The sequence below is a fragment of the Schistocerca gregaria genome, chromosome 9 (genome assembly GCF_023897955.1).
Source record: "Schistocerca gregaria isolate iqSchGreg1 chromosome 9, iqSchGreg1.2, whole genome shotgun sequence".
NCBI lineage: Eukaryota > Metazoa > Arthropoda > Insecta > Orthoptera > Acrididae > Schistocerca > Schistocerca gregaria.
In genome coordinates this window covers 241,262,529-241,550,886 of record NC_064928.1, presented here as the reverse complement: position 1 = coordinate 241,550,886, position 288,358 = coordinate 241,262,529, and the positions used below count along the sequence as shown (strand labels likewise).

Below are 288,358 nucleotides of genomic sequence, written 5' to 3'. Positions count from 1 at the left end.
TACGATAACGCTAAAAGGACCACACCAGCTGCAGGTTTTATCGTGAGAGTTTTTCGCGTCTCTGTTACGTTGCAAAGTTTAAAAACATTGCCCCACCACGAAAAGTATAACGTTTGTCATTGGATAGACAGAATTTTTGTAGGCGGAGCTTAAGGTTAACATTGAGACCCTGATTGGTCAGATGAAAACACAGCCAGATAGTTTTTTTAAAACCAACTTTGGTAAATTGTAGTAAGGAGAAGTTAGAAAAGAGTTGCTTCCGAGATGGCGAGGTGAGCGGAGCTGTGCTGCCCGCCGCTGCCCTGACGCTGCCTAAACACCGACAAGGTAATGAACGCACGCGATGCCGCATTTTTGAGAGCATAAGGCTTCACTCAGAACTGCAGAAGTCTCATCTGCTACACCCCCTTTTGCGTAATACTAGTGTCGATTGTTAATTAAAACTCATGGTGTTCACACTTGTCACTTGAAGAACAGATCTGAAAAGCGATGATTTTTCTTTTATATAGTTATTGAGAAGCCACATCAGCCACTGTAATTTATGACAAGTTAGATAAGTAATTAAAGATAATTGAGGGTAACTGTAGACCATTTTGATAGTTTTTTCTTTTGTGAAACTTAAATTAAACCTAGATTATAGATGTGATATGGCATAGGTCATCCTTCGATCGATTGTAGAACTTGGAAACCCATTCAGGGAATATTCGTTCACATTTTTGTTGAATGCAGTTGGTTTTTACCATCCTGTATTAAAACATTTCCTTTTATCAATAGTGCAATTTATAAACGATGTTTTGTGAGTAGAATAAAATTTCCAATGGTAAACTTAACTGCTTTTTCGACGTTATTTTACCAGCTAACTAAAAATAGGAAAGCCTTGAAACCTTTCCACTAAATTTAGTTAGTATTAAGATTCTTTTACAGGGAGTGCAGTGGAGCTGACGCTGAGGTCATTTCGTATTTGGTTATATCATCGCTAGTCTCACTGAACTCTTCTGAATTCTCCATGTCATGTGTGGTCTGGCGTCCCCTTACCAGCAACAGGTCCCAGGTTCAAACTAGTTAATTCCCTAAAAAACACGCTCAGAGCGTCGTTGGCGAAAGTGGTAGGGAGACACGATATAGAACAAACAGACACCACCATGAATGTTCAGAAAGTGGCGACCCTATCAGGATGGTAAAATACCATGATTGAAGGTCGATCACATGCCTAACTAGGTCAGAAAAATATCCTGCTGAAAAATTTCCGTAGTAAAATTTTTTTTTTAAAGTTACACACAGTCGTAAACAGTAGCTGCAACGACATATGGTAACAGTGTTCAAGAAAAAGTGAGAAGTCTGGCAGAGTCAATAGCAGAATTAAGTTATGAATTTTAATATTGTTAGAATTAAGTTTTCTCTCCCATGCAAGCGCACAGGTAGCGGATACATCGTTGACAAGTTGGTTCTGACCCAACAAGTGAGTGAATGGCTTGTCAAGTCGTGTGAACAAAAAGTTTATGAAACACGTGAGATCGTATGAGCGCCTGTTGACGCGAAGTAGGGCGCGTGAATTGCTTTTAAAACAGAAAATAAGGGATTCAGAAAGATTAACAATGGCAGATCGAGACCTTGACCGAATTGAGGTAGAGTCCCAGCATGAAAATGGACAGAGAATAGAGGACAGTACAACAGACGATACAGTATCGCGAGAAATAGGACATATAACGCAGCATAACGAGGATAATGTACGCCAAGGCACAGAAAACCTAGGTCAGCATACGACAGAGGAGCAGGAAAGTAGAGAGACAGTCGATGAGGATTCTAACTTGCGTTTTGAATATGTAGAACCCATAGTACAAGTAATCAGAGCTTCCTCACCACAGAGTACAAGGAATGCGGGCAGAAACGTGTCACAGCAGAGGTCAATGCAATCGGTTGCAAACCAACAATTGGGCGAAAGCAAAGAGCGTAGGACGTCGGAAGAAAACGCAATAGGACCCACCAATCTGGCAGAATTATTACAACAAATTGCGGAAACCATGACAAGGCACAATAAAGAAATTGTGAACCTAATTAAAATTCAGAAAGCAGAAATGACGAAACAAAATGCAGAAACCACGAGACAAATGCGTGAGATTAAAGAACAAAACAAAAAAATTCAGTTACACCTAAGTCATATTGAAGACGAAGCAAAAGAATCTCGAGAAGTGATAGGACACTTAATAACGGGTCACAATCAATTGAGAACAGACATTGAAAAGGTACAAGCGGACGTACAAACATTGAATAATGACATTCAGGACGAGATCAAAACATTACGTAACAACACCCACGGAGAAATCAAGAAACAGATAAACGTAATTACTAGTCAAGCAGCAGGTACAGCGAGTGAAATTGTTGAAAACAGTGTGTTACACAAACGTTTCACAAAAGCAGCGCTGAAAAGATATGATTACCGCATAGTCAAAATAGAAGCGCAAACGAAGCGACAATTTCAGAAATTGCGAACAGAGTTGTTGCAAACAATTGAAGCGCGTAGTGAACAGGATCGAACATGCACTGAGTCTGCAACCACATCCGTATCTGTAACAACACCGGAAAAACAAGCATTTAACAGGATATTACGCATTTGCGATTCCAATCACAAGCGGAAAGTAGCATATGTGAAATCAGACAGCCTGCACCGCGGGTACGCGAAAGTTACAGTGGACAATATCCAATGAATCTACCACAACAGGAAAGAACACGAGAGAAATTATCAGAAACAAAAGTGCCGAAGAATCGCGAATTTCATATGGAACTATGACGAAGTACGACAACGATCATTTCCTCACAGTCAGAAAATTTCAGCACTTTCGAGAAGGAAACTCATTACATCTACGAACTTTTTTTGATCAATTCCGAGTAGGATTACCAGAACACTGGACGCTAGCACACAAATTAGACTTTATATGTGCACACATGTCAGTAACAGTCGCACAAACCATGCAGAATGTTGCAGCGACATGCCGATCGTACGAAGATTTCAGAGAGAAGTTTCTCTCACGATATTGGTCCAGCGAAGCACAGAACAGAGTGAAGTACGAATTATTACAGAACCCATATTTTGAAAATTCAGGAGAGAAGAGTCCCGTGAAATTTTTCGAATTAATGGCAAACAAAAATCAATGCTTAGATGTACCATACAGTGACGGAGAGTTGATTAAATTATGCTCGATGAAGCTACCATTTAAATACCAGCAATCATTAATAGGTCGCGGAGGCGATGACGTCGAAGCATTTAAAGGTATTCTAAGGGAACTAGAGTTCATATTTTCGGAAGAGACTCAAAAAAAAGACGAAGCGCACTTGAAAACGAAAGCAAAAAGCAATGGAATCCACAAGGCACAGTACGAAGAAATAATAATTATGAACCACGTGGTAACTTCGCACCAAGAAACGACAATAGATTTCAACAAAGAACCGGTTATGGATTTAGAACAGACTATGGCAATAACTATAATTCACCCAGGAACGGCAACAACTATTACAGAGAGAATAACGACAACCGGAACAGGTACTGGAGAACCAATAGACCGACAATTTATCAACAAAGAAACCACTATCAACAAGCTGAACAAGAAAAGCGAATACAGATAGAGGAGGTTGAGGTAAGATCACCAAAACCAGATAAACGTTCGATTTGGCAGCTAAGTGCCCATGCCAAAGAAAATGACGCACCGACCCAGGACAATTGCAGCACCTTGAACAGAGAAGCAAAAATCTTATCACAAGAAGAGAAGAAAGAAAAAACAAATCCGCAGGGACCAGATGAAAACGAAGACAAGAAAATAACAATATCGTGTTGGGACGAAATTAATTGGGAGAATACTGACGAAGAAGATGAAATACCAGAGGCATGCAGAACGAATGTAGGAGGAAAGGACGAAGTAATGAATATTGCAGAGCTATTTGAGATGGAAAGCAGGGAAAGCGAATTCAATGAGGATAATGCGCAGTCGACAGAAGTTGAAAATAAGTTACAAGTGGGCACACAACCCAACGTATATAATGAAGGAAGTTATGAAGCGATAATTAGTGCATTTAGATGCGATTATGCGGAAGTAGCGACGAAGAAGGAGAAGATAGACGAGGATGAGGAAAAAGTAGAGGATGTAGAAGAAAGCGTAAATGAAGGAAGAAATAGGGGAAATAAAAGAGAGAGAAGTAGCAGTCGAAGCTTATCCTACAGAAAGTTCGAATTCACAAGGGAAATTCCTAAAAAGACTCATGTATGATTCAGTGGAGGATTCGTTGATGCAAGAAGAAGAAGAACAGAACCAACCCTTTCAAATACAACCAATTGTGAAGGCCATGGTAAAGCATATCCCAGTCAATATTGTAATTGATAGCGGAAGTGAACTGATTGCGATCTCAGAAAATTTATTCATGCTGTGTAATGCCAATGAGGAATTGCCAGTTCTGAAAACACGTAAGATTAAAGTAAGAGGTCCTATTAGAAACAATGCTGCGGAAGTTACGAGACAAACAAGGTTAACTCTTTCGTGCCAACGTCAAAAGATCGAAGCCAACTTCCTGATTATACCTAAACTAACTGTAGATTTGATTATAGGTGCAGATTTTTTAAATGAGAGACGAGCGATAATAGATATGGGGAAAGGTAGCGTAAAATTCGGGAATGTCACACTTCTCTTTGAGCAAAAGCTAAAATTAGAAGAAATACCAGTTATAAACAAACAATTAACAATGATGCGAGATAAACAGGATGAAGAATTAGAATGGTATGCACAAAAGGGGGAATCGCCTCAACTCATGTTAGAAGTCCATAAAGAAATCGACGAAAAATTGCAAGAAGTTCAAGGTATTTCAGAACACAGTAAAAGAGAATTAGAGGGTATTTTACGAGATAAAGCAGAGGTACATTTACCTAAGATTGCCAGTATTAAACACTTTCAGTACAAGTTTGAAGATTAATTTTATTACTCGTAAATAATCAGCACAATATTTCAAGATTATGTTGCAGATAAGATCGTCAGGAGAAAGAACAATGAAGAGAGAGGAAGGTGGGAAAAAGAAAGTAGTTTCAATAATAACACCAATAGTACGATAGATTAAGGTGAAGGGATAAAGCGTAGATAGTCTAACAGCATGAAATACTAAAATGCTATACACCATGACACTACACAAAAATAAAATGAAAACGAATTTGAGGATTCTTGAGTAGATGTTAAGACTCCAAATATCTTAGAATTGTAACATAGAAAGGGCGCCAAAATTTGTATAGCTTTTTAAGAAGGTGTAAAACAAGTAGGTACTAGATATATGTTAGATGATTATAAGTAAAACTTTTTGTATGAACCATTGTAAAAACTCCAGCAAGGAAGAGATGCAATGATCCACAAGTTCAAGAAAGAAAAGGACGTAATCAGCAAGACACGAGGACAGCGAGACCAACAGAAGGCCCTTGTAGCGAAAGTGGGCAATAAATTTGCCCGCTAGGTGGAACCCTGCTGGGATGGACAGTGACAGAGCCCTGCAGAGACGCCGAACGTCAGAAGAGTGCATGGACAGACAAGTGACTGGTGCAGGGACACCGGATTTTCACCGCTCATAAACCCCAGGGTGCCCCCGACACAGCGGAGCGAGCAAAAAACGGCCCGACGAGAAGACCGCTTGGGCAAGCCACCACTGGCAAAAAATATGCGTAAAAGTCACACTACTGCTATTAAACAGCACGCTGATGCACGAAACTGAAGAAAACTTCCACAAAGTATAAATTACATGTCCAAACAATTTATCAAAGTGTTACTAGGAGGAGAACTTAAAAGCGACTAGTTATCAATAAATATTTCCATATCCTGCCCAGAGAAGAACCAAGAAGCAAGTAAGAAGCAGAGAAAAAGAAGAAAGAACAGAAGTTCAAGATTCGCAAGATTGAGACCAAGAAAGAAGATGGGTGAAGAATAGACGACATACCTTCCCAAATCCCTATCCTACTGTAAACTAGTCGTCTGCGAAGTATTACAACGAAAAACGACCGCTTTCAGCGACACATAACGATGACTTTCATGCATACAAAGCCAGTAAACCACGAGATTCTGCACTCACAGCTCCATTCCATTATGGGACCTCCATAACAGCAACACACACTTGCAAAGCCAACAAGGAACGACGAACGAAGCTGTACATCAAATACTTGCCCACATCCATCTCGCTCAAGTCCATCACCTTCGTGCAAAAACATTCGCCAACCTCATGCTTGAACATTCATAGGATTGTGTGAATGTGTGAAATCAAATTATGTGATGTAGGAATTGTGCAAAAGAAACATGTGAAAAACTAAATAAGTTAAGCACACCAGACAGCTAATAAACTACAAAATAACAGTCACTGACTATGGACTTAAGTAAAAAATAGACTGTCGATAAAAATAAGTCATTAGTTCTGAAATGGACAGCATATAAACGAACAATGTGCCACTTATTTTGTCCTCATAAGAATTAAAGAATAACTATATTTTACTTATTTTCTCCTTATAAAAACAAAGAATAAAAATTATCTTGTTGTATGTTTTCCCTTTCTTTAACATTTGTACCATTTATTAGGATAATACCTCAAAATATGTGTATGAATATTTCTTTGTGAAAACTATTTTTTTAAACATTTGTACCATTTGTTAGGATAATATCTCAATACTTGTGTATATATATTTCTTTGTCAAAGCAATTCTTGGAAATAATTCTTAATTGTTAGTGTAACAATGTTGAAATGAGTGTCTAAAAACAAAAACATTTTACTTCTACATGATATTTAGAAAATGTGTTAGGAATAGGTTTTACTTAATTCCTATATTTATAAAAACAGTATTTTTCAGAAAATCGATGTGAAAGACTCCTCACTTTCGATAACAAACGTCTTAGAAAACAAACTACACACTTAAATAAATAAAGAAAATAATTAAAAATTAATAATAGTATAAAAACATTCTTCTCTTGTCATTTTTAATTATAATGTAGAAGAAAATAAAAGTATAAATTAGTAATACAAACTAGCATAGAACAGAATGATGTGGCTGAACAGTGCGCAACAAAATTTAGATAAATTAGAAAATTTTTGTATGACTTAGACAACCATTCAATCATTGCCTAAATTCAGTGCAAAAATTAAGTTCGAAGGGTGGTGATATGTAAGATGTCAGGCAAATCCAACACCTTCCATGAAAACCCTGACATGCTAAGCAAATCCAGTAGTATGTCACATAGCTCCGAATAAATCGTGACATTAAATTAACCAAAGTAATACGAGTAACGAGTGAGCAAATGGAATACCACAGACTAACACAAGAATGCCTAAATGCATGTCGTACCTTCCCACTGTGAGACCGACGCAGTTCCGAGGGGAGAAACGAGAACAGAAGCCGAGAGCAGAACCGTGTTATGCTAGAAGACCCTACAATAAGGGACGTCGCCAACTAACCACTAGAGCCACACAACCTGCACGTTTTAGCGTGAGACTTTTTCGCGTCTCTGTTACGTCAAGGACCACCCCCCAGCCCATGTTAAAAGCTAGAGCCCTCCAGAGAAACAGTATAGATCTTACGATAACACAAAAAGGGCCACTACCACCCGCAAGTTGTAGCGTGAGGCTTTTCGCGTGTCTGTTACATTAGGACCACTCCCCAGCCCATGTTAAAAGATAGAGCCCTCCAGAAAAACAATATAGATCTTACGATAACGCTAAAAGGACCACACCAGCTGCAGGTTTTATCGTGAGAGTTTTTCGCGTTTCTGTTACGTTGCAAAGTTTAAAAACATTGCCCCACCACGAAAAGTACAACGTTTGTCATTGGATAGACAGAATTTTTGTAGGCGGAGCTTAAGGTTAACATTGAGACCCTGATTGGTCAGATGAAAACACAGCCAGATAGTTTTTTTAAAACCAACTTTCCTAAATTGTAGTAAGGAAAAACTCATGGTGTTCACATTTGACACTTGAAGAACGGACCTGAAAAGCGATGATTTTTCTTTTATATAGTTATTGAGGAGCCACATCAGCCACTGTAATTTACGACAAGTTACATAAGTAATTAAAGATAATTGAGGGTAACTGTAGACCATTTTGATAGTTTTTTCTTTTGTGAAACTTAAATTAAACCTAGATTATAGATGTGATATGGCATAGGTCATCCTTCGATCGATTGTAGAACTTGGAAACCCATTCAGGGAATATTCGTTCACATTTTTGTTGAACGCAGTTGGTTTTTACCATCCTGTATTAAAACATTTCCTTTTATCAATAGTGCAATTTATAAACGATGTTTTGTGAGTAGAATAAAATTTCCAATGGTAAACTTAACTGCTTTTTCGACGTTATTTTACCAGCTAACAGCTAAATAAAAATAGGAAAGCCTTGAACCCTTTCCACTATATTTAGTTAGAATTAAGATTCTTTTACAGGGAATGCAGTGGAGCTGACTCTGAGATCATTTCGTATTTGGTTATATCATCGCCAGTCTCACTGAACTCTTCTGAATTCTCCATGTCATGTGTGGTCTGGCGTCTCCTTACCAGCAACAGGTCCCAGGTTCAAACTAGTTAATTCCCTAAAAAACACGCTCAGAGCGTCGTTGCGCGAAAGTGGTAGGGAGACACGATATAGAACAAACAGACATCACCATGAATGTTCAGAAATGGAAAGACCCAATTCCAAATCAATGACATCATTTCTAGCGGGTAGCGTAACACTAGACATCTGAGAAGCTAGTGTACATTTTCTTATGATCTCAATCGGCACATCATCTACTACTATTCTTTGTGTTTCTCCTCAAACAGTCATTGGTTATAACTCAGTGGATATATCGTGGAACTTCTGATATGTTCGCTTAGGTACCACGTTCCTTAACCAGATCACTTTCAAAATGCGGTAATTTTATCACGAGGTTGCATCTTGGGCTGATAACACACATTCCAATGATCACCGTTACAGTGTTTGTCTGGAAAACAACCACCTCATTCAGACGTAGCAACGAATCTCGATTCATAAAGCCAGCCTATCTTTTAACATGGATACTTGTGTGCACCTGTAGAACCAGGATCGCTTGCGACAGTAACTTGCAGTAGTTGTTGGGATCAAGTTTTTTTTTTTTTTTAACATCTGCTCGATTACGTGTCTCTAAGATACAGAGGTAGCACTGGCAAGAAAAACATAAGAGGTATGTGCACCTAACGTTTATTTTCGTGCAGTGTTATTTCGTATAATAGGCAATCAGTTATTCACTAAGTATTATACTTAGTAGTAGTGGTCGGTGAGTGATATGTTCGCATTTGAGCATCAGGTTTACAAAGTATGTGTTTGTGGAAAGGAAATGACTATGTCCAGTCGTAAGGAGGATATGGATTTGACTTGGAATACTGTGATAGCAAAGGGATGAGTATGTCAACTGATCAGAAAGGTACTGATATTTCTAGTTCCAGAGCTACTGCTGACATCGAGCTGTATTTCCAATACTTTGCTCACTGTCGGATGCCGTTTAGTTAAGGCTGTGATAGCAACATTTCATTATAAGTATAATGATGGTACATATATTTGACCGGTTTTCTGGAATGATCTCGTGTATGCATGGCCTGTAGCAGCTGTCCGAATGGAGAGGCCTGTTGTACTGTAGGAATGTATTTGAGTTAACTCTGCCGTCCTCTAGACGACTGAATAGCGAACTTATTATGTGTTTGGCAGCTTTAGTGATCAAGTGGAAATTTGAGACGAATGTGTATGGATGTGCGTTTGCACTGCTCTGTTCTGCCCTTCCATGTGAATTGTTTGGTTGACTGTTTCTGCACATTTCACGCCTTTATTTAGTTGAGAGAAGATCGATTGTGGTGTGTGCATTTGGCATGTGGAAGACACGTTTGCCTGTTCTCTAGACATGGGAAAGACCTTAGTTGGCTTGTAAATTATAGGGATGATTTTGGATTTGTTACATCACCGACTTCGGTATTCGAGAGTGGAAATAGGAGTTTCCTCTATTTGTATTTAGTTACTCAGTGGTTTACAGCACGCTGCACCTCGCTAAAATTTGGGGTTTGTAGAGAAATAATTTTCAGTCTATATCTTCGGAATTATGTTGCGCTAGCGATCGGTAGGCTGCTGCCTAGTGCTTGATATCGATAAGTACCGCGAAAATGGTACAATATTATGATGAACCATGCAAAAATACGCGTGTTCTTGTAATCTACGAGTCTGGAGACGTGCGTAGAAAAGATAGCAAGCAAGGAAGAGGGTTCGAAATAGAAACAGTAACGCGTTTGTGCCGAGGGGAAATGAGTGCACGTTAGTACACGTTAGTAGACGTTTATGTATGGTAGTGTATGTAACACTCTTCCATAGAACTATACCACTTGAAATTCATTCTATCGTGTAGCCGTTGTAGTTCAATATTCAAGCTCCTGTCCTCAGTGTGAGAGCAGTGTAACTGAGTAAGAGTCATTCCATATTTGACGATATGTATGGCACTTTGCGAGGATTAGTTGTCGGTGCAGTATGGTGATCAGTGTAAAATAACCGATGAAAGTCTCGTCTGCAGATGGAAAAAAGGTGGACTGTTTCGATATTGGTCGGATCAGTAATTCATCGGGTAAATTCGATAAGAGACAATGGTAATGCTCGGTTCATTCACATCCTTTGTACTGGGATATAGGAGCCTCTACATAGTGGTGAGAACATGTGCGTATGTTGAGAGCAGGAAGGCTATCACGTTAGGAGCGCTGGGAAAAGTGCATTCGATGTTATTCTCCCATCAAAGGTAAACACAAGTGCTGCCCGGAGGTGTCTCACATATGGTGGCTGTGCGTTGGAGTTCTGTGAGGTCGGTGTAACCGCGAATGTATACTCGGAAATTGAGGCAAGTTTCACCTGTGTGCATCGTCGACATGGCAGCGCTCCCGCCCGATCACGTCAGCACCTGTGTCTAGGTGAACACGTACTTGGCTAGTAATTTCTCTAGTGTCAAGTATGAAATGGAAGTCGCGGCCTCATGCCTGAGGGCACCTGTGTGTACTTTGAAAACTGGTGGCCATGTCACTTTGCGGGGATTTCTGTTAACCTCCTGTGCTGTCCAGTAGACTGGCTGTGGGGGGCGGTGCTCGCGAGCATTTATTGCCTGTCTGTTGAATTGTTTTGCGAGCAGATATCTTGGCTGTGCCATGGGCTATTTGGACAGTATACGAGCACTGAGCATGGCTACACGTCACTTTGCTGCATTATTTAGGAGTGGTTTGCAGGTCTGTACTGAAATTATTTCAGAAAATTGGAAGTTGTTTTCGCGTCTGAAGACTGTGTATTGTGACCCCAAGCACATCAGGGCTAGTGTTTTGTGTCAGTGTGATAAATATACTCCATCCCTAAATGAAATGTTGCAGAATAAATAGAGTGTACTCCTTCCTTACTCTCCGCAGCAGCCAAGAGTAGTCTGAGTCATTTTCGCGCCAATTTCCCCCTATGGACCACCATCTTGGATTATGCCACAGGAGGGATGATATCACCATCTGGTGGCACTACTGTGTACTAGGTCAATTGGACTCTAGATCTTGTGGTGTAGCCACTGCCTGCAAAATAAAGACTCAGGTCCAGCACAAGCAAAGTCCAGCACAAGCGAAGTCCCCCACCCCAGATCGCCATCTTGGATTACGTCACAGAAGGGCTGACAGCATCCTCTGGTGGCATTGTGGTGTACTAGGTCAGTTGGAGTATAGATCTCATGGTGGAGACAGGGATGAAGACGTCCTCTTGGGTAAAATATTTCGGAGGTGAAATAGTCCCCCATTCGGAACTCTGGGCGAGGACTACTCAAGAGGAGTCGTTATCAGGAGAAAGAAGACTGGCGTTCTACGGATCTGTGCATGGAATGTCAGGTCCCTTAATCAGGCAGGTACAAAATTTAAAAAGGAAAATGGATAGGTTAAAGTTAGATATAGTGGGAATTAGTGAAGTTCGGTGGCAGGAGGAACAAGGCTTTCGCTCAGGTGAATAGAGCGTCATAAATACAAAATTTAAAAAAAATGGTTCAAAATGGTTCAAATGGCTCTGAGCACTATGGGACTTAACATCTGTGGTCATGAGTCCATTAGAACTTAGAACTACTTAAACCTAACTAATCTAAGGACATCACACACAGCCATCCCCGAGGCAGGATGCGAACCTGCGACCGTAGCAGTCGTGCGGTTCCGGACTGAGCGCCTAGAACCGCTAGACCACCGCGGCCGGCTAAATACAAAATCAAATAGGCGTAATGCAGGAGTAGATTTAATAATGAATAAAAAATAGGAGTGTGGGTAAGCTACTACAAGTAGCACAAAGAACGCATTATTCTGACCAAGATAGACACGAAGCCCAAGCCTACTACAGTAGTACAAGTTTATATGACAACTAGCTCTGCAGATGATGAAGAAATTGATGAAATGTGTGACGAGATAAAAAAAAATTATTCAGGTAGTGAAGGGGCCGAAAATTTAATAGACATGGGTGACTGGAATTCCTCAGTAGGAAAAGGGGGAGAAGGAAATATAGTAGGTGAATATGGATTGGGGGTAAGAAATGAAAGAGGAAGCCGTCTGGTAGAATTTAGCACAGAGCATAACTTGATCATAGCTAGCACTTGGTTCAAGAATCAGAGCCCTTGATACTCATATTAATAATTACTGTTTGCGTAAGAATATGCATACTTTCTTTTCTAATTAGCAGCGCTCACGCAAACTATTTATTAGAAGGCGGTGAGTCGCGCACTGTGTTTAAAAAATATTATATCGTGCGTACTTCGGGGCAGCCGATGTCCGTACGAATGTTGTCGCGGTGTAAGTTAATTAAAAGTCTCACGCTAGCTCACAATATTTAAAGCCACCCCAACCAAAACCATAAAATATATAATTATAAAAATAAAAAATATACATTTATACCGTGATATAGGTCAGATGGAGTGCGGACCTCCTGGCGAACACACTGGATGGCGGTGCTGTCTATAATTGTTTAAATTAATACTGGTGCAAGATTTCGATAGCTGACAATTAGCAAGCATGTTTGCAGAGACTTTTAGATGGATTATTATTTTGACAATTTATGACTTGTTTGCCTCTTGGACATAAATGTATTGCATTATTTACGAGTGGTTTGCATATCTTTAGGCAGTACATTACGTTATTTTGACAGTTTACAATAAAGCAGGCGCGTGTGTAGAACATTATACATGAGTCATTTAGGTGCAGTTTGCAGGTCTGTCTGCTGTGTGGCATGTCAGAGTGTGTGTTCCCTATCACTGTCATGAATATACTCCATCCTTAACAAATTGTTCCAAAATAAATAAAGTACACTCCTTCCTCTGTCCAGCAGATCAGTGCAGGATGCCTTGTGGCATGTCGAAGCATGTGTTCTGTATCACAGTGATAAATATATTCCATCCTTAACAAATTGTTCTAAAATAAATAAAGTACACTCCTTCCTCTCTTCATCAGCCCAGTGCCGGCTGAGTCCATTTCTCACCAATCCCTAGGAAAAGGTGGCGGCCAGGTGATTTAGGTTAGTGGAAGCGAGTTTTGTTTCCTGCAATTTTCTTAGGTTGGTAGCGAAAGTCCAAGTGACCTTACTTTACAGCCAAAATTCAAACATGGCATCAGTTCCTAGGAGGAGGTGGTGGTTGGGTGACGTAGGTTAGTCTGGTAGCCCAAGTGACCTATCTTCGCGCGATTTTCTTAGGTTAGTAGAGAAAACAGTTGTCTAATGCATTATCATTTTAGAATTTGAATTTCGCACCATTTTTCTGGGGGAGGGGAGGGGGGCTTGGCACTTTCCCGTGAAAAGCCGCTGTCTTGGATAATGGTATTTGCGTCATCAGCTGTCATCATGGCTGTCATCTTGGATGACGTCATCGCCGCCATATTGGATACTTCTGGCAACAATGGAAAGTGGGGTGATACCACCCTTGTCCCAGTACTGATGTGTATGTGAAGGGAAGTGTACTGGCCACCCTCGCGTTCCTGAAGAAAATGTTTCACGAATTCGAACTGCTTTCCAACGTGGTCCTCCAAAGCACCTCGTCGTGCCAGTCGGGAGTTACTATTTGGCATATTTTTAAATGTTGGTTTGTTATGAAGCCGAACAAGTTACAGCTGTTACAAACTCTGCATCCTGATGACAAATGCAAACGTTGGCATTTTGTAACGAGGTTGTTGATGCTGTTGACAATGATAATACTTTCGCACAGTGCATCGTGTTCAGTGATGAAGCAACTTTCCATGTTAGTGGTCAGGTAAACAAACACAATGTTCGAATTTGAGGCCTATAGAACCCACATGCAGCCATTGAACTTGTACAAGATTCCCAAAGTCAATGTGTTTTGTGTGATATCCCGATCATCTGTTTACGGCCCATTCTTCTTCGATGGAAACACGGTTAACGGTCAGTAGTATCTTGCTATGTTACAAAACTGGTTGTTTCCGATGCTGCACGTAGACAACTTTATTTTTCAACGAGACAGAGCACCCCCTCACTGGAGTCGCCAAGTGCGTGAATATCTTAATGAAACTCTACCGAACCGTTCGACTGGTCGCCTAGGAGCTGGCGACGTAGCGTGTCTCGGCTGGGCTCCACGGTCACCTGGTTGGGCAGCCTCTGACTTCTTCCTGTGGGGTTTCGTTAAAGACAGTATTTATGTGTCACACCTCCCACACAACCTGGAAGAGTTGAACAACCGGATCCATACTGCCATAACATCACTGATGAAGGATGTACTTGCCCGATTATGGGAGGAATTGGAGTACTGATGTGATATTGTTCGTGTCGCTGGTGGAGGATAAAACATTTCAGCTCCTCAACACCAAATTAAAACGTTCCACTTCAATTTGTTTGCACTTATAGCGATCCCAGCTTCCTCAACCAAATTAAAACGTTGCATTAGGAGGTGTCTGCTTCGTGCAAAAGGTCTTGAGTTCATATTGACGACAACAAGTAATTCTTCATTACAGTCGTTTTTTTTTTTACAAACAGAACTGACAGATTTCACAGACTCAACAACTGACTCTCAGAGCTAACCGCACTGCATATCCGAACTGGCAACTGACAACTCCTAGGTGTATTAATATCTTTCCAAACAATGAGAGTCTTTGACAATGTTTTGTTTACAATACGATAGCAATTCACGACTTAAAACTAAATTAGACATTACAGAATTTTAGTACAGATTAAAGTAAGTAAAAGGATCGGTACATCTAAATTCTTACAAGCACAATTTCCAAATAGATTTTATAACATTTTTCTACCAGCTTCTGGATAACCTTCACCAGATTTGTACCGATGTTTCCAGAAATATCTTGACATTTGATTCTGGATGTTTCTTGAGTGATTTAGAACAACTATTTATATGTAAAATGATTTAAATCGTGTTTCAAAACGTAAATAAATCTTTTTAGCCATATTTCTTCATACAAATCGTCTTTCGAAATTAGGTTATGAAACAGTTTTCACAAGTTTTCGTATTTTTGCGATCATAATATAGAATTTCTCCATAGAATGTTCCAGAAGTGTGCATTAAACGTTCATTTACAGACTTTCTCTTTAGCTGGTGAATTTTTAAAAGTATCTTGTCCATATTATACGAAATAATTTAGGTCAAAACTGATAATTTATACAATTAATCAGAGCTACAGCAAACAGTGAGTCTTTCTTTTACAAAATGAAATACACTCCTGGAAATGGAAAAAAGAACACATCGACACCCGTGTGTCAGACCCACCATACTTGCTCCGGACACTGCGAGAGGGCTGTACAAGCAATGATCACACACACGGCACAGCGGACACACCAGGAACCGCGGTGTTGGCCGTCAAATGGCGCTAGCTGCGCAGCATTTGTGCACCGCCGCCGTCAGTGTCAGCCAGTTTGCCGTGGCATACGGAGCTCCATCGCAGTCTTTAACACTGGTAGCATGCCGCGACAGCGTGGACGTGAACCGTATGTGCAGTTGACGGACTTTGAGCGAGGGCGTATAGTGGGCATGCGGGAGGCCGGGTGGACGTACCGCCGAATTGCTCAACACGTGTGGCGTGAGGTCTCCACAGTACATCGATGTTGTCGCCAGTGGTCGGCGGAAGGTGCACGTGCCCGTCGACCTGGGACCGGACCGCAGCGACGCACGGATGCACGCCAAGACCGTAGGATCCTACGCAGTGCCGTAGGGGACTGCACCGCCACTTCCCAGCAAATTAGGGACACTGTTGCTCCTGGGGTATCGGCGAGGACCATTCGCAACCGTCTCCATGAAGCTGGGCTACGGTCCTGCACACCGTTAGGCCGTCTTCCGCTCACGCCCCAACATCGTGCAGCCCGCCTCCAGTGGTGTCGCGACAGGCGTGAATGGAGGGATGAATGGAGACGTGTCGTCTTCAGCGATGAGAGTCGCTTCTGCCTTGGTGCCAATGATGGTCGTATGCGTGTTTGGCGCCGTGCAGGTGAGCGCCACAATCAGGACTGCATACGACTGAGGCACACAGGGCCAACACCCGGCATCATGGTGTGGGGAGTGATATCCTACACTGGCCGTACACCTCTGGTGATCGTCGAGGGGGCACTGAATAGTGCACGGTACATCCAAACCGTCATCGAACCCATCGTTCTACCATTCCTAGACCGGCAAGGGAACTTGCTGTTCCAACAGGACAATGCACGTCCGCATGTATCCCGTGCCACCCAACGTGCTCTAGAAGGTGTAAGTCAACTACCCAGGCCAGCAAGATCTCCGGATCTGTCCCCCATTGAGCATGTCTGGGACTGGATGAAGCGTCGTCTCATGCGGTCTGCACGTCCAGCACGATCGCTGGTCCAACTGAGGCGCCAGGTGGAAATGGCATGGCAAGCCGTTCCACAGGACTACATCCAGCATCTCTACGATCGTCTCCATGGGAGAATAGCAGCGTGCATTGCTGCGAAAGGTGGATATACACTGTACTAGTGCCGACATTGTGCATGCTCTGTTGCCTGTGTCTATGTGCCTGTGGTTCTGTCAGTGTGATCATGTGATGTATCTGACCCCAGGAATGTGTCAATAAAGTTTCCCCTTCCTGGGACAATGAATTCACGGTGTTCTTATTTCAATTTCCAGCAGTGTATAATTACAAAATTGAATGAAAATAGGTTACTAACACAAATATATATTTACATTAATTCTATTTTTGTTCTTTCTGTGCAAAATGTCCTAATATTGACACAGTACAATATTTAAACATCACCAAAGTTTCCCTTTACATTTTGCATATCTGTATCGACATCCCCTAAAAGTCTACAGTATCGAATACTTCAATATGTCCCAATATGTCCTGTAATGTTACACAACCCCCCCATCAGCACTTCCACGTGAAACACGGAATGGTTGATGTCCTTACATTACGAAACAGAAAAGTTTTACACATATCTTTGGTGTCTTCTTTCTTGAAGACCGGTGATCTTCTTTCTTGAAGGTCGGTGAACTTCTTCCTTAAAGGTCGGTATACCTCAATGCCACACACTGTATTTCAGTCTCATCTTCACAGTCCGTATGGTTTCCATATACACTGCAGGCTATCACAGGCTGCAATAGCACAGTCCGCTATGAATATACAGCATACAGTGGTCAAACCCAGTTAAACATTAGCAAAAGCATTTAATAGTCGGTGGACCGGTTTTTAAGGACACAGAAATTTGAATTCTCTAAAGTCTAATTACTCAAGAAAATTTACTCTAAATAATTTCTTAAAGCTAAGGGAGGATAGACTGACAGATGGAGAAAATTGATTATACAGGATCACAGAATAAGTGTAAGATGCAATGCCAGAATACGAAAATAAAATATGACAGTTGCATAGCTAGGGGACCTAGTGCTCGCCAAACACTTAGCACACAAAGAATGTATGCTCCCCTGAGGAATCAGATAAATACAACATAACAAAGTATACAAAAATATCCTGGTAAGATTACATATAAAAGTCTATAAACATCTATTATCTAAAATACTTTTTTACATTTTTTTATACAATTTCAGTTCGGTCACGTTTCGTAGGCCAAACAGTCTGCCAGAATTTGGGTAGACTAGACGGTAAGCATTCGGATGAGGATTGTCCTGAATCTTGAAAGGTCCAATGTATATGTCAAAAAACTTTTTTAATTCACCACTGATGGCTTTAGACTTCTCTTGTGTTTTAACAAGGACCAAGTCTTCAATTTTAAATTGAGTAGGCTTCAATCTTTTTTCATGTCTACATTTCCTCTTATCACCTTGAGATTTCATGGTCTTTCTCACTATTTCCTTTCTCTCTTGAGTACTTAATGGTTTGCAGACTGGAAAATCAGTGAAATCACTAATTGGATGTAGTGGTTTGCTATTATACTGTATTTCATAAGGCGAAAACCCTGTTGAGGAATGCTGTAGGCTGTTCACAACATCTTTGAATTTCTCAACATAGTCAATCCAACTAGCATGATCAGTATTGCAGTAGGTTCTAAAGAATCGCCCAATTTCCCTTATGTATCTCTCCGAAGGGTTTCCTGACGGATGATAAGCTGAAATAAGAATGTGACTTATATTTTCATCTTCAACAAAAGCTTTCCATACTCCAGAAGTAAATTGAGTCCCATTGTCTGATAAGATTTTCTGAGGTTTTCCAACCCTGCCAAAATAGTCTCCTCTGATTTTTGAAATAATGCTCTTACTGTTTGCCTTGCGAAGAGGGTATAACTTAATGAATTTTGAAAAAATATCAACCATAACAAAAATGTAGCAATAGCCTCCTCTGGTCTTCGGTAATGGTCCATATAAGTCGACAGCGACTAACTCGTGTTGTTCTTTTGGTAAGATGTTTTGCATCAATCCTCGACAAGTTTGGTTGGATACTTTTACTCTTTGGCACCTGTCACAACCCGTTAAAATTTTTCTAACCCTCCTGGCTATGTTGTTAAAGTACACATTTTCTTGGATTTTCTGGATACACTATTGAATCCCACATTGACCAAAACTTTCATGAATGTATTTGATGAGTACATTGATGTACTGTTCAGGCCAACATAATTTCCATACATCGCTATCTACACTGTTTCTCTTGAATAGAATCCCCTTGTAGATTTTGTAATAATCTCCCACTTTTTCATGTCCCTTTTTCCCTAAATAACTTTTGACCAGTTTACAGTTCTCATTGTGGTTCTGATTCCGTCGGATGTCATTACAAATGTCTCCGATTTCTTGTTCATTGTCCACCCCTCTTAAATACATAATTTTGAATTCTTTTTCACATTCCCCACTGTCATCTTCAAAGTCAGCAACTACATTATCGGGTCCTCTAAGATATTTTATTGAGTAATTAAATTGTTGTAACAAGAGTGCCCACCTGGTAATCCTTCCATGATGCAACCTACATTCTTGAATATAAATTAATGCCTTATGGTCTGTGTAGACAACTACCTGGTTTCCCAATAAATAATTTCTGAATTTAGAAAATGCCCAGTAAATGGCCAAATGCTCTTTCTCGGTAACAGTGTATTGCATCTCTTGTTTATTCAAGGTTCGACTAGCAAAAGCAATAGAACTGTGTTCTATTTTCCCATTTATATTTACTTCTTGGAAAAGGTGAGCACCTAGGCCATAATCACTACTATCTGCCATAATGCAAAAAGGTAAACTTAAATCAGGACAGTACAAAATTTGACTGTTACATAACTGTGTTTTTATTTCTTCAAAAGCAGCTTCACATTCCTGATCCCAAACCCACATTGCGTTTTTCTTCAGCAATCTGTTAAGACCTGAAGCATTTAGAGCTTGGGCACTAATGAACTTTCTGTAGTAACTGCACATCCCGAAAAATGACTTTAGTTGTTTCTTGGTTTTTGGAATTGGGAATTTTGCAATTGCCTCGAGTTTTTCAGGATCTGGCAAAATACCTTCCTCAGAAATACTGTGCCCCAGAAACTTCAATTTTTTCATACCAAACTTACATTTAGATAATTTAAGTGACATTCCCCCTTTCCTCAATCTATTGCAAACCTCCCTCAAAGTATTAACATGTTCTTCCCAAGTTTCTCCAGTGATCAAAATGTCATCTACATACACAGTTAATTTTGATAAAAGATCTTTTCCCAAAACAAAGTCAAGTGCTCTAATGAATTCGGCTACTGAGACATTCAGCCCAAATGGTACCACACAATACTGGTAACATCTTCCCCCATACAAAAAGGCAGTATACTTTCTGGAATCATTTTCTAATTCCACTTGGTGAAATCCTGATGTGAGATCTAAACTGGTCATGTATTTCATTCTTTCAAATTTATGAAGTAATTCGTCTATATTCTCGGGATGATCGGTCTCTCTTTCCAGATACTTATTTAGGTGTCTTGAATCTAGTACAAGCCTGACACTGCCATCACGTTTTGCAACCACTACCAAAGGATTATTGTATTGGCTCTTACTTCTCTCAACGATCTTCCATCTTTTGAAGTTCCTTTTCTACATCTTTTCTCTTTGCAATGGGTACACTATAAGGTTTTATAAAGAATGGCTCATGTGGTTTTAATCTGAGTTTAAATTGATAATTCTTTACTCTGCCAGGTCTATCATCAAAAACATCACAGTAATTCCACAATAATCTTTCTAACTCTACCTTCTGTTCTTGGTTCAAATTATCTGATTCCCATAATTTTTCTTGAACTATATCCCCATATTCTCCATCATCATAATCCTCAGTAATTTCCTCTACACAATAACCACTGTCTTTAGAAAATGTAACGTCCCTAATTTCAATTCCCTTATCAGCACAGTTTTGAACCGACATGTCCGTACTGGAACATACTATCGTCTTAGGATCAATAAAGGTAAACAAACTCTTTTCCCAATCAAATGCTGCATTAGCTTTTAATATCCAGTCCATACCCAACAGTACATTCTCATTTAGGTCACTTATTACAAGACATCCTTGAGTAAACTGTACATCATTTATACTGAAGGACAACAACACCTGTCTATTAACAATTTTGCTCAGTTTGCCGGTAATGCCTCTAATTTTTATTCCAACAACTGGTAATTCAACAAAGTCAGGATCATGCTTAATTATATCTCTTAATTTGCTTGAAATGGCACTAATTGGACTCCCTGTGTCAATCAAACAATACCCTTCCCAACCTGCAGCTTTAATTTTTATGTATGGACTACCAATAGTCGTGTTTTCCCTTTCTTCCTGTTCTGCATACAAAAGATCTTCTGCTATCTCATCATACCTCTGTTCCATATTTAGGTTTTCTTTATTAGGCAATACTTTCTTCAAACTTCTAGGTCTACTGGAATTTACTGGAATGTCTGGATTACTATTTACCTCACACACATCCTGACTAGTACCCCGTTTGATGATTTCATTAGGCTTAAAAGCAGAAACTGGTTCACAAATATCCCTTAATTTGATCTTAACATCATTGTCATCACTGTAATCTTTAAATTTGGGCCAAACAGATTTCAAAATAATCTCAGATGCATCAGCACAATGAACCCCCCTGTCTCCTGATGTATTACTAAGCTGAACTGGCACAATCTTATTCTCATGTGGAATGTAGTTAGAGTTCCTGGCACAACTATTCTCAACACTATTGCTTATAACATCCTCCTTAACTTCAACATAAACTATTCCATCCAATTCACCATCAAAATCTTCTAGTACATAATCACCTTTAGCCTTAACATCAACATTATCGTCATCATTGCCTGAGCTTACACTACAAACACTACTAGTATCACCAACATTACTCACAACACCATCTTCACCAACCACATCCACATGAATATCAGACTTTCCAGAAACTTCAGCACGAACATCATTATGACAACTTACATCTAAAACATCACCACACATAAGTTTGTACAATCCAAAATTATCAAAGTTATCTTACCTTTCATTTCAGCATTAGGTGCTTCTTCTTGATTATATAAATTTGCAATTATATCATCTTCTAAGCCTACTTCATCAAAGGTAGCCTGGTTCCTATTACAGTTGTTTCTAGTATTTTCTCTGATGACATTCCAAAATTTCCTGTCAAATTTAATTTTTTCATTACCTCTATCTACAGATCGATCATAAGCATACTGTCTATACTGGTTAGGTCTCTGATTATAGTGCTGTCTATTCCGGGTGAAATTAGCCTGATTTTGAAAATTCCTTGCCCCAAACTGACAGACTCCCAGTGGAGCATTTAGTCGTTTAAAGGCCTATGTCTGTCGTTTCCCTGCCTCGGGTTACCTTCTCTCATGTCATTACCCCAGGACCTGTTTCGATTTTCCCATTCTCTGTTTGAATTAAAGTGCTGATCATTCCTAGCAAAAGTTCTTCTGTCATTACTATTATAATTATCCCTGCTGTTGTTAAAGTTTCTTCGTTCACTATTATTGTTATTATTTCCATGGTTCGGTTCCCACCCTCTGTGTGATGAACCTACAAAGTCGTTAAATCTTTTGTTTTGTTCTAAGGCTCTATCAAGTTTGTCCACATATTTCAAGAATTGTTCTATGGACTCATCTGGACCATATACTAAACCCCATTGTACTCTTTTCGGAAGTTTCCGTTTTAGTGCATCAATTTGAGTTAGCTCATCAAATGGCTTATCCAGATGCACTAATTTTTGCAACTGTTTCTCACAATAGGCTTTCATTGACCCATCAGATTCTCTGTAACTAGGACCATTCAAGAATTCACTTTTGATTCGAGCTTGCTCAGTTTCAGACCAAAATTTGGTTAGAAAACATTTTTCGAAACCTTCAAAGGACATTTCCGCTGAACAATTCTGATTGGCCCACGAAAGCGCCTCACCATAAAGTAATTTCTTTACAAATTTTATCTTAACACTATCTGTCATTATGGACGTGAACTGCTCCTTGCAGAATTGCATGAAGTCTTTTGGGTGTATATTCTTGTCACCAGGATAAGTTTTAATGGGAAAATTTCCCCATACCCCATTACAACTATTACTAAAACCTTTTTGCAACATAGTTTCTTGTATTTCTACAAATTTTCTGTCTACAGTTTTTTCGACATTACCTACTCTACTACAAATTTCTGTGACCTTTTTGTCAGAATCAGATTTGAAAGATTCAATTTCGCTTTCAGAAAATCGTTTTGTCTGGTCAAATTCATTTCTCAATTGAGAATTTTCCTCATTTACAAAATCAACAACTTTTTTAAGTTTTGACTGGTTATTTGAAATTTCGTTATTTAAATCAGTTTCAAGGACAGAAATTTTGCTCTCAACCGTGTCCACACGACAACTAAGTTCTTTTTGGTTTGACTCAAAAGTAATTCGCCATTCTTCGAGAACCTGATTAGTGTGAGCAATCTGTTCTGTATTTGAATTTATTTCTGATTTTAAATCACACACAGCCTTCGAAATCGACCTGTCCATCTGTTGTTGTGTCTGTTCAATTTGTTGACGTGATTCGGCACAAGAATCGTCCATCTTCGAGTTTGTGTTATCCAACTTCGCGTTTAACTCTGAAAACATTTGTTTTAACATTTCCAACATTCCTACACTGTCAGAAGCACTTTCCCTAATAGGTGTACTCGCTACACCGCTGTCAATACTGAAATCTGCGTCTTTTTCCATTATTTTAGGAAGCAGGTACTTATCTTAGTGTCCGTCGGCGGTCGTTGGTGTCCGTGTTTTGCGAAATTTCTTCAATTCCAGGATGGTTTCGCTCGGTTGATTCACTCCTCTTCTTGTGACCCCAGAAACGACGTATTTACTTCTGAAGAATGACTGGTCCGTCGTATATCCTCTTCTTGTGGTCCCAAAACAGACGTATTTTCTTCTTGTGATCCCAGAAGAGACGTGTTTTATTTTGAAGAATCACTGGGTGGTCGTCATATCCTCTGCTTCCTCCACCAAATAATAACATCCCAGCTCCTCCACCAAATTAAAACATTTCAGCTCCTCAACACCAAATTAAAACGTTCCACTTCAATTTGTTTGTACTTATAGCGATCCCAGCTTCCTCAACCAAATTAAAATGTTGCATTAGGAGGTGCAAAAGCTCTTGAGTTCATATTGACGACAACAAGTAATTCTTCATTACAGACGTTTTTTTTTTACAACCAGAACTGACAGATTTCACAGACTCAACAACTGACTCTCAGAGCTAACCGCACTGCATATCCGAACTGGCAACTGACAACTCCTCGGTGTATTAATATCTTTCCAAACAATGAGAGTCTTTGACAATGTTTTGTTTACAATACGATAGCAATTCACGACTTAAAACTAAATTAGACATTACAGAATTTTAGTACAGATTAAAGTAAGTAAAAGGATCAGTACATATAAATTCTTACAAGCATAATTTCCAAATAGATTTTATAACATTTTTCTACCAGCTTCCGGATAACCTTCACCAGATTTGTACCGATGTTTCCAGAAATATTTTGACATTTGATTCTGGATGTTTCTTGAGTGATTTAGAACAACTATTTATATGTAAAATGATTTAAATCGTGTTTCAAAACGTAAATAAATCTTTTTAGCAATATTTCTTGATACAAATCGTCTTTCGAAATTAGGTTATGAAACAGTTTTCACAAGTTTTCGTATTTTTGCGATCATAATATAGAATTTCTCCATAGAAAGTTCCAGAAGTGTGCATTAAACGTTCATTTACAGACTTTCTCTTTAGCTGGTGAGTTTTTAAAAGTATCTTGTCCATATTATACGAAATAATTTAGGTCAAAACTGATAATTTATACAATTAATCAGAGCTACAGCAAACAGTGAGTCTTTCTTTTACAAAATGAAATATAATTACAAAATTGAATGAAAATAGGTTACTAACACTAATATATATTTACATTAATTCTATTTTTGTTCTTTCTGTGCAAAATGTCCTAATATTGACACAGTACAATATTTAAACATCACCAAAGTTTCCCTTTACATTTTGCATATCTGTATCGACATCCCCTAAAAGTCTACAGTATCGAATACTTCAATATGTCCCAATATGTCCTGTAATGTTACAAGGACATATTGAATATCTGTAATCTGAACTTGAGAGGTTCGTAAATGTAGTGTAAAGTTTCTTATTCGTATGTCTTAATAAATATATGCATTAGAAATACGTATATTCTTTTTGAAACACCCTGTACATTTATCCCCCTTATGTCTGACTTTAACAGATTTTGTAGTGTTAACCTTTTTTCTTGATGTAATTGAGTATTATAATTCGCAGATGGAGATTCATCATAACAGTAACACCATATAACACAATAGTGTTAAGTATATCGTTATTAAGTCCGACGTTTATTGACATATAACAAATATTTTGCCATTGTTCCCCAGTGCATCACTCAAAAACACCAGGAGGCGGACGGTGTGCCATCTGTCCCTTATGTGTGGTACAATTATGACAAGGTACATTGTCTGAGAAGATATCATTCGAGACGGTTCAGTGCCGTATCTCATACGCTGATGAGTCAACATATTAAGACTGTGCACGTAGTAGTGTGCTGTGTCCCTATGGAATGCAAAACAGCAACACTTCTGCGTGGCGTTGATTCGGAAAGTGATTCGCAGGTGTCCAGAGCTACTGTACGTGGCACCACGTCTCTTAGGCACAGGTCACGCAATTTTCGTAAATTGCTAGCGCCAGACGTGATCAGTAGGGTGCAAAACCGGCGAATCTGGTGGCCGAGGCGTCGACGTGAGTTCAGTATCGCGCTCCTCAAACCATTGTAGCACGACTGTGGCCTTGTGACGCGGGCTGTTATCCTGCTGGAAGATATCGCAACCGTCGCTGAAGATGTCAAGCACGAGGGCTGCAGGCGGTCGGCAGTTGTCGCGGTTTCTCCCACACTACCGCCGCATGTGCCACGTCACGGGAGTTGCCCCTCCCCCCCTCCTCCTCCCCTCACCACAGCGCAGTAATGCGCCCACTGGCCACACTCGGCGCCGTGGTGCGAGTTTCCAGCAGCCGTTCGCCGGGATGGCGTCGTATAGACGATCGGACGTCGGCCTGCTGTAGCGACGAACACGATTGATCCGACTGGGCGACACTTTTACGCTGATCCGCTGTCCAACATCGCCGATCGCGTGCCCAGTGCAGTCGTAACAGTTCAGCCACGGTGACAACACACGGGGAAGGCCTGCTGCAGAAACACGTGTTGGACATTGTGCGCGGCGGAGCACCGCCACTGTACTGACTCGTCAGATCTGACGCGTATCCACGCCTACACTGCTGTACAGAGCGGTCGAGTCTCCTGTCGGCACGTTCTCGGACGTGGCGCGGTCGTCCAGGACTCCGACGCCTACTCGTGGGTCTCCGAACTTCAGTCATTTTTCGTACACGATCACAGCAGTAGCAGGCGAATTGCCGACCAGCTTCGTCGTTTCCTCGTCCTTACCTGCCGGGCGACAACGATCTACCGTCTACCAGAGTCGTCAATCGCCGTTTCTCTCTACTCGCGTTGCGTTTCTGCAGCCCCTTCGCCACGCGAAGCGTCCACGACGCGGCCAGGGGTTACTCTGCCTCTCGGTAGGCAGTGGCCACAAGGTGCTGCCCTGTCAGTGTACTGTGAGAACAGCGAAGAAAGGCGCTGTACGCGGAAGAGACACAGTACACCAGAAGATTACATTACTTTAAGACAGAGACTTCCAAACCAGATCGGTATCTGCTAAACATTTGTGGAGCCGGGTGTGTGTTCTGACCGTAGATATTGGTTCTGGATTGGAGAATAAAACTCAAGACTTTGCCGAAACGTAGGAAATGAAGGAGATGTGGCATCTATACGCTGTAAAAGCTAAATGACGTCGAGTATTCCACGGAAGGCATTAGGTAACCATTGACAGAAACAGGGAAAAGAAATATTAGTCGAATGGGTATGTCTAAGAGACGAAATAATGAAGGCAGCGATGGAACGATTAGAGAAAGCAAAAAGAACTACAGACTTTGGGAAACGTAGATGTCGACTATAAGGAAATTAAAAACAAATTTGGCAAAAAGAGAATAACCTACATGAATATTAAGGGTTCAGATGAGAAATCAATAGAAGGCGAAAAGGGAAAGATGAAAGGTGAAAAAAATGTATAGAAGCGTTATACAAAGGAAACCGACTAGAAGATAGTATTACAGTGAGGGAAGACTAAGTAGATGAACAAGAGATGGAAGATACGAGACTGCGACGAAATGTAAATATGTCATCTCATAAATCAACTGTTCGAGAAAAGCTACCATGTGGTAGTATTTTACTTCACTGGTTTATACTCTATTCATGGTAAGAACAATCCTGATGCAAACAAACACATGCGCAGAGATCAGTCAGCCGTCACGGCATACGTTGGCTGGTGTTGTTACGCAACTGCAAGTAGGGCCTGGTTACGTATTACGATATTTTGTGATTTACTACCGCTAATGAAAACGTTCTAAAGCACTTGTTTTGCCGATCAGTATGCTAAATATTTGTGCCGCGTATTTCCTATTTCAAATCTAAGTGTACAGTCGCTTTCTCTGAACAATTGTGTTCATGACGTCATGGCTAGTTGTAATACGTGTATGTAGGCTTGGTTTGTAAACACTCTCTCAATTTCTCCTTTGAACGTGAAATGCAGAAAGGCTTAAGTTTTCACCTTCTGTTTCATAAATTTGAGAAACGTGGCATACTATCATTATAAAAATATTACCAAATCTATACAGTTGTGATAGCGTAGTGGATATAGAAAATGACTTTTATACGCAAGTTTGTGTGTTCCATTGCAATCTCAGTAATTTTTTTAAAATATTTATCGAAATGAAATCCAGTGTTGTATATCTGAGAGTAAATGTAGTGTGAGGAGGAAAACAAACCTTTGTATGTGACAATAGACTGCTCACCATTCATCAGTTTTGTTACTGGTGATTTTCCTGTACCGGAGCGTTCAGTTATATACGTCCTTCTGAAGAAACTTCCGGAGGGTGCAAAGAACCTCTCCCGTTGTGAGTATTTCTGAAGGAAACGGCGGTAAGTCTCGCCCCCCTCCTCCCAAAACACGCTTCTCAGAAATCGTGCGAGCACTCATCGTGGTACTTCTCACTCCTTCGTGTTTCCCATGTGTAGAGTGAAAATGGGTGAAACTGCGTGAAACACAGTTTTGTGAAACACAGATGAGGAAAACCGCTGATAAGAGCTGAAAAACTGATAGTTTTCTATGTTTCTGAGAAGGTATCGGCAAAACATCCGTCGCAAACGGCAGCAATGACGTCCGAGGTTCCCATGTTTCTGTGATAACTGGAATGTGTGTGTGTGCAAAGAAAGGCGCAATGCACGTAAACTGTCAACTCTAGGAAAGACGAGAAAACGGCAGTCGCGTGTTTTAGGAAAACTTGACGATTTCGTTAAAAATGCTCTTCGGTCAAAGATACACATATTTTATTTCAGGAACGAGGTGCCTACGATAAACAAGGTATCTCAGGAGGTAAATGACGGCGATCACTTGTTTACTCTTAAAAGAACAACATTTTACAAACTGCTACAAGATGTTGGCTTCCAATTCGAAAGTAGGAAACGAAATAGCGCTATTACAATTAAAAGGGGATATCGCTTTGTGGAGGACGTTTATCTCCAACAGATTCAACAATTCAGAGGCGAGAAACAGATTTGTTACCTTAATGAAACGTGGGTTAATCCAGGCCATGTGACACAAAAACAGTGACTGATAAGAGACAAGTTTAGATGTACCACAGGGGTTAAAAAAACTCCGATGGGAAAAGGAAAAAGTCTAATTACAGCGTATAAACGAAAAAACTGTGGTTTTGTCGAAGGTTCTGACTTGATTTTTGAACCAAGAAAGACTGGATATTATCATGAAGACATGAATGGTCAAGTGTTCCTAAAATGATTCGAAGATATTCTACCCAAATTAGAGTCCAACGGCGTTATAATTATGGACAGTGCCTCGTATCGTAGTGTGTTCAGATTCAGCGAAGGCCTGAAAATCTTGGAGAAAGGAAGACGTTACAAACTGGCTGATGGGGAAGGGACCACACGTCGACCCTCCTGTAATTAAGCTTGAATTACTGAAACAAGCTGAAGCTTACATCGTGGATCAGTACATTGTTGACGAAACGGCGCAGTCTGCGTTTGGTTACCGCCATACCACTGCAGCCTGGATCCCACAGAACTTATTTGGAGCCAAGTTAAAAGATAAAAAAAATGGTTCAAATGGCTCTGAGCACTATGGGACTTAACTTCTGAGGTCATCAGTCCCATAGAACTTAGAACTACTTAAACCTAACTAACCTAAGGACATCACACACATCTATGCCCGAAGCAAGATTCGAACCTGCGACCGTAGCGGTCACGCGATTCCAAACTGAAGCGCCTAGAACCGAACGGCCACACCAGCCGGCTAAAAGATATGTTACAAGAAATAACACGACATTTAAGCTCCCAGACGTGCTTAAAATAACGCATGAAGCTCTGTCACGCGTCACTACCAAATGCTTGTGGGATGCAGAACAACACATAACAAAAGAAGAAGACAAAATGTGGCACCTGAATGGTTTAATAGACTGTGTTGTCGATGGGCTACTCATCAGTGTTGAATTACGCAGTTCCACTGATTAAATGTCTTTTTCAGATTCAGAGATGAAAGGGGTTCAGAGGTTACCACATGACCAATACCTTAAGTGGCTTCAGTATTTTATTATACGGCAAATTTCTGCAGTACACTCTTAAAATCACATATTCCTCTCGCAGATAAATTATGCTGTTTCTACGCAAGTATTTTAGGATCTTTTTCTACTCTAAAATATCGTTACCGCCTGGTCCCTTAAGCAGAGTGTTACCGGAGTATTACTGTATATTAATGTATCCATTTTAAAATTTAAATGGCATTTTAAGTTTTGTCATTTGTCTGCTGTATATCGATTTTATTAATTACCTGCAGGAGTTTGACCTAATCTGCTTCCGAATGTTTAATTTTAATGGTTCAAATGGCTCTGAGCACTATGGGACTTAACTTCTGAGGTCATCAGTCCCCTAGAACTTATAACTACTTAAACCTAACTAACTAAGGACATCACACACATCCACAGGTTCGAATATATGATTCTTTATGTTCTTTTAAATGACAAGAGGTATTACGTAATATACAGTCTGTTGTTGCTAAAGAAAGAATAGGCAACCTGGGTTGCGAAATGACTTTTACTTATTTAATTTGTGACGTGTTTCACTCTCACAGGAGCATCATCAGACATCGGGTAAACGCCCTCGAGGGCCGCAAGCAAACATGCAGAAAGCCCTGCAATCACCAAAAATGCCACGACATCCACTAAATTGACAGGACACATCTATCGGGTAAAAACACTATTCAGCGAAGATCACTCAACGCACAACGCTTTCCCGTCGCATTTAAATAGGGAAGCCACTCCATCAAGCCTGTAGCGATGTGAACAACTGCAGATAATCGTGTTGAAGCTTATTTGTTTCTGTTCGACATTCCAAAGCTGAATGTTAATAATTTTTAGTTTCATTTGTTTCCAACAGTTTTGTTTTAACACGTGTCATTGACAGATATTTGAAAATACTGGAATGCTGACATCATTCGCATCAAAAGCATTAAAATAAGGCCGTGCGGTTGTAGGCGCTTCAGTCCGGAACCGCGCGCCTGCCACGGTCGCAGGTTCGAATCCTGCCTCGGGCATGGATGTCTTTGCAGTACCTAACAAAACACCATTCTCTGAAGAAAAGAAAAAGAAAGAAACGCTGTAATACAAGTAGCCAATTTATAGAAATCTACAATGATTCAAATTACGACTAGAAAACCTGAAACGTAAAAAGCAAAAGTTTATACTGTATTAAATCACAAAATTGTAATGCCAAAAATACTTTTTCTGACTTGATCGCAATTTTCAGTATACAATTAACGTACGATGCCTAGTTCCCGTTGTTTTCTACAACCATCTTCATATCTGTGAACAAATGGAGCAAAAGTAGCCTAAGAAAATATTGTATAATAAAAGAAGGATATAAAAAAATGCAAAGCAGCTGCACGAATTCTATAACGAGAGCAAACTTCAGTGGTAAAAGTGAACATGTAATAGATCCACTTAACAGCAGTTTATAAGTAATATGTTACTGTTTTTAAGACGACATACCGTTCAAATCGTAGAAAGCGGTGATCATGCATTGGGAAACACCATTAGCTGTAGTCATGCAATGAAATGCATTCCTATAATGGGCCAAGTTAACTGGCAACATCCAGAATGCGGGACACAAATCGTACGTAACTGTCAATAACCCAAGACAAAAAACTAGAAATTTGCTCCTAGGTCCAATTACCTTTGAAATTATAAAAGTAGCAAGAAAAAGAAGTTAAAATTAGAAGGCAGGAAGCTGCCTTATGTAGGTAACTGGCTATCGTGTCATACGTAAAAGACAAATCCTACGTAACCTCAAATGATGAAAACATCAAAGTACAGCGCAGCGGTAAAAATATGAGTAACATTCCATAATCTCGGAAGATGGCGGTAATAAAGAAGGAAAAACGCCAGTTGTATTAGTAACCCTCGCATCACCAGACTGTGATTTGCAGCTGTCCAGTAGGAATTACAGTGAGAACAATATATGCAACGGTCAAGAAATATCGGATGTTCCGTAGCTGTAAGCATACACACCTAGCAGTACGTAGTGATTTTGTGGAAAAAGCTACGTGATCGACGTTCGTAACATGAATAAGATGTGCCATACTGTGGCTTACAAAGGAGTGATCCAGCATATAATATAAAGTAGTCGTCTTTGCAAATTGCGGGCAAGTTGAAAAGTAAAAGTAAAATGCGACAAGTACAACCTTTCCGGAAGACACGTCAGAAGTAAGTGAATGATTCAGGTGCCCCTGCTGACCGACGGAGGTAACACTGGTAGGTGGCGTGAGAGATGTTGCGTTAGCAAAGACTGACACAAGAAGTAGCACATTGCGTCGTACGTGTAATGGTTATGCAAATGCAAAAGAATATTTTAATGACGAATAAAAACGATGGTAATATTTAAAGAAGCACACAATACAGAACCATGGCTACTGATGTGCGAGCGTACGCCTTCCGGCCCGAGCTGTGCGTTCGTCGCGTCGCCTGCTGCTTCATGCGAGCTCACTGGAAGACTGCGTGAAGGATAACATTGCAATTCCCGCAAGTATATAGCCTTACGACTATCTGAGAATTTCACTTTTCATACATTACAGTTAAGTGTAAAAGACAAGCGGAGGTGGAATCATCATTATTAAAATACAGATATGTATGAAAAGTAAAATGCTCAAATAGTCGTAAGGCTATATATTGGCGGGAATTGCAATGTTATTCTTGACGCAGTCGTCCAGTGAGCCCGAGAGAAGCAGGAGGCGACGAACCCACAGCCCGGGCCGGAAGGCGTACGCTCGCAGATCAGTAGCGGTCCAATTCTCTACTACGTTTCGTCGAAAATATTGAAAAAATAATTGTAGCTGAAATCTTTCTGTTCATTCAGAACCTTATCGTACTGGAATAAACCTCCAATTCTTAGAGCAACCGAGTTTTCTTCCCTTTTGGAGCATAATTCAATGTTTCTAGCCCTCGATCAATGTACTACACCGTACGTCCTTCAGTGGCGATTGTAGACGAGATACCAACATTCCGATAGGAGAGCGCCCCGATGTTATGAGAAATAATTTACTGACGAATAAAAAAAAGAGTAAAGTGAAAGTCTTCAAATGATCTAGCTGCTAGATGTGTTACATGCTACGTGTTCATTTTTACCATTAAAGTTGCGTGTCCTTATATAATTCGTTCAGTTGCTTTACTTTTTTTGTATCCTTCTTTACTGTACAGTATCTTCCTAGGCTACTTTTCCTCCATTTGTTTACATATCTGAAGACGGTTGTAGAAAACAACCGAAACTAGTCATTGTACTTTAATTGTGCACTGAAAATTGCGGGATCTAGGTATGAAAAGCTTTTTTTTACATTCTTTTATTTAAAGATTACGTTAAGACCGCAGTGTCCTGCCTGACAACGTCAGACTTCACTAAAGATGTATACGCGATTCTAAACCGGGAAATATATCATTCAGAGTACGGTGTAATGAATGGGCGAAATTTTTCTGAACTCCCTGGAGTACGAGCACCGTAACAAGTACACGGTCACACGGCCGCAGCCGCGAGGAAGCGGGCGGCACTGCGGGCGCGCAGAGCTTCGTGCTCTGAACTCGGCTTCGCAGGAGGACTCGTACGTCAGGAATCGTCTTAGGCGGTGCCACCGTTCTCACAGACATGTGTGCAAGCTGAAACGAAATTGGTAAATTATAAATCCCGGCAGGCTAACTGATAAGTTCCTACAAATCGGAGATCGCACACAAGACAATTATTTCCGTAGGGTTAGCCATCTGAAATGCTGTATGCCATTTGCGGAAAGTTTTGCACAATGGAACTGTTGAGAGAAAATGTCCCTTTTATACAAGTGTGGCTGATGTCTCTTATTAACGCACAATCTAAGAGTGATACAGGTTACACAAGTACTGCACATTTCTTTCACAAGAATGTACACACAGGAGCGCAAAACTGAGCATAGCGTTCAGAAATAACAAAATTCACATAAAGCATTGTCTCAGTTACACGTAATAGACGCACGACTGGTGAGCAAGATACTGGGAAATACGGCATAAAAAAGCTGTTGCCTCCAGAGATCTCGTCCGTATCATTTTTTTTTTTTTTAAACGACGTGGCAGAAGTAACTGTTTTAGCCACCGTACGGGGAGGAGTGATGCTATGCGGACACGCCCAGCGACTGATGGGCGCACCTGGCGAGGTAGCGACAGAGAGCGAACTGCGAAAGGACTGAAGTAACTGAAATGAGCGACAGGAATGCGGCTTCAAGTATCGTTGTGACGTTTCTAAAATCGACACGGTGCCAGTCTCGACTGAATTCAAACACCGAAGCGAAAACATCAGGGGTCGAAACCCTATCGATACCCTCCACAAGCCGACCCCCAGTGCCTCGAATGGAGCTCGGGTTGACACCTGGAGGGGAACTGATCAGGAGACAAGCAATGGCGAGCGAGGCTTCTGGGGGAAGAGGAATTGACATCACGGCTGTTGTGGCTCTGTCTGTCGAACACATTCAGGGTAATTTTCGAATATTGTTCGGGTAAGAACGAAAGTTTCGATGGAGGTCGTGTCCTTTACGACTCCTAAAATGTACTCGTGTCTGTTACGAGAAGGGTGTGAAGTGGTATTTGATTTTGTTTGAGAACAGTGGAGTTTTAGTGCACCTAAGAGAGCGCGAATTGAATGATACGGTGAAACACATTACGACTTACTTCACGTCCTGTTCCAATTCCAAAGTGTGAAACCTAGCTGGAAGCGAGTACAGCGTAAATCCTGTGCCTGGTATACCAGGGAGAGCACACTTGAGCACGAGAAACTGTGACGTAAACAGTATGCAGTTCTCCATTGTTGCTAATTTGTAGAGAGTGGCAGTTTTCTGTGTGAGATTAGGCAGTTTTACGGTATTGCTCGCCACGAGAGAGACCCTCCGTGATACACTCGTAAAGCCGATGTAGATAAACTTCTAAAGAAACAGACGCTGTTGCATAATAGCTATAAAATAAAGAATGGGACTGTGGGAAGGGACGCGCCGAATGAAACGCGTTTGAATGTCAAGATGTTATGCAGAATATTTTGGAAAGATCTGGTCGTATGAAAAGTCAGTAATGGCATCAAAGTTAGTGTCCGGCCATTTGTGGACATTTTAGCGAATGGAACTCAGAGTAGCTAAGCGAAAGCAGAACTGCTGCACTCTTTTCGTTTCAAAATGTTCCTTTACAAAGGAAAACCCGGGCGTATTGTCCAAGTTTAATACTCGTACAACTGAAACGATGGGTAAGAACAGTGTCAGTCGCATTGAGAAATTGCTGAAAACGTTAAAATTTAACAAAGCGCCAGGACACGATGGACTCCCTAACAGGTTATATAAGCAATTTGCGGCTGAATTACCTCCTCCGTCAAATATGATGTATTGCAGAAGGCTCAAACAGAAAACTGTGCCCAGTAGTTGGAAGTGTTAAAGACGGCGAGTTAAGTCGTCACCTGTGGAGGTGTCGGCAGCAGGGCAGCAGCAGCTCCAGAGGAACAGCCCGGAAGTACTCGGTGTTGTTCATCAATGCACCTGCTCGCCTCCCGCCTGCCGCCCTAGGCACTACGACGCGGACCCCGTGGTGACGCTGCACGCGTGCGCCTGCCATTCCGAGGTGCACACGTTCGGCCCGTGTTACGCCGTTTGTCACGTCCATTACACACTTCGCGGCCGCCTACATGCTAAGGATTGTGACACCTCGCTGCTCGAGTACTGCTGCGTTAACTACGGTAGTAGTAGAGCGACGTGTGTGTCACTCCACTCTCCATTGTTGCCAAATTTATTCAAGATGGCGGCGATGACGACATCCAAGATGGCGGCATGTAGACTTGGCAACAGCGCATCACGTCATCCGAGATGGTGGCTTTTGGCGGCAAAATAGGCCAATTGTGCTATGTCCACTAACCTAACCTCCAGAAAAAAAATGGCGGGAATTTTGAATTTTGGTGGGAAAATAGACCAATTGGGCTATGTCCACACCTAGGCCTCCAGAAAAAATAGGCGCGAAATTCAAATTCCAACAGGATAATGCATGCAAAACCGTACTTTCTTTTATTATTATTTATGATTTATTATTATTACAAGTATTATTATTATTATTATTATTATTATTATTATTATTATTATTATTATTATTCACCTGCCTCCAGTAACATAGAATCGAGATGTCCGAGTTCTGCGGTCAGAAAACCACTTCCTTTACACCCACAACAAAAATCTGTCCCAACTTCAAATTCCGACACCATAATCTATCACACGTACGAAATAGCCCACATTCGCACTCACTGCTAACCTATCAAAAATCACCTCAAATAATAATAATAATAATAATAAATTGCACTTATACTGACGTAAGTCACCTCCTGTAAATTGGCGGGAAAAGAGGATCGAAGTCTTTATCTCAATAAGTACGGTCATCGCTCCTTCTCCACCTCACTCCGTACATACGTCTCGGAGATGGCAGCTGCACCCAGTTCGTTCACCACGACGTTCACACAAGAACTGGCTTAGTTCAAATCGTCACCGGTAGTAGGACCTACTCCTACCCGCCACGGTCGCCGCAGTTAAGGGGGCGACCGCGTGTCCCCCGTCACGGTCGGTCCGCCGTTCTCGTCGACAACGACAACATATTTTACCGGACAGGGGAGTCTACCCCCTGCCCAAAGCAGCACATTGAAACCTGCAGAGGTCTACGAAAGAAATAAAGCTGTGCCGCACGATTCCTGCCAATTTTCTTTTTGCAGAACACATTGCACCGTGTCCGTACCTACCTCACGACCGCCCTTGTAAAAACTTGTTTTGCTCACACATGCTGTCTACACATTTCCCGCCAAAATTCTTTTCCCGAATAAGTTAGTACCTGCCGAGACCAACCGTTCACCATCTACCACGTGTATCTCTCGGACAAAGAACGCACTGCCATGGTTTTCGCGCCAAAAGCTATTTCCTTAAGACTGCAAATTTCCACAACAGCACGTGTGTTTGGCCCTAACTGATCACCCTATTCTCATTACCCAAACAATATCCTTCCATTACCAACACACTCCTGTATATGTGAGTGATCGCACGTCCCTAGTCGTGTGCACAATCAATTTAATTCAACACAAATTGCCCATCACTACTTAATTAAATCGACCAATTAATTAACCTCTCTCGTTCGAAAATGCAAAGTCTACATTGACCTCGAATCAATTTCTGTCCACCTGGACTTCGAATGAACTAGTTAAACTCTCTACTGACCACTACGTCCCCTTACCGATCCGTGTTCATTCGCTAACATGTACTAATGTGTACTCCACTTCTACAAACAAAGCCACTAACCTAAGTCACCTTTAAGAACCTTCAACATTGCAGCGCGTCAGCAATCGTTTGTTAATATATTAATGGACTGAGATCCGCCTCGATTGCGTGTCTAGCTGGTAAGCGAGCTACCGTTTGGTTGCCGCAGTTTGCGACGGGACACGGCCCATCGAACACATGCTGATGTGAGGTGGAGTGTACACCATTAAGTTAAGTTATTCTTTTGACTTTGTTCACATGTACTTTTATGTGTCATCTTTTTCTTTTATAAACATATAGCTATGCTGAGCTTTTAATTATTGACAAAGGTCTTTATAGACACTTTTGAGTTTATTGTTCTGAAGAAGGTGTAGTTATCTACACCAAAACCTAGGTAAACACTAGGTGTTTTTTCGCAATCGAGGCGGATCTCAGTCCATTAATATAAGTCACCTTTGCCTCTCTCTCTCGTGCCACGAGCGCGAGGCTGTCTACGTCACAGTCTCCTCCTTTATACTCTCGTCCGACATACTCTTCTGTAAATATTCTAACTATGAACCGAATACTGTTGTTCAATCTACGCCATCTAGGAGATGGCTAGAGCACGTCCTCCAGTACCTAAGCCGAGAACATTGGTCGCCTCACATGTAGTTAACCGTGAAATACGGCAATCCATCGTGCGCTCGCAGCTACTGCCCTCCACAAGTTGATCTGACGTGATGTTCACAGTTCAAATCCACATCTACAAAAAATAAGAACTTAACGAAATTCTATATATCTGCTCACAAATACCTAACCTTCTCTTTACCAAGAAAAAAAGTAGCTAACAACATTCATCTCTAAAAACATTTCCTTCAGCGCCATTCTTAATACCATCAACGTCCAGTTACACCTACATATCATACTTTTAATACTAAATCACCCATCCTAACACACTTTATGATCTCAAATCCTCAATTCACTCTAAATACGATCAATTATTTTTCGATAATTTATAAAATGCTCACCTCTCCCCCATGTCCTGGAAGCACCTGCGTAGTTAAGCTTTCAGCCACCAGAGTTTGCTAATGAACTCATTCACCACCCCCACAGAATCCTCAACCCCATTCGTTCAACCTAAGATCACTTGATACTACGTCATCACACTTATTTAAGGAGTCACCCCCTGCTCCATTGTCCGCCGCATCGTTCGTTTTGAAGATGAAGAGAGCTATCTCAACCAGCATGCCCTCATCAGCCAAGAGGTCCAGGGTCCACGATACGCCATTACCGACTGAGTAAATAATTTATATTTTTTCATTATCCATTTTCCTGTATATCTTATCTATTCTCCATATTAATTATACAGGGTGTTACAAAAGGTACGGCCAAACTTTCAGGAAACATTCCTCACACACAAATAAAGAAAAGATGTTATGTGGACATGTGTCCGGAAACGATTAATTTCCATGTTAGAGCTCATTTTAGTTTCGTCAGTATGAACTGCACTTCCTCGATTCACCGCCAGTTGGCCCAATTGAAGGAAGGAAATGTTGACTTCGGTGCTTGTGTTGACATGCGACTCATTGCTCTACAGTACTAGCATCAAGCACATCAGTACGTAGCATCAACAGGTTAGTGTTCATCACGAAAGTGGTTGTGCAGTCAGTGCAATGTTAACAAATGCGGAGTTGGCAGATGCACATTTGATGTATGGATTAGCACGGGTCAATAGCCATGGCGCGGTACGTTTGTATCAAGACAGATTTCCAGAACGAAGGTGTCCCGACACGAAGACGTTCGAAGCAATTGATCGGCGTCTTAGGGAGCACGGAACATTCCAGCCTATAACTAGCGACTGGGGAAAACCTAGAACGACGAGGACACCTGCAATGGACGAGGCAATTCTTCGTGCAGTTGACGATAACCCTAATGTCACCGTCAGAGAAGTTACTGCTGTACAAGGTAATGTTGACCACGTCACTGTATGGAGAGTGCTACGGGAGAACAAGTTGTTTCCGTACCATGTTCAGCGAGTACAGACACTATCGGCAGCTGATTGGCCTACACGGGTACACTTCTGCGAATGGTTCATCCAATAATGTGTCAATCCTCATTTCAGTGCAAATGTTCTCTTTACGGATGAGGTTTCATTCTGACGTGATCAAATTGTAAATTTTCACAATCAACATGTGTGGGCTGACGAGAATCCGCACGCAATTGTGCAATCACGTGATCAACACTGATTTTCTGTGAGCGTTTGGGCAGGCATTGTTTGTGATGTCTTGACTGGGCCCCATGTTCTTCCACCTACTCTCAATGGAGCACGTTATCATGATTTCATACGGGATACTCTACCTGTGCTGCTAGAACATGTGCTTTTACAAGTACGACACAACATGTGGTTCATGCACGATGGAGCTCCTGCACATTTCAGTCGAAGTGTTCGTACGCTTCTCAACAAGAGATTCGGTGGCCGATGGATTGATAGAGGCAGACCAATTCCGTGGCCTCCATGCTCTCCTGACCTCAACCCTCTTGATTTTCATTTATGGGGGCATTTGAAAGCTCTTGTCTACGCAACCACGGTACCAAATGTAGAGACTCTTTGTGCTCGTATTGTGGACGGCTGTGATACGCCATTCTCCAGGGCTGCATCAGCGCATCAGGGATTCCATGCGATGGAGGGTGGATGCATGTATCCTCGCTAACGGAGGACATTTTGAACATTTCCTGTAACAAAGTGTTTGAAGTCACGCTGGTACGTTCTGTTGCTGCGTTTCCATTCCGTGATTAATGTGATTGGAAGAGAAGTGATAAAATGAGCTCTAACATGGAAAGTAAGCGTTTCCGGACCCATGTCCACATAGCATATATTCTTCCTTTGTGTGTGAGGAATGTTTCCTGAAAGCTTGGCCGTACCCTTTTGTGACACCCCGTATATCTCGTTGTTGTAATGGACCTCACACGTTTCAACCTCGATCGCGAGGGACGGGCTGGAGCGCAACAGGCTCCCCGGCCCCAGCCTCCTGTGCTCGATGGCAGCCTGACTTGCCTTGTGAGTATAATTTCAATTCTAACCTGTTCATCATCTATATTAACCATTAAAAAATTGTTTTCTTGTTTCATACTTGTTATTTTTTCTTTGTTTCTAGATCACTTAAGGCAATTCCAGCTCGAGTTAGAAGCAGAGCTCGGGACTGTCCCACATAGCCCCCTACATAATTGGGTTCAGCCCCCAGCTCCAGAACACCGCCACTCACGTGAATATACTAAAAAATAAATCTCCTTTCACTCTAACTACCCTTTTTTTCAAAAATAACTAAAATTTTTATCTCGTTCTGTTACAGGAAACCCGATTGATGCTCTTATGGCCGTTGATAGTGAAACTGAGGTCATTCAATGGCAATTAGAGCAACAACAACAACAGCTCACTCGTAAGTTTTTTTTAAATACCTATCTCTTATGATAATATTAATATACTTATTTCTTTTTCTCCAACAATTCTATTTATAAAATATCTTATTTGTTCTAGATGATTATGCACAATTCATGGATGATGGGCTCGATGAGTTTTTTGAGGGGGCAGTAGATTGGCCCGATGAATTGTTCACGCCGTGGAGTCAATGCCCAAGAGGTAACTAGTCCCTCTCCTTATAAGCATGTGTGTGATCGTTAGAGTTCACGTGCGTATACAATGTACTTATTTACTTTATCTCTACAGAGATCGACTCTCAGTACGCTGTTGCGTGCGTGCCTGTCGCGGCGCCTAAACTGGCAACTGAGCAGCGCCCCCAGAGGCGTGCACCGCCGGTTAAAGCGGGCCTGGTCGCCGCACGCGAAGCTGCAGCCACCGCTCCTACACTGGACTCCCCCCAGTCCACAACGTGCGTCAGCCGCCGCACGGGAAGCGGCCGCCACAGCCGCTATCAAGGTTACAGAGTCCACCCCCGGCTGCTCTCGCTGGGGCACGCCCGCTGGACCCTCACAGCGGCCAGCACGTGCATCAGCTCCATCGTACGAGCTACTGCACACCTCACCTAGCTATAGCTCTAGTGTTAGTGATCCTGTGGCTAGTGGCAGTTCTCTGTCCCACCCTTTTAGTGAAGTAGATCAGGTCGGTGACACCATACCGCAGTTACAGCACTCGGCGATTGTCGACGCCTTCGAGCAGTGCAACTCGGTCACTAGGATCGGAGACCCAGCAGGGGGGTAGCGCGATGCTGTTGGATGTTTCAACGTGTGCCTCCCTGTCCTGGAAACCCAGCTCCTCGAGGTTGTCCAAAATCCGCGCTATCCCGCCGTTAAGTGCAGTGCAGTGCTCTGCATTGAGTTATCGCACCTCCCAAAAGTTCAGTCTGGTGATGGAGAGACCAGCATTCATTATCTTTGGAGGCATAATGGGGTGATATTGCGGAGCACATCGATCGCCGAGTGGTTTCGTAAATCCACCTCGAGTGTCATATTGGGCCAGTTTTCCGAGATGGAAGTCAACGGCTCAGCTAAGGCACTCAGCAGAATTCTACACCTGGACATCCATATACATGTCCACGATCCGTTAAATGGAGGGTCTAGCTATATCAAGCTCCCTAAAGATATAGCTAACAAGAGGGAATTCTTTAATGTTTAAAATAGAAATGATCACGCTTGTTTTGCATGGTCAATCCTGGCTTGCCAAAGAAACTATAATTACAGAGATCATCTTGAACGTCCGAGTACATACCATGTAAGTGATAATATTCATTCCTGTTATAACTTCAGTGGTATTGAGTTCCCCGTCAAGATCCAGGACATACCTAAATTCGAGGCACAAAATACCGGAATATCGGTACACGATTATGGCCTGGAGGAGAAAAGCAAGTCAGACGAGCAAGACAAGCGTGTCGTAGTCGGCCCCCTCCATTTCTCTAAATTTTCCTGTGAGTAAGAGCTGCGTGTAAGTATGCTTCTCTTTTCTGAAGGTGACAATTATCACTATGTATGGATCAATGACATGTCCCAACTCCTTTCCTCCCAACGATGAACTGATTGTTGTGTAAAACATGTTTGTTTAAGATGCCTCAGTTATTTCTCATCTGAACAGTTATTAGCTACGCATCTAGTAGACTGTACCTCCAAGGATGCGGTATGTGTTATCATGCCTACCCAGGAAAACAAATCCATAAAGTTTAGCAAGGCCCACCACCAGGACCGGTGTCCGTTTGCAGTGTACGCCAACTTTGACTGCCTCCTCGCTACTGTGACCCGCTGTGGAGGCGATCCCACGACCTCACACACTACCTATACAGAGAAACACGTACCATATGCGGCAGTGTACCAAATTGTATCATCATATGACTCCAACCTTAACCGATAAAAATCTTACGTCCGGGCTAATCCATTGATTTGGTTGCTCTCTGAGCGTGAAAAATTTTCACTGAAAGTTGATACGCTGTACAGCGACAACGTCCCCATGACCAAATCGAAGGAGAATGAAGATTTGTATAATAACGCTACCGAGGGTAATATTTCTGGGCTGCCGTTAGACAGAAAAGCAGAAACTCCCTGTAGGAATCACTGTCATCTTGCGGGGAAATTCCGTGGCGCAGCTCACAATGCTGCAATTTGAAGTACCAATTACCTAGGCACATACCTGTTTTCTTTCATAATTTGAGTGGGTATGACGCTCATTTTCTAGTTGAACAGTTGCCAGATTTCGGTTGGGAGAGAAATCAGGTAAGTGTCCTACCTGAGAGCGTCAAGAAGTATATCTCATTCTCAAAACGAATGACGCCAATAATTACGCTCCGCTTCCTCGATACCCTACGTTTTATGCAGGCACCACTTCAGAAACTCGAAACTCTACCACCGGCGGATATGCATATCACTCGAACTGCATTTCCCGACGAAGAAAAGTTTCAACTTGTGACTAGGAAAAGGGTTTTCCCATACGAGTATGTGAATAGTATGAACAAACGCGACGAACCCAGGCTACCCGACATAACTGCATTCTCCAGCAACCTCACAGGCGACACCATAACAAATGCAGAGTATGAGCATGCCCTGAATGTCTGGCAGGAATTCAATATTTCTAATTTAGGAGAGTACGCACGTCTTTACATGGACACAGAGTGCGACTGCGTTTTCGAGAAGTTCCGTAGTCTATGTATGACCACATATTCTCTGGACCCTGCGTTTTATTACACGGCACCTGGGTTGTCTTGGGACGCGATGCTCAAGAAAACGAAGTGCAGTATCGAATTATTGACCAATCCTGACATGCTTCTTTTCTTTGAGCATGGGATCCGTGGTGGGCTTTGCCAATGTATTCATAGACACGCGAAAGCAAATAACCCACAGATGGGCGACAGGTTCAACGCATCCCTTGATTCAAGTTATATATTGTATCTCAATATGAATAACTTATACGGGCACGCTATGATGCAATGGCTGCCGATTGGCGAGTTTACATGGCCGTCCGAAGATGAATGAAAAGCATTAGGTGGAAAAATCAGGGGGGTGTGGCTGCTGATTCTGATGTAGGGTATGTTGTGGAGGCAGAACTCACATACCCTATTAGTTTGCATGAAATGCATGCTGATTTGCTGCTGTGTCCAGAGCAACTAGCTCCGTGAAGAGGTTCCGCACCGAAACTGATGACAACGCAGGGGGGACAAGCAGAGGTACATAATTCACTATCGTAACCTCCAGCAATGCCTCAGCTTGGGTATGGAGCTGGTTAAAATCACCCGGGCCATCTCCTGCAAGCGGTCCCCCTGGTTGAAGGAGTATATTTATCTGGATAAGAGACAGAGAACTGCTGCGTCGTGTGACTTTGAGAAAGATTTTTATAAATTAATAAATAATTCGATTTTCTTTAAAACTATGGAGAATTTGAGGGAACGACGAGAAATTTTTATTATAACGCAATGGAATGGGCGTTATGGAGTAAGAAAATGCACTATTATTGGTTTCAAAGGCACTGAAACTCGCCCGTACTCACACTAGTCACTTATAGCGAGAGAAAGGGTGGGAGGCTCTGATTGAGAGGGAGAGAGAGATAGTGAGAGAGAGAGAGAGAGAGAGAGAGAGAGAGAGAGAGAGAGAGAGAGAGAGAGACAGAGAGAGAGACACAGAGATGGTGAGAGTGTCTGCAGAGTAGTAGTATGACCCTTTTATCATAGTGTAAATACTGGATGGGAGTGTTTTGTAGTGTGACTCAACTTGTGTACTTCTGCGTATGTCTGAGTGTGTGAATGTGTGCGAGCCTGTGTTAAGTGTGTCTGTGTGTAAATATAAATATTATTTATTCCACAAAAGAAAAAAATCATAAAAAACACAAAAATTAAAAAACAGAAAACTAAAAATAAAATTATTTAAAAAGAATTTATATATATTTGTATAAATTTGTTGACGAGTATTACTATTTAATGTATATTTGAGCAAAAAGATAAAATTTTAAACCTTCAATCTTCAGTTCATCCTTTTATAATGAAGAAGAAGAAAATACAGTTTTATTCAGTTCATATTTGCTTCGATCTGAGTAGTTGTTATAGACTTTAGTTCGTAAGTTTTACCTGCCACCAGCCATCCAGTCGGAACTAGTTTTAAGTATGTGAGTTCCAGAAATTAATTTTATTATATATATGTTATTATATATATGTTCATTTTATTGGATCAGATGTTTATAACGACGCATATATGTTCACCTGGTTGTTGTAGTGGGCACAAAAGAATGTTTAAACGAACTTACTTGAATGAAATTGTATTTTCAACTGCTCTTTGTAGTGGAAAATGTTTTAGAGCCACTAAATAGAAGTAAAAATACATTTGCCATTAGTTTTTAAAACAATGTCTTGCCCATGGAACTTCACTAGCTATACTATTTTACCTTGTAAGATACTGTAATTAGCTTGTAATACCTCTGCTTTAGTTGTAATAAATATATATAGTTATCTCAGTACACTGCTTATGAATAATGTAAAACACGTATCTGCAAAAGAGCAGAAATTTCATTTTTTATGTGAACAGAAATAATGTATCTTTAAACTCATATAATGCGAAAAAAACTCTATGATTGTACTGATATTTCGCAAACACTGTAAAAAAATTCTTAATTCGAAAATAAACTAACTTATTTTATTGTAAAACAAAATTTGTAATGTTCTTATTACGTATTTCACCCTCAATCATGGTCATTCTTTTTTACTAAAAAAATGATAAACATATACAAAACGCGGATAGAGCCGCAGTGCACTGCAGAGAGAGAGGTATGATGATTTTAATGCTTTAAAGACAGAAATGAATTCTGAATAACGATTCCTGGTCTTTGTCCGTTGGTCGCAAACAGACAACAGCCCTCTCTTTAACCGGCAGACGTCTGACGAAGTGCACCCTACCGCTTCCCCTCTTTCAGGTCCTGTCACTTTCATCGCCGAGCAGGCGAGGTGGAAGCAGGTAAACTGGCTCAGACAGCTCCAGTGGAATGCGCTTCACGCACAGTATCACCAATAAACTTACTTCTATGGATGTAGGTGTCACAGAAAGAAAACAACAAGATTTCTTATGGAGGAAAGAATTATTTATTTATTTGTGAGCCATTTTAAAAGTAATTTTACATTTTCACACGCAGACCAAAACTATATTTTTCTTCTTCACACGTTCGCTGTCTCAGTTGATGGATAGGTGGACAATCGTAGTATTCCAGGTTCTGGATAGCCCCAAATTTGTAGATTCGACCCAGCCAGTTACTTTTCTTATCGACTTTAACGTAGATTATTGTTTCCTTGTGATCAAATACTCTCAGCACTTGCAGCAAATGTTTATGAGAGGTGCCAGGGTCATCACACTTAATCCAATGACAGAATTTTGTTAGCCACATCGGGCTTCTGACTGTCTTATTGCACTTGACGTCTTTCAATGGTTTCGGCGATTCAGCTCTTGATGCAAATGTTCCTATTACTCCATCACTTTGCGTGAATGCTATTAATGCACACACAGTCTTTAATTATGAAACACCTGCACTCATCACAGTAACATTCTTGAACGTCAGCTACGATCCTCACACCTTCAGGTAACATCGTGATCTACGCTAGAGCTAGCAGAGTGCGTATTAATTTATACAACTCGTTGCACTTCACCAGTGAGCGGACAGTAGTTAACGAGACGATCATGCAGAACGAGAGCATATGCCCAAGTCTGATCGGGGAAGTTTGCTGAAGATTCAAATTCAATCCGTACATCTATAGGCCCTGATTTAAATATCTCATTCTGTGTTGAACAGTCAATCACGATTATAGGTGCTAGCTTCTTGAAACTCTGTGTGCTGAGTAGACATCCTTCATTTTCAACACCGTCGTAGTAAGATGCTCGGAATCTCGCATACATGTCAAATGCCAAACTGTATACATTGCTGTCCCACTGTAGATGTAGATTCTCATGTGGGTAGTATTCTGAATTCAAGTAGACTCTGATGTTAGTTAACTTGCAGTGGTCAAATTCAGTTGAGTCCTTTAATACATTAGCACTTCTTTGAGTTTGAAATGCTAGTATGATGAATCGAGGTGCTTCCAACTGCACTGATGTTTTAATAGCCCAAGTAAGTGTAGACGCTGTAGGTAGGACTGGGTATTCAAAAAGCTTCCATGATCGGAAAGTTAATGGTAGGTAGGCGCCAGCATTCAAAAAGTTTTAAGAGCTTCAAGCGCTCCTCGTCGAAAATGGCGATATGCTATTAATCTTGATTTGAACATTCTCTGCAGCTGTTTGAGAGAATGAATTCGCGTCACTTGCACTTCTCACCAGAATAAGTTCCTGTTTAGCGTTGATAATTATTTGCATTTTTAGTGGCACATACGCAGTAAATCGTCTTTGTCCACCCTCCCCATCCGCTGCATCTATGAACCACCCAGCATTTTGCAAACTCTTTTAATCAGAGAATCAGAGGGTGAGGCTGACATTTCGTGTGCGGTCGATTTCATTTCCATTGAGTTCATAACGTATCTCCTAAAACAGGAATGCTACAGCATTTCGAGTGAGCTTCGAGAGCGCTACAGCAGCCCCATCAGCTTTCTTAAATGTGTAGTCCAGATAGAGGAAGCTCTTGCTAAGCAGTGTTACCACGTCCTGATGCTGGATAACAATCCTAATTTTATCATTTTTGTTAAATGTGCTTAAAGCGTAGGGTTTGTGTGACGAATAATTCGGTCATCATACTCTGCTGACTGAGTTACGTTGAGCGACGTCATTCTGCGGTTTTAAACCTGCTGAAATGAGGAATTCGTAATTAAAGCGTGTTATCACCTTGCCCTTCCGCGCTGCACTGACGGGTTGTGAGCTTGGAGTGCTAGCTTTATACCTTATTCCCATCTCGCCTTAGATGCAGGCGTACAATGATCTCTTCTCCTCTAAAGTTAAGAAGCTGATTATTCTGGTCCACAACACGCAGTTCAAGGTAGTCCAGTGTCTGAACAGTCACCGGGAGAGATATATATAGCGTTTGTGGGGGCCTGAACTATTTCATACCCTGTGCCGACTGTAGGAAAGAATCCGTAAATTGAGTGAATCAATTTATCGTTCAGGTATGAGTTCGAGGAAATATTACACTCAACGTGGATTGTACTCACTGGGAGTATATCTACAGTATGATCTGATGCGTAAAATTTACTCGCATCCTTCACCAAAACACGATCCTTCGCAAAACCTAGCAGTGGACCAATTGAATGTCTCTGTGTTAAGTCGATCGTAGCACTCTCTGTCCGCATTTCAGATTTGACGGTATTAATGTTTGCCAATAGTTCAATACCTTTTCCTGACTGTTTTAAGAGTTCGTTAAAATCATCAATATCGTAGGCACCATGTTGTATTTGTAGAATCTCCTTCCGGCCGTCAATTTCAAGATGTAGTTTATTGTCGCTCTGTGTGGTATTTGGAATGCTGTTATACCTCTCAGGACCAATCAGTGCAATACTCCAGCCCCCTGCACTTAAGTCAATCGGCGGAAAGTAATTTGCGCGTCATACTGATCCTCGCTCTTTTAAAGTCAGAGTGTACGACACTGCGTCTAAACGTCAAATGATGGTGATGCATTCAGTGACACCTCTTCTATATATTGCGCACATGATCTGACGATGACGCATTGTAGGGGGGGGGGTCTTCGCCCTCGCTGTGATGAGGAACATAACGCAGAGATGCCACACAGATATGTGTTAAAGTCCTGATATCGCCGAAAATTGTAGAATATGCGTCTTTTTCTGGTGAAGTAACGCTGTAATTCTTTGGGCGGCTGTAAATCGCCGAATGAATCGAAATACTGAACTGTATTTGGACTTTTCTTAACATACGCGACTCAATGGGTCCCTGGGCCCCCACCAGCATCTAAGTTTACAATTCGCACTCATTAGCCCTCCACATGATCTTCGGTAATGTATCCCCTCGGAATGCGTGAATGTGAAGTTTTTCTTTAACAATTTTAACTAGATCTTTATTCGTGAGCGCTCGGTCAGGTAGGATAACTATCGGACTTTTTTTTTTATTTATGAAAAGACCTAGTCCTTTCCTGTATGGTTTCAAGTAGAGACTTTTCCCGATAGCTGCTGCCCCCATAGCGCGATTATGTCTTTTGGCTTCCTCTAGTTGGGCTTGTGCATTCTGGGCGTTTTTGACCGTTTTGGCGACAGCTGCAGCCCCGCCTGTAAGCGACCCTACAGCGGACAAGGCTGCAAGGGCTGGAACAAGGAACGGGATAATTCCACCTGAAGCCTTTGGTAGTGGTAGGACCCTAGGCGGTTTAATTGAAGTCTTGTTCTTCTTCTTGTTCCCACCGTTCAACACACTTTTTGCCGCACACATCTAAGTGAGAATGCAGTTTTTCAAACAACCGGGTTTGTTCTTCGAACGCAAAGTTGTTCGAGCTTTCATAATTCGTTTGAAATTCATCACCCCCAAGCCCAACTTAATTTTTCCAGGCATTGTTTCATCAACTACGTATGCGGCAATGCGTTGACCTGTTCCTAGATCTTTTCTTCGCCTTAATTGCTTGGCTTTGTCTGCTAACATTCGGTCAGCGACGTGACGTGCTGGGAGATCCTTGTTTGCTGTGTATACGAGGTCGTGCTCAAGGCAAGCTTCGTCTAGTAGGTTAATACCTTTATCACCGCGTGCCAGGCGTTTCTGAAGCTTTGTTCCAGGCCCACAGAAGTTATATCCGGGAATGTGCAATTCAACAGGTAATTTGTCGAGAACACCACCTCCAACTCTTATTATGATGTGCTTCCTATCGTGCATGATAAGATGTCTAGGCTCTCTGTTATATACCAAATTGTCATCGTCAATCCAACTGTTTTCTGACGATGGAAATCCTAACCATTTAACTAGCGCCCTATTCCCGCGACGTCTTATGACGTGTTCGATGAGCAATACATCTGGTTCAGAACTCTTCTGCAATTCTTCAGAGTAAAAGCATCCTGCAACTTCCTCATCCTTGCCATCGTTTTCTGCACTGTGGATACTGTGAATATCTCGGCGGACCAGTTTGGTAAGTACGATTTCTTGAACGCTGTCTTGTGTTTTGATATATGTACTAAGTCGTCTATATTGAACCTCTGTTTGCGAGGGTCCAGCATTTTAATCCGGAAATATACTGTGTCTGCGTCCATGAGTGAATTATCGCGAACATCGATCGGTCTCCTTTTTATTGTACTATGTTTGGTTCGATTATACTTCGCAATTATCTGTGGGAGGGTATCTACCCACTTGTACGAAGCGCGAAGATTAAAATGCATCCACATTTGAGCTTTGACTGTTCTGTTCAACCACTCGACGATACTAGCTTTAAAGTGGGTAAACGTGGAGTAGTGGTGTATGCCATACCGCTCCATCACAGTTTTGAAATGTTAATTGTAAAACCCTCCACCGCGGTCGGTTTGAAGATTGGCTGGGCATCGATTCTTTCCTGTCTGCAGCAAACGCCCAAACACTACAGCAACATCTCTACCAGTTTTCATTTTCACAGGTAATGCCCATACGAATTTAGAGTATGCATCAATAACCATTAAAATGTATTTGAATCCATTATTATGAGATGAATATCGATTCATATCTACAAGATCAGCTTGCCACAACGGATCCAGTTCTTTAATCATGACATGCCTACGAGGGTATGTTTTGCGTGCTGGCTTGTGTAGTTCACGAACGACGGTCTCCATACTTATTCGATGATACCTCTCTCTCAAAGCTCGGAGATTGTGGATACAACCTCATTCGAATGAGCTGTATTGCCCGCAGCAGCCGAAGCCATCAACAGTCGAAATCTGTCTATTAGTTCATCTGGGTCATCGTAATATATATACGGCAGGACTTGATTGCTCACTCTTTTATGCTGAAAGTCTACACCCTCACAGACGCTTTTAGCTTGCTCCATGAGTAAAGGTTGTATAATGGTAGTGTATTTAGAGTTTTCAGGCTTTTTCAGTGTTCCGTCAGGGTTTTTATACAGATCAGTCAAGTTACATATTTCCCGATAGACTTTGCGATCATCGGCAGAGTATTTTAAGTTTTTTGATGGCCTTAGGAAGATTAGGTTCATTAAGCCAAGTGTTCTTTTAAACGCTGTATCCCTGATGCGTATTATGCTATCGGATAAAGTTCTAGTTTGAGAGCCTAGCATGTACGGTCTCGCCCTGCTGACACCAAATGTTCTATCTATCTCAACGATCGGATACTGGTTGGTGAATTCTGCTATTGGATCATTATTATGCAAAGCTATTTTGGTGATAAATTCGGTAACAGGTGTAAAAGTTTTGTTTAGTGTTTGCTCACGATCTATATGTCCCAACTTCAGCAAACGTAATTTCTCTCGAACTGCTTTGCGCGCCTGAATGACTTTACGCTTTGTCGACATCTCGAAGGATACTAATTAGTGCTCTGAATATCACGTGGTTTTATATATGCTTTGTTGTACTTCTTCTCCTTTTTTCCTACACCATCTTCTTTAATAACAACGGCCTTGGCTTCTACCTTGCCCTCAATTGCGCTAATTGTGTTCTCTATCCGGTTTTGGTTGATGGCAAGAAGTTTCTGGATGTCCTTCAATTCCCTTGCAACTTTAACTAGTCTGGACTCAAGATTTTTAAATTTTATATCGGTGTACATTCGGGTATTCTGTCTTTGCACAATTAATCTCTCAGACTGAGCGTCCGCCATGCGAGTGAATTTGTCCATGGTAAAGTGTTGATGGGATAAGCTATTTTCGTACTTTTATATATGGAGAAAGTCTTGGAATCTCAGGCTATACCTACCGTTATTCAGTTTACGGGTTTTGTCAATAACGAGAAAGCCGTATTGTGAGTGGTTCCAGCAATCAGCACATATCTTTACAAATTCATTGTATGACATGTCGGTCTCTACGTGACCATGGTAAATGTGATTTAAATTGAGGCTGTTTTGTTTGAATGCTATAATGAGATTTGCGTTGTCCCTCACCAGCTGCTTGGGATCCTTGAATAGTCTGACTTAGATAAAATACATCAACACCCATATGACGGCCAAAGCAGAAATATTTATGGATTTGATCTTGCTTTTCAACAGCGACATCGCCAAATATGAAGGCAGTGTTAGGCTTTACCTCTTGAGGTGTGGGACGACGTCGCTTTCACTGAAGGCTCTGTACGTTACACCGTCTACTCGATATAACATTTTCTTCAGTAACTGGTACTTGGGCTGAAAGAGTGTTTTGGAGAAGACGAAAAGGTGCTCGAAGCGGACTCCGTCTATGTGTGTTAACAGAGCCATGAGGATATTTGTCTTACCACAGCTGGATGAACCTACAATTATAGCTGGTATTCTGTCAGGAAAGAGTGGTCCATTCTTGTTGGCCTTCTGGTCTTGGTCATCATCACAGGACCATTCACCTACAACAAAGCCCTAGAGGCGAGGGTGTTTCACCCACCCCGCCATGATACCTACTGTGGTAGGTCAAGGTGTGGAATACGCTTTTAAATGATGAAAAATATGTGTGTGTGTGTGTGTAGTCACTCTAATGCAGTCACCTTACCAATTGAGCTACAATGGCTGCACAATAGAATGAACTCCAGGTGGTATATTTAAAGGGAAGGCTATCATATAGATTAACGTAGGTGACATTTTGTCTTGACAAATAAAAAACACAAGCACAAATTTAATATTATAAAATATTTATTTATTAAAATATTTACAAATATGATCAGCATGAGAAAAAAATCAGTACATTCTTTTTTTAAGTGGTGCAGCAGAAGTACAGTATTTGGAAAATAGCTGCTTCTTGTATGCTTGAAATTCAGTACGTATATCTCGTAATGTTATGGGTGAATTACAATAGTCTGGTATTCTGTCAGTAAGTTTGAGTTGGACATTTTCAACACTTATTCGAGGAATAGCACAAGACTTGGGCACTGGTGTTATACACATACTAAAACAATGTTCTATATCATCTGTGTGGATGCTGCATGTGTGAAGCCAGTTAATGATGATCATGACATGCAGCTCCTTGTTTTAGATGTAAATTCTAAGCAGATTATCAAGACTGCTAAATCTGAGTACAGAAGAGTATTAAATCAACAAAAATTGAGTGTTTTAGAAAACTGCTCAAAGATATGAACTGGAAAGACGTTTATAGTGCTCATGACATGAATGAAAAATATAACACATTCATGAACAATGCCACTACCATGTTTGAAAACTGTTTTCCTCTAAAAGTTACTCAAATTAAACAGAAGTCTATAATAAAACCATGGATCACACAAGGAATAAAGACTTCCTGTAAGACATACAGGAAAATGTATCTGTCGACCAAGAATAGCTCCAATGCTGATGTTTTAGCTAAATACAAGGAATACTGTAAAATATTAAAAAAAGTAATTCAGACATCTGAACAAATACACTACGAGAAGAAGATAGCAATGTCAGGGAACAAAATAAAAACAATATGGCATATAGTGAAAGAGGAGACTGGTAGAACCAGAAAGGAACAGGAGCAAATAGCACTAAGGGTAGATGACACACTAGTAACCGATGGGCATAGTGTGGCAAATCTATTTAACAAGTACTTTATATCCGTTACTGATAGAATGGGAATGTCAGGATCAGTAAATAATGCCCTTGAATATCTGAAACTAGCCTTTACAAATAGCTCCAGGTACATGAATATGTCACTCACATCACCAAAAGAAATAACTTCCATAATAAAATCTTTAAAAACAAAGCATTCTAGTGGCTATGATGAAATATCAACAAAGTTAATTAAGGCATGTTGTGAGTTTAGTACAATTCTAAGTTACTTGTGTAACCAGTCAATTATAACTGGGACATTTCCTGACTGGCTGAAATATGCAGATGTTAAGCCTCTATTCAAGAAAGGGGATAAAGAGATGCCATCAAACTACAGACCGATTTCACTTTTGCCAGCATTCTCAAAACTTTTAGAAAAAGTAATCTACAGGCAGCTTTTCAACCATCTGACCACAAATAACATATTATCAAGAACACAGTTTGGATTTCTGAAGGGTTCTGATATCGAAAAGGCTATTTACACCTACAGTGAAAATGTACTTAATTCATTAAATAACAAGTTACAAGCAGCAGGTATTTTCTGTTTTTTGTCAAAGGCATTCGATTGTGTAAACCACAACATCATTTTAAATAAATTAGAATTCTATGGTGTCACGGGCAGTGCTCCAAAATGGTTCAAGTCATACCTCGCTAACAGGAAACAAAGGGTGTCAGTGCAAGGGACTAGTGAATTAAGTCATCAGTCATCATCAGAATGAGAAGAAATTACCCCACAAGGATCCATCTTAGGGCCATTGCTTTTTCTTGTGTACATTAATGATCTCTCATCAGTTACACTGCAAGAAGCAGAGTTCGTTTTGTTTGCAGATGACACGAGTATTGCAATAAATAGTATCTCGAGTGTAGTTCTAGAAAGATCTGCTAATGATATTATCATGGATATTAATAAATGGTTTAAAGCCAACTCACTAACATTAAACTTCGAAAAGACTCACTATATGCAATTCAGAACCTGCAAGAACTTTCCACCCAGCATATGCATAAAGTACGAAGAAGAGCAGGTAGAAGAGGTTGACAGTCTTAAATTCCTGGGATTACAACTTGATAATGAATTCAGTTGAGAAGAGCACACCACAGAACTGCAGAAACGCCTTAACAAATCTGTATTTGCAATTCGAGTGTTAGCAGACATAGGCGACATAAAAGTGAAAAAAGCTTGCATACTTTGCCTACTTCCATTCCATAATGTCATATGGTATAATATTTTGGGGTAACTCTTCAAGTCAAACAAACGTTTTCAGAGTCCAAAAGCGTGTAATACGTATTATTTGTGGAGTAAACTCACAGATGTCTTGTAGAAACCTCTTCAAAGAACTGGGTATACTATCTACTGCCTCTCAGTATATTTACTTCTTAATGAAATTTGTCCTAAGTAATATATCTCTTTTTCCAACAAACAGCTCAGTTCATACATACAATACCAGGAACAAAAGTGATCTGCACAAGGACTTAAAAGCACTTACTTTAGTTTAAAAAGGGGTCCACTACTCAGGAACACTCATCTTCAATAATTTGGCAGCAAACATAAAAAATTTAGTTACAAATAGAGATCAGTTTAAAAGGAGACTGAAAGACTTACTAGTGGCCAACTCCTCCTACTCCAGTGACGAATTTTTTAATAGAAACAAATTATGTGTTGTATATATTTATACTACTAGTAGTGTTATTTCAGCTTTAAAAAAATAAAAAATAAAAAGTAAAAAAAAGGTGACATGTTACACATCCATGAGGCTCTCCTCAACACGGATCTATCGAACGAAATACTAATCTAATCTAATGTAATCTGTGTATACTGCCTGAACGTATGGACACCATCTATTTAGTCTCTCTATCGTACTAGTTAGAGCTATGTCTAAATGCAACAAGTTATCAATAGTGGGGATATGCATGAAAATACTATAACCGTCAGCACTATTAATTTTTAGTGTAGCATCATCATACATTGATAGAATACTCACAGTTAGACTACCACAGTACATGTCCTGGTAGGAGTGGGATGGATAATATTCGGTAGTCATGTGTTTCTTGATCTGTGATTTTAAACGACGCGTTTCATGCCACTCATAGTCAGAAAAATTTGACTTTATTATATTTGAGCACATTTTCCAGCACTAACACAGCTAACAGGCTACCGTATTGTGAAACTTCAAGTCCTACATGAAGACGTTTTAAAGCGCTATCTGTTAACACATAGCTTGAGGCGAATAGTAAAGGTTGAGGTGCACTGTCGGTCGGTATCTACTCATCGGCGACATCCACACCAGTGTGGTTGGCCTGTTGTTCTTGCACTGATGGCAGGATGTCCATTGTGAGATTGTGATCAGTGGACGGTGCATACAAAGGAGCCCAGTACTGTGAAGCCCCAGCAAGTGCAGACTCTGACACCAACATTAACACCTGGCTATCCTGCTCCAGCATGCTGAGAAGCTGAGCTACAGGATTCTGCGTGGACGAGTCCGAGGTCTTCCCACTCATGGACCAGGACATGCTGGGACCTGCTGATGCTGGAATCACGGGTGGAGCTGCTGGAGGACAAACACGAATATTCATAAGAAATGATGTGATGTCGGTTGAGAAATAATAATAATAATAATAGCAATAATAATAATAATAATAATAATAATTTTGGGACTTACTTTTCTGACGCTGCTTGCTACTCCTCCTATTCTGCTGTGGTGGTGACTGGCACTTCATCTTGACTGACAGAAACAGAGATCAAGGAGCTGCTGAGTGCTCCTTATATAGAAGCCAACCACGTTATCATTAAGCCGGGTTCTTATTAGTTGAACAAGGTGAACACGTGACCTATCGAAGTGACTTCTAGCGAGGAACAAATGAACTAGATCAGTTCGTAGCTCTGCTGGATAGGAGGCAGTCGTCTCTCGTGCACTGGGAGCCTATATGTTGGCTTTAGAAAAGGTAGACAGTTCAAACAGTAGCAGATGTTTCCATGAGATGGGTAATGCAATTTTAAAGCATTTCATTGGAGGGAATTTATTTGGAGAACTGTGTTCTTGTTCTTGTTCTTATGCTTATGTTCCAGGATTAATGGACGTTTCCATTCAGCATGTAGGAGGCTATGGGGGCAGTCCTCGCCTGTATGCTTGCAAACTACACTGCTGTTAAACTCATCGTGGTCAAACACCAATAACCTATCGATTGAACACATTCTGCAGGATGGTCTTCAATGGTCTATACGTTGTATACGAATATGCTTATGCCAAAGTGGATTGGTGTCAATTGAACGACTCTTGCATTTTGGAATAGTGAATGTTTGATGGTAAATATGTCTGCAGTTTGCACACACGCATGAGCATATGCTGGTTATGGGATGCATCCTGGCTCCATCCCCCTGCATTGCGGAAATCTGCTGAACAGAATTCTTGTACTTATTGCTCCGACACTCCTCCATTATCATATGCTTCCACACCTAATGTAGAGAACTGTGACTACAATCCTCCCTCGAATGTCTACATGAAATGTAGTTATTGAAGGCTGCTCTATCACCCACATTCATATCTATGATCGAACACATAGTGATGGTTTGACAATGACAGCTCAGCAAAGACTGAATGTGCAGCAGAACAGTAACAGTAGTTCAGCGGAGGTAGCACAATTGGCTTTATTCCCACCAAAATCACCCATCTTGAATGACATCACAGCAGTGCTCTCTGGTGGCAGGGGTATGAACTAACACAGTTGGACTGCATACACACATGCATGATATAAATAATAATAAATGATAATGAATGTTAATAAATGATAATCAATAATAATGAATAACAATAAAGACAAGTACGGTTTTGCATGCATTCTCCTTTTGGAATTTGAATTTCACTCCTATTTTTTCTGGAGGCTTAGGTTAGTGGACGTAGCCCAATTGGTCTATTTTCACGCCAAAATTCAAAATTCCCGCCATTTTTTCTGGAGGTTAGGTTAGTGGACATTGCACATATGACCTATTTTCCCGCCAAAAGCCGCCATCTTGGATTACGTCATGTGCTGTTGCCAAGTCTGGATACATCCATCTTAGATGACGGCATCGCCGCCATCTTGAATAAATTTGGCAGGATTGGAGAATGGAGTGACACATAGGTTACTCTACTACTTACAGTATCTCCAGACAGTACCACAATACTGAGACGCTATGTTTCGTATTTCGGCCTGGACCCCGTTCTTACTTCTCACATTTATGACCAAATGTGGTCGGTGCGTTACAGAAGACAGAGCAAGTTACACCTGTCTACAAAAAGGGGAGTAGAAGCGATCCACAAAACTACCGTGCGTTATCCTTAACATCCATTTGTTGTAAACTCTTGCAAGATACTCTGATCTCTAACATGATGAGGTATCTCGAACAGATCGACGTCGTCCACGCCAACCGGCGCGGATTTCGAAAACGTAAATCACGTGAAACCCAACTTGCTCTTTTCTCTCACAATACCCTTCGATCCACTGATCGAGGAAGTGGCGCTTTCCGAAAAGCTTTCGATCCTACACTTATTATCAAAAGTTCGATCGTATAGGGAATCTGGCGGAAATTGTGACTGAAGTGGGTAGGAAGGACGCAGCAAGTTATCACGGGTGGAGAGTCGTCTACAGATGTAACTATGGGTGTGTCCCAGGGAAGTGTGTTGGGTCTCTTGTTGTTCGTGCGGTTTAGATTGATCATGCGGGCAATATTAATGGAACCTCAGACTTCATGTGCATGCTGCAGTTATCTACAATAAAGTTCAGTCTGAACAAAGCTGTTCAAATTTTCAGTCAGACCTCGATAGGATTTCCAAAGTGGTACAAAGACCGGCAATGTAATGTTCACAAAAGTAAAATTGCGTACTTCCCAAAAGAAAAACACATAGCATCCTATGAATGTAATGTTAGTGACTAACAGCTGGAACGGTAAACTCATAAAAATACCTGGTTGTGACATTTATTACGGACATGAAATGGAGCGATCGCAGAAGTTCAGTCGCGGGTAAATCAGGCAGCAGATTACGGTTTATTGGCAGAATACTATAGCAATTCAGTAAGTCTACAAAGGAGATCGCTTACAAATCAGTTGTGTGACCTATCCTAGAATATTGCTCAAGTGTGTTGGATCCCTGCCAGATAGGACTGACAGGGCATATTTAGGTAATGTTACACCCATGGGCCCTATAATTTTTCTCGACTCTCTCTCTTCCCCTCCCCCCCCCCCAACAACAAACTCGGGATATTTTGAATAAACTTAGGCGATTCCGAAAAGTATTCAGCAACAAAATTGTAAACAGGTTATTTAACATAGGTAGATACACTGAAGACCCAAAAAGACTGGTACACCTCCCTTATATTAGAGTTGGAACTTAAATAGTGGCAAATATTTATTCACAACCGAAACAAAAGAGTTACATGTTTGCACCTGTTGCTGTCCTTCAAAGTAGTCACCAGCGTTGTGTAGAACCCGTTGCCAGAGATGTGGAAGGCGTAGTATACCGTTAGGAGCGCTTGTTCTGTTGATGGTACGAATGGAGCGGTCTACTTCCTGTCGAATCTCTGGAACAGTTCTGAAGCGAATCCGTTCATCATAACAATAAACCAGATGTAAACAAACACAAACCCGATGATTGGTCAGAAGTCGTTGCACGCGTACACTAGTGTTATTAATCTCTTGGAAGTGCGTCCTATTTATGTATTAGATATTTATGACTAAGTTACGTTCAATGAAACTTTAAGGTATTCAAATGTATTAACAGTCATCAAGGTTTTTCTTAATCACGCTTTAGCTACGTAGGTTTTATTTCAAAAATCGTGTACAGTCACAGTCGCTTCAGCGTTATGCTCTGACTGTCGCGCTGTTAACGCGCATTCTGGAAATGGTCGAGGCTGCTTTCTGTTCCGTAGTGAAACACGCTTAAAAAGTGCCGAGAAATAGGCTGTTCTTAAATTTACGGAGATGATCGGCTTTGAAGTTTTCCTAGCGTTCTATGTAATGCAATTAGTAAACGTACCTACGTTGAACGTAAATAGTGTCCCTTTCCATATATTTGACATGAAAATATAAATAACGACAAAAGAACAATACACGCGTAATGTTGTGTGAACTTTCACGCCTAATTGTGATACAGACAAAGTGACGAAATGACTTAAAAGACAATTATCGATTCTGATAATAGGAAAAAGATTTTATTCTCCGTGGTATAATATCTCATGTGTAAACTAAAGAGCTGAACACTATAATCTTTATTATATTATAAAAAGGCTGGAAGACAATGAACTTAGTCGTCTTCTGATGTTTTCTTCTGTCTTAGCTATTGATTGAGTGCAGAGGGTACGATTGTATTGCGATAGCTTTTGTCTTGCTCTCGTTTAATTACTAGAACATAGTTGATGTGTAAAAGAGTTACAAAAATATAATAAGCTAATCTGGAATGCAAAGGAATCATTTAAAGAACCCACGCCACATTTGTTATAACGCAAGAGTTTGTGTAACATTTTTTGCGGCTGCTGCGGAGCTAGCTGCGATCATCTTTGACTGAGAAAAAGTTGGCCGCCATTACGACGCGCATTGAAACTTTTTATTCCCACAGGAAATACTACGAAGCCAGAGCAGAACAACTTATTTAAAAATACTATCAAAATTAATTAGCACCAAATCACAAGATTTATTTTATCATAAAGTAACCATTTTCAGTGATACAATTTATTATAGGTCCGGTGCCTCTTTGCATAAATTTTATTACGCTAACGCATCTGATATTATTTGTAGGGAGCCTGGCGCTCGTTTTCAATGAGAATTTAAAGTTTAATTTGGCAGCGAGCAAATATAATATTGCTTATTTCTAATTGTTTCTTACGAGGTTTTATGAAAAATAGCTTTACGAAATTTAACTTCACGAACTTAATGGAATCCTCGGGTAACTTATAGCAGAAAGACAGATTACACGCATCCATTAGCGTAATAGAATGTGAACCAAATGTGAACCAATGCGTTTGTTCAAATATCCCCAGTATCATTTTTTTCTCGTTCAATCTGAAATACCTACAACTCGTAATTATAAAACTCATCATCATTTTTTATGAATAATCATCATCATTTTTGGCGAATAACGCACGTCTTCTTGTTTCTAATTACATATTGGGCGCGAAATTCCTGTTTCCATTTCAAATACAAATTCTTAATTCTCGATGTTTTATGAAAGACTGTACATAAAAGTTGTTTAAATTAAGAAAACATAATTTATTTTTTAAGGCAAAAATTAAAAACCAATCCCTCTTTATGTGGACTATGTCCATCGTTTTATACCACAGAGATAGGTAAGTATCGTAGAAACATGAAGAATAATCATTCTCATAGCATCGTGCACATCATACAAATGCTGCATTTTTACATTTTCCACTGTAAAATTACGATATGAACCCAACACAAGTTATCTGGAGCCAAAACTGCAGGATTTGACCCGAGAAGTAACAAGACTGTTAAGCTGCCGGACGTACTGGAAATAACGCACGCAGCTTTTACACACGTCACTGCCGACCGCTCGCGGTTTATGGAACGGCTCGTCATAAAAGAAGAAGAGAAAATGCTGCGTCTGGTTGTCTTCGTGGATTCTGTTATTGACAGGCTCGTTATCAATTTAGCAGGTGGCACGTCCAGAAGTGAACTGTGTTTCTCGGATTCTGATAAAGAAGGGGCTAAGAGATTACCAGACGATTGACTGTAAGTAGTGTATTATTTCATTCTATTCAAAAATTAAATGACATTGCTCCTCTGCTCGTCTCTTTTCACTTGTGAACTGCAGCTGGCCACGTCACTGCAGGCTAGCTGTACCAGCAGACAGGCCAGTGCTCAAAAATGGTTCAAATGGCTCTGAGCACTATGGGACTTAACATCTATGGTCATCAATCCCCTAAAACTTAGTACAACTTAAACCTAACTAATCTAAGGACATCACACAACACCCAGCCATCACGAGGCAGAGAAAATCCATGACCCCGCCGGGAATCGAACCCGGGAACCCGGGCGTGGGAAGCTAGAACGCTACCGCACGACCACGAGATGCGGGACCAGCCAGTGCTGTCCAAGTTTTACATCAGGTTTATTTTTATGATGAACGAATTATAAATGTGATGCGTCCGTGCCCAGCCACACAGAAACACTGCAGAGGCAGTGTTGCCTGTTGCATGATGCGGACTTCTCCAACCGTCTACCTATGATTTTCATCTCACTGCCCGCATTAATTGCATTTTTTTTTTTTTTTGCACACGCAAATTTTTTGTACAAAAATTTGCCGCCCTAAGAATGTTCCGCCCTGGGCCCGGGCTCATGCGTAAATACGGGGCTGCACTGTCGGGGGATATTGAACATACAGAGAGAAAGATGACACGAATGGTCACAGCTTTGGTTCAGCTGCGGAAGAGTGTCACTGAGATGTTGAATCAACGGAACTGGCAGGCTCTGGAATATAGACAGAAACTACCTCGAGAAATCCAACTAACAAATGTTGAAGAACCGGTTTCAAATGATGACTTCAAGAATATACTATACCCCTTACATATAACTACCATAGGTATTGTGAGGGCAGATTAGATCAATTACGGCAGGCACAGAGACGCTTAAAACAAGCGTTCTTCCCATGTCCCATACGTGAATCGAACGGGAAAAAACCAGTAACTGGTACAATGTAATGTACCCCCTGCCATGCACCTCGTGGTGGTCTTCAGAGCATAGATAAATGCTGTATCATTACAACTGTCACTCTGGCAGTACCGACTGTGTCGTACTTTTCTCTTCCTTAACTGTATATAGCTTCCAGCTATCCCATTTGATTCAGTTTCTTGTTCTTTTATTTTAAAGGAAATATTAATCACGGACTTATTACTTAGTAATTAATTGCGACTGTAAATGAACTTCAACACCTTAAGTTTTCACAGCAATTTCTCCATCAGAAAGTAAAAGCTAAGAAAAGAGGCTAACACTTGATCTTCTAATATTTCTCACAGTCGTAAGCAACAACAAGAAATGTATCAGTAGCTTTATGCTGATTGCATTATACGCAGATGACACAAGTCTAATAGTAAGCGACTCTAAAAATGCACCATGTTCACCTACTGATAAAATGCTAAAAAAGTATTGAGACTTAGTTCAGTGCAAATAAACTTACACTGAATGCAAAGAAAATACAATAAATGGTTTTGTCAGAAGAAACCCAAAACCATGTTCTGAAATAGTGTCTTGTTTCTCCACTAGACAGTGCCACAAGAAGTTGCTCCAAAAATCGTAACACAACACACACGCAAATGCCATACTAACTAATGTAAATCCACCTGATGATGGAGGTTCAAACCTTTGAAACGCGTTGTGGAAATAAATAAAATGGTGACTGGTAACAGTAAACTTGCTGTTTCATTTAATTAACTCAGTCTATTTTGCACTGAGAGTTATCGCAAACTTTTCCACTGTAGATGGTATCAGAATGGAATATTTGGATATTTTCATTCTGTTGTCTCTTATGGAATAGCATTTTGGGCTAGCTCAAAATCTTATTTAAAAGAAATGTTTTTTGTCTTACAAAAATGAGCTGTTAGAATAATTACTTACAGTCCTACACAGGTCCTCTGCGGACGTCTTTTCAGGAAATTAGGTATACTTACTCTGATATCACTCTACATATTTAAATGTATACTCTCATCCAAAGCAAATCTAAGCTATCTCCATACAAATACTGACAGTCGCAAACATATTGCAAGGAACAGGAATGACCTCCACATAGAACAAATAAAAACAGCACCATCTCAGAAGCATGTAAACTATTTGGGTAGTAAGCTCTACACTGCATTGCCTTGTGGCGGTCATCGACCACTGGAATAGAGCAGAGTGGTATCTCTTTGCACTGACGCGCTCTTAGGACATGGGGTCTTAGCGCTCGCCTTTGTGCAGTGTGTGTTTACGTTTCGACTGGTGACGTTCGTGAGGCTTGTTTATGTGTAATTGTAAAATTAGAATAAATACGAGTTTCATACAAGTGGTGTTCAGGTTATTATGGCAGCTAAGCGACCTGATTCCCATAGTGGTGACCCCGGATTTTTTCGATACGACCACAGTACACGCGTTTCTCATCTTTCCTCCTGCCACTGTTACGCACCGATGAACCACCACGTGATTTGTGACCCGGAGCTCGCCATGGTTCATGTACGAATTGCCAGTAATTCAGCCATCAATGGCTCCGACTAAAGTGTTAAACCCGTGTGCACAAAATAACCCCACTAGCACAGTCCACGCGTGGCAGTTTCCGGACTTCATACTGCAGGTGAAACCAAGAACTTCCCTCACCACAGTGCTCAACAACATCCCGTATGAATATGTTACATACCGGCCCGACACACGACCAGGTACTTTCGCCCGAAGCGCATACCACTACGTTCCCGACATATACCAACAGCATGCGACTGCGTTTGCAGCAGCCACGACGCCCGCGCCTACCACGTTTGTTCCCACGCCGTGTGTGTCGTGTGGTCAGAGGCCTAATTGCTCTACAGTAGAGGCACCCGAGCCTGTACCAGTTTCCGGGCCTCCGCTGCCCCTCTGCCCCTCTGCCCCTCCCCCCAATCGCCATCTTCCCACAACGCCACAGCAGCCACCTGTAGGGCAGTTTCCGAAGCTGCCACAACTACAGGACAACGCTATATCGTGGTTTGTGTTAGTGGACAATATTCTGGACATTCACAGAGTGTGGGGAGACGACGCGCGTTTCATTTGTTTTAACTACCCACCTCCATGAAAAACGGTTCTAGGCGCTCAGTCCGGAACCACGCGACTGCTACGGTCGCAGATTCGAATCCTGCCTCGGGCATGGATGTGTGTGACGACCTTAGCTCTCACGACAGAGCTCTCCTCCGCCTGGTCGCGCCTGACAACCCAGCGCCTCGAGATTTGCGACCTTCGAGCCGAAAACGCGAGCCTGCAACAGCTTATCACTGTCACGTCAGCCAAACTGTCACATGCACGGGAGGCAGCAGGGGACGCTTCCGCACTGTGGGGATACACCCACGAGAATTCCACCGAGGCGCAGATACCTCCACAACGATGCATGGTCGTGCGGTAAAGTTCTCGCTTCCCACGCCCGGGTTCCCAGGCTTGATTTCCGGAGGGGTCAGGGATTTTCCTGCCTTGTGATAACTGGGTGTTGTGTGATGTCTTAGGTTAGTTAGGTTTAAGTAGTTCTAAGTTCTAGGGGACTGATGACTTAAGTCCCATAGTGCTCAGAGCCATTTTTGAACCACAATGATGCATTTTCCTGCAGGTCAGTGACATTCCTACCTCTAATGTAGTGCGTGTTACCGCATCTAGTCCCAGTGTGGTTCCCCAGGGTGTCCCACAGGTGACAGGCGCATTACTAACGGTACCCGGCACCGTTTGAACACCACGGAAAGCCCCCCAGTACACAACAAGACTCGACTCCTTAATGCCACCAAATTACGGCATGCAAAAACCGCTGTACAGGAACCCTTAGATTCAGGTACTGTCCGTCCATACAACAGCAATTGGTCCTCGCCTATCCATCTAGTGCCCAAGACGAACGGTTCATCTCGTTTGTGTGGTGACTATCGACTGTGGAATGCCAGAACGATTTTAGACAACTACCTTATACCAAATACACAAGATTTCGCCCAACAACTCCATGGTGCACGCGTTTCCAGTGTACTCGACTGCCGAAAAGCGTACTATCAGATCCCCACGTGCCAGTACGACATCCCTAAAACAGCAATTATCACCCTTTTGGACTGTACGAATACTGTTACACGCCATACAGCCTCAAAAACGACGCACAGACTCGGCAACTGTTTATCGACCCCATCCTTTACTCACTCCCATACTGTTACTCGTATTTCGACGATATCCTCATTTCATCAACTACCCTCGAGAAACACGAACTGCACCTATCAACAGTTCTTAGGATTCTCTCCGAGAATGGAATACGAATGAACGACGATAAATCTCAGTTGCGGTCTGCTAATGTGACATTTTTGGGCTATACTGATTCCGCGGAAGGGATCCGCCCCACGTCAGACAGAGTCGCCTTTATACGCGACCTCCCCCTGTCTGAGAGTTACCGCGACCTACGTCTTTTTTTAGGGATGATAATTTTTTTGCAGCGGCGCATCCCACACGCCACATCCCTACAGGCTCCATTGACAGATGCACTCACCGGAAAGAATACTTCAGGGCTCCGCGAGGTCCCGTGGGGCGACGACATGCGACGCGCGTTCGACACACTAAAAACGGCAATAGCGAACGCTGTCACGCTCGCGCACCCGGTATCTGACACCCCAATATCAATCACAGCTGACGCAAGCGACGCTGCTATCGGCGCTGTGCTCCTGCAGCAGGTGGCAGGCTCCGCACAACCACAACGTTTCTTCTTGCGGAAGTTGTACGATCTCGTTTTCTTGGGACTTCGACGATCTAGCTGCCCACCAACAAGCGGATGACATTGAACAGTTACTGAGCTGCGAATCCACCTCTCAATTGATCCCCACCGAATTCAAGGTTCGGCCTTACCAGTCCTCTGTGACGTCTCCACAGGTACTGGCCGCCCCCTAGTACCGGCCGCCTTGCGCCGAAAGTTACTTGTCACTATCCACGACATACCACATACCAGTATTCCAGCTAACACACGCCTCATAACACAGCGATTCGTATGGACTGGGGTTAGAGCAGACTGCACGGGCATGCATACCTTGCCAACGCGCTAAGGTTGGCCATCACGCATACCCACCATTGGGCTCGTTTGAGGTACGGAAAGGGAGGTTCCATCACGTCCGGCTTGGAGCGCTCCCTCCTTCCGAGGGTTTCTGATACATTTTATCTATCATCCGCTGTGTTAGTCGGTGGGTGGAGGCGATACCAATAACAGACATTATCGCCAACTCTGTCGCACGGGCCTTCATCGCCTCCTGAATCGCGCGGTTTGGTTGCCCATCTTCGGTCATGATGGACGGAGGACGACAATTTGAAGCTGTGCTCTTTGGCAAATTATGCGATCTATGTTGTGCAAACAAATTACACACAACCGCCTACCACCCGCAAAGCAATGGGTCGGTCGAGCGCTGGCACCACACATGTAAAGCAGCGCTGATGTGCCACAACAGATCTTGGTCCGAAGCCCTCCCCTGGGTACTACTAGGTGTCCGTTTGGCTTACAAAGACTATTTTCAAGCCTCCCTAGTGGAATTGTTGTACGGGGAACCCCTCTTCCTCCCAGCACAATTCATCGAGGATTCCGATCATCCCCCCCAGTCAGAACTTCCAACGCTTATAGAACGCGTCCGACACTTTGCCGCGAATGTACGCTCCCCGCCCCCACCAGCACACACGGTCCCTTGTGTCTTCCTGCACAAAGACATACACGTTTGTGGTTACATGATGCTGCGTGATGATACTGTACTACTCGCACTACACCCGCCCTACTCGGGCTCACACAAAGTGATAAGCTGCTCGTCGCAGACCTTTGACATTCTGTGCAACAATAGAATGCAAACAGTGTCCGTCTCGCGCCTCAGACCAACTTGGCGCTTCAAGGACGAGGCAACTTCAGAATACAACTTCCACCCCCACCACACTCTCGTGCCACCTTCCATCTCTAATACCCCCTCCGGTACCCGTGACGCGTGTGATGATGCGTGCTCAGGGGCTGCAGGAAAGGTCACGTGTGAAGGTTTCATCCCTCCCTCCCCTCACCTTAGTGTTTCTGTAGACCGGCCAACGCAGACCGACGATGCCAGCGTCGCCGTTTTCCACGTCGACGTGTCACCTTTTTCGGTCGAGGACCTGTCTCTCCAGCTACGAGATGGGACACTGTTCGTCCTGCACGTTCCCCCCTGCACATTGGGCGATTCAGCCACACAGGTTTTGATCGACGAGGACGGCCACCTCTGCATTCGCGTGCCACTCACGGCACACCACACCCCTGCATCGCCAGGCTGCTTGATCCGTTTCCCGTTTCGGTCGCACGCTATGCCCACCAGTGTAGCACTGCAACTTCATCACAGTGGACCAATCACCATGCCAACCTACATCACCTCCTCTCACCACGCTCCGGACTGGAAGGGAAGGGCTCTGTGGCGATCATTGACCACCAGAATAGAGCGGAGTGGTATCTCTGCGCACTGACACGCTCCTAGGACACAGGGTCTTGAGAGCGCACCTTTTTGCAATGTGTGTTTACGTTCCGACCAGTGACACTCGCAACACTTGTTTGTGTGTGTATGTGTGTAACTGTGCAGTTAGAATAAGTACGAGTTTCATACAAGTTTTGTTCAGGTTATTACGGCAGCTAAGCGACCTGATTCCCATAGTCTCAATACATTTAAAGACTGATAAAGGATGCTACTCAGTGACTGAATATCTTGAAGATCAAGAAAATAATTTTATAAACTAATCTCCAATGTCTGTAAAGCAGTTGTGTGATAAACACTGTGATAAATTTCTATCTCTGTATGTTTCAGTATACTACTATATTGCTATTTATTCTAAATGTAGGTTTTTACTGAGAAACAGATTATTATACACCATTCATATGCAAGGAAATTGTACATTTTCTGGTGTATGTTGTAGGCAATATCATTTTGTACATGTCATGTTTTTAAGTTCAATGTATGATGAGTCCAGTATAATTTGTAGGTTGATATGGATAATACATAAATAAATAAAATTGGTACCAAAAGAAAAGTTGACTTTGCAGCTTTGAAGTAAAAAATGCACTGTTGAAGAAAAACATTGAAAAGGATGATGAGCAAAGAAACATATTGATAAAGTTGTTCCACTGTCGCTTTCAGGAACCAGAAGTATTAAGGGGAAACTTGGTAAGGCTTATAGACTTTCAATCAATCAGCATAATACAAAGATTAAAAATAACGATGAAATTTTGTCCAAAATGATCTGCATTCTTTTTGAAAAAACTTCAAAATTCCCTGACATTGGCATTGTGAAAACAACATTTCAGTAAATTCATAGATATTCAGGGAATTAGTAAGTTTTGTATCTAACTTACATAGAGATTTGAAGAATCCCTTAGAAATCTGGGCAGACTTCAAAGATGTTTCTAAGGTTATTCAGAATAAGAGACTTGACTGCCTGCTACAAATATGATATGAGGAGATATGGACAGAAATTAGAATAGCTTCCCTTGTAACTGTCATGGCTGAGGACACAAAAGATGTTTCAGAACACATTCAGATGGCGTTTTCTCTACAATAACTGAAAGTGATTTATTTGTCTGTGAACAATTGGTATGTTGTATAAAGCATTGTCAGTAGATACATAATTATACAAAGGTAAAATATATAAATAGTAGTAGATGGATATAGCTTTAGACTTAAATTATCATATGTTTTGTTACATAGATTATGTAGGCTACATATAAGATTGTATTCACAGTCACATTAATAAAAATTCATCACTGTTTTCAGTGCATGTAAATTCATTGGTGTTATAAAATGCTTTTTCTTTCAGCAAAGTCTCTACCAACATTTAAATTTACTTTCATGTAATTTCCTAGTGTTATACGGTAGGCTGCACTGTTTAAAAATATTTTGCCAGCATGTAAAAAATTATTTTTCACTTTACCAAGGGATGTCTAGTAAGATCCCATTTCTTGTATCATGTTCATCTACATCTACATACATACTCCACAATCCACCATACAGTGTGTGGCGAGTGCACATCTGACCTACTTTCAAAATCATAGAGATTGTGGTTAGCATTCATAAGTACTTGAGTATTAAGAGGCTAGTGACTGTAAATATATAATAACAATAATAATACATACATACATACTTTAATCTATCTAGTGATCCATGATTGTTTACATAGCTCTTTATTGTCCCTTCTGATTAGCTTATGCAGAAAGCTATTTTCAGATAATGATATGTATTTCTCATGGAATAGATTAAAATTTATGTTAGCATAAATTACATCTGATTTCTTTTCCTGTGAACTATACTTAAAGGCATTTGTCTTGGGGTAGCTCATTGTTCTAAATGAGTTCTACTGAGAAGTACCCATATTGTAAAGCACTGTGTTATTTATCTTAACTGTGCATCATGATCAGAGAGAGAATTTGTTTCTGGGTAAACAGTTATTTTCTTCATCTGAGCTTCGTCAAAGAAAACATCATCAATTAGTGTCCTACTGTCTTTGTCCCCCTTGTTGGAAAGTTAATTAGTGAGGTCATATTGTAGGATCCAAATGACATTTCCAGATAATTTTTCCGATGAGAATCCCTTAGAAAATCAACACTGAAGTCACTGCTGACTATTGCTTGCTGCTGTCTGACAGATAGCACAGTAAGGAATCCAGATTCCTTGTAAATAGTTCAAAATTTCTGACTGGGAATCTGTACGGCATTAAAATAAAAAAATGAACTATTTTCAGCATCAATTCACAAGCACAAACTTCTATGTGCTGGTCACTACAATATCTACTTGTCTCAATTTTTATGAGCTTGTATGTGTTCTGTAAATGTAACATTTACTGGACCAAATAAATACAATACAATGCAGTACAATACAATACAGTGCCTGTCTAGATAACGTTATACAAACATTTGCAGAGATGATGTAATTTTAAATGTTGTTAAATGGCTATTATCTGACCACAATGGAATATTCCTAAAATTATTGGGGTCCAAAAATATTATGTTCAGCCAATAGAACCTAGATCTGTGAGAGAGTAAAAACTGCTGACTGTCCAGATTTCACACAAAGACTTTTAACAATTGACTGGTGTACCACTGTTATGAAGAATGACTCACTGAAGAATGACTCGACTGCTTTTGATTATTTATTGCTTACCATTATAACTATATTTAGTGAATGCTGTCACTACATTATTAAGCACAACACACTAAACGCAAGGACAAGACAAAACAAAAATGTAGCTACCTGATACCCACCTTACTTGAATAATTTAAGAATTCTGTTAAAAATCTGCTACGACAAATCCCATACTATTAATGAGTATAGACATTAATATGATAAATTAAAAGATATATTCAGAAAAGATATCATTTCTGCGAAGAAAACAGCCAGTGATACCCAATTTCTTAGTCCAGTATCAAATATAAAGCTACTTGGAAAATAGTTAAAACAGAAACAGGGCACACTAAAGAAAATCTATCTGTTCGACTGCAAACGAACTAAATATTAGTATTATATATTCCGGGAAATTAGCAATGTCAAATGCAAGTAATTTAGATGACAATGTGAATAGAGCTCCCAGTTCACAAGAAGCAGAGCTTAAGGTAGACTTTCCAAAATTCTGCTGGTGGACTAATTATCTTAAGGACACTGAGTGTTACTAGATCACTGAAAACTGCAGAACTCAAGATGTACAAGGTTTCTCTAACTTTATCATAAAAAGAATAACAGATTCCACTGTCTCACCTCATAAATAGAATGTTTAGAGAGGGAACATTTCCAGATTGTCTCAAACTGACAAATGTCTTGCTCACATACAAAAAAGGAGAAAAAACTCACCGCAAAATTACAGACTTATAGCAAAAATACCAATAATGTCGAAAATTATTGGAAGAGTAATGTAAGACTTTTTTGAGTGTAACAACATCCTCAACACAGTCGAATTTGGGTTTCAAAGTGGGCTATCGAGAAATAAGACGGTACAAGGACCTGTATTATCAGTACTGCATGGATTTGAAAATAGGCACTGTTGTGTTTGTTGGCAGAAGTACCAACACCGTGTTACTAGAGGAGGCCGAAATGCATGCGTTTTAGCTCACGCAGGCTGGCATGAGGAGGGAAGGACTATACTGACGTGAGGTCTGGAACACGACAAGGAATTGGAATTCAGAAAGCGGATGTAAGTAGTTTGATACTTAACTTTAATCCATTAATGATGAACGTCGCTCTTCAAGGTACATGATTCAAAACATTATCAGTTCAGAATACATTCTTGAAGAATATGGCGCCTTGCTAGGTCGTAGCAAATGACGCAGCTGAAGGCTATGTTAAACTATCATCTCAGCAAATGAGAGCGTATGTAGACAGTGAACCATCGCTAGCAAAGTCGGCTGTACAACTGGGACGAGTGCTAAGGAGTCTCTCTAGACTAGACCTGCCGTGTGGCGGCGCTCGGTCTGCAACCACTGATAGTGGCGACAAGCGAGTCCGTTGTATACTAACGGACCGTGGGCGATTTAAAGGCCACCACCTAGCAAGCGTGGTGTCTGGCGGTGACACCACATTCCTCCCCCACCAATCGGCGTACGGTTGTAGTATAAGGCCTCCATCTGCCGTGGGGAGGACCCCATGTTGACGTATGTGACGAGGTGTGGAGCCTAACAACAGGTGAGGCTGTGCTACCCGCACCCTGCTATTCGGACCGCGGGGAACTAGGGAACGCCTGAAAACCTACTCCAGGGTGCACGCCAACATGCAAAGTACGGGCCCGTAGAGAGACTGGAGAGGCCGAAGGGTCGACCTCCATCGGGCCAGCGGGCCAGGGAACCTGACGGGTGAAGACGACATATGGTCCGGAGCGGGCAAGAGTTCCATGTCGGAGGACAACTGGTCACGGGGAGCAATCAGTGGCACGTGACCCAGGGGGCGCCCAACGGCTGCAGCGACGAGTCCACTGCGGGCGTCGCTGGCGGGAGAACAGGCGGCGGCGGTGACAGCGCGTCGCCACGGGGCAAAATGGAAGGCAGGGTCGGTACCTCCTGGGGCTCAGGCCAGCCAGTAGGTGGGTCCCTGGGACGCTGACCGGGCGGCACTGTCGCTGAAAGCAGACAGGAAGCTGCTGATCCTGAGCGACAACAGAGGCGCAGCTGATTGAGATGTTGGCGCAACTCACCAGAGGCCCCCGAAACCGGATACATAGCGCGTCCGAGGCAGCGAAGAATGCGCCCTTCGAGCCAACGCTGTGAACCTCGATAGTGGTGGTAGTAGACAACGTGACCTGGGGCAAAAGCAGGTGTCTGCCGCTGCACAGGAACCTGAAGCGGCGGATGTAGCAAAGACATCAAGGTTCGATGATGGCAACCGTGGAGCCGGGGCTGAGAGTGATACGAGGGCAAAAAGAGCAATAACACGTCCTCCCGAGAATGCGACTCTTTCAACTTCAACATCTGTGACTTAAAAGTCCATACCAATCGCTCAGCGGCACTGTTTGACTGTGGCAAAAACGGCGCGGATGTCAGATGTCGAATACCATTGGGCTTGCAGAATGACTGAAATTCTGTGGTCATGAATTGTGGACCATTGTCAGAAACAATTGTCTGTGGAAGACCATCAATGCAAAAGATAGCAGATAATGCTTGGATGGTGGCAGACGACATAGTGGAAGACATCTGGACAACAAAAGAAAAATTCCTGAATGAATCTACCACAACCAACCATCGACCATTCCAGAACGGACCAGCAAAATCGATGTGTAAGCATTGCCATGGGAAAGTGGCTTTTGGCCATGCAAAGAATTTCCGTAGGGGTTCTGATTGTTGTTCGGTACACACCATGCAAGAAGAGCACATATTCGTAATCGCAGCATCGGTTCCAAACCAAGTACAGTGCTGACGAGCAAGTTGTTTCGTTCGCACTATGCCCCAATGTCCTTGGTGTAGAAGGTTTAAGACAGAGGACTGTAACGAACGTGGGACCACGACCCTGGACTGATCATTATCAGAACGCAACAGCAAAACACCACATCGAACAAAAAGTCTCTCCTTGTGAGCAGAAAATCGGAGAACCAACGGGTCCCTGATCCGTGACTTTGACAAGGGCCATTGCATAGCAAGAAAACGCAGAACGGCAGGAAGGACAGGGTCGGCAGTTGTGGCTGTAGCTACACGATGAAAATCAATCGGAAACGATTCAACAACGTCATCAGTTTCCGAATCAATGAACATGTAAGCAAGTTCGGAGGAATCGAATGCCCTACCCCCAGAAACAGGCAAACGGGACAACGCATCAGCGTTTCCGTGCTGAGCAGTGGACCGATACACGATAGCGTAGCGGTATTGCGAGAGGAAAATAGATAAGCGACTGAATTTCTGCGCTTTACGTGGAGATACAGGCTCGTTCGGATGAAAAAGCGATGTCAAAGGTTTGTGGTCTGTGATTATGGTAAAGTGACGACCATACAAGAAGTCATGAAACTTTGTAACACCAAATACGAGAGCCAATGCTTCTTTCTCGATCTGTGAATAATTGCTTTGTGCAGACGAGAGCAATTTGGACACAAAGGCAATAGGGCGATCGCGCGAGCCATCTTTGTGCGCAAGCACAGCACCAATCCCGAAATCCGATGTATTCACCATCAACGAAAGGGGCTTGTGGGGATCGAACGGCGTAAGGCAAGTATTGGAAAGCAACGCCGATTACAACCGGCGAAAGGCGCGTTCGCATTCCGTCGTTCAGACGAACGGAACACCTTTACAGCGTAGGCGATGAAGCGGAGCTGAAATGAAAGAGGCATGCGGCACATAGATGTGATGATAATTGATTTTTCCCAGCACACTCTGTAGCTGCTTCAAATTCTGCAGCGAAGGCAAGTCTTGTATGGCACGGAGGTGCGTGGGACTGGAATGTATGCCTTGGGCATTGAGTACATGGCCCAGGTATGGCAAGTCAAAAGAAAAAAAAAAAAAAACACACATTTGTCCTTCCATAAGCGAACACCATTTTGTCGCAGGACCTGAAATAATTTTCTGAGATTGGCTAAATGTTCTTCTTCCGTCTTTCTGGAGATCACAATATTGTCCAAATAGTTTGCTGCAGTAGGGACCGACGCACAAACAGTTTGTAGATATTGCTGAAACAATGCAGGGGCAGATGCGCACCAGAATGGCAGTCGTTTGAATCGGTACAAACCTAGATGCGTATTAACTACCGAAACGCGCTGGGATTCTTCGGCCACCGGTATTTGCAAGTACGCATCGGCCAGGTCCAACTTCGAAAAATATGTGCCTGGGCACAGTTTGTCCAAAAGATCTTCCAGTCGAGATAAAGGAAAATTGCAATCACTACTTGTGGATTCACTGTTGCCTTGAAGTCCACACAAAGTCTCAATTTTCCCGAAGGTTTTGTGGGTTTCTTCTGTGTGTTGGTTGGTTCTGATCTCTGCCTAGTATGTATATTTAGTGTAGTGAGTGCTCCTATATAAACCAGTAGTTGTAACTCTTCCACAGTTGTGTTTTCATTTATTTTGTTGTGTATGATTGTGTTGATAGTTTTTATTGTTGTTTCGACTTGTGGGTTATTTGGCGGTCTATGCAAGAATGGTCTAATGTCTGTATTTGTGTCTTTCTATTCTATATATGTCAGCTGAAATTTTTCTTCCATATCTAACATGTGTGTCACTTCGTGTTCTATTTGTACTTGTTCTGGTGGCAGTCTTAAGATTTCGTTTTCCTCTGATTGTTTAATTGATGCGTGTTGTTCTTTGTTTGTTTGCTCTGGGATGTGTGAGTCCATTACTGTATTTTCTTCTTCTTCTTCTTCTTCTTCTCATTGCACATTACTTTGTTCCAGTATTTGTTGTATTTGTTGTTTGATGTTTTCTAATTCTGACTGGGGTATCCTGTTATTTTTTATTATTACACAGATCTGATCAGCTAGTCGTTGTTCTGTTAAAAATTTTAATTCTGGGTATCTGGTAATAAATGTTGTGTATACTTGTGATCTGTATCCAGTTGTGTTGGTTCCTAGGTTTGTTGCTTGGTAATAACAGAACATGAGGTGTTGATTAACTTCATCTGACCATCTCATCCTCTGTCTTTGTTTTTCTTCTAGGGTGGTTGCTGGAAGCATATCCTGCAAAACACCTCTATTTGGATTTAAATCATTTTCCAGTTGGCTAGCAGTGTCATTACCATTGTAGGCGGGCATAGGGTTCAAGCGTGGTCCCGACCATGACGACATTTGTCCGAGCCTTCTTTAGTTGTGTCCTGAACCAACTAATCACACTAAAAGGGGGGGTTAGCCCTATTAGTCGTTTGTTCTTTTTGTCGCCTTTTACGACTGGCAGAACATATCGGAGGCCTACTCTTTTCCCGGGCCTCCAAGGGATTATTATTATTATCATCTCAAACGTTATGTATTATTATTATTATTATTATTATTATTATTATTATTATTATTATTATTATTATTATTATCATCATCTCAGACGTTATGTCTGGTCAAAAGTAGAAAGTGATACGGACCTTGATCAAGCGTGACTTCCTTTTAACTGTACGGTATATGTTATATTGCATTTAGGAACTTTCGGGTAATTGAACATGTATCAATAATTACGGATTTCTGTAGTTGTATATATACGTTTGGATGTTGCTGTATTGCATTGATGTACTGGTGTATATTGTGTGGTATGACTCCTGTAGGTGAGAGTATAATTGGTATAATGTCAACTTTATCCTGATGCCACATATCCTTGAATTCCTTAGCCAGTTGGATGTATTTTTCAATTTTTTCTCCTGTTTTCTTTTGTATATTTGTTGTATTGGGTATGGATATTTCGATTCGTTGTGTGAATTTCTTCTTTTTATTGGTGAGTATGATGTCAGGTTTGTTATGTGGTGTTGTTTTATCTGTTATAATGGTTCTGTTCCAGTATAATTTGTATTCATCATTCTCCAGTACATTTTGTGGTGCATACTTGTATGTGGGAACATGTTGTTTTATAAGTTTATGTTGTAAGGCAAGCTGTTGATGTATTATTTTTGCTACATTGTCATGTCTTCTGGGGTATTCTGTATTTGCTAGTATTGTACATCCGCTTGTGATGTGATCTACTGTTTCTATTTGTTGTTTGCAAAGTCTGCATTTATCCATTGTGGTATTGGGATCTTTAATAATATGCTTGCTGTTATATCTGGTGTTTATTGTTTGATCCTGTCTTGCAATTATTATTATTATTACTATTGTAGAACAACCAGTTGCAGAACAATACATCACTATTGAACTGAATGGAAGGGCTATAAATCATGAGTCAACAGGTAGTAAATGCATTTAACAATCAGTTCTAAAATACATCAGAAATCATAGGGACAAACACTTCAAGAGCAAAATTACAGCAGTATGTTAAAAATGTAACTTCATAAAATTCAATAAAATGTGTGTATCACCAACTTTTTTTTTTAATTAGGAAAATTATATATTCTCTCAAAAATCAATGTTCATCCAGTTTTGATGGTGTTTCCAATAGAATACTAAAGATTTATTCCCATATCCTAAGCCTGGTCTTACTTGAAATATGTAAAAAAAATCACTAACTCAAGGCATGTTTCCAGAGAAACTGAAACATACCATTGTTAAACCCCTCTTTAAGAAAAGTGATATGAGAGATGTCAATAACTACCAAATTGTCTCACTGCTGGCATCATTTACCAAAATTTTTGAGAAGGTGATGTATTCTAGAATAGCATCTCACCTCAGCAACAAAAATATCGGCCAATTAAAGTTTGGGTTTGAGAAGGGTTGCTATACTGAGAATGCTATTTACGTGTTCACTCGCCAGATTTTATATCCATTAAATAATGAAATGGCACTGGTTGGTATTTTCTGTGACATATGTAAAGCACTTTAATGTGTGAATTACAGTATTTTCCTAGACAAACTTAAGTTTTATAGGATTAATAGCATAGTTGACAAATGGATAATGTCATATTTAACCAAACTAATGCAGAAAGCTGTAATTAGTAATTCAACCAACATAATACTAGGACATAATTCTGATAGTGGAGAAATAATGTATGGAGCTCCCAAAGGTTCAATATTAGGTCTACTATTCATCCTTATACATGTAAATGAGCTTCCATTTAATAGACAGCAAGGAGAATTAGGTTTTGTTTCTTTTTTCCCTAGATGACACAAGTATTGCAATCAGTCCAAGCATGCATACATAACCAGAAGAAATCATTTTCTGCAAATGGTATCACTCTCAATTTAAAAAAAAAAAAAAAAAAAAAAAAAAAAAAAACCCACACACACACACACACACACACACGCACACACAAAATATTCAGTTCTGGATATCTTGAGGTACTACTTCAATGATAAATGTGACACATAGTGAGGAAAAATTAATAGGATGAAAACTTCAGAATTCTTAGACATACAGATAGGTAATAACTTAAATTGGAAAAACACATTTTGGAGCCCCTAAAACAACTTAGTTCACACACACACACACACACACACACACACACACACACAAAATATTCAGTTCTGGATATCTTGAGGTACTACTTCAATGATAAATGTGACACATAGTGAGGAAAAATTAATAGGATGAAAACTTCAGAATTCTTAGACATACAGATAGGTAATAACTTAAATTGGAAAAACACATTTTGGAGCCCCTAAAACAACTTAGTTCAGCCATATTTGCACATAGCTATCATTGCAAATCTTGGGGAGAGATAAATCAATAGGCTGACATATTTTTCATAATTTCTTTCAGTAATGTCACATGGAATATGTTCTGGTGTAATTCATCTTTAAGAAAAGAAGTCCTCATTGTGCAAAAACATGCTGTAAGAATAATGTATGTTGCTCACCAATGATAATCTTGTAAACATCTGTTTAGGGAGTTGGGCATTCTGACTACTGATTCACAGTATATTTAATCCTCATGAAGTTTCTTGTAAATAATCCCCTACAGTTCTAAAGGAGCAATGGGGTACATAATTACAATATTACAAGATAAAATGTCATTCATTATCTCCACATTAAGGTTGTTCTTAGGGTCATTCCGTGTCAAATCAACCAATTGTACTACACGATTTGAACCATGACCTCTCAGATTTGGATGAATTGTTTTTTAGGTAATGTACCCACAACACTAGTTTAAATTTGAAATTTCAAATTTTTCTGACCTTTGGGTTTTGAGTTTCAAGGGTTTAAAAATAAAAAAAACCTCTGTTTTTGATCAATTGATGATTTTTTTTAAAGTGCTGTAGCTCAAAGACTATACAATCTAGAGAGCTCAACATGTACCATTGTTTTCCTCTAAAAATTACCTTCAAATTGATATGTAACATGACTATGGTACCTAGTCTGAAAATTTTAAACTATTCCAAAAAAACGTGTTTTGAAATTTCCAAAATACGTAGCCTCAGATTTTTTTATAAAAATGATATGTGTTGTCCAGTCTAACTGACTACATGCATGCAAAACTTCAAGATGGGATCTCAATGGGTTCTTGAATAAAATAATATTTTACTGCCGCAACACACGATAGTGAGGTGAAAAGCAGACTATTTCTAGGCTATGAATACTAAGGTAGGCCTATGTAATTCTAACAAACTTAAACTATTATGTTAGCCTTTTTATACAGCATTACTCTCTCACTGTTTTCATTAAACGATATAGTGTTGTTTTAATTTAATGTTCATGATTCTTTTAACTGTGCATCAGAAGGAAGTGAACACATTTTAATTGGTAATATACATGCTACAAGTTAAAATTTTGATTAAAGCCACTCACCTTCATCCTTAGTTGTAAATGGGAGAGATTATCTTTTTCTTGTATTCCCAGTGTTATTTGTAATTATTTACGACAAGTTCCTTATATTGGGAATTGGCATATAAGTAATTTCACCTGGGGAAAAGATTACCTTGTTGATATTTGCATGAATAGAACTGTATTTCTAATACTAATTGGTATTTACAAAGTTAATACACATGATATTTAATCAACTTACTGTTTAGTGAAGGTAGGTATAACATAATTTAAATGTGCTTCTTGTATGATCTTTTAAGCAAGAGAAGACAACTTCATTTCTTTAGCACTTAAAGTGTAAGTTCTTCCCGTAGCTGTTGTTGGACTCGCTGTTTGTAAAAGAGTATTTCCTGGGACATCCAATATATCTCTTGGTTGTGGGTAGTAAAAAGACTGGGCTGGACCCTTTTGGTGAAAAAAATTTATTCAGTACATGTCATTGTATTTTTCTTCAATGCATCCTAGCCACCAAGAGTCATCATAAGCTACTGTCTCAAAACCAGCAGCAATATTTTCCACACGTGACGGTGTTATTTGGTTCAGTGTTGTCACTTATTCAAGAGACTCATCCAGACTAAAATGATAAGGCTTGACAGTAATTTGACTCTCTTTGTAGGGTTTATATGAGTGAAACTTTTGTGTTCCCACAATCGCTTTTGATTCACTAAATCGAGAAAGTAAGTATTCTTTGGTCAGTTCATAGTCCTCTGTTGTGCAATATTCAAAGTCAATGTTTTTTATGTTTTCCATGGCAAATACATTAAGTGATCTGGGCGTTAAGATTTCTTGGTCATAGGGCCTTTGTAAGCTGGCTTTAGCAACTAGCTGCTTAACAGTTCCGCCAAGGCCATCGCAAGCACTCTTGCCATGGGATGTTGCAATGAACTCCCACTCTGCCTCAACTTCAAAATAAGTTTTATGCAAACACAAATTAAGGAAGTTTTTCTTACTTTTGTACTGTTCAGTGCTGCCATCAGAAAAGTAAGTAATCTTTTTAAGTGCAAAGGGCAAGGTTTGCTTTATGGTTTCTAGCAGTTTTTTCTGGAATACATAGAAAGTGACTGTATTATGTTTCAGGCAATCTGATTTGAAGACATACTGCAATTTTCCCTCCCATTTATAATACATGATGAAAGGATGCAGTGTACGTTGGGTGGTAGTCCAGCGGAATGATTGTATTTCATTTTGTACTACGAAAGAGTAGTTTTCTGCAAAATCCCAGTTGACTACTACATGGCCTTCAGTTAAATTGTCCTTGATTTCACTGTTTTATTCTTTCTGCTGACTAGCTATAAATGAATGAGTTTTTACTTTCATCAGAGTGTCCAAAAACTCACCCATAAAGTCATCAGTATTTTTTTACTACAGTTTCCATCAAACACCTATCTACAGTTACCTACTTTTTGTAGGTAACTTCATCAGTCATATCGTCAGTCAACTTTGCATTCAATAGTCAGAGACACCAGGTCATTCTTTACAAATATCCATAAAACATTGTTGCGGTGGTGGATTGCACATCATCTTGACTAGGCAGGAATGATAAGATTTCAAAGCAGTTTTATCTCCATCGAAAACAAAATTTTGCATCTTAGCACCATTCATCATTAGCTTAACATTTTGGTGTAAGGTACAACACAAACAGTATGTGTGCCACTTCTTGCAGCCAGGATACAGTTCCTTGATCTTAATTCGCAAAACTAGAAAAACCCTATTTTGTTTGCAGGGATCTTTTCCTTAAATAATTAGTATATTTCTAGCCTCTTTTGAACCTGGATCTTCCCATCTTTATTTCTTATGGTTACACTATCTTTTTTCCCCAGCATCATTCTACTAATGTCGTCAGAATTGTAGAAGTCTTTTACACAGAGTTCTTCCAGGTTTAGGATTAGGATTTGACAAAATTCCTTTTTCTTTTACTAACAGTTTTACTGCACGAGCCATGTTGTTTGTCATTCCAAATTCTTCTTCTATTTTCTGACAGCTCCAACTCATAGGTAAGAGAGACAAAATCATCATGTTTTCACTTCTTTTTGTTGTTTGAGCAAACTTTTCTTTTAACTGTTGAATAATCTCCTATTCACCTCTTGAATGTTCAGTAATAACTTCTTCAGGGCTCAATTCTGGTAGTAAGTTATTTTCTAAGCTAGACTTCATTTTATCAAGTTCTTTCTTTGTATAGGTAGGCACAGCAAAGTTTTTCTTCTTGAGTGGTTTCTCACGAGACTTCCAGTGACTTGTTCAAATAGTCTATGGAAGATTGAGGATCAATAAAATAATCGTTTACCTTTTCACTAATGCAAGGTAAAAAATCATCTTCTGTTTTGTGTTTGTCACTAAACTTTATCCTACATACATCACATATTTTCATGTCACTAATGATTCCTAAGTCTAGAGAGAATATCCAGTCTGTTACATTCCTTAGTGATTGTACATAGACTTTCTTATGTTGTTCTACAAGCAGTTGTGTCTGTGTATGTGCGGATGGATATGTGTGTGTGTGTGCGAGTGTACACCTGTCCTTTTTTTCCCCTAAGGGAAGTCTTTCCGCTCCCGGGATTGGAATGACTCCTTACCCTCTCCCTTAAAACCCACATCCTTTCATTTTTCCCTCTCCTTCCCTCTTTCCTGACGAAGCAACTGCCAGTTGCGAAAGCTCGTAATTCTGTGTGTGTGTTTGTGTGTTTTGTTCATGTGCCTGTCTACCGGCGCTTTCCCGCTTGGTAAGTCTTGGAATCTTTGTTTTTAATATATTTTTCCCATGTGGAAGTTTCTTTCTGTTTTATTTATAACTTAATTAGCTACATTTCTATTATTTGGAGCATTCTAGAAAAAATAAATATGGTAAACAATCATATTTTATGATGTTTGATATATTACCACATACATGGCACAGTGTACACTAAGACTACACCGCTCTATACTATATCACTTGGACAACTTAACACTAAAACACAGTACAATATAGAGCACTCATAAGTTTTTTTTTTCTATGATTATTTCATACATATTTTAATGTAGGGTCAAGGCCCCAGTTACGCCCTCATTAATGAAATGTTTTTAGGTGTTATCATGTTTAATTTGTAGGAAATGAAAATATAATACTTAATCTTACTTCTCAATAAATTAAGTTTCTTCTGATACTCTGTATAAAAAAATTAAAAAATTAAAAAAATTAAAAAATAGTTTGTTGCTTAAAGAAAAGCACTACATAACTCAACTTCTGCAACACAGAGCTTTTCATTAAATGGTGACTTCAAATAAGACCAAACAAAGAAATGTTTCTAAAGACAATTGAATGGCACATTTCATATTGCTTATTATAATCTATGGTAGGACTGGCTGGTATTCCAAAGGAGCTTAAAATTGCACCCATTACATCAAGGTGGCCATAAGTGGGGTAGTAGCCAAAACTAGAGGCTTGACCCCATATGAAAAATTCAAGTTTTTTATATATACTTTATTCTCGCATTAAAATATCATTTATTGAATTAACAAACAATAAGAAGGTAATGTTGCATAAAAAGGCTAACATAGTAATTTAAGTTAGTTAGAATTACATAGGCCTACCTTAGTATTCATAGCCTAGAAATAGTCTGCTTTTCACCTCACTAGTGTGTATTGTGGTAGTAAAACATTATTTTATACAAAACATTATTTTATACAAGAACCCATTGAGACCCCATCTTGAAATTTCGCATGCATGTAGTCAGTTAGTCTGGATAACACATATAATTTTTATATAATCTGAGGCTACATATTTTGGAAATTTCCTAAAATTTTTTTTTAATAGTTTAAAATTTCAGATTTAGGTACCATAGTCATGTTATATAGCAATTTGAAGGGAATTTTTAGAGGAAAACAATGGTGCATGGTTGAGCTCTCTAGGTTGTATAGTTTTTGAGCTACAGCATTTTAAAACAATCATTAATTGATCAAAAACAGAGTTTTTTTATTTTTAAACCCTTGAAACTCGAAAACCAAAGGTCAGAAAAATTTGAAATTTCAAATTTAAACTAGCGTTGTGGGTACATTACCCGGAAAAAATTCATCAAAATCTGAGATATCAAGGTTCAGACTGTTAGTTGAGTTGAGATGGAATGACCAATTAGCACAAAAAGGGATGCACAATGCCGCAACAAAAATTTTCATCACTTACCCAGTGATATAAAATGTCCGACACACAGCAAAATAAAATTTGAAAACAAACAGAGAATGCCTCGCCTTGACAACTCCTTGTATTTCGTAGAAGAATTTCTATTGATTTCTATTATTGCAATGTGTAAAAGGTGGGGGGGGGGGGGGGGGGGAGGAGGTCCTGCCAGCCCGAGTCTGCATGGTCATGTGCGTGTGTGTGTATGTTTTGTCTAAATTCCAATAAAGGCCTTTTTACTGAAAGCTTATGTGCTTCATAGTCTTTTTGTTGTACCAGTCTGTGATTCAACATCTCCACTACATGGTCACTAGCAATCTCTCTCTTTCATAATATTCTCATCCACTTAATCACCATTTAGAATACAAGATTAAAATCAGTAGCTTCCTACTGTAGAGATTTGGCTTAAAATTTTTAATGTCTGCTAGTTTAAAAAATTTAATAGGTGATATTTTAAAAATTTCAAGACAAAGCTCTACAGTAGAGAGCTACTACTCTTAAATCATGTATTTTAAATAGTGATTAAGTGAATGACATGTACATATAATAAACAGAGTCAGTACATTGGAATAGACAATCTGATACTATGTACAGTACCTTCTGAAGAATACCATTTTAAAACTGTCTAAACTATGGTCAAGGTTCAACAAACCTGTATTTTGCAACTGGTTGGCTGTTACCAAATATTTCAAAATTGTTCTTTTACAATTGAGAATCCCAAAGTTTTTGAGAATCCTTCAAATACCTCATGCCAGAAACTAAGAAAGTGGAGACTGCATGTGTGATGACATAATGAAAGATATTATTCTATTAAATACTTACTAGCTGCTAATTATTCAATAAAAATGTTTAACTAGTTGCAAGTAAGACAATGTAATAATGTGGGTGCTGTTCTTAGTGAAATTACAAGTCTGATAAAAATCCTGTGATTACATCACAGGCAGAACACTGCTTTTCAACAATGAAAAGAAAAAAAAATTAAAGAAGCACTATGAATTTAGAAAGATTAAGTGCACTTGCAGTGCATTCCATGGGGAAAAAATTCCTCAGTTATAATCTAGAATTACGGGAAAAAATCATTCGCCTTTTTTACGCAATTAAAACAATTTCAAAACAATGGTTGAAAATTTTGTGGATTACACACACATTAATTTTAGCCATGACTGACCACTTATCTGAATATGCCTCCGACAGCAATCAGACCCAAAAAATAATTTTGATTACCTGATGACCACAGAGCGTAGGACTAATTCTTTATTTAAATAATCACGGAGTTGCCAGTCTGTAGTCCATACACCCCCATTTCATTTCACAAGCTATGTAATAAAAAATAATTTCACAGCTGCAAGAACACTAAAACCATTATATCTTTGCGTACGAGTACTAATATTTTATACTGTAATATAAGTATATTTTTATTAGTTTGCCATACATGGAATTACGCAATACTTGTACTTTTTTCCATTTGACATTTTTGCTAATATTTTTATCGGTTTTCAAATAATACGTGGGTGCTATTATACCTTGCAGGAATGCTCCATTTTTCAGATTAGATTTTACTTTGATTTATACACAGGAAAAATTTTCTCTATTTTATACATACCATATTACTGTTTCTGCCCTAGACATCGATTACATTTGTTATATTCTTATCGGAGGTCACTGTTTCTAATCGTCAGGGAGAACAATTTAAATCATGCGCCTGCAAGTAGGTAACAGGAGAATAACGATAGGCGGTGAGCTGTAGTACCACTACAGCAAATAAATTCATTTTCATTAAGCACGAACTTATACCTGTTCCTTAACTCAGTGTGGCATAAACATTGTGCTTGATATATTATCTGACTGGTTGTAGTACAATGTTAGAACAATAAGAGAAACTACCAGTTGAAACACTGCAACCGCATGAAACCGATTTACATTCCGTTGTTCTGTTGGTCACTCTTTCTGTCTGGACAGTGTTGTTGGTGTGTGTGAGTGTGTGTTACATGGGTCGGCGAACAAGTCGGTGAAAATCAATTAGGGTTTGTTTAATTATGATCACATAAAACACGTTTCGTAGTTCATTGGTTGGCTTATATAGTACAGAATCATTTTAATTATGGAAGGAATTGGAGGAGAAATTAGTTCAAAAATTCGAGTAAGTGTTTAACAAAAATTTGCATACGAATTAATACTACAGTAAGACCTTTTCGGTACTCTAATGTTATGACTGTGTTGTCAAAGTAGGAAACTACTGATCTAGCACTTACTTTCCCATAGGCTGCCATAAAATCGAAGCTGATGGAAATGGGAGCGTATGTAGGTAAGTAATTATAAGAGTGTTGATTTTCGAAGTCGCATGCATTTAGGTACGATATATTGATTAACTAGAACAACGAATGACGGAAAGAATAAGTAATTAACATTACTTTTTGGTTACTAGTGTACTTAATCGATCGTTTACATCTAAATTAGTAACCACACGAATTTAGAAAAGAGACACTCGTTTAATTATGAAACATCTATACACTTTCAGTTAAACTGAAACTTTGCACATCATTACGAAGTGTCGCACTTGTGATCTGTCGAATAATATTAATCTAATCTAATTTGAAAGACACATTAGCTTTGTAACTACTTCAAGTTTAGTAGCTGTAGTACCAGGCTTATGTCATACGACAATCATTACTAAACGTAACGTATCAGAACTGCTATTTGAATTCAGGAACTTCAATATTGCAAAATAATGATTCTCCATTATATTAAACGCTTCACAGTAACAGAGCTCCTAATAGTTTGTGGCACACAGTAGCTTAGTTTGTATAGCTAACTAGCCCATGGTGAAGAACATTTGTCTACAAACAATTCTATTGGAAGTAGCCCTATTTGTACAGCCTATTATGCTGTATTCTAGACATTTAAACTCATCCAGTACCATTCTTGGATAGATCAGATTAGATTCTTTCATTCCAATTTATACGTAGTGAGGAGGTCCTCCAGGTTGTAGAACATGTTAGAAAAACAACAATACATGATAAATATTTAAAACTCAAACAAATAAGGTAATGTACCATTCCACATGTCCCAAGTGATATGGATTATATTAGATTAGATTAATACTTGTTCCATAGATCATGAATACGACACTTCGTAATGATGTGGAACGTGTCAGGTTAATGAAAGATGTCTGTACAAGATATTACATTACACAAAATACTGCATGACACTAATGCTTAAGTTAGTTTTTTTTCCCCTACCTTAATTTATATCTAAAAATTCAGCCAACGACTAGAAGGAGTTGTCATCTAGAAATTCTTTTAATTTATTTTTAAATGTTGGTTGACTATCTGTCAGGCTTTTGATGCTGTTTGGTAGGTAACCGAAGACTTTTGTGGCAGCATAATTTGCCCCCTTCTGTGCCAAAGTCAGATTTAACCCTGCATAGTGAAAATCATCCTTTCTCCTGGTGTTATCGCTATGCACACTGCTATTACTTTTGAACTGGGCTGGATTATTAACAACAAATTTCATAAGTGAATATATATATATTTTTTGAGGTTACTGTGAGGATCCCTAGATCCTTAAATAGATGTCTGCAGGATGACCGTGGGTGGGCTCCATCAATTATTCTGATTACACGTTTTTGAGCAATGAATACTTTTCTACTCAACGATGAATTACCCCAGAATATGATACCATATGAAAGCAGTGAATGAAAGTAGGCATAGTAAGCTAATTTACTGAGATTCTTATCACCAAAATTTGCAATAACCCTAATAGCATACGTAGCCGAACTCAGACGTTTCAGCAGATCATCAATGTGTTGCTTCCAGTTTAACCTCTCATCAATGGACACACCTAAAAATTTTGAAAATTCTACCTTAGCTACAGACTCCTGTTCAAAGTCTATATTTATTACTGGAGTTGTGCCATTTACTGTACGGAACTGTATATACTGTGTTTTATCAAAATTTAAAGAGAGTCCGTTTGCTGAGAACCACTTAATAATTTTGTGAAAAACATCATTTACAATTACATCACTTAGTTCTTGGTTTTTGGATGTTATTACTATACTTGTATCATCAGCAAAAAGAACTAACTTTGCATCTTCATAAATATGGAATGGTAAGTCATTAATGTATATCAAGAACAGTAAAGGACCTAAGACCGAACCCTGTGGGACCCCGTGCTTGATAGCCCCCCCAGTTTGAGAAATCAGCTGTTGTATTAACATTACATGAACCACTTATTTCAACTTTCTGCATTCTTCCAGTTAAGTATGAATTAAACCATTTGTATACTGCCCCCCTAAAACCATAATGATTTAGCTTATCTAAAAGAATTCCATGATTTACACAGTCAAAGACTTTTGAGAGATCACAAAAAATACCAATGGGTGAGGTCCGGTTATTCAGAGCATTTAATATTTGATCAGTGAAAGCATATATAGCATTTTCTGTTGAAAAGCCTTTGTGAAAACCAAACTGGCATTTTGTTAGTACTTTATTTTTACATATATGGGAGGCTACTCTTGAGTACATTACTTTCTCAAAAAAATTTTATAGAGCTGTCAGAAGAGAGATTGGGCGGTAGTTGTTGACATCCGACGTATCCCCCTTTTTATGCAATGGTTTTACAATGGCATATTTCAGTCTATCGGGGAAAACATCCTCCAAAGAGGTATTACATACGTGGCTGAGAATCCTACGTATCTGTGGGGAACAAGCTTTAAGTATCTTGCTGGAAATGCCATCAATTCCGTAAGAGCTTTTACTTTTCAGTGACTTTATTATTTTACTGATTTCAGAGGGAGAGGTTCATGGAAATACAGTTGTTTCAAACTGCACAGGTATGGCCTCTTCTATTAGAAGCCTTGCCTCTTCTAGTGAAGATCTAGATCCTACTTTCTCCACAACATTTAAAAAATGATTATTGAAAATATTTCCAATTTCAGATTGTTTGTTAGTACACTTGTCCTACAGTTTTATGGCACTAAAGTCTTCCTGTGCTCTTGGTTGCCCTGTTTCCCTTTCAATAATATTCCAAATTGCTTTAATTTTATTATCAGAGTTACTGATCTCTGACATGATACACATGCTTCTGGACTTTTTAATAACTTTTCTTAGTACTGCACAATAGTTTTTATAATATTGAACAATTTCGGGGTCAGTACTCCCTCTTGCTGTTAGATACAGTTCTCTTTTACGGTTGCAAGATATTCTTATTCCTTTAGGTAGCCAAGATTTTTTATATGTTTTCTTGGAATTATGTTTCACTGTTTTCTTGGGAAAACAATTTTCAAATACCCTTAAAAATGTATCGTGAAATAAGTTATATTTCAAGTTTGCATCGGGTTCCATATACACTTCATCCCAGTCTAGCTGCTGTAGGCTTTCCCTAAAGTTTGCAGTATTTATATTGTTAATTGAATGCACTGCTTTGAAATTCTGATTTGATATACTGCATGGAGCTATGCCATGTACTGTAACTAGCTGTGCACCATGATCTGAAAGACCATTCTCAACAGGATAAGCATTTATGTCCTTAAATTTATCTTGGTCTATAAAAAAGTTATCTATCAATGTCCAGCTGTTCTTTGTTATCCGAGTAGGAAAATCAATGACGGAGCTCAAATTGAAAGAACTGAGTAATACTACAAGGTCATTCTTCCTATCACACTCTTTCAGGGAATCAACACTGAAATCCCCACAAATGATAATTTGCTTCCCCCTGTCTGGCAGATAGCACAACAAAGCATCCAAGTTTCCTACAAATGGCTGGAAATTCCCTGAGGGGGACCTATACACTGTTACAATTATGAAAGTGCCATCATTTAGTTTTAGTTCAGTGGCACATGCTTCCATACGTTGCTCTACACAAATTTTTTTAGTTTCTAAATGTTTTGCGCTGTGGAAGCTTTTGACATATATGGCAACTCCTCCTCTCATCATATTATCTCTACTTACATGTGTAGCTAATTTGTACCCATTGATGCTAACCTTCTGCATATCAGTGACAATGTGATGCTCAGACAGGCATAGTACATCTATTACGTTCTCAGTTTCTATATCTTCTAAACAAAGCAGAAGCTCATCAATTTTATTCTTCAGTCCCCCAATATTTTGATGAAATATACTAACATTTTTCATTTTACTTTTGTGAGTATCTTGAACTTTTTTAACATATTCAGTACTTGCCTGGTTGAGTTTCCCACTGGACACTGATCTTACACTAAAAAAGAGTTACCACCATGAGATGTAGTTCCTCCCCCCTTTAAATTTCCTGCTATCAGCCCAGCCAGTTTACCCTTCCCCTTCTTGTTGAGGTGTAGGCCATGTCTAGTATAGTCCCACCTACAGAGTGAATCAACAGGAACCACACCAATTTGTGACCCCGCATCACATCCAAGTAGCCGTTCCAACTCCAAATTAACTCTCCTGACAGAAGAGCTCAAATGAGGCCGGTCGTGGCGCTCCAGAACCGGCACAAACCCAACACTGGTATGACTCGATGCCGATGCAATATTTGCCAGGTCACACTCTATGCTGTACCCCGGATCTCTTGTCAATACTGTTGCCCGGCCCACCCACAATAACCACAGTATCTTCCTTAGTAAAGCCTATACATAGTGAACCTAAATCCTCTGTAACCTGCCCCAGTCCAGCACTAGGTTTGAAAAAACTTGTGACCTGGTGTTCTGACCCTAATTCATCCTGCAGAAGTTGGCCCACACCCCTAGCATGCGAACTACCTAGCAACAAGACTTTCTTTCTCTTTGCACACTTCCCTACCTTATTCAATTTGCTGCTGAAAGCTTGTTGAGCCCTGTCTACATCTACTTCTGTGAGAGGCTCATCAGTTTCCGACTGAGGCAACAGGTCAAACCTATTTTGTACATTAATAACAAAGCTGTCAGAAGAATTTCTTGGCCTGTTCCTTATGCCTGTTGCCACTTCCCATCCCTGTTTACCCTTCTCCCCCCTTAACCTGCACAGTTCTCGTCTAGCCTCATCTAACTCAGCCTGAAGGGCAGCAATTTTCCCCTCCTGTTCCACAATCTTTCTATCTCTACTGCATAGCCTACAGAACCACTGATGACTCTCGCTCATTTTCCGAATTCCCATGCCGCTACAATCTCCCCAATGAAAAAAGTTGCTACAAACATCACAGCAGACCCCGGAGCTAACAATTCTACAGCACGTCAGGCCCTTTACACTCATGGTACAAATCGATTTTAGTGACAGAAAGACAATTAAGTTACCGGAAAACAATGAAAATACGTGTACAAAAAATTAGGCCTACTCGCGACAGTGTAAACAATGGTTCAGAAGTTTCTTACCGGAAATTACGTAAGAGATGACGATACTCTACAGATATAAAGGGGCAGCAAACGTATTTGGCACACTAAAATATCAGTAAATGCACTTAAAATTGCGGTATGAAGTTTAATCTGAAAGCTCAAAAGTTCGGCCTGGCCGCGATATGTAAACAAAACGAACTTTGCGTGAATACTGTGAAAATACGCGAGTAAGACAAAAACTTTTAATGGTACGCTTGAAGAGCACTATAATTAACGTAATAAATTAGTTTACAGTGTTAGAAACAGTTTATTACTACTAAAATTACTTATCTTCTACGGGAGCTGTGACTCATACGTCCGTATAGGAGGCGCAGGGCTACCAACTTGTCATTTTTTAATGAACACTATATGAAAGAATCATGTTACAAATACTAATGCTACCTTACATTTTAGCTAGTTATTATCTGGTAGATGTGTCAATGCTGCCCTGTTTCAAGCGTTGTAGCTGTGGATTTCTGGCCTCTTTATAAAATGTCCTTGCATTAACTTTATGTGAATGAAGCAGTTAAAGACAAAATAGGTAAAAACTGCCCTTTTTCCTGCCCGTTGCGTGTTTCATTGCCTACTCAATGGCACATACAGTTTTTATTTTACTGTAGGCCGTAATGTAATTCTTGCATGCTGCAGGACATATAGTTATAATACTATAGTTTCTTATTGAGAAAACAGTTAACAGATGACTGGACAAATGAACATGTCATTTGAGTAACAGCTATTGTATTACAGTTGTATTTGTTTTCTGACTGTGCCCTAGAGTTAATAATAGCCACATGCGGAGGCAGAAAGGATGTTTTTTGAAAACTCTGTTGCTAAAGTCTAGTTTTAAAAAATGAAAGATTTGTAAATTTTTAGGAAATCAACTAAAATTCAACTTTGCAGAGTATGTAAAACCTAGTGTATATCTTGATGTTTACGTTTTAAGCTTATCTCATGATTTATCAGTTTAATATGCTTGGAAAAACAATTTCTGTATCCATTAAATAGTACTTACAGTTACAAAATGGAATATGGACGCTTGAAAGTCAGTGAGTTAAAAAGATTTGTTTATTTATATATTGTTGTGTGTGTTAAATATGAAAGAATGGTCAATTTTTTGTTGAACTGCTGCCACAAGTTATCATCTTAATCTAGAAAATGTTTCATTAACAGTAAAGGACCAATCCATACCAAGTCGTCAAAGGGGAAAAAAAGAAAAAGAAAAGAAATTGGTTGCTTGACCATCTCAGAAAAATTTTATATTTCCTGGGTGCATTCCCCAATGTTTAATAGCCACAAAAGAATTTTTTTTAATTGTTTATTATTTTGAAATGGCGGCCATATTTGTTCCAGGCTGCATGTGTTTTTTCATTTTTGAAAGCATCTACATTTTTACAATTATTCAGTAGTGGATTGTCCTAGGCCTTTCAGATAAAATAAATTTTGTTCAACACACTCTGGGCTGCAAATTAACATCATTATCAGTTAGCTGAAAGTATTCTTTAATATATTTTTAATAGGCCCAATTCAAAGTTATCAGCCACAAAATAAAAAATCAATAATACGCCATCTTGGTCTCAACTCACAAAACTTTGATCTTCCAATTTTAATGTCAGGATTTTCTTTCTTAAATTCAGTGAATAAAACTCCCTGTTCTTTTACCAATTGCCTTGTTAACTTAACAAGACGTCTGACACATTAAATTCATCACTAACTTTTGATCGACTCCAAGAATTCGGCAATAAACTGATAATTTTAATTTTATCGTTTGGAGTACTGCATTTAGATTTTTTATCAAATCATCATATTTGGTTGGTGAAGTTTTAGAACTTCCATCTGTTTTAGTACAAATTGTATTTTGAAATGAAAATTCCAAATTCTTTTTGACTGTAGCTGCCACTTTCTCCATTTTTGTGTTCAAGGCACTTGGTCTTTTATCTTGACTTAGTTTTCTAATTTTACTAGCTGGTGATATACCTAGGATTTCACAAGTTGTATCTACTTTGTACCCCATTCACACAAGTTAATGAAGTGTAAGATCACATCAACTTCGCCTGATAGTGAACTTCATTAGTGTGGAAAACTTGTACAACTGGTTCTAAAAAATAAAGGCATAGTGGCTTGTGTTTACAATGAACATTGGTGGATCGGCAAAGTTGATAATATTCACTGTCAAAACCAAGATGTACCTGTTGTATTTTATCACCCTCCAGGACCAAGAACATCATTTTAAAAATTGAGAAGGATCAAGTTTGGATGCCACTTAAAATTGTACTAAGGAAGCTGTCTTCCATGGAATGTACAACTGTGACTTGGTGAACTTGTAATGTAACATTCAAACTGAGTGAACAAATTTCTCAAATGTTCAATGAGCGACGTACTAAAAACAAATAACAAGAGAACAATATAATGTAGTTAGTAGGCATATTTTCAATAAAAAAGTAAGTAATCATAGATATGATTAAATTATGTGCTGTAACTGATACATTTTATTCCAAAAGCCAAGATATCACAGAAGTTAAATGTATTTTTGACTCAGGTTTGTAATTTTTTTTCCATGACCTCCAATTGAATCACAGGTCTATTACCTGTGAAGTTTTCAGATTTTTATCTGGTCCCCCAACAAAGATATTGCAGGCCACAAAATGAAAAGATTAAAAAGTGTTTTAAGTGTTTTTTTAAGAGCAAGCTGCTCACCATTGATATTCTATAAAAAGTAGGTATACTATATAGTGTAATCGTAGAAAAAATATTACAGCTGCGAAATTAATCTTTCTTTGGAAAACTACTGTTCAAAAATTGAGTTTCTTTTAATTTGTGGCTGATAACTTTGAACTATTAAAAATATATTAAAGAATACATTGAGCTAAGTGATAATGATGTTAATTTGTAGCCCAATGTGTCTCGAACTAAATGCATTTTAGCTGAAAGGCTTAGGACAATGCACTACTAAATAATTGTAAAAAATGTAGAGTCTTGCAGACACGCATAAATGCATGTGGCCTGGTACAAATATGGCCACCATTTCAAAATAATAAAGAATAGACTAAAAAAAGTATACTTTTGTGACTACCAAACGTAAGGGAATGCACCCAGCAAATATACAATTTTTCTGAGATGGTCAAGCAACAAGTGCTGCACCACTTGGTATTGATTGACCCTAAAGGTTGTGGCAGTAATTTTAAATGTATGTCTACTCATTTTTTTCACTACATCATGAAAAGCATTACAAGTAACACATGTGGTTCATTCCAGATGAAGAGCTACCAGATTATGTTATGGTGATGGTGGCAAACAAGCGCAGCAAGTCTCAGATGGCCGACGACTTGCAGCTTTTCCTGGGGAAAAGTACCGAGCAGTTCACAAACTGGCTGCAGCAGGTACTGAGCAGGCTACAGGAGGTGGCGGCAGTGAACAGTAAAACATTGACAGGTATATATATATATATATATATATATATCTCTCCCTCTCCCCCCCCTCTGTCTCTCTCTCCCCCCCTCCCCTCCCCTCCCCTCTGTCTCTCTCCCCCCTCTCCTCCCCTCTGTCTCTCTCTCCCTCTCTCTCCCTCTACTCCCCCCTCTCACTCCCTCTACTCCCCCCTCTCACTCCCTCTACTCCCCCCTCTCACTCCCTCTACTCCCCCCTCTCACTCCCTCTACTCCCCCCTCTCACTCCCTCTACTCCCCCCTCTACTCCCCCCTCTCACCCTCTACTCCCCCCCTCTACTCCCCCCTCTACTCCCCCCTCTCTCCACCCCCTCTCTCCACCCCCCTCTCTCCACCCCCCTCTCTCCACCCCCCTCTCTCCACCCCCCTCTCTCCACCCCCCTCTCTCCACCCCCCTCTCTCCACCCCCCTCTCTCCACCCCCCTCTCTCCACCCCCCTCTCTCCACCCCCCTCTCTCCACCCCCCTCTCTCCACCCCCCTCTCTCCACCCCCCTCTCTCCACCCCCCTCTCTCCACCCCCCTCTCTCCACCCCCCTCTCTCCACCCCCCTCTCTCCACTCCCCTCTCTCCACCCCCCTCTCTCCACCCCCTCTCTCCACCCCCCTCTCTCCACCCCCCTCTCTCCACCCCCCTCTCTCCACCCCCCCTCTCTCCACCCCCCCTCTCTCCACCCCCCCTCTCTCCACCCCCCCTCTCTCCACCCCCCCTCTCTCCACCCCCCCTCTCTCCACCCCCCCTCTCTCCACCCCCCCTCTCTCCACCCCCCCTCTCTCCACCCCCCCTCTCTCCACCCCCCCTCTCTCCACCCCCCCTCTCTCCACCCCCCCTCTCTCCACCCCCCCTCTCTCCACCCCCCCTCTCTCCACCCCCCCTCTCTCCACCCCCCCTCTCTCCACCCCCCCTCTCTCCACCCCCCCTCTCTCCACCCCCCCTCTCTCCACCCCCCCTCTCTCCACCCCCCCTCTCTCCACCCCCCCTCTCTCCACCCCCCCTCTCTCCACCCCCCCTCTCTCCACCCCCCCTCTCTCCACCCCCCCTCTCTCCACCCCCCCTCTCTCCACCCCCCCTCTCTCCACCCCCCCTCTCTCCACCCCCCCTCTCTCCACCCCCCCTCTCTCCACCCCCCCTCTCTCCACCCCCCCTCTCTCCACCCCCCCTCTCTCCACCCCCCCTCTCTCTCCCTCTCCCACACGCACACGGGTGTGTGTGCGCGCGCGCGTGTATCATCAATGATATTTTAGCCACTAAGCTGTAAATTAGAAAAAATTCTTTTGTTCATATATAATGGTATGAAGTATGACACATTAGGTACTCTCCCACCCTGTGTGTACACACACACACACACACACACACACACACACACACACACACACACACACACACACACACACACACACACACACAAAGCAATCAAACACAACAATACGTCTACAAACACAACCAACTCAAACTCCACACCGTAATGACTTCACACTCCACAACACCCTTACGTCATGAGTCAAAGCGAACGAGAGAAATCAGACACTTCCGTTGACTCAGTGTGTCATTGCACAGAAGTGGAATATGGCTCTGATAGCAGTAGCTGTGCAGTTCTGTTCTGAGTACATATATTGCATGTTAACATGCAGTATTGAGTTTACTTTGCAGGACTAATAGTCTTATCACTTCCCTGAGAAGCTGCACGATTATGAGCGTGGTCAAAAAGTAAAGTGACTTTTGAGTAAAGGAATTTTGTTCTGATGAGAAACTGAAACACACATTATTTTTTTACCTAACCTCCCTTCACATCAACACTTTGTCCAACGTTTCACAAGTTTTTTAAATGCACCACATCAATGACTTCTGCACCGGATGAAAATCTGGTACCCATGAGTGCCTCCTCCCATGATCCAGACATGGAAATGCCTTTGTCAGAATAGGTCCAAGCATTATTTTGCTGCAGAATGACACTTTTTTTGCAGCTTTCTGTGATGTTTGGATCTGATTGTAAGTTTCAGTTTAGCCCACAACACATCACACTAGTTGTCACTGCATGCAGTTTCACTTCTGGAGTGAATGACTATCTAACCTTCCATGTATCAGGATAGCATTAGCATAATCTTACCAGCTGATGGTTGAACTTTAAATTTCATAACTTGGGGTGATGATGGGTGTTTCCAAACCACACTCACAGTCTCACTTTCCAGCTCATTATGATGCACAAATGTTTACGAGAGAGGGCCATCCTTTGTGCCTTACGCTAAGCTCACAATTCTTTTGCCACCACCTTGCACAGACTTTATGAAAATGTTGCCTGTCTTGTAAGATGGAATAAGCTGAACTGTGACTGATATATAAGGTGTTGGTGATTTTGTCCACTGTTTTCCATCACCATACCCTCAACAACTTCCAAATTGTCCTTAGCTTTGTTGACATCGATGCCCTGCCCCTATCTTTCCTTGTCACATAGAGTAGTTCTTGCCTGTTTGAAGCACACTATCCATTCATAGATCTTGCTTTGTGATAAACAGCTGTTACCATACTATGCTTGTAACTGACAAATAATTTATGCAGGCTTAATATCATCCGCAGACAAAAAACGAATCACTGCCCTCATTTCCTCCTTGGTGCAGATCAACACTGGAGCTGCAATGTTTCACAGTTTGCTGCAATACGACGACTAATGCATTGTACAGACTGATATTAGCAATGTTACTGAGCTCTGTGGCGAGAGATTACAAAAGTCCTATTATTTTTTGCCTCCCCTCGTACTTTTACACACAGTACAAAAGAAACATACCACCTGAAAAATAAACCGTATAAGAACAAATCACAGCATTTATGTTAAAGGTGACAGTTCTTGCCCACAGTTGACTGGTAGCCAGCATCTGAGATAGAAGAGTGATGTGACAACCACACTGCACAGGGATGTGATTAAACTCGCCCTCTCATCGGTTGTCACTATGCTTGTTATCATGTAAATGACTAGCTGACAGTCACTTTGTTATTCTGGTCCAGGTAAAGCCTTTTTGGTGCTGTTTCTGCACCGTTCAGATGGCCTTCCTCTGCAAATGATTCTAATCCTGCTCCATGTCCCTCCCCCCACCAAATCCTTATCTCCTACCCTCCCCAACCCCCAAAGTGATACTAGAGTTCGTGACCTCATTGTTCTGTATGTACTGCAGGTATATAGCTAGAGAAATTAAAATAGCACAACATGTAAGGTCATCCCCTTGCATAGGTGGAGTTGTACCTTAACAACTGTTAAGAGGGCCGTGTCAGCACACGATGTGGCAGGAATGAATTTAAATAGTGTGTCAGGTTCAGTGGTTGACCCATTCCTGTTCTTGTTTACGTATAACAGTGTACAAGTGAGACTGGAAGACTTCAAACATTTTTGTACTTGCTGGTGATATGTTTTTTTGGGCCTGTACCATACCAGACACAGCTAGGAAAGTGATGGAACAGGTTTACAACTGGTTCACAATCACCAGCTTAAACTTTAGCATTGTAAATTCTCAAATTATGGAGAATTTAGCCAGAAAGCATGGTTCTGCATATTTTGTACTCAGAAATCTCTCTCCTGTGTTAGACTGCAAGTAAGATTTCTGGCATACTTTGTCAGTTCCATGTAGGTCATTGCCCATAAGGTAGAAAAAGTATTTATGTTTCAGAAGTGTACACTAAGAATAGTGAGTAAAGTTGTTAACCAAACGTCTCGTAGAAGCCTCTTCTTGGAGCTAAGAATTCTACGCTTAAGTGCTAATACTCATATGTCCTAATGATGTTTGTAGTTAATGAGAGTAAATTTATAATATACTCAGCAGTTTGCAACCACAATACTACAAGTAGAAAAAATCCTTGTAGTCTAGCTGTTGTATTCACCAGTAACTTAGGTGCTCAACATAAAGATAGCAGAAAGTGAAACCTCAGTTATAGAGTTCCACAGCTGTATAAAAGTGGTGTACATGCATACTTACTGTGACCAGAGCCTCGTTTAACTAAATTTTGAGGCACCGAATTACAGACAGTTCGATTTAAAGAAGTTTTAATTAAAAGATTTTCGTTTTGCAAACATGTATGTCTGTCAAGTTCACTTTTCCTTGTTGTGGGTAACAACATATGAGGGCCCTAGGGCCCTGTATTTCCTTCACCTCTAACAACAGTGTATCTGATGTTTATTTAATTGAGGAAGTACATGTACGTACTGTCAGAGGCTTGTCGTTCTCTCTGTCTCTCCTTCTTCTCCTTCTCCTTCTTCTTCTTCTTCTTCTTCTTCTTCTTCTTCTTTTTATTATTATTATTATTATTATTATTATTATTATTATTATTATAATCCAATGACATGTGTATTGTGGAACAAAATAGTGTACCCATTGAAATAGTGCATCATGTAATCGAGTGATGATCTGAAGAAATACTTTACTGTACTATCCTTTAACACATTATGTTTTAAGGAGAACACATGTTGTAGTTTACAACAATTCTTATCCATTATTAATTTTCTTTTGTACATTAAACTGGTTGTTGTTCGTTGGGTTGTTGGTTGTAATATTAAGTCACTCTCTGAAGATACCACATCCAGAGCAACCTGAAATGCCGTGGAGGTGTCAGAAGTGGCAGCAAATCTCTGGAGAATAGCAGCATGTGATGTTGATGTCCTATCTTTGTGTTCCTCCTTGGAAGATGATGGTAACACAATACCATTCTTTTCCACATTGTCAGAAGAACTGATGACTGGTTCGTTGGCATCACAGATGTTGGGGTCTGTCTGTGACCACTATTCCCTATAGACAGTGACCAGGTGTGAGCATGTAGAAGAGCAGTGTCAGAGTACAAAGTTATATCCGCATTACAACTAACTTTGGATGGTGGATCGTAGGTTTCCTCTTCAGTTTCAGCAGCATTGTCCAGGCCCTCTTAAAACAGTTGGTTGTGGTGTCTCTTGTAACTTCATCACAAGCAGCAGATATGTTGCCGACAGCTTGCAGTACATTCCAATGTGGACCTGTTTCCTGTTGTTCTATCACACTGATGGCAACTGTGACAAGGTGGCATCTGTAACTGGACTTCATTGAGTTGATTATTCCGTGATCCGATGGTTGCAGACATCTTGTGGTGTTGGTCGGTAAGAATACAACTTCTTTGTTCAAAAGTTCCTGGTCATCGAACTGATGCGCTGAGCAGTGGTCCAGAGTTAACAGAAATTTCTCTTCCCCTCAGACATTTGTTGTTGAACTTCAAGAGCCAGCTGTGGAAGAGAGTTTTGGCCAGTTAAGCTTTATTATTGTTCTCATAGTAGCATGACAAATTGAGTAGGTTGACATTTTTTTTAACACAATGTGGATTTTTATATTTTCAGTTCCTAATGGCTTGAACCCCCCCCTCCCCCGTGAACCATGGACCTTGCCGTTGGTGGGGAGGCTTGCGTGCCTCAGCGATACAGATAGACATACTGTAGGTACAACCACAATGGAGGGGTATCTGTATCTGTTGAGAGGCCAGACAAATGTGTGGTTCCTGAAGAGGGGCAGCAGCCTTTTCAGTAGTTACAAGGGCAGCAGTCTGGATGATTGACTGATCTGGCCTTGCAACAATAACCAAGACGGCCTTGCTGTTCTGGTACTGCGAACAGCTGAAAGCAAGGGGAAACTACAGCCATATTTTTTCCCGAGGGCATGCAGCTTTACTGTATGATTAAATGATGATGACGACATCCTCTTGGGTAAAATATTCCGGAGGTAAAATAGTATCTGGGCGGGGACTACTCAAGAGGGCGATGTTATCAGGAGAAAGAAAACTGGCGTTCTATGGATTGGAGCATGGAATGTCTTATCCCTTAATCGGGCAGATAGGTTAGAAAACTTAAAAAGGGAAATGGATAGGTTAAAGTTAGATATAGTGGGAATTAGTGAAGTTCGGTGGCAGGAGGAACAAGACATTTGGTCCGGTGACTACAGGGTTATAAACACAAAATCAAATAGGGGTAATTCAGGAGTAGGTTTAATAATGAATAGGAAAATAGGAATGCGAGTAAGCTACTACAAACAGCATAGTGAATGCATTATTGTGGGCAAGATAGATACAAAGCCCACACCTACTAAAGTAGTACAAGTTTATATGCAAATTGCTCTGCGGATAACGAAGAAATTGGAGAAAAGTATGATGAAATAAAAGAAATTAATCAGATAGTGAAGGGAGATGAAAATTTAAGTCATGGGTGACTGGAATTCGTCAATAGGAAAAGGGAGAGAAGGAAACCTAGTAGATGAATATGGATTGGGGCTAAGAAATGAAAGAGGAAGCTGTCTGGTAGAATTTTGCACAGAGCACAGCTTAATCATAGCTAACACTTGGTTTAAGAATCATGAAAGAAGGTTGTATACATGGAAGAGCCCTGGAGATACTAAAAGGTATCAGATAGATTATATAATGGTAAGACAGACATTTAGGAACCAGGTTTTAAATTGTAAGACATTTCCAGGGGCAGATGTGGACTCTGACCACAATCTGTTGGTTATGAACTGTAGATTAAAACTGAAGAAACTGCAAAAAGGTGGGAATTTAAGGAGATGGGACCTGGATAAACTGAAAGAAACCAGAGGTTGTACAGAGTTTCAGGGAGAGCATAAGGGAACAATTGAGAGAAATGGGAGAAAGAAATACAGTATTAGAAGAAGAATGAGTAGCTTTGAGCGATAAAGTAGAGAAGGCAGCAGAGGATCAAGTAGGTAAAAAGACGAGGGCTAGTAGAAATCCTTGGGTAACAGAAGAAATACTGAAATTAATTGATGAAAGGAGAAAATATAGAAATGCAGTAAATGGAGCAGGCAAAAACGAATACAAACGTCTCAAAAATGAGATCGACACGAAGTGCAAAATGGCTAAGCAGGGATGGCTAGTGGACAAATGTAAGGATGTAGAGGCTTATCTCACTAGGGGTAAGATAGATACTGCCTACTGGAAAATTAGAGAGACCTTTGGAGAGAAGAGAACCACTTGTATGAACATCAAGAGCTCAGATGGAAACACAGTTCTAAGCAAAGAAGGGAAAGCAGAAAGGTGGAAGGAGTATATAGAGGGTCTATACAAGGGTGATGTACTTGAGGACAATACTATGGAAATGGAAGAGAATGTAGATGAAGATGAAATGGGAGATACGATACTGCGTGATGAATGTGTCAGAGCACTGAAAGACCTGAGTCGAAACAAGGCCCCTGGAGTAGACAACATTCCATTGGAACTACTGAGGGCCTTGGGAGAGCCAGTCCTGACAAAACTCTACCATCTGGTGAGCAAGATCTATGAAACAGGTGAAATGCCCTCAGACTTCAAGAGGAATATAATAATTCCTATCCTAAAGAAAGCAGGTGTTGACAGATGTGAAAATTACCGAACAATCAGTTTAATAAGCCACAGCTGCAAAATACTAACTCGAATTCTTTACAGACGAATGGAAAAACTAGTAGAAGCCGACCTCGGGGAAGATCAGTTTGGATTCCGTAGAAATACTGGAACACGTGAGACAGTACTGACCTTACGACTTATCTTAGAAGCAAGATTAAGGAAAGGCAAACCTACGTTTCTAGCATTTGTAGACTTAGAGAAAGTGGTTGACAATGTTGACTGGAATACTCTCTTTCAAATTCTAAAGGTGGCAGGGGTAAAATACAGAGAGCGAAAGGCTATTTACATTTTCTACAGAAACCAGATGGCAGTTACAAGAGTCGAGGGACGTGAAAGGGAAGCAGTGGCTGGGAAGGGAGTAAGATAAGGTGTTATTCAATCTGTTGTTATTCAATCTGTATATTGAGCAAGCAGTAAAGGAAACAAAAGAAAAGTTCGGAGAAGGTATTAAAAACCATGGAGAAGAAATAAAAACTTTGAGGTTCGCCGATGACATTGTAATTCTGTCAGAGACAGCAAAGGACTTGGAAGAGCAGTTGAATGGAATGGACAGTGTCTTGAAAGGAGGATATAAGATGAACATCAACAAAAGCAAAACAAGGATAATGGAATGTAGTCGAGTTAAGTCGGGTGATGCTGAGGGAATTAGATTAGGAAATGTGACACTTAAAGTAGTAAAGGAGTTTTGCTATTTGGGGAGCAAAATAGCGGATGATGGTCGAAGTAGAGAGGATATAAAATGTAGACTGGTAATGGCAAGGAAGTTTCTGAAGAAGAGAAATTTGTTAACATCGAGTATTGATTTAAGTGTCAGGAAGTCGTTTCTGAAAGTATTTCTATGGAGTGTAGCAACATATGGAAGTGAAACATGGACGATAAATAGTTTGGACAAGAAGAGAATAGAAGCTTTAGAAATGTGGTGCTACAGAAGAATGCTGAAGATTAGATGGGTAGATCACATAACTAATGAGAAAGTATTAAATCAGATTGGGGAGAAGAAAAGTTTGTGGCACAACTTGACCAGAAGAAGGGATTGGTTGGTAGGACATGGTCTGAGGCATCAAGGGATCACCAATTTAGTATTGGAGGGCGGCGTGGAGGACAAAAATCGTAGAGGGAGACAAAGAGATGAATACACTGAGCAGATTCAGAAGGATGTAGGTTGCAGTAGGTACTGGGAGATGAAGAAGCTTGAACAAGATAGAGTAGCATGGAGAGCTGCATCAAACTAGTCTCAGGACTGAACACCACAACAACAACAATGCCTTGAACTTCTCAGAACCACGTGAAGTACAACACAAGTTCACTGTCAGTGTCCCCTTGCTGCATTTTGCACCATGAGATTTTTTGCCTTTGACATATAGGGTTTTTGAGATACACAAGTTATAGGAAGTGCCACATAATCAACATTAAATGTGACTGTCGAGTGATGCAAATGAGAGCTGGGGTTGAAATTTCTGCACACGCTTATTGGCACATACCTTGTTTACTACGGCTACATATATACTCTACAAGCCACAATATGGTTTGTGGTGGAGGGGGGGGGGGGCACCCTGTACCACATCTAGTCTTTTCCTTTTCTGTTCCACTCTCAGACTGAGGGGAAAACAACAGTCTATATGCATCTGTATGAGCCCTATTTTCTTGTAGCTTTGTGGTCCTTAACCAAAATGTATGTTGGTGGCAGTGGAATAGTTTTGCAGTCAGCTTCAAATGCTGGTGCTCTAAGTCTTCTCAATAGTGTACCTTGAAGAGAATGTCACCTTCCCTCCAGGATTTCCCATTTGAGTTCCTGAAACAACTTAGTTATACTTGCTTATTGTTCAGACCTACGAGTAAAAAATCTGGCAGCCTGCCTTTGAATTGCTTTCATGTCTTCCCTTATTCAAACCTGGTACAGATCCTAAAGACTAGAGCAGTACTCGAGAATAGGTCACACTAGAATCCTGTTGCAGTCTCCTTCACAGATGAACCAAACTTTACAAAAATTCTCCCAATAACACGAAGTTGATCATTCACCTTCCCTAGCACAATCCGACATGCTCATTCTGTTTCATATTGCTTTGGAACGCTACACTCATATATTTAAGAGACTTGACTGTGTCAAGCAGGACACTAATAATGCTGTATCCGAACGTTATGGGTTTGTTTCTTCTAATCACCCACATAAACTTACATTTTTGCACATTTAGAGCTAGCTGCCATTCATCACACCAAATTAGAAATTTAGTTTAGCAGGTTACCTTCCATTCGGAATGTGGGTGCACTCATCAACTGTTACGTGACTTATAAATTAATAGAGTGCAGCAATCAGTCGTCCTTTTTTTAGGTTTTATTATGTAAATCCAGATCTCGGCTAGCAATTTTCAATGCACTATTTTTTATTCTCGATGCATGTAAGTCCCTGCCGTTCAGGCGTCAGTCACAGTTCTTTGAATGACGTTCTTTGAATACTCAAAGAACTGTGACTGACGCGTGAACAACGGGGACTTACATCCATTGAGAAAAAAAAATAGTGCATTGAAAATGGCTTGCTACTAGCCGAAATCTGGATTTGCGTTATAAAATCTAAAAAGGACAACAGATTGCCGCACTCTATAATTCATAAATTTTGTTTAGGTCATCTTGTATCCGCCCCTAAAGCCATTCCACTTCGACAACTTACCATACACCACATCATCACCATCAAAGGCGCAGATTGCTCCCCACCCTGTCTGTCAGATTATTTATGTATATAGAAAATAATAATGGTCCATTTCACAGTTTCATGGGGCACTCCTGACGATGTCCTTGTCTTTGATGAACACTTGCTGTTGAGGACAACATACTGGTGAGTCATTCACATATCTGAGAACCTATTCCATATGGTTGTACTGTTGTCAACTGTCTGCAGTATCAGATATTTTCCAGAAATATGGAATGTGCTGTTGCCTTTCATCCATAGTTCACAGTATATCATTTGAGAAAAGGGCAAGCTGAGTTTTGCGCAAGTGATGCTTTCTAAAACTGAGCTAATTCCCAGACATAAGCTTCTCAGTCTAAAGAAGATTATTGTATTCAAACTGAGAACATGTTCAAGGATTCTGCGGCAAACTGATCTTAAGGATATTGCTCTGCAATTTTGCCCTTCTTATTTTACCCTTCTTATATACAGGAGTCATCCATGCTTTTTTCCAGTCGCTTGTGACTTTGTGCTGAATGAGATGTTGTTGTTGTTGTTGTTGTTGTTGTTGTTGTTGTTGTTGTTGTTGTTGTTGTCTTCAGTCCTGAGACTGGTTTGATGCAGCTCTCCATGCTACTCTATCCTGTGCAAGCTGCTTCATCTCCCAGTACCTACTGCAACCTACATCCTTCTGAATCTGCTTAGTGTACTCATCTCTCGGTCTCCCTCTACGATTTTTACCCTCCACGCTGCCCTCCAATGCTAAATTTGTGATCCCTTGATGCCTCAAAACATGTCCTACCAACCGATCCCTTCTTCTAGTCAAGCTGTGCCACAAACTTCTCTTCTCCCCAATCCTATTCAATACCTCCTCATTAGTTACGTGATCTATCCACCTTATCTTCAGTATTCTTCTGTAGCACCACATTTCGAAAGCTTCTATTCTCTTCTTGTCCAAACTAGTTATCGTCCATGTTTCACTTCCATACATGGCTACACTCCAAACAAATACTTTCAGAAACGACTTCCTGATACCTAAATCTATATTCGATGTTAACAAATTTCTCTTCTTCAGAAACGCTTTCCTTGCCATTGCCAGTCTACATTTTATATCCTCTCTACTTCGACCATCATCAGTTATTTTACTTCCTAAATAGCAAAACTCCTTTACTACTTTAAGTGTCTCATTTCCTAATCTAATTCCCTCAGCATCACCCGATTTAATTTGACTACATTCCATTATCCTCGTTTTGCTTTTGTTAATGTTCATCTTATATCCTCCTTTCAAGACACTGTCCATTCCGTTCAACTGCTCTTCCAAGTCCTTTGCCGTCTCTGACAGAATTACAGTGTCATCGGCGAACCTCAAAGTTTTTACTTCGTCTCCATGAATTTTAATACCTACTCCAAATTTTTCTTTTGTTTCCTTTACTGCTTGCTCAATATACAGATTGAATAACATCGGGGAGAGGCTACAACCCTGTCTCACTCCTTTCCCAACCACTGCTTCTCTTTCATGCCCCTCGACTCTTATTACTGCCATCTGGTTTCTGTACAAATTATAAATAGCCTTTCGCTCCCTGTATTTTACCCCTGCCACCTTTAGAATTTGAAAAAGAGTATTCCAGTCAACATTGTCAAAAGCTTTCTCTAAGTCTACAAATGCTACAAACGTAGGTTTGCCTTTTCTTAATCTTTCTTCTAAGATAAGTCGTAAGGTCAGTATTGCCTCACGTGTTCCAACATTTCGACGGAATCCAAACTGATCCTCCCCGAGGTCTGCATCTACCAGTTTTTCCATTCGCCTGTAAAGAATTCGCGTTAGTATTTTGCAGCCGTGGCTTATTAAACTGATAGTTCGGTAATTTTCACATCTGTCAGCACCTGCTTTCTTTGGGATTGGAATTATTATATACTTCTTGAAGTCTGAGGGTATTTCGCCTGTCTCATACATCTTGCTCACCAGATGGTAGAGTTTTGTCAGGACTGGCTCTCCCAAGGCCGTCAGTAGTTCTAATGGAATGTTGTCTACTCCGGGGGCCTTGTTTCGACTCAGGTCTTTCAGTGCTCTGTCAAACTCTTCACGCAGTATCGTATCTCCCATTTCGTCTTCATCTACATCCTCTTCTATTTCCATAATATTGTCCTCAAGTACATCGCCCTTGTATAAACCTTCTATATACTCCTTCCACCTTTCTGCCTTCCCTTCTTTGCTTAGAACTGGGCTGCCATCTGAGCTCTTGATATTCATACACGTGGTTCTCTTCTCTCCAAAGGTCTCTTTAATTTTCCTGTAGGCAGTATCTATCTTACCCCTAGTGAGATAAGCTTCTACATCCTTACATTTGTCCTCTAGCCATCCTTATTTAGTCATTTTGCACTTCCTGTCGATCTCATTTTTGAGACGTTTGTATTCCTTTTTGCCTGCTTCATTTACTGCATTTTTATATTTTCTCCTTTCATCAATTAAATTCAATATTTCTTCTGTTACCCAAGGATTTCTAGCAGCCCTCGTCTTTGTACCTACTTTATCCTCTGCTGCCTTCACTACAACATCCCTCAGAGCTACCCATTCTTTTTCTACTGTATTTCTTTCCCCTATTCCTGTCAATTGTTCCCTTATGCTCTCTCTGAAACTCTGTACAACCTCTGGTTCTTTCAGTTTATCCAGGTCCCATCTCCTTAATTTCCCACATTTTTGCAGTTTCTTCAGTTTTAATCTACAGGTCATAACCAATAGATTGTGGTCAGAGTCCACATCTGCCCCTGGAAATGTCTTACAACTTAAAACCTGGTTCCTAAATCTCTGTCTTACCATTATATAATCTATCTGATACCTTTTAGTATCTCCAGGGTTCTTCCACGTATACAACCTTCTTTCATGATTCTTAAACCAAGTGTTACCTATGACTAAGTTGTGCACTGTGCAAAATTCTACTAGGCGGCTTCCTCTTTCATTTCTTAGCCCCAATCCATATTCACCTACTATGTTTCCTTCTCTCCCTTTTCCTACACTCGAATTCCAGTCACCCATTACTATTAAATTTTCGTCTCCCTTCACTATCTGAATAATTTCTTTTATTTCATCGTACATTTCTTCAATTTCTTCATCATCTGCAGAGCTAGTTGGCATATAAACTTGTACTACTGTAGTAGGTGTGGGCTTCGTATCTATCTTGGCCACAATAATGCGTTCACTATGCTGTTTGTAGTAGCTTACCCGCATTCCTATTTTCCTATTCATTATTAAACCTACTCCTGCATTACCCCTATTTGATTTTGTGTTTATAACCCTGTAGTCACCTGACCAGAAGTCTTGTTCCTCCTGCCACCGAACTTCACTAATTCCCACTATATCTAACTTTAACCTATCCATTTCCCTTTTTAAATTTTCTAACCTACCTGCCCGATTAAGGGATCTGACATTCCACACTCCGATCCGTAGAACGCCAGTTTTCTTTCTCCTGATAACGACATCCTCCTGAGTAGTCCCCGCCCGGAGATCCGAATGGGGGACTATTTTACCTCCGGAATATTTTACCCAAGAGGATGCCATCATCATTTAATCATACAGTAAAGCTGCATGTCCTCGGGAAAAATTACGGCTGTAGTTTCCCCTTGCTTTCAGCCGTTCGCAGTACCAGCACAGCAAGGCCGTTTTGGTTAATGTTGCAAGGCCAGATCAGTCAATCATCCAGACTGTTGCCCCTGCAACTACTGAAAAGGCTGCTGCCCCTCTTCAGGAACCACACGTTTGTCTGGCCTCTCAACAGATACCCCTCCGTTGTGGTTGCACCTACGGTACGGCCATCTGTATCGCTGAGGCACGCAAGCCTCCCCACCAACGGCAAGGTCCATGGTTCATGGGGGGGGGGGGGGGGGCTGAATGAGATATCCATGATAAATGCAAGCTAAGTGAGGGACCAATGCCATGGAGTCCTCTTTGCAAAACTGAAGTGGGATTCCATCTGGACCTGGTGACTTATTTGTTTTCAGTTGTTTCTGTACGCCAGGGGATGTTCATAACTGTGTTGGTCATATGAGAGTCTGTTCAATGGTCAAATGATGGTACGTTTGTATGATTCTCCTGCATGAACGATTTCTCAAACATGAAATTTAAAACTTCAGTCTTCGCTTTGCTATCTTCAATTGCCACACCAGACTGGTCAGTGAGTGACTCAGTGGCACCCTTTAACCTGCTTAGCTTTTTATGTAGGACCAAAATTTTCTCAGCTTCTCAGGCAGACCTTTTGCTGAGGTATGAGAATGGTAGTTCTATGCTTTGCGCATAGATCTTTTTACGGATTCAGAAATGTCCACTGCCCTTTGCCTGTCGTCATTTGCACATTCTCTTTCGAACCGAGAATGCAATAGCCTTTGCTTCTTTAGCATTTTCCGAATTTCGTTGTTAAACATGGTGTGTCGCTTCTGCTCTTAATCCACTTACTAAGCACATAGTTCTCCAGAACATGAATTACAGTATGTTTAAACTTTGCCCTTAATTCCTGTACATCCATCTTACTCTGTCTCTCCCCACAGACACAAAAGCATATATTTTATAGCTTTTCTGAAAATGCTACAACCAGCTCTTAGAACACAAACCCAGAAATTGCCTTTTTCTGGGAAATTTCACGAGCCATTTCTTGACGCATAGGGCTGGACAATGAAATTGACTGTCTTGTTGTTCTTGCTATTGCTGCTTAATGAACAGTTTGCCATACTCTCCAATATTTTTTGTCTTGAAGTTTTTATTGATGAGAGAGTAGATTTTGGGATCTGAAAGGGTTCTGCGGGTGTGTGTTTTAGTCTCCTCTTCACTTTCAAACACATGTATTTTATTTTAGTATCAGAGTATCATGTTCTAATTTTTGTTGTGGTGGCATATTGCAAAAGCTGGAGTGAAAGAAAGAAGAAAAAGCGTTGTTCACTGTCGCAAACAAACAAAGATGGGGGAGAGATCTCAAGTTGTTGCATGTTGTGTGCTGTGTGTAGTCTGCTGACTGATGCCTCTTCACTCCCGCACTCATGTCCTATGTTGTGGAAGTGACACTTGATCAGCAAGGAAGTGATCCGGTCATTGCTGTGACATTAAAGAGTACAGTACATTACTGAGAAAAACTTTGTGAAATGCACAGTGGTAAATATTGTAGTGCACATTTGCTTTAAGTGAAGAGTAAGGTATAGAATGCGTAATCTGGAGACAAATTTTAGTTTGTCTTGCAAATTATCTGAAGTCGGGTTTAAGTGGTAGATTTTTTTTGATGCAGTTGGCAGTACTGGTTTGAGTGAGTTGTTGTTTTATTCGGTTTTGAAATAATGATGGTGTACTGTATGTGTTAAAAAATGACTGTAATTACACACAAGTAATGAGAACAATCATTTATTAAGCTAATGTAGACAAAAAAAATACTCAGCTTTTGCTTGCAGAGCAGGCATGGCTCTGATGTAAAAGGGCTTAAGCTGTTCTAACTTAACAGAATAGATTTTAGCTATCTGATGTAATTGAAGTTTAGTTTGATCTGCAGTTAGAGAGTTTATAAGCTGAAAATCTCAATAGATAAATACTGTGGCTATCACTTCGCCTGATATTTGACACTCAGTGTGAACTATCTGACGACTGGAATTGCTTTGCAACTGGTGACTACTGTCGAGACCTGTCCAATAACTGGAGGCAACGGGAGCTGACAGATGATTGGAACTGGTTTCAGTGCACTTTGTGGTGGCTTACAAAACTGTTGGTGGAAGAATGGACTAGCTGAATGTCCTTCAGTGGAAACATAAAGTAGTTTCGAGTACATGTGCCATCTGGGAGGCAATCGACTGTACTGTGTGTGGTGCCATCTGAAGTGTAATGCCATGTACTGTGTCTTGCCGAGTCATGGCACTGTGCGTCCCTCTCTAGGCTTGAGAATGGAGTTCTATGTTCTGGTGCAAAAGTCTGTAACAGTTTGTTGGTGGACATCAGAGAGGAATTTGGACATTCCCAAGTATTTAAAAACAGAGTACTAGAATGAGTTGTGGGAGGAGACCAAACAGCGAGGTCATCGGTCTCGGGAAGGAAGTCGGCCGTGCCCTTTTGAGGGAATCATCCCGGCATTTGCCTGGAGTGATTTAGGGAAATCACGAAAAACCTAAATCAGGATGGCCAGACACAGGATTGAACCGTTTGTCCTCCCGAATGCGAGTCGAGTGTGCTAACCACTGAGCCACCTCACTTGGTAGAGAACTAGAATATCTCATTAGCCATTCCTTCTTACAATTTAGCAGAATACTTGGTTTTGGGAACATAAATTGTGAGTATCTTTAATATTTGCATTAGATATATCGTAGCTTTACCAGTATCCAGATAGTGGATGGTGGTCTGAGCAAATGAGCTACACAAATGCTTTGTTTGAAGTGTCTGATAAAAAACAGCAGCTGCGTATTATAATAGATGTTTTTCTCCTAGCGCACATATGTAAAGTTACGCAAAAGTAATCACCTTAATTAACAGCTTGCCGAGATTAATGGTAGTTGTAATTTGTTGTTAGTATACTATGTAGAAGTAGCTGCAGTGGCCACTTGTGGCTGGACTCATCCTATGTCCCTCACAATTGTTCTCCTAAGTGGGACTGACAGAAAAGATGTGTGAATGAATATATGAGTTGGCAGTATACCGCATTCAGAAGGGAAGTGCCTCATTTCAGTACCACACCTCTACCAGCTGTGAAATAATGCAATCTGTTTAGTTTTGTGCTTTTTAAAAGTAACATTATGCACTGAAAAGCCACAAAAAAAAGAAAAAAAACTGGTACACCTGCCTAATATTGTGTAGGGTGCCCCTGAGCACGCAGAAGTGCTGCACCATTACATGGCATGGACTCCACTAATGTCTGAATTAGTGCTGGTGGGAATTGACACCATGAATCCTGCAGGGCTATCCATAAATCCATAATAGTACGAGGGGGTGGAGATCTCTTCTGAGCAGCATGTTGCAAGGCATCCCAGATATCTTCATGTCTGGGGAGTTTAGTGGCCAGCGGAAGTGTTTTTGAACTCAGAAGAGTGTTCCTGGAGCCAATCTGTAACAATTATGGACGTGTGCGGTGTCGCATTGTCCTGTTGGAATTGACCAAGTCTGTTTGAACGCACAATGGACACGAATGGATGCAGGTGTCCAGGCAGGATGCTTACATACGTGTCACCTCACAGAGTCGTATTGAGACATATCAAGGGTCCCATATCACTGCAACTGCACACACCTGACACCATTACAAAGCCCCCACCAGCTTGAACAGTCCCCTGCTGACATGCAGAGTCCATGGATTTGTGAGGTTGTCTCCATAACTGTACATGTCCATCTGCTCGATACTATTTGAAACGAGTCCGTCCAGGCAATGTGTTTCCAGTCATAAACAGTCCAATGTCGCTGTTGACAGGCAAGGCGTAAAGGTTTGTATTCTGCAATCATCGAGGGTACACGAGTGAGCCTTCGGCTCCGAAAGCCCATAATGATGATGTTTCATTGAAAGGTTTGCATGTTGACACTTGTTGATGATCTAGCATTGAAATCTGTAGCAATTTGTGTAAGGTTGCATTTCTGTGATGTTGAATGATTCTCTTCAATCATCATTGGTCCCATTATTGCAGGATGTTTTTCTAGCCACAATGGTGTAAGAGACTTGATGTTTTACCAGATTCCAGATAATGAGTTTTAAAGCATTGGTGTTGCCTATGTTACTGTGAGAATACCCTTTAACACTCTCCCCGGCAATTTACCTACGACCATCTCAGCAACCAAAAAGACCTCGAGAGAGAAAGAACGGAAGAGGTTTTGAGCCAGACCCTTTTTCACTTTTGTCGAGGGTCAGCAGTAACAGTGCCTTCGCCCAGCAGGCCCTGCATGAGCCACAAAAGTAGCATCCAGGTTGCTGCAGCCATATCACCCTGATCACAAGCCTGCCAGGTATTAAAAATTTGAACAAATACGAGGCACACGAGTTCGACTCAGAGCGCAGGAGACAGAGCTGATAGTGGAAACACTGTCTGTCGCTAATGAGGTTCTAATGCCCTCCACACGTTTCTGGTGTTCCACTTGATCACTTTGTGGTCTCTCATCACCAACTGTGGCTGGAGTTTCTGGAATGGTGTTAATGAGTAACTCTCCTTCAGTGGGCAAAGTGTTGTCAGTTTGTCCACCAGTGAGAAAAAGTGTCACTTCTGTGCAGGCAATCGGTCTTAGGTGTGCTTGACATCTACCAATGTACTTGCAAGCAACTTTACAGTGCTTTGTGGATGGTACATGTGTTCTCCTGAAATTGGTGTCCGTGCTTATTGCACCATTTATAAAGTTATAGGCATCGAGCTTACAGGGCACGTGATCAAATACTATATATCTTGAACTGTTTTGCAGTAATTTAATTATTTTATTTATTATTTATTTACACATAAAGTACCCTAGAATGAAATTGAGGAGCAAATCTCCAAGGTCATGGAACATGTCACTACATGAAATTACAACAAAAGTAATAACAGATAAAAATAAAACCCGAAAGAAGTCAGTCCACAAGTCTAAGTAAAAAACAATCAACAATACAACAAGGATCAGCTTAATTTTTCAAAATTTTTCAAGGAACTCCTCTACAAAATAGGAGTGACCCATGAGGAAACTATTCAGTTTAGATTTGAAAACTCATGGATTACTGCTAAGATTTTTGAATTCAAGTGGTAGCTTATTGAAAATAGATGCACACCTTTCTGCTCAAGAGTTAAGGAAGTTTGATCCAAATGCAGGTTTGATTTCTGCCGGGTATTAACTGAGTGAAAGCTGCTTATTCTTGGGAATAAGCTAACACTGTTAACAAGAAATGACAGTAAGGAAAGACACTCTTGGTGGAGTGGGGAGGATTCCTTGAAGGATGGATCTCATTTCGGGGCAGGATTTGAGGAAGTCTTATCACTCCTGGAGAGCCACATTGAGTCTGATCCAGTCCTGGAAAGTATCCTGTCACAAGTGGTGCACTTTTGGGGTTCTTCTGTGGGAGGTTCTGGATTTGAGGGGATGAGGAAGTGGCTCTGGTTATTTGCTTCTGTATCAGGTTGGGAGGGTAGTTGCGGGATGCAAAAGCTGTTTTCAGGTTGTTGGTGTAATGGTTCAGGGATTTGGAAATGGAGCAGATTCGTTTGCCACAAAGACGTAAGCCGTCCACCTAACCTTCGTAACCTCTTGGTTCATCCCTATGAAATACCCAAACCACCCTCCCTACACTCTGGCTCCTACCCTTGTAACCGTCCCTGGTGTAAAACCTGTCCCATGCACCCTCCCTCCACCACCTACTCCAGTCCTATAACCCAGAAGGTGTACACGATCAAAGCAGAGCTACGTGTGAAAGCACCCACGTGATTTACCAACTGACCTGCCTACACTGTGAAGCCGTCTATGTGGGAACGACCAGCAACAAACTGTCCATTCGCATTAACGGACACAGGCAGACAGTGTTTGTTGGGAATGAGGATCACCTTGTGGCTAAACATGCCTTGGGGCACGGCCAGCACATATCGGCACAGTGTTACACCGTCCGGGTTATCTGGATACTTTCCACTGACACCAACATATCAGAACTCCGGAGATGGGAACTTTCCCTTCAATATATCCTCTCTTCCAGTTACCCACCAGGCCTCAATCTCCGCTAATTTCAAGTTGCCGACCCTCGTACATCACTTGTCACTTAACAACATATTTGCCTCTGTACTTCCGCCTCGACTGACTTCTCTGCCCAAACTCTTTGCCTTTACATATGTCTGCTTGTGTCTGAATATGTATATGTGTGGATGGATAAGAGTGTGATTGCGTGTAAACCTGTCCCTTTTCCCCCCGAAGGTAAGTCTTTCCACTCCCGGGGATAACCTAAGGTAAGTCTTTCTACTCCCAGGATTGGAATGACACCTTACCCTCTCCCTTAAAACCCCCATCCTTTCGTCTTTCCATCTCCTTACCTCTTTCCTGATGAAGCAACCGTGAGTTGCAAAAGCTTGAAATTTGTGTGGGTGTTTGTGTGTTTTTTATTGTGTCTATCTACCAGTGCTTTCTCGTTTGGTAAGTCACAGCATCTTTTTTAAATATATTTTTCCCACGTTGAATGTTTCTTTCTGTTATATTCTTATCATTTATTTGAACCCAACAATAAAGTTTGTTTTTGTCACTGTTGCATTTCGAAATCTTTTCTGTCATCTTACTTTTTCTTTTGGTTTGTGCAAGCAGTTTCACTTTGTATTCACCTTCCCTTTTTTCTGTAATCCACCATACAATTTATCCTCTCTATATATACTCAATAATACGTAATTTACTTCCGAACCATAACCAAAAATTTTTTAACATTTTTAACACTTTCAACACTATTGCTGCTATAAAAGCCACCATTTCCAGTTAACAAACATTTTTTGTGTTACCTCGTGAATACTATTTCCAGCTTCAGTTCCTTTCACATATTAAACAACCATTTCAGCTAGTTCTGACAACTTTCATTTTATTTCCATTCCCGTTTTTCCCACATAACCGATCGTTGTTTAGCAGCTTCCCACAGGTTTTAACATTATTATTTCTTCCTCAGATAATTGTTAGCCTCATTTTCATAATCTGCCACCACATAACCAGTCCTTTTAATACATTTACATGCAGTTTTTTCATGATTCTCCCGTATTTCTACACCCTTTAACGTGTTTTGGAGGCAACACATCTGCCTAACCTTTGTATATGTCATTGTTTACCAACCTAAGTTCACCATAGGATCAACATAGCTCAGCTTAAACCAACACTTTTTCGACATTTTTCACACCAGAACTCCAGTTGCTTACTAGTTTACCTTTATCTCCCACCATATATTTTTATTTTTCACTTTAGCCTCATGTTACCCTTTCCACCTTCTAATACCATGTCACCCTCACAACATCCCCACAACGACCCCATTAAGTTTTATTTACATTCCCTGCCACAAACATCCTTTGCCCTAGCCAGATTACGCTCCCATATTTTACTTACTCAGGCTTGTCTGACATTCGGCATTACCCCCAAACGCCTCACACTTAAAGCTCCCATCTCTGGCTGTAACCATTCTTTCCATCAGTCCCTATACCAGTTCCAAACTGAACAATCCATAGCCCTCACCCACCTAATCCTTCACCTATACATCAACTCAGCCAATGAACACACCTGTCAACTCCAATCCCTAATCAAAGTCCTCAATCTTTCCTCTCCCACATCCACACTGGCTGTTCAGAGCATCCTCCTACAGGCCAACTGCAAATTAGAACAGCATGCCACCCTCCACCTCAAAAAACTATCCAATCTCCTGGTTTCCCACCTCCAGAAAGGCAACTCACCCACCCTCCACAACCTTTCCAGCAAACATCAACTTCCTCTCATTGCACATGGACCTAGTCTCTCCCATCTACTCAATCTCCCACTTCCAGCTCCACTCCCCTCAAAACCTCAAAATTCTAGTCAGCACAATCTGGAACCACAACATCCCAGTTCAGTAGTTAACCTTTCCTCCAAACCTCTCTCCCAATCCAAAACCTCTGTCCTATCCAAAGGCCTCACCTTCAGCCCCACTCCCAGATTCAACCAAACAGCCCTCGTCAAAGATTTACTGTCCTACACTCGTAGTCTCTGCTGGAGATATCACTTTGTCATGAAGAAAAATAATCCTAATCCTACTTCTAATGATCCAACTCCCCAAGACACTAACCAAATTGAACCCTGCCTGGAACAGTTGCGTCCTCCAACACAGCGGAACCCACCTCCTCTTCCTCAAAATCACCTTCTCCAAACCTTCCAGGAATTTCTCACTTCCATCCTTGCCTCTCGATCTTTCTTGAAAAACCTTAATCCTACTCCCAGCATCACCACAGCTGAAGCCCAGGCTACCCATGATCTGAAAGCTGGCCGATCCATCGTCATTCTTCCGGCCGACAAGGGTTCCACGACCGTGGTACTTGATCGTCAGGAGTATGTGGCTGAGGGACTGCGTCAGCTTTCAAACAGCAGTACATACAAAGTTTGCCTAGGTAATCGTATTCCTGATGTCCAGGCAGAGCTTCAAGGAATCCTCAGAACCTTAGGCCCCCTACAAAACCTTTCACCTGACTCCATCAACCTCCTGACCCCACCGTCACCCGGTACCCCTACCTTCTTCCTAAAATTCACAAACCCAATCATCTCGGCCGCCCCATTGTAGCTGGTTACCAAGCCCCCACAGAACGTATCTCTGCCTACGTGGATCAACACCTTCAACCCATTACATGCAGTCTCCCATCCTTCATCCAAGACAAGAACAACTTTCTCGAACACCTGGAATCCTTACCCAATCTGTTACCCCCGGAACCATCCTTGTAACCATTGATGCCACGTCCCTATACACAAATATCCCACACGTCCAGGGCCTCACTGCGATGGAGCACTTCCTTTCACGCCGATCACCTGCCACCCTACCTAAAACCTCTTTCCTCATTACCTTAGCCAGCTTCATCCTGACTCACAACTTCTTCTTTTTCGAAGGCCAGACATACCAACAATTAAAGGGAACAGCCATGTGTACCAGGATGGCCCCCTCGTATGCCAACCTATTTATGGGTCGCTTAGAGGAAGCCTTCTTGGTTACCCAAGCCTGCCAACCCAAAGTTTGGTACAGATTTATTGACGACATCTTCATGATCTGGACTCACAGTGAAGAACAACTCCAGAATTTCTCTCCAACCTCAACTCCTTTGGTTCCATCAGATTCACCTAGTCCTACTCCAAATCCCATGCCACTTTCCTTGACGTTGACCTCCATCTGTCCAATGGCCAGCTTCACACATCCGTCCACATCAAACCCACCAACAAGCAACAGTACCTCCATTATGACAGCTGTCACCAATTCCATATCAAACGGCCCATTCGCTACATCTTAAGTCTTCATGGCAAACGAATCTGCTCCAGTCCTGAATCCCTGAACCATTACACCAACAACCTGAAAACAGCTTTTGCATTCTGCAACTACCCTCCCAACCTGATACAGAAGCAAATAACCAGAGCCAGTTCCTCATCCCCTCAAACCCAGAAACTTCCACAGAAGAACCCCAGAAGTATCCCACTTGTGACAGCATACTTTGCAGGACTGGATCAGACTCTGAATGTGGATCTCCAGCAGGGATAAGACTTCCTCAAATCCTGCCCTGAAATGAGATCCATCCTTCACGGAATCCTCCCCACTCCACCAAGAGTGTCTTTCCGCCGTCCACCTAACCTTCGTAACCTCTTAGTTCATCCCTATGAAATCCCCAAACCACCTTCCCTACCCTGTGGCTCCTACCATTGTAACCGCCCCCGGTGTAAAACCTGTCCCATACACCCTCCCACCACCTCCTACTCCAGTCCTGTAACCTGGAAGATGTACACGATCAAAGGCAGAGCCACGTGTGAAAGCACCCACGTGATTTACCAACTGACCTGCCTACACTGTGAAGCTTTCTATGTGGGAATGACCAGCAACAAACTGTCCATTCCCATGAATGGACACAGGCAGACAGTGTTTGTTGGTAATGAGGATCACCTTGTGGCTAAACATGCCTTGGTGCACGGCCATCCCATCTTGGCACATTGTTACACCGTCTGGGTTATCTGGATACTTCCCACTGACACCAACCTATCAGAACTCCGGAGATGGGAACTTGCTCTTCAATATATCCTCTAGTCCCGTTACCCACCAGGCCTCAACCTCCGCTAATTTCAAGTTGCCGCCCTTTGTACATCACTTGTCACTCAACAACATCTTTGCTTCTGTACTGCCGCCTCGACTGACATCCTTCTGAATCTGGTTAGTGTATTCATCTCTTGGTCCATTCCTGGGTATATGTGCATTTTTTTTTATTTTTATTTTTTTTTTTTTTTTTTGTCAGTCGAAAAAGTTGTACATCTTTTCAAGTGCTCTGTGAATTTTTACTTTTGGAAAAGATGGATAAAAGAATTTGCATTAGATTTTGCTTGTTAAGCGGAATAATGTGCAGCACCACATTAAAAATACTGACAGTCTGGAACCGCGCAACAGCAACAATCGTAGGTTCGAATCCTGCCTCGGGCATGGATATGTGCGATGTCCTTAGTTTAGTCAGATTTAAGTAGTTCTAAGTTCTAGGGGACTGGTGACCTCAGAAGTAAGTCCCATAGTGCTCAGGGCCATTTGAACCATTTTTGTAATTGAAGAAAACAGTGAGAAGAATCTTTTACATGGGGTAGAACTTCTTGGCTTTTATTGGTTTTGGCTCTTCTGGCAGTTTCCAGCTCTTGTTTTACTCATAGTAGATTCTCAAGAACCGCTCGGCCACCCCGACTGGCTCTTCGATTACAATGGGGTACAACATCATGAGTTGCTCTCTAATAGTCATACAATCACTACCTGGAAGTTGTGTGCCATTTGCATGAAGCATTCCGAAGAAAAGACCAGAATTGTGGCAGGACAACTCCTGGAAATTGCATCGTGATAATGTTCCTGCATACATCTCAAATGCTTGTTCATGTTTTTTACAAAAAAGAAGAAAACCATAATGTTGCCTCAGCCACTATATTTACGGTAGTGGCCCCCTTCAACTTCTTTCTATTACTGAGACTGAATAGAACCATGAAAGGTTATCATTTAGCCACTGTAAATGATACAGAAACAGAATCGTTGAAGGAACTGTACACCAGAATGAAAAGTGGGTTCTAGAAGTACTTCCAAGATTGAAAAAATTGATGGCACAAGTGTTTTATATTTAAGGATTATTATTGTCAAGTGGACAGAGTTGATGAATAAATATAAGAATCGGTAAGAAAAACAAAAATTCCTGTTACGTTTTGCTCGTACCTCATACAGTTTGATTCCTTAGATTACTTTTCTGAGCTTTTTCTTTCCTTGATATGCACATATCTCGGAGTTCTGTGTATAGTCAAATGGTGTGAATAGAATCTTCAAATAAGTAAGCAGTTTTTTTGAAATGCATCTGATGATAATTTTTAGTTATTATCCTTATGGATCTATTCTGTAGTTTGAGTATCGTAGTAACATTTTGTACAATTGATCACCATAAAATGGCAGGATAGTGGAGGAAAGAGTTTATGTAGCAGAAGTAGATAACTGTGTGATACTAAATGTTACATTCCGATGACAGGACACAGCACTTTGACAATACTCTTTGTCAGTATCTTTGATACATAATCCAATAGTGCACGCAGTACGGGCAGTGGGCAGTCCAAAATACTCTTTGGTCAGGCTCGGTGGTCAACCTCGTCGTCCTGAACCGTCCCTATTTGCCAGCATGTGTAGTGTAAATGGGATTTTTCATTTGTTCTGTGAAATGCCACACGGAATTTACACATCGAATGTGAGGATAAGATTCGAGTAATACGATCACTTTTGATCGTGTTCATGTAGGCTATTGAACGATTGCCCCGGTTCAGTGGTTTACAGTCCCAATTGGTAGTTGTGGCTTCCAACAAACTTTAAACGTAATTCCAATGTTTTGTAAACTCGTTCTGACTTACATGCTTAACATCCAGTATTTAACGCATTAACACATTTGTGAAGTAATCAGAAGTTTGAAGCTGATTTATACGTGGGAGTTAGATTCTTTAAAGAATTCATGTTTACTGCTTTTTCAGAAGCAAGATGTTGCTATCCCATTTATATCTCCAATTTACTCTGTTCTGAAATATCTGTATACTTGTTGTTTATGCTGTCAACAATGTCTCGTCATGTTTGCAGATACTAAGAAAGTTCAGAGTCGGATTTCATCAGACGAGGCTGCCCACAAGTTGAAGTCTGCCTCTAAGCTCAAATGTGAACAGGTGACCAAGCCCAAACCGGAGCACCCTCAAGACAGAGCCGGCAGCCACCGCTCAGAGAAGAAGCACACTGGAGTTGCCGTCGGTGGTGGTGGTGGTGGTGGTGGTGGTGGTGGTGGTGGCAGCGGCAGCAGCGGCACCAAAAAAGACCGCAGAAATGGCAGTAGTGGCAGTGGGGCCGCCACAGAGAAGACCAAGAGGGTGGCCGACGGCAAGGCACCTGAACCAGGTGAGCTCACATGATTGACACTTTTTAAGGGTTCCACCGTGACTGAAACGAAACGGGAGAACCACCAGTATGGAAGGTTTACGTTGAGGCGATGCTGCATTACGTTATTACTTACACTGAATTCTTCATCGAGTCAACTGTGGCACCGGTTTCTCGATTGACAAAGCGGATGCTATTCGGATTGTGTGACTCTGAATACTTGAGCATATTTGCACAAAAAATTCCAGAAAAGTGGTGACAGTGGCCTGATACATAGATAAAACCACTTGGCAAAGGACACTAAATTGATACTCAAGCATTTCTGTACAGTTCATCCTAAAAAACTTCTAGAAGTTACTGCAGTTCATTAAAGTGGGGGGGAAACTGAGTGGATACAGAATGGCAGTGGTAACTCCTGTTTTCAATAGCAGTCTTTGGGTAGACATTTGTACTGCAGTCCCAAGTTGACAACACAAATATGTCGTAAAATTGTAGGACACATTTAATTCTCACAAATTATAAGTAGTTTGTAGAACAAAAATCTCCTCAGTAGTAATTGACACGGATTCCATAAAACTCGATATCTCAAAAAACTCGGCTCAGCGTGTTTGTTGTGTGGTCCGGAAGCATCGCCCAGGCCGATGCCACATTCCTTTCACTTCCACAGCCGCTTAGACAACAAAATGCGATCTTATTAAATCTTTGACCGGATTCGGGATATCGTAGGAGATGTGGAAGGACTGTTAGATGTGATAGTAGTTTCAAGTGTTGCAGAGCCATTACTGTTAACAATACGTACATATGTACATACAGACAGTTCAGTGGAAAATATAGGATATTCTGTGTGGCTCTGTCTAAATGCTGCTGTTGTGTAAGTATGAAGTGCAAACTAAAATATCTAAGAATTTCAGTGTAAAAATCAGAAAACTATACTTAACATCCTAATGTGCTGTGTCACGTTCAGAGTAGTCACCTCAGGCATGTATGCAATGACCTCAGTGTTGTTTCCATTTTTGGAAGCACTCCCGGAAGTGCTCGGGACCCGTTGTGATTCCGCTCGAATGTCTTCAGTGGTAGATGTCGCGCATGCGCAGCTAAGCCTGGCAACTAGGGAGGGTGGGGGACTATTGCGGCGCTGGTTTTGCCAGAAATTTCTTCACAACGAGCAAGGTGCGCAAGGGTGCATTGTCACAGTACACTGACCGGTCTTTCTTTTGCCACAACTCTGGCTGTTTGCACCAAACATTTTCCTCTCGGTTGCCTCAAAGCCTCGCAGTAGATCTGCCTGTTGACAGCCTGACAAAGTGGAACAAACTCTTTATGTACTATTCTCCGAATATTGAAAAAAAATCATCAGCATTGACTTCATGTTGCTACAAACTTGTCGAACTTTTTTCAGCCATGGAGAAGGTGGCGTTTTCCATTGCGATGTTTGCTGGTTCATTTCAGGGTCGTAACCGTAGGCCCGAGATCCGTCACCTAGTATGCCTCTGGATAAGAATTTTGGACCCTCTCAAACTTACTATTGCAACTCTGTGCACATCTGAATCCCGAGGTGTTCCGTTGGTCGGTGCTGAGAAGGCGAGGGACAAATTTCTCTGAAACTCTTCTCGTGCTCAGTTCGTTGACCAGAATTCGTCAACACGTTCCGTACGACAGCTCGACTCATTTACAAACATCGTGAATTGTTCGCCTTCGGTTTTTGTAAATCACATTGTGCACTTTCGTGATTATTTCTGCTGTCGAGCGTGTTGACGGTCGACTGGAATGTTTGTCATCTTCCACAGATTCTCGGCCTTACTCGAAGTGTGTGGACAGTGCAAATGTTCTTGCTTGATTCTCTACACTCTCACCAAAAGAGTTTGTGAGCATGCAGTGGGTTTCAGCTGCTGTTTTCTTCACCTCGAAACAGAATTTGATGCAAATCCTTTGCTCCTTCACATTATCCATTCACAGTTTGCAGAAGCGCTGAAATACGTTGTGACACGCACCATTGCGCATACCAAAAACGACGCAACTTTGCGCTGCATTAGTTACGAAGTGTACCTTGAGACATCTAATGGCAAAATCTTGTACTGCTGCCAGTTTGACCGGTAAGGTGAAATTCTCAGATATTTTGAGTAGCACCTCATATAGAAAAGTTGCAATGCCAGAAGACTGCACTGCAGTGCAGGAACACTTGCAGAGGTTGGTTTGTTGGTATTGCGGCTGGCAGTGGACAGCGAACAAGAACTGGAATGTACACTGCATAAATAGGTGAAGAGAATCGTTAGCGATTCTAAAGTGGAAGTGACCATGTATGACAAATTGTATGAAAAGCAGATGGCAAATTGAGATTCATCGCAAGAATGTTAACGAAATGTAATCACTCCACAAAACAAATGGTGTAGAAAACACAGTGTGTTGATTCTCAAGTATCACTTGTTGGTCTGGGAAAATTGAGAAGATCGGACGAAGAGCAGCACTGTTTATTTACGGGACTGTCCAGTACGTGTGCGAGGGTTACAGATATGCTCAACAGCTCTGGTCGCGAACACGGGGGAAGACGTGTGGTACGTTACGTAGGAGATTTGCACGTCTTGCCATTCTCAGTTCTCCCTCATTGTGCTTCCAAAATTTAACTATCTTACTCCTCACACGTCATTTCTCACCTCGCTTCCATTTCAGACCTTCCAGGACAGTGGAAACGTATTACTTGCTCACACGCGCGTATTGTGACAGGACCTTGATGTTACAAATTAGTCAATCTGTGAAGCAGTCTTGGGTCCCTTACATTAAAAATTAACCATTAGTTGGCAGCGAGTGCTTGCAGCAACTTGATTTTCTAGTTGGACAGTGGTACGGCCAGGTTGGAATATCGATAATAATATCTGATCGAAGTGGCCAAAGATGCTGGCCGTGCGTGTATGTTACGTGTGCTTGTGTGAATGTGCGTGTGTTTCGTTTCTGAAGAAGGCGTTGGCCAAATGCTTACGTGTAACAGTCCCTTCATTTAGCCTGTCTACAATTTGACGTATATTCTTTACAGTGATTTTCTAGTCAGCAACTCAACTGCTACTACCCCTCCCTTCCTCACCCCCCCCCCCCCCCCCCCCCCACCACCACCACCCATCGCAACCCTCCCCTACCTAGTGCCATGTCAATAGGCAGAGCCCACCAATCCTTTCCTTGTGACCGCCTCCAAAACCGGACATTGCAGCTTGTGTACAGACTATATCATTTCGCCAGGAGAAAAGTAGTGAGAAAAATGTTAAATGAAGTTTTACTGTATTTCATGAGCTACAGCTTGTAGGAGAGTCCTAAAAGCACCACCCATTTCTCATTTGTTGTGTAGTTGGATGTTGCTTTTAACCTTCCTCTACAGCAGTTTTGATAGCTTTCCTCATCTCCCTTGTGTTCTAAACATACAATATTATAGTACAATAGCCTCGAGTTCTTCTTCTTCCTTCTCAGCCGAGCTTTCAACAGTACCAGGTTACTGTCATTCGTTACATCAACTTCCAGGTAACTTTGCATTTCTCGACCCAGTAACAGTATCTTCACTTTGCTACATTATAATCTATTCAGTATCTTGCTGTATTTATGGCTACAGTCCAGGTTTACAGTCTTCTTTTGAGCAGTCAGAACAAAATGTGTGTAATTATGAGACTTTTCACTTTATTAAAGTCCATTTGTGTTATCCTGTGGCATTTCTCCACTGAGATTGTACTGACTGACTGTATTCATTCTCTGTTCTCATCACACTGTGCTCTCAGCTCATATACTGGGGCTTTTACTTAGTACTGCCCCTATCCTTGCATAACTTCTGGAGTATATGTTTCTGAAACTGTCTCACTTCTCTGGCCATTTTATTGCACATAGTCCTAGTATGACAATGTCGTGTTTAGTGGTCTCCTGTTTTACGTTTTCTCGCTTCCCACACACACTGATAGATCTTCCATTCAGAGTTACTGTTGTAACACTTTTTTCATGCCTAGCACATTTATCAATCCCAGCATGAAATACAAATTCGGGTCTGGTTTAGCTCTGGAATGTTTCGTTACGAGGCCCACCATCATTGCTGCGAAGTGAAAAGGTCGAGTGGCTTTCTCTGCTCTTTGTCAGTCCACCTTCAGGAGCAGCTTCTCACAGGAAAATCTGACCCTACACCTGCTTTGCCACCCACCTGGTAAGCTGTCTTCACTTCTTGTAGGGGTCCGTCATCCCCATCTGGCCGTTTGGACTCTGCACCCTTTTGCCGCTTGCCTTGCAAACTCCTGCTCTCTCTCTCTCTCTCTCTCTCTCTCTCTCTCTCTCTCTCTCTCTCTCTCTCTCTCTACTGAAGGAGTTCGGTGTTGGGATTTTCTAGACGTTAATGACATTTTTTAGAATCTCCAGTCCTTTTAGAGAGGTACTACAAAATTGTAAATATTGAGCTCTTCAGTGAAATACAGATTCCACAGCTGACCACACTGTGCTAATCGGCAACACGTAAATTACTGTCTGCGTCATAATAATTTGAAAATAGTAGCCTGTGAAGTACTGTGTTTATCAAACTATATGACAATCCCAAATATAAGTCTAGCTCCTCTTTCTTGAGAGGCCGCTGAGAAATTTTTATTCTTTCACGTTTTCTGACTTGTCAAAATTAAAACAGATATACTGATATAAAGTATCTGTCTAAAGTGGTTAACATTATACTTATTTTTAACTTATGCCATTCGTTGTGTGTCCACATTTTATTTACACAAAAGGAAATAAAGTAAGAAAGAAATGATATAGATTAATTTGTATCTTTGCTTCCTTTTTTCCCTTGCTATTTAATTAAATAATCTGTAGTACCAGCACTACTTTTCAGTCACAAACATCCCTGATATAATGATATTAATTTGTAATCCTACTGAAATTTTTGCTATAACGACACTCCTCCCTCGTTATGTCTGTAGCGCTAAATATGCGGCGCTTCTCAAATCCTTTCATTGTCAACTCACTAGACGTTCCGCTCCAGGGAGCCAGCATTCACTGGTCCAGCACAGATATTGAGGCTTGCTTATTCCTTCCTCTCAGAGTGAGGGCACAATCACCTCAAAGAAGCCACACGCCATAAAACTCGCAAGCCAGCCTTAAATGGTCTGTTCACAAAAATATCTGTTACTTGAAACTGTGGCGTCATGCCTCCAGGAATTATTACACAGTCCCAGTTGTCTTTTGATATCAGATGCTCAACTTCCTGGGTGACATGTCCCCAGAAAAAACCTGACACCAACATTTTCTTTCTGTTAAGCATGGAGCTTGGCACACTCTTCCAAACGACCTTGGTCAGTATGAGATTTTCACTCTGCAGCGCAGGGTGCACATATATGAAACTTACTGGCAGATTAAAACTGTGTGCCTTACTGAGACATTGCCTTTCGCTGGTAAGTTCCGCCCTCAGCCCTTCTAACATCAGGTCATTTGTCACTCATCTCTTTTGTTGAAGACAAGCCCTGCAGGTAGTTTTACTGTCAGTATTGTCATCTTGCAAAGAATAGTGTGTGGGAGCAGCTTCTGGCATTAGTGTTATTGTTTCCTTTTCATTATCAGACCTTCTTATAGGATAACTTCTAACACTTTTCACTTCAGTATTGACATTTGATGCCATATCAAAATAAATAGGTGTCTCATCGGTGTTGCCCGTCTGACATAACAAAAAGTCATGCCCTTTTGTCAGATGGATTATGTATACCGGTACGTGAGTAGTGTTTCGTCAGACACCGCGGGAACCCACTGAGCTAGTGTCATCGTGTGTCGTAATGTAAGCTCTGCCCTCTTTGGCATCCTCATGCACCAGTTAGTACTCAATCCAAATTCCACGATGTCTGCCGTTGCAGAATTCGTATTTATCTCGACATCTCCGTTTGGATAATTTCTCGAATAATTGGGAAGCCTTCAGAGACATTTTTATCCCTCTTACCAAAAATCAAGCAATATTTATTTTATTTCCCTTTTGTTTTTCATTCAACAGAGATCTTAACTTTTCAAACCCAGGAAATTTGCCAAATGCAAATTTCACAGAGTATTTTTGTGATGTAATTTTTTAAAATTATTATATTTATCACTCTACATTTTGTCCTTATTTTCCTAACTGAGTGGTCCAGTGTATTTTGGGACAGTTATTTATTTGTTTTTCTTTTTTTCTTTTGTTGCAATGGCACAGCCTCAGTGAAAACAAAGATTGTTCTGATGAACAGTGACGATGATGAGGAAGACTTCATTAACATCAAAGCTGATGCAGAAGCAGGTATGGATATTTATGTTTTAAGGCCATTACAATTTTTTTCGTTTCGTGTTTGCAAACTGTAAGTTGTATGGCAGTGATGTGCTTTATCCAATCTCCTTTTCTAATTTGTAGGGCTAGTTTGTTACATGAACATATTATTTGCTATATACACATTTATTTCCATGTGTTCAGATTATTTGATCAGTTCAGTTTCTTCACGGTTGTTTTAGAAATAGTGTATCTAGTAATAAGAAATGATTTGTTGCTCAGCGAGTTTGTTTGTGTGGTTGTCCTCTGCAGTGCGCACAGAAATATTTGTTTTGTAAATAAAAACTGCCTTTCTTGCTGTGCTGTATTTTATTTCTCTCAGATGCGCTGTACCTTTTTCACTTTAAGTTCTTTGGGTTTTACGTCGACATCTGCATCACATGGTGGAGGTCGCAATACAGTTCTATTTCCTGAAGGCAGCAGTGGTATCGAAGTTGGTTTCCAGGTGTATGGATGACATCATCATTTAAGACTGATTATGCCTTTCAGCGTTCAGTCTGGAGCATAGCCCCCTTATAAAATTCCTCCATGTTCCCCTATTCAGTGCTAACATTGGTGCCTCTTCTGATGTTAAACCTATTACTTCAAAATCATTCTTAACTGAATCCAGGTACCTTCTCCTTGGTCTGCCCCGACTCCTCCTACCCTCTACTGCTGAACCCATGAGTCTCTTGGGTAACCTTGCTTCTCCCATGCATGTAACATGACCCCACCATCTAAGCCTGTTCGCCCTGACTGCTACATCTATAGTGTTCATTCCCATTTTTTCTTTGATTTCCTCATTGTGGGCACCCTCCTGCCATTGTTCCCATCTACTAGTACCTGCAATCATCCTAGCTACTTTCATATCCGTAACCTCAACCTTGTTGATAAGGTAACCTGAATCCACCCAACTTTCGCTCCCATACAACAAAGTTGGTCGGAAGATTGAACGGTGCACAGATAACTGAGTCTTGGTACTGACTTCCTTCTTGCAGAAGAGAGTAGATCGTAGCTGAGTGCTCATTGCATTGGCTTTGCTACACCTTGCTTCCAGTTCTTTCACTATGTTGACATCCAGTGAGAATATGCATCCTAAGTACTTGAAACCATCCACCTGTTCTAACTTTGTTCCTCCTATTTGGCACTCAATCCATTTATAATTCTTTCCCACTGACATTACTTTCGTTTTGGAGATGCTAATCTTCATACCATAGTCCTTACATTTCTGATCTAGCTCTGAAATATTACTTTGCAAACTTTCAATCGAATCTGCCATCACAACTAAGTCATCCGCATATGCAAGACTGCTTATTTTGTGTTCACATATCTTAATCTCACCCAGCCAGTCTATTGTTTTCAACATATGATCCATAAATAATATGAACAACAGTGGAGACAGGTTGCAGCCTTGTCTTACCCCTGAAACTACTCTGAACCATGAACTCAATTCACCGTCAACTCTAACTGCTGCCTGACTATCCATGTAAACACCTATAATTGCTTGCAAAAGTTTGCCTCCTATTCCATAATCTCGTAGAACAGACAATAACTTCCTCCTAGGAACCCGGTCATATGCCTTTTCTAGATCTATAAAGCATAGATACAATTCCCTGTTCCACTCATAACACTTCTCCATTATTTGCCGTAAGCTAAAGATCTGGTCCTGACAACCTCTAAGAGGCCTAAACCCACACTGATTTTGATCCAATAGGTCCTCAACTAATACTCACACTTTCCTTTCAACAATACCTGAGAAGATTTTACCCAAAACGCTGATTAAAGAGATACCTCTGTAGTTGTTACAATATTTTCTGTTTCCATGTTTAGAGATTGGTGTGATTACTGCTTTTGTCCAGTCTGATGGAACCTGTCCCGACTCCCAGGCCATTTCAATTATCCTGTGTAGCCATTTAAGACCTGAAATTCCACTGTATTTGATGAGTTCTGACTTAATTTCATCCACCCCAGCTGCTTTATTGCACTGCAATCTATTGACCATTTTCTCCACTTCCTCAAATGTGATCCTATTTCCATCATCATTCCTATCTCATTCTACCTCGAAATCTGAAACATTACTGATCGTATTTTCACTTACATTGAGCAACTCTTCAAAATATTCCCTCCATCTGCCCAAGGCATCCACAGGATTCACCAGCAGTTTTCCTGCCCTGTCCAAAATACTTGTCATTTCCTTCTTACCTCCCTTTCAAAGACTGCTAATTACACTCCAGAATGGTTTTCCAGCAGCTTGACCCATAGTCTCCAACCTGTTTCCAAAGTCTTCCCAAGATTTCTTCTTGGATGCTGCAATTATCTGTTTGGCTTTGTTTCTTTCTTCAACATAACTTTCTCTGTCTACCTGAGTTCTAGTATGTAGCCATTTTTGATACGCTTACTTTTTCCTTTTACAGGCTTCCTTGACTGTGTCATTCCACCAAGCTGTTTGCTTCATCCTACTTTTACACACTACTGTGCCAAGACATGGATGGCATAGGAATTGAAATTGCCAGCAGAAAAGCAAAAGCAGAAATGCTGAGCTTCACTTTCAAATTGTTTTTTACAAAAGAGAATCCAGGAATACTGCCCTAGTTTAAGTCTTCTGTCACAATCAGAACGGTGACCAATATAGATACAAGTATCTAAATTCCGAAGAAGTTCTATTTTGGAAAAAATCATCCCTATTTCTGCCACATTTTAAGAATGCAGGGGGAAGCAGCTGAGAGTAAATACATCACTAACCAGTAGTGGTAAATGGGAGGAAATTTTTTGCAATATGCAAGTAATTTTTAACATTTATAGCTACTGAATTGTGACTCACTTTCTTACATTTTTCTCGTCAGATACCATTTTTAATCTGTTGATGAGTAGGTGTATTTCCCACACTACTTCTATTAAGTTTGAGCATATTGCATTGAGCACTGGCTGTAGACAAGAAACTAATGGCAAAAACTTTTTGCTCTCAGCTCAGCAATTGAGGGACTGAAAATCCATCGACAAATAGAATTGTTGTAGCGACTTAAACGTGGATGCTGCATTTGCAAGTTGTGCCCGGTCAATTGAGCTATTGGGGTGAAAGTTTTGAGACTGAAGATTCACACTGGCCCTAGCCTTAAAAACTGGACATAGTTTCTGAGGAAGCCTTAATGCCCTCAGTTATTTTATTTTTATGGCTATTATGCTGTGGTCTGACATGTTGCTGTGCCTAATGTTTTGACGTCTAATGGTGGAGAAGAGTCTTAGTTGGTTTTTGAACTCAAATGAGCTCGATGGACCGAACATTTTATATGTAACCGTGCGACGGTCAGGTCACGACGTCATCTGACTGCGGCCTGAGAGCGCTTAGTTGTACCAGCACGTGTTACGGAGCGTGTATCAATGTGAGCTTTCTTCTCGACATTTGTTAAGTTACTGCTGTGTAGTTTGCCACTAATCATTATCCTGGCACTTTGATGTGTATTATGTCTGCAAGTGGTTTAAGTAAAAGGTGGCTTCCAGCTTTGATATTAGCAATGAAACAGAAGGTGGGAAGTAAGTTCACCAAGATTTAAGTACTTATAAACACATTTTTACTCTTACAACAAGTAGGGACACTGTTTCATATAAATCACACAAATCTAAACGCTGTGCATTTGGCTATGTGCCTAAGAATTGCAGATACAAACAACTTAAACTGGAATGATAATGTAGAAAGTGTGTGGCAAGTGAACCATACACTGTATTATAGGCAGAACACTTAGAAGGTGCAACAGATCTACTAAAGACATTGTCTACACTACACTCGTCTTTTCTCTTTTGGAATACTGCTGTGTGGTATGGAATCCTTACTGGGTATGATTGACAGAGGATGTCGAAAAAGTCAAAGGGCACCTCGTTTTGTGTTATCATGATTTTGGGTGTGTGTGTGTCACAGGTACGATACACGAGTTGGTGTGGCAGTTATTAAAATAAAGGCATTTTTCGTTGCAACAAGATCTTTTGTGAAATTCAGATCACTAATTTTCTCCTCTGAATTCAAAAAGATTTCATTCATGGTCATAATTAAATAAAATAATAGAAGTCAGAACTTTCAGGGAAAGATTTAAGTGTTCATTTTTTCTGAATGCTGTGAGAGTATGGGACGGTAGAGAAATAATCTGAACGTGGTTCAGTGAAGCATATTCCAAAAATTAGAGTCTAAATTGTAGAGTAATCGTGTAGATCTGGATTACAGAGGGAATAAGACTACCGAAGTAAAATCTGGGACTTTTCAAAAGTAGGAAGATATGTAGAGCTTAAGATGCATTCCACAATTTCTGGCATTAGGGAAACCGAGAAGTCTCTTTGATTTCTCCCACTGACAGGAAGTGTCTCAGCAGATCACAAGTGTTGCCACCAAGATTGTATGGTTTACCCAAAATTCACAAACTAGGTTTTCTGCTAAGACCTACTGTTAGCGATATTGATTGCCCGACCTATGGCACTGCCAAACACTTGGCATCTCTACTACAAACATTCTTTGGAATAACTAACTTAAAATTAAAAATTTTGCTCATTTCATGAAAAAAAAAATTTTGCTCATTTCATGAAAAAAAAAAAATTTTGCTCATTTCATGAAAAAAATAATCTCTTTAGCTGAATCTGAGAGAGATTGCGACTAGTTTTGATGTTTTGTCGCTGCTCGCCATGGATCCTTAAAAAGTAAGGACATATTTGGAATGTGATTTTTTGCAAAGGATATGGCAAATCTCTGTAAACACTGTCACACGTGAACTTGCTTTCAGTGGGACAACACATTCTGTGAATGAACTAATGACATGACTACAGGGAGCCGACCTAGTGCAGTTGTAGCAAATTTCTGCATGGAAAGGCTGGAGGAAGCAGAACAGAAGTCGATAACATTTTTGTTTCCTAGCCTTGTGGAGGAAACAATGTCATGTCTGAGAATTCCTAAATTTTGTGAATTATGTTAGCTCTAATATAAAGTTCACAATAGCGAGAGGAAAGTTGCTAGAATTTATTTTTTTGATGTTAATTACCTAGAAAACATGACAGAACTTAGAGGCCCAAAATCTACAGAATTCCACTCATATGGACAGATACCAACTGAGGTATAATATATCACATCAATGAAATGACTTACTCTACAAATTTGTTATATTTATGAACAACAGTCGTGAAATGTACTGTTAAATTTTATTAGTAGGTTTAATGAGTTGGGGAAAACACATTGTCCGGAGAATATGTACCGTTTGCACACATTAACCAGCACGATGGATGCAGCATTTCTGCGAGAAGGGGCGGTGTTGGTCACACTGTGGTACTTAGTGGTTTGCTTATTACTCCTCACAGCTGCATCCTTTGTTGGAGACAGACTGCGCTCCACGAAATAATGCACCCCGCACAAGTGGATGGTGTCCTGAAAAGAAAGAAGAGCCATTTTGGCTCTAGTCTGCTCTTATATTTGAGTGGGAGCTGTCTCTTAACTGTCAGTCAATTTGTAATACTGCAGACAAAAATTGCAGACAGTTGTTATATGGGATGTTCAAAAGTTGTAGGAGTTGGAAGAATATAACTGTTTCGGTCGGTAGCTAATTGGAAATAGACAAGCGCAATTTCCACCTCTGGCACAGGCCAAACAGAACGAGAGATGAAGTCCATGAAAGGAAGAAAGAGGATATCAAGGGGGGGAGATATACTCCAGATAAGCGAGGCGGTCATTTCTGATCTGTACATATCAGTATTGGGATTATTAAGAGACATCTCCCATTGTACGTTAATTAAATACAGCAGGGAACAGCCTGCTTCATGGCTGTTCCAAGCAGAAAAGAGGAGTAATTAACACTTTAAGTGTTATTTGCCCCCACTTCTCTGTCCTGGCAGGTTTGCCTTAGCTTTGCAAACTAGGAATCACGTCTATCCATGCGTCCCAATTCCTGCTTGTAATCCATGACAACAGTCGGCTTTTGCGTGATGAAATTTTTTGAATTCGTTTCTCAAAGCGTGTATTCACAGACTGTGCCAACGATGACATCATCTCTGTTGCCGTGCTAGTCTCTGAACACTTGTACTCAGTACATATTTCACTATGTCGTTTCTCATTACATAGGGAACAAACTTTCTGTACTGCCACATTGTGCTGCTGACTGTGTCAGTTTGACAAACTTTCTGTACTGCCACATTGTGCTGCTGACAGTGTCAGTTTTTCCTGCATTGTGTGTGTGTGTGTGTGTGTGTGTGTGTGTGTGTGTGTGTGTGTGTGTGTGTGTCGCTTAGCACAACTCAGACAAGTTGTTGTCCTTAATGCTAAAGACTGCACATGGCACTAAATCTTCTGTACTATGACCTCCACTGTACGTGTCAGCGCAACTCCACATGTCGGGCAGCAATCCGCTGACGCCACGCCTTGACTGTCACACGATTATGTATAGAATGTTCAGCTTCCAGAGCTAGTTTTCGTTTAGAAACTGACTGTTGAAGTTGGTACAGCCTCTGAGGTTGAGTGCGACATTAGGTGGTGAAATGTTTGGTACACAAATATATTGCAGTCTGTACCCGATGCCCGCACCATTAAATTTACTGAGGCCGTAAATACTGACATAGAAGAATGGATTCTGTGACGGCGCAAGCACAAACATTATCGTGAGTCCTCTTCCCAGGAGTGCCGTGTAGGAACATCAGTTGTTGTGACTGAGTAATTCACTGCATTTCTGAACTCGGCTCTCACGTTCTGAGGAGGTATAGAGGTCACAGGGTAGACGAGAAATCAATTAAGCTCAGAGCTCCATTGTTTTGGTTCTACAGGAACTGACAGGTGATTTCAGGAAAAATAATACGTAACGTGATCCAACTACAGGTGCATACTATACTGAACCTTGACAGACACCAACTGACTGGGGTGCACGAAACAGCAGTAATTGCTGGGGCTCGAATTACCGATGTTATTACGGTAATTAAAGCAGTGCACAAAAGAATAAAGTGGAACGGAAACTGAGATTATATAGTTTTGTGGGTGAGGTTAATAGATTCTTGTAGTTCGATAACTGCATTAACAGAAACGTAGTGGCTCGCGAGACATTTCACCTGGTAGTTCCTGTCACAGTTTCACACTTCAGGAGAAGGAACACAATTGCAAGTGGGTTAGGTTACCATTTTTGCGCTGCATACTCCTTTTACTGAGCTTACGTGTTATACTGGCTAATGGAATGTATTGTGGGTGCCAGATTTTGAGTGGTCTGTCTATTTTATAGAGGCCTTGTTGAAAGCAGAACTGCCCGCATCTGCTAAGCGACTGCAGACAGTGGCGGTGGCGGTGACAGTTACGGGTGCGGAGACTGCTCGGAGGCAGAGCTGCACGTCGTCAGAGGCTGCGGCGAGAGCTGAGCCGCGGCAGCGGCAGCTCGGTGCCGCCGCCGCGCCTGTCGTGAACGCAGTCTCTGCATGGGACGTGACTGCAGCTCTGGGTGAGGTGGCTGCACTGCACTGCACTGGGTCTTTCGCTTCCTCAGATTTGAAAACACTGCGAGATACGATAACATTTCGGAATAGAGAACAGAGTGAACAAATGAGTGATGCTTATAAGTGCTTCAGAAATGGAAGATTAACATAATAGAATTAGCAAACAGTAGTTTCAATTATCACCGAATACTACATTACAATTATGATACTGATAGACGCTGTTTCAGAGGACCTAAACATATTTTAAGGAGTCAGGAGGTTAATATATACTCTCTTCTGTACAGCCATTTAAATTGGGATGGTACAAACAGTATTGAATCAACAGGTTAGCCTTTATTGGGGTTGTGTTGTCACTTTCCTTTTACATCTGGAACCAGAAGGTATTGATAACTTTCTGTACAACTGGTGGTGGGTTATACAGATGAAACCTGCTCTGAGCACCGTATCGGTCGCAGTGACATTTCTTTACATTCAGATACTTCTCTCTACCTTTGCCACCCTTGCCTATGAGGTTATTATTTACAACTGGTTAAACGCAAGACTATACAGGTAGGAGTATGGACTGCTTGCTCGCTAGATAAAAACACTGGAAACAGTCATCCCTTGTGACATTCGTAGTGACCCGAATGAACAGGCTTGAGCCGCAGTACGTAAACAGCCACAGAACCGCCTCTAGCCTCGACTACACATCCTTCGGAATAAGTGATTCGTCTGATTGTAGGTAGATGTGATGCATCACGTTGATTGCGAAGACACAATATTGCGACTTGTCAGATTTCACCAAATGCCTGCATTCGACCACTGCCCAGTTTTTGCGTCATTTGGACCACCGACGGCTTTATGTGGTGCAGTGAGGGTCGTCCTTTTGTGAGGTAGCTGACTCTCGATCTCTGTCGCAGGCAGTTATCTCCGTGACATTCTCTCTGAAACGATTTGATACTGCCCGGCATTTGCCGATAGCAGCAGTTCCTGTCTGGTTTGAAACAATTGTCATCGACGAGGTGCGACACTCGTCTCCCTTTCGATCCTATTAGTCATTTCATAAACCGCCAATCTTACTCCATGTTATGAGGCTGCAAGTGGTACACCAGTCCTCGTAGATAGGTTTGACACTCTGCAATTTTAAACCCTAGGCCCGGTATTTACTACTTTAGATGAAGCACGTTTTTTGCTGCTGATATACTGCCTTCAGTTGCTCAACTTTACTTTTGATGACTGCGATTTTGTTTCAAAATCTTTATTTAAGATTTTGACCTTATCATCTGCTTCAATTTACCGTGTAGCCATAAGTGTTTGAACAGTTGCCATCTTATTGAGAAATTTGTAATAATTGATAATACTTTCATGTTAATCTGGTACGAGAAACTTCGGTTTTAAATGTACTCTCAGATGATGAACTGAGGCAAATGTAACAAATAAAAATCTCGATATAGTGTTCGTAACTGTTGCTATAGCTCCTGAACAGATTGGGCTTAAATGTAAAAATAAAATACTGTGAGTGAGTAATCTGGTAATAACCGGAGAAAATGCCCCTAACCGGGAAGCTACAGTCAAGTATCTTTCACAGTTACATGTCTGCTGACAATGTGTTAACAACTCTTCCAAAAAAGTGACAGGTTTCTCACCAATTTTATGTGCCTGTATGAACTCGTATACACTGTAGCAGATTAATGTAAATAAGAGAAAACTGCATCAGCCAAGAGGCAGATTCGGCACTGTAGTGCACAACTGGTCTCAGCCACACTGAAGGTGGAACGGCCCGTCCTTCCTTGACCCAGTGAGTTGTGAAGAAGGATCTACACTTTCACGTCAACTCTTCCGAGGATCTAAGAAATAATAAGAACAGATGCAGAGATCCACTGGGGCTGTATTCGCTAACCCTTACATTGTATCCTCAGTACCATTGCACCACAGGTTAATCGCCTCTGGCTATCAATTAATGTAGCGTTCAGAGTTAGTTTCTCACATTAATTCTCTCTGTCAGCTTGTGGCACTTCCCTAAAGATTTTCATTTGCCGCGGGATGTACGGCAGTTAATAAATTACCCAGGTTTTAATACTGGAGTGACAATTTTTGCATTTTGCTTTGCTTTAATCCGTAAGTATTACGTACATAACATGTATTTTTATTACCTTTTCGATCCAGATTCGTACCAAAATCCTCTGGTGCAGTAGTGCTAAAATTTTTTCACTTGGCGTTAGTATTTCTTCAGCCCCTTTTTCTCGTGTCAGGCGTGTCAACTCCTAAACATCTTACTGTAGTTTGAATGAGGAATTGGAAAGTAGGAAATGGAGTACAGGTAATGGCAGGAGTTAAGGCAATTTCAGACACTGTAGTTGAGGTGCCAAGTGGTTGACAGGTACACAGATTGGATGGAAAATATTGCTAAGAATTCCGACTGTCCTCCTCAGGAATGAAAATGCACACACACGAAACTTGCAGTCGGGTCGCTGTTCCCGTTTTTTCAGCTCTGAGTAACGACTGTCCAAAGGCCCTGCAACATTTTCAGTGTCTCGTCCGTGCCTTGTAGACCACTCGGATCCTCGACTGTAGGGCAAGTGGTTACCGTTACTCCCTCCGTTACCATACGTGATGTCGATGTGCTGGAATGTGTACTTGTGCGTCGTGATGGGTGAAGGTGAGGAGTTACTCCGGGTCTCTCACACATTTGGTTTGCTCACCCTGTGACCTCCTTCTCCCTCATGCAGCACACAGTACGAGCAGTGCGCGGAAGGTCCGGCCGACGGTGCGCCGGGTTGTGACTGCGCCGGCCTCGGTTGTCGCCGTGGCGACAAAGAGGTCTGCGGGCGAAGAGGACAGCAGAGGCCCGGCAAAGAGGACTGCCGTGTGCGTCGGTGAGGAGGCGGTGTCGAAGAGGAGCCTGGCCAGCACCGTGGGGGTGACAGACAGGTGGGTGGCAGCAGAATTCACAACTGCAGAAAAGTTCTGCCTTTATGTGAACGAAATGCCTGGTACTGGCAGAAGAAACGGCAGTGTAGAATGTTCGTTATGATTATTACTGATCTTCGCAGCAAAATAAAACTTTTATCCGTTGTGAATGTGAACACTGTGACTATAACATGAAAAGGTTTTCAGAAATTACAACAACCGGTCGCCTTTTTAATTAGACGTGTTTCAGTAAATTAGGACCAGATACAAGCTGTGGCAAGATAGAAAATGAGAGCAAATAAGCACGACACGTGGCACAGTTTCACTAAATATTTGTGGTATAAGTTCTACTTGTAGATGTTACTTGCAGTTTAGCACTTTGGAAAACATTATTTACATTTACAAATTGTTTTCACTCTCTACTATTAACAGACTTTGCTGCAGACAACGACTTTTGCATTTTATAAATCATAAACAAATCGAAGACTGTTACTGAACTAAAGGCTCAAAGAGTTCATGTTGAACTAAAGATGTTGTTGATTAACACTCACATTGAAGAATATTACATCTTACTTACAGGGAATATATATGCGAAATTAACTTAAATTAGCAAAATTTAACTTTCTTGCAGGAAATATAAATGCCAAATTAATAAAAATTAGTAAAAACAGCTGCAGATTAACCACTAACCTGTCAGTCTCAGATGTTGTATGCCCAGTTCAGCCAATATATCGAGGAAGGAAATGGTTCTAGAATGAAATTTTCACTCTACAGCGGAGTGTGCGCTGATATGAAACTTCCTGGCAGATTAAAACTGTGTGCCGGACTGAGACTTGAACACAGGACCTTTGCATTTCATGGTCAAGTGCTCTGCTGACTGAGCCACCCGAGCACGACTCACTCCACGTCCCCACAGCTTTAATTCCGCCAGTCGTGCTTGGGTAGCTCAGTTGGTAGAGCACTTACCCGTGAAAGGCAAAGGTCCAGAGTTCAAGTCTCAGTCCGGCACACAGTTTTAATCTGCCAGGAAGTTTCATATCGGTGCACGCTCCACTGTAGAGTGAAAATTTCATTCTAGAAATATCCCCCAGGCTGTGGCTAAGCCATGTATCCGCAAATCCTTTCTTCCAGGAGTCCTAGTTCTGCTACGTTCACGGGAGAGCTTCTGTGAAGTTTGGAAGGTAAGAGACAAAGTACTGGCAGAATTAAAGCTATGAGGATGGGGCTTGAGTCATGCTTGGGTAGCTCAGTTGCTAGAGCACTTGCCTGCGAAAGGCAAAGATCCCAAGTTCAAGTCTCGGTCTGGCACACAGTTTTAATCTGGCACACAGTTTTAATCTGGCACACAGTTTTAATCTGGCACACAGTTTTAATCTGGCACACAGTTTTAATCTGGCACACAGTTTTAATCTGGCACACAGTTTTAATCTGGCACACAGTTTTAATCTGGCACACAGTTTTAATCTGGCACACAGTTTTAATCTGGCACACAGTTTTAATCTGGCACACAGTTTTAATCTGGCACACAGTTTTAATCTGGCACACAGTTTTAATCTGGCACAAAGCTTTATTGTGGCACACAGCTTTATTGTGGCACACAGCTTTATTGTGGTGGCACACAGCTTTATTGTGGTGGCACACAGCATTATTGTGGTGGCACACAGCTTTATTGTGGTGGCACACAGCTTTATTGTGGCACACAGCTTTTATCTGCCAGGAAGTTTTAATCTGCCAGGAAGTTTTAATCTGCCAGGAAGTTTTAATCTGCCAGGAAGTTTTAATCTGCCAGGAAGTTTTAATCTGCCAGGAAGTTTTAATCTGCCAGGAAGTTTTAATCTGCCAGGAAGTTTTAATCTGCCAGGAAGTTTTAATCTGCCAGGAAGTTTTAATCTGCCAGGAAGTTTTAATCTGCCAGGAAGTTTTAATCTGCCAGGAAGTTTTAATCTGCCAGGAAGTTTTAATCTGCCAGGAAGTTTTAATCTGCCAGGAAGTTTTAATCTGCCAGGAAGTTTTAATCTGCCAGGAAGTTTTAATCTGCCAGGAAGTTTTAATCTGCCAGGAAGTTTTAATCTGCCAGGAAGTTTTAATCTGCCAGGAAGTTTTAATCTGCCAGGAAGTTTTAATCTGCCAGGAAGTTTTAATCTGCCAGGAAGTTTTAATCTGCCAGGAAGTTTTAATCTGCCAGGAAGTTTTAATCTGCCACGAAGTTTTAATCTGCCAGGAAGTTTTAATCTGCCACGAAGTTTTAATCTGCCAGGAAGTTTTAATCTGCCACGAAGTTTTAATCTGCCACGAAGTTTTAATCTGCCACGAAGTTTTAATCTGCCACGAAGTTTTAATCTGCCACGAAGTTTTAATCTGCCACGAAGTTTTAATCTGCCACGAAGTTTTAATCTGCCACGAAGTTTTAATCTGCCAGGAAGTTTTAATCTGCCAGGAAGTTTTAATCTGCCAGGAAGTTTTAATCTGCCAGGAAGTTTTAATCTGCCAGGAAGTTTTAATCTGCCAGGAAGTTTTAATCTGCCAGGAAGTTTTAATCTGCCAGGAAGTTTTAATCTGCCAGGAAGTTTTAATCTGCCAGGAAGTTTTAATCTGCCAGGAAGTTTTAATCTGCCAGGAAGTTTTAATCTGCCAGGAAGTTTTAATCTGCCAGGAAGTTTTAATCTGCCAGGAAGTTTTAATCTGCCAGGAAGTTTTAATCTGCCAGGAAGTTTTAATCTGCCAGGAAGTTTTAATCTGCCAGGAAGTTTTAATCTGCCAGGAAGTTTTAATCTGCCAGGAAGTTTTAATCTGCCAGGAAGTTTTAATCTGCCAGGAAGTTTTAATCTGCCAGGAAGTTTTAATCTGCCAGGAAGTTTTAATCTGCCAGGAAGTTTTAATCTGCCAGGAAGTTTTAATCTGCCAGGAAGTTTTAATCTGCCAGGAAGTTTTAATCTGCCAGGAAGTTTTAATCTGCCAGGAAGTTTTAATCTGCCAGGAAGTTTTAATCTGCCAGGAAGTTTTAATCTGCCAGGAAGTTTTAATCTGCCAGGAAGTTTTAATCTGCCAGGAAGTTTTAATCTGCCAGGAAGTTTTAATCTGCCAGGAAGTTTTAAGAAAACGGCTGTTAAAAATTATCTCCATATAAATACTCTTAATTGTAATAGAAATACAATCTGGACATCTAGTTTCATACACCTTTTAAAATGCACATATTAATTTGCAGCTGAATTTTTTCTAATTTAAGTTAATGTGGCATATATATTCCCTTTAAGTAAGAGATAACCTTCAAAAGTGTGAGTTTTGACCAACAATGTCTTTGGTTTAAAATGAATTCTCTGAGCGTGTCATTTAATCACAGTCTTTGATTTGTTTACAAATTGTAAAACATGTCTTTGGCAAAATCTGTTAATTGTAGTGTGTGAATGCAGTTTGAAAGTGGGAATAATGTTTCAAAAAGTGTCACACATTACAAATATATATTTGCAGAATCTATTAACTGTAAGTAACACCTTTAAGTAGAACTTATATTGTAAATATTGCATAAAACTGTACCACATGTTGCGCTTATTTGCTGTTTTCTATGTTGCCACAAGTACACAACAAGCCTCACAAAGCTACAACAAAGAGCACTGAATGTACGTATGTACAATCTGATGATGAGCTGCTAGGCAGCTCGAAACCACTCGTGGTTTATTGAAATACATCTATTTGAAAAGTGACTGGTTGTGGTAATTTCTGAAAACCTTTTTAGCAAAAATCTGGGCTTCTTAACTCCTTTACGTATGTCACATAGGACAGCTTGTGTATTTTTCAAATAAATTTCAACATCTGAGCTTCAGAATTTCTCCATTTATTAACCGGCAGTACACCCGTAGATATTTTGATTATCAAATATGCCGGGAGAAACTCAAGAATCACATATTTTTCCCTTATACATTTAAGTCTCTTCTTTATCTACGGTAATAATTGAAGCAGAAGAAATGAATTAGAACTTGTGCTGCAGCCGAGATTCGAACCTGGGTCTTCTTGCTTGCTAGGCCAAAATGCTAAACATTACATCACCACAGCACTATGCTTAACATTCGTGCATTAACTACCAACACAAACTTCAGTTCATATCTTCTGCTTATTTTCTCTTACATTGTCACTACTGCCATGGAAAATAAATAAATTCCTTCTACTTCAGTCATCATCGTAGGCAAATAATTGACTTTAAACTTGTCCAATAAGTAAATATCATACTGCAAGTTTATATTCTGAACACTTGACTAAGTTATTTTATATTATCTTTACCAGTTTTGACAGAAGTACCCAAAAAAGTAATTGGCTTCAATTAAAATTACTTTTACTTTTCAGTCAGGTAGATTAATGACCTAACTTTAGGAAAAGTGTGGCTGCTCACTGTGTATCTTAGAATGGGCATTGTGACAACCATCACTGGTAGAGGAACATAGGGAGGATCATCATGCATGAAAAACACACCAAACGCAAGAGTTAATACAATGATATGTATTTTGAAGAAAAAAGAAAAGAGGATGACACAAGAATGAATACAAATGTTATCAACATATTCAGTGTTCATTTACAGTTTTAGATTACCATACCTTTGGAAAACAGCTACATTTCAAAGTTTTTATCTCTGTGCCTGTTCCTCTCTGTTGGAAGAATACACTCAAGAGGTGCTTCACAGGAGTGATAGAGGGTATTCCTGCATTTAGTTTTAAAAACAATCATTTTACTTAACTATGCTGAACGAGAAGTTTCACTTCAGTTGAACTACTGGAGTGCTAGTATCAAACCTGCTGCTGTGCTTAGGTTATCATCTAGCATGATGGGGTCAAGTCTCTTTTGTTTACCTTCTGTTAAGGTGCTTGCCATACAATATGCAACTGTCATTACTTATTTTGGGGTGTTCCCGCAGCAAACATTTGATAGTAGGATGTAAGTACTCTATGTACATACTCTTTTCAGCTTGCAAAACCATCAGTGCCACTGCAGTAGGCTTCGTGACCTGAAACAAAAATTATTAAATTAATTTTCATTAATATCCTAACTTATCAATGGTTAATTTGTGTATGTGTTATGATTAAAGTGAGACTAACTGGCTGTGGAGGTTAACTGAATCACTCTATTAAAAATGAACAGCCAGACTAATTTTAGTTATTAGAAAATTTAGTTATCTTAAGTTCACAAACCTTCATTATTTCAAATCGTGTTTCTGTGGATAAAATAGGTAGCTGCTGTATTGTTAACCTTTGAAGAGTTACTAAGATTCGAAATTAATTTTTTGGGGACTATCTGTTATGTTAACGATGGTGGTCTTTAAAAACATGTTTTACTGGTTTCATTGCGTACCTCATTTTCAAACATTCTTATACTTTTTATACTGTTGCAAAACATATTTCACTAATGTGTATGATAAGTGAACCATATGTTTCAGGGTTTACTAATCAGTGTTTAAGGCCACTAAAAACATGGATTGTTCTACTTCTATACTCACTGACACGCACCAATAGAAGCATTATTAAGCATTAGAATTAGGCATACTGTGAATTTAAGGTAGACAGTCATCGAGTAACTGAAAGACATGGCTAGTCAAATATCCACCAAAAATTTGTTTATGGGAATTAGATAGAAGCCTGACCATTTCTAGGTCAGTGCTTAAATGATACACAGAAAAGGCCTTTATTGTAGAAGTTGACAACAATAATTCTAGGCAGTCAAATGAACGTTCAGAATTGTTCAGAAAAGTGGAAAAAGTGTGTCTGACTATAATACTTCTGCACATGATTTTCATTATGTCCGAAAAACTGGAAGAATTCTTGCATCTGGATTTGCTAAGGAGAATGGAAAATCTGTACCAAAGAACTGGGAAAGAGAGAACGTAGCTTTACTGGGGTGGCTCGAGGCATTCATTAAACTAATCCAGACCTTTCATAACAGAAGTGTATGAATGGCTACTAACTGTACAGATGCAGATGTGAAAGTGTTAGATAACAAGGTTTTCCTTCAAGAAAAATACAAGTTTTAATTGGAAAACGTGCCATCTGGATGAGACAGCAGCAACTACTGTGCAGTGGCTACTGAAAGTGTTGTATCGGTCTAGCTACAGAATAGTTGAACAATCTATGTGTACTGGAAGTAGTTCACTTGTGACAATGGTTGGAATAACTACCGACATTGTTAGTGTTTCCTAAGGTACACTTTAATGATGACATTCACACAGTGTCCCCAGTGTGTAGGTGGAGCCACAGTCTTACTTTGGATGAATAGTGAACTGTTTTTACCAGTCCTGCGTAACTCACACGAAAAGACCACCAAAGACACCCTAAAGTCTCAATTCTGACAATCACAAAAGCTGCAGAAGTGTACCAGCAGTATCGTACACAAAAGACAATGGTATTATTTTACTTACTCTGATACTTCAAACAGGCCAAGCTGCATCATATTGATCTAGAGATTGTTTCTTTCAAGAAATTATATAATGCAGCACCTTTTTCTTATAGCCAGCACAGAGTTACCTGTCACAGCCTGTGATGTCGATGGACTTCAGGGGTTGAGCATTACCCCCTTGCCATCACTAACAGAAATATACGTGTCAGTTTAAGGCTTATGGTAGTCAACAACTGAACACAGATATTGTTGTACATGAAGATTATCAGCCAGCTCATTTGACTGACATTTGCCAAATTGTTTACACAAAGAATGTGTTTGGTGCCTACTTCCACTGTTGATTTTGACAAGATCATAACTGCAGATGTGAACATTCCTCAGCCTTTGAAGATGTCAAGGCCAATGTCAAAAGAAGTAAGGCAATATCTCCAGAAGTAGTTCTTCTTATCGCAAAGCCTCTCTTCCAGGAATAGTAGGAATAATGAAAACTAAATTATTGGTTCTGACATACACTCCCATCAAAAGCAGTTTTAATGAAGAAGCTAGATTAAAAGAACAAAAAGAAGCTGAAAAAATGTAATAGGCTTATAGGAAAATAGTCTAACAGTGAAAGTAACAAAAATTTAGAGAGAGAAGTATCTGACTTTGAAGAATCCTAAGAGGCTAAAGGGTCTGATTGTTACCTAAGACATCTTATTTGCAGCAGAGTCTTTCTTCAAATGAAGATAGTGCAGTGTATCATCCTGGAAATTTTGTGACTGTCAGTGGCAAAAAATTGTACAAACTTTCTGACATGATGTTGCAAAATTTTTTTCAGATCCTAAAAGATGCAATGTGGGTGTTATTTTACTCTTGCCTAAGAGTCATCAGGTACCTTTCTCTGGTGGTTCAGCAGATACTTGCAGTCTCATTTGTGTAATGTGTAGCTGGATCCAGCCCAAGCAAATACTGCTCATGACATCTTCCTTTCATCGCCTAGTGTTGTACGAAAGTGTCTGTTTCTGCTTACCAAACAAAATGATTTTTAAGCCGGAATTTCACGTGCTTATTCGACAGAATAGTCTAGAGTTAGCCTACTGCGATATTTATTTTATCAATACAAATTAAGGGGGATAGTATAACATGAAGTATAACCAGTACTCTAACAGCAACGCCACCGACTGTCCCGTGCTGACTGCTAGCGCCGTGCAACAGCACTGCTGTTCAGTGGCTCCTGGGCTACTGGTTGTTCTTTGTGTTTTACTGTCCTCGCTAATTCGTAGTAATAAAACAAATATGGCACTAGACTAATCTGGGACTACATTATCGTATGAAAACTTCAAAAATTATTTTATTTGTAACTGGAATCGATCCGACACTTTCCATCAACACTGGTCTTCGTGTAAAAGACTTGGTGGGCTACATTTGTTTTGTTTGGGCTGACTCCAGCTACACATTGCAAAAACGAAATTGCAAATATATGCTGAAAGACCAGAGAAAATTTGCCTGACACCTCTTAGAAGTGACATTCGATATGTGACTGGAACAGTGAAATTTAACCAAACACATAAAAGGAAGTTTTGTACAAGAGTGTGATGTAGTCTTAGCTATTTATTAACCATTTAGAGGCTGTTGTGTTTCTACGATTCTCGTATAAATTATTGTTTGTATCTCATGATACTGTATTACGTAGGGTGCAGCAATTGACTGCTTTGATGTGATCTTGTTTCTCAATGTGTAACAGTTAATGATGATGATCAGTAGTCTCTTGCATGGGGTTAAGTGGATCACTTGCATCTATGTTATGTTTTGGTCTCTGCTTTTGTTAATATTTAAATTATGCTCTTAATATATTTTTGAAATGTTCCTTACACAGTAGCCAAATCAGTGATGTGATAAACATTTACTTGTCAAGAAAAACAAAAATGCAAAAAATTAAAATGAAAAGAATGGTCCCATTAAACTAACATTAATACATTTAAAACTTACTGCAATACATTCAGAAACGTCACATCTACCGGTCGAAGGCGTTCTAGCCTGACGCTGTCCACGAAGACATCTAGTGCATCTAGGCCACACTTGTCTGTTGCAGACACCAGACAGTGTTAAATGTCTTATTTGCTGTTACGTCTTTTAGCAGTAGGAGTCATAAGCAACTTATGGATCATGGTGTGGATGGAATAGACAATTCTTTGTTTATTCCATAAAGCTTGGCAGTGTGCTCTTGCTACATTCTTAAAATGAGGATTGTCCTTTGCTTTTTGGCTATCCTGCAATGACTATGAATGTAAGCATGTAAAACATAACCAGACTGTTGGCAAAATAGAAGAAAAAAACAATTTATGATGAAGAGAATTCCTGTTTACCTTCAGTGCTAATAGGTTAACGGTATGCGCAGCACACTGCTGATGTGACGGCAAGCTATACTGGAATTCATTCACACCTTCATCAAGAATGGTGCTACTTGAACGAGCTGCATCCCTTTTGGCTTATCAGATGCCTGAACTTCACCTTCACCAGGTTTCATTCCATATAATTTCATTCCATGTAACTTTAAAAGAAATAATTGGAAAGATGATATTTGAAAAAGTAACACAGAACTGTTACTTGGAAAACTCGAACAAAAAATACATTACATTACTTTAGGTGAAAGCTTTGATGAAACTGCTGCCATTTTGTGTTACAGAAGACACCACTTTCTTATGAATATTAAAATCGTGATACATACTCTAGATACCAGCAACCAGAACATCGTATGAATGGCATCCCGCAAGCCTCTCTATAGCAAGCATAGCAGATGTCTACCTGGTGTCTGATTGTCGAGCAAGTGCATAGTAACCCCCCGAGAAAAGTCGTCCTAAACTGTGTCTGGCAATCTGCTGTGGTTGTAACTGTCTCAGCTCTTGATAACCCTTCTATTAGTTTCATTTTTTTGGTTATTGTACCTTTCCTTCAGTCGTGCAGAAACAATCTTTCTACACACCACTGTCCCATTTGCTGCCAAACCTTTTATTAAAATTATGAACGACTCTTCTTTTACCACTGAAAAGAGCTGAACAGAACAGCAGACAAAATCTAAAATACATTTTTCGACAGTGCTTTGGCTGGTAGCGTTGTTTGTGAAGGAAAGTGTAGATTGTTTTTCCTTTGCGCCCGTACTTTCAGTTCAAAGATCACGCTTTCTTCTCTTCGCTTGCCGCAAGGAGTTTTCCATTTCAAGTGAAGTATTTGTGGAAAACTGTGGTGCCACTTAGCAATGGAATGTACATGTGTTTCAGTTTGTAACTTTAATATTACATAATACATTTTCAGATTGTAATTGCTCACCTGTATATGCTTCCTTAAGTTTGACACTATAATCCAGGCATACTTCAGAAATTTATCTCCTGGACAAAGCTTACATTTTACACGAGGGTTGTTTTCTAAGTAAGGGCTGTTCGCGCGTATAGTCCCGTAGTTCGCGCGGACGCCGCAACAAGCTACCGTACCACTTGCTGGCATCCTTCCTGTTCACACTGATGCAAGTTGCAGCTCTGTAGCTGATGTGTACACATCGCTGTGCTACTTTATAATGTTCACGATTATTGAATCACCCGCCGCGTGTGAGATACGGTCAGTGATTCGTTTTTTGACCGTGAGAAGCCTATCAGCTGCAGAAATTCATCATCAGTTAACTGAAGTTTATGGCTTGAATGCAATGAGTGAAGGTAAAGTGCGTCAATGGGTTAGAGTGTTTAAAAGTGACCGTCAAAACGTCCATGACGAACACTCAGACCGGCCCTCTGCGATCACTGATGATTTGGTGGCTGCAGTCGAAACAAAGATTCGTGAGGACAGAAGATCCACAATTTCCGCTCTTTCTTTGGAATTTCAACAAGTTTCAAGATCAGTTTTGTACAAAATTGTCTGAAAACTTAAACTTTAAGAAACTGTGTTCTCGGTGGGTACCCAGACTCCTCACAGAGGACCACAAAGGGAAGAGATTTGACACTTCCTTGGACTTTTTGATTCATTACGAGGAAGAAGGGGATGGCATGTTGAGTCAAATTGTCACTGGAGATGAAACATGGGTATCCCACATCACTCCCGAAAGCGAGCGACAATCAATGGAATGGCGACACACAACCTCACCCGTCAAGGTCAAAGCCAAACAGACGCTGTCAAAGTGCAAGATTATGGCAACTGCGTTCTGGGACCGGAGTGGTGTTTTGCTAGTGGACTTCATGCCACGAGGAATGACAATAAACTCAGATGCCTACTGTGCAACTCTAAAGAAGCTCCGCAGGGCAATTTAAAACAAAAGGCACGGCATGCTGACAAATGGAGTTTTGCTCCTGCACACCTCTCAAAAGACTCGGGATTTGATTGATTCTTTTGGTTGGGAAGTTTTGGACCATGCACCATACAGCCCCGACCTTGCTCCTAGCGATTTTCACCTTTTCCGGTACCTGAAACACCATCAATGACGACGATGAAGTGAAAGCGGCCGTGAACTCTTGGCTGTCAGAGCAGGCGACCAAATTTTTTGAAGAGAGGATTAAAAACTTAGTTGTACCGTATGACAAGTGCTTAAATAAACAAGGCAACTACGTAGAAAAATAGGTAAAAGTGTGTAGAATCAGAAAATAAAAGTTTTTTTACGAAAGTATTTGTACCCTTTTTTAAAAATAAAAACGGCCCTTACTTTAAAAAAAAACAACCCTCGTAGTCATATTTTCTTTGCTTTGTTCACCATTTGACTCGACATAATTCCTTACATAAGGAAACAGCAATACTCTCACCTCACACTCACTGTTTTCTACTTCACTGGACACGCTGTGTATCAGAGCAAGAAACATATCTCGACTTCCCTCCTGTCACACAGCTTTTACAATGAACGAATGAAGAGTGCGCCAAGAATATAGAGGTGACATGTCTTTTGCCAGCTGCTAGACATGTCCAAAAGAGGGTGACTTATAACTGTTACAAAGTAATGATTCCAGTGTTGTAACAACTGCTGTTCTATTGGAATATGTAAATTACAGGTACAAATTAAATTTTCTAAAATGTATTGTTTACAAGGAAAATTACATGAAAAGTAATTGTTAGATGTAATCCAATTCCTTTTGCTCAATTACTTACCATCACTGATCGTGACGCATATTCCATTTCTAACAATTCACATATTTTTTACAAAATCTATGTTTTATGAGTAAATTGTTGGCTTAGCAGACTTAATGTTACGTAGTGACTGAAAGGAAGTACAAATAAACAAAGTTTCAGCTCGAACAGAGCTGCAGCCTTTCATAAGAAAGAGGATGTTGAGCTTTCCTGCTCTATGGCATAATTTTTTTCAGATGTTCTTCAACAGTGAGTAATATATGCCGTAGAAAAGAACACAATAATAAATGTACAATTCCATTTTTAAAAAAAGTTATTTTGTTAGAAGTACCTCAGTGGGAAGATTTATCACATAGTCCTGTTCGAAAACCTAATTTTAAATGTTGAAATGTACCAATTTTGTACATTTAGATAATTTGAAATTTAAGTCAGTTGGCTAGTGTAAAAATTACAGCAGAAGTTCAAAATTTGGGTACACGGGTAATATTGGAATGGTGAATTGACACACTAACTAAACAATGTATGTGACTCAGTGATTTACATAAAACTTGTCCACGTATTCATTAAAACTTGTGCATCACAAAAGCATGGTCGAAACTGACAAACAGTTCACACAGACTTACTTTACACTGATTAAAAAAAGTGTCAAATTTGAACTGAATAGTGAGACTAAAATATCGCATTGTAAATAATTTTTCAGTAATGTGTAGAATTTTTTTTTTTTTGCATTGTTGGTTTTATGTTCTTTATGAAGTAACAATCAAAGTTTCATTCATTTAATGAATTTAGTGAAGACATAAAAATTGGATTTGCCAATGTTAACAATGATGTTACAAATTGATAATCATTATGATGCACAGTTGCATAAAGTTTATTACGTTATTCGTGTTGTGTATTAAAATATGAATTTCTACAACATGACTTTAATTCAAAAGATGTAATGACAATTGTCTGTATTAAATACAGTTCTTTATAGAGCTAAAGCTTTTTGTACAGAAAGATCATGAAATTTAGATGCTGTAACATACATACATACAATGGTCACAAATTTTAGGATGGAGTAATTACTCTAACATATATTCTAATTGAATTTTGATTGGATAACAGTTATTACTAACATAAATGTTAATATCTATCGATATAAGAAACTGTAAGTTATTTGTAAAGAACGGAAACAGTACATGATGTGGGTACTGTAATCTCACACCGACATATTCGAAATACGTGTTCCCATTCTGCTGCATTACGGTGCGTCTGTTGGCTCGAAATGGAATTCGGCCGTCCACAGATACGCATCGGCCCGTCTTACTTCCTCCTCGTTACTCTGGAGTACACAGAAAGTGTTTAGATTCGAGTACCAAATTACGTACGCTACTTTCGTTTTACAATTACAGGCTAGGAGTGCGGCCGAGTGGAGGCCCGAGTATAAAGGACAGGCTGGGTACGAGAGGTGCCGTAGCTGTCGCTGCTGCAGCACCGGCATCTGCCGAGCCGGTGAGCAGGCCGGGCACAAGGAATCCCACAGCTGCAGCCGGAGAGCCCCGTCCCGGCGGCGGCAAGGTGACGGACAGGTTGGGACCGAGGCCCACCGGCAGCGGGACTGCCAGTGCCCCAGAAGGGTCAGGCGCGAAGTCCACTACGACTGCAGAGAGCAGCAGACTGCCAACCAGATTGAGGGTCGCAGACAGGTTGGGGACGAGGAGGGGCGACGCGGCAAGGGAGTCCGGCACGTCCAGGAAGAGAGCGGCAGAGGGAGGCAGAGACTCTCTGCCTGAGGTGAGTCTGCCAGCTGTTGTCGAACTGTCGTGTTGGAATCTCGTCCTCCCGTCATTCTTACCTCAGGCTCCTCGTGAGACTGGCAACAGGACTGTTCTGCAGGCTGTCGTATATGCCGGTTCTATAAACTTCCTAGATAGTGTTACACGAAGAGGACTTTTTTGTCACCATCAGGGATTCCTGTTGAAGGTCTCAGTGTACCCGTAATACTCCAGCATCAATCGAACCTACCGGTAATGGACCTAGTAACACACCTTCCTTCGATCATGCCTCGCTTATCTCGAGCGTACCCGACAGCTGATAGACTAGTCAGTACCCAGTACACTGTAGCCAGTGGCCTGTAGCCATCAACCGACAGTGAGTAGGTAGTAGCTGGTTGCTGAGTATGCTCCACTGGCAACTGACTGTTCCAGCTATCCGGAGACGCTAGTGGTTTCCCTAAGCTCCAATTCATCCTCCCATCCTGAAACAATTTTTTTGCTGTATTTTTTATTACATCTTGTTATTTATTACATCTCATTTATTTTCTGTATTACTTTTATTTTTTCATCTTTGTTTCCCTCCCTTTCCTCTTTTTCTCAGTTTTACACTTTAGTCTATCCCAACCTTACACTCTGTTCCCGACAACTCCAGACGGTACCCTTCGATGTACTGCCTCCAGTCTACTCCTCCGGACACCTCCCTCTCGGTCTCTGTCTGTCCTCGTACTCACTGCAAGTGGCTCACTCACTTCGGGATATGACGTATCCACCCTTCCGCAACCTGTCACTCTCTCCTTCCAGGAGGAGGACCTGTAGTTCAAAGCCGTATAGTCTGTCGCGTTTACTGTCTTATCGGCAATACTGCAGTTTTTGCATCACAGTGGCAAGTATTGTCTCATATTTTATAGGATGACTGTAACTGTATTTTGTTCCTTCAGCTGCAGACTGCAGGTGACATACCAGTTTTTTTAAGCATTACTTTCGGGTCGGGAGACAAAAACTCGAGTACTACTTGTGGACAGAAGTGAAACTGGGGAACAATATTCCTAGGTTTCTCTACAGCTACTTCCTTCCTGAGGAAGGGGACAGGCTCAGTTTGAAAGGAGAAACAGGTTGTTCACACCCCATGTGAAGAGGATTTCTGCCCTCTCCCACTCCCCCTCCCTCCTCTACCTCCATCGTCCTGATAACATCTGTCCCTCCTTTCTAGGTGCCCACTTTGTATCCTCTCTTCCCTTGGGAAGGAACTAGAGAGGTACCCACAGAGGCAGTCCGTGCAGCTAGAAGCGTGCCAGGGAACTGCACTGTTGTCAGTTCCAGCATTTTCTGTTCCGCATGGGAAGAAAGGTGTCCCCCATAAATTGCCTGTCACTAGTTTACGTAGAATTTGCCCCTTACTGTCATCATCAGCCACAAATACTTGAAACAGACGGAATAAAAATTCACTAAACACCTCACTACAATCACATTTGAGACTTACTGTCTGCGACATTCACAGTGGAGCACTTGGAAAACTGCCGAATACTTCTCGTCGGGAAATATGTGACGTCACGTGCACACTGTTAGTGACTGCGACTTTGGCTCCCAGAGAGAATTGGCTCAGCTTTCTGTTTAATCTGTCTCATTATAGTTTAACAGTTCTCCCAGTTGAATTTTCCTTCTCACATTACAGTGTCCAGTCGTCGGACCAAATACCGGTGCGATGCAACTCTCTGCACTGGTCTGTTCTGTGCAAGCTCCTGCACCCTGCACATCTCTTACCACTTTATTTCAGACAGTTCTAGACTGTCATTGGCTGTACTATTTATCATCCACATTTAAGTTCCTTACCGCTACAATCCAAACACTTTCAGAAAAAGAGTTCTTAATATTTAAATTTGTTTTATATCTTGACATACCTCTCTTCCTCAGAAAGCTTTTTCTTCTATTGCCAGTCAATATTTGGCATCCTCTCTGCTTTAACAATCATCATTTATTTTACTCCCCAAGTAGCAAAACTTGTGTATTACTTTCTGTGTTTCACTTCTATCTCCCTCCCACCCCCTGTCTCTAGTCTCACCCCCCCCCCCCCCCAAACTCCACTGTGTCACCTGACTTAAATTTATCTACATACCATTACAGTCGTCTTACTTTTATTGGTGTTCCTATTATTGGTGTTCCTATTATTGGTGTTCCTATTATTGGTGTTCCTATTATAACCTTTTTTTGGGATGTTATCTATTCTGTTCAACTTATTTTTGGAGTACTGTGTGTCTTTGATAGAATTTACAGTATTGTTGGCAAACCTTGAAGTTCTTGTTTCTTCCCTCTAAACTTCTAATTCCCTTTCCAGTTTTGTCCTTCATTTCATTTTCGCACAATTTGTTCAGACATAAAGCGACAGCACAATATGGACTATAGGATGAGAGGGTAAATAGAATTGGTGTTGTATCTTTATTGTACTGTTTTTTCGAGTGTCTTGCGAGACGGATCCGTGACAACATCGAGCTGGAATGTAATGCGTGTGTAGTTGATTCATTAAGAGACGTTAGAGTTGTACATTATAGTAAAGACATAGAGTTCAACTTCCACGAGTGTATTATTCCACTGGAAGACAAAATGTCTGTCTCAGCATCTTCAATGCAACTGATCGAAGTCTGCAAGAAGAAGTTGCGTCACGGTTCGAGGGTACTGAATAGTAGGCTCTCATAACTTAATATTGTGTGATGACCGTGAAAAAAAGAGAAGCCTGAAACCTAGCAAGATACGGAAGTTACGGATAGGCTACTGGGCTCTTTTGTCAGCGTATTCCTAAAACTTCCATTACGGAAATAAAGATAAAGGAAACATTCCAGTATGTGGGTAGAACAATCTGTGGCAATTGACACATCAAATTAGTTGTGAGTATATATCAACCAGATAGAAATGTGAGATATAAGAATGGAACACATTAAATAAATGACAACATGTCTTTTATTGCCAGTCTTACATGTCCCAGTGTTGTATGAAATATGTAGGGGCCCGTGATGTCTACCCCGAGATACTACCGATTGAAATGTTTCTCCTTATTACCCGCCATTAATAAATAATGCAAATTCAAACAAAACTCGGCCTCAGTTTTGATGGGTGCTTATCTTTTACTTCAATTGTGAAAAATTAATTACACCACTTGCATAGATGGGGGCAAACATTTCAGTATTATACTGTCTTTGGCAAAAATTCTGTTACTTATCTTTTAAAATAAAATCACATCCAATAGCACACAGGATTTTTAACTTTTGAAAATTGGACACTTTTTCCATGGTGGTGGTCTTTTCGATTACATCTGTCAAACAGCACAATACCAAAGTTCAAAACTGTACGTGAAACAGACGAGACTGACAGTAGTGAGACACAGTCACAGCTGCAATGGCGTTTACATGTTTTAAAGAACGTCTGTATTGATTTTACTTTGCTATAACTTCACGTAAAATTCATTTGACCGTAAACAGGTAATTTCGTAACAGCCGTCTCCCAACCCACTGTCAGTTTTTTTTTTTTTTTTTTTTTTTTTTTTTTTTTTTTTTTTTTTCCCCCTTACATTAGTAACATTCTAATATTTTATGGAATTTCGTCACTAATATAAATACGGTTTTCTCTTCTTTGTCCTTACCTGCGATTACTGTTAAGTTTCACAATTTTTAAGACTACCCCTCGTTTTTACCATAGTTTTCATATACCAAAAGCCTTAACCAATTTATTTTTATAAATAAGCCAAACTTAGTGTAAAAGTTATGAATAAATATTGCACAAAATTTGCTGAAAACTTTGTGAATTTATATGGTGCCAAACTTTAATTAACTTTTGTTCTTTCACGTTATACAAATATTGAAGTACCCCATACTTTCTAACTGACGTTATTTACTCGTGTGTATACAGAAAACTATATTGAAGCGAGGCCAAACCTCTCGATACTGTCCAAAAATAACCAATTAAATACACGTCGAAATGCCAAATTCACAAAAGACGAAGTTACGGAAGGAAAAAAAGAATCTCGTATCTGGCAGTACACAAATTGGACTGTCGGACACTAGGCCCGTTTCCATCTGGAAGAGCCCGGTCCTGTGCCCGGCCTCACCCTCCTCTCTGCTCTCCCCTCCTCCAGGTGGCGGCAAAAAGGCCGGCGGCAGAGGGTCCGGGCAGCCGGCTGGCAAGGCGGCTGCGCGAGCTGGCAGAGGGCCCCGGCAGCGGCAGTGCGAGGGTGGCCCACGTGCCTCCCAACAACATCCGGCAGGGTGGCAGCGGCACCGGCCACGCGGTGAGTACCGACGGGGGAGGGGGAGAGCGGCGTGTGCGCTGCGACGTCATCTGCCAGGTATACTGCCGACGTGAGCGATCTGACCGAGACTTGACGTGCAGTTACCTGTAATTGAGGTAATCGGGCTACATGAGGCTCGGGCTGCACACTTCTGTTCCTGTGCCTGGTAGCTAATTTGTTGCAAATAATAACCCGTAGCTGTGATCCTGCAGTCAAATAGTCTATACCTTGGCTAGAATGGTGAGTTAACAAAATGAACAGAAATATAAAATAAAAAGCAAATGAATAACTAATGATAAGGGTACAATTCTGACGTCAGTAATTGATGTAGAGGTCGTCGGAGAACCCTGTCGAACGATATTCGAAAAAGTAAATCTCAGATATATTGAAAGTGGTCTTATGGTAACCGATTATAATACAGACAAAAAATAACCTTATTAAATGCAGTAAAGTTGTGTCGAGACCGTTGCGAGAATGGTAGCAGAATTCCTGAAATAGTCGTCAAAGACACCTGAAAACTGAGTCCGTTTTGTGATCGCAATCTACGAAATATTTGCCTGCTCAAAGTAATTGAGAGTTCAGTATGACAAATTGCACACTAACGCCCAAGAGATACAGAATGGAAACTCGTACTCTTTATGTCTCAATTCCTTAATGCAAAAGGAAAAGTTAAAAGTTCTGACTGGGGCACATGCAGACCTCACAATAGTTAAAATCCTATTGAAAGTTAAGGTATTTTAGCAGCTGTCCAGTGCCCAGAATTTATCACTCCCACAATGAAATACAGTGGAACCTTGCATAATGAGCACGTCGCATTATGTGCAATCCGTATAATGAACGAAACAAATTTTTAAAAAATGGCTTGCTAGACGAGTGATGTTTCGCATAACTAGTGATGACGATTTACTGTGAATTCACCAACGGTTCATACACTGTGGGGGAAATGTTCTACAATATGAACACCTTTCATTGTCAGCAGCAGTATATGAACAGTGTCTTTAGTATGCACTGCAGTCTGAGATAAGTGCTCTTTCTGATACAATCGCATTTTTGTAAACTTGTGCACAGTTTTTTTTTTTTTTTTTTTTTTCTTTCCCCAAATTTTAATAATCTTCCTAGAAATGACCCCAAAAATAAAGCCGCAAGAAGACAACCATAAGAGGAACAAAATGACCTTAGAAATGAAGTGTAAAATCATTGAACGTAGCACGAGTGTTGCTAATTTAGCACGCACCTGGAATTGGTCTATATAAACTATTTGCACTATCCTCAAGAACAGGGACAAGATTATGGAAATAGATGCTTCAAAGGGAGACACAAGAGTATCTAAACAAAGCTTTCGTATTATGGACGATTTTGCTCCTTACACAGATAAATGAAAAGCAATTGCAAGGCAACACTATTAACGAGAACTCATCTGTGAGAAGGCAGGAATGATTTTTGTCAACCTACTTAAGGGACATGAGGATCAGCAACAGCTGAAGAAGTGTTTAAGGGAAGTCACAGGTGGTTCGAGAAGCTTAAGAGAACAACAGGCATCCACAACATTGTGAGGAATGGTGAAGCAGCCAGCTCCAACATGAAGGCTGCAGAGAGCTTTAACAGTAACTTAGAGATGCTTGTAGACTCCGAGGGTTGTGTGCCACAACGGGTTTTTAATTGTGATGAGATGGATCTATTCTGGAGAAAGGTGCCGAAACGTACCTTTATAATGGCAGAGAAGGCATTGCCTGGTCACAAGCTAATGAAAGGCCATCACACTGATGTTCTGTGCCAATGCAACTAGTGATTTGAAAATTAAACTGCTGCTTGTTTGTCATTTAGAAACACTATTAGCCTTCAAGAAGTGTAAGTCCAGAAGAGCAGGCTAAATGTGATGTGGAGGTCCAACAACGAGGTTTGAGTGAAGTGTGATTTTTTTTTTTTTTTTTTTTTTTTTTTTGATTGGATCAATGAAGTGTGTGGTCCTTTGATGAAAAAAATATTTGCTTGAGAGGAATCTGCTATTCCATGTCTTGCTTGTTATGGGCAACACTCTTGCCCGTTCTTCAGGCCTACAAGACCAATTTCAGTTCATCAGGATCCAGTTTCTGCCTTCCAACACCACTCCTTTACTCCAACCTGTGACCAGCAGATTATTTCTAACTTTAAGAAGCTCTTCACTGAAGCACTCATTGAGCATTGCTCTGTGTTGATTGAATCTATCACTCTCTCTGTGAGTTTTGCAAATATCACTTCAACATCATTGCCTGTGTCAAGATGATTCAAAAGACATGGGAAGGGGTTACAAAGACAACTCTCACTTCCCGGGAGAAGCTTTGGCCAGAGTGCGTTGTCTCAGAGGTGACTCTAAGGCATTTGAGCCAGTACCAGCGGAGCCTGTAGTTAACGAGATTATGTCTGTGTCCAAGAGCATGGGACTAGATAACAATGATATCCGTGAGCTCATAGTAGATCACAGCCAAGAAAGGAATTCGGAGGAGAAGACTGAGGCAGTAACGGCAAAGAAGCAATCATCTGGTGCAATAAGAGAAATGCTGAAAGCATGGGAATCGGCTGCATCGAACATTGAAAATCATCACACCAATAAAGCAGTGGCTGTGCACGCTACAAATTTATTTGACAACAATGCTGTGTCGCATTTCCACCAAGTGTTGAAGTGTCAGCAGAAACAAATGACTATAGTCAGCTTCCTAGTAAAAAAGGATTAGTTGTGTATTGTGAACAATAAAGTACATAATATTGTATGTATAATTCACTTTGAATAAATGGCACAAAGAAGATAAATTTTTAGTGCTTTCTCTGCACGGAATGCATTATCGTGTTTTACATTAAAACATTAAATTATATGCGACAAATTGTTCCCCTTAATGAGTGTTTCGCACTTCAAATAAGATTGTGGAACGAATTATGTTCACTATATGAGATTAAAACTGAAAGGTTAAAACTGAAGAAACTACAAAAAGGTGGGAATTTAAGGAGATGGGACCTGGATAAACTGAAAGAACCAGAGGTTGTACAGAGTTTCAGGGAGAGCATAAAGGAACAATTGACAGGAATGCGGGAAAGAAATACAGTAGAAGAAGAATAATGGGCAGCTTTGAGGGATGAAATAGTGAAGGCAGCAAAGGATCAAATAGGTAAAACGATAAGGGCTAGTAGAAACCCTTGGGTAACAGAAGAAATATTCAATTTAATTGGTGAAAGGAGAAAATATAAAAATGCAGTAAATGAAGCAGGCAAAAAGGAATGCAAACATATCAAAAATGAGATCGACAGGAAGTGCAAAATGGCTAAGCAGGGATGGCTAAGAGGACAAATGTAAGGATGTAGAGGCTTATCTCACTAGGAAAATTAGAGAGACCTTTGGAGAAAGGAGAACCACTTGCATGAATATCAAGAGCTTTGATGGAAACCCAGTTCTAAGCAAAGAAGGGAAAGCAGAAAGGTGGAAGGAGTATATAGAGGGTCTATACAAGGGCAATGTACTTGAGGACAATATTATGGAAATTGAAGAGGATGTAGATGAAGATGAAATGGGAAGTACGATACTGCGTGAAGAGTTTGACAGAGCACTGAAAGACCTGAGTCAAAACAAGGCCCCTGGAGTAGACAACATTCCATTAAAGCTACTGACGGCCTTGGGAGAGCCAGTCCTGACAAAACTCTACCATCTGGTGAGCAATATACATGAGACAGGCGAAATACCCTCGGACTTCAGCAAGAATATAAATATTCCAATCCCAAAGAAGGCGGGTGTTGACGGATGTGAAAATTACCGAACTATCAGTTTAATAAGTCACAGCTGCAAAATACTAACGCGAATTCTTTACAGACGAATGGAAAAATTGATAGAAGCCAACCTTGGGGAAGATCAGTTTGGATTCCGTAGAAATGTTGGAACACGTGAGGCAATACTGACCCTACAACTTATCTTAGAAGAAAGATTAAGGAAAGGTAAACCTACGTTCCTAGCATTTGTAGACGTAGAGAAAGCTTTTGACAATGTTTGATTGGAATACTCTCTTTCAAATTCTGAAGGTGGCAGGGGTAAAATACAGGGGGCGAGAGGCTATTTACAATTTGTACAGAAAGCAGATGGCAGTTATAAGAGTCGAGGGGTATGAAAGGGAATCGGTGGTTGGGAAAGGAGTGAGACAGGGTTGTAGCCTATCCCCAATGTTATTCAATCTGTATATTGAGCAAGCAATAAAGGAAACAAAAGAAAAGTTCAGAGTAGGTATTAAAATCCATGGAGAAGAAATAAAAACTTTGAGGTTCACCGATGACATTGTAATTCTGTCAGAGACAGGAAAGGACTTGGAAGAGCAGTTGAACGGAATGTATAGGGTCTTGAAAGGAGGGTATAAGATGAACATCAACAAAAGCAAAACGAGGATAATGGAATGTAGTCAAATTAAGTCGGGCGATCCTGAGGGAATTAGATCAGGAAACGAAACACTTAAAGTAGTTTCGCTATTTGGGGAGCAAAATAACTGATGATAGTCAAAGTAGAGATGATATAAAATGGCAGTGGCAGGGAAAGCGTTTCTGAAGAAGAAAAATTTGTTATCATTGAGTATAGATTTAAATACAGGAAGTTGTTTCTGAAAGTATTTGTATGGAAGTGAAACGTGGACGATAAATAGTTTAGAAAAGAAGAAAATAGAATCTTTTGAAATGTGGTGCTACAGAACAATGCTGAAGATTAGATGGGTAGATCACATAACTAATGAGGAGGTATTGAATAGAATTGGGGAGAAGAGGAGCTTGTGGCACAACTTGACTAGAAGAAGGGATCGGTTGGTGGGACATGTTCTGAGACATCGAGGGATCACCAATTTAGTATTGGAGGGAAGTGTGGAGGGTAAAAATCGTAGAGGGAGACCAAGAGATGAATACACTAAGCAGATCCAGAAGGATGTAGGCTGCGGTAGGTACTGGGAGATGAAGAAGCTTGCACAGGATAGAGTAGCATGGAGAGCTGCATCAAACCAGTCTCAGGACTGTAGGCCGCAACAACAACAACATGTGAGGTTCCACTGTAACTCGGTTCTTCCAGGACTCTCATATAAGTGTGCCAAATTGCGCCCTTGCATGTCTGTCTCCACTTGATTCCAGCAGTGTTCCGCCTCTGTCAAACTCTCATTGACTAAAGGCTATCCCCACCAAAAATACATCATTGTACAGACGTGAGTTAGGCTCAACTTGACAACTTACCACAGTAAACTAACGTGTTACAACAGTATTTAAATAAGGGAATGTTACAAATATTCAATCACACACAGACCACTCGCAATAAGTATAAATATAGATCAGAATAGTAGAAAATCCAGGATGAAATAATGACAATATTACAAAAAGGGTAGACATTTAGTGGAGATGTTTAGTCACAGATAGGCACAACAAAAACTGCTCAGCAATTAAGCTTTTGGCCAAATGGCCTCCTTCTGAAGTAGTGGACAAAACACACACTCACACTCACACTGTCTCTTGTCACAGGGGCCAGATGGAGAACAACTCACCCATTTAGGATCAGACAGGCATAACTACATTTTTGCTACTTTTGAGTAGTTAGTAACATAAGATACACAGAATCAAGACCTACCTTACGATCAAACATGTGTAACACTGTCTTATGTGGTTTCCATTTTAGTTGTCAACGTACCTACATTTTACGAAAATTAGTAAGGATCAGTCAGATGGAATAGCTGATCAGTTTTTATATCACAGGACCCAGCGTTAATTTTTGAAACAGAACAGCTCTTAACATTTTTATGATCCTAACAGAACTGTTAGAAGTTGCTTTTCCTGCTACTTCTCTTTAGACGCATTATCATCGTCGCTCTGTGACAACAATGAAATGAGACATCCTGGCAAGGAATATAAATATTGTTCAGGTTGTCAGTGGGTTTACAACAAGTAGGAGTGCTATGGAGTCCAGAGGAAGGATGATGGTGAAAATGTGCCTGTAGAAGGAACAGAATTTAATGGTATTTTGTAAGTATTAGAACCTGTTTGTTACTGTATATATTTCGGTAGTAAGTATTGTAGTAATAATAATAGTAATAAACCCCGTGGAGGCCCGGGAAAAGAATAGGCCTCTGGTATGTTCTGCCAGTCGTAAAAGGCGAAGAAAAGAACAAACCACCAATAGGGCTAACCCCCCTTTTAGTTGGTTCAGGACAGAACTAATGACGCCTCAGTCAAGTGCTGTCATGGTCGGGGACGACGCTTGAACCCTATGCCCATCCACAATGGTAACGACACTGCTAGCCAACTGGAAAATGATTTAAATCCAAATAGAGGTGTTTTGCAGGATACGCTTCCTGCAACCACTCTAGAATGAAAATAGACAGGGGATGAGATGGTCAGATGAAGTTAATCAACACCTCATGTTCTGTTATTACCAAGCAACAAACCTAGGAACCAACACAACTGGATACAGATCACAAGTATACACAACATTTATTACCAGATACCCAGAATTAAAATTTTTAACAGAACAACGACTAGCTGATCAGATCTGTGTAATAATAAAAAATAACAGGATACCCCAGTCAGAATTAGAAAACATCAAACATCAAACAACAAATACAACAAATACTGGAACAAAGTAATGTGCAATCAGAAGAAGAAGAAGAAGAAGAAGAAGAAGAAGAAGAAAATGAAAATACAGTAATGGACTCACACATCCCAGAGCAAACAAACAAAGAACAACACGCATCAATTAAACAATCAGAGGAAAACGAAATCGTAAGACGGTCACCAGAACAAGCACAAATAGAACATGAAGTGACACACATGTTAGATATAGAACAACAATTTCAGCTACCATACATAGAATACAAAGACACAAATACAGACATTAGACCATTTTTGCACAGACCACCAAATAACCCACAAGTCAAACCAACAATAACTATCAACACAATCATACACAACAAAATAAATGAAAATACAACTGTGGAAGAGTTAAAACTACTGGTTTATATAGGAGCACTCACTACACTAAATATACACACTAGGCAGAGATCAGAACCAACCAACACACAGAAGAAACTCACAAAACCAGCATGGCAACACAGGCTACAGATCAGATCAGAATAGAAAAACAGAAAAGACATTGGTCAGCTAACACAATTTAAAAGACATCAAATGTCGGGGGGGGGGGGGGGGGGGGGGGGAAACGAAAAAGGTTAGGTACAATCTCACAACAAGAAGCGATAGAGCAATTAGATGAAAAGAAGCACAAATTACAGGCATTGACCAAACGACTTAGAAGATACAAAAAAGTGAAAATAGAAGGAAACAACAACAAACGTTCAACATAAACCAAAAGAAATTTTACCAGACAACAGATAACACACACATTATTTAATAGAGAATCCACCAAACATAAGACATGGAACACTTATGAAGCAACATATGGTCAAACCCGGTACAACATAACAGGCATGCACGGTGGATACAAGCAGAAACAGACACATACAAGATGATACCACAAATGCCTGAAGTGATAATATTGCAACATGAAGTCACCCAAGCAATTAAATCTACGCACAATTGTAAAGCCCCTGGAAAAGATAAAATAGCAAATTTCTGGCTAAAGAAGTTCACCTCAACACATTCACATCTAACTAAATTATTTAACATATAATAGAGGGAAACATTCCACATGGGAGAAATATACCTAAAAACAAAGATGATGTGACTTACCAAACGAGAATGCTGGCAGGTCGATAGACACACAAACATACACACAAAATTCAAGCCTTCGCAACCAACGGTTGCTTCATGAGGAAAGAAGGAAGGAGAGGGAAAGATGAAAGGATTTGGGTTTTAAGGGAGAGGGTAAGGAGTCATTCCCATCCCGGGAGCGGAAAGACTTACCTTAGGGGGGAAGAAAGGAAACTTGAAATTAGCGGAGGTTTAGTTTGGTAAGTCGCATCATCTTTGTTTTTAGATATAAATTATGTAACAGTTACATTGCAGACCCATACACATTCCCTGATACACTTACACATGGAATAACTTATCTGAAACCTAAAGATCAAGCAGACACAGCAAACCCAGCAAAATATTGCCCCATAACATGCCTGCCAACAATATACAAAATATTAACTTCAGTCATTACACAGAAATTAATGACACATACAACACAGAACAAAATTATTAATGAAGAACAAAAAGGCTGTTGCAAAGGAGCACGAGGATGTAAAGAGCAAACTGAAAATAAATGCAGAGGTGACATATCAAGCTAAAACTAAACAAAGGTCGCTACACTACGCATTCATTGATAACCGAAAAGCTTTTGATAGTGTACCCCACTCATGGTTACTACAAATATTGGAAATATAGAAAGTAGATCCTAAATTGATACAGTTCCTAAACATAGTAATGAAAAACTGGAAAACCACACTTAATATCCAAACAAATTAAAATACCACATCACAACCAATACAGATTAAGCGTGGAATATACCAAGGAGACTCATTAAGTCCTTTCTGTTTCTGCCTTGTTCTGAACCCACTATCCAACATGCTAAATAATACAAATTTTCTTTCTCCTGATCCCCCATGAACCATGGACCTTGCCGTTGGTGGGGAGGCTTGCGTGCCTCAGCGATACAGATGGCCGTACCGTAGGTGCAACCACAACGGAGGGGTATCTGTTGAGAGGCCAGACAAACGTGTGGTTCCTGATGAGGGGCAGCAGCCTTTTCAGTAGTTGCAGGGGCAACAGTCTGGATGATTGACTGATCTGGCCTTGCAACATTAACCAAAACGGCCTTGCTGTGCTGGTACTGCGAACGGCTGAAAGCAAGGGGAAACTACAGCTGTAATTTTTCCCGAGGACATGCAGCTTTACTGTATGATTAAATGATGATGGCATCCTCTTGGGTAAAATATTCCGGAGGTAAAATAGTCCCCCATTCGGATCTCCGGGCGGGGACTACTCAGGATGATGTCGTTATCAGGAGAAAGAAAAAAAAAAATACAAATTATGGATACAATATTACTGGAACATACCAATACAAAATCACACATTTGCTATACATGGATGATCTAAAACTACTGGCAGCAACAAATCAACAACTCAACCAATTACTCAAGATAACAGAAGTATTCAGCAATGATATAAATATTGCTTTTGGAACAGACAAATGTAAGAAAAATAGCATAGTCAAGGGAAAACACACTAAACAAGATGATTACGTATTGGATAACCACAGCGACTGCATAGAAGCGATGGAAAAAAAAAGATACCTATAAATATCTAGGATACAGACAAAAAATAGGAATAGATAATACAAAAATTAAAGAACAACTAAAAGAAAAATATAGACTAGGACTAACAAAAATACTGAAAACAAAATTCACAGCAAGAAACAAAACAAAAGCTATAAATACCTATGCTATACCAATATTGACCTACTCATTTGGAGTAGTGAAATGGAGTAACACAGACTTAGAAGCACTCAATACACTTACACAATCACAATGCCACAAATATAGAATACATCACATACATTCAGCAACAGAAAGATTCACATTAAGCAGGAAAGAGGAAGGGGATTTATCGATATAAAAAACCTACATTATGGACAGGTAGAAAATTTAAGAAAATTTTTATAGAACGAGCAAAAACTAGCAAAATACACAAAGCAATCACTCATATAAATACATCGGCTACACCATTGCAATTTCATAACCACTTCTACAACCCTTTAGATCACATAATATCAACAGATACGAAGAAAGTAAATTGGAAAAAGAAAACACTACATGGCAAGCACCCGTATCATCTAACACAGCCACACATCGATCAAGACGCATCCAACACATGGTTAAGAAAAGGCAATATATATGCAGTGAGACGGAAGGATTCATGATGGCAATACAGGATCAAACAATAAACACCAGATATTACAGCAAGCATATTATTAAAGATCCCAATACCACAACAGATAAATGCAGACTTTGCAAACAACAAACAAAACAGTAGATCACATCTCAAGCGGATGTACAATACTAGCAAATACGGAATACCCCAGAAGACATGACAATGTAGCAAAAATAATACATCAACAGCTTGCCTTACAACATAAACTTATAAAACAACATGTTCCCACATACAAGTACGCACCACAAAATGTACTGGAGAATGATGAATACAAATTATACTGGAACAGAACCATTATAACAGATAAAACACCACAACATAACAAACCTGACATCATACTCACCAATAAAAAGAAGAAATTAACACAACTAATCGAAATATCCATACCCAACAAATACCCAGAAGAAAACAGGGAAAAAATTGAAAAATACATCCAACTGGCTGAGGAAGTCAATGACATGTGGCATCAGGATAAAGTTGACATTTTACCAATTATACTATCAACTACAGGAGTAATACCATACAATATCCACCAGTACATCAATGGAATACAGCTACATCCAAACGTATATATATACAACCACAGAAATCTGTAATTATTGATACATGTTCAATTACCCGAAAGTTCCTAAATGCAATGTAACACATACTGTACAGTTAAGAAAGTCACGCTTGATCAAGGTCCATGTCACTTTCCATTTTTAACCAGACATAACGTCTGAGACAGGAAAGAGAAATAAAAAGTTGTTATTATTGTTGCTATTACTGCTGTTATTATTATTATTATTATTATTATTATTGTTGTTGTTGTTGTTGTATATATTCATAGCTGATAAAGAATGTTATGTGGAGATGTTCAGGACATTCATTGGTTCAGATACAGATGATCCTTCCTATGAACCGGACAATACTACAGATTCTGATGAGTAGTGAAACAATTACTTGACACTGTACCCGTTCCAGTTGATTTTCTTTTCCGTTCCTCTGAATACCTGCCATGTTATTGTCACAGGTAGCAATGTTGAACATGGAACGTCCCTTGTAAAGAATGTTACAAAAACTGCTGAGGATGCAACTAGTGCATAAGTAAATCACCACCATCAGGACAGGGAAATTACAGATGACTATGCTGGTATTGAGAATAGTAAGAAAACGGAAAAGGTTAGCAGTTAAAAAGGAATGGAAGAAAAATCAGTCGTCACCTATGTGGGGCATATATTTCTATGAAGAATTGTGAAGCCAAAAGATTGCTCTAAATGTCCATGACAGTGCAGCAGTAAGTTTGCTGAGCAAGACAGACAAAATATCCATAGAACCTACTGGGATCTTGGATCAGTTGAGCTACAAGGACAGTACCTAAATAAGTTAGTGGAAGAAGAAGAGAAACAAAGTGTGAAGACAAAATTGGATAACTCACGAAGGAAGAGAACCAAGAAATTCTATCTAATAAAGCGATCTGATAAGATTAACGTGTGTGTGTGTGTGTGTGTGTGTGTGTGTGTGTGTGTGTTTGACATTTTTCAAACCTTTGTAAGAAATACTATTAAAAAGAGATGGCAGAAACACATTGTTTTCCTACCCATCCTTCTCATTACAAGAGGAAAGAATGTACAGCAGATTATTTACCTGCTGGTATGAGTATTAAGATAATGTATGAATTATACTGGGAACAATGCTATGAGGAAGGAAAGACAGTCGAGAAATTGTGGCTGTATAGGGAGAGACTCACAAAGGAATTTAAACTCAAATTCCACAGGCCACAAAAAGATATGCTTGACATATATTTAAATTTTTCACACTTTTCTGATGAGGAAAAGGAAGACAAAGATTTTAAAAGGGAACAGGAAGAGAATTTGAAAAGGAAAGAAATGGCAAGGGAATTTAAGAGCATTAAGAAAGAAAGTGCAAGAAAAGGTGATTCTTTGCTAGCTGAATTTTACTTAAAAGCTGTGCTTTATTGCCCAAAAGTGAATGCGAAGGCAGTATTCTCTAAAAGGAGGCTCTGTGTATACGATCTCTCAGTTCCAAGACTTACCAAGCGGGAAAGCGCCGGCAGACAGGCACAATGAACAAAACACACAAACACACACACAGAATTACTAGCTTTCGCAACCGATGGTTGCTTCTTCAGGAAGGAGAGGGAAAGACGAAAGGATGTGGGTTTTAAGGGAGAGGGTAAGGAGTCATTCCAATCCCGGGAGCGGAGAGACTTCCCTTAGGGGAAAAAAAGGACAGGTGTACACACACACACACACACACACACACACACACACACACACACACACACACACACACACACATCCATCCGCACATACACTTGGTAAGTCTTGGAATCTTTGTTTTTAATATATTTTTCCCATGTGGAAGTTTCTTTCTATTTTATTTACTATCTCTCAGTTCTTAATATAGCAGAAAACAAAAGCAATTGCTGCATGTGGGATGAGATAACAGCAAAAAGGCAGTCCATAGAGGTGGCTTCTTGTATCTGGGATTTTTGAAAAATCATGCACAAGGAAAACCGATAATCTTATTTTCTGATACATGTTGGGGACAGAACAGGAATACCAACATGAGCACTATGTGTTTGCATGCAGTGAATACACTGGACATTCCAACCATCAACCAATGCTTTTTTGAGCCTGGACATTCACAAACGGAAGTAGACTCAGTGCATTTGAGTATCGAAAGAAAAAGTAAACATGAGGATGTTTTTGATGCCATTGGCTGGTATACAGTTGCAAGAATGATCTCCAACAAGTACAAAGTGACAGAAATGGATAACACTCAAATTTTAGATTTCATTGTGCTTCAGAAGAAAATAATTCGGAGTAGAAAAACTGCTGAGAATGGAGAATCTATGATTTGCCGTAAGTTTGTTTGGATACAATATATGAAAGATCAGCCTGACATGATGTTTCTCAAGTATTCCTACAATGATCTTGACTTTCAAGAATTCAGGACCTGAAGACAATACTCTGTGCCCAGCGTATGACAGTCCTCTCTGCATAAGTAAAGAAAAAAGATCTTATAGAGTTATGTAGTAAGGGTATTATACCTTCTAGGTATCTCACATTATATCAAGGACTCAATACTGCTAACGATTTAGAAAATGAGGAAAACATGGGAGAATCACAGGAATAGACTTCATGTTTATTTTCTGTTTTTTGTCTCCTGTATTACTGTTGCTAGTTCATCACCTTAGCTGTTTTATGTAAACCACTAATTTGGCTTGTTTAAATATCTGAGTTGTATTGTTTTTGAAACAGAAATCCAAAAATAGAAAAACAGGTGTGAGGGAGCATTGTGTTTCATTAAAATAATTTTTCCTGTGTTTGTTATATGAAGATTAAAACACAAGAATGTTATTTCTGTTACTATAAATTATTTATTGTAAGTTCAGTATTACTGTAGACAAATAATGCAAAGTGAAATTAATAATGGCTTTTATGTATTCTCCATCATAGACTGATGATAAACTTCCTGAGAAACAGTTATCTTGCTTATAGTACTCATTGAGTAGCACTGACACACATTCCTATAAATTTTCTGTGTAATCTGTATTTATAAAGACATTATTAACACAACTGGAGTAACCTTTAACATGATAACATTGCTTAAAGCTGCATATTAGTTGTTTGACATTCATATGTTATACAGCACCAGCCATTAAGTTAAGAATAAGACAAACATAACTACTTGCATAATTTTATAAAATATTTCTGTAGTGTCCATCGAGTGACTAGAATATGTAACATCTAAAAGAAAACAACAGTCAATGAAGTGTATTTTTTATTTGCAGTAGAAAGGTTTCTGAAAAACTATTAGAAAGTACTCAGTTTTTTGGACGAAACCTTTAAATCGAATTATCTCAAAACACTGTTTTTTGGAGTTACGTTTCTTTGATCCTAAATGGGCAAACTGTACATCATGGGAGAAGCAATCTGAGTGGTGGTGTTGAGGAGGAGACTGTCGTGGGGAGGGGGACAGTAAAGTGCTTGTGGGAGCATGCAGGGATGAGGTGAGGAAGAGGGTAGGCAGCTATGAGCAGTCAGGAGGTTAGACAGAGGGTAGAGAAAGGTGGGAAGGGAGTGAGAAAGAGGATAAGTAAAAAATGTGGGAACATTGGTGGAATAGAAGGCTGTATAGTGCTGGATTAGGAAAAGGAAATGGGGTAGGTTAGTTAAAGACAGTGACTAATGAAGGTTGAGGCCAGGGTGTTTAGGGGAATGTAGGGTGTATTACAGGGAGAGCAATTCAGAAAAACTGATGTTGGTGGCAAGATTCAGATGGCGCAGGCTGTGAATGGTCATTGAAGTAAAGAGCATTGCGCTAGGTAGCATACTCAGTAACTGGTTGATCCAACTGTTTCTCGGCTACTACAGCTTGTCCGTGGCCATTCGTGTGGACAAACACCTTGACAGTTGTCGTGCCTATGGAGAATGCAGCACAGTGGTTGCAGATTAGCTTGCAGATCACATGACTGCTTTCACAGGTAGCCCTGCCTTTGATGGGATACATTATGCTTGTGACTGAACTGGAGTAGGTGGTGATAGAGGATGTGTGGGGCAGGTCTTGCATCTAGGCTTATTACAGGGATATGAGCCATGAATCCAGGGGTTGGGTGTAGGGGTAGAGTACAGATGAATGAGGATATTTTGTAGGTTCAGTAGATGATTTTTCCTCTTTGGGAGGGGTCGGAAGGATGGTGGTTCAGACATTCCTCATTTTAGGGAACTACAATAGGTAGTCCAAACCCTGGTGGAGAATGTGTCTTTGTGGCCAGATTGTGGGGCTTCAGTATGTCATAGGTGACTGGAAAGATAAGGCAAATGGGATCTGTTTCTGTACAAGATTGGTAGGGTACTTTTGGTCAGTGAAGATCTCAACATGACTGTAAGCATATTTAGAGAGGGCCTGTTTGTCACTATAAGTGTGACAGCCACAGGTGACTAGGCTGTGTGGAAGATACTTCTTGTGTGGAATGGGTAGCACTGTTGAAGTGGAGGTATTGCTGGTGGTTGGTAAGTTTGGTATGGACAGAGTTACTGATGTAGGCATCTTTGAGATAGAGGTCAACGTCGAGGGAAAGGCTTTTTGGATCGAGGAGAACCAGGTGAAGCAAATGAAGGAGAAGGTGTTGAGGTTCAGGAAGAATGTGGATAGGGTGTCCTGGTTTCCTCACCCTCTATCCAGACCACGAAGATGTCATCACTGGCTCTGAACTGAGAGTTTGGGATTAAGGGTGGTTAGACAGGATTCCTCTAGATAACCCATGAATAAGTTGGCATTGGATTGTACCCTGCAGGTGCCCACTGCTGTACCATGGATTTGTTCATAGGTGATGCCTTCGGAGGTGAAGTAATTGTGGGTGAGGATGTAGTTGGCGACTGTGACTAGGAATAAAGTGGTAGGCTTGGAATCCATTGGGTGTTGCGGAAGGTAGTGTTCGATAGTAGCAAGACTATGGGCATTTGGGGGTGTTGGTGTAAAGGGTGGTGGCATCAGTAGTGATAAGCAGGGCATCGTGTAGCAAAGCAACATGAACTGTGTAGGGTCAGTGGAGGAAACAATTGTTGTCTTTTATATAGGTGCATAGGTTGTGGGTATTAGACTAAAGGTGTTGGTCTACTAGAGCATTGATTCTTTCAGTGGGACATAGTAACTGTCTGCTATAGGGTGTCCGGGGTGATTGGATTTATGGACTTCAGGAATCATGTAGAAGGTAGGAGTCCAGGGAATAGTAGTGGGGAGGGAGGGAGGGAGAGAGGGGGGGGGGGCAGAGAGAGAGAGAGAGAGAGAGAGAGAGAGAGAGAGAGAGAGACGGGGGGAGGGGGACTCTGTGGAGAGATTCTGGAATGGGGTCACTGTGGCGGGGCTTGTAGATGGATGGATCTGACTTCTGGTGGAGTCAGAAAGGTAATTATTACAGTTCAAAACCACAGTGGTGTAGCCTTTGTCAGCAGGTGGGGTTAAAAGTTCAGTATGCTTATTTAGGTGGTGGACTGCAGTTTTTTCTGCAGATGAAAGGTTAGCTACCATGTTGAGGGATTTGGTGATGATGGTGAGACAAGGTACAAGACTAAGAAACTGTGGAAAGTTAACTGGTAGTAATGTGGAAGCAGTGTGGTGGATCACAGTTGGATGGAGGAGTGAACTGGGTCAGGCAGGGCTCAACATTGGCCTTAGGTTGATTTGATTTGATTTTAGCAGAGAAGCTAAAACAGCTTTGGTCTAACCCGCCACTGCTCGCACCGAAACAGTTTATTGTGCGGTATCGCTCCCTGTATATCTAGTAAAGCCAACCAATGCTCTAAAATAGTGCAAGGAGTCTCTCTACCAGTTCTCCTTAAAAAATGCTTTCTTCAGGTCTAGTTGTCCTGAAAATTCTGTGTCACTTGCTCTCCAGTGCCGTGCATTCGAAGATTAGGTGTGATGCAGTTTCTTCACTCTCATCACAGATCCTACATTTGGGGTCTTCTTCTGTTATACCCGTTGTATGTAGGTGTTTTCTTGAAATTCCCATGGGTAGTCATCAGTCCAACAATGAATTTAATCTCTCTCCTGTTCAAGCCCAAGATTGCAGAGCTTCTTTTAAAACATGGCTTTGGCATCATTACCTTACCGTATTTTTGTTTATAGACCTTGGTCCAGTATTCTATGTGCTGTCTTATGAGCCAGTTCCGTAGTTCTAGTTTGATCATAGCTGTGGTGATTGTCAGGACAGGGTCCGGTCCAGTGAATGGAGTCTTTGCCCCCATCCTGGCCAATCTGTCGGCTTGTTAATTGCTACCAATCCCTGAGTGGCCAGGGACCCACACTAGGTTTACCCTATTTCTTCACCCTAGCTTCACCAGAACCCTGTGACATTCAGCAACAATCTTAAATCCCTCTTGCCGGAGCTGCCAATGATTTCAGGACTGTCTGAATAAATATAGATGCTACAGTCCTTGTAGCACCTACGCATATTCTCCTCCACACGTCCTGATTGCAGTGATTTTGGCTTGGAATACTGAGGCCACTTTTCCTAGAGAGATGATGCCCCCCCTCCTACACAGTCTTGGCTGGACCCCATATGCCCTGGCCCCAGTGCCATGGTATGATTTCGACCCATCAGTGAACCAGACAATGTGTCCCGTATGATGTAGAACTGTTTTTTTTCCGCTGCTCCCTGCTTCCAGTTATTATTTTGTAAGGCTTGTTGAAGCAATTGGGAGCTATTATATTGTCGTCCGGCATTTTCCCAACCATTCCTATATTTACCCCACTCATTATTTTAGTGTGTGATTCTGGATATCCCAATGAGTTACAGTTTTTACCACTTTTGAGTCTGTATGTACCAGCTGCTGCCTTCATCTTACCCAAAAGTGTAGTGGAGGCATTTCCAGCATGGTTTCCATTCCAGTGGTTGGTGTGTTGCTAATTCAGCCTTTTATGGCAAAGCAGGCCAGTCTCGGGAGCTTAACAAGCCCCTTAGCAGCAACCTGCTCTTCTACCTTCTTCCATTACACTGTCCCCATATGCGATTCTAGGTTGAACCACTGTGGTGTACATCCAGTGCATACCTCTGGGGCTTAGGCCCCAGATTTTGCCACAAGCTCTTCTGGTACTTACTAGAGTACCTTTCGCCTTGGAGCAGATGCTCTTAATGCGAGGGGTCCATGTTAGTTTCACATCTAAGGTTACCTCGAGATATTTCACTGTCCCCTTCACAGGTAGGGTTTCATTGAAGAGCTTTAGATTCCAAGTTGAGTGTCGGATATGCTTCTTCGTGAATTGTACCCAAATCATCTTCTTAGGATTAATCCTTAGATCCTGTATCCTGCACCAATGTTGCACAATGTCCAGTGCACCTTGTGCCATATTCCTGACTGTGTCAGCAAATTTGCCATGTATTACTATGATGTCATCTGCGTATTCTTAGCAAAAGCATTGTCTGGAATATATTTCCTCAATGAGTTTGTTCACCACTAGATTCCACAATAAAGGTGACAAAACTCCTCCTTGTGAGAAACTTCTAGTCGTGTTAATTACCATCTTCCGTTCATCATGGTGGTCTCTACCTTCCTCCCACTAAGTGTGGCCCTACATATAATGGTCCCCAGGCCATGCACCTCTGCTACCCTAACCATGGAATCGAAGGTTGTGTTACTAAAAAACTCCTCAATGTCCAGGAAGATGCAGAGTGCTATTTCCTGAAAGTGGAGTGCTTTCTCTAGCTTCCCAACAAATTGGTGGAGAGCTGTTTCACATGATTTACCTGGTTGATACGCATATTGGTTTGAATGTAGAAAAGCCCTAGTTATCTTCCTCTCCCCAAAATGTACATTAACCAGTTTTTCCAATGTTTCAAGAATGGAGGAGGACAGACTGACTGGCCTCATAGCCTTGGCCTTGGTATGATCAATTCTTCCTCGCTTTGGAATAAAGATAACATTCACTGCCCTCCAGGCATGGGGAATGATTCATGATGCTAGGCTAACGCTGAATAACCTGCATAGGGCGCTTACAAAATTCTCTCCTGCTTGTTGCAGGAGAGCTGGAAAGATTCCATCTGGGGCAGGTAACTTGAACGGTTGGTATGTTCCCACCGCCCACTTGATTTTACTGAAGTCAGCACACTCCTTGACCAATTCCCAGTCCTCTCTTTGAATGCCTGCTAACCATTGTCTCTCAGGGATTGCATTCTGATCTATGTTATCTGTCAGAGCATATTGAGGGAAGTGAATTTTGAGGAGCAATTCCAGCATCTTTGTATATTCTCCATCCTCCTTCCTCAGTGTACCTCCTGGATTAGTTAGTAAACTAGTGAGGATTTTGTGAAGTCTGTCTTGAACAGCTGTGCCATCCAGTTCCTCAAAGAATGCCTTCCAGGATGCTTCCTTTGCTTGTCTAGTTGCAAAGTTTTATTTGCCAGGGGCCTCACGATATTTTGCCCATTGTTCTATACAGCTTGCAAGGTTCAGCTGTCTTCGTACTTGTGGTCTTTGCATTTCCAAGTTATTGTTCCACTAAAGCAACTCCTATTTGTGCATTTCTGGTTATTGAGATAGTGTTCTGGTATGAGGTCACTATGGCAAGCGTTACAGCTTCTGCTACGTACTCAAACTCTACTGGATTCCTTATCAAGGTTTTAATTTCTGATAAGCTTAAGTCAAGGGCCCTCCTATATATCTGCCAGTTTGTTTTCCTGGGATTCCTATAGGCAGTGGTCTGTCGATTCCCATTCCAACCTTTAATTTAATATAAATGTGGTCCATTGAGGATGGCTTTAACACCACATGCCATTGTTTGACGTAGCTGCCCATCATGGAACCGATGATTATGTCAATTACTTCTTCTCTTCTACTGTTTCTGAATGTAGGTTCGTCACCCCTATTCAGGACCTCCAAGTTGCTAGACAAGAGAAATTCAACAAGGTATCTCTACTGTTGCTGTCCTTGCAGCCCCACACTAGGTTGTGGGCATTAGCATCACATACAACACCTTGCAAGCTTCTGTCAGTCTCCTCACCTCCAGAGGAGGAGGAAAGCTGTCTTCGTAAGGAAGGTATGTTGAGGCCAATACAATTTCTCTCATCATACCTTCCTCATGTTGGTGCATCATGGAACAGAAATCCATCATTGCCATGAAATAAATTCCATTTCTCACATAAATGAATGTTCTAGAGTTTCTTAGATTTTTAGCATAAATCAGCTTACCTCCAGCAACTCAAGTCTCCATCTTGCTGCCATCATTGCTTTTGAGGTCTTCGATTACCCTGACGGCGACCTGCAAGAACCCTAAAAACAATTTCAGGTCTTACTCTCGCCTCGCCTGCAGGGACTTCTCTCCGACCTCCGCCACCAGGTTTCGTCCTTCCATTACAACCTTCTGGTTGATTACTCTCCAATCCTCTGTCGACACTTTTGGGTTCTAGACCCATATTTTTCTCGAACAAAGTCTTTGTAGATACATCCTTAAGGATCTTTGTGGTCTTAAGAAGCTCAGCTGCTGTCTTGACCAGCAGCTTTGCATCCTCCCACAGGGATATCATGGGCACCATGTCCTTGAACTATTCCACTGTGTGCACCCCCTCACAGACAAAAATGAGGGCATTGCGATCTAGATAGACCCATGTGCCATGCTTTGCGATGGTGTTGTCCCCCAGAGAGGTAGGTTGGTTCTGATTGGTAGTTGGTGCCAAAAAAGTGTTTCTACTGTAGGGAGCGGGAAAGGGGAGAAGGTCTTTAACGGATCCAACATAACTGAATTTGGGTTTGGGGAAAAAAGAAGTCCTTTGAAAAGGACTGATACTTCTGTGGGACTAAGTCTTTTGGAGAAAAGGTTAATGACTGTGTTTCAGACCTGTCTAGTTTCTAGATTCTGTATGGCAGTCCGAGGGCATTTTTGAGGGTGTGGTAAAAGTAGTAGCCATAGTGGTAACACCTGTTTGCGTCAGATCACCGAAGTTAAGCACTCTTGGGCTGGGCTAGCACTTGGATTGGTGATTATTCAGTCTGCCTAGCACTGTTGGCAAGCGGGGTGCACTCAGCCCTTGTGAGGCAAACTGAGGAGCTACTTGGTTGAGAAGTAGCAGCTCTGGCCTCTTAGCAACAGATAATCATGAGTTAATAATGAGCATCAAAACCGATTCAGGGATTAGTGAACACAGTGTTGTCGTAGAGAGATTAAATATTGTTATCCCCAAATCCTCGAAAAATAAGGAAAAAATGTACTATTCAAAAAAGCAGATAAAAATTCACTTTACGCCTTCCTGAGAGGCAATCTCCACTCATTCCAAATTAATAATACAAGTGTAGACCAAATGTGGCTTAACTTCAGAGAAAAATTATCGGCAGCAATTGAGAGTTTTTTACCAAATAAATTAACAAACGACGGAGCTGATCCTGTTTGGTACACAGAATGGGTTAGAACGCTGTTGCAGAAACAACGAAACAAACATGCCAAATTTAAACAGGCGCAAAATCCCCAAGATTGGCAGTCTTTTACAGTTGCTTGAAATTTAACACTGACTTTAATGTGAGATGCTTATAACAGTTTCCACAATGAAACTTTGTATTGAAATCTGGCAGAAAATCCAGAGAGATTCTGGTCGTATGTGAAGTATGTTAGTTGCAAGAAACAATCGATGCCTTCTCTGTGCGACAGCAATGGAGATACTATCGAAGACAGTGCTGCTAGAGCAGAGTTACTAAACACAGCCTTCCAAAATGCCTTCTCAGAAAAAGACGAAGTAATTATTGCAGAATTCGAATCAAGAAATGCTGCCAACATCAGTAACGTAGAAGTAAATATCCTCCGAGTAGTGAAGCAACTTAAATCACTTAATAAAAGCAAGTCTTCTGGTCCAGTCTTGTATACCAATTAGGTTCCTCTCGGAGTATGCTGATGCATTAGCTCCATATTTAACAATCGTACACAACTGTTCACTCGATGAAAGACCCGTACCCAAAGATTGGAAAGTTGCACAGGTCATACCAATAGTCAAGAAAAGGTAGTAGGAGTAATCCACTAAATTACAGGTACATATCGTTAACGTTGATATCTGCAGGATTTTAGAACATGTATAGTGTTCGAACATTATGAATTACCTCGAAGAAAATGGTCTATTGACATACAGTCAACACGAACATCGTTCCTGTGAAACACAACTAGTTCTTTATTCACATGAAGTGTTGAGTGCTATTGACAAGGGATTTCAGATTGATTCCATATTTTTGGATTTCCGAAAGGTTTTTGACACAGTACCACACAAGCGGCTCATAGTGAAATTGCCTGCTTATGGAATATCGTCTCAGTTATGTGACTGGATTTGTGATTTCCTGTCAGAGCTCACAGTTTGTAGTAATTGACGGAAAGTCATAGAGTAAAACAGAAGTGATTTCTGTGATTCCCCAAGGTTTTGTTACAGGCCTTCTGCTGTTCCTCAGCTATATAAAAGATTTGGGAGACAATCTGAGCAGCCGTCTTAGGTTGTTTGCAGATGACGCATCATTTATTGACTAATCAACGCGAGAAGTGGCAGTTGACCCTAAATAACGAAAAGTGTGAGGTCATCCACATGAGTGCTAAAAGGAAGTCGTTGCATGATAAAATCAGTCTAATCTAAAAGCTGTAAATTCAACCAAATACCTAAGTATTACAATTATGAACAACTTAAATTGGAAGGAACACACAGAAAATGTTGTGGGGAAGGCTAACCAAAGACTAAGTTTTATTGGCAGGACACTTAGAAAATGTAACAGATCTGCTAAGGAGACTGCCTACACTACGCTTGTCCATCCTCTTTTAGCATACTGCTGTGCAGTGTGGGATCATTACCAGATAGGAATGATGGAGTACATCAAAAAAGTGCAAAGAAGGGCAGCACGTTTTGTACTATCGCGAAATATGGGAGAGAGAGCCACAGAAATGATACAGGATTTGCTCTGGACATCATTAAAAGAAAGGTGTTTTTCATTGCGACAGAATCGTCTCACGAAATTCCAATCACCAACTTCCTCCTGTGAATGCGAAAATATTTTGTTGACACCAACTTACATAGGGAGGAATAATTACCACAATAAAATAAGGGAAATCAGTGCTCGTACAGAAAAATATAGGTGTTTCTTCTTTCCGCGCGCTATGCGAGAGTGGAACAATAGAGAATTGTGAAGGTGTTTCAATGAACCCTCTGCCAGGCGCTTAAATGTGATTTTCAGAGTATCAATGTAGATGTGAACTGACATATGGCCAGGAGAGCGGTGTGCTGACCACATGCCCCTCCATATGCGCATCCAGTGACGCCTGTGAGCTGAGGATGACACGTCGACCGGTCAGTATCGTTGGCCTTCATGACCTGTTCTGGTGGAGTTTAGTTTAGTTTTAGGTAAGTGTAATAGGTCTGTGAGGCAGGGGTTGCAAGCTATGAGTGGATGTGCAATAGGTTTAGAGGCTGTTCCAGAGGTGGTGTATACTGCTAGTAGTAGTCCAGGGCAGGAGTAGATGGTGAACAAGTTGTAGAGTTTTTTCTGGTGGCATTGCACATCCAGCTATAGTTCCTGGAAGGCAAGAGTTTCATTGTGATAGAAGGGACACAGGAATTTGGGACTGCAGAGCAGAAGAATTTTAGGGATGGAGAGAAGGTATAGCAAGGAGGCTTGGGCACGATTTACTTGGTTTTGCAGGACTAGGTTGATGAGGGCTAAGGACTGGTGAATCTGAACAGCTGGAGGTCATTGTGGAAGGAGGGGTTGCAGCCAGTTAAGGGTAATTTGACGGTAAGGCCATTTGGGGAGATTCCGTGGGCCTGGTCGCCATGACCAACTGTATCCTCACCCACAATTACTTCACTTCCCAGGCCACAATACTGCGCTATTCATTGTCTGTCCAGAGGAATCCTTGCTAAGCACCTACAATCCCAAAACCCTCAGCTAGTTCAGATTCACTTATGACACCTCTGTGATCTGGATCGAGGATGAGGACATCCTATCCATATTCTTCCAGGTCCTCGACACATTCTCTCCCATTTGTTTCATCTGATCCTCCTCCAGCCAAGAAGCTGTGTTCCTTGATGTTAATCTCCACCTCAGAGATAACTACATCAGTAACTCCACCCATATCAAACTTAACAACCACCAGCAATACTTCCATTTTGACAGATGGCACCTATCCCAGATCAAGAAGTCCTTTCCATACATGCAAGTCTGCTGGCTTTCGTGGTCATTGTTACTAAAGTTAAAATATTCTGAGTTGTTTGGCTGTGTCATATTTCCTCTAAAATAAACAACATTCGACTTCCCTGCTGGGATCTTCTTTAAAATCCTGAAGAAGATCCCAGCAGAGGAGTCAAAGTGTTGATTATTTTAGAGGAAATAGGATGTGGCCCAACAACCCAGAAGATTTTAACTTTCTTTCCATACAACCTAGCCACCCGTGCCCATCACATCTCTCGTGACAAACAACCCTCCATAAATATACCGAGGGTCTCACTGAGGGCATCACAGACCGAAATTACCCCAACCTTCTACAGAAATAGACCTCCCGTGTCTTATCTTTCCAGTCACTCGTCATCTCCTAAAGCCCCACCATCCGGCAACAGAGCAGCAATCCCCCTCGTGACACAGTACTGCCCGAGAATGGAGACCTGAATCGCATTTTCTTGTCATGCCCTGAAACGAGGAATATCCTACCCACTGTCCTTCACACCCCTCTCACAGAGATATTTGATCACCCACTGAACCTACACAACACCCTCGTTCATCCGTACTCCACCCCTGCTCCCGACCCCTCGCTTCGTGCCTCGTATCCCTGTAATAGACATAGATGAAGACTTTTCCTGTACTTCCTCCCACCACCACCTACTTCAGTCCAGTCACAAGCAGTGAAAAGCAGGGCTACCTGTGAAAGCAGTCACGTGATCTACATGCTGAGCTGCCACCATTGTGCGGTATTGTACACGTGCGTGACAGTTGAGGTGTCTGTCCGCGTGAATGGCCGTTAGCAGACGGTGACCAAAAAACACCTGAATCGCCCAGTTGCTGAGTACACTGCTTCACAGCCTGCACCATCTGGATCCTTTCTACCGACAACAACTCGTGTGCAGTTACTCGCAGTCCGGCCTTGGCAGCCGGAGACAGTGGTCGTGTGCACGAGTAGTGAGTGCGTGTGTGCTTGCGTGCGTGTGATGTCTACTTCAGAAGAAAGCATTTTGGCCAAAAACCTATTTGTGTAGCAGTGTCTTTGTTGTGCCTGGCTGCAACTCAACTTCTTCACTACATGGTGAGTAGCACTCACTACTTTTCATAACATTGTCATAAGTAAAGGTTTGTTTGTAAATAAATAAGCCGGAATTGTTGCGCCAGTGTGCTCATGTTCAGTGACAACTAATTGTCGTTAAATATTCTTTTTGATAGTAGTGTCAGCTAACACGTGACTGACCACTTTTAAATTAGCACAGTTTTGTGTCATCAATTACAATTATGTTTAAATAAAGTTATTGGCAAAATAGTGGCATATTCCTTAACTAAATACCCAAGTATGATGAGGTAATTATGCTGCATTTAGTTGCTGTTTGTTGTTTAGGATACAGTTTTCTGATAGACTTTAACGTAATGAAAAACTTACAATACTTAATAAATTAGATACAGGGGTGTAGTGCGATGCTGCTGTCTGGGATATCGCTTGTTGAAATCGCGTGAAGTGTTTAAAAATGGTTAAATCTGAGGTTTGTGGTGAAAATGTGTAGTCAGTGTAAAGTATTGATTTCCATAGTTTTTAAGACATTGATGAAAATATTATGGTTTTATTGAATGCCTCATTTTTTATGAGATTGCTAATGCATTCAGATTTGCTTTATTGCATAGCAGTGATTTATTATAGATTTTCCGAGAGCTATCAGAAGCCATATTCCGGACTGTTTCACACACTGCCATTTCCTGTGCATTCCCGCATGGAGGCTGTTCGAGTGACTGGCGTCTCATTTCCCAGCTCAGGGATTTACCCACTTCTGGCTACCTACCAGACACTCCCATACTCAGGCCAAGCGGCAGTGTTTGCTTCAGTCGGCTCGGCTCGGTCACACCACACTCGGGGCTCTCGGGCTGCTCACTTTTGTTCGGCTGTGCAATAAATTCACATCACCTCCTCCCGAATTTAGGCCGTCGAATAACTTACCTACGTTCTTGTCGTCAGTTTGGGCACTGGTGGTGTTGCGGAATGGAGTAGTGATGTGTTTTTCTTGTCAGATTAATGTTTTATGTAGCTGCTGGCTCACTCCTCGTATTACCGTTTAATCTTAAGATGCCTGAAGAGTCTTTCGCAAAATGTTATCTTATCAATTTAGATAATATCCTTACTGTACACTTTTAAAGCATCGATGTTCTTTCCACCTTAGGGGCATCGACCCACAAAACTGTGCCGTAGGTCAGAACTGAGTGGAAGTATGCTAAAAATCTTGCTTGCAGGTCAACAGTGTGAGAGGGCTTCCCAAGTGCAAAGTGGGTAGGACTGAGATTTTCCGTTAACTTATCTACACTCCTGGAAATGGAAAAAAGAACACATTGACACCGGTGTGTCAGACCCACCATACTTGATCCGGACACTGCGAGAGGGCTGTACAAGCAATGATCACACGCACGGCACAGCGGACACACCAGGAACCGCGGTGTTGGCCGTCGAATGGTGCTAGCTGCGCAGCATTTGTGCACCGCCGCCGTCAGTGTCTGCCAGTTTGCCGTGGCATACGGAGCTCCATCGCAGTCTTTAACACTGGTGGCATGCCGCGACAGCGTGAACGTGAACCGTATGTGCAGGTGACGGACTTTGAGCGAGGGCGTGTAGTGGGCATGCGGGAGGCCGGTTGGACGTACCGCCGAATTGCTCAACACGTGGGGCGTGAGGTCTCCACAGTACATCGATGTTGTCGCCAGTGGTGGCGGAAGGTGCACATGCCCGTCGACCTGGGACCGGACCGCAGCGACGCACGGATGCACGCCAAGACCGTAGGATCCTACACAGTGTTGTAGGGGACCGCACCGCCACTTCCCAGCAAATTAGGGACACTGTTGCTCCTGGGGTATCGGCGAGGACCATTCGCAACCATCTCCATGAAGCTGGGCTACGGTCCCGCACACCGTTAGGCCGTCTTCCGCTCACGCCCCAACATCGTGCAGCCCGCCTCCAATGGTGTCGCGACAGGCGTGAATGGAGGGACGAATGGAGACGTGTCGTCTTCAGCAATGAGAGTCGCTTCTGCCTTGGTGCCAATGATGGTCGTATGCGTGTTTGGCGCCGTGTAGGTGAGCGCCACAATCAGGACTGCACACGACCGAGGCACACAGGGCCAACACCCGGCATCATGGTGTTGGGAGCGATCTCCTACACTGGCCGTACACCTCTGGTGATCGTCGAGGGGACACTGAATAGTGCACGGTACATCCAAACCGTCATCGAACCCATCGTTCTACCATTCCAAGACCGGCAAGGGAACTTGCTGTTCCAACAGGACAATGCACGTCCGCATGTATCCCGTGCCATCCAACGTGCTCTAGAAGGTGTAAGTCAACTACCCTGGCCAGCAAGATCTCCGGATCTGTCCCCCATTGAGCATGTTTGGGACTGGATGAAGCATCGTCTCACGCGGTCTGCACGTCCAGCACGAACGCTGGTCCAACTGAGGCGCCAGGTGGAAATGGCATGGCAAGCCGTTCCACAGGACTACATCCAGCATCTCTACGATCGTCTCCATGGGAGAAAAGCAGCCTGCATTGCTGCGAAAGGTGGATATACACTGTACTAGTGCCGACATTGTGCATGCTCTGTTGCCTGTGTCTATGTGCCTGTGGTTCTGTCAGTGTGATCATGTGATGTATCTGACCCCAGGAATGTGTCAATAAAGTTTCCCCTTCCTGGGACAATGAATTCACGGTGTTCTTATTTCAATTTCCAGGAGTGTATGTGCAGGTGCCATCTCAGTGGACTCCCAGGTACTTGACACACAGAGCCTTGTCCAGTGTGTCCATTGCTTTCAGCTGTGAATCAGGATCTTTCCACAGAGAGTCTGAATTGCAGGTGCAGGTGGCATCAATGAGCTTAATCACCCAGCATTCACTAGCCAGGGAGTTCTGTAATCTGAAGGCCCTTTCAAAACTTGCGTACAGAATACTTGCCTCTCCATTAAAGGGCAGGAAATCTTTCCCATAAACCTTATGGCAGAGGTGTGAGCCCACCAGATTGTTTGTTTCCAAAACTTGAGAAACCACTGTTAGGGAAACTTTTTTCACTTGACAAAACACTTGCCTGCTACTATTGAGAAGAATGGAGATTACATGAAGGCTTGCTCTGCTTTGTGTAGTATTTTTTTTTTTTTTAACCACAGTGTTACAGTGTTCACTTATTATTTGGAATAACCTTCACTTTTCAGACATTCCCCTTCCCCTCTCTCGACTGCTTCCTAGCAGGAGGACCTTCTGCACCTTTTTAATCTCTCATATTACAACTGATCCCAGCTGGAACCCCCTCAGGGGCTCAGCATTTAGTTGCTGGCTACGGCGACCCCGGGGTCTCTGAGCTGGGGACTGGGAAGTGCCACCAGTCCTCAATACCGTAAGCTCTGAGCATCTTCGACGACCGCCGTAAGGCATGACGGTGGAACGTTGTACAGTACAGAGCCCGGGGATCGTGGCTTAACTGCCTGGGTTGCGAGGATGGTATAAACCACTGTAAAAAAAACTTAATCTCAAGGTGTGCTGCTCGCCAAGGAGACGGGTGGCTGTTGAGGTAGAACAGTTGCTAGTGGGTCACCTCTGGGGAACCTGCCGCCCCCCGGTTGTATTAGGCTTACCCAGGCGAGAGGAGCTCTGTCTGGGTGGACATTCCTTCCCCTAGCTGCTCGTGGGACCACCGTGAAACGAAATACGAATACTGCGAGAGCACGAGTCTAAGAAAGTTCAATGCTTTACAGTATGGCCCCCAATCGTTCCCTTCCCTGCCCACACCAGGCGAGGAATGGCGGTCTAAATTAACTCTTGAGACGTATTCTCCTCGATTTCTGGTTTGCAGCCGAACAGATAGGGACTCGTTTCTGACCACAAAGCCTCAGTTTTTTGTGGAAAATTTAGAGGACAAGTTCGGAGAAGTTGAGGGCATGTCTAAAATTAGGTCTGGAGCAGTACTCGTACAGACAGCATCCCCAGCACAGTCATTGGCATTGCTTGCTTGTGACAAGCTCGATGTTGCAGTCTCCATTACCCCACATAAGAGCCTCAATACGGTTCAGGGTCTTATTTTTCATCGTGACCTGTTGTTGCAGTCTGACGACGAGCTCTTTGCAAATCTGGAATGCCGCAGTGTCCACTGTTTACGACGTGTCTTCAGGGGACCTAAAGACAATAGGGTCGCCACCGGTGCCTTCATCTTGGCTTTCGAGGGAGACACCCTGCCCGAGAACGTCGAGGTGATGATATATCGATGTGATGTTAAGCCTTACGTCCCTTCTCCCGTGCGCTGCTTTAAGTGCTGGAGGTTTGGGCACATGTCATAGAGATGTGACGCCAACCCTACCTGTCGGGATTGTGGACGTGCCTCCCACCCCGACGTCCCATGTTCGCCGCCCCGTGTGCCTGCGGACAGAAACATTCACCTTGCTCGTCATACTGTGCGGTTTATCAAAAAGAACAGAAGATTATGGAGTAAAAGACCTCGGACAGGCACAACCGACTTCACCCTGTGCGCATTTCATCGACGTCTGCTGCAGCAGCTTCGATGTCACCATCCCTGGCGACAAGCCCCAAAGCTCAGTCGCTTTTTGTGTGCCCTCCAGCCCGGCCGTCTATTTCTGCCCCCCCTCCCCCCCAGGTAGCTGGTGGAACACCCTTTTCCGTTGCTCCCCTGTTATCGACATTGGGAGTAACAACCCCTCCTTCTTTGGGCACTTCAGTTCCCACCTCTGCGCCGGACAAGTGCCCGCCTCCTTCAGCTCCCCTCGCGCGGAAGGGATCGCTTCGTGCCCTCTCTTCCACGGCTACTGCCCCTCCAGATGTCAGCCAGTGGCTGAAAAAGCCACCACCTCCAGCCTGATAAACTGAAGGACAAACGGGACCGTACCAAAAGGAAGAAACAGCAAAAGGACATAGAGACAGAAAAAGAGTTCACCACTGCACCTAAAGATGATGTGGAGCATCTAGTGTCCTCTCAGGAGCTGGATGTTGCTCGACCCACAGCTCCTATGTTGTAGTTGCAAGCGCTTCTAGGGCGTAACCTTTCTCCCCTCATTGCCCCCCCTCCCCCCCCCCCCCCAAGCTTCTTTCATGTCTTCACAGTTGGATACCATTATCCTTCAATGGAATTTCCGTGATTTTTTCCACCACCTTGCTGAGTTGAATCAGCTTTTCTGCCTCATCCCTGCCACTTGTCTAGCCCTACAGGAAACCTGGTTTCCTGTTCGGCAGACCCCCTCCTTCTGTGGCTACCGGGGTTACTATAAGAACCGCGTAGAATACGACAGGTTGTCTGGCGGTGTCTCTGTTTATGTTCTTGCCACTGTTCCTAGTGCCCCAGTGCCTCTTCACACGGCTCTAGAGGCTGTGGCTGTTCGAATCTGGGCTGTAATGGAGCTTACCATCTGTTCCCTCTACCTTTCTCTGGATGAGGCTGTCCACTTGCTGATCTAGCTGTCTTGTTCGCCCAATTCCCCCCACCATTCCTCCTTTTGGGCGACTATAATGCCCACCACCCTTAATGGGGTGGGGCCCAGATCTCGGGCCAGAGTAGGAACGTTGAGGCTCTCTTGGCACAGCAGGACATTTGCCTCCTTAACACTGGTGCTCCCACATATTTTAGCTTGACTCGTGGCACATACTCGGCCATTGACCTCTCTCTTAGTAGCCCAGGTCTTCTTCCATACCTCAGTTGGAGGGTCTACGACGACCTCTGTGGTAGCGACCACTTTCCTATCCTGGTTTCTCTTCTTCAGTCCCAACGCCGAGACCAGCTGCCACGATGGTCTGTTCATGGAGCTGATTGGGCAGCCTACACCTCAGCTACTATGGCCATTGCTCCGCTTCCTGGTGACATCGATTTGGCAGTGGACGAGGTCACTATGGCCACCGTTTCTGCTGCCGAGACAACTGTCCCCTGCTCTTAAAGTACCCTAAGGTGTAAGTCAGTTCCTTGGTGGACACCAGAGAGTGCAGAAGCTATCTGGGACCGCCAGCAAGCCCTGCAATGACACTGGCATCATCATCCTTCCCTAGAGAATTTGGTTGCCTTTAAACGGCTGCGGGCCTGGGCTCGGCGGTTCATCTGCCAGTGTAAACAGGACTGCTGGGAATGATATGTTGCCACCATAGGTTCTCGCACCTCCCCATCTCAGGTGTGGTTGCAGGTTCGGCGCATTTTTGCCTTTTGCCCTCGTGCATCTGTCCCTTGCCCTTCTCTTCGGGGTACACTTTGTACTGACCCAGTCGCCATCGCCGAATATCTGGCAGACATCGCCGAATATCTGGCAGAGTACTTCACTCGTATTTCCGCGACAGCAGGCTACTGTGCAGAATTTCGCACCATTAAAGAGCAGGCTGAGCCTACTCAGTTGTCATTTCGCACGCATCGTTGGGAATGATACAACGCCCTGTTTAGTGAATGGGAGTTCCAAAGTGCCCTTAAAGCTTGCCCCGATACCTTTCCAGGTCCAGACCGAATTCACAACCAGTTTCTTCGCCATCTCTTGGCACACTGTCAGGGTGAATTACTCGCCCCGTTTAACCTCATTTGGATGGAGGGCGTTTTCCCAACTCATTGGCAGAATGGCGTTCCAGCCTGGTGCTAAAACCTGGCACAGATCCACCAGAGGTTGATAGCTATCGCCCTATCAGCCTTAACAACATTATGTGCAAACTACTGGAATGGATGGTGAGTCGGCAGATCCTCGAAGCTCGGGGCTTCCTAGCCCAGCAGCAGGGTGGCTTCCATCAGGGCCGCTCAGCGATCGACAGTTTGGTCTCTCTAGAGTTGGCTATTCGTACAGCTTTTACTCGACGAGAACATCTAGTTGCTGCTTTCTTTCATATTTGGAAGGCGTACAATACCACCTGGAGCCATCATATCCTTTCTATGCTGCACGAATAGGGCTTACGGGGTCCACTTCCGATTTTTCTATGGAATTTTCTCTCCAATCGCTCCTTTCGGGTTAGAGTTGGCTCTTATTTTAGCTCTGCTCATATTCAGGAGAACAGTGTCCTGCAGGGCTCGGTCCCCTCTTTTTGGTGGTGATTAATAAACTTGCGGCTGCGGTGGGCTCATCGGTCTCTTCCTCTCTACATACCGATGACTTTTGTCTTTATTACAGCTCCCCAAGCATCAGTGTCGCTGAATGACGGCTGTGGGGAGCTATCTGTAAGGCACATTTTTGGGCATCCAACCATGGTTTTCAGTTCTCAGCCTCTAAGACCCGAGTGATACATTTCTGTCGTCGTCGAACGGTCCATCTCTTTCCAGAGCTCTACTTGCCAATGAACTCCTTTGTATTGAGGAGACACATTGCTTCCTTGACATGCTGTTTGATGCTCAGCTCACTTGGACACCTCATCTTTGTGAGCTTAAACAACGGTGCTGGCGGCGCCTCAACATCCTTCTCTGCCTCAGCCACACTGTTTGGGGGGCTGCACGAACAACCCTCCTACAGCTCTATAAGGCCTTAGTCCAGTCCCGTCTCGACTACGGGAGTGAGGTGTAAGACTCAGCACCACCTTCAACGTTGCAGATCCTCGACCCGGTTCTCCATTGTGGTGTCAGACTGGCAACAGGTGCCCTCTGCACTAGTCCAGTGACTAGCCTTCTTGTAGAAGCTGGAATCCCTTCCCTACGATTCCGCAACCAACAGTTGCTTGCGTAGTACATCACCCGCGTCCATGCTTCACCCGACCACCCAAACCGCAGGCTCCTTTTTCCATCTCCTGCACTCCTCTCCCCATGACAGTGGCCTAGGTCGGGTCTCCCAATTGCAGTCCGCTTTCGTTCCCTTCTCTTGTCACTAGAGTCCTTTCTCCTTCCTCCATCCTTCCGGCCCTCCCTCGCTTGCGGCTTTGCTTGGATTTGTCCTGCGACTCCAAGTCCTCTGCTCGACCTGCAAATCTTTGTCAGCAATTCCTGGCTCCTCTTGCCTCATTTCACGATGCAGATGTAGTCTACACTGATGGATCTGTGGTCGATGGAAGCACTGGGTTTGCTTTCATCCACGGTGACTACGTTGAGCAGCATTCACTGCCTTGTGGGAGCAGTGTTTTCACTGCGGAGCTGGTTGCTCTTTATCGTGCACTCGCTCACCTTTCCTCCTGTTCTGGGGAGTCATTTGTCATATGCAGTGACTTCCTGAGTGGATTGCAAGCACTCGACCAGTGTTTTTCTTGGGACCCTTTGGTGCACGGCATTAGAGATGCTGTTTTTGCTCTCACCGATTGTGGTCGTTCAGTGACGTTTGTGTGGACCCCGGGCCACATCGGCATTCCAGGAAACGAACGTGTCGATTGGTTGGCCAAGCAGGCCACCACTTTCCCACCCCTGGAGCTTGGTCTCGTGGAAAGAGACCTCTGGTCAGCCCTAGATCGCAAGTCTGCAATGTCTGGAGCTCTGAATGGTCTATCTTGAACACGCCAAATAAGCTCCACATGGCCAAGTTGTCCACAGCCGTATGGAACTCGTCCTTGAGGGGTACACGTAGGGACTCAGTTGTTCTCTGCCGTCTCTGAATTAGACATACGCGGTTGACCCGCAGCTATCTCCTTTGTCGTGAGAATCCGCCCAAGTGTCGTTGTGATGCAGGGCTGACATCTTCTGATGGACTGCCCCTTTTTTGCCCCCTTGCGGCAGTCCTTTAATTTACCAGCTGCTCTTCCGTTAATACTCGGTGACAATGCTTCTATAGCTGACTCAGCTTTATGTTTTATGCGTGCAACTGGGTTTTATCACTCGCTCTAGTGTGGGCACTCTCGTACGATTTCTCAGGTTACACCCACTCCAGTGACTTTTAATTGTGACGTGGATACGAAAATAGTGTTTTTTATGGTAACAAGTTGTGTTGGTACCTCTATCAACGCTTTCCAGCTGGAGGTTCTTTGTTTGTAGTTGAGTGGTTGACCTTTTACCTGATCAACCACTGTAGTCTGTTTTACTCTAGTTAACTATTTGCTCTGTTCCTTTTAAGTGTCCTCTATTTTGTGTTACTGCTGTGTTCATTTTAGCTTTGTACCCCTTGGTGTTCCCTCCTTCTGGGTGCAGAGGTTACGTTTTTATTGTACAGGCCTTTTCAAGTATTTCTGTTTTTAACTGGGGACTGATGACCTCGATGTTTAGCCCCCATCAAACCCCAAAACCAACCAACCCAGCTGGAACTTGTTTCCCTGTCATCTTAGGATATTCCTAAACTCCTCGAGTTGTCAGCAGACTCACAGTATATCCTAAAATAAAACTTCGAAAGGAACAAAAAGGCTCTACAGAGTGCCGACATTCTGAATATTTCTTTCGCAGAAATACAAGGCGGGTCTGCTTCTGTAGTCAAGATAGCTTCCACACCCTCGTGAGGCAGCTGTGCTGTTCCGTAGATTAAATCCGAAACCGCTTTTACACTTTAGAAATGGACATTATATAACATTGTAATCTGCTGTTTAAATTATTTTCTAATGTGTTTATGGTTCCTTGCTTTAACTGCAAAATTTACACATAGATCTTGGGGGGGGGGGGGGGGGGGGGGAATGCAAAGTCTAAAATGTGATATTTATGATGCTTACAGAGAGACCATATGGCAAACAGATTTTGTATATTTATGAAATGTGAAATTCAGAACTCGAATATCAATTGGCCAAAGAGATTTTATGCAACTTTCAAAAATTCTCAAAAAAAATCTACTTTAATGTATTTTGACCATCTTCAATACCACAACAAGAGTTTGTTTTTTCGACAGCCCATGTGGCTCTACGATAGAATGCTTGCCTGATATGTAGGTGGTTCACATTGGGTTCCTACCCGTCATTAAAAATTTAAACAGAGGTACCAATTATGCAAGCATTTCTGAGAAGAGTAAAGTACATAAAGATGAAGAAAAATTATTATTATTATTATTATTATTATTTAATGTCAACAATCTCTAATGGCCATCTTTTGTAAAAGATTGGTAATTAAGAACTTGTATTTCCAATGTAAACTGGGTTTTTGTAAGTGATATGTAATTAGAAGTAAGCAGATGGGCAGTTTTCATAAAAAAGACATTGAGATATGTGTTCATTAGAGTATATCTAATGAATTTTGTGTTTAAATGGTGACGCTGCAGTATTGACTCAGAACAGCAATTTCTACTCTCAAACGCTACCTTTTTTTAACCCCTCTTCATCAGGTGACCACTGTGCCACAGATGTGTGCTGCCTGTCTAAAAATTGACCTTATGTTAGGTTATTAAATCTGCTCGGGAAATTTAAAAACTCGATTTTCTCAAGGATTTTTGCACATTGCATCTGATATTTGAGTTTTGAACTTAAAGTACTATAAATACAAAAACATTACAAATACCTGATTGTGTGTGGTACCCTCGTTAGCCATGCAGAGGTGGAGAGTGCACTTCAGCCACAAGTGCTAGGCTCGGTGGTAGACTCGATGCCATTCTAGGAAACCAGCAGCTCGAACTGTCGGCTCTGGCAGTAAGATGTACACAGCAGTGCTATCCTCTGTGTATATCTGTCAGAGTTACACTGTACAGCTTCCAATCTCATTAGAAATGTGATGCCCAGAATCCACTGAAATAAGTTATAGTATATGGGCCTATACACAGCTACTTGGGTATGGAAAGCCTACTTAAAAAATTTCGAGAATTGGTATTAAGTAAAAGACCTAGAGATATTCTGCAGCACCCTTACGTGTTGCTCCTGTAGGGACTGTGAAGACGAGATTAGTTTCAAGAAGGCAGTTGAATAGACATTCGACAGTCGTTATTTCAGCACTCCTGTGTGATTACAGTGGGAAGAAAGTCTAATGTGTGGAATTCTGCTAAGGGCTCTCTGCTATGCACTTAGGCAGTTTACAAAGGATGTAGATGTCACTTAGTAATTTCTGAAGATATAAATTTTGTCCGTAACAGATTAAAGTACATGACCCAATTTTTTCAGGAGGGGGCTACAGAACTCAGTCCATCTGTTGACTGGGATCTCCATTTGCTTCTACGAATCTGTCAGGGCAGATGTGACAGTGGTACATCATCGGCTGCTTTTCTTTCTGACTCTGGTGTTTTTGGTGGTGTGGATACCGAGGCCTCCATGCACTTTCCTTTGGTTATTGAGAATAACTGGGATGAGCTATTTGTAGATTGTTTTGTTGTAATATTGGACAGCAATAATGACTTCTGATAAACTGAACACAGTTGTCAAACTGTCTTGCCTTTGTAGCGCGTAGTATGTAGATTAAACAAGTCACTATTCTATGTCATGTCTGGTTAATCATTGTAACATAGGCTTTTTTTGTTGTGGCAAGATCTTTTCTCAAAATTTCAATCGCCGATTTTCTCTTCTACAATCTAGTGTATCCTGCTGGTGAATATTGTGTTCGTGTGTGGGAACAGTGTCTGTACAACAGTGATTGATGTACAACTTAATGAAGCTTTGAGAATTATTGCTGGTACTGTTAGGTCTACTCCCTTCCAGTGGTTATCTGTCCTAACTGATACTGCTCCGTAAGATCTTAACAGGAAAGCAGCTAAGCTAAACTCAACTCCCTCGACGAGATCACTTCTCGTAAGAAATCTCCCTCGTTGGATGACCTAAGAGCTCCATCGACAACTCTGAAATCACAAAAATCATCCAGGGTCAATTCAGAAACTATCAGCTCTTCTGAAATGACCTCCGGCTGATGACAACAGAACGAATGTCAATTCGATAACTCTCACCCGGTTTGAGATCCGACAAAGGTGGTCCAGGTATGCCATTTGAGACACTAAATCTGGTCGAGGCTGAACCACATTAGGAATGGTCGAGGGAGGTGTGGTTACATCTCGAAGAACTATGGTCTCCGTTCATCTGCTGACTACGAGTGTAGGAGCGAAACATAGAATATAGCGTTAAGGAGTACCCGCTTCGAGTATTTGAAAGTAATAGGATTCTACATCGAGTAGCTCTGAGTGCTCTGGACTGGTTGTCATATTTTGATAATTCCATTTGATCCCAGATACTTTTGTGTTCTTGCAAAATTAGACAGTAAATGAATAAAGTCCTTTGAATGTGAAAATATTGTGTCAGTTCCTGCCATTCTAGGGAGGAAGGACAGTTGTGGCGAAATAAGAAAAATGAGAAACCTTCTGAAAGGATTTAGGTGTTTATTTTTTCCACATGGTATTTGACAGGGGAACAGTTGAGGAAGAGTTTGAAAGTGGTTTTGTGAACCATTTTTATCTACCAATGTAGACCCCCTGTCTTGGGCACCAGGCGGCTGTTGCAGCCAGACCACTCGTCGCCCGAATGCGTACGACCTGCCTCCGCACTGCTTCAATCGTTCGAGAGGCTGTACCGATGAAAGTTTGTTGAGTGACTCTTCTTCACACTGACTAATATTGAAACCTAAGAAGGAGCCACAGTTTCACCTCAGAGTGTGGACACTGAGGGTCTCTCCAGAATCATCGCAGTTTGTCTGACACCTACATTTACTTTCATTTTGAAACTTTAATATTAGTGCCGTACCACATTCTCGGTTTCTGTTGCAGGACTGCAGGCCATCAGTAAACTCGCAAGTGGTCCCGACGGGAGCTCGCGAATCGGTGGCGGAGAACCGCGACGTGGAGGGCGAGGTGGTGCCTTCGGTGGCACTGCCGTCAGTGGTTCGCGTCACACCGCGACCGCGGCTGCCCGCCTCCATGCAGGCCAACAAGAACCTCCTGCTCAAGGCAGTCGCAGAGGCCCAGCGCAGTGTCGCTGCTGCAGCAGCTTCGGTTGTCGCGTCTGCCTCCAGCACTGTCCCATCCGCCGTCTCGACAGTGGCTGCACGGCACAGGGTAGAGGGGCGTCGAGTTGCAGTCCGGCACAGAGTGGAATCTCACCAGGAAGAGGAGGAAGACGAGCGAGAACAGGAAGGAGAGGATAACTACAGGGATGAGGCACTCCAGGTGGGCATTGTTTATTTTGTGTCCTTATGTGTCTGGTTGACCACTTCTGGTTGCATTTTGATTGTACAGTACTTCTTTTTCTGCATTCACATAGATAACAGCAATAGTAATAATAATGGTCACGATGATGATGACGACAACGGTGCTCATGGTGCACACAGAATACTGAGTGCGGAGTACTTCAACACTGAGAAATTTCGGGACACTGTCTCTGAATAACACAGTTAACGATGTAGCTGATGTGGATACGGCCCCACACATTACATCAATGTGTGGCAACACTGCTGTAACAAACTGGCTAAGCACCTCTCCTTCATTTGGCTGTGTGTGCCACCATCTTCAGGTGACAAAATGATTCGATGTAAGAACCTAAAAATAGGCAGGCACTATAGCTTAGAAGCAGAGGAGCCAGAGGAGAGTTCTGCGACAGAGTGCCGAAGGCTTATGTGTCCGATCAGACGTCCTCCATTGTGCGGCCTCCGCTGCACTCGTGGTCTGTGGTTTCGTGCCACTGGGCTGCCCGCAGAATCCGACAAGCCTTCGGCCGAGGTAGTAATTGCAGTCACTCTGGCCTGTGAGAATGCCGCTCTACCTCTGGCCAGCTGCAGTGGCAGCTCTGGTCGGCACCGTGTCAGGGTTCTACCTCCCGCTGATGCGCGTGGCACTTGGAAATAGCCACCGCCGTTGCACTGGTACAGAGGTGCTGCAGATCAGTGTCAGTCTCCACCTACCAGATGAGGGTGCACACTTTCATTTCCTGTAGTTTGACAGCTAATAGAGAGCTTCTCAAACCACGTCCATTTTTCTGCACCTGTCATCAGCTCTGGCAGACTCTCATCTCTGTCATATGCCTATTGAATCCGAAGTGCTCGAGTGGAAGACGGTTACACTGTCCCGACAGACCGAAACAGACAAATGTAAGAAAAATAGCATAGTCAAGGGAAAACACACTAAACAAGATGATTACATATTGGTTAACCACAGCGGCTCCATAGAAGTGTTGGAAAAAACAGATGCCTATAAATATCTAGGACAAAGACTAACAAAAATACTGAAAACAGAATTGACAGCAAGAAACAAGACAAAAGCTATAAATACCTATGCTATACCAATATTGACCTACTCATTTGGAGTAGTGAAATGGAGTAACACAGACCTAGAAGCACTCAATACACTTACACGATCACAATGCCACAAATATAGAATACATCACATACATTCAGCAACAGAAAGATTCACATTAAGCAGGAAAGCGGAAGGGGATTTATCGACATAAAAAACCTACATTATGGACAGGTAGAAAATTTAAGAAAATTTTTATAGAACGAGCAGAAACTAGCAAAATACACAAAGCAATCACTCATATAAATACATCGGCTACACCATTGCAATTTCATAACAACTTATACAACCCTTTAGATCACGTAACATCAACAGATACGAAGAAAGTAAATTGGAAAAAGAAAACACTACATGGCAAGCACCCGTATCATCTAACACAGCCACTCATCGATCAAGACGCATCCAACACATGGCTAAGAAAAGGCAATATATACAGTGAGACGGAAGGATTCATGATTGCAATACAGGATCAAACAATAAACACCAGATATTACAGCAAGCATATTATTAGAGATCCTAATGCCACAACAGGTAAATGCAGACTTTGCAAACAACAAATAGGAAACAGTAGATCACATCACAAGCGGATGTATAATACTAGCAAATACAGAATACCCCAGAAGACATGACAATATAGCAAAAATAATACATCAACAACTTGCCATACAACATGAACTAATAAAACAACATGTTCCCACATACAAGTATGCACCACAAAATGTACTGGAGAATGATACTGGAACAGAGCCATTATAACAGATAAATCAACACCACATAACAAACCTGACATCATACTCACCAATAAAAAGAAGAAATTAACACAACTAATTGAAATATCTGTACCCAATACAACAAATATCCAGAAGAAAACAGGGAAAAAATTGAAAAATACATCAAACTGGCTGAGGAAGTCAAGGACATGTGGCATCAGGATAAAGTTGACATTATACCAATTATACTATCAACTATAGGAGTAATACCACACAATATCACCAGTACATCAATGCAATACAGCTACATCCAAGTGTATATATACAACTATAGAAATCTGTTATTATTGATACATGTTCAATTACCCGATAGTTCCTAAATGCAATGTAACATATACCATACAGTTAAAAGGAAGTCACGCTTGATCAAGGTCCGTGTCACTTTCCATTTTTAACCAGACCTAGGGTCTGAGAAAGGAAAGATGATGATGATGATGATGATGATACATAAAACACTTAGAGGACTGTAATATTGACAGAGATGGGGACATCTTTGTCTTAAAAGAGGAAGAATGAAAACAGAGTCAGAGGATCTGATAGTAACTGACAGGTAAAGTGTCTCAAACGGTAGAGAGTGCGGGTCACATAATATTTGGCTGTCCTGCCCCAGTGAAGGCTGATACCTCGGGAGGCATGATTTTCACTTGCAAATAAGTTGAACTGTAGGAGTACTGGACCACTCCAGTAAGTGGTACAGCCACAGAAGTTGCACCTGACACTGCCCTGTATGATCAACGGTTACATACTGACAGAACAGTAGCAACTGATAAGACTGTCATCTTACACTTATTTGTCCTCTCAGCATTCAGTCCAAGGTGGAGTCACTTCTAAAGAAATGTTCAGTGCATGAAATGTAGGATTGTCATATGGAAACAAGTTTGTTTCTTAATTATGTGTGAAAAATGTGAAAAATCTTCTAATTCTTAAACAAAACAAACACACACACACACACACACACACACACACACACACACACACACACCACCATGTGTGTGTGTGTGTGTGTGTGTGTGTGTGTGTGTGTGTGTGTGTGTGTCCATCCATCTGTCCGTCCAATACACAGCCTCTATTTCATCCATAACTAAGAACTACCTTTCCACTTAGGACATAGAATGGTACAAAACAGTCTGTGTGTGTTGTTTCATTTTACAATCTAAACAGATATTTTTTTCTTTACTTAGCATTCTGTGGAATTGTTCGTATGTTGTGTGTTCCACATTTTATTTCCGGATACTGTTATCAGAATAACAGATTATTTGAAGTTGTTACTTGCACTAAGTGTTCTTGGAATTTACTTTTTAATTTTTTGTTACAGAATCCAGAGGCCATATTCACTCGAGGCTTCCTAAACAGGGAGAACTTTGCTGTAACGGTATCAAATGAATCAGGTCCGTAGCAAGAATTTTAGCAGTTTTTTTTTTTTTTCCAGTTTCAATTATTTGAACTAATTTAAGTATTTTGTAGTCTTAATATTTAGTGGTTCTAGTCATCGTTACATCGAAAACAAAACTGAGCTTACTTTTCTCTGGATATCAAAATACTACTTTTTAGAATTTGTTCACAAACCAGTGAGAAAGTTGTGTGACCTCCTTTTAGTCCAAATAAACGTTTACTGCTTTCCATACAGAAGCCTTGAGCATTCTACCCAGGTGAAAATAATGTGCTCAGTCTTGACTGTGCCTGCTTTTCAAATATTCTGCGCTGGACTAGAGGAGAATTTCATTGCATCTGAATTTGACTTTTATATTGTGAACAAATTTTGAAGAACGAAATTATTTGGTATCGGTCCAAACACAGTGATACATTATAACACTTGTGTGGACGTGAGACATGGACAATAAGCAGTAGAGCCAAAATGAGAATAGAAGTGTTTAAATGTTGTATTGGAGGAGGGCCTGAAGATGCATGAGTAGATATGTTATTAACTACTGAAGAGGTACTGAATCGAATTGTGGGAGGAGGCAGGGTACATACAGAACCACCACCAAGATGAAACAATAGGAATGGGTTACTAAGAGAAATATTTTGGGATTAAAAGATGACAACATTGTGGATGTGCAGTTCTTTTCATCTACCATTCTACACATACATTGAAGAAGGAATGAAGAAAAGGAAGTTGAGTCCTTAAGTGGACAAGCGGAATAACACTTGGGGCGGTCAGATGTCGATGATGAGATTTGTTGATAACATTGCTACTATCTCTGAAAGCGAGTAAGAACTACAGAATCTGTTAAGTGGAATAAATAGCCCACTGATCATAGAATATGGAATGAAAGTAAGCTAAAGAAAGATGAAAATCCTGAGAAGCAGCAGAAATCAGAGTGGTATCAAAGTAAATGTCAAAATTAAGGTGTACACAGTAGATGAAGTTCAGGATTTATTCTACCTTGGAAGCAGAACAGTGCTTGACATGTGGAGCAAAGCTGTCACGATGAAGAGCATTCTTCACTAAAATCGGTGTACTGGTATGAAGCCTGTGCCTTGATTTCAGAAAGAAATTTCTGAGAATGAACGTCTGTAGCATGTTGCGTAAGTGAAAATTGTGGACTGTAGGAATGCCAGAAAAGAGGAGGAGCAAAGCGTGTGAGAGTGGTGTTACAGTAGGACGCTAGAAAGTAAGTGGTAAGTCGACCAATAAGAAAATAATTTCGGAGGTTCTTCACAGTAGAGTTCGAAAGGATTTTGTGATAAACACTTACTAGTGAAGGCAGGATGAGCAGTTATGCTAGCTCTGATCGTACAAAACACACTTTTCAGTTATTCCACATTTCACACCTTTCTCTTTCCTCTCCAATCCTAAATTGAAAGTATTGACGATTTCACATCATTCGATATAACTGCAAGTGCTCGAGGCTCACGGAAGGTGCGTTCCCCCTTCCCTATACTGCACCAGTTACCAATTTTATGAGATTAGCTTGAGGTTTCGTGTAGGTGCAGTACGGAATCTGGAGCTTAAGATCGGGGGCCACCACACTGCGCCATGTGATGACAGATTTGCTGTGACTGTCCAGGAGCCGTGGGAGACTCAGAGGTGGACGAGCAGTTCGACGACGGGCGACGACACGACTGCACGCTGCACGAGCTACGCGGAGCCGGGAGGCGGAGGCCGGTAGTGACCACTGCCGGCAAATCCGCGAAGGCCTTCATGCCCGCTGACACGCCACAGCAAATAACCATCCAGCTGTCTCCCGAGGGCAGTCGCGACGGTCAGTGGGTCGAAGGGCGGCTGCGCCGCGTGACGCCTCGGCACCCCCCTCCAACCTCCCACTCCCCTTCCCCTTTGTCACCACGTACTTGCCGACACTCTGTAACCTTGTGTCCCACCCCTGACCCCGTTTCCCCATCCTGTTACCACTTCTGTGAATCTGCGCAACTCGGCTTTCCATCTGTTATTGTCTTTGTCCTTCTCAGTTTGTATCTGTCTCCATTCCTCAACTGTGCTCAAATTTCCTGGCTATTTACTGAACCTACACGAATCGTGTTGCTCACCTTTTCCTATTGAATTTGCATTGCTTTTATCTGTTTGTTTTCAGATTTCAGTCTGAAGGCCATTTAAATGCAACTCTCAACAATGATCGATCATGTGTGAGGCTCTTCACCTATACGTAACTGCTCCACTGTACACCCATTTTAACCTCCTTACTGTAGTCAAATCTCAGTCTCTCTCTACGATTTTAATGCCCTGCCCCTCTCCTCCACTCTTGCCCCCTACCACACTCATTATTCTTTGATGCTTCAGGCAGTACAGAGTCATGCCATTTGCTTCTTTTGTCTATATCTCATCATTAACTGTCCGGTCTACATAGCTCATCTTCGATATCCTTCTGTGACACCACATTTTGAAAGATTCTGTTGTCTTCTTGTGCAAACTGTGTATCTTTTACGTTTCACGTCTATACGAGGCTACACTCTGGACAGATACCTTCAGAAAAAAATTTCAAACCTTAAATGTACTGGGGATGTTAACATATTTCCCTTTTTCAGAAAAGCCTCTTTTACATGCTCTTTACTTCTGTCATCATTAATTATTTCGTTGCCAAATAGCAATCGCTCAGACCATATCTCATTTCCTAATGTAATTCTCTTACATCATCTAATGTCATTCAACTGCACTCCATTGTTTTACTTTTGTCAATGTTTGTCTTAAAACCCCTTTTTGAGACACTGTCCTTTAGTTCAGCTGATCTTCTGAGACCTTTGACACCTCTGAAGGGATTGCAGTGTCACTGTCAAACTGTAATCTGCATTTCTCCGTAGTGTTCTCTAATGCCCATCCGTTAATTTCTCTTATATTTTGATTTCATCTACCCTTTCATCACCACCATTATTCCAACATATCTGGCCACTGTCATTCAGTACTCTGGCCTCACAGTGCTCTCTCTCTCTCTCTCTCTCTCTCTCTCTCTCTCTCTCTCTCTCTACGCCCCCCCTCCCCAAATCTCCCTCGCTTGACCCTTCCCCTTGCCCCCCCTTCCTCTCTTCCCCCTTTACTCCCCACTCCCTTCCTCTCTTCCCCCTTTACTCCCCACTCCCTTCCTCTCTTCCCCCTTTACTCCCCACTCTCCCCCTCTCTTCCCCCTTTACTCCCCACTCTCCCCCTCTCTTCCCCCTTACTCTCTCCCTCTCTCCTCATTTTGTGTACAACTTGCTGAGCCTTAGCTGTCAGCCCTACCATCACTCACTTGTCCAGTCTACAATGTATGTTCCAGGCATGTCACCCCCCCCCCCCCCCCCCTCTTCCTCCCCCCCCCCCCCTCCCTCATCCTTCCTTTTGGCCGAACACATGATTTCATAGCTATACAACCATTACCTATCCACACTTCTTAGGTTTATTTCAGTTAATGTGCTCCGTACTTATCTTAATATGAGAAGCAAGAAGGTACTGGTATTTTACATTTGTCTCAACACAAATTTTGGTAGTGGAGTCATTCCATGCCAAGTGGTCTGAAGATTACTGCACAACTGTCATTGATTTTGATAGAATTTTGTATGAACAGTTGACATGTTCGCAATGAACTTTGGTAAAGTTCCACGATCGTAAACCCTAGAACGGTCGGGCTGGGAGTACAAGACCCACTAGTTTTTATTTCACTGAATTTATATTCTAATAGTTGCCGATTTGACTCAAGCACTCTGCTAGCTTCCTGTAACATCAGAGAGAAAGCATTCATATCATGAATGCTGTTTTGCTTTGATTAGTCACTGTTCGGCAGTCTTCCAAAAAACACGCGGGTCTCTTAGACCCAGCACGACTGTTTGTTACTAATTTCTGCCAGTGCGATCCAATTTTTATTTTGGTGTAGATCTGTCATTGAGTTACTTTGCGAACTATTTATGATGTCCTAAAACTGAATTATGATTGTCAGTAGTTTAAAATTTAAAATGGCAAGAGAGAATCTTTCATACAGTGAAATTAACAGAATTTATGACAAAGAGAGTGAAGTAGATGATTCTGATGTTGACCCAGATTTCGAAATAAATGGTGATCGTGACTTCGAAATAAACAAGGATTGTGACAGTAATAGTGAAATAAGTGGTGGTGAAGAGGAAGATGTTCAGCTTTCTGCCAGCACTGATATACCTACTGTTATCAATTCAAGTTTATCCTCCCATAACTGACTCATGTATGTCACCTATGCGATTATATAAAGAAAGGAATGGAGCAACTAAGTGGAGAAAAACTTGTATCTCACAGAGAGTTCGAAAAACGCATCACAACATAGTTACCATGCATTTGCCCAGAAGCATTCAAGCTGTGATGGATGTACACTCAGCGTTAGAATCGTGGCAGTTATTTTTTTAGCAATGCATTGATTGATTTAGTTTTTGAATTGACCAGTATCTGAATTGATTGAGTTTGAAACAAATGTATGAGTGACCCAAATATGGCTGGGCGTAAAAGTAAGTTTCGATGTACTGAAGGCATATTTTGGCCTAGTTTACTTAGCTGTGGAACATTGCACGACAGTAAAATGAATATCGAAGATTTTTGGAATACAGGTTGGAATGGAATAGAAATCTTTCGAGCAAGTATTATTGAAAAGATTCAGATTTTTTACTCTTTGTATCAGGTTTGTCAACATCAGTATAATGCAAGAAAGAAAGGCCCAAGATAATCTTGCTGCCATAAGATCCATTCTCAATATGTTTGTCTCCAACTGCTGTGCATATTTTGCTCCATCAGAAAACATTACTTTGGACAACATGCTCATTCCGTACAGAGGCAGGAGCAGGTTCAGAATATGTATACCCAATAAACCTACTGAGTATGGGATAAAGGTTTTGATCCTGGCATGTTCCAAAACATACTACGTAAAACATTTGTAAATCTGTGCAGGTGCACAGCCACAAGGAGCATTCATAGTCAGTAATAATGCAGTCTGTTTTTTGTGTCTCGTAGACTCAGTAAACTGGTCTGGAAGAAATCTGACAATAGATAATTGGTTTACTTCTTACCCAATCATTAGAAAAGTGCTACAAGAAAAGACTATTACTTTTGTTGGTACTTTAAAAAAATAAGCCTGAAATTCCAGTTGAGTTTTTACCCAAAAAATCTAAGAGAGTTCTCAAGTGTGTTTCGATCTCAGGAAGATGTCACATTACTCTCATATGTACCAAAACAAAACAAATCAATACTGTTTGTTTTGTCAATGCATCATGATGGTGAAATAGTGACAGTGACGAAAAGAAAAAAAAAAACAGTATAATAATGTACTACAACAAAAGAGAGGGTGTCGTAGATGTCATTGATGCTGTGTGTGGCAAATATACTGTTGCTAGAGGGACAAGACAGTGACCTCTGTCTCTTTTCAGTTGTTGAACGTTGCAGCTATCAATGGCTACATTACATTCAAAGCAAACAGGAACGTTTCAGTTAGAAGAGACTACCTCAGAACCCTATTAAAGTCTCTCTTAACACCATATCTGACAGTGCGTGCAACGCAGCCAAACCTCCCACTCAAAATTCCCGGGCTTACCACTAACCTCTCCAGCGCCAAAGAACAAAGAATAGGTGAAGATCCCCCACCAGTGAAAAGTGGAAGGTGCTGCAAATGCAAGGACAGCAAAGCTAAATACTTTTGCAAAGTTTGCTACATATGGTTGTGTGTGGTACATGCTGAAATGGTTTCTGGTGACTGTTCTGAAAAATTGTGATTTTAGACTACAATGTAATTCAGGAAGTTAAAATAATGTCAATATAGCATTTAGTAGTACATGAAATCTTGCACTAAGAGCTTACAGCCTCATTCTGCTGCAGTGGATACCACATCTTTCAGTACATAAACAACTGACTCACTTTTCACTATGAGAATTCCAGATCGACTGAACTTCTGAGTGGTAAAATTGTGTGCAGGGGACTTAATAAACAGTGCTTTGAGTTACTGACAGACTTCAAGAATTGTGGGTGTAAACAGAAAAATTGAATGTAAAATGTGCATTTACAAGGCATCGAGGGGTGCCTGCCGTGACTCCTCATTTCTGTCTTCAACCTTTACTTTCGAAAGATGTACTGTGGCGGAATTACAGTTTCTAGTTTGGAGCCACTTTCGTGTAAGAGCTCTCGTCTCTTGTTCATTTACGTGCAGTTCAGTGTTTACCACTCCTACAGGCGACTCCTCTTCGGAGCGTGAAGATGAAGAGGTGGCCGAAATACCGCCACACTCGGCAGCGGGGAAGGACGACACGAGAAGCTACGATGGACAGCCGGTGTTCGAGGATGAGGACGAGGAGGAAGAGGATGAGGAAGAGGGAGAGGGGGGGCCCGTGGCGACAGTCGCTGCCGTCAGACCGACAGTCGTCACCACAGTGCCCCACATGGACATGTGAGTTCCTGTTATTGTGCCTGTGACTTCATATTAATCTTGAGATGTGTGCTTCTCTATTCTCATATTTTGTAGAGGTAGAGGTAACTATCAGTACTAGGCAAATTGTTGTGGTGATGGTTAGTGTGGGGAATTCTTTTCTGTATGTATTTGTCTGGAGTGTAGCCTTATGTGAAAATTTAGTATTATGGACATATAGACATGTCATGAAGAGAATGGAAGATCTTTGAAATGTGATGCTGCTGCTGAAGCTTAGACGGGTAGATCAAGAAACTAATGAGGATATACTGAGTCAAATTGGGAAGTGACTAACAGTAGGTGTCTTACAGTGGGACATCTACTCAGGCATTGAGGCATCCTTAATTTGTTAACAGATAAGAGTGTAACGGTATAGGAAAACTGGGACTAAACTACAGTAAGCAGGTTCAGGTGGATGCACATTGCAGTTATTAAGGGGAGGGGGGGGGGGGGTTGAAGATGTCACAGGATTACAGTCTTTAATTGCCAGAGAACTTCAGTATGAGCACAAGTGAGGCAGGCCTGTTGTTTTTATACATTATTGAGTTCTGACAGAACAGCTAGCTGTCAGGATTGTGGAGCAGTTTGGCCTTTGTCAAGTTTGCTGCAGTGTGTGGGGTTCATTTGTTATGAGGAGTAATAGAGTTATTTTGGAATTACTTTGACCTTCAGTTCCTGTGTGTATAATAAGGATTAGAATTTCTTGAATGAACCGTCACTATTAGGGGCTTTATGTAAAAGCCCCTTGTAAATGTTAGTTACCAGCCTAAAATGCGTGACTGGGAACCTAGAATACGAATGGTACAGTGTAACAAATAGTAAAGTTTGCTCCAGGTGTGACTCAGTTCCGAAGAGTCTCCCTCTTAAGACTAGGTATAAACGCTGTTTTCAGCTTCGTGCAACAGTTACTGAAAAACTGCACAGTGCACTCAGTTGATAACAAGTTAATCTCTCTTTAACTTCCATCTTGGCCATAAAGAAAACGACAAACTACTAAGAACAGGTATGATATATCCGCAAAAAAAAAGTGCAATCGCTGCACAACACAGTACTCGCCTGTGTTTTAAAAGGAATCAGTAAGTATTAACTGTTGTAGACCTGGCACGGTGCTAAAAATTTGAAAAATATAAGTCAGGTAAAAATATATAGTAAATACTGACTAATGTATTCCGTATCAGTTTCCCCATTTTGGTCACGGTATCAGCAAGTTGTGGACCCCATGCTGTCATGGGGGATTGTTCCGAGCCTCTGCTGCTTTCGTACATTTTGCCTGAGCAGTTCTTTCCCTGGAGTGTGAAGCTGGGTGGCAGTCCAGATGCTCCCAGTTGACAAGAATAGGAAGTAGGTTTTCATAAAATGATTAATAATTATTTTTTTTTCCAAATATATCTTCATCGATACTGCGCAATGATGCACCTTACGCCACATGGCAGATGGTACCGCATACCGTTAAGTCATTTCCTTTCCTGTTCCACTCGCAAATAGAACAAGGGAAAAACAACTCTGTATATGTTTCAATATGAGCCCTAATCTCCCTACTCATATCTTCGTGGTACTTACGCACAGTGTATGTTGGAAGCAACAGGATCATTCTGCAGTCAGCTTCAAATGCCGGTTCTCTAAATTTTCTCAGTTTCTCAAGAAGAATGCCGCCTTCCCTCTGGGGATTCCCATTTGAGTTCCTGAATCGTCTCCGTAACACTTGCGTGTTTTTCAAACTTACCAGTAATAATCTGGTAGTCAGTCTTCGAACTGATTCAAAGTCTTCCTGTAATCTGACCTGTTACAGATCCCAAAGACTGTGGCAGTACTCAAAAATAAGTCACACTAGCATCCTATATACGGTCTCCTTTTTTCAGAGGAACCACTCTTTCCTTGAATTCTCCCAATAAACCGAAGTTCACAATTCACTTTTCCTACCACAGATCTTACATGCTTGTTCCATTTCATGTCACTTTGCAACATTATGCCCAAGTATTTAAATGATGTGACTGTGTCAAGCAGGACACTACTAATGCTGTATCTGAATATTACGGGTTTGTTTTTCCTAGTCATCCACATTAAGTTACATTTTTGTACATTTAGAGCTAGCTGCCATTCATCACACCAACTAGAAATTTTGTCAAAGTCATCTTGTATCCTCCTACAGTCACTGTCAGCAAACAACCACAGACTGCCGCTCACACTGTGCCAAATCATTTGTGTATATAGAGAATAATAGTACTCCTGTCACACTTCTCTTGGGCACTCCTGATGACACCCAAGTCTCTGGTTAACACTTGCCTTTGAGGAAAAGAAACTAGGTTCTATAACTTTAGATGTCTTTGAGCCACTCACATATCTTTGAACCTATTCCATATGTTCTTACCTTCTTTAAAAGCCATCAATGGGGCACCGTGTCACACTTTCTGGAAATCTAGAAATTTGATACCTGCCTGTTGCCTTTCATTCGTAGTTCGCAGTTAATTGTGTGAGGAGAGGGCAAGTTGAGTTCTGCACAAGTGATGTTTTCTAAAACCATGTTGATCATGGATTTAAGCTTTGTGGTCTCAATGTGTCTGCATTGCATACCAGTCTTGCAGGATTTTTGGCAACAGAATCACTTCCATTCACATCCTACTACAGTCCATTGTGTTGCCGACAGTAGAAGAGGGTGTGAGTCAGTCCCACCTCTCTCCCCCACATCCTTGTCATCCCTTCTGACAGCAGTCATTTGCCCGCACAGTGCCGAGCCAGCCCTGTTTGAGGAAAGGGTGAGAGACATCACGCAGTACGTTCCTGCCATCTACTGATCGCACTGTGTCTGACCCCGTCCCACGCACGTGCGGACCCGAGGCACACGAACGGTGCCAATACTTACGGCAGAGCTCAGAATTGTCATGTGTCATCTCTAAGCGAGACATGCCACCCCTCGATCTGTCCGTATCGGAGCACTGGTCCCTGTGCTGAAGTGAGGGAAGCTGTCGAAAGCTGCCATTGAGTGGGGGAGCGAAAGACGTGAGGTCAGAGAATTAGAGTTGTTCTTGGCAAATGTGTTCCCCTCGTCTCCTCTCCTTCTCTGAGTAGAGTGCTTCCGAATGACATTGCGACTATTCATTCTTCCCCGTGCAGACGTAATGGAAAAATGGAAAAATTCTTCTCATAAATGTCGGCAGTTCCTATTGTAAATGATCTCCTGATTGTACTTCTTCAGTTGTATTGATAAGATAATTCTCTGTGTCAACTATGTTTTATTGAAAGAATGAATTTCAGATTCCAGAGAAACAGAGAAACTGAAATATACCAATATAGTGGTCAGAAATTCTGTATTTTGCCACTTCTTTGACCAATTAATGTTACTTGGGACACAACAGACATAAATGAGTTTTTTCTTTCTACTAGTGTTATTAATTTCGGAAACAGATTATCAAAATACAAACTCCACGTTATGACAACTGCAGGGTTTGAATTAAACATGAACACGACTAATATTTACAACAGATGGCTGCTTCAAATTGGAGTAACAAAATCTGTTTTGCATGCACTACAATAAATTGCTTTTCATGTCCTTTTGTTAACAAAATAGAGAGACCAGAAACCCACAGAATAAAGGGGGACATCACTTCGAGGTAGCCAGCTTTGGAGAATTTTGAGGTAGCAGCCTTTCAGTTTCAGTGCAGTGTGGCTAGCTCTGCCGTGCCAGCCGGTCACCAGCTTTATGACTGCTGGCTTCCCATATTTTCTTATTCTCAATAAAATACACGATGCCCCAGCACCGTGTGGGAAGGAGCGTATTTGGTCTCCAGTGTGTTAGGTATAGCATTTGTTTGGCAATGGTGAAATGGAAATTTACTCTGTACTCAAGGTTTTAGTTCTGTTCATTCGAACAAGAAAGTCACTGACAATTGAAATGCCAAATTATTTGTTGCATTGTATCAAATGTTTGGTTTGATAATGAAACTTCAGACTTTAATATAGTGCATATAACAACCAGAATGCACGGTATTCAGTGCATTGTGCTACAACAGAAGATCTTTGTTAACAAAATTGGTAGTCCTACTATAAGGTGTGAAAACTACAGGTATATCATAGAAACAGTTCATATTTGTAAGTAAAAAGACAGAAAAAGGAGAACCGAGCTTACAGGTAGCAGAAATGTTTTTGAGAACAGGAGGCACATACACTAGAATACAGGAAAAGAAATATATAGTGACGAAACCTAAAAGCTGACTTACAAGACTGGAAAACAATGGATAAATCACTTGACTAGAATGGACCTCACTACTGTTCTCAGAAAGGTACAGGTCATTTGTATGACTGAGAAACGGATAGGAAGAACACCACTGCAAACAATGAATCAACGTTGTAATAGTCTATACACTGATATAAATGATGAAAACAAGTTTAGTAATGTATTTACCTAATTATAAGATGAGGTGTTTTCCCAAATTCGTCATTTGAAAAATTAGGGTTCATCTTATATTCACAAATTCTAATATCACTGTTGAGGTCTACGTTTTTACATTTTTTAGTACAGTATTGGCAGATTATTTGGGGGTAGTCTTACATTTATACGGGTCATCCTACATTTAGAGTGTGTGTGTGTGTGTGTGTGTGTGTGTGTGTGTGTGTGTGTGTGTGTGTGTGTTTGAGGTTTACGGGCGCTAAACAGCGTGGTCAAGATGAAGCTTTGAAAGTCAAGGTCACATTTATTTTGAAGAATTCAAAAGGCCAGGGCTCCCCAAACAATACTCGCTTTCCAGCAGGCCCGAGATTTCCCAATATGCCGAAGCATGCGATACATTGACGTCGCTCAAATAGTCGTGCGACAGTGACTTGCTAGTTAGAGGGATACACGAGAAACTGTGAACTAGCCACTGCATCTTACAAACTTTTGTTGTATTTGAACAGTTTTGCAACATTCTCATACATCTAGGATATTGTATACAAAAATTAATGCCTCTTTTTCAATTAAAGCTAATATTCAAAAACAAAAATGTTGTCCTTCAAAAACACTTGATTCAGAACCCAGACAAACATTTTATTTGGTTACAAGAGACTGTAACAATTTACCGAGTGATTGCAAATGAGAAGTTGTGACTCACCATATAGCAAAGATGCTGAGTTGCAGACAGGCATAACAAAAAGACTGTCACAAATAAAGCTTTCGGGCAGTAAGGCCTTTGCCAAAAATAGATCTCTCGCTCACACACGCACGTGCACGCGCACGCACATGCACGGTGCGCGCGCGCGTTCTCGTGTGCATGTGCGTGCGCGTGTGTGCGTGGTGTATTTTTTGATAAAGGCTTTCCTGGCTGAAAGCTTTATTTGTGACAGTCTTTTTGTTGTGCCTACCTGCGACTCAGCATCTCCACAGTATGGTGAGTAGCAACTTTCCTTTTCATAATATTAGGACATCTGGAGACATATTTAATGTTTACTTAAGTACTTCCTTTAGGTATCCTCGCACAGATTGATGTAGTACCTGTCGTGGATATACAGCCAAAGTGAAATAACAGAAATGGAAAAGAGAGAAGCGCACTGAACTAGCAGAAATAAGAGATATTACACCCCATTTGAAATATTAAAAAAAAAATTGAAAGATTTTCACAAATTGCAAGTCAACACATTTTATGAGAGGAAGAAAAAAGCTAAGAAAGAGTGCACAAAGAACTGCCTCTGCCTGACAGTACAAAGCTGTACAATATAAATGGCAGTTACGTATATACACTTTCAACATCCACTGTTTGTCCAATGCAGAAGTTTGTTTTCCTTTATCATGAGTGTGCTACCAAATAAAGTAGCTGTGATGTCCGTTTTTGCATTTTGTTATGACTCCAAGGTTGTTATAAATTTTGATGTATTTTGTGATTCATGTTCTGGTTAAAATAAGATTTATTCAATTTTTGCTCAGTTCGGTTATGGTAGAGAGAAGGTTTGACTCTGTGAAGGTAAAATTTTCAAAATGAGGGCAATCTTATTTGGAATGTGATAAAAACATGGACTTATAAACCCGACAGTTCACACAGAAATCACTGATGATTGGCTGGAGGTGTTCATATCAGCTCGACCAAAGCCTTCTCCATTTAATTTTGTTCAGGCTACACCTGAAACTTTCTACCAATGGATAGCACTCCTAATGCCCTTCTACAAGCAGAAGTGTCCTTTTTCTATATGTCCTGCTAGAGAAATCATCTTAGACATGACTCCCTAGAGACTGGTGAAATTCAAACTAACTTACAATGGGGCATTGGAGACAGCTGCTTTGAAGTCAGCTCATCCAGGTGAAAATCCCGTGGACTAGAGTTTGAATTTCCCGAGTTTTCTTATACCAATAAGACTGTACAATTATCTCGAAACTTGATCAATTTGTTACTATGATACAGTTTCAAATTCAGACAGGATCTACTTTATATTTTCAGACATACTACACATCTCTCATAGGAAATTCCAGGATCTCTAGGTTTTGAAAAATTTTTGTGGATTAGAAGCACAAGAAAATTAGATTGTCTTACTAATGCATGAAGTTCTCAGAATAGACAATCTTATACTGCTTTTTAAATATGGTTCAATTCTTATTTCGGATAATAATGGAAAAAAACAGTGTTTACACAACTTCTCATGGACTTGGCCACTGCTTTCAATGAATAAGTTTTACTTAATGTCTTAATATGTAGCATCAAAAGTTTGAAAAAATATGCATTAATATTATTTAAGATTTGCAATTTCCAAAATAAGTGTAAGACTGAGAAAAGATTTAAATACAAATGTTAATGTTCTGTTAAATTTCAAAACTGTGCTCAGCTCATTCATTCATTCCCAGATCCCTTCATATGTAAAATAAACAAAGTAATATTAACTTTCATTTCATTTTAAATAATTTCTGTAGTTGATAGCTGATTCTTAAGACAATTCAATGAAGAAAATAGAAGACTATTCCCAGGTTAATCACTCCACAGTAGAACAAAAAGTTCATAGTTATTTAGTAAGAGACCACCATTCATTTACAATTATATTCCCTGCATTCCATACTCATAGTTTTTCGTTATTTTTCTTTCTCGAGAAGAATTAAAGTAACTTCATATTTATCAGTTGACGACATAAAGTCTGTAAATTAGTGTGCAATCATGCCAAGGTCAAGGCCGAGAAGAGCCTTCATATTCAGTGAGTGAGCACTTAAATACTCGTTCTTGGGCAGTTAGTTCTCTGAATGCTCATTCTCATGTGCTTACTTTCATTCTCTTCAGTGTAACTGAGGCTTTAAGAAAAAGGTATGTGCTAGAGTTACATTACCTTTGCAGAAAGTTTGGTCCAACCACAGTTGAATTGTTACACTAGGTGACATTTCTGATTGGAGGCCAATGTTTCTTTCAGTCATCTGTGTGGGAGGGTAATTGGGACTGTACTGTAATGACATTATTTAGATATTATAATTTTTATGTCCTTTCTGACATCCTGTCACAGGAATACACTCTGGTTTCTTTGTAATACTCAACTTACAGGACCTGTTGCATACATTGCTCCTTTAGAGTTCTTGTTCCTAAAATAAGTGAAACATTACTTTTGTTTTTCATACAGGGAGCCTGTTGCACGTCCAAATCCGCAGTTTGTTGTTACATTGGATGGATTGGACGTCTCCATGTTTCCGAATGCCGGTACAGACGATGACGAGGGGCCGGCAGATCCAGGGTGTCCTGTCGACCGAGACGTCTCGAAAGTGGACTCTGGCAGCAGTGGCGTGGGACGTTCTGCGGGCACACCATCCACTGGCAGGGCGACCATTGTACAGAGGGTGGAACCGCGTCTCCGGCTAGGACCGATGCCGTCGAACCCTCAGCAGCAGCAACTGCAGCGCGGGGGTGGGGAGCTATCTTCAGTAGGTATGGAGGTCTCCTTTCTGTTCTGTATTACTGTCAAATTGTGAATGTGTTTGATAAACAGGCACTACTAGAAAAACTTTGGACCGTGTCTTACACACACACACACACACACACACACACACACACACACACACACACACACACACGTTGTAGCGGCCTACTGCTGCTTGAGTGGTTCAAGAGACGTGGTCAGATGTGACTTGGGGCAGTGTGTTACCATTTTAGAGTCTTGTTGGTAATTTGTATCTTTCTAGCTTTGGGCTGCTAACTGTTGGTCACCCAGACACTGAAAAAACTGAAACAAAAAAATCTGTTTCCCAGTTAAAAGCAACTTGTGTGCCTGTATACCAGTTCAGTTATTTTTCCTTTCACCTAACAAAGGTGCCTACAGAGGTTCTAAAAGCAGCAGATTGCCTTGTTAATGCACATTTTGTGAATACTCCAGTATTTACTGCATCAGATGTCAGTGCGTAGATTTCTGGCATGAAAGCCAATAATAATATTGCCATTTACTGTTTCACATCTTGCAGATCGATACAGTCGTTTCATTTTGGAAATATGTCGCATTAAACATTTGTTATCGTCACACCTTAAGGCATTGTACAAAAATTGTAGTCTGGATCGTAGGGACAAGTCAATGGTGCATCCTGGAACTACACCCTACACCCAAGTGCATCACTGAAAACGACCCGCTGGAAAAATAGTGTAACGTGTTCGCTCATGGGGGAAAATCTGAATAAATTCTTAAGTAATGAATGTTTAGGTAAAGACGGTCTGCATTTAAATAGGTTAGGTTCAAAAATTTTATCAAAATGTTCACTGACGTGTGTAAAATTCTGCAAAATAGGGGAAACTTACAAGAAGTGATGGGGATGAGAGACAGCAGCGAGACTGAAATGGTATGAAAGAATGAGTATGCTTGAGTCCATAAATATAAAAGAATGGCCCTATATAATGCACTTGAACATAAATGGTCTAAAGTGCTTACTTTTGAAACAAATGGGTGAATTACAAATTATTCTATCTGAATGTAGAAATATCAAAGTTATTTGCCAAACATTAAAATTCTTAATTAAATTGAAAATTTCGAACTAGCCAACAGCTATTGTAGATGAGAGAAATCACATGGATGCTCTTTCATACTTAATCATTCTGATATAAAATATGAAATAAGAAATGATTTTAATCATTTGAATGAAGAGTGCGTATTTGAAAGCTGCTGTATCGAGTTGAGGGACCTAAATGTCGTAGTAGTTTCTATTTATAGAGTACCAGAGAAAGCTACAGTTGAAGCTTTTCTGGTGAAATTTCATTGTCTGCTTGAAAAACTCAGTGAAGAAAAAGGAAAAAGATAGCAATAGCTGCTGACTTTAATATTAACGTCGTAGCTGAAAGTGATGACATGTCCAGATTCACTGACTTGATAAAAAACTTTGACTTCAAAATAAACTTCATGCAACCTACAAGAGTAAATACACAGTCAGGTACCTGTATTCATAATATTCTAATAAATTATGTATTTGAAGATGTTTATGAATTTTGCTTGGATTTAGGAATCTCTGACCACTCTGAATTTTCATTTAATTACCAAAAATTAAGAAATAAATTTCATGTAACAAAAGCCATATGAAAAGGAACTTCACTGGAAGAAAAAATCATTTACATTTAGAAATAAGTAGAAAGAGGTTGAATGCCATTACTACAGCTGTATTTTAAGTAATAGTAACTTCAATAATTTATAAGTGGCTTTCTTGAAACATTTATTTAAACTTTTCCACTTAGAACTACATGCAACAAAACTACTAATTAACTTAAATTTATAACCCAGGGTATAAAAATTTCTAGTGCCAGAAAGAGGAAATTCCACACTGAACTGAAATATAACAAAAACAGACTTTTTACTGAGTATGTTCGTCATTATAAAGCTATATTTAAAAAAGTTGTGAAGGCAGCCAAACAATTTGCAGACAGGACGTTCATCGTACAACATAAAAGTAAAACAAAAGCAATATGGTCTGTTGTCAAATCAGCGTTAAGTGTTAGAGTTAGTAGTAATGGAATATCTAGGATTAAAGTAGATGATAGCTTTATTGTAAACCTAGCTCAAATATCAGAGTGCTTAAATGATTTCTTCATAAATGTACCAAAGTCAGATGTTGATGTACCAGAGTAAAATAAATCCCTTCGGAATCCATCAAGAAGCTGAATATCTTACGGATTTTAAAAAAGTACAATAAAGATTGTGAAAAATGTTATATTATCATTAAAAAATTAAAAATTTGCTGAGTGGGATGGGATACCCACTGAAGTGATTAAAAAGGTGTGTGGCATAGTAGCACCTCCCCTGACTAAAATATTCAACCAGCCTTTTGAGCAGGGATGCTTTCCCGGTGTTTTGAAGTGTGTCAAAGTCAAACCTCTGTTCGAGAAAGGGTCGCGGGAAGACATGGGAAACTATTGGTCTATTTCTATTCTTCCAGTCCTGTCAAAAGTGTTAGAGAAACTAACTGCAAACCAGATAAAAAATTTATTGTAAAAAATGATATTATTATAAGTAACCGGTTGTATTTCAACCAGGAATAGACACGCTGGATGCAGTGATAACTTTATTGAAAAGATAGGTAAAACATTGGATCAAAGGAGTAAAGTTGCAGGGTATCTTCTGTGATCGCACAAAAGCATTTGACTCCGTGAAATGTGACTTGCTTATCTACAAATTAGACAAATACCGGATTAAGGACAGTGCTCTAAATTGGCTAACTTCATACTTACACAACAGAAAACAAAGGATAACTATCACGTCAGGTGCCGTGAACAATTATTCCAAATGGAGTACAGTATCATAAGGTGTGGCTCAAGGCTCCATTTTGATGCCAGTCCTCTTCCTGTTCTGTGAAAATAAGTTACCCATAAATATAAATTCAGCATCAGTTCTGTTTGCAGATGATACTTTTGTTTTATTGAGGATACAGAAAAAATTAAAGTGCTCCATCACAAGCAAACTGTACACCTTAGAAAACTGGTTCCAGTTGAGTGCGTTGCAAAATCCCATACAGTACATTTCAAAACATGTGGAATTTAAAATACAACATAACAATCAACCTATCACAGAAGTTGACACTGGCAAATTCCTGGGACTAAATGTGGACAAGAACTTAAGGTCGAATACACACATTGACTTCCTGTCAAATAAACTAAGCATTTTTGCATTTGCAATGCAAATACTAGCAAATTCCACTGACTTGAGAACACAAAAAATTGCTTATCATAGTTACTTTGAATCTGTCATTACATATGAGAATTTTCTGAGGAAGTTAAAGTAGCGCATCTCAAATACTGAAACGGCAAAATTATCTTTTGCAATACACATGTACTGCACAGCGAACAGTCCTGTCACCCATTATTTTGGAAACTGCAAATTCTGTTTGCTCCGTATACATTTATGAAATTATATTCTTCAAAGGAGAATCATTTTAACAATACGAAATGATCATTTGAGCAAGGGGTAATTAAGTGTTAGATGATGACATTTTACCATGATTTATCATGTCTCCTGATTTAGATTATGTACATTAAGAGACAAATAAACCACAGTTCACTACATACAGATTAATTATTTGGGACACAGTTTAAAAGACATTGCAACCATGTGGCCACCTTTGATGTGTCAGAATGGTTCAAGATGTCGCCCGGTTTCCCACCTGACTGATCTGACCGATACAGGTCTTTCCTCAGGAGTCAGTGTCAATCAATTAAATTGCGCATAGAGCTTAGAGACTTAAAATTTGGGGATGTTGCCCTTATAGTGTAGGCATTATTTAAGAAGGGATTTTTCGAAGTTCCATCCATAAGTGTTTTAATTAGGGGATGAAAGGGTTTTTGAAAATGTTTACCTGCTGAACAATTATGAAGCTATAACTACAAAAATTGGTATTTGGCTTCACATTTCATAATTTTTGGAAATTTCCTCCCTGAGGGGATGAACGAGTTAGTGGCAGATTTTTTGAAAATGGAATTGCCAAAGCATTTTTAAATTACATCTACGAAACTGGTATTTGACAGTTATAAATAAAAAAAATATTTGTTTTAGTGTTTTTGGAAATTCAAACCCTAAGGGGTGAAATAGAGGATGAAATGTTTTATGAAAATTTGAGTTTAGGTTTTCAGTGAGAGAGAAAAAAATACATGTTTCAGTGTTTTTGGGGATTCAACCTCTAAAGGGGGGGGGGGGGGATAAGGCCTGGATGATCCACCGTCTCACCGTCACACAGACCAAATAGGATATAAACTTGATATTTGGAGAGAATATTGATCTTCCAGGTATACTGTAGGCATCATTTCAATAAATGATTTCTTAAAATTTCATCCCCAAAGGGTCGAAGTAGCAGATAAAATATTTTTTGAAAATATGTCACTATTAAGACTACGAAAATTGGTGTTTGGTTTCTTGGTCAGAAATTAAAAAAATATATACTCCAGCATTTTTGGAAATTCGACCACTAAGGGGGTAAAATAGTTGGTATAAGTTTAGTTTATTTTGAAAATAAATAATTATTAAAGTACAACTAGAGCATATTTGACTTCCCAGTTTTATGAATAAAATTGAAAGAAACATTCCACATGGGAAAAATAAAATAAAAAACAAAGATGCTGTGACTTACAAAACGAGAAAGCGCTGATAGATACACAATAAAAATTACACGAACACAAATTTCAAGATTTTGCAACCCACAGTTGCTTCATCAGGAAAGAGAGAAGGAGAGGGAAAGACGAAAGGATGTGGGTTTTAAGGGAGAGGGTAAGGAGTCATTCCAATCCCGGGAGCGGGAAGACTTACCTTTGGGGGGGAAAAGGGAAGTTTCCAAGACTTACCAAGCGGGAAAGCGCCAGTAGATAGGCACAATGAATAAAACACACAAACACACACACAGAATTTCGAGCTTTCGCAACCGGCGGCTGCTTCGTCAGGAAAGAGGGAAGGAAAAGGAAAGATGAAAGGATGTGGGTTTTAAGGGAGAGGGTAAGGAGTCATTCCAATCCCGGAAGCGGAAAGACTTACCTTAGGGGGAAAAAACGATAGCGCGCGCGCGCACACACACACACACACACACACACACACACACACACACACACACACACACACACACACACACCATACATACATACACAAGCAGACATATTTAAAGGCAAAGAGTAATGGCAGAGATGTCAGTCAAGGCGGAACTGTGGAGGCAAAGATGTTGTTGAAAGACAGGTGAGGTATGAGTGGCAGCAACTTGAAATTAGCGGAGGTTGAGGCCTGGCAGATATGGAGAAGAGAGGATATATTGAAGGGCAAGTTCCCATCTCCGGAGTTCGGATAGGTTGGTGTTGGTAGGAAGTATCCAGATAACTCGGACGGTGTAACACTGTGCCAAGATGTGCTGGCCGTGCACCAAGGCATGTTTAGCCACAGGGTGATCCTCGTTACCAACAAACACTGTCTGACTGTGTCCATTCATGCGAGTGGACAGTTTGTTGCTGGTCATTCCCACATAGAAAGCGTCACAGTGGTAAATCACGTGGGTGCTTTCACACGTGGCTCTGCCTTTGATTGTGTACACCTTCCGGGTTATGCGCGCGCCCACACACACACACACACACACACACACACACACACACACACACACACAGAGGCTTGCGTGCGTGCGTGCGTGCGCGCGCCATTATATACCTATCCTTTTTTCCCCCTAAGGTAAGTCTTTCCGCTCCCGGGATTGGAATGACTCCTTACCCTCTCCCTTAAAACCCACATCCTTTCATCTTTCCTTTTCCTTCCCTCTTTCCTGACGAAGCAGCCGCCGGTTGTGAAAGCTCGAAATTCTGTGTGTGTGTTTGTGTGTTTTATTCATTGTGCCTATCTACCGGCGCTTTCCCGCTTGGTAAGTCTTGGAATCTTTGTTTTTAATATATTTTTCCCATGTGGAAGTTTCTTTCTATTAATTGTGTGGTAGATTACGGTAAAAAGGAGAAGGTGAATAGAGTGTGAAACTACTTGCACAAACAAAAAGAGAAAGTAAGATGACAGAAAAGATTTTGAAATCCAACAGTGACAGTAACAAACATAATTTTTGGGTTCAAATTAATGATATGAATATAATAGAGGGAAACATTACATGTAGGAAAAATATATCTAAAAACAAAGGTGCTATAACTTACCAAACAAAAGTGTTGGTACATATCTGTTGTTTTTGGAAATTCAACGCATCAGAGGGCAAACCAGAGGATGAAAATTTTTATGAAAATATTTTGACTTCTAATAGAATATGTGTTAGATAATAGAAATTATTTCAGAAAACACCACAAGATTTCAAAAGGCATGGTTAATAAAAACCTCCAACTGCAGCTTGCAGAACCGTATTTGGTCAGAAGTAAATTCGGAAAAGATTATGCTTTTGTAGTGTTCATTAGTATGAAAAGTTCAGATGATGTTGGAATTTGTGAATGTCATAAAATTTTGATTAAAGAAAAAAGATTAAAAATAAAAGAAAACCATGCTAAGCAAATTCATTACAAAGTTTTGAGACAGATGAGAGTCGCAATTTGGTTATGCCAGTTCACTATCATTCTTACTATATTGCAAAGTTATATGGTAATTACACAGCTACAGCAAGTGAAGACAAGCGTTATTGGTACAGAGCGCCGAATAGAGGTTTTGCCACTTCCATTAAAATTAACAAGTTATCATGCCTATCTGTCCCCTTCGTACTGCTGCGTGCAGTGTGTTCCTACTATACGCAGTGGCAGTCTGTGTCGAGTCGTAGTAGTGTAATGCGAGGGGTCCTTACATCTCCGTCAATCGAATGAGTGGATGTCCGAATCTTCCTGTCTCCCTTTCGTCATCAGTCTCCAAACGTCAGCCTTTGAATCCTCGTCTAACAGTGACTATTCTGACTATCTTTCTCAGAATTTCTCTCTATCTGAATAATCCTAAAAATGCACTCTCTTGGTCCCTCAACTGTCTTTCACGCAACTGAAATTTCCAGCCAGGTATAATTTTACAATGTTTCTTATCCTCCCTCCAGCAACTGCATAAACCTATTTTTCTGATTGGCTTTTTTGTGACCTGTCTTAAAAGTGTAACTCTGGGCCTACCTCACAGACCATCTACCAGTGCTGAACCTTGCTTTTTCCGGTCAGCTAGTTTTTGCCTCCGTGGAAAAACAAAAAGGGAACGGAGTCCTACTCTCTGTGTCGACTCGGCGGGTTGTCAGCTGCAGTGTGGAGCCATGGATGGTAGTGTTTTCGTTACGATTTCTAAATATGTTATCTGTGGGCGGAGCCCGTGCTTTCATATACCTGGAGTAGCGTTTCTGTGAAATCCCTCGTACCCCTGGCCACGTCTTTCTCGTTACCCCGAGAGAGCGTTGTACGGCCTGCAGGTCACTCTGGGGAGCCTCACTTTCAGCAGCGAGACTGTGTCCCTACATGTGGCCCTCTGTTGTGGCAGTCTGCCCAGGCAGCATCTCAGTGACTGCTCGGATGTTCACACGGAACCCCATTCTTTTCCCTTCCCTCAACTGTGGGTTCGTTATCTGGCTCGTGAGGACACGGCCTCCTGTGTCCCGAGGGGAAAACCCTGTCACAGCTCCCACCTATACTAGTGCTTGCTGCCTCTCGATGCCACCTCATCCACCTTTAACATCGTTAAAAGGCACACGTGAAATGCTGTCGTAGTATAAAATGGCGTACACTTAGTACTGCCACTGCAGTCACAGTCAAGTCTGTCCTTACAGTTCTCAGTACAACTGGTGTGTTCAATTGTTAGGGATGTATTAAGGCATTCCATCACCGCTTACGAGGGTGAGATGTGGCCAATTGTAATGGTAGGATACCTCTCGGCGTGCACAGCAGAATAAAGCCTAGCAGTCAGCATGGCCGTCCTGAACCGTTTTAAATTACTCGACTACTTGCTCCAGCCTACCTGTCGCTCTCGGACACACTACGTATGAGACATTGCTGGCAGCAAATAATTGGTGTACTCTTTCTGGTTGTTTGATTTGTTTACATTAAATCTTACACTGCCACACAAATAGTGATTTCCCATAGTTTAAAACGAATTTATTATCTGCTTTAATCATTCTAAACTCTTTTTATAAACCTAAAATTTTGCCATTCGTATTGTTATTGCTTTCTTGAGTAAAGTTTTGTATCTTTGTAGGGCTACATAAGTGAATACACCTAATGAATTTGTGAGCATTTTACTGTAATAGATAATATTGTGTATATCTAAACAGTGTGTTTTTTGGACCAATAATAATAGTGCATATTAAACTGAGTCTCCAGAAAACTGCTCTGGCAGAAAGAATGACTCATTATGAGCACCAACCGCAGATGCATTAGTTTATCTCGTGCAGACACTGCGTACACTGACAATGTACCTGTAAGGAGATGAAAAAATTTGTCACAACTTGTAGCAGTTTGCCTGCTTTATTTATTTAATTTGTTGTCCTCGGTGTCGACATACTGGCTGAAGAAATAGGGGTTGGATGTGCAACTACTGTCTAATGTAAATAATGTAGTGGGCAGATGCACAGTTGTGTTTCACAGTACAATAACTTTCACTTTTCACAACCCCCCCAATAATACACATTTATTTGGCCAGGGCACTATTGTTCTAACTACCGATAAGCCTCATTAATAGTTAGCAGCCAAGCATCCACATACTTCTAAAATAGTTTCCTGTTGAACGTCAATGAGCAGTAAAAACATAACCACAAAGTTCACAGTTCTTGAAGAACGTTCAGTTGCGTGTTGTAACAAACACAGGCCACGGTCGGCGAGCAGCATCTGCAGGGACATGTTTAAGATGACGACCGTGTTTACGAGTGTGGCTGTAGTGCACTGTTGTCGTTTGGTCTAGCTGTCGCAGTGTCCGCATGTAGCGCTTGCTGCTATTGTTGTTCTGCATTTGCAATCTGAGCAGTTCTCTTAGGTTGTTCGCAGATGATGCTGTAATTTACCGTCTAGTAAGGTCATCCGAAGACCAGTATCAGCTGCAAAGCGATTTAGAAAAGATTGCTGTATGGTGTGTCAGGTGGCAGTTGACGCTAAATAACGAAAAGTGTGAGATGATCCACATGAGTTCCAAAAGAAATCCGTTGGAATTCGATTACTCGATAAATAGTACAATTCTCAAGGCTGTCAATTCAACTAAGTACCTGGGTGTTAAAATTACAAACAACTTCAGTTGGAAGGACCACATAGATAATATTGTCGGGAAGGCGAGCCAAAGGTTGCGTTTCATTGGCAGGACACTTAGAAGATGCAACAAGTCCACTAAAGAGACAGCTTACACTACACTCGTTCGTCCTCTGTTAGAATATTGCTGCGCGGTGTGGGATCCTTACCAGGTGGGATTGACGGAGGACATCGAGAGGGTGCAAAGAAGGGCAGCTCGTTTTGTATTATCGCGTTATAGGGGAGAGAGTGTGGCAGATATGATACACGAGTTGGGATGGAAGTCATTACAGCATAGACGTTTTTCGTCGCGGCGAGACCTTTTTACGAAATTTCAGTCACCAACTTTCTCTTCCGAATGCGAAAATATTTTGTTGAGCCCAACCTACATAGGTAGGAATGATCATCAAAATAAAATAAGAGAAATCAGAGCTCGAACAGAAAGGTTTAGGTGTTCGTTTTTCCCGCTCGCTGTTCGGGAGTGGAATAGTAGAGAGATAGTATGATTGTGGTTCGATGAACCCTCTGCCAAGCACTTAAATGTGAATTGCAGAGTAGTCATGTAGATGTAGATGTAGATGTAGATGTCTCCGCACGCAGACCTACTGTAGTACACCGTGTTACCAGACATCTGTAATAGTGTAGTGTTGTAGGAACTGTGACCATGGTGTATTCAAACTCTGAAAAGGCGGAGATGATACTCATCTATGGCGAGTGTCGACGAAATGCAGCTCAAGCCTGCAGGGTGTATGCGGAACGGTACCCGGACAGAGAGCATCCAACATGCCGCACATTGCAAAACATCTACTGCCAACTGTATGGGACAGATATGGTCGAAGTACGCAAATGGGTCCGTAACAGCCCCGCCACAGGAGAAGCGGGTGCAGTTGGTGTGTTAGCTGCTGTTGCCATGAACCCACACGAGTACATGGGACATTGCGAGAGCCAGTGGACTGAGTCAAAGTAGTGTCATGCGCATACTGCGTCGTCACCGCTTTCACCCGTTTCATGTGTCGCTACATCAGCAATTACATGGTGATGACTTTAATCATCAAGTGCAATTCGGTCAATGGGCATTAACAGAGAATGCGTTGCAGTTCTACCTGTTTACCGATGAAGCGGGTTTCACAAACCTCGGGGCAGTGAATCTACAGAACATGCATTACTGGTCCGTGGACAATCCTTGCTGGCTCAGACTGGTAGAGCGACAGCGACTGTGGGCTGTAAATGTATGGTGTGGAATCATTGACGACCACCTCATTGGTCCTCACTTCATTGCAGGGGCCCAAACAGCTGCAACATACATCGCGTTTCTCCAGAATGATCTGCCAACGTTGCTCGAAAATGTCCCACTGGCAACGGGTCGACGTATGTGGTATTAGCATGGTGGTGCACCTGCACATTCCGCAATTAACACTAGGTTGACCCTTGACAGGATGTTCGACGGACATTTCATAGGACGTGGAGGATGCATAAATTGGCCAGCCCGTTCTCCTGATCTTACACCTCTGGACTTCTTTCTGTGGGGTACGTTAAAGGAGAATGTGTACCGTGATGTGCTTACAAACCCAGAGGATATGAAACAACGTATTGTGGCAGTCTGCAGCGACATTACACCAGATGTACTGCGGCGTGTACGACATTCATTACGCCAGAGATTGCAGTTGTGTCCAGCAAATGATGGCCACCACATTGAACATCTATTGGCCTGACATGTTGGGACACACTCTATTCCACTCCGTAATTGAAATAGGAAACCATGTGTGTATGTGCGCCTCACCCCTCATGGTAATGTACATGTGCGTCAGTTAAAAATACCAATAAAAAGGTGTTAGCATGTGGACGTAAAGTGCTGTTTCAGTCTCTTCTGTACCTAAGGTCCATCACCGTTCCCTTTGGATCCCTACGTAATTTGGTGCTCTCCGATACACACGATCGAACAGCGGAGGAGTGGTACTCAAGCATCAACTTTAGGTTACAATATCTCTGGATTTAATTAACATTTTAGAATGCAACAAATGGCACTGATTACGCATTTGTTTATATGTTCAATGTGCTAACAAAACTAACGGGGTTCCATTTTAAAAAATGTAGGTTCGTGTTAAAAAACATACTTCCTTACATTTTTTTATGGTTTGTATTAACCAATTACACTAGCCCCTCTCCTCACGTTCGGTCTGTGGAATCGATTCATCAGTATTTGATGTGGTTTACAAAATATATCCAGCGGTAATGTTAGGTGACTCACCTTGTATATTTACACAAACAATAGTTTTGACAAAACCTAATTACTTTGGAATTAATGGAGGGCTGGTTTTGCTAACATGTTTTCCAATAGAGCCAAATAGATACTTCAAGATTACTAGCATTTCGTCTTCCAAATGTTTGTAATTAGTGCAGAATTTATATTTGTTTATATGTCTGCAATAGAATATAAGTTATGAAACAGTTACTGATTTTCACCTGTAATGAAATATACTAACTACGAATAGTGAAAATAAATTAGAAAATCAATTACATACATAAAACAAAGCACAAAATTAGATCTGGTGTTATATTCTTTAACACTGAAGGCCAACCTTTCTCTTTTTTTGGACATGCAAATAATAATCATGTATGTTAATCGAAAATAGTTACAAGTGACAAAGGAATTTAAGGAGGCAGGTGGCAAAAAAAAGAAAGGAAGAAAAAATATCCCAGCATGCTTTGTCACATCACTCCCTCATTATAGTGACCAGATAGGTATTGCAAATAGCTAACTGGGCGATTCAGTGACCACAATTGACCCCAGAAATTGGGTTTAAAATCTACTCGCAAACAAATGTTACATAAGAAATCCTATCAAAAACTACAGTATGTATATGTTTCAAATTCCTACCTATACTAACTGGCCATATGAAAATCCCCCATACAAAATATTTACATACACTGTATTGTACACACACAAAATATACACAAGTTATATGTTTAATAAAAATTAGGCATCTTCATGATAAGTGATGTCTTTTATTGTTAAACAAAGATTACATTTAAAGATACATATCATTTGATAAAAGTCCTGTCTTGCTTCAAATAATAAATTCTCATGGGTAGCAAAGAATTTAAATTACACTAGACATTGCAGTTCATGTTTAGACAAAAAATTTCACTTGCTCAATGTTTGGTATCTTTCACACGCACTCTCACTTTTTCAATGAGCTTTAACACACTTTCTCACCAAGCTGTGCATGCCTTCAATGCGTCCAAGTGGCAGTTAGTTAAGAAATGCACCACCATTTGTTCCCTTGAAGGCGGTTATCCTCCGCAACAGTACATGAAAAAATGAGACAAAATACTATACATCAGTCCACTTACTTTTACTTCTAACTTAAGTCTAAGAAAAATTTTGTAGCACTAAAAATGATAGTCATTACATCAGAAACAGATACATTACACAGCTCTCATAACATTACAATAATTAGCACTAAAACTGACTATGGTAAGGAAGGTGTGTACTAATAAAAATTTAAAATCAAGTGCACGTTACACTACAAAACATTACTCAAAGCTAGGGGTTCCCAACAAAATTTTCTAGAGGACCCCCTCATCGCCCATGATTGGTACTTGTCATATCACTGTATCGAGTACCTAAAAAAGCCAAATTAAGAGTCTTTTTATATGTTTTCTATTTTTTGTACTTGTCATTTTCGTTACTGAAAAAATATTGAGCTTAAAACTTTTTCAATTTGGTCATCATTGTTATTGTTAAATTTTTGATTATTGCTCAAAAGCTGCTAGATGCAGAAGTTAGCGTTCGCTAAAGCTCTGCTCGTACAGGAAGCGGTTGAAACAAAAAAAATCTGTTATCTTACAAAATATTAAATATATTTTTTATTCTAATAGCATCTTGCGGACCCCTGGGGGCCCGCGGACCACCTGTTAGGAACCACTGCTCTAAGTCATAACTGTCTGGAACTGGTTAAACTTGAAAGATTGGTGTTTCTTTCCATTTGCAAAGTAGCAAAAACTCACGATGAGCAGTAGTATAGACTTACTAATCACTACTTTATGAAAAAGAACAGAATCACGATTACATAACTTAATTGCTCCTTAAATCAAAATTACAGGGATGGAAGTTGTACTAAATCATTGCCCTACTTCTCTACTCAACTCTGAGCACTACTCTCATTAAACCAGAAATTTAAATCCTTGCGAAATCACTAAATGGTACCAAATAGTTGTCCTGTCAGAATATTCACATCAGTCTATCACCACAGTTATCAGTTAATAAGCAGAATTATTATGTTTCGTTCCAGTATTACCATCTCACACTCTCAATTCCTCAGAACAAAAATAGAAGCTTTTCAGATAACCTGTAAATCCAATGCCGTAGCATTACAGGGTGTATACTACCCGGGACAACCGGGAGATCCGGGAAAACCCGGGAATTGTCTAGAATTCCGGGAATTTTTCATTGTTTTAGTTTTCAGTTAAATTTTTGTGATTTTGACTGCTAAGAACCAATACTCTAACAAAGGATATTACTGTATCCCACTACTGCAGAATAATACTCCAGCAACAAAACATGAACGAGATAAAAAAAAGGAAATAAAACTTAAGTTGCAAAGGAAATGTGCCATATATAACAACAAAACAGTAATCATACAAGCGTCTGCCAACAGCAAAGTGTGTCAAAGGCTTTAGGAAGACTATGCAATGCTTTATAACAACAAATTGCGTCCGATGAGCATGATGTGAAAACTGTTTAAATTAGATTCGTTTGAGCTGTTGCGGGCAGGCTCTTGAGCAGCATACGAGTAGTACCTTCTCCCGCTTCGGGTTACAGAGTTATGGGTGGGCGCCACTACTTACTATTGCCCCTGTTCGGAAATATAGGGACTCCGGGCCTGATGCACAGAGCAGTCTGAGTTGTTGTGGGGAGGTGGATTGTCTCCACGTGACCTGTGTTTACATTCAGTGATCGTTGTTTCCTCTTCGTTTATTGCTCTCATGTTAAATTATAAAAAACGGATTTTTGTTGCAGAGAGCTATCAAATGAATTAAAATATGTTCACATAATTACAGAAGGCTGATGATAAAGTCCCATACTCCATGACAGAGCGTAGGGGAACGATTCGGGGGACCCGCACCGCCGTACTAGGCAAGGTCCTCGTGGAGGTGCTTTGCCATTGCCTTCCTCTGACCGTAATGGGGAAATGGGGATGAATGATGATGAAAACGACACAACACCCAGTCATCACGAGGCAGGCAAAATCCCTGACCCCGCCAGGAATCGAACCCGGGAGCCCATGCTTGGGAAGCGAGAATGCTACCGCAAGACCATGAGCAGCAGACTACGGAAGGTTAAAATATGTTATTAGTTTTAAATTTTATTTCCACCTTTCTGACAGTATGCAGCGTACATGTTGCTGCACACCAAAGATCTTTCCAAAACGCGGTTTTTCTCCCCTGAATTTCGTTTTCTTAAGTGCCCAGAAATTCTACTCCGGTATATAAAACCAAAATAAAACAAAAAACATTCAAAGGATTGATATGTTTTACTGTGCCACTTAACACGGAAAAAGTGTGTTTTCTCCCGGGAGAAAGCGTATTTTTAACCGGGAAATCCGGGAGAACGTGTATTTTTAACCGGGAAATCCAAGAAAAATGCGGGAATTTTGTTTCCTTGTCCATGTATACACTCTGCATTCTATTACTTTTACCCACTAATTAATTGCTCTTTCTGTTGAGCTCTCACTGTCAACTGCAGTGTCACGAGTTGCACAATGTACTGTGATGTCCGGAATTTAAAAAAAAAGGGGGTGGTAATTTTTTGTTTTTTATTTTGTTGAAAGGAAAGAAAGAAAAAAGGGTGAATAAAGGTGAAGTGAAGTGGTTCTATTTTTACTGGAATGAACTTATTGATGGACATCACAAAAATTTATTTTACCTACAATTTTTTTTTTTTTACTCATCGAAGAAGACAACACAACACATATAAAAGAAATCATCACACTAATATTATTCACAGAATGATCTTTTCACAAGACACTTTCTAGCTCGACTGACTCTTAAGACTGAACAAGACTCGACTGACTCTTAAGACTGAACAAGACTCGACTGACTCTACTCCCTCTCTGGACCACAGCCTCTTCACGTCCCTCTCGACCAGAGATTTTAACTGTGATTAGCCCGCCGATTATTTAATTAATCGTACAGCCGCTGGGTGCGCGCTTGGCGCGTCATTTAAATGGGGTTAAACGCACACCACGAGAGGTGTGGGCTAGCGGTGTCTTACAGGTATCGCCACAGTACACAGCACCCAGTGTTGCCTGGTTCACAGTTTTAGATCCTCAATACAGTTATATCACATTTGTTTGTATACAGTTATCTTTTCCATTAATCTTTCCTATCTTCTTAACTAGTGGAGTGCATTCTCAAAAAAATATCTCTACTGCAGAGACTGGCTCCCTAACCATTAGGACCCTAACATTATTCATTATTTTCTTATTTTATTATGTAAAAAATAAGCTCTTGCTCTGCTTATCTAATGCAAAATTGACTCTACTGAAAAACATTCCACAGTACACAGATCCTTATGCTAAGGCTAACTTAATTCTCATTTATGACCAGACAAAATTATCATTTCGAAAAACTATTATTTCACTGTATTCTGTCAAATTGCTTGATATTCTAGCCTGAAGGGTGATGTACCTACAAATCTTGTTCTCTCTCTCTCCCCACACACATTACTCCAGACAACTATGTTTAAAGTTGTAAGTCCTTAATGTTAAACAAGTCTGTACCATGACACTTCTATGGGTAGATAGTTATCTCCATATACTGATTGCACAAACTACAGACACTTATTATACCACAATTAATATTAAGATCTAGTATTCAAGATGCTTTTTACTGCCTATTGCTTCTGCTGTGCACTAATTTATATTAACTTCACACATGAGCTGATTACTTCAGCTGTTACTTATCCTCCACATATGCTGACACCTTTCATTTTCTGTTTACCTTTTCTCCTTGTTTGACAGAAATTCTTTCACCATGGTACCACTTTATTTTCTTCCATCCTCTTATGATTCCCTTACTTATAACTAACACAACACAATATACATATACACAAAGGTAGAAACACTGGATAAACCTTTTCTAAAATATTCCTATCGTAAAGTATCCTACTTGTCAAAATTACATGAAAGTCAAAGAGAATGTTTCTGATTTACTTATAAACTACAGATATGATAGGAGAAGAGTTGTGACAGCCTCAGGAAACATGAAAATGAGACAGACACTTGGGGTAAGCATTATCACCACATAATGAATCCGACAGAGAACATTGAACCCCGTACTTGCTAACTGCACAAGAAATTGGTTCCAAATATTACATCATTGCAGAGATTTTGAATCGCCAACAAATTGCACTCCAACAGCTGTCCTGCGAATTCCACAGTTAATAGTATCTCTTGTTTCACACTCTTTAATAGCTTAATGTTTGTTCCAGCCACATGCATCACCACTATACCCTCTGTGTTCTTAATAGATTCAAAAAATGCCTGTGATGTACCATTCATATCATTGCCACTGTCCAGTAAACACTTACCATGTATACCTTGTACACTTGCTGTTATTAAAGGGTGACACACTTCCTTTTTGTTTACCATGTGATCTTGTTCATACAACAAATCCTCATTAATCTTTTCCCTGGAAAAACTATCATCCCATTTACCAAAATATTAGATTTTGTACCTTCTTCCATCTACTTCTCTATTTTAGCCTATTTTGAATCTACTTTTTCATTTACTTTTTCCAGTTTCTCCTCTACCATTACTGCACACTTGGTTTCTACCTCCGTTTCTAAATCATTTTTAATCCGATCGATGTGGTTCTCAAGTTTAACACTTTTTTCAGCACATTGTTTCTCGAAAACCTCCACCTTCCTATTATTGCCATCACAAAGTTTCTCTCTCTCTTCCACACATTTACAACTCAATGTTAATTTCTCCTTAGTATTATGACAATCTTTAACTACTGCATCAAAACTCACACTCGGTGTTATTTTAATTCCTTTTGTCTGGTCTCTGTCTGTGTCTTTCTTGTCCTGTGTCGTCCCTTGTCATCTCGATTGTTTGTTTTTAGTCCTTGTGGGTGTTTCAAGTTCATGGAAAAAGGCGACTGATGGCCCTAGTAGTCTGGTCCCTTCAATCCCACAAACCAACCAACCAACTGCATCAAACTACTTCTTTAATTCTGAAAGATTAGAGCTAACTACCTAAATCTCCTTTTTAATTTCTTTTTTCAGTTCATCCTTTAAGTTAACAATGTCATTCTAATCCTATCAGTTTTCTTTTCCACCCTACTAATATCTCCTTTCATACTTCTTTTCATACTGCTTTCCATCCTATTCATGTCTTCTTCCATACACATACTACTCAAACAGCTCAAACTACTCATAATTTGCCTTAACATCACTCCCAAATTTCCGTCTGCCATAAACGTTTGCTCATGCTGGCTTTCTCTACTTGGTTCCTCCTCCTTAACCTTAACGATCTCACCTACTTCAGTACTGTTTTCATCCATTCCACTCACCTCATCACACACTGTAGATGATGCTTTTATCATTTCATCTACAACAGGACTTTCGACTTTCGTGCCCATCATTCAAAGTTACGTTCATGTTTGATATATAACTATTTGCGTCTACAGAACCAGTCTCCTGTTGTTCCTTGTCTCCCATCATACTGCCTTGTTCGTTAAGGTCACTCATTATGCACCACTTAATACAAAACAACTTATGCAATTAATTACCTTGTTTTTAATCACTTGTAGGCTTCTGCTGCTGCTGTCATCGTCATCTTGTTCCATTGTCTGCGGCAAGTTGTAATTCTCTTGGCAAGGTGTCTTGTTTACCTCTGGTCAGGTGTGTCCACTTGAGTGCTGATTTGCTACTCCTGTACTCAATGGCTGCTTCCATATAACCTGCTCGCTGATTGGCTGCTGCATATTCTTCATTATGAAACCCCAGCACTGATTGACCGTGTCACTTCCTCCATTTGAAAATTTACTGTACCGCTTGAGTTCACACTTCACTGTCAACTTTCATGAGTTCCAGTTTATAGTGCCCACATACAATAATCCTCACATGCCAGGGCACCGTACATAGCAGTTCGCCTGCTTCATTTCTTTCATTTGTTGTCCTCTGTGTCAACGTACTGGCTGAAAAAATAGGGGTTGGATGTGCAACCACTGTATACTGTAAATAATGGAGCGGACATATGCACAATTGCGTTTCACAGTACATTAACTTTCACTTTTCACAACACCCCCCCCCCAATAAGCAGCCGAACATCCACATACTTCTAAAATAGTTTCCTGTTGAACATCAATGAGCAGTAAATACATAACCACAAAGTTCACAGTTCTTGAAGAATAGAAATTTACCTATGGAGTAGACACTGTCATTGTGTTTACACATGGCCTAATTGCTTAATAATTATACCACAGTTAAGTTGAAGCATTGTTGTTGTTCTAACCAACACTGGTTTCTCCTCTGAAACTTGGCCAAGGACTGACTGTGCCGTGACCAAAAATCGGGCCCTTATATATCATCACAATAATAGGTACTGAAACTACACATTGTTTAAAGTTAAATTTACAGAAATTACAATTAAAACTCAACTCATTAAATTAACTGAATACATCCAAAAATTTGTTTCTTTTAACAGTTTCTTCTACTGCAAGGGTCAATCTGAATTATTTGTTTAAATCGTGAAATTAACATATATACATTTGACAAAACTTAATTACTTTGAAATTAATGAAGGGCTGCTTTTGCTAATATATTTTCGAATAGAGCCAAATAGATACTTTAAGATTACGATCATTTCGTCTTCCAAATGTTTGTAATTAGTGCAGAATTTATATTTGTTTATATGTCTACAATGGAATATAAGTTGTGAAATAGTTACTGATTTTGCTCTATGATGAAAGATACTAACTATGAATAGTGAAAATAAATTAGAAAATCAATTACATACATAAAACTAAGAACGAAATTAAATCTGGTGTTATATTCTTTAAAACTGTAGGCCAACCTTTCTCTTTTATGGTCATGCAGATAATATTGACGTATGTTAGTGGTAAATAGTTGAAAGTAACAAAATGAATTTAACCCTCGAGCAGGGGTGCCTACGTATAAAGTGTGCCAACCGCAAGTAGCATTGTCGTGCACTGTTCCATTTTTGTTTTACAATAGCAAGCCCCTACCTACTCCTGCATTATTCTTTCAGCTAGCACAGTGAGAAGTTGTGTTGTCATAGGTTCATGTGAGCTACAGTAATTTAAAATAAACTGTTAGTGTGTCTTCTTAGTGGACAAAGTGCACCACACGCCTGGTCATGTAAGTAATTTTTCCTCCATTTTTATTTCATTCCTTTTTAATTGAATCAAAAGATAAAACGTAACAAGCGAGTATATCAAAGCTGCAGACAACGAGCTTGCTTGGTTGCTCAGCGAGGATCCAGAGTTCAACTCTGTACCGGATAACGAAAATGATGACGTCTCCGAAGAAGAAGAAGAAGAAGAAGAAGAAGAAGAGTGACATGAAGTGACAACGGTTGATATTCTGGTCAGATCCACGATTCAGATGATGACTGTTAAGAGTCACTGTCCACTGATGGTCTTTTTATTGGGAGAGAGAAAACGTATAAATGGAATAAAATATGTCCTAATGTGACTTTGAAAACAAAAAGAAAGAATACTGTGAAAATATTCTTTGGTCGTACATGTGTTGCCAGAGGGGTCATAAGTGAAACAGAGGCTTTATGGACAATACTTAGCCTGGAACAGATTGAGGAAATTGTAAAATACACGGACATACACATTCAATTTTTGTTTTAGCAGGTTGTGAAACATTCTTCACTTGTAATATTGAAGTATATTGTGGAAAACAACCTAAAGAACCATACGATGTTTCTAATTCTCCGTGTGATACTGTAGGAAGGCTAGTTACACATACTGAAAGCTCAGGAAGAAACATTACAATGGATAATTGGTACACCAGCTATTCTTTACCCAATTCCCTTATGAAAAAGTGACTAACATGCATCGGCACTTTGGGAAAAAACAAACGCAAGATCCCACAAGAATTTTTACCTGGGAAATGAAGGGCCTCTTTATTTGGTTTTCAGAATGAAATGATGCTAGTTTCATATGTGCCGAAACAAAACAAGGCAGTTATATTACTTTAAACTATGTAGGAATTTGGAACCATTGACGAAGTTACAGGTAAACCAGAGATAGTTTTGGATTACAATATGAGAAAGGGAGGAGTCAACACAATCAATCAACTGGAAAGTGCGTATTCCGTCACACGAGTGACAAGTGGATGGCCATTTGTTGCATTCTACGCTCTAATGGATGTAGCAGGAATCAATTCTCAAATAATTTTTTATACAAATGAGGCAAATCTAAAAAAGAAGAGAAGAATTTTCTTGAAACATTTAGCACTTTCTCTTATGAAGCCTCAACTAGTGGAAAGAGTTAATATTCCTCCTCTTCATGCCGACATTGCAACATTCCTCATGAAATACAAAGATCAATGTGTTAAAAGAACTGAGGAGCCTACTACAAAAAAAAAAAAAGGTCGTTGTGTGACATGTAGATGAGCAAGAAACACATCTACTACCATAAGATGGATGCCATAGCTTTGTTTGCAGGGTACATCTAAAAACACTGCATACACGTGAGAAGTGTAAAGTATTTTCTCAAAATGCACAAGACAATTAACTGTGTAGATGGAAGAAACTTTGTGATAACTGATACATCTTCAATATCTAAAGCCTTTGTCCTTTTATGTTACAATGAAAGAGAGTTTTTTTGTTCCGTATGTGCTTAAAAAAGTGTTGGAATAGATTGATATGTCAGCTGCGGCAATAGAATGATACAAAAGTTTCTTACTTATATAATCAAATAGTCAAGTAGCAATGTAATACAAGTTTCTTGTATTGTTGTTTAAATAAACTAAAATTAAACTGTGATTTAGCTCATACATGTTTTTCTCGGTAGCATAGTGACAGTATTTGACTACATGTGTATCAAGTGTGCCACGTGCCAGCTCGTGTTATGAAAATCACCGTACCTGCTCGAGGGTTAAGGAGGCAGATGGCAAAACGAGAGGGAACGAAAAAACATCCCAGCTTGCATCATCACAAACTCTTAAATGGCAATTCTGTGGGCTATTACGTTTCCAGCAGAATATTAAAAACCTAATTCTGGTTTGGTAGGATCATCTTTAAGTTATCTTTGTAATCTGTCAGTGATTCAGAGATAGATTTTTATATTCTGTAATAGCACTGGTCTTTAAAACTGGAGATAAACAAACCACTCCCAATAGCAGACTTATTCCACCAGTTCATGTCTTTTGATGTGGTAGAGTACAGACTCTTTCCAGGAATAATTTGTTAACTGCACCTTATTTTGGCTTGTGTGGAGGATCCTGCACAGAGGAAGCCATATGAGACTTTGCAAATTAAATCATGGCGGATTTAAACAAGAAAAATTACACTGGCAATATATTCTGTGAGCTCATTAAAGCCTTCGATTGTGTGAACCACAAAATTCTGCTGGGTAGACTAAAATGGTGTGGCATTGATGACACCATTCTAGTGTGGGCAGAGTTTTACTGCCTTGACAGGAAGTAGAGGATCACATTGACAGTTTGTGTCACAGGTGTGAAAATGACTTCAGAAAGGGGATCTTAGCATGGGGCATAATATGGGTTGGTGCTGTTTGGTCAGCAGAAGTGAGCAATAAGAATACAGGAATATTCAAAACGAGTGTCTCAAAAAGTTAGTATTCAAGTGACTATAGTAATGATTCTGTTTCACAAGTACATATATACACTGAAAGGTTAATGCTCACAATTTAGGTTAGCAACAATGAAACGATGAAAAGTCACCACCGATGTTTGTCGCTGATATTAGTATTCAAAATTGTAGCATCCGTGTTGTTGTTGTTGTTGTTGTGGTGGTGGTCTTCAGTCCTGAGACTGGCTTGATGCAGCTCTCCATGCCACTCTATCCTGTGCAAGCTTCTTCATCTCCCAGTACCTACTGCAACCTACATCCTTCTGAATCTTCTTAGTGTAATCATCTCTTGGTCTCTCTCTACGATTTTTACCCTCCACACTGCCCTCCAATACGAAATTGGTGATCCTTTGATGCCTCAGAACATGTCCTACCAACCGATCCCTTCTTCTAGTCGAATTGTGCCACAAACTTCTCTTCTCCCCAATCCTATTCAATACTTCCTCATTAGTTATGTGATCTACCCATCTAATCTTCAGCATTCTTCTGTAGCACCACATTTCTAAAGCTTCTATTCTCTTCTTGTCTAAACTATTTATCGTCCATGTTTCACTTCCATTCATGGCTAAACTACATACAAATACTTTCATAAACGACTTCCTCACACTTAAATCTATACTCGATGTTAACAAATTTCTGTTCTTCAGAAACGCTTTCCTTTCCATTGCCAGTCTACATTTTATATCCTCTCTACTTCGACCATCATCAGTTATTTTGCTCCACAAATAGCAAAACTCATTTACTACTTTAAGTGTCTCATTTCCTAATCTAATTCCCCTCAGCATCACCCGGTTTAATTCGACTACATTCCATTATCCTCATTTTGCTTTTGTTGATGTTCATCTTATTTCCTCCTTTCAAGACACAGTACATTCCGTTCAACTGCTCTTCCAAGTCCTTTGGTGTCTCTGACAGAATTACAATGTCATCGGTGAACCTCAAAGTTTTTATTTCTTCTCCATGGATTTTAATACCTACTCCAAATTGTTCTTTTGTTTCCTTTACTGCTTGCTTAATATACAGATTGAATAACATCGGGGAGAGGCTACAACCCTATCTTACTCCCTTCCCAACAACTGCATCCCTTTCATGCCCCTCGACTCTTATGACTGCCATCTGGTTTCTGTACAAATTGTAAATAGCCTTTCGCTCCCTGTATTTTACCCCTGCCACCTTTAGAATTTGAAAGAGAGTATTCCAGTCAACATTGTCAAAACCTTTCTCCAAGTCTACAAATGCTAGAAACGTAGGTTTGCCTTTCCTTAATCTTGCTTCTAAGATAAGTCGTAAGGTCAGTATTGCCTCACGTGTTCCAGTATTTCTACGGAATCCAAACTGATCTTCCCCGAGGTCGGCTTCTACTAGTTTTTCCATTCCTCTTTAAAGAATTCATGTTAGTATTTTGCAGCTGTGGCTTATTAAACTGATTGTCCAATAATTTTCACATCTGTCAACAACTGCTTTCTTTGGGATTGAAATTATATTCTTCTTGAAGTGTGAGGGTATTTCGCTTGTTTCATACATCTTGCTCACCAGATGGTAGAGTTTTGTCAGGACTGGCTCTCCCAAGGCCCTCAGTAGTTCCAATGGAATGTTGTCTACTCGGGGAGCCTTGTTTAGACTCAGGTCTTTCAGTGCTCTGTCAAACTCTTCACGCAGTATCGTATCTCACATTTCATCTTCATCTACATCCTTTTCCATTTCCATAATATTGTCGTCAAGTACATCGCCCTTTTATAGACCCTCTATGTACTCCTTCCACCTTTCTGCTTTCCCTTCTTTGCTAAGAACTGGGTTTCCATCTGAGCTCTTGATGTTCATACAAGTGGTTCTCTTATCTCCAAAGGTCTCTTTAATTTTCCTGTAGGCAGTATCTATCTTACCCCCTAGTAAGATAAGCATCTACATCATTACATTTGTCCATGCTTAGCCATTTTGCACTTCCTGTCGATCTCATTTTTGAGACGTTTGTATTCGTTTTTGCCTGCTTCATTTATTGCATTTTTATATTTTCTCCTTTCATCAACTAAATTCAGTATGTCTTCTGTTACCCAAGGATTTCTACTAGCCCTCGTCTTTTTACCTACTTAATCGTCGGCTGCCTTCACTACTTCATCCCTCAAAGCTACCCATTCTTCTTCTACTACTGTATTTCTTTCCCACATTCCTGTCAATTGTTCCCTTATGCTCTCCATGAAACTCTGTACAGCCTCTGGTTCTTTCAGTTTATCCAGGTCCCATCTCCTTAAATTCCCACCTCTTTGCAGTTTCTTCAGTTTTAATCTATAGGTCATAACCAATAGATTGTGGTCAGAGTCCACATCTGCCCCTGGAAATGTCTTACAATTTAAAACCTGGTTCCTAAATTTGTCTTACCAGTATATAATCTATCTGATACCTTTTAGTATCTCCAGGGTTCTTCCATGTATACAACCTTCTTTCATGATTCATAAACCAAGTGTTAGCTATGATTAAGTTGTGATCTGTGCAAAATTCTACCAGGCGGCTTCCTCTTTCATTTCTTAGCCCCAATCCATATCCACCTAATACGTTTCCTTCTCTCCCTTTCCTACACTCGAATTCCAGTCACCCATGACTATTAAATTTTCATCTTCCGTCACTATCTGAATAATTTCTTTTATTTCATCATACATTTCTTCAATTTCTTCATCATTTCCAGAGCTAGTTGGCATATAAACTTGTACTACTGTAGTAGGTGTGGGCTTCGTATCTATCTTGGCCACAATAATGCGCTCACTATGCTGTCTGTAGTATCTTACCCGCATTCCTATTTTCCTATTCATTATTAAACCTACTCCTGCATTACCCCTATTTGATTTTGTGTTTATAACCCTGTCATCTGACCAAAAGTCTTGTTCCTCCTGCCACCGAACTTCACTAATTCCCACTATATCTAACTTTAACCTATCCATTTCCCTTTTTAAATTTTCTAACCTACCTGCCCAATTAAGGGATCTGACATTCCACGCTCCGATCCGTAGAATGCCAGTTTTCTTTCTCCTGATAACGACATTTTCTCGAGTAGTCCCCGCCCGGAGATCCGAATGGGGGACTATTTTACCTCCGGAATATTTTACTCAAGAGGACACCATCATCAATTAATCATACAGTAAAGCTGCATGCCTTCGGGAAAAATTATGGCTGTAGTTTCCCCTTGCTTTCAGCCGTTTGCAGTACCAGCACAGCAAGCCCGTTTTGGTTATTGTTACAAGGCCACATCAGTCCATCATCCAGACTGTTGCCCTTGCAACTACTGAAAAGGCTGCTGCCCCTCTTCAGGAACCACATGTTTGTCTGGCCTCTCAACAGATACCCCTCCGTTGTGGTTGTACCTACGGTACGGCTATCTGTATCGCTGAGGCACGCAAGCCTCCCCACCGACGGCAAGGTCCATGGTTCATGGTTTGTGTTAGAAAAGGTATATTGGTCACACAATATGCAAAACATCAGTAGTAATAGTTGTTTGAAGAGTTTTGGCACTGAGTTTGGTAAAGTTGCACTATTTAGTCACAACATAGCTACATGGGCAAAGCAATTCCAGGAGAATGCATGTGCAGGAAGAAAACCATTCGGGGCCATCAGCTGAGGGTAAAGTGGTGGAAAACATTTCTACAATACACAGAAGTAGCCCCAAAAAAATCTGTCCATTGTGCGAGCAGAGAAGTGGATGTCTTGCAGTCGACAGTGTGGTATGTGTTGCGCAAATGTCTGAAGTTAGAGGCCTAAAGAATTCAAATGTTGCAGGTATTAAAACCAACTGGTAAACCAAAACTGAGACAATATTGCATTGAGTTTTGAGCACAGTTGGAGGTGGGCAGTTTCGTAGACGTGCGTTCTCTGACAAAGCCACCTTTCACTTAAGTGACAGAGTGAACCGAGCTTAATTTGAGAATATGGGGTACACAAGTCTGTATCTCTGGTTGTTGCCTCAGTTGAGACAAGAGGTACTTTTGCAGCAGCCCGGAATCCCGTTACATTGGCGTAATGTGATACGTAGTCACCTCGACAAACATCTTCCACAGGACTGGACTGGACACCATTAATTTTTTTTCTTTTTGGGATGTGTGAAGGGCTCAGTTTACACGTTCCCTTTTCCACAGGAAACGGAGTGGTTAATTGCATTGATTGGGCTATGTTGGAATGGGTCTGGCAGGAAATGCAATACCTGATAGACACCTGTCATGTCAGAAATAAAGCCCATGTCAAAAATCTGTGAATGTCCGTAGGAAGTATGAGAGATTATCTTCCGGTGTATATGTACATTTCAGAAATAAAATCATTACTGTAGCCAAGAATACTTTCTTTTTGTCCCATTCACTTTGACGTACCTTGTATTTCCTAAAGTAGATAACTGTATATATAATCCACAAGCCTACTCTGCAATTCATACTTAAGTGGCTGCCAGAGGGTTTGTCAACCCACCTTCAGACTCTTTATCTACTGTCCCACTCTCAAACAGTGCGTGGAAAAGAATATTTAAATCTTTCTGTAAGAGCCCTGCTTTCTCTTATTTTACTGCGATCATTTCTTCCTATGTAGGCTGGCATCAATAAATTATTTTTACATTCATAGGAGAAAGATGGTGATCTAAATTTCATGGAAAGATCTTGCTGCAGTGTAAAACACCTTTGTATTTATGGCAGCCATCGACCCCAACTTGCGTATTGTACCAGTGACAGTCTCTCCCCTATTATGTGATAATACAAAACAAGTTGCCTTTCCTTGGACTTTTTGGATGTCCTCCATTGATCCTTCCTGGTAAGGATCTTAAACTGCGCAGCATTACTCTAGCAGATGATGGATAAGTGATAGTACAGGCAGTTGCTATAGTGGACCTGTTGCATATTATAAGTGGGGCTGTCCCCTGCTATGTGTGATGAACTTTCAGACAGGAAATTGGTGTAATAAATCTAATGCTGTAGTGTACAGATCTGAAATTACTGTCTCGTGTACCTGGAGTATATTTCCCTTTCAGTATTTTCTTTCTTTCTTCCTTCCGTGGACTTTGTTCCGTGTGCAGTCTGACCTGTGCTTGAGTTGGAAATTTTGCCTGTATATTTCCAAGCAACTGCCAAATAACAGAAGTCATTCTTTGAAGATATACATACAAGGGTTGGAATTTAAATAGTGGCAACTATTTATTCACAACCAACACAAAAGTGTTACACGTTTGGCCCTGTCACTGTACTTCAAAGTAGTCACCGGCGTCGTGTAGAACATGTTGCCAGTGATGTGGAAGGCTTAGTATACCATTAGCAGAGCCTGTTCTGTTGATGGTGCAAATGGAGCGGTCTACTGCCTGTCGAATCTTTGGAACAGTGCTGAAGTGAATTCCGTGAAGTGGTCCTTCATCTTCTGAATCAAATCAGTCACGAGGACTTAATTCCGGTGGGTATTGTGGATAGTACAGTACTTCCCAGTCCTGTAGACTGAACAGAGCAGCCGCAGCTTGTGCTGTATGCGCCCGCACATTGTCGTGCAAAATGATTGCTGGGTTGCGCAGAAAGTGTTGCCGCTTCTTTTGCAAAGCTGGTTGCAGGTGATGCTCCAAAAACAAACAGTGACACTGTGCATTGACAGTCTGCCGTGGAGAAAATCACCGTAACTTTAGACCGCTCCATTTGCACCATCAACAGAACAGGCTCTGCTAACAGTGTACTATGCCTTTCACATCACTGGCAACGGGTTCTACAGAACACTGGTGAGTACTTTGAAGGACAGGAGCAGATGCAAACATGTAGCTCTTTAGTATCGGCTGTGAAGGAATAGTTGCCACTGTTTAAGATCCGACCCTCGTATATTCTTCCAACTACTACAACATTAGAACATCCTGTATACAACTTTTTTCAATTTTTATTTTTCATTTGAGTATTACAAATTTATAGACAGTTCAGTATAAACTCTCCGTTGGACTTCAGACCAGACTCTAGATCTGAACTTGACTCTATTCTCTCCCTTTCATGACATAGACCATTGTCGAGGTGTGCTCTGTTGTGTGGAGGGCAGTGTGTCTCTGCGGCAGGGGTGCAGCTCCACAGAGTAACTGCCAACCCAGCAGGTGCCGCAAAGCTTCATCAACCTGCTACTGTTGTCCCTTCTTGCAGAAATGCTGTGTCTATTGTGGTCCTTAACGTGCACTATCAGTACAAAATTATCCATACAATATGCATTTCCAAGCTCTATAATCTACTAATAAACATTGTGTGTTTTTGAAGTGGTGTGTTACACCTTGGTATTCTGCTAATAAAACACAGCCTGTGGTTTGCCTTCCCCACAACATTATCTGTGTGATTATTCCAATTTAAGTTGTTCATAATTGTAATTCCTAGGTATTTAGTTGAATTGTATGACAGCCTTTAAATTTGTATGATTTATTGTGTTACCAAAATTTAATGTATTCCTTTTAGTATTCATATGGACGCTTACCCTTTGTTTATTCTGCACTCTTTGGGACTGTAGCCTTTTCTATATTTTCCTGAGATCCACTAACCTAAAAAAGTGCCCTGTTCATTCCACCCAGCCCCCACTACCCATGTATCTACCTCCTCCGCGAAATGGAAATTTGACCTGTTGAGCAGAATCCGAATCCGAACACCCTGCAGCAGAAATTGAAGAATCTTCAGCCTACACAGTCGCAGAACCATCTGAATCTCTGATTCGAGTCCTCTACTGGGCTCTGTACCGAAGGTCTGCAGTCGGTCCTGTCAATGATGCTACACATCTTGGAGAAGCATTTTTAAGGATATTAGAATTCTCACTTTAAGATCCCAATGCATTTGCTTCATAATGGTCTTTGACGCTAGTAAAAAAATCAGTTTCAGCTTAGATTTGTCTTACCAAAAGAGGCGCTTTTTTTTTTTTATTTTTTGTTTATCCATTTAGATTTTGCCTCCTTGTATAGATTTCAGAGTGGGTGAACTCCAGTGTGAACATATTCAGCAGTCATCCATCAAAAATAAAACAAGAAACTAGAATCTTCAACTCTTCAAAAGAAAATTACAAATGTTTCTCTTATGCTGTGCTTTCAAATTATCTAATTATGTAGATTCGAGGATTGAAACACGCATGTTTGTCACGTGGCAGGTAGCAGTGCTTATTGTAAATCTGCATGAATTGTGTCAACAGGCATCCTTTGCAGATTTAATTATACTATTCTCTCTGAAAAATACTAGTGTAATAGAGTAAATATTGGAGCTACCACCCGTTACAACAAAAAATAGTGTCTGAGAAAACAGCAGCTTCCTCTTCCCCCCCCCCCCCCCCCCTCCAAAACCAATAGATAGTAATTAGTATGAAATTTTACAGGCTCAAATAAGCGACTGTTGGCTTTCAGTAGATAGACGACATTGAAATACAAACTGCACCAGCACACGATAGCATTTTTACAATAGACACAGATATGAAACATGTGGACGTCTTTGGTTAGATATTGCCAGAATTATTTTAATTTTAGTTACTTTACTTTGCTTTTGTCTTCAGTCAATTAGCAAGAATGACTTTGCCCCTAAATATTATTGAATGACTTTGTTAAAATTTTGGGGCTTCTTTTACCAGACTAACAAAATTGTCAGTGACAGACTCCAATACTTTTATTTAACTAGTCAAACAATGACACTTTGCTGTTCAGTAACAGGAAAGGACTAGGACCCTAAGTGGTGACAATGATGGAGGATAATGACAAGATTGGATATCTACAGTTTTTACGTACAACACTTATTATTGAAACAAATTTACTGAAAATTCCACTGGACAATGCCTCACCAAGTTTTAATGTGAATGAAAATAAAATGACCTTATAGTTCGTAGCAGATGTTAAGCTGTCATCTCCATTGTCGTCCCCAGTGCTTCCATTGCTTCGTGTAATATTGCGGGCACACCTCGATTCTTGGTGACTGATGAAAGGGCAGGATCTCAACATTATCGGAGCATCTCAGATCTGAATTGCACCTGTCACGCTTTTGGTATCTCGCTAATAAAGATGGTGCCTCACATAGGCCCGACAGTACACGCCACTTTTACATCTCATGACCGAGTAAGTCTCCTGTACGTTCCACTCTGACGTCACATTCATGTCTGGAGACAGCACCCCTACATGAGCCTTTACCCTCTACAAACGATATTACTCTTCGTAATGGCAATAGCCCAGAATAGATACGTCGTAATACAAGATAATTTATGCAGTTTACAGCACGTATCACATTTCTGACCAACACACAGCATCTAAAGTTTTATAGAATAACCAAGTTCACCAATAAACATAATGGGCAAAACATTTTAGGTAGTCAGCTTTATTGTAGTACCACAAGTATAAACAGAATTAGAATTTTACCACATTATATACATATATAAAGCTTTGGTTTAGTGTTGTAGAAGATTCATCAGTACAACTAATGTAGTTGAGAGACAAGTAGTGTCTCAAGGAAACTAAAGTTAGTCATAATTTACATCAAGCATTACAAGTTTATTGCATTTCTCTACAAAGAAAGCTTTACTGTCATTTAAAATTTCTGTGACTGATTATCAATATTTTTGCACAATGATGGCAAGTAATTGTAACAAAATTTAATAGTCATGTACTGAGGACTAGACAAGTATAATTTTAATCTATGTAATTATCTTTGATTCTAATATTATACATGTGTTGAAACTGGATTCTTCAGAATAATTCTGCACTGTTGTATCCTAGATGGGCAAAACAAATTTAAAAGACTGACACTAAACTGAAGAGAACAGCCCATCACAGTAAATGTCGCAAAATGTGATTGTGAGGCACCGGTTGGTTGCTGTCGTGCTTTTGCGCTCACGCGTCTATTCTGTACTCTCTCGCTCCCAAGTAATTTGCCATGTTGTTATGTCCGAGTGAGTGAGAGGAGCGGACACATTTAGTGACCAGTTGAACACTAAAAGGAAGTGGTGCACGCGACAAAATGGCGCTCGTCCATCATAGAGTTTTACATGAAAAGTGACGTGTGTAAAATTTGTGCGGAACTGTTTGGCTGAGAGTTTGAGACTGGAAGTGTCGTGCCGAAATCTCTTAAAAAAGTCTCCATTACTGAGTGGGGGCAAAGGGCTCTCTTAGTTAACAAAAACTGTAACTGTGCGAAAAGATTGCTAACGTGGGGAAATGTCACTCGAAAGAAGGGAACCTGGCAACGGGGTCTGACAATATGGTCATGCCGCATGTGTGTGCAAGTGGGAGTTGAGATGTCATCATGTTGAAACTTTCGAGAAATGCTTTCTTCTGTATCCTTACAGATATACTGTCATGCATGAGTTAGTGCGTCTGGACATACTTTCATGTGTCTCACTCTGTAGGTGGTTTCCAAATGGAGTGGATTTGGAACTTTTTTGCGGAACGTGCACTGTTAATGTGTGTGAAAGTCCTTGTCAGTAATTCGGAGAGCCGTCATGTACTTTCCCGATTGGTGTTCAGTGCGCACTGTCCGGCGTCTGTCTAGTAACTCAACCGTTTTGCCGAACTCTCGATGCTGACCAGTACGTCCGAAAACTGTTTAATCCGCATTCTTCAAGATTCAGTGACGGCATGCACCACCCTGATGACATAGTCACAAGTGCACGGGGTGTCAGGTGAGGAGAGGACAGCTGGCAGGGAGAGTGTGATGTCACAGCCACCTAGATCACCTCGTCTCTCCCCCAGTGGTTTTTAACTCTGGGGCAACTCAAGGGGTCAGATGTACTCGTATAGTCCTCCATGCACTGGAAGAGCTGCAACAGAGCACTGAAAATGCTATTACCAATATCCCTAAGGCCGACCTCCTACACGTATCTCATGATTTGATAAATTGACCACAGCAATGCGCCGACATCGACAGTGACCATTTCCAATACCTTCTGTGTTGTACGTTAATGAGGGTCTGTCTCATGTCTTATCGTAAATATTTTCTAGGCCAGTTTTATTTTAGCTGCCCATTACAGTTTGCTATTACAAATACACACAACAGGTAAAATATGTAGACCTCTAAATGATGGTTGACACTAATTCCTAGGCTCACTACCACATAGAGTTCTATTAAAAGTTTTTGTAGTAATAATATCCTATCCGTGCTACTTGCATTCCCCAAAAGATTATTCTGTATCTTACTGTAGATGCAAAGTAATTGTACTAACCAAATTTTTCTTGGATCCATGTCAGTTCCAACTGCAAGACTGTTTAACTTGTTTGCCAAGTAGCTGACGTAAGATCATCATGATAAAGATTTATAGAAATATTCCAAGTAATTTGACAGAATCTACTTTCCTGAGTTCCTGATTTTTTGTGGGTCGTTTGGAAACTGTTTGATTTTGACTGTTTAATTTGAAATGACGTTAGTTAGGTCTCTGTTATGTTTAATTTTAATACATTTAGATCAGACCAATATCTAAACTGTTTAGGGTGTGTATGACCCTTTGGACATCTTGTTCTGTGGTCTGAAGGGCATGTTGTACTAAGAGGTAAATCATTTGTGTATAATAAAAATGGGATCTAAATTGCTAAGCAACTATTTCGTAACTGCTTTCAGTTGCAGATTGCCTATCTAATGGTGCCAAGGGACGACAAAAATTTGATTTTCAATTTTTTTGCATAGTTATTCACCGAATTTAAAAATTCTAAATGTTGTAATCTCCTCATTAAGAGGTATAGTCTTACACTAAAAGTTTAACACAATTAGGCAAGTATTAGACTTAAAAAAAAAAAAAAAAAAAAAAAACCAACTGTGTCTGTCTCGTGGTAGTGAGTAACTGACGGTGCACAGATACTCGTATTTTAATCACCTGCTATTTGAGAATCGGAGTACTTTGTAACTTCTGACAAACTTCACGTGTAATTTCAAACCTGTAGAAAACTTTTATTTCACGGGCACTTCCCCACAAAATAATGAAAGGAAAAAAGTTTATCGCTTACTACAGTTTCGTCATTAGTGCAGTAAATCTTAGGCATTGGGCATAACATTTTAATTTATTACTTCTTTACTACTAAGTATATTCACAAAACACTTTGCAGGTAGCATCTACATACGTCACTGAGTGTACCTGCAAAATTATGTCATTGTATGACATACAATTCTAGAGATACGCTGTGACAACACAAACATTGAGACGTGTGAAAATCTAGCTGCTTCTTCAAATGGACTGCGAATTACACAGACGGCATTTGTCTGGTGTTTCTTAATGACAGCACTTAGTGACTTCAGGAAAACTCTAAGCACAATTTCAAACGTTTTGTAAACTTTTTCTCCCTTACGTGCTTAAAGACAAATATTTTCACATAACAACTAATTTGTAATCAGGCATTTCGAGTGTTTTATACGTGGAAGTTTGAGTATCTAATGAATTCGGGGTTTTCGTGTTGCACCTAAAAAGAAACTTTGTGGGACTCTGTGAATTAATCTTGCAGTGTGAGAAACAGTTCCGTGTACTTGGCATTTCACTATACACAGTTATCCTCAGCTCTCTCCCTTGCTGTACTTTATTGTTAATGCTGTGTACTGATTAAGTTTATACAATTTCATGAGCCATTGTTTAATGTTTACTTTGAATTGTTCCAAGTACTGCACGATTTCTAAGGGGAATGAGTGAATGAAGATTTACGACGGTAGCTTAGGTATGATTTTTTAACACAGTTCAGCCCTTCATTATCTTTCATTCTCGACCATGGTACATTTTCGTTCTTCTCGGACTTGAGATTTGTCTATTCTTGTGTTGCTGTTAATAACTCTTACGCTGCATTTTGGAATCTGTACCAAATAACTTGGAAGATTTCCATAGTATTAATATTGTGTGTGGTCTTCACAAAAATACATTAACTTATTAACGCAAACACTTTCTCTACTTGATATATCGTATCCGAATTCAGATTCGTAGTCGGCAACAGTGTCAGAGGTTAATTCGTAGCCTGCTTCTATAGGAGCTTCAGGTCTTCGTCTCTGTGCTTTGGCACTCGGTGGACCTCCTAGGTAGGCTGGCAATCCATGACACAATCATTTCCACGTCCATACTGCGATCACCATCCTGTGTCAAAGACGCGTGTCATCCTCTTGTAGAGTTCGAGTGCAAATTAAAATAATAACCTCACACAACGTCTGCACTCCTACTTGCGACATCTTATTTTGTAATTTTCAGTTGTGAGTATCGTTTGTTGGTAACGAGATGTAGAGATATACATCACTCCTCTGGAGTGTGGGATGTTTCCTGTTGTATTTGATGAATATTCAGAGAGGGAGGAACTTTGTGTAATAACTACAGTGCTGTCGTGTACAAGTTTGCAATACTAACTTGTTTATTTGGAGTTCAGTTCCACACTCTGGGTCTTCTTTCTCCTTTCCTCAGACTTCATCTCCTGTGTAGTCTGGCTGGGGCTGAAGATAAAAATTCGCTCTTATCTAGTTTCGACAAGCTACCAAATAACTTTTTGAAGATGTGCATCTATTCTTCTAACTTAAACAGCTTCAGAACTCCCGTACGGAGTTACGTTCAATTTAGCTCGGCAGTTACATCGAGTGTTAACTAAATTATTGATAGCTCGACATCTGCTCTCTAACTGGCTGCAGCAGTGACCTTCCAGTGCCACTCGCTCTTCCCCTGCCTCTCGTGACGTAGGTCGTTGTCGAGGCGTGTGCTACTCTGTGGAGCCCAGTGTGTTCCAGGGGCAGGGGTGCAGCTGCACGGAATAGCTTCCAAATCGGCAGGTGCCGGAAAGCTTGACCGAACTGCAGAGCTTCCTCCTCCTTGCAGTAACACTGCTCTCACTGTGCTCGCTAAGATGCACAAAGAATAAAAAATCAGTATGTGTATCCCGACTCCCTGAAACTGATGAAGGGTGTGGCCAAAAGCTTTACGTAAGTGTGTCTTAATTGTCCCTGTGTGCAACTTGATGAACTTTGCGGTAAGGAGCAATCTGTACTTTTCACATGGTTGATGTTCTTACCAGGAGTTTCCATTGTTTGATTGTAATCTCATTTCTGTGATAGTTCATGTCAGTCTTATTAGGATAGGATAGTAGAGGAAACATTCATTGACAGATGCTAGAAACTGCTACAGACAAAACAAAAGATGAGAAAATCGGAAACTGATGGTCGGCAGTCTGACAAATCTGCAGAGACGACAGATTTTCCTGAAGGTTTAAATCTTTTCTCCAATTGATGCATTAAACAAATCACTTCTTAATAGCCAATGTATTTCCTTTACATAACATAGAATGTCTGGGATTACGCAGAATCCACTAATCAAAGACCTTCCTTCTATAGACAATGGTTCACACAACAGTGCATGAAATGCATATCTCTGGTTGAAATCTACACTCACACATACAGTAATGTTGATATTCCCATTACTATAAAACTGAAAACTGCTACATATGTTAATACCTTCATTCATAATCACTCTTCTTTGACATTCCCAGTGTTCAGTGCTTAAGTCTTTGTGAGCGTATTTCCCTATAGAATAAATTCTTTTCATACTTTATTTCAAAGTAGTAGTCATACTTTTTAGTGTATTGACAAGGGAACACAAATTCTCTATTATATATGCCAGATCAAACTAACACACTGTCATAACTTATACTAGTATTTGGAACTCCTCTCTACTGATTCCCGTTGTAAATGTTTAGCAATAAAGTTAATTTTAGAGGTTTCTGGCCAATCATTGGGAAATACTTCCTCAAATTGATTCTGTAGATGGGTCTAGAGAACAATTTGGTTTAAAGTATAGAAAGCCCTCTTAATTTCTAACTAAATCTACTGCTGAATTAGATGTATTTACATTTAAGTCATTTCTCTCTTCTACCTTCTGCTCACCAAGTTCGTTTATTAATTCCTTCAAACCAGTGAAAGTATGTTCAGGGTAATTGTTAACTCTGAATTCCTTGTCTGCTGTATTACTTCCAACTGTACATTGGTGTCTGAGATTTACTCATTAATGTTGTTATATGCTTACTAGATAAGTTTTTTCATTTCATTCAAGTCTTTAGTTAATTCACGAAATTGCCCATTAAACTCATTTCCTACTAGGTGACATTGATTGTGCACCTCCATACATAACTCCTCTTTTAAAGCAATTTGATACTTTAGCATTAATCTTTTGTTTTTCTTTTTTCTGTATAGACTCCTTGAACAACAATTCCTGTATACTATCCTCTATTTTATTACTTAAACCATTTCCTAATTCCATCTTCACTGCATCTAATTTAATTTTCAACTTTTTAGTGAAATTCTTAACCCATTCTGCGATGTTGGCATCCATGTTCCTTGTCATAATAGGCATTCAGTGATACAGACAGTAGCTTATAACCAGTCTAAATTACTTATTCACTATTACAGTGTTAAATGTCCTACAACAATATCAATAAATTAATTGTCAAATAGCTTGTAATGACCACACCAGATACAGCAGCTGTATCTTTTATGTAAAAAGAAAGGGGGGGGGGAGATGAAAACAAAATAGTCACTGTTCACCAAACTCCTTGCATAGCTCTCATTTTGATTTTGATTTTGATGTTGATGCGTTGCATCGCCTAAGGCAGATGGGTGAATGGATAGATATGGTGCCCAATGCTGGACGAGATGAGCTGGTGACAGAATAGTAGTCAGCCACGCATGATGTCGGAAATATGACCTTTGTTGTTACAATACTCTGTGGACACAGACGACTATCATGCAATTCCTGGGCTTTTTATTTAGAATTCTTCTTCTTCTTTTTCTTGAATCAGGTTATTAAATTTGCATTTCGTTTCCCAAACAATTACTTATTGTACATTGGTTGTTTTCTCTAGACAAACATAAAAAAATGCAAATAATACAGTAGTCAGAGAAGTAAGTTTCATGCTATAGTCCCAAGAATGATTTTTCAAAATATGGAGCTCTCTTAAATTTCAGGCTGTGGCTAGCCTTTAATTTCAATATAGGCTTTATTTTTGCCTTAAAATTAATTCCAATAAAGTTACATTCTGAGGACTTATAGAAACCTTAAACTTTCATATAGCTTCTGTACCACGATTCCTTTGTCTCTGTGATCTTTATTACCCATACAACACAGTTTAAGGCTCTCTTCATATCTTTAATTTTTTCTGTTTAATTAACTTTCATAAGCAGGTTAGTTTTAATTTGAATAATGTTGGAGCAAGTCTCAAAATTAAATATTTTGTTGATATTTAAATTACATTATACTAGTTTCTCCTATTCTTCAGACACATCTTATTACAAAACAACTTTTTTCCTTCTTTCATCATAGATGGTTGTTGCATCCACATAAAGATTACGGCATTAAAAAGTTACAAGTAATGTACACTTTGTTGTGTCAGATTAATTTCAAATAATAGTTAAAAATTTGATTGGAAAAATATTACAACAGATAGTTCTTGAACTCTGTAAATGTTTTTAATATTACATGGGACTAACAATTATTGGTCTCATTGAAGATCGCTAAAATTGCTCTTTTGGCGATACATGTGACTACATGGAGACAAATATTTTATGTTACCTATTTAGGTGTCTTTCTCAAAGCAGTATTATATGCAGGCTGCCACATAATTAGAATTATGTGGGATTTCCGTCTTTAACAATTAAGAAGACAGGAGTGAAGAGGGAATTCAGATATTGGCTATCTACAAATGAATAACACGAGAAAATATTATTTTACCATATATACATCTACATCACCATCTATATACGTACTGCAGGAAAGCGTCATATGGTGCTCTCTGCAAGAGAGGCGCCTTGCATTGCGGTGTAGCTTGCTCGCCAGGTTTCGAGAGGGTCCGTTTCTGGATGAGGTATCGAATATATTGCTTCCCCCTTCTTATACCTCCCGAGGAGATCACGAATGTAAAATTAGAGAGATTAGAGCCCGCACAGAGGCTTTCAGACAGTTGTTCTTCCCGCGAACCATACGCAACTGGAACAGGAAAGGGAGGTAATGACAGTGGCACGTAAAGTGCCCTCCGCCACACACCGTTGGGTGGCTTGCGGAGTATAAATGTAGATGTAGATGTAGATGGTGGAGAGTACCCTGTACCACTATTAGTCATTACCCTTCCTGTTCCACTCGCAGATAGAGCGAGTAAAAAAAAAAAAAAACAACTGTCTGTGTGCCCCCATATGAGCCCCAATTTCTAGTTTCGTTTCTTCATGGTTCTTACATAAAATGTATATTGGCAGCAGTAGGCTCATTCTGCAGTCCACTTCAAATGCCAGTTCTCTAAATTTTCTCAGTAGTCTTCCTTGAAAAGGACGTTGCCTTTCCCCCATTTGGGTTCCCAAAGTATCTCCGTAACACTTGCATGTTGTTCAGACCTACCTGTAACAAATCTAGCAGCCCACCTCTGTATTACTTAAATCTCTTCCTTTAATCCGACCTGCTGCAGATCTCAAACACTTAAGCTGTACTCAAGGATAGGCTGCATTAGTATCCTATGCAGAGTATTCTTTCCAGGGGAACCACACTTTCCTAAAATTATCCCAATAAACAAAAGTTGACCATTAATCTTCCCTGCCACAACCCTCACTCAATTTCAAATTAAACCCAGACCTTTAAACGACGGGACTGTGTCGAGCTGCTCACTACGAAAGCTGTATCTGGACATTACGGATTTGTTTTTCCTACTCATCCTCATTAATTTACATTTAGAACCAGCTACTGTTCATCACAACTACTATAAATTTTGTCTAAGTAGTCTTGTATTCTCCTATAGTTACTTATCTTAGACACCTTCCCGTACCCCATGGCACCATAAGCGAATAGCTGCAGATTGCTGCTACCCTGTCTGCCAAATGAAACACTTCCAAGGTCCACTCCTCTGTATCTTCAAAAGATTGTGTCCTACAAAGATATTGAAGAAGAAGAAGAAGAAGAAGAAGAAGAAGAAGAACCAGAGAAAACAGAGCAAGGCGAACATCAGATAGTGAAAGAGGCACTGAACTAATTCCCAACAGTTATGTATAAAAACTGTGTATCTGTCCTCTGTCTCTAAAAATGTGTCTCTGGATATAGATAAAAAATTTCATCAATGTTAGTGTTGATGCTACATGTGTCCCTATATACCATATTCTGCAGCCTGTCCCGTAGCTTACTACAGATGAACACACATTTGTACTGAATTTGTTTGTTCTGTAAGCTTTTTAAAATGGTGCAGAGTTTGCCACAATCCAGTCAGGAGATTAGATGCAGTGATTTTTTAAAAATAAGTGTAAATTGAAGGTGGAGTGGAGGGGAAAGCAAAGGGACTAGTGACATCAGCCGCATCGAGACTCATCGCGGAATTGGCGGTGGCGAGTTTAAATGTGTGCTAGACCGGGATTCGAACCTGGGATCTACTACTTACTAGGTAGTTGCACGAACCATTGCGCCACCCGGAAAATGGTGTTTATCGCAACTGCAGGGCGGTCTCAGCCGACCAACTCTCCCTCACGGCGCCGCCTATCTGCAGTCTCTGTCGTGTCCTCCGTGCTCACTATCCTGAGATTCCTGCAGGAGGTTGGATGTAGTTGTGCACCTGCCCATGTAGTCATATGATTTTGAAATATTAGAGAAATTGCCTGGTTTCTGTGGACAAGTACATATAATAGGCCGGGAACTGCGTGTGTTAATGTAACCGTTGCAATGAAAAGTAACATAACTAATAGTAAAAAGCTAGGATCATTGTACTTCAAAATGTGAAAAAATTTGATGACTGTTTCGGGCCCTTATAGGTGTCGTTTCTGATTGAACAATTAAGTGTATCTGGTGGTTTTTTGATTCTCTGTACATATGTATCCTGTGACACTTTTTCAGCATAGATTCCAATTCCAAAAATGGCTGTACTTTTAAATTTTATAAACACATTCTCTCACTTCCACATTTAAATGAAAACCGTATAGCTTTTTATGAGGAATAAACCTAACTCTCCATTCAGTAGTAACACTTCCACTTAATGTTACTATGAATCATGATTATGTGTTTTTCTGTAAGACTCAAACAATTCAACCAAATCCACATCAGTTGAAAAATGACAATAAAAATCACTCCAAGTACTCTTAAACTATCCACAAGTCATTTATATATTTCTCCTGCCAACCAAGCTGTAGTGTACTAAATTTAAATAGTCACTCCCAGACAGATTCCTTACAGTGGATTGTAAACAATTGCTGCTCTTAATGCTGGAAATCGTTATTGTCTCTTCCCGAGATCAACTAACAATGTACTAACAGGTGACGCTAGCTTTTCTTAAACTTTTTGTTTGGTAAGATCATTCACGTGTTCTTTCAATGTTGTGAAAGTTTAATCTGAGATAACTACTTCATCTGAATACTTACATTGTTCTAAAATGTTTAGCCTTATACTAGTATCTTAAATTTCTTTTTGTACTTCCGCAAATTCTTATTGTTCATTTACCTCAGTCTTCACTAGGTCATACTGTTTCATTATCTCAGAATTTAATATGTTTTTAAAATCTAGTGTAATGGATTTCTCTTCTAGTATTTTCCATTTTTTCTTGACATGACTCGGTTATACTTTCTTCTAACTTGCTGCCCTGTTTGTCTGTTTCCTCCTTAGTAGTATCTAATTAGACATTTATTTCAGTAGTTAACTATCCTCTGCAGGGAACTTTTTCATACCTAACACTTCTTTGTTGTATCTGTCAAATCAGCATTGGTTTGCCCTCTCTCTGTATGTAACTCAGAAATAGCTTTTCAAATTTCGTCCATGTTTATTATTAATCTTGACTTACATTTTAGAAGGCAATGCTCGAACACACATCCCTAATTCATGACAGTTACCAACACTTATTTAGTAATCCACACTTTAAAATGAAATCGTAGTCATGTAGCTGCCTGTCACACCAAATCTCGCTGCGTGGTCATCAATCACCCACCACAGTTGGCCACTATGACTTTTAATTCCATGTCAGTAGCAACAAATTTCTTCATAGTAACTGTGGTAGTGCATGAAGTGAAGTGCACACTTCCTTTCTGCATTTTGTTATTTATTGGGGTGCCAGGAGCAACATTACAATTTCTCAATAATTCTTAATGTAAAATGGATTTTTCGCCCTAAGTAGTTTGTTCCAGTAGTATTCCTAATTGATTTTTGTTTGATATTTCTTGCTTTCATTACCCTTTATGATGTAATTATTTTAATCTCTTGTGATGTTTAAGTGTTTTCTTCACTTCCAGTAATACACTTGACCTGCGTCCTTCACTTGGGGGCCACAAATGAGTTGTCAGCATGAAATAAGAATTTTAGTACAATAGCGGAGCCTTATACACTGTACCATAGTTTTTCTGAGAAGCTGTCTTCTCCACTACGTTTGCCACAAATGAGATGTTTAAAATAATTGAGCTCTTGTTAACCTTTCATTATTTTCTATGTTACATTTTTGTTGTTTTGGACTTCAGAACCCTCTGTTCTTGCATTGATGTTAATAATTGTTACACCATCTTTCTAATTTCTAAAAAAACGTGGGGGATTTCAGAAGTTTTAATATTTTCTGAAAGAGTTTCAACTGTTTCTCTCTACACTTTGGAATGCAGCACATCTCCGACACGGGCTGTTGATCCCCGACATTATTATTTCTGCATCCGAACAGGTACTACTTCTCGCCAAGTTGCTGCAATCACCATCTCGTGTCAGAGATGCAAGCCCTCCTCCAGTAAAGCTCACATCGTTAAAATGAAAATAATAGGCCACACAACATCTGCACTGTTACTTACGACATCTTATTTTATAATTCACAGTTGTAAGTATCGTCTGTCGGTGCAGTATATGCACCATTCCTGTGGAGTGATGTGTATCACCATGTAGCTATAACAGAAATAATTCATGGGTATTGATTTTGTCTGACTGTAAATACAACCACAAAGTTATCACAGAAAGAAAAGTAGAGAACTTAAAACATGAGCTGTAGGTTTCTTCAATGATAGCATATCCTTATCTACAGATACACATTTTGTATTCAGATAAACAGTTTTCAAGGCTCTCAGCTGCTACAAAATAGTTTTCAGGTCTCTGACTACACAAATTTTCAGGATGCCCACGGTATTTGGAGAACTACACTTTGGCCCGCTCTTCTCGCCCAGGAAATGGAAAGAAATTGCCTTACTAAAGCATCAGAAATTCCCCAGAATTTGACACAATTGGACAGCTGATGAGCTTTTGTAGGAACCCTTTTCCTGTCACAACTTCCCGTTTACGGAAAAATAAAAATTACACTGCTGTGGTGTGTTGTTTCCCTGCCACTGCTCAAATAATTCACGTAATTAGCATTCGAGAAGAATTTTAAATAAATTTGCAGTATCAAATTATGTGTATTGTGTTTCAGAAGTATACATTTAAACAAACATAACATTTGCTAGACCAAAGCACAGTACAAAAATACAAAATTTTATTTGACAGGTTCGAGTTCTGGCTCCGGCATCGCTCCTGCTAAAACTGCGGAGCGATGTAAGTACTGGCCCGCGTGTCGGATGGGCGGAAAGTGTGCCTTCCATCACCCGACTCAGACATGCAGGTAGGTGCGGCCCAGACTGGCTACGGTCATATCTTGTCAAGTTCTCAAAATTGCTAGTGAGTTAGATAGTTACTCCTTAATGTTTATAACTAATGTAACTTTTTCCCCCAAATACGTTACTGTCTTAGCCTATAGTACATTTTCCAGATAAAAAATCTTTGATAACCTTCTCACATAAAAAAATACAATAATCCCTCATAATTTTATGTATTTTCCATTGTTCCTTAGTTGGTTCTACATTCTCCCCTTGCAAATAAACGAAAGGCAGTTTGTGACTTCTTTCTTTGCGTCTTTTGTTTTCTTGCAGAAGCCCTATGCCCAAAAACCAGTGCAATAACATGTCATCATATGACAAAATTGCAGTAACCATTCCGTTTGTGTGTGTGTGTGTGTGTGGGGGGGGGGGGGGGGGGAGGGGGGGAGTTAGGTCAGGTAACTGCACAATGATTGCGCCATGACCATGCAGGTGTCGTACTGTTGGTGCCTGTGCTGGAAACTCGCCACGCAAGCCAAGTAGTGTGTAATGTGTGCACATCGTGGCTGGGGCACAGGGACCCTGGGCAGTGGTTTACTGGCCACGGAACTGTTACTGTGGCTGGGTGGGGAGAGCTCCCATTCAGAGTGGGTGGTAATGTGGTGGAAGATTCGTGTGTGAAGATTAGACTTTCTTCTGCTGGCGGCCACAAGGCCCGAGCAGTCTCTTGAGGTGGGAAAAAATATTATAATGCAGAGAGATCCGACCTCACGATGTTTCCTTCCCTGGCTACGCCATGGGAATAGGGACAACCCAGACGTCTGGAAGTGAAATAATTCCCGTGGTACTTGATCTGTACTCAGACTGATGGACATACTTCTGCTTAAATCAAACCACTATTCTTTTGTCGAGAATATTGAAGACAAAGCTGCACAGTCTACATCTCTTTGGGTGTCTGATTGTTGAAATGACATACCTGTGACCATTGCTCCACACACAACTTTGAACGTGGTCCAAGGAATAATCTGTCAGAGAGATCTTGCACTTCAAACAGATGAGGAACTCTTGATCCCCAGCAGCAAGGTGTACCTTTTATTAGACGTGTACAAAAAGATCCAAAGGATAATTGTGCAGATACAGGTACTTTCATCTGAGCCTTTGAAGGGTGTTTCTTCCTGGGGAAGGTTAAGGTCAAAGTGTTCATGTGTAATGTGAAAGTTTGTCCCACAATGTATGAGGTTGTTCAGATGTTTGCACTTTGGGCATATGTCTTCCCACTGCGCGGTGGACAGTCACTCCATACGTGTTCGTCAGTTTGCCCAGTTTTCGACAAAGAGCGGGAGATCCAGGAATATAAGCCTATGAACTGTCTGTTTTATACTAAGGCACACAGAAGAAGTGAGAATGCCTTCATCATCTGGTTATGACAATCTGAAAATCAGTTATGTTAACATGGCAGTTTAAAACGGTGTGCCAGACCGGGACTTGAAATTGGGACCTTTGCTTTCACGGGCACTTTTATCGCTGTGGACTTGCAGGCTACCGACTTTCGGCAGCTGTTCCAGGTCTCGTCCTACAGGGTGGTCTGTGTACCGATTCGTCAGTTCTCGCATAACACTTTGTAACCCACTTTGCGATGGTGTTGCCATCCTCTTCCTGTCCGGCTACCTTTTTATTACAGAGTGAAGAGTTGAAGACAATCCATTACATTTCACTCCTGACTCCTTTAATGAACCCTTCACTGACTGGAAACTACTTCGGGTTCCTGTCTCTATCCACGACATGGGCCCAGACCCTTATTCGGTTCCCAGTCGTAGGATCCAACATCTTAATGTTCCCCAAAAGCAACATCTCCTCAGGGTCTCGAACTGTATTACCTCTGAGGTGCCTTCCCCTCGTGAAGGCGAGATAACATAGTTGTCTCGATCGGGAAAGAAAGTTGCCGGCCGATTAGCCTGACCGACCTGCTCCGTAATCTGCTTGCTAGCAGATTATACCGGATTCTCAGATCTTTGGGCTATTTGTCTCCTTCTGTGTGACTACTAGGAGGGACAACTGGCTGTCTCCTTACGAATACTTTTTCTTAATGCGAACACCTCGTCGCTGTCTTTTTTGATTTGCATAAGGTGGGACACTACTTGGTGTCATCACACTTTACCCACTCTGCGTGACGGGGGTTTTGAGGGCCTCTGTCTATTTTTATTTGTCAGTTTTTATCCCACTGACTGTTCTGGCTTAGTCAGCACTAAACTCTGCTCTACACGGGTCTGGGAGAACAGCGTCGCGCAAGGTTCCGTGTCGAGTGGTGTCACACTCTTCCTCATCATTGTCAATGTGTTGGTGACACTGTCGGGCCCCTGGTCAGTTCTGGATTGTATGTCGGAGATTTTTCCGTTCGGTACAGCTCCCTCTCGGCAGCCTCTGCCGAATGCCAGCTCCACAGTGCCGTCCGGAGGGCTCCTGCGAGGGCTCTCTTCCTCGGTTTCCAGTTCTCTCCTACAAAAATACGAGTTGTGCATTTCTGTCGACTTGCCACAATCTGCCCCGACCTCGAATTCTACTTACGTACCCGGCATCTGGACTCTGTAGCACAGTGCTGTTCTTCAGCCTCCTTTTTGGTAAAAAGCTGACCTGGCTACCCCCATATATGTCACCTGAAGACTAGCTGCATTCAGCAGCTTAACACTCTCTGCTCCCTTGCCCACACATCTTGGGGTGCAGACCGTGCTAATCTCTTTCTCGGTTACCCGGCCTGGTTTCATTCCAACTGGGCTGTGGTTGCCAGGTTTATGTATTGGCAGCTCCTTCAGCTTTAAAACTGAAGGTGCCAACTTACAGCCTCCTATGCGATCACCATTCGACAGTCCCCGACTGTCCCACATATCCCACTGTCTTTATCTTCTGAGGCTGTCGTCGTCCCGATAGGTGCTGTCGTGTAGGACTACTGGTCAGAGTGCGTCTCCCTTCCCCTTTCCGAGATCTCCGTCTCCCCTCCCCAGCTTGTGCGTTGTGTGTTTTCTTGCACATTCCCTCCCGGATGGTGCCCGAGCCACGCATTACGATCTCTCTCTTTCGAGATCCAGAGTCTCCATCAGCGCCGTGATCTTTCGCTGTCTGTTACATTCAGTTGCTCAAGAGTTCCAGGATGCTACCGTCTTTTACACTGACAGCTCTAAAATTGTGTGTCAGACGAGGCACGCTTTCACATCTTCTGTCAGTACAGAATGCTATTCGCTTGCAGGAATGTGTATTGTGTTTGTGGCAGAGCTGACGGTCCTCCATTTTATTAAACGTGCCTCTCTCGACTGCGTTTTAATATGTTCTGATTTGATGAGCAATCTCCAGGAAATTGACCAAAGCTATTCTTGCGACCCATCAGTCTCCACCGTTTGTGACCTCCGTACTGACCTTTGTTGTGCTACCTGGTCAATTGTCTTTCTCTCTGTCCCGAGCCGCACGTGTACCAGGGGGGAATGAACTGGCCTGGCGTTTTGCCGAGGAGCAGTTACTCGCTCACCATTCAGTTTGCCGACCCTGGGCACGACTTTGTGGGTGCACACGAGATCTCCACTCATTAGGAAACGAAATGTCATCTGGTGGGCTACTGCCCCATCTAATAAATTCCAAACAATTGAGGAGACTACTGCAACGAGGTGTTCCCTTTCCTTTTCTCTCAGAAGGAACCCACAGTTCTATGTCATCTCTGTGTGAATCGTACCAGGTTAACCTGTAGTTTCCTTTTGGGTGACGAGCTGAGCCCACATTTAGTTGTGGAGTCTTACAGACAATAGCTTATATCTCGATGGAATGCTCCCTCCTTTCGGGCCTCGGCATTAAGTACGGCTGTGAAAGTGGCTTTTACTCTCAATTACAAGGTTTGTATCTGTTTCTGGAGCAGGGGCAGGGTGGTGAGGGACAGTGTGTTTCCTGCCTTATGCCGAGTATAGGGGATCCTTGATGCTGCCACCTCGACTGGACTGTTCTTCCGTCACTCTTTTACTCTGTTCTAATCAATTTTAAATTCAGTTTGCCTCCTTTCTGCCACGTACAATTTTCTGTTTTGGGTGTCGCACTTTGTTGAATACTGGGCACTCTCAGTTGTAATGGTGGAGGGGAGGGACAGCTGTGGCTGGGACGTTTCCTGTTGCACGCAGAGCCATGGCCACACCTACCTGCTGACTTATGTGCTCCGTGTTCACGCTTTTATTATTGACGGTACAAATAGTGTCCGTTACAGAAGCCGCCTCGCTTTTACTGTTACAAATCTCCCAATTAGATCAGAAACCATTTTCCGTCGGTTTCTCTACTTACGGATGCATCACTCTTGGTTCGAGGGACTGATGACGTTCTCATTTGGCTCCTTTCCCCGCTTCCCTCCACCCCTTCCAATGAAACCGACCAGTTGACTGTTTCGAAGAAAGTATATTGTGTTGAATTTCGTGAGGGGTTTTTGTTTTGAACTCTGTAACCTCCTCTGTGTAGAATTAGTAATTATAGTCTGTACTTCTTGCCAGACGCAGTATTTCGCAGAATGGTTACATCTGACGAGCATTCAAAAAGTACCCAATTAAGTGGGCCACCGGTCGTGCTGTTGGTGCATCTGTCTCGTAGCTGTGGGGTTTTCACTGTGCTGCAAGTCGAATGGTATCTGTCCAAAATAGTACACCTTTGCCGTTTGGTAAGTTGGCGACAAAATATGTGCTTTTGGTGCAAACAGATGCTAGTGGAGTTTCCAGACAGTAGAAATGGCACAGTGACGGGCATGCCACCGGCACAGACTGACAGACGGTGTCGGACTGCCGATTCGAACCGTCTCGCACCTGTCGCTCGAGTTTATGTGCAAATCTTGTGGTGTGGGACTCTGCCCTTTGCCACTCCTGCTCGCCAGGTCTGGACGGCCGCCACTGTCAAAACACGTGTCCTACAAGATGAAGTGTATGACTGAGCTGATCCACACGGCCTGCTTCTGATCCGGACTCATGCACATACTGACATCCACTTCTCTTGCGTTCACACCTTGCTGTGACTGAGGAGTTACCTGTTGACACAATCCTTTCGCCACCCCTGTGACTATTTATTTACGCTCCAAAGTGCGCAATACTTATCAGACTCTGTATCAATTTTGCAATGTCTCTACAGAACAAGCAAAATGTGGAATAGTACTCGCCACTTCATCTGATGTCTCTGTATTTTCCACGGCATCATTTGAGATCTCCCTGACAGTGAGACATTCTCTAATGAATATACTTCCAAAGTTTGCTCAGCCAATTCTTAAGTAGACAATTGAAGAAGTGAGTAATGTGGGTGTACAGTTAATGTGAGAAAAATTAGCTCAGACGACAGTGAAAGAACAGAGGATGTCCAGTTCCAGAGTTGACTGCAACTCTAGCCTGTTATATTAGCAGGATGACAGAATTCTAGTAGTACTGTTCACAGTTATGTGCAGTCTGGGGAGTTGAAAATAGGCACAGGATCTGAAATATGTGCTATAAATCAAAGTACAAATAAATATTCCCTGCGGAGATGTACGACTGATGTTAGACAAGTATTCGGTACCGTTTACTACACGTTCTCGAAGTTTGGAATCTGTCCGGTGTCTCCCACTCCTTCTTTTCTCTTCCTCTGCCTCTTCCCTTGTCTAGGATCTTCAAATTTTCCAAAATGGAGGAGTAGCAATATCTGGATATAAGACACTGGCAGAATATATACCTCTGCTCATCTACTGAGTCACCTTTGTTTTGCAGGGTATTTCCAGCATGCAAGTTTGGTGAGAAGTGCCTCTACATCCACCCCAACTGCAAGTTCGACGCGGCGTGCACACGGAGGGACTGCCCATACACCCACTCGAGCCCGCGGCTGAGTGCGGCTGCTGCTACCAGAGGTGAGAGCTGATCACAAGTACAGGTCTTTCCTGGTTTTAATTAACTGTCGAAAGAAAATACTGCTGTCAATAAGGAGTGTGTTGCATCGAGTGAAAATAATGACATTTGAGAAGTAACTCACAACCAGGTGTATGAAGTATACCGAAAGGCAATCTGCCAGGGATAGTGGTGTTCTGAATTGCCACGAAAAATAATATGAAAGAAATGTGCAGAATTCATTATGTAGTGTAAGTGTAGGGAGACAGTTCCCCATAAACGGACTAGAACTTCAGAAGTCAGGCAGGACACTAGCTCTCTCTCCATACCATCAGAAATATACATTAAAATTATCACATGCAGTGTATAAGAAACATTGTAGTGATATCAGACAAATAAATTGTAAACAGCTGTGCATCCGTCGCTAGGAGATTTGCCAGCTGGAGAACAAATTACAAAATGTCAATCGTTCGGTAGACCTCGGTTCACTCTCTGCACGATGTCGTCAGTATGGACTGTGTGATTTCCGTCCCCTTTTTCGTCTCGCACACTTGTGTGTGACACATTTTATAAATTTGAGCAGCTGCAAATGTTTTACACACAACATTACAGCACACACTTTGCAGAAAGCCACAATGAAGATGTTTGGAACCTTTTCAATTTGTTTTTGTCTGCATTCAAATGACTGTCGAATCGAAACAGTGACTTCTGTGAATGTGTAAACAGTAGATATATGCCACTACATCTGTTCTGACCTGTGAAATATGCCTCATAAATTTTTAGACAGCTTTTCAATTAGTTTCATGAAAATCAGTACCAATTACCCCCAATAAATGAAGTGCCACTTTGACACCTCAGTGTAGTGAAGAACACGAGTGTACACTGTAGTTTCTAATAGACTTCAGCCGGGTAGTGGGAGTTCTGAAATGAAAGACTATGTGGGTCAGGGAATTCCAAAAAACGAGAACTGTACACAGTGACTTTTCATGCTTTCCCAACAGATCTGTTGCAAATACACTTCTCTGTTTTGCCGCCGGATAGTGTTGTGCAACTGGCACAGTATTTCCTCGACGCAACTGCTCGACGTCATCAGGTGGTGGCAGCTGCTGCTGTCACTGCTGCAAGGCGCTACTGGTGATAATTGTACGGCGGTGGCGGAATCTATCACGAAGAGTGCTGGCAATACACGTGAGCAGGAAAATGCTTGTAGTTTGAGGAAAGCGGCGCACCTGGAGCCACAGAAAGGCCATCCGTGCGTGCGCTATGGGCAATGACTGTGCTGCAGGACGCTCCTGCGGTTAAACTCTGAACTAAATCTCAGTTACGCATTGCATCACTTAATGAATTGGAAGTTCTTGTTTTCCCTGTTTTTTATTTAATGGCAGCCAGTGCTGGATTCCAGGTGGCGCTTACTTGAAAACCTGCATCCCTGTTGATAAGATTGTCCACCATGCAGATATGTATGGCCTCCACAATGACACAGTCGCAGAAAGATGATGCTGGGGATAAAATTTCTGTCTGTTCGTAAAGCAAACAAATGTCCTGTGTCCAGGAAATGCTCCACTATCATTGATTTATCAGGTTGCCCCAGGTGTGTATCATGGTGGTGTTCGATGCAATGTTCTTGCACGGTTCGGCATGTCTGTCCAATATAAGATTATCCGCACTGGCATGGGATTTTATACACGCCACGTTTCCTAAGGCCGAGGTCGTTTGATAGAGTACAATAAATTCCTCAATTTTTCTGGTGGCCGAAAAACACACTTGACGTCGTGTTTTTTGAGGATTCTTTCTATTCTCGAAGACATGCGACCGAAACTGGGCAATAATGTGGTTGCAGTGGGCACCTCTGTATCTTCATGTACATCACTGCTTCGAGTTTGCTCGGAATGGAATGCGTGGTGTATCTGCCTATGGGAATAGCCATTCTGTTGGAATACCGTTCTCAGGTGTTGTAGCTCACCAGGTACACTGTGGCTTCTGAGACTACATGTGCTCTGTGCATCAAAGATCATAGGACACTACCTTGTTGTGCAGGATGATGGCAAAATGTGGCCTGCATATATAGCTCTGAATGAGTCGATTTGTGATAGACACTGTGACCCAGTGTACCATCAGCTCTTCTTCTGATTAAGACGTCCAAGACCGTGCAAGAACATTGCGTTGAACACCATCGTCATACACACCTGTGGAAACCTGATAAATCAGTGGTTGCGGAGCATTGCCTGGAGACGGGACATCGTATGCTTTACGAACAGACAGAAATTTTATACCCAGCATCATCTTTCTGGGAAGGAGACCATACATATCCACACGGCAGACAATCTTATCAACAGGGATGCAGGTTTTCAAGTAAGCGCCACCTGGAATCCAGCACTGGCTGCCATTAAATCAAAAACAGGGAAAACAAGAACTTCCAATTCATTAAGTGATGCAAAGCGTAACTGAGATTCAGTTCAGAGTTTAACTGCAGGAGCGTCCGGCAGCACAGTCGTTGCCCATAGCGCTCGCACGGATGGCCTTCCTGTGGCTCCAGGTGCGCCGCTTTCCTCCAACTACGGGTGTCTTCCTGCTCACGTGTATTGCCTGCACCCGTTGTGATAGATTCCGCCGCCGCCGTACAATTATCACCAGTAGCACCTTGCAGCAGTGACAGCAGGAGCTGCCACCACCTGATGACGTCGAGCAGTTGCGTCGAGGAAATATTGTGCGAGTTGTACAACACTACCCGGAGGCAAAACAGAGAAGCGTATTTGCAATGTTGTCAGATCCTCAAACTGTGAAAACATAGAATGGATGGATGTTAATGGGACAAATCTGAACAACCTTAGTTTTTACTGTTTGTGTGTAGAGCAGACAAACTTCAGCAAGACATAAAACAACTCAATACAGCAAGTTTGAAAACAGATCTGAAAGCTGAGTATAATAATAATAATAATAATAATAAAATAATGTATAAACGACATATTGAAAAGACAGTAGTAAAATTGAAGAACAAAGTTTTGGACCCAGTGTTGTAGTTCTCCCATTTAGGCCAGTTTGAAACAATAACTTGTTAGACAGCAAATGAATAAATGTAGGAGTGGAGAGTAGAACTGGCCCGCAGTGCTGCTGCCAAAGTAGGTAAGGTTTCTAAATTTAAGTTTCTCGCATGCCTGGAAAGGAATGTTTACATAAAGTGCATGTTACCAAAAGAAAAAAGTTAGCAAAACGATCACAGAGCAGACAGAAGGGGAAAGCATGCTTGTGACGTATGGAAATGAAATAGAAGTGTGTAAAACATGTAGTGAGGGGAACGTACGGAAGGAGGACCGAGGGGGCTCTCTGCGGGGTTCTGATGACAAAATACTGAGACGATGACATTTTGGAACATGTGAAAAGACATTGGAAAACATTCGGTAGGAATACAGATGGATATCGTCAAAGACTGCAACCCATAGAAAAGTGTAGATGGCGGCGACTGAGAATCTTCGTTTATTACTTCGACGAAGATTTTTCTTATGACAGCTGGAGGCATACTCGAACCGCCATATATGAATTTGAACAAGCTGGAGGCCAGGAGTTAAGTGTTTTGTATTTTGTACTTTCTAATAAGAGCCTTTTTCAAATAAAGGAAATTCACATCAGTTAAAACTGGTGATTAAATTAAATTCGTGTCTTCCGAATATGGGAGTTAAAAACTCTTTTGTGCTGTCGTTCTCCCCTCGATGTGTCGACTGTAAACATTCCGGATCCTTGGCACCGCACTGCCCCCACAGACTTCACAATTGCTGTCTGGTTTCTACAGAGATACCTCCCAGCTGCGTTTAAACAGTTCATAATCACATCGGCATTTGAGCCGCAGCTATCCTCTACTCCTCATGTTGTTCGAATTCCTCACACACTCGGCCTGTGAGTGGACCCTTTGGCACCTCCTTCCTTTCCCTTCACTGGTGTTATGCTCTGATAGTGTTTACTGCTCCTCTAGACTGCGCAGAGTGTTTACCAGCCTCTCTCATGTCCGCAGGTTCTGCGCAGTCCAGCAGCGGCACGGCGGTCTGCCGCTTCTTCCCCAGTTGCACCAACCCGGCCTGCCGCTTTCTGCATCCCAAGGTAGGTGAGCCCACACTACTGCATCTTGCAGTCTGCATCTCTTACTATTCATTCTTCACCTACATTTTGTGATTCTTCTATTCTATTTTTTTATGCATATGCTAGTAGAAAGTTCGCCGATGACATTGTAATCCGCGAACTTTCTACTAGCATACACATAAAAAATAGAATAGATGACATTGTAATTTTAGCAGAGGCAGCAAAGGACTTGGAAGAGCAGTTGAACGGAATGGACATCAACGGACATCAACGGATGAACATCAACAAATGCAAAATGAGGATAATGGAATGTAGTCGAATGAAGTCGGGTGATGCTGAGGGAATTAGATTAGGAAATGAGACACTTAAAGTAGTAAAGGATTGTCGAAGTAGAGAGGATATAAAATGTAGACTGGCAATGACAAGGAAAGCGTTTCTGAAAAAGAGAAATTTGTTAACATCGAGTATTGATTAAAGTGTCAGGAAGTCGTTTCTGAAAGTATTTGTATGGAGTGTAGCCATGTATGGAAGTGAAATGTGGATGATAAATAATTTGGACAAGAAGAGAATAGAAGCTTTCGAAATGTGGTGCTACAGAAAAATGACGAAAATTAGATAGGTAGATCACATAACTAATGATGAAGTATTGAATAGAATTGGGGAGAAGAGGAGTCTGTGGCACAACTTGACAAAAAGAAGGGACCAGTTAGTAGGACATGTTCTGAGGCATCAAGGGATCACAAATGTAGCATTGGAGGGCAGCGTGGAGGGTAAAAATCATAGAGGGAGACCAAGAGATGAATACACTAAGCAGATTCAGAAGGATGTCGGTTGCAGTAAGTACTGGGAGATGAAGCAGCTTGCACCTGCATCAAACCAGTCTTAAGACTGAAGACAACAACAACAACAACAACAGCAGAAAGTAGGGAATATTAACTGACAGTGGCACAAGGGTGGATCTCTGTTCTTACATGACAGAAGTTGAGGACCATCTACATTCTAATTGCTTAACAGGCACTGGGAGAAGAAGTGGGGAGAGAGTAGTTTTTAATCTTGGCGGGACACAGCATGTGCACTAGTCTGTCGCATTTGCTGTGGGGAAGCTATCTCTGTCTCCTGTGATTGTTGCTACTTCTAACATTTTGATGTAAGTCACACTTTGTTCTACATGATATCCTTATCCTAATAGTCAGCCAACCAGACTGACTTTTACTGCTAGTACCATGTTTAGAATGTCCTAATGGAAATCACCTTTCAGTGTGTCAAGGAAAGCATTATATTTGTTATCTATGTTATCAGCACTATAAACATCCTGCCACTCTTGTGCCTGAATGAGATTTTAAAAAAACACTCTATTGCCATTGGATTAGCTTTTCTACATAGTTTGTAATTATATGTAACATTTAGTTAAGTACAAAAACCTTTTAGTGTTAGAAAAAGGGCAAATGGCCTTTCAGACCATGTTGCACAAATTTTATCAGAATGCTCATCTAGTAATGAAGAATGAATAAAGATATTGTCTATGGCAGTGCTACTGTTTCCCTGCACCCAGGTTGAAAAAAACACAGTCTCACATAAAAAATCAATGTTGAAGTCAGCACATATGACTAATTTTGGTACTTCCTGGTCACCTGGTACTCACTCCCCAACACTTCCTGCAACTGCTGGCCCACACTGCCGCCATGTGAGCTACCTCGCAGCAGAACTTTCTTCTTTCTGTCACAATTTGTAGCTGACTTAGGCTTCCTAAGTGCTAAGGGCAGCTGCATGTTTTGTACTAGATGTTCCTCTCCACTCAACTCTGAATGTTGGTCAAACCTTTTGGTTACATGCAAAGTACAACTGCTCAGTATCTTCTCCTCCTAGCTGCCTTATTACCAACTGCCAGTTCCCATTCCCCAGTGTCCTTTACCCTCCCCAACGTATCTAGTGTCTACATTGTCTCGTTGATCTGAAGGGCACAGATTTTACACTCCTGCTCCTTTGTCAACTTATTTCTAATACAAATTCTGCATTTCCAGGAGACGATCTTGCTAGAATGCTCACTGGCTCTCCCCCCCCCCCCCCCCTCCCCTCCTTCCTCGCATTCTCCCCAATGAAAATAATTTGAACGAATCTCACACCATAACCCACTAGCCACAAACGTACAAGAAAGCCCATACTTCTCACTCATGGTAAAATTTTAACAGTTACTGGAAAAACTAAACGTGTATGTTACCTGTGCTCATGTTACGGTTACTCCTGAGGCTAAAAGAATAGCTGTATTAAGTAATGGAATTTGTATAGGATTAAAAGGTTGAATTCCTATTGGAGGTCATAATATTCCTAGTTCAATTGTTGGTGCTGGTCTTCTTCTAAAGAAGGCTCAGAAGAATGAAACGAAGAATAATACTTCTGATGCAATAAATAGGATTATTCCTCATCATAATCCAATTGATAACTTCAGTTACAACAGTAGAACTATTTAAAGAACTAGCAATAGTGGTCTTGAAATTCTCTCTCTACTAAGAAAGCAACTACTTTTATTAATACTACTAAACCACAACTAATACCAATTCCACCAAACACTTCATACAATTTCTTAACTAAACCCAAAAATTCAAGCGGCCACTGGAACACTCAGTGAATTTAAATATAGTGAGTGAGGGAAAGTTTTATTGAAATATTTCACTACAGACAATAAGAAACATCAAATGAAAACTATCATACGAAATTTATTAAATGACTTCAATGTACAAACAATTCCAAAAAGCACAGTGGGTGAAAGTTTCCAAAACTTTATTAAATAGCACGAGACACCATTGAAAACTACTAAATTTAATAACTTAATAACAGTGCACAAACAGCTTTGTCAGTACTTAGTTTCAGAACCGCTACAGCTGCAACAGCACGCTGCAATATGTAAACACACTGCTGAGACCTGAGAATGACTTACGCACACTCATGAGTAACGGGCCATTCAAATCAATAACACGTAAAGAATGACTGAGATGAATGAAAATCCACCAATAAGTTACTTTTACAGCAAGTATTAACACAAATAAACTTTCAAATAAGTATCTGTAGTCTAAAACTATATAAAATATTGGTGAGCAATTTGAACAGCAGTCCAGCACATGTGACATTACACCAAAGAGTTGGGAGATAAGATGCTGCATGATGAATTTTAAAACACTGAAATATCGCCCACCCTGTTGGGGGCTAGAACAGACCTGCGGCCCTTTCGTGCCTATCGTAAGAAGTGACTGATAGAAGTTTTTTTATTTGGTCATGTTTGTACGTATTTCGACTTTTGTTTGGACTTATAAAGGCTTTTGCTACCCCCCCCCCCCCCCCCACCTTTTTTAGTCTTTTACATTTTGGTCCCCATTTTGGATTTGACCTCCACTTTCCAAATTTTATTGAAGTGTAGGCCATTTGGGGAAAGAAACCTTGCTGTGGTGCATTAAATCTCCACTGCCTGCTGTTATCTTCTGCACCTACGTGTGACGGAACTGTCTCTTAGTCCACTGCCACTGAAGCAAGCTGCACATTGATATTCACCTACCTCAGAACAACATCTGCTCAGTGTCCCTTCACTCTGCAGCATAGATACTTGCAAGGTTATGAAAACGCAGCGTTGATGAAAACAGCACCTAATATCTACAATTACTGAGGCCGCGAATGCTCGTTATGATTGTTCCTTTAAATATTCATAATAAATTTTCGGGTGGAAAAATGAAGTCCTGATCTGAAAGTTCGGAAATTTGGTAAAAGTAGGTTTTATTTTCCTTGCTTAAACATCTGTCATCAGTCCACATTTAATATGCAAAACTGCTGTTACAAGTTACCAGTTTATGTCACACTTAAAGCAGCCAGAATTCTAAGTCCATACTGAAAATAATCACGTGAATATACAGTCACTTTCTACACATAGTGTTAATTTCTTACATAAGTCATTCGGTGGATTTCTTTCACAAAGATTGCTCGCCGAATATATTCCGTAGTAGGACACAGAACATCTCCATGTGGAATTTTCTAAATCCAACAAGTCACACACATATATCTCCCAAACAAAGTATAAATGACTCTCAAACTTTTACAGAATGTTCGTAGCAACAAAAGCTACCATTTCAAATCCATCTGAACGTGAAGGACTGAACATTTTTTTCATCTTGCACATTTTACGGAGGGACACATTTAACATGACCTTCGTAAATGAAAAGCTAGACCATGACCCTCCCCCCCTCCCCTCCAGCTACTGATGCAACCTAAGTGTCTCACAGCACACGGGAACCATACTGACTTCAGATTGGCTGGCCTTTTCGAACAGCCAATCTGATCACATGTTCCAGATACTACTCATGCCAAAACTGTTCTGAACCAATCACTACATCAGATACATTGGCATTACTTCGACAAGCAAATTATTACTATAATGTTTATTAATTGAAACTAAATGAAAATTAATCTTGAGATAACTTTAGAAAACTGATTATAACGTTGCCGGCTTCCTGGCTGCTTTACTACATAAGCAAACACTCATAGACATACGTCATCCACTAGTTAGGGGGATTTACAATTTTCATGACACCCTGGTGGCGTAACACTTGCTAGTTACGTAAGGTGTATTACCATATAAATTTGAAATTTGACTTATGTCTCCCATATGCACTCACATTCACTCATGTTTACTCTCACCCTAACAGAAAAAAATGAATATTAACTTTGAAACTGTTATTTTCATGACATCTCATGGAAATCTGGTTTTCTGCCGGATATCAGCGTCTTCCAAACACGATATTTCGACGTCATTACTTGATGTCATCATCAGGTGTTCCCTGAGACTTGATATGTTATTTTCATTATGAAATTGGACAACTGAGAGTGCTATTACTGTTTTCAAATAACAAAAGAAATATAAACTGTTATGGTTCCTATCTGAATGTACTTTCTTAAGTTTCGGTCAAGCATTTTTTTATGGGTTTTTCATATCTTCGAAACTATTATAGGTAGCAGTATCAAATTTTGACACACTGTTCATCTGAATAACGAAAGGTCCTGTACCACATTTGGAATAAAACAGATAATATTTAAGATAGTTATTTAGTTTCTTAGGTGAGGTGAATAAGTGGACTCTATACATGGCACACACAATCATTCTCACACCCGGCCAAAAGATCTGGCAGCTGATGACGCAATTGGCAGGCTACAAGTCTGCCGCCACTGGATGCTACTATACTGCAGGCTTCTAACACAGTTTGTCATAATCTAGTAATAGTTACTGCAAGAACTGTGGTCGCCGGTTAACCCCGCAATGCTACACACCCTCTAAGAAACTAATAGAATTCCTTTGAAAAATATTATATATATATATATATATAGCTACACCGACACTATCATAAAACTTTTCTTAATGAATCAAATCATTCAGACTACCTAACACAATAACATGATACACCTATTTACATAATCCCGGGAGTGGAAAGACTTAACTTAGGGGGAAAAGAGGATAGGTATACACTCGACAAACACACACCCATCCGCACATACACAGACAGAAGCAGAAATTTGTAAACACAAAGAGTTTGGGCAGAGATGTCAGTCGAGGTGGAAGTACAGAGGCAAAGAAGTTGTTGAAAGACAGGTGAGGTATGAGCGGCGCCAACTTGAAATTAGCGGAGGTTGAGGCCTGTCGGATATGGAGAAGAGAGGATATACTGAAGGGCAAGTTCCCATCTCGGGAGTTCTGACAGGTTGGTGTTAGTGGGAAGTATACAGATAAGTTGGACGGTGTAACACTGTGGCAAGATGTGCTGGCCGTGCACCAGGGCATGTTTAGCCACAGGGTCATCCTCATTACCAACAAACACTGTCTGCCTGTGTCCATTCATGCGAATAGACAGTTTGTTGCTGGTCAGTCCCACATAGAAAGCTTCACAGTGTAGGCAGGTCAGTTGGTAAATCACGTGGGTGCTTTCACACGTGGCTCTGCCTTTGATCGTGTACACCTTCCGGGTTACAGGACTGGAGTAGGTGGTGGTGGGAGGGTGCATGGGACAGGTTTTACACCGGGGGCGGTTACAAGGGTGGGAGCCAGAGGGTAGGGAAGGTGGTTTGGGGATTTCATAGGGATGAACCAAGAGGTTACGAAGGTTAGGTGGACAACGGAAAGACACTCTTGGTGGAGTGGGGAGGATTTCATGAAGGATGGATCTCATTTCAGGGAAGGATTTGAAGAAGTCTTATCCGTGCTGGAGAGCCACATTCTGAGTCTGATGCAGTCCCGGAAAGTATCCTGTCACAAGTGGGGCACTTTTGGGGTTCTTCTGTGGGAGGTTCTGGGTATAAGGGGATAAGGAAGTGGCTTCTGTACCAAGTCGGGAGGGTGGTAGCGGGATGCGAAAGCTGTTTTCAGGTTGTTGGTGTAATGGTTCAGGGATTCCGGACTGGAGCAGATTCATTTGCCACGAAGACCTAGGCTGTAGGGAAGTGACTGTTTGATATGGAATGGGTGACAGCTGTCATAATGGAGGTACTGTTGCTTGTTGGTGAGTTTGATGTGGACGGGTGTGTGAAGCTGGCCATTGGACAGATGTAGGTCAACGTCGAGGAAAGTGGCATGGGATTTGGAGTAGGACCAGGTGAATCTGATGGAACCAAAGGAGTTGAGGTTGGTGAGGAAATTCTGGAGTTGTTCTTCACTGTGAGTCCAGATCATGAAGATGTCGTCATTAAATCTGTACCAAACTTTGGGTTGTCAGGCCTTGGTAACCAAGAAGGCTTCCTGTAAGCGACCCATAAATAGGTTGGCGTATGAGGGGGCCATCCTGGTACCCATAGCTGTTCTCTTTAATTGTTGATATGTCTGGCCTTCGAAAGTGAAGTAGTTGTGGGTCAGGATGAATCTGGCCAAGCTAATGAGGAAAGAGGTTTTAGGTAGGGTTTCAGCTGATGGGCGTGAAAGGAAGTGCTCAATCGCAGCGAGGCCCTGGACGTGCGGAATATTTGTGGAGCTTGTGTCTGTCTGTGTGTGTGTGTGTGTGTGTGTGTGTGTGTGTATTTATTTTCATGACTACTTCTGTGATTCTTCATTATTACCTGTACTAAAACACTTATCAAACAGATATTATATACAACAGGTCCTTACAGAAACTACTGAGCATAAATCAGGCCAACTTCCGTAGCTCTCAAATTCATCATAGACAACTTCATTCAAGAAAACATACATAACTGACAATATTAAATACACTTAAGTCCACCTCTCTTTGGCTTTCTAGTCATCTCATTTACATTTATGTTAGTTTTGGTCAGTATCTTAGTTCACTATTAGAACAAATGTGTCAATGTAAGTTTGTGTTTGGTTGAAAAACTGCTCTGCTGATCACCTACACCAGCGATAGGAGGGAGGATCATTGTTGCCTCAGTCATCTCATCACTCAACAAGTCCGTAACTAGACGGTATCATTATGGGTCCATACAAGGGCCTGGGCAAGAATGGGAAGACTGTCTAAGGATACTGTCAATGGTTTAACCAAGAAACAGTGCTGGAAATCTGTTCTGCTTCTTCCTCATGCTAGGGAAAAAAGAGGGAAGCATAGTTGCTGCAGCGTTTCCCACCACTCAGCACGTCTGTAACCTGTTGGTAGTGTTAAGTGGCAATACAAAGAATTGCAATGAGTTGATAGAAAAGTGATCCTTCTGCACTATCAAAAGGGGGGGGGGGGGGGGCGGCAAGGATGCATAGATTAAAGAGACAGTTAGGTTATAGGTTTACGAAAATGAAAATTGAAGGAATAAACTTATTAGATGAGCACTCTGCGGACGCTAACTGCAACATGCAGCCGAGCGAGGTGGCGCAGTGGTTGGCACACTGGACTCGCATTCGGGAGGGCGACGGTTCAATCCCGTCTCCGGCCATCCTGATTTAGGTTTTCCATGATTTCCCTAAATCGCTTCAGGCAAATGCCGGGATGGTTCCTTTGAAAGGGCACGGCCGATTTCCTTCCCCATCCTTCTCTCACCCGAGCTTGCGCTCCGTCTCTAATGACCTCGTTGTCGATGGGACGTTAAACACTAATATCCTCCCCTCCTCCTCGCAACATAAGACACACAGCCCTGGAGAAATTTGACAGGGCGGAGAATAAGGTAGTAATCTAGTGCAGTTACTATGGTTTTAGATTTCTTTCTGAATGTATCTCTTTAAATCAATAATGTTTCTTAATCCAAATAGTTTATGTGACTTCACATACTCTAGACTATAGGCATTAGAATACGGTTCCTCTATTACTCTGAAGGGTCCTTCTTTTCTTCCATAGCCAAATCTGTAATTTTAGGGAATTCTACTAACTCGAATAGGATGATGTTAGGTCTAATTACTTCCTCAACATCAAGTAATTAGCCCATAATGAGTGCTTCTTATGACAGTATGTCCTACAGAGATGGTTAAGTTCTTTCGTGGTTCTTTCACACATATTTCCCTGTGGAAAATAAGCCCAGATTGTGATGTACTCTGTTTTCCTTACTTAAACATTCTTCAACATGATTAGATATAAACCGTTGACTAGTATCTGGCAAAATAGCTTTTGACACACCAATTTTGATAAAATAGTCTTACTCTAGTTTACTTAAAGTTACCTTGGAGTTAAACTTCTTAAGCAGATAAAATTTCACATGTTTAGTGAATCCATCTACCAGTATGAACACATACTCATAACCTCCTCTTGAAACAGGTAGTGGGCTGAAAAGATCTATTGCTACTTTTCACCAATTTAAGTTATCATCCTGATTTTGTTCTCACCTAAGGTTCTTACAGATGTGTTTAATCTCTGTAACTGAAAGATTGCAATCAATATCTCATCACAATTCATGTTCGTCACAGGATCCACCTCTTGCTCTTTATTCTTTACACTTTTGGATAGCACATCTGCCACTACGTTTTCAGCACCCTTTACATACTGTTTCAAATACATAGACCACCTCCAGAGTCTATCATGTTTGAGCTGACAAGTATTTAATTAAGCTAGAGCGCCATGGTCCGTAAAAATCAACACTTTATGTCCTAACAGGTATTGCTTAAACTTTTGCAAACCAAAAATAACCACTAAAGCTTCCAGTTTAGAGATGCTGTAATTTTTCTCCGATTGTTGTAACAGTCAACTTGCAAATGCGATAATTTTGTGGATATGTTTTTCTCCAACCATCTCTGTCTGGAACAATTCTACCCGCAGACCGTAACCACAGGCACCTGATCCTAAACAAAAAGGTTTGGAAAAGTCAGGATGATTCAAAATCTGACTATCCACTAGTGCTTCCTTAAGTTTTTCAAAAGTGGTTTGACATTCCAGGGTCCACTTACAGGGAATATTTTTCTTCAACAATTCCCTTAAACAAGAATCTTTAAATCGTTGCCCTGCCACAAATTTTCTATAAAATCCAAACAAACTGAACATTCCATTTAGTTCCTTCATGTGGTCGGTGCTACATATTCCCTAATAGCATTTATTTTACTTGTATCGGGCATAATTCCTTCCCAGGAATTTAATCTCTCTTTTTTTTGACAAGTTCTGTCTTATCTAACTTCAATTTCATCCCCTCTCCCCCTCCCCATTTTAATAGCAAACAGTGCTCTTCCCAAGTGGGAGTCAAAATCAGTACATCATCCATGTAAACAGTAATTAGCCTTTTCAATTATCCCCCAATTGAGCATTTTCTGTATTAAGTCTCGAATGGCTTCCCTATGAACTTCTAGAATGGCAAATAGTTTTTAGAAAAAATGTGCATCTTCTTTCACGGTTAAATAGCGTTCGTAATTTCGAACTAATCCACGCTGATCTGAAAATACCTCACAATGTTTATTCAAAATTTGTCTTCAATCGTCCTTTTGTATATCACTTAATTAAGTAAGTTCCTCTAGTTTTTCATCTATCCTGATTCTGACATTTTCTAGTTCGGAAGGATCCACTTCTTCCCTTTCACCATATTCATTATAGCCATCAATTAAATTAGCAATCCTACAGAGACGAATTGGAATGACACTCTGTTCATTGTTTATATCTTGTCCTTTTCCGATAAATGAAATAATTACCGGTTTTCCTTTTATTCTTATAATTCTTTCATTAGTACTAAAATTAACCCATCCTTCATACTTATGCAAGAAATCAGCACCTACCAACATTTCCACACTAAGCCCATTAATAATTAAAAAAATTCTTTTCAGTTTGTACACCACTTATAATAACTGGTAACAGTATATCCTGATTAACCACCTTTTTACTTTTACCTGTGGCCACTACAATTTTTACTCCACCAGTGGGCATTATAACGATTTGTTTACTCTTTGGGAGAGCATTTACAAAATTCTGTGATACAGCACACACTTCTGAACCAGTATCAATTAGACAAGGAACCTTTTCTCCAAACACAATTACTTCAGTAATCAGTTGGCTCACATACTCTCTTCTAACTACAGATTCAGGTTCTTCTAGCAATTCATGAACTACTTCTTGTCTATCAAAACTTACCCATTCAGTGGAAACTACACTTAGCTTAACTGAATCACTGTGTACTTCATTTAATGTGCTGGCATTTACTATCTGATCCATTGTAGACAAATCAAAACACTTCTCTAATATTTCAACCACCATTTCTGTTTCTGCAACCCTGTTCAAGGTGTTGTCAGAATAATTTAAATGACCCCCTTCTTCTTCTCCATCTGATTCTTCCTCCTCACTTTCTGTAGTTATTTGATTCAGCCTATTCACCACCTCCTCATGTATTTTCTTAGTATTACTTCCACCATTTATACATAGCTTCTCGTTTGTTTCGGAGCATTGATTCACCCCACCCCACATCCTGATATGAGTCTTCACTCACAGTACTTAGTTCCCCTTTAAGATGGTTCTGGTTTTCCTTACTATCACTCTCCTCTGCCCTCCTGAATACACCACCATTACTTTCTAAACACTGTTTAACAAGAGCTTTCTTTACAAATGGTTTCGCCACTGAGTTTAATTGGTAATGCTTGTGTCTGCGAATGCCAGCGTCCTCGCAGACTCTTAAGTTTTCCTGCCATGTGTTGTTGTTGCCTCAGATGTCCCTTCCATCTGACAGGCAATGCTCATCCATTACATCATTGTCTCACAGCTGATTGCAATCAAAATACTGTACTCTGTCACTATACCTGCCTCTAGCATTACCTCCTCTTCTTCTGTCCCTACCCCGGTAATTATTATCTCTTTGTCTACTTATTCTGTTTACATTGACTTCTGTCCTACTGTCATTATGTCTTACGGGAGGTCTATATTCTCTTCTGTTATTTTCTTCGTCTTTCAAAATGTTTTTTGACCCTTTCAAGGTAGTGAACAAATCTGTCAATGTCATCCCTGGGTGCAGAAACGATTTTATTCCGCCAGTACAATGGCAACTTATTTTCAATGCCTGTGATTATCTGTTCTATCTCAACTTTTGAATTTAAATAAGACAGTGTAGTCACCCACTTTTGCACAAACCTTTTAATTATATCTTTCTTAGGATCACATATTTCCCCAACCATAACTTATTAAAAACTTCTATTTTCTTTCTCTTACCCCAATATTCTTCAAAGAATGCGTGCTTAAATTCCACAAGACTGTCGTATTTATCTGGAGCTAAGTCTAGCTTCCCCTACTAGATTAGAAGTAATGAAACCGATTTGTTTGTTTATTGTTCCACACTTTAGGTAACACATCTTCAAAGTCACTCCAGAATTCTTTCGGATGAACATTCTTATTTGGTTCAAATTTCTGAAATTGGCCATGTGTTACGTAGGCAATTTCCGTAGATTCCACAACACTATTAGACATTATAGAAACATTATGGCTGTTACCATTCTGTTCAACTTTTGTTAGCCTACTGTAGTTACCTAATTGTTCATTCATACTAGTACTGAACTGACTAATATTAGCTTCTAAGTTAGTGAGTTTACTAGCCACTTGTGCTCCAAACTTTGTACACATGTCTTTCACTTATTTAATTTTACTTTCTAAGACAACATGGTTAACCTCACCGTAATTTTCTACGCTTTGTACATGTTCATGAATTTTACCCGCTTCTGAATTTACATATTCTTTGAATTGTTCGCTATTCTCAGAAATCTGCTTAATCTGGGTAGTTAGTTCACTTTCCACTGTTACAATTGCAACATTACATTCTTACCTGACCTGATTAATAAACACAGAGTCAGGTAATTTTTCCACAGTTCTGTCAAATTCGAAATTTTATTTTCCATTTGGAGTCCTTTTCTACAACCTCACTGTGTAACTCATTTATATCCAAACCTACTTTATTCATTTTAGTATCAATATTAAATCCCATTTATTTATTTTTTATCAATATCAGAACTCAATGACATTTTAATTTCGGAACCCAAACCATTCATTTTTACTATTAAAATCTAATCCCATTTCTTTCATATGCTGCAGAATATTCCCAGACATATCTGAAACACTTTCCTCCCTTTAAATGCCAGAGGTTCAAACACGTCTTACCATTGTTCTCATGAGGCTATCTGTCGGACATTTGGACAAGCATCCTGTGAGGGCAGCCCCTGTGACCAGCCATCTCAGTGTGTCAACTGTCTGGACCGCCACCCTCTTCATTCACTGCAATGCTAAGTGTTTAAGAATGAGAAGAAAATTCAAGAATGTAAAACACTTGATTGCCTGTCTTATCAGGAGGCAAAGAAAAAGTTTGAAAGACTGCATCGGACTGATACAGTCTCAAATTTTACGACTGTCGTGTCAGAGTCCGTACACTTTGAAATATCAGCTATTGAATTAACAGGGCTTGATACCACCATGAAATTAATCATTTTGTGTGTGTGTATAGATCTCCCAGTGGTAGTGTGGACACTTTTCAATAAGTTAACAGAAGTTCTAGATAAAGTCTCAAGTACAAAGGTCAACATAATTCTGTGTGGGGACGTTAACTTCAACACTAACATCATAAATGAATCCAGAAGCACCTTAATAAACACCCTTCAAAGTTTTGGCATGTCCCTATTGGTCAATAGTGCAACAAGGGTTACCACGACGAATTTATCAGTAATTGACCATGTGGCCACAAATATGGACAGGGAAAAATGTGATGTAGCTGTAGATGATCTCAGACTATCAGACCATCTCTGTCAAATAACAACAGTAAAGTCAGGCATTGAATCATTCCCTTAACTACAAGCCTACAAACGAGATCCATAAGAAATCAAAATAAAAGATTTTCAAAGGAACTAGAAAAACAAAGCTGGGATAAGTGTCTAAGGAAGCCAATGTGAATATGAAGTTCTCCACATTTTTTAAATTGAACTTTGAAAAGACATTTCCAAAAGTATGCATGTCTGTATCAACATCCCATAAAAACAGATGGATAACAGCAGGTATTAAGAAGTCCTCCCAAACACTTAAACACCTCAGTTCCATGAAGAAGATTCACAGTGATCCAGCATTCTTAAATTTCTATCATAGATACAAAAAGATCTATAGGAAGGTGCTGATTGCTGCAAAAAATTCATTTAATGACAAAATAATATATAATGCAGAGAATAAAAGCAAAGCAGTCTGGGATGTTATAAAAAAGGAAATGGGGAGAGGCAAACAAACACAGAGTAACGTACTGCTAAGGGAGGGGGATAAAGTAATAAATAATCCACAGCACTTAGCAAACTTTGTACATGAGCATTTTTCAATATTGCAGGGAAGTTACAGCAAAAATTCCCCCAAACAAATATAACACCTGTAGATAATGTTGCACTAAATACAATGATGTTACTTCCAACCACAGAGTATGAAATAAATAAAACAATTCAAAAACTAAAAATAAAAAGTCAGTAGGCTTAGATAAAGTACCAGTGTGTGTACTGAAACAATGCATAGGGATTATACAAGGCCCCTTAACAAATATAATAAATGAATCCTTCATATCAGGGACATTTCCAGAGCAGTCAAAACAGGCGAGAGTTGTAGCTTTGCTTAAGAAAGGTAATGCAGAAGACGTAGAAAATTACCAGCCCATTTCCCTGCTGTCAGCATTCTCAAAAATAATAGAAACAATTATGAAAGAAAGATTAATGAATTACCTGAATAAATACAACCTTTTAACCAAATCACTGTTTGGTTTCCGAAGTGGCAAACATACGGAGTCAGCCATAGTAGAATTCACAGAAGTCGTACTTGATGCTCTTGATAAAGATGAGTATGTCACAGGGTAAGGAGTCATTCCAATCCCGGGAGCGAAAAGACTTACCTTAGGGGGAAAAAAGGGACAGGTATACACTCTCGCTCGCTCGCACATGCACGCACACACACACATACACGCACACACATACACGCTTGACTTAATCAGTGAGAAGTTTGATGGAGCTGTGCTGGATCTGTTTAAGCATATTCTAACATTGACTTACTTCCTTTGTGGAGGTCAATTCTATGAACAGACTGAAGGGGTGGCGATGGGTAGCCCCTTGTCACCAGTAGTGGCCAACCTGTTTATGGAGAAGTTTGAGGACGAGGCTCTTACAGCTGCCACTTACCAGCCAACATGCTTCCTGAGATACATTGATGACACATTTGTCATTTGGCCACATGGTCGCGAAAAACTGGAAGACTTCCTGGACCACCTGAACTCAAGGTATCCAAATATTAAATTCATCATGGAGCTAGAAAAGGATGGTCAGCTGCAGTTTCTGGATGTCCTGGTGAAGAAGAAGGTGGATGGCACCTTCAGCCACAGTGTGTACCGAAAGCCAACACACACAGATCTATACCTACAGGCCGACAGCTGCCACCACCCAGTACAAAAGACCGGGGCGCTTAGAACACTCGTACACCGAGGCCAGACACTGTCTGACACTGACAGCCTGGCAGGGGAACTTGAACATCTTCAAAAAGTATTTGCTAACAACGGATTCTCATCCAGGGACATCCGCAGAGCTCTACATCCCACCAGTTTTTACCGTATGCCGGGCCAGTCTCTGCCAAGATCAGCAGAATACTAATTAAACATAACATCAAGAGTGTCTTCTGCCCACCTAGCAAAATCAGGGCTTTACTTGGAACAGTCAAAGATGACCTGGGCTTAAGGAAGCCTTGCATTTACAATATTCCTTGTGAATGTGGTATGTCCTACATTGGCCAAACGACTAGAACGGTGGAAATCAGATGTAAGGAACACCAGTGACATACCAGTCTAAGGCAGGCCACAAAATCAGCAGTAGCAGAACACTGACTAGAATCGGAACATTCCATGGATTATGAGAACACCAAGGTCATGGTCCAGACCCCCAGGTTGTGGGATAGTGTCATCACTGAATCTATAGAGATAAAGATGGCACAAAACTTGATTAACCGGGAAGCAGGATACCAGCTAAGCACTGCATGGAACCCGGCATTTGAACTGCTGAAGCAATGCCGGAGAAAATAAGTTTCCAACACCAACAACGAGCCTCAGACATCCGCACACTGCGGGCATGAACCAAGAAGGGAACACCAGGAGGCCACGACCGCAGTTGGAGACAGCCAGAGCGGGCGCGGATGGAATAGAGAACACCTAGAGCGGCAGGATAGCGCGACTCGCGGGCGCGGACCGACTAGGGAACGGCAGGCAGAGCACCGGGCACCGGGCAGGCATGAATGTGCGACCCGGTCCAGCGAGCAGCCAGTCTCGGGGAACACCTGATGAAGGCGTCAAGTAACGACGTCGAAATATCGTGTTTGGAAGACGCTGATATCCGGCAGAAAACCCGATTTCCACGAGATGTCATCAAATCGCCGGGAAAGTCTAAGAAATTACATTTCAGTAGTTATTGACATCTCTCTTTCCACCTTTCTTAAAGAGGGGTGTAACGCCATCTTTCAGTCTCTCTGGAAAAATGCCATGAATTAGTGACGATTTACACATTCATAAGTAAGACGGAGCTTATTATATGGGAACAAATCTTTAGTACTGTATTGGAAACACCATAAAACCCAGATGAGCTTTTATTTTTAAGAGAATGCCTAATTTTCTTAATTTCAGAATTGGAAGTTATGACATTTTTTATGATAGAATTTTTTAAGAGTTACATTTTCAGCACACTGCTGTGATTTTTTTTCTTCAACTCTTTGTCCCTATGTTTTCTACTATATTTAAAAAATTATTACCAAATACATTTCCTACCTGTGATTCATTGTTTATAGTCCCTCCGATACTGATATTATCCTGTTCTGTTGCTGGCTGTCCTGTCTCTCATCTCATTACATTCAGTAACAGAATTACTGTTTTCTGACATTAAATGCATGTTGCTTGATTTTTTTCAGTAACTTTTGTGAGTAATTTGTAGTAGTTTTTGCAGTATGCTACTACTGCAGGATCTGTACTTGTTCTTGCTAAAAGATGCATTTTCCTTTTCCTTTCACAACAAACTTTAATCCCTGTAGTGACCCATGGTTTTTACATGGCTGTTTCATGTCCTTTATGGTTAGCTTTTGTGGAAAGTTGTTATCAAATAATGACATGAATTTATCATGGAATAGATTAAATTTTATGTTAGCATTTGGTTGATTATAAATTTCTTCTCGTCTGATCTTGTGTAAACTGTTCTTAAAAACATTGAACTTGGAGTCATTAATTATTTTAACTGATTTGCAGGGATGGGAGTATTCATACTTTAAGGCAGCATGTTATTTATTCTAACTGTGCATCCTGATCAGAGAGGGCATTTGTTAGTGGGTAAACAGTTCTTGCTTTGAGCTTCCCCAAAGAAAACATTATCAATTAGGGTCCCACTGTCTTTTTCCACCCTCATTGGAAAGTTAATTACTGAGATTGAATTGTAGGATCCAAATAAGATTTCCAGATCATTTTACCTGACAGAATCATTTAAAAAATCTAATTTGAAGTAGATTGTTGCGGCCACTAATTACAAAATTGTAATCATCCTGATCAATTTTGGAATGAATAATTTATCCTCTAGTGATGACAGAATGATTGGAAAACATAGGCATAGCGAACTGCAGTTTTCTCTAAAATCTTCAGTTGCATCTGAGAGGGAATCGGATACTGGACAAAAACAACCAATTGCAAATTTATGTCCATCCTCGATATTGAGTCTTGCTCAAATAATCCTGCAAGGAGTTTCAGTTGGCATCTCAATGAACTGAAGTTTCTTGTTCACTGTGACAAATATATCATCTCTATTTCCTATTAGTCTACCTTTCAATATGCGCCTAGATTAATCCCAAAAATGTCACTTCCGTGAGTTTGTTTTTAGCCTCATTCCTGTACCCAGTGTTGTGTAACATCCACTGTGTTTTAGGTTTGGCGTCAAATTTTATGACTTTGTTCCAGTGCTTCAGCAGTTAATCAGTAGTATTTTAATTCTCTCAAGTTCTCCTATAGCTTTTGTTATCTGGAATGGACAGAGAGTTGTCAAAGTTACACACACACACACACACACACACACACACACACACACACACACACACACACACACACGAAATCATTTCTGTGGGCAGTGCTGCAGAAAGAGTGCTCTGTTGAACTCTACAAGCAGCGGTGGTCATCTGATCTTTCCCTGTCAGTCACTTAAAATGAGGATAGTGTGGCCTCGGAGTCCAGGTGACAGCATTGTGCTTCCCAACATGGGTCACAATCTGTAGTTGGCTGCTCCTTGTTCCTTCAGTCGCTACCGGAGTGTCATACACACAGAGTGCACTCGGTATCTCCCCCCCTCCCCCGTCTGTTACTACAATTTCCCGAAGGGTTACCATTATTCACTCTTTGTTCAAATTGTTGACTGTTAACAAAACCTGCACCCTTTTAAATTTGTCTCCTCGTAACACAGGTCAGTGCAGTTTTCCAAAAGGTGAAGCAAGTCCCGTCGGCTCAGTCTTACGAAATGTACCCGTTACCGCGACAGGTGTAACTTGCTGAGTTCTCCCGCGTCACCGTCTCCCCCATAAGGGACACCTTCGCCTACCGTTGACGTGCTCCACCCTGTCGAGTGGACAAGTAGTGATAGGTCCCGTACTTCTGTTGGACAGGATAGTACTTGAAGCACCTTTCAGTATCTCCAGTATGTGACTCACATCATTTTGCCCGACTTACCCACTCAAAGCAGCTTCCAGTTCAGCTTCAACTCATTCATCCTGTACCTGAGAACAGCATGCGCAGTGTGTTGCATTCTAACTTTTTCAATATTTATCTGAACGAAAAACAGTTGACTTTAAAGTACTCTCACTGATAGCGTTATAATTTCAGGATACGTCACACTACAAAGATGGCAAGTTCCTTTTTAAGATCTGAAGTTGCAGCACCCAAGAAAGTTATTCAGGTATATAACAAGAGAAAAATGGGGGAAACATTTATATGAGAGCTATCCAGAAAGTAGATTATGTTTTGACTTGCAGCAGTGTTGGGGCAGGGCTAGCCGTATTTTTATCTGGACGTTTGTTCATTCAGTTGGCATTCGTGCAGGGATGAGCTTTGTGTTGTTTCTCAGGTGTGCCACAATTGAAAATCCTATGAGTTGTGAAATGCAGTCAGTAATAAGGTTTTCTGTTGCCAAAAAATTGTAAAACATCTGAAATTTATCAGGAATGGTGTGAAGTGTATGGGTCTCAGCTGCAGTTTTCCTTACTGGTGTTCTTGGGTGGAGATTTGTAGGACTCTCCTCAATAGAAAGCAGCTATTAGGGTAGCAGAGTACTTGTTGAGAGCACACGGTGTTTTTTTAGGCTAGGCAGTAGCTTTAGATACTCTAACGAACACTCGCCGGTCGATACATGGAAAGGGAAGTCAGACTGGGTTCAGGGTAAAGACACTTTGACTGTCAAAAATTTATCGGTAAACTATCGGATTTATTTGTGACAAACTTCCCGAATTTAGCATCCTCCGGGAAAGTTATCGTGCTCAAATTATTCTGGAACTGAGAGCTGGCTGATCAACATAGAAAGCTCTAAAATAGAACACGTTGTAAACTGTCTCGAGCAGCTAGTTTGGCCGCCCACACGTGGTGGAATATCTTAGACCTTGTAGCCACAAACAGGCTATACCTTATTGACAGCATCTGTATAGAGATGGGGATCAGTGATTGTGATGCCTTCATAGCATCTGTGTCCTTCAAAGTCAATAAATCAGTCAAGAAGTCTAGGAGACGGTTTCTGCTAGAAAGAAAATACAAACAGTTGTCAGCATCTCACTTAGACAAGGAATTGCAGTCATTTAGTTCCAGTACGATGGACGTAGAGGAATTATCGGCAAAGTTTAAACAGATTGCAAATCGTGCTCTTAACAGGTGCCTTGGTAAGTGGATTAAGGATGGAAAAAACCCATTGTGGTTTAACTACAAAATTCGGAAAATGCTGAGGAAGCAAAAGCTGTTGCACTCCCTGTTCAAAAGAGAACATGCTTTGACAGAAGGCAAAGATTACTACAGAAACGAGCATCTATAAAAAGATCTGTCTGCAAAGCACTCACCACTGTCGTATCTTAGCCTAAGGTCTGGCTGGAATGCCGGAAAATTCTGCTCTTATGTACAGCAACTAAGCGTATCGTAAGACTTGCATCCACTCACTAGTAGACCAGTCTGGTGTGATAGTTGAAGATAGCAAAACAAAAGCCAAAGTTTTAAGTTTTGTATTTGAGAAATCATTCACGCAGGATAATCTTACAAACGTACCATTGTTTGTCCGTCGAACTAACTCCCGTATTGCCAACATAGTAATAAATGTCCCTGGCGTAGAGAGACAACTGGAAGACTTGAAAACAAATATCTTATCAGGTCTGGGTGGAGCTACAGTTTGGTTTTACAAAGATTACACCACGGTATTCGCCCCTTACTTAGTTTGCATTTATCATGAACCTCTCACAGAGTGCAAAGTTCCAAGCGACTGGAAAAAAACACAGCTAACTTTAGTATATAAGAAGGATAAAAGAATGGACCCGTAAAATTACAGACCAATATTCCTAACATTGGTTTGCTGCACAAACTTTGATCATATTCTCAGTTGGAATATATTAAATTTTCTTGAGACTGAGAAGCTTAATGTCCGTAAATCAGCACAGTTTTAGAATGCAGCCATTTTTCCCTTGCTCTGTTTGTGAGTGGAACAGGAAACGAAATGACTAGTAGTGGTACGAGGTGCCCTCTGCCACGTATCGTACAGTGGCTTGCAGAGTATGTATGTGGAAACAGAAAAACATAATCACTGAAAGTGGACAGTACCAGTGGTGCAATAGGTTTAAAACTGGTGGAACTATCGTTCACGATGAAGAGTGAAGTGGATTACCAAGCATTGTGTGACTGATGAACTGGTTGTAAGTTGATGGGAAAATTCAAGATAAATGCTGATTTACAATGACTGAGCTGTCCTTTAAACACAGTGCTTTGACAAAGATGCGGAACTGCGGGAAGGTGTAACTAATTGGTTGATATCTCAGGTTGCAAAAACTTATAACAATGGAGTTTAGAGACATGTTCGTTTGCTACAGTAAGTGCCTAAACTTGAGTAGATACTGTGTTGAAAACTGGAATGACAGTGTCACTTCCAAATTAATAAAACATCATTTTTTTTCTATACTTTTTTTTTTTTTATATAAGAACACGATATACTTTCTGGATAGCCCTCTTAGATTCCTTGATAATCTTTTGTCCTGAAGTTTTGTAATGGTTATGCTCACTGACTGACTAATTATAACAGTGGCAAAAAACAATACTAGTGTATGAGAAATGTTTGAGAATATACAGTTCCTCTAAAGAAAAGACAATGTGACAGTTATAATATGCACAGAACACAATACTACAATTCAGCATTTAAATTTGTAAGGCTCAAGTGCATACTGTGATTATTAAATTTCAAATATTGAATTAGAATAAACAGAACAGTGAATGAGAAATAGCACTAATCTCATAAGTTCATATACCGGAGTAAGGGAGAAATGATTTTCTGGAAAACCAAATGTTTGTGAGGTATACAACCTTAATTCACAATTTACTATGAACTGAGTTATGCAAAACATTAGTTAGCGTCCAAAAATTCACAAAAATATACCTTTCATGGTGTAAGTACAACGTAATGAGGGAACATTTGTTTTCGAACAAGGATACTGTTGCCAAAATTTGTTAAGTGCAGATTCAGGTTATAAATGACGATACACATTTTGCACAGCACTTACAAATGTTTAAAAGTACACAGTTTATCACGATACACCGAGCCTTGACACAGTCGACGGAAAATTGTGGGAAAATGACGCGAAAATTGAAGTAATATAATTTGACCTTTCTGGCACATGCACTCATACTCCCTGGTGAATCCAGAAGTCGGTTTGTTCATACGTAAACATGTGAAATGCGTTGATTTTTACACAACCGAGTTAGTGGTATATTCTGTGCTACTGTATCAATGATGAAAACTGTAGTGTCATTTACAACTCACAAACTAGAGGAAGTCACAGATCGGTAACAAAGCACATCTGCTTGGGGTAGCTAGCATTGCTGTGTTCTCTACCTTTCTAGTAATTTGACTTGGTATGTCACCAATAGTGTAATAGAACAGAAGAAGCTCTCTCTGCCTGTTCATGCACAGTACGTTGCATTTATTTACACGTATGTTGGGTGTCAACTGGCAGTCCCTGCACCAGCCATCCATACTGCACATGTCTTCCTGCAGTTTGCTGGCAATGCTACCTTTGTATAGACAATCGTAGCACCTGTGAGCTTCCGACAATATCTGGTGGATCGTTTGTATAAATTGTAAGCAGTACAATACTATAACACACCTTTAGTGTACTCCCAAAATCACCATTACACCTGTTGCTTTCATTCCACTGAGAGTACTGTGTTGGTTTTTGTATACGAGGGAGTACTGAATTTTGTTCTCTGGGTGACTGTGGAAATGTATCGAATGCCTTTTGATAGTCGAGGAATGGGGCACCGATGTGAAAACCTCCGTGTGTGATGCTCTGTATACCGAGGACGAACAGTGAGAACCAAGTTTTTTGAAATCGGTTTTTGTGAAAGCTATGTTGATTATTGTATGGGATATTTCTGTTCTACAAGAATGTCATAATATATGAGCACAAAATGTGTCCTGTAATTCTACAACAGAGTAATGCTATATGTCCATTTCTCAAAAATGGTAACAATTAGCACTTTTTCCTGATCGCTAGGTGCCTTTTGTAGCTGTAGGAACCCACAGTAAACTATTCATAGAAATGTAGCAAGTTCTTTTGGATAATCTCTGAAGAACACAGATACATCATCAGGTCTAGATGCCTTTCTATTAATGAGTGATTTAAGTCAATTTTCTATTAAGTTGTCCCCGAAAGCGATACCCACACAGTAGTGGAAGTTGATACGCAACTAGCATCACAGGTGATGATGAACTGAAAGAGTGTACGATGAGGTAGTGTAAAATATTCGTATAGTTCAGGCAGGTGAAAAATTTGTGGTAGTTGACTAGATTTTGGTGATAGGAAAAAAAAGACAAGCAAAAACAGTAGGAGAACATGGTCTGGGAAAAAGGGACTTGAAGGAAGCTACTTGGCAGAATTTTGCACTGATCATAGTTTAATCATCGCTAGCACTCAGTTTGAGAATCGTGAAAGAAGGCTCTGTATGTGGAAAAGAGCTGGAAACACTGGAAGGGAAATAGTAAAAAGATAGGGAGCGAGTGGTTACTGAGAGTTTCAAAGGGACCATTAGGCAAAGTTTGACTGAAACAGAGGAAAGGAACACAACATAAGGCAAATGGTTATCTTTAATGGCTGAAATAGTGAAGCCAGCAGAGGATCACATACATAAAAGGGCTCAGCTTAGTAGAAACCTCTGGCTAATACAGGAGATACTGAATTTAATTGATGAGAGAAAAAAATAAACAACTGCAGCAGATGAACCAGGTGAAAAGGTATGCAGACATATAAATAATGATGCTCACAGAAAATGCATAATCATAATAGGGAGTGGTTTTGAGGACAAATGTAAGGCCGTAAAAGCGTGCATAACTAGGATGAAAGACAGACGCTGCCTGTAAGAAAGGTTGTACCTAAGGTACGCAATATTATAGACATAGAAGAGAAAGTAGGTGAAGATGAAATGTGAGATATGACTCTGCAGGAAGTAGTTGGCAGAGCACTGGAAGATCTAAATGGAAGCATGGCTCCTCGACTAGACACCATTACCCCAGAGCTATTGAGGTTCTGATAGCTATCCAGAACTAAAGTATTCTTCCTGGTGGAATGAAACAGGCAAAATACACTCACACTTCAGGAAGAATTTAATAATTTCAGGTCCAAAGAAGGCACGTGTTCACAGGTGTGAAAATTGTATCGAGATGAATTGTTTACAGAAAAATGGAAAGTTGGTAAAAGCCCACATTGGGAACGTTTTCGGTTCCAGACAAATGTAGGCACACGTGAGGGTATGCCTAGTCTACAATTTCTCGTGCGAGATAGGTTGTAAAAAGGCAAACCCATATTTGTAGCATTTCTATATTTAGTGAAAGCTAATGATGCTGAATGCAGTGCACTCCAAAATTTTGAAGGTAGAACAGATAAAATACAGAAAGCGAAAGGTTATTCTTCACTTGTACAGAAACCAGACTGTAGTTACGAGAAGCAAAATACACAAAAGGGAATATGTGGAGACAGGGTTGTAGCCTATCTCTGATGTTACTCGCCCGATACAGTAAGTAGAAAAGCAAACTGAGGTGAAATTTGGAAAGGGATTAAAGGTCTGGGAGAAAATGCTATGTTCCTCCCGTACGTGTGCAGCTACTCGGCTGTAACACCATAAGTAGGGAACACTGGTGGATCTGCCAGTGTGATACGGTCTACTTTACCTTTAACTGTTTTTCTTCCAATACTCTCTCTTTTTACTTTCATTCTCATGGTCTGCCTACTCCGTACTGTGGTCGGGTGCGAACTTATCACCCTCGACTTCGTATCTGGGCAGGATGACACTTTAAGAAAAGTGTCTCACTCTGTCCGACTAGTGAATGATGAACACATCTTCAGTGATAAACTTTTGTACTGTTCCAACTATTTAACCTGTTACAAAGAAAGATCCAAATATCAGTAACCCAAATACTTTGATCGATGTGTGCGACAGCACTGTAGTCGGTTCGAAATCTGAGATGTTCAATCTTCATTTGTCTTCAGCATTTACACATTTTTGGTATGTGTGTTTTCTCTGAGGTGTTAGTGACACCTTCGAAGGGCACCACCAAGGTGTAAACGCCTACCTGTAGTGAGTACTATTGCACCTTGCCCCTGCCGTGTTACGTCACTGCACTGATCACATTGGGGAGCATGTGATGGATCTTTCCCCCTACATAAAGTGTTTACAAGAGGAATGGTCACCTTCCAGCAGCTCGAGCGTCATCTGTGGAATGTAGGTCATTCTCCCATGTAACCCACATTATACTACAGAGATGAAAGATGGCACGCAAAACTCCTTTAATGCACTCTTTACAATTAAATGTAATGTATCTGGCATTGTATTACAATTTATTATCCATTTCATTTACCTTTAGTCAATAAATGAAATCTTTTCTTTAGATTTTTGTGCACCGTCATTTATATGGTCTATAATAGTTAACATGGAAGATGTCTCAAATAATTGAGCATTCTGTAGTGCCAGTGCTCAGTCATCACACGCTCCTTGACATTAAATGCACTTTTAACTAATAAGAGCATGGGATGTTTTTTCTTCATTGAAAGTGAAATGCATTGTTAGGTAACAGCAATGGTCGAACATTAGCAATATACTTGATTTCATCCTTAACCGTCCAAATCTCAGATTTGAAAATCTCAACATATGTAGATCGCAGATTACCACCCATCAGTACTAGGGTAAATTTATTTGCTCCTAATTACTTTAGATGTCTTGTTCGACAAAGTGAACAGTTGTCACTGGACGTACCTTGTCAAAGCTTAATATTGAGTTCGACCCTTTCTATGGGCAGATACTATAAAATCATTCTACCTTTCAGAGGAAAGTGTCCACTATTCATTCCGTACCAAAAATGTTAGGTTGTCCCTTTGTGGATTCACCTGACCAAATGACTATGTTCCTCTGTTTGGTATCCCTATCCCCAGGCTCCTCTCCAATAAATGCAGTACAGGCATTTCTTTCTCGATTGCACTGACCTCAGGTGTCGGACAGCCTCTGTGTAGGCCTGTCTACCCATTTTAACTCCCTCAACTAACCTAAAGCGGGGTACACTTCACTATGTAAAATCTGTCTGCACAGTTCCTCAGTTACATTCCTCCTCACTCTGAAGGGATGGGGTTCCTTCAGTTCTGGCATATCTTTACCCCTGTTTTAAAACGTACTGCACCATACTCCCTATACAAAACTGCTTTTACCTACATTTGTAACTGTATGAAAAAAACATTTGCGTTAGTGTATAACTTTGTGTGACTATTCCCACATTAATTTCCTTTTCTTGACTCATTTAGATCTGCTACTATGTTTGTATTTAAAATTACCTAAGCCAACACATACAGCTCATTTATCCTTTTTGACAGTATCTTCAGTACATGAATGAATGCTGTTGAAATGAACAAAACATAAGCCAGTTGTTGTATTATGTAGGCTTCTAACAAAACAGTGACCACCCTACTTATGTGAACTGGCATTTTCTTTGGACATTTATTTTGTGCTTGTTGTGTTTGCAGGCTTGCAAGTACGGACGGTATTGTGTCAAACCAGGATGCACTTTCCAGCACGACGGAGTCCCTACAACAGACAAACTGAAGTGGGTGTGCCCTTTCCGGGCATAAAGACAACCCTACCATATATTTTCAGATTTGCTTCCTTCAGCTCTAGCCACTTGTCACTGCTTAGGAATGTGAGTGCTTTCAGCTCATGTTCATTTACAATTACCCGTTGAACTGTAAATTCAATTCTATGAAATAATCTCATCCTCTGTCATTAATTAATTAATTTATTTAATGATAGTTGCTCATGTTGTGTGTGTGTGTGTGTGTGTGTGTGTGTGTGTGTGTGTGTGTGTGTGTGTGTGTGTGTGTGCACGCAAGTGCTTTTCATATGTAATAAACAGATAGATAGAGGTATGTTATGTGGCTTACACTATGTCAAGTAAAAAGAAATAATTCCTAATCACTGTATGAATTCGTTTTAATAGAGTAAAATACTGTAACATGGTTACAGCTGTAGAATTACTCCTCAGTAAGTGAGCAGAAATGTATTCCATGTGCACTACATTATTATTATTATTATTATTATTATTATTATTATTGTTGTTGTTGATAATGTATAATTTATTATTAGTGTATGAACAATTTGATTTCTTCCACCGAACAAGAATAAACCACAATAGAAATGACCACAATAAAATACTTTCCGGAAACAAAGAATTATTTTTATTACTTACTGAGTATAATCCAAAATAATACATAAGAAATAAAACGTAATGTATTTAAATTTTTATGCTCATAACATTCCTGACTCAGACAGCAAGTGGAATTTAGCAAAATGGGCATCTGACTAGTTTCTTTACCACTGGAGTGGTTAGCTGAGGAGGTACGTGTCAGCAGCTTACAGCAATTAGTGTGCTGCTGTGACTCCATGAGAGACTTATCAGCTCGAGATGTCCAAGTACGTATTCATTGTAGATATTTTAAATTATTTCTACACACTACAGAAATTCCAGATTTTTTAAAATTATAATGTCATATACAACTTTAGATTTTAAAATCTGCAGCATAGCATAAGGGGCATTCAAATGAAACCTGGTCACTAGTGTAAAGTAATGGTAACAATTTCATTAACTCAAATATGTATTTATACACAGTACACATACTCAAAAATAGTTGCTAAATCTGTTGACACATTTGTCTGATTGCGACACTAGCTAGTAGATTCCATCCTTGAAGAAGACAGTAGGCTGCTGTCGGATCCAGGCCTGGCCACAGTCACACAGTTCGTCATTTGTTGCAGACTGATGTCTGCGAATAGCTTGCTCTAGAGGACCAAACACATGAAACAGGGTGTGTATAACCTGGAACAACCAGGAGATCCAGGAAGAGAGAAAACCGGGAAAAACCCAGGAATTATTTAGAATTTCGGGAATTTTTCATTGTTTTCGTTTTCTGTTAAATTTTTGTAATTTTGACTTGTAAGAACCAATACTCTAACAAAAGGATACTACTGTATCCCACTACTGCAGAATAAAACTGCAGCAATAAAACATGAATG

At 40.8% G+C, this 288,358-nt stretch overlaps 1 protein-coding gene across 4 annotated transcripts; it reads left to right on the top strand.

Moving 5' to 3' along the window:
• Window positions 1-84,423: 84,423 nt before the first annotated feature.
• LOC126292181 (zinc finger CCCH domain-containing protein 14) lies at window positions 84,424-287,514 on the top strand. Of its 4 annotated transcripts, XM_049986018.1 has the most exons (18): window positions 84,431-84,767; window positions 84,890-84,932; window positions 93,201-93,377; window positions 119,199-119,507; window positions 125,662-125,745; window positions 132,981-133,193; window positions 135,897-136,098; window positions 148,926-149,307; window positions 153,412-153,564; window positions 190,682-191,080; window positions 194,288-194,360; window positions 195,984-196,178; window positions 200,582-200,795; window positions 208,371-208,672; window positions 251,134-251,248; window positions 256,967-257,103; window positions 261,087-261,172; window positions 286,816-287,514. In XM_049986018.1, the coding sequence occupies exons 1-18, from the start codon at window positions 84,729-84,731 to the stop codon at window positions 286,918-286,920; spliced, it is 3,228 nt and encodes a 1,075-aa protein (XP_049841975.1). In that variant the 5' UTR covers window positions 84,431-84,728; the 3' UTR covers window positions 286,921-287,514. The 4 variants fall into 4 exon arrangements, with proteins under 4 accessions (XP_049841978.1, XP_049841975.1, XP_049841977.1 ...); XM_049986020.1 differs by lacking the exon at window positions 132,981-133,193; XM_049986019.1 differs by lacking the exon at window positions 195,984-196,178.
• The last annotated feature ends 844 nt before the right edge of the window (window positions 287,515-288,358 follow it).

Bases quoted from the DNA above. Each gene is read 5' to 3' on its own strand.
- LOC126292181 (XM_049986018.1), top strand. From the start codon at position 84,729: ATGGAAGGAATTGGAGGAGAAATTAGTTCAAAAATTCGA. The intron at 125,746-132,980 runs GTATGGATATTT...TCTATTTTATAG, and splicing joins CAAAGCTGATGCAGAAGCAG to AGGCCTTGTTGAAAGCAGAA. The intron at 136,099-148,925 runs GTGGGTGGCAGC...TTACAATTACAG, and splicing joins ACCGTGGGGGTGACAGACAG to GCTAGGAGTGCGGCCGAGTG.